Source organism: Amblyomma mixtum, chromosome 3 (assembly GCF_055824585.1).
Source record: "Amblyomma mixtum isolate Tamu chromosome 3, ASM5582458v1, whole genome shotgun sequence".
In the NCBI taxonomy this organism is placed as follows: Eukaryota; Metazoa; Arthropoda; class Arachnida; order Ixodida; family Ixodidae; genus Amblyomma; species Amblyomma mixtum.
This window is the reverse complement of record NC_143014.1, coordinates 299,935,164-300,223,521: the sequence shown is the minus strand read 5'-3', so window position 1 is coordinate 300,223,521 and position 288,358 is coordinate 299,935,164. Positions and strand designations below refer to the sequence as shown.

General features: G+C 46.5%; 4 protein-coding genes and 1 pseudogene across 7 annotated transcripts; 3 read left to right on the top strand and 2 right to left on the bottom strand.

Moving 5' to 3' along the window:
• Positions 1–77,080: 77,080 nt before the first annotated feature.
• On the bottom strand, positions 77,081–77,950 carry LOC149355357 (uncharacterized; annotated as a pseudogene).
• A 1,830-nt stretch (positions 77,951–79,780) lies between these two features.
• Positions 79,781–82,243, top strand: LOC149355356 (beta,beta-carotene 15,15'-dioxygenase-like). Its single transcript, XM_089577630.1, has one exon. It carries the CDS (start codon positions 79,894–79,896, stop codon positions 81,439–81,441), a length of 1,548 nt encoding a protein of 515 aa, XP_089433756.1. The 5' UTR covers positions 79,781–79,893; the 3' UTR covers positions 81,442–82,243.
• A 24,826-nt stretch (positions 82,244–107,069) lies between these two features.
• On the top strand, positions 107,070–273,706 carry LOC149355353 (uncharacterized). Of its 2 annotated transcripts, none has more exons than XM_089583774.1 (31): positions 107,070–107,133; positions 151,956–152,026; positions 161,887–162,045; positions 164,937–165,021; positions 170,570–170,736; positions 172,488–172,820; positions 174,882–175,041; positions 183,984–184,135; positions 187,264–187,353; positions 194,043–194,147; positions 194,385–194,525; positions 196,644–196,725; positions 204,019–204,203; positions 204,916–205,104; positions 213,701–213,940; positions 215,892–216,173; positions 221,446–221,632; positions 223,600–223,784; positions 224,898–225,008; positions 225,413–225,540; positions 229,118–229,264; positions 234,336–234,427; positions 237,010–237,442; positions 248,391–248,546; positions 248,885–249,012; positions 252,746–253,017; positions 259,067–259,136; positions 269,090–269,289; positions 270,253–270,377; positions 270,860–271,012; positions 273,089–273,706. In XM_089583774.1, the coding sequence occupies exons 1-30, from the start codon at positions 107,120–107,122 to the stop codon at positions 271,001–271,003; spliced, it is 4,833 nt and encodes a 1,610-aa protein (XP_089439900.1). In that variant the 5' UTR covers positions 107,070–107,119; the 3' UTR covers positions 271,004–271,012; positions 273,089–273,706. The 2 variants fall into 2 exon arrangements, with proteins under 2 accessions (XP_089439900.1, XP_089439901.1); XM_089583775.1 differs by lacking the exon at positions 107,070–107,133 and adding an exon at positions 143,068–143,248.
• Positions 127,758–129,365, top strand: LOC149355355 (uncharacterized). The gene has a single exon (XM_089577629.1). The coding sequence runs from the start codon at positions 127,803–127,805 to the stop codon at positions 128,583–128,585; it is 783 nt and encodes a 260-aa protein (XP_089433755.1). The 5' UTR covers positions 127,758–127,802; the 3' UTR covers positions 128,586–129,365.
• Positions 129,670–134,188, bottom strand: LOC149355354 (uncharacterized). Of its 3 annotated transcripts, none has more exons than XM_089577627.1 (5): positions 133,953–134,188; positions 131,719–132,402; positions 131,050–131,252; positions 130,920–130,948; positions 129,670–130,347 (listed from the first exon to the last, which is right to left on the bottom strand). In XM_089577627.1, exons 2-5 carry the CDS (start codon positions 132,130–132,132, stop codon positions 130,253–130,255), a joined length of 741 nt encoding a protein of 246 aa, XP_089433753.1. In that variant the 5' UTR covers positions 132,133–132,402; positions 133,953–134,188; the 3' UTR covers positions 129,670–130,252. The 3 variants fall into 3 exon arrangements, with proteins under 3 accessions (XP_089433753.1, XP_089433754.1, XP_089433752.1); XM_089577628.1 differs by having other exon boundaries at positions 130,920–130,945; XM_089577626.1 differs by lacking the exon at positions 130,920–130,948.
• Positions 273,707–288,358: the final 14,652 nt, after the last annotated feature.

Genomic DNA, 288,358 nt, shown 5'->3' with positions numbered 1-288,358 from the left:
TATCTGCTAATCCACGATAGCACAGTACATGCCCGCCCTTTAGTACAGTATACGCCTCATCTGTTCTCCTAACCTCACTAAGGCCTATGACATCCCATTTAATGCCGGCTAATTCCTCCAATAGCACTGCTAAGCTAGCGTCACTTGATAAGGTTCTTGCGTTAAACGTTGTCAGGTTCAGTTTCCAATGGCGGCCTGTCCGGAGCCAGAGATTCTTAGCACCCTCCGCATCGTCACAGATCTGACCGCCGCCTTGGTCAGTTGCTCCGCAGCTGCTGGGGACTGAGGGCCGAGGGTTAATTGGTTTCTTCATAGAAGGTTCCCAAGCTCGGCCAATTTCTTACTTAGTTTTATTTATTTATCTGGTCTGACTAGAAAGGGTAATTAGACAAATTGGTTAAGTAAGCAATTAATTAATCTCAGTCAAACTTACTTGGAGCATCACTATATGATCCATTTAATTGGTTGCATGGTTAGTAGCCAAAGTACATTTGGCCCCGTTTGAGATTCGCGCACTGTGACGACACGACTGTTTCGACCAATTGAAAAGCGTGACATTTCTGTCGACAGCTCCTGCTTACAACGATGAGGCATTAAAGGCTTCCGCCTTAATACGAATCCCACATTGTGCCATTTTTCCTGGTTGGCTTGGCTCATCGTTATGAATACACAGTACAAACTCAGATATTTACGATTCTGATAGTGAATATTTATTGGCAAAGGTATCTGGGGCTAAAGAGCGCCATATCACAAGGTGTTCTCGCCTTCTCAAGGGGAATCAAAAGCTCCTTTGCCAAGAATTCACCCTATACGAGCCAAGCAGGACGCCAAGAACCCCGTCTTTTAGTCACGAATTGGTGCCATTTATAAAGCGCCGGGTATGACTATCACGCTTCCGGCCGCGAGAACTGAGTGTTTGGGGTGAGTAGCACGCAGAACGTTTGTGTTGCTCTTAGTGCCGTTTTGGCTCCAGCGTGGTACCCGCCAGATGCTTGGCGCTGCGTCTGAGATTGCCTGGCGGGTTACGCTCTTATGCTTTCGGCCGCTGCAGATCTGTGTCAGTCTGCAGCTTCCTTCGATTTCCCGTTCTCTGCTGCCCTCGTTACCCGTTGTGGTACCACAGTGGCTAGGATGCGTGGCTCTTGAGCACCTCTGGCGGCACCGTTGCACTAAAGTTGAAGCGCAAAATGCGCTCTGGTTGAGCGATCTCACTGCACGTTATATACCTGCAGGTTCTCGAAATCCTTGCGGACTACTGCGCCTCTTTTTCAATTCCTTCTTTCGCTCCTTCCTTTATCCTGTCCTCGCTAAGCGGTTCGTGTGTCAAAGAGAAGGGAAGCAGCTACTGTGTCGATTCCTTTCCTAAAAAACAATTTTCAATTTTCTTCTGCTATAGCTGGTCAGTATATGGCACTGCTCCCGGGTGAGTCCAATGGGGTCCAACACTGAAGTGTTCCAGCAGCAAACAATGCGGTCTCCTTCGGAGTTTTTGCCTCCTCCGACATTGTTGGCCACACCCCGTTCCTGACAGGTGGCTCCCCGTAGCAGCCAAGCGCATATTACGGAGAGTGCAGCGGCTGCCCACCTCATAATAGTAGAGGTCATGTTCGATCAAGGCGAACACTTCTCAGCCAGTCCAAGCGCACTGCACGCACCCTCCTTCACTCCTCATCGTTATCGTCGATTTCGCCACAGCGATCCTTGCGGCTTTTGTTTAAGTTTGAACTTTTTTTCCATAAGTTTCAAGGGGTCGCGAGATCATAGAGCCATTCTACCCCGCCTTCTGTCTGTGCTGCTTCATCTGCGTGAAACCTATGACGCATATGATTTTTTTTCATTCTCAACCACTCGCCCCGCTTTCTTGCTTCTCGTTCCTGCGTAGCAGCGGCTTGTTCAGTTTTCCTCTGCAACTCTCTCACCCACCGAAGTCTCTGATGCAGTCACGTGAACACGCGCGCATCCGTGAGTTTCCTCAAGCAATGGCTATCTCTGTAAAAGTAAGGAAGAGAGATTACATACGGTTTCCACCTAGCATGGGGATGTTGAAAGGATTGGGAATGACATCGTTTAAGGCATCCGCGCACGTGCCTCCAAGATGATGGATCCGTCCACGCCTTCTCCATTCAAGTCGTCTAGGCACTGATCTGTGAGGAGTAAAGCTCAACTGGTAGACGAACCCAAATAGAGGACACAAGGCAAGCAATCTTAGCGCTTCTTGTGTGCCCTTCCTGTAATATCCTCACCCTTAGCAGTTAAATCACGCGATGAATCAGTTCCATATTTCGCATAATCTTGCGTTACTCTGGTAATATTAGGGAAAGGAAAAACGAAGGAAGAAAATGCGCTTATGGCTTCCTCGAACATGACAATTGCTGGCTCTTTCGATTCGCAATAACTTATGTGTGCCATTTCACTGCAACTGTTCCAGTTAGGCATTGAGAGTTCGATTTCAGTGTTATTCAGTAGTAGAGCTCAGACACTAATTCTTCACAAAAATCATGTCGCCAGCTTGAGAGCATCGCAACGGCGTGCGAGACCTCTTTGTAGATGTAAAGGTGTGAAATGGAAACATCGCCTTGAGGTAATGAGGCTTCATAGAGCTGAGTTTTAATTAACGCTGCACTACACTGCTACTCCTTTTCCTTCTTTTCTGTGCAGCCCACAAGAAGCGAAAGTCCCTCGCTGGACGCCGTGGGCGAAATCCGCCACGCCACTGCTTGAGCAGGATCAAGCCACGTTGCCGACTATTTCTTCCGAAATAATTGTGCTTTAGAATTAGGCAAATACCGTTTTGAGGAAATATAATAGAATAAATTTGGGAGTGAATGCCTGGCTTCTACTTTCCTATGTATTTTCTGAAAACGCTGTTTTAAGTGCGCCCTTCTGTGTGATATCAGTGCACGTTGCAGAACCACCTGTCATGAAATGAACGCTTTCAGGCGTTTTGTTGAGAATTGCAGTCAGCTTTTGTGAGAGCATGCTGCCCCTAACACCGTATTCTTTCCTGCGGACGAATCTTGAAACATTTACGGTGTGTATATTGCTCAGTAAATAATTTCGCAAAAATATCTAAATAGCCGTACGTACATCCACATTCAAACGATGATTTATTTTCTTTTACTTTGTTTTATGGCATTCAGTCAGCTTAAAAAAACGTTACTTGATTACATAATCCTCAAATCACCTATTTACGAGTAGAATTTTTGCGGTTAACTGCCAGCGGTAACCACTCCCCACAATTTGTGTATACGTCCGGAAATGTGCGTAAAGCGCCTTGCTTGAAATGTAGTGCATGCTTTCCGACAATGCATGGCTACGCTGCGCTCAGTAAATCACCTCCATTTGTGGGTTACTGGCATTTTTCTGCGACATTTTTCTCTTGCTTTTGATGCTAATAAAAAATAAACTGCGAGGGTGACAGACACGTATGCAGAAAAGGCATTCTATCCGAGATTGCGAAGCGACCCACATGTGGAGACTGGAGAAAGAGAACTAAACAACGGAACGTTACCATTACGTTTCAGCCCCTTTTAATATTTGAGTGAAGTGGACAAAGTCATGCCCATAGGAAATGCCTTGCCACGGAAAATTTAGGGAATATTTTTTTTTATGGAATAAGTCATCTGTCCTATTCCTTAGCAAACACCTCATTCAAAAAAGGCCTGAGTAGGAACCTATTGAAGTCACACGGCGGTTCCTGGCTGCGAACTTAGATTTCAGTGAACTTCATTTTGTACGTTAGCTCTGAGGCCCAGGTGTCCAAACCCATTTGCCTGGATCTGAAACAATGCGCGGAGCACATGTTGATTCGCGACATAGAACACGTTGAGGCAGAAACACGCATTATGTCCAGGCTGCGTCCTCCTTTCCGATGTGGCGACAGTGTCCTTGGAACACAATGCTACCACACCAGAATGTAGTGAACTGCTGAATAGAATCCTCCCTTCCGTCGACACGGGAAGCCATGGATGCCAGAACCTGTCGCTTACACAGCGTGGTTAAACAGCGTGATTTTTTAACCTTGACAGATTTTTATTTTAAGAACTGCGAAAGACATGTGGGTGCGCTGTATTGAGCTGGACTGCAGAGCAAGGGTGGCATTATGCACAGTCTTGGTCAAAAGTCCTAAGGCCATAGCGTTCGGCTGCAGCGAAATGAATGTATGTTCTTAGGAAGCTTCTGTACCGCAAGAAGAAACCTTGTGCTAGCATTTCACGGTGATTTGGTGACAGTAGTGCCATAATGGCTCTGTTATGAGGTTGAAACTAAAAGTCTTTGGCCTTACGACGTTTGTCCAAGACCCACCTGCTGTGGGCGAACGTTTGGGCGATACATAAATTATTTTGACTAACAATCTTTATTTTAGATTTAAGGGGCACGATATCGTTTGGGAACAACAAACCTCGGCCTGAGCCCGAGCTCGACAAGCTCGTCGTCAACTTTCTTGTCAGCTATATGCAGCCATTTCGGATGTACAGGCTCCAAGATTTGCGAATTTATTGCAGTACTTGGTGCCAAACTGCCAGCTTTTGATGAGGAGGATGTGATGACTAGTCTGGAATCTAGCTACATGGAATGGAGAATCCCCTGTCGTGTGTATGTGCCAAAATCACAGAGGCAACAATAACATTAAGGTTAAGTTTAAGAAAACGTGAGAACCGTTTCTTACGAGGTGGAAAGAGCGACTTGGACGATATTTGGCGACAATATTTCATTTGCGCACTGTATTTAAAGCACCGGAATAAGAAAAAAAGGAGCTCGCGTAAGAGAGTCCTTGCTTTATTCTGCGCTGCAAATAAATCACAAGTTCCGAAGCGGAAACGACTGTGAATTTCAGAAAATGGTGTGAGCTGTTGCGGACGGTCACTTTTGAAACCGGTTGTCACTCGGTGGATCTCGTTCTTCGACTCCCTGGAATGGCTCCCTAACACAGATGCAGCAGGAAAAAGCTTCAATGGCTCTACGATTACCACCATTCGAGCTCCCACAGGACCCGCAGGTCGTGAAGGAGTACTGGGAGGTGAGGACAATTTTAATGGGTAATCCTGATGTCTTTTAATAGAAATGAAATCCTAAAAATATATGTTTCGTTGAACAAGCCTAAATATATCTCTCTCTTGTATTTAAGTAGAAGCCTGCATGAGCCAGGCTTGAGCTTAGTCTAAGGGTAGCACAGCAACGCCCCGTACACCGCTCTGCGTGGCGAGTCAATCAGGTTGTCCGAAGAACAACCGTGGTCCTCGGTGCGGAAAGGATAAGCAGGATAAGGGTAAAGAAGAAGTGCGCTTCTCGAGGGAGCGAGCGCAAGCAGACGGGTAGACGTAGTGCGATTTTTGCGCCGAATAATGGAGGCGCCCGAACTATGCTGGCCTCCCTGGGAATGGGGGTGGTGTAAAACCTTTATTTGTTTGATTTACAAAGAAGGTATTGCTTGGATCGAACCTAAAGCCCCCCCCCCCCCTCCCCCCAATCACTAGAAGGGATCCCTAGTCCGGGACCCCTGTTCCTTCCGCGGCGGCTTTGGCTTTTGTTACAATGGCTCGTTGGTGCTTTAGTGTTGAGTAGCCGAGCAGGGCAGCCTCCCAGTCCTCTCGGGAGGGGGGGGGGGGGAGCAGGATTGGCAGGGCATGCGATAGGTCTCCGCTAACACTTCCCCTCAAGTACCCGGGCCGTGGTCGCAGCCCCAAAAGCCAGCCGGACCGTGCCGGGAGCCAGCCAGGTCAGAGCGAACTCGTCGCTGTCTGACAGGACCGCCGAAAAGCTGCTGGGTCGCCGGGCACCATAGGATCAGCGCCACGTCCGTAAGCCATGCTGCTTAATCACCTTCAAACTGTGAGGCATTTTCTGTAGGTTTTAGGCCTCTCGAGCGACACTGTACTGAGTGCGTGACTCTTGCCCTGCGTGCTTTCCTCTTTTCCGTTGCCGTCTCTCCATTGTCACGTCCTTAAAATCATTTCATGCCCCCACAGCTGAGTCCGAGTCCAATCTTTTTTGTGTGCATGCCAAGAGGCTCTATTTTCTCCACAACCTGTATTGATATTTCCCTATGGTTCCGCTAACCACCGATCATAGTCCGTTGGCAACTGACTATTTTAGAAGTAAATAGTCGGCTCGTCCAGTGTTCCCTTTCGCATTTATTGCGCTTATAAACCACCATAACTAGAATAAAGTGTAGGAAGCGAACGAATATTTCTTTCGCTATGTACGCAGGTAATGAAGACCTTAGCTTCGGCGACCGACGTCGTCCAGAAAGATGAGAATGTTTAAGGATTACTTGCTATCCACAGTCAGTGTACTGCAGCTCTGCATCGAACATCTGCGCATGAAGGGTGTCCACTTCCGCACACCCCTTACCGACGCGCTTCTGAGCGGCATCCAGCAACGGTAAGACACTGTGCAGAACACAACGTGTGCAAGTGCATGGTGTTGTGTTTTCTTCAATAGTAAGAGGTTCGACCTTCAGTCGTTTGTATTGCTGGCAGAAATAAAAAAAACCTCAAAGACCACGTACTTGATGCCACGTACGGAATATTTTCATTAGTTGAAGGCTAAAAACAGACCTTTTTTTTCTTTATATCTACTCTACAGGTTTGGCCATCTCTTTGACGAACACGAACTTCTGCTGGTATCTGTTGCAATTACTCGATTTGCAATGGGTGACTACTGAACGACGACGTCAGGAGCTCTATCAGCTTTAGGCCACGACCACGCTGACGCCATGCTCCCAAACGTCAAAGATGAAGACAACATCGACCTTGCCGCCTACCACAGAGCACAGAAGCAGCCCAGCAACTTGCCCGATTACGGACAAAAGATCAACACCGCACCGACGCCCGATGGCACAACCTGTGCCGACGTCACGCGGAATACAAGCCGTGTTACCGTGTAAAGGTCTGCACGCCTATTCGCCGCCGTGGACTTAGTGAAAAGCTTATGCGCCGGTACTTCGCCCTTAGGAGAGCATTCGTCTACCTGGTCAGCTTGACTACGATCTGTTCCCCGACGGATCGTCAGCGTCACAGCGGCGCCATAGAGAAAGGAAAAATAAGAGAGGACACTCGGCAGAAACTGGCCTCAGGAAGTACGTCACGAGTACGCAATCGCCTAGTATTCTCACCGAACGCCAGAGGTCGCAAACGCGAAAATAAATGCTCTTCATCATCATCATCATCATCATTTATTTACCCTTAAGGGCCCTTGGCTTAGGGCATTACATAAGGGGGCGGGGGGGGGGGGGGGAGCGGTCGTTTCATAATACAGTGGTCGATAACATCAACAAGAAATACAAAGTACAGGGTTCATGGTCAAAATTAACATTATCAACATTATCAAAAGTATTAACATAAGAAAGACACAGCAGCTCAAGAACAACTTGGAGAGAGAGATAAAAAAAACACATGCACACACTCAAAACCACGATAAAATAACTCAGCCCTTGAAATGTGATGCTAATAACTGCCTGAATTTATCGGGATCTGTTTCAATAACTATGAAATAACCACACAAACTTCTTGTTGCTAAATAAATATGTTATGCTTCAACGCCACTGTTTTAACATATATATGAAGAGGCAATTTATTGAAAAACGTTCCGAAGTTTTTTGTTATTTTTTTCGAGCGTCGTCTGCACTGTCATTTGTACGTGATTGTGGGCGTCGGCTGCGTCGGTGTTGGTGTGCTGCAGAAGCGACTCTTCTCGTATTGGACAGCATTTGAGACACATTTTTTGCAGAAATTATGCTTGAAAACACTGACATAAAAAGTCAGCACAAGCAACTGTTGCGTTTTTACATCGCAGTGAGCTGTTAACATACTGCGTAACACGCGCGGTGGCCGTGTGGGTGGTTTGTTTACAAAAGTAAGGGAGTGGTATGAGGGAGGCATGGGGGCCCAGAGCCCGAATGAATACAGCATAGACTCATTGCGCGGTGCAGTTTCAGGCCAAACTGCTGCGCAGTCTTGAAGCCTTGGGCCTTATTACAGGGCCAAATGCGGATATATTGTTTTGTTCGTGGTGATACGCATTGCATGCCGTATTCCCGTATGCTTGCGCAGGAACGGCGTGGCGCGTATTTCAAATCCTGAAAGGGCTCGTATTTGTACGTTTCGGGTATATGTTAACTGCGCCTGCGTTCAACTCCTATTTAGACTCAAAATGTACTGGGTGTATTTGTGTGGCAGCGATATTGTATTGTGGCGCGATTTACTATTGCATTGAAAAATAATTTTTAGCGTTATTAGGACTTGCTATATTGTTTTGATTATTCAGAATAACACATGCATGCAATAGAATCCTTCACAACACGCTGTCATGTCGTCCGGCGGCCCTTCTTACGGCAGCTACTGCTGTGTGTCGTAGTGCCAGAACAACGGCAGAACGCACAAGAAGCCAGGGACTAGTTTCTTCCGGGACAGCAGGTGCGTTGAGTTTTCTTATGTTTTGTATTTTTTTACGCTTACTATTTGTGCAGTAAGAGTGAAAACAAAAATCATTTATTCACATTTATAGCGCTAGCTTCATAATAGGAAAGTTTGGACAAAACGGCTTCTTCATTTGAGTTTAAAGTATTGTAAATTATTACCACTACAGGTTAATAAATACTGTAGCGATTATTTTGGAATGCTTGCAGTGGCGGAGCGACTAAAGATTTTTTTAATTTTAGACAAGCCGTAAAAAAAGCCGCAAAAAAGGAATGTAACCAGGGCTTTCAACTTTTGGCTTTGTGTGATACGTATTATTTCAATCGGCGTAGGTGTTAATTCAAGACCCCTCAAGAAAGCATGCTTTTTGTTCAGTGCCTGTCATAAGCTTGCTGCGGACCCCTCAATTTTTATTCCTTAAAGTGTGGCTATATGAACTGCCTCTGGTACAAACATATTGTGGTACCAAGTGTAAGAATATTTTTCAGGCAATTACGCTTACGCTAGGTACGTCATCGCCATTGCAGGATGACAGCATGGGTGCAGTACACTGGAAGAGACGACCTTCTGAGAAAGCCGGCCAACCTACTGTATGCCACATACAGGGTTTGCAGTGACCATTTCACTGCAAAAGATTTCATGGACCCTGGCCACACGAAGCTCACAAAGCTGGCCGTGCCTTGTGTCTACCGTGACTACCTGTCTTTTATTTTATCTGTTAATTCTTTCAGATTTGCCTGTATTAAGAAACAGTGTTATATTTCTATATAACTTTTCTGTACCATGCTGGCCTCGGTTTGTGGGCAGCCTTTATGTGCTCATTCTTTTTATTGCCCTGGAATAAACAGTTTCCTCGACACTCCGTCTGTTTATTAAATACTGCATGTTGAACTACCAGTTGCTCCGAACAGGAAACAAGCTCACCAGACAGAAAGAGCCCTTGTTGATTTATGAATCCAAAGCTGCTTTTTTTTAAAGTTCTGTTGTTTGTACAACTTACGCTCAAATAATTTCGGTACGACGCAATTGGCACAAGGTAAATAAGCTCGGCATTCTGTCCGCCTCTGGCCACAGCCAAACGTGGGTAACGCACAAGCAATTCGAAATTGCTTGGTGCGCAAGGATCGAGTGGGTAGCGCGTAAGCAATTCGAAATTCGCGCCAGTGAAGCCGAAACAGGAAGTCTGGGCCTGTTGCTCTCACCAACCGCTAGGTGCTCTACAATCGATTGTGCCGCTCGGGTCTATGGGAGTGTCCTCTCTTATTGGTTCTTTCTCTATGGCGGCGCTGTTCATGCCCGGAACTTGTGCATGTCGTTCGCCCGAAGCCTGACTATCAACGCCAATCGACGCTCTGCAACTACAGTCGGCTTTAACGCGACAGCGTTAGCGAGCTGGTGTCGCAGAAAAGCCGTTGTGGGCGTTGTAACACGATGCCCTCCAGATGGAAAAAGGAATTTTGGGGAGATAGGAGGAATTGAACCCTGATCTTTCAGATTGCGAGCCGAGCACGCGCAGAACACGCTACGAATGCTTTTTTCCCTTGCACTTCGTGTAAACTGAACATTTCTTCACTTTAATAAATACCATGATTAAAAACAAAAAGCGTTGCCAGAGCTCTTTGGTTCAAACTCAATACAAGTGGATCTAGTGACTGCGTTGTAGTCTTTGATTTCGTGAAGTCTCTTTAGGTGCGGATGCGTACATGAGTAATACGCTGGAAACGTAGCAACAGGCTGTCGCGTTCCACTCTTGAAGGCGAAGCTTAAGCGTCCTCCAGTTTCTCTGACGACATGAAGCTACGCAGGTGACAGGACACAAAAGATGCAGACAGGACGAGCGTAGACTAACAACTGATTTATTGAACGAAACGACCTTCAATCAAGAGCAAAGCATGCGCAACCAAACTTAATGCCAAAATCAAAAGTACCCTATCTTATCAACCAAAAAGTCAAGTTCTTTCTGATACAGGTGAATTGAGGCCTCGCGAACACATTTTTCCGCACCGTATCTAGCTATTTGCCAGGCTTCAAAAATCTCGCGTGCCTTCTCCTCTTTGTTTATTTCTTTTTTTTTCTCTATTCCTTTCTTATGTTGTAAAGCATCGAGCCAATGCTTATTTGTGAGAATTCCGCGCATCTTTCTTTCATTTGTTCAAGCACAAAACCGCCGGTAGGCGGCTTTATTATATCGTTTGCGACGCGAGATGCGACCACGCTCATCTCGATTGATCGTTCCGACGCGCACTGAACTGCTTCCAGATCGTTGTAGCTGCTTTTGGTTCCTTATCTTGAAGGTTCCTTGCCAGGTTTAAATGTGCGCAGCCAAGAACTGCAGGCATTCTGTTCGACGACCGCCGAGCACGCTTGTTGCTTCCGCCGCCGCCGCGTCATTCAGTGCTTTTGGGCGCAGGGCTGCCCCATATGTTTGGAAGCTTTTTCGCTGCGTTCCTGCTCGCCAGAATGCCGTCACCACTGCGGGACAGTAGACTTTTAAAGCTCCGTCTGCTGAGAGAACAGGCTGATTGAACCCAAGCGCTGTATCTGTACGGGCAGCGGAGACGATATTCAGAGCTGACAGTACCGGCTGTAGACAAACTCTAAAGAGCGAAGTTGCGCAACGTAAACGCCACTTAGTAAAACATCGACCCGCGTAGCGCAAACGAAAATCCGAACCAGAGATAAGCTCTACCCGCGGCAGCGGTAAATTGCCAGCAAGCGTGCAAATGGTGCCGTGAAAAAAAAGAAAGAGAAAATCGTCCAAAGCGGGTGTCTCGCTCCACTGCTCGCTCCAGTGTAGTGGGCGACGGCCACAGGAGGCAATCATCGCTTAGAAAAGCTTTGACTACTGAGGCGGGCGAGGAGGAAGTAGATGAGCTGAGGAGGAAGAAAAGTAGATGAGCTGAGCTGGACGCCAAAAAAAAAATTAAAGGGTCACTTAAGCTCCGCTTTAGCAGTATGACGCAATAGCATCACCATCTTGGTGTCCCCATTGCGTATGACTTCCCAGACACGGACACTGTTCTTTCTTTCCTTGAAGGGGCTCTGAAACAGGCTGTAATGAAGTTACGGTATGCCTGGTACGCCGCTTGACGAATATTTCCAGCAAGAATTTTTTTAATGCCCTTTGTAGAAGCGGAGTTCTTTTAGTCAAAAATTGAGTTTCATCATCTTCGCGCATTTGCCTCTCCTGTCTTCACTTCGTGCCCGCTTGAAGTCCGACGCACCTCCGCCGGCCCAACCTCCTGGGGCGGAGCTTCCTGACTCCCTGGAGCTACGCGACTTACTGGCGCGGCCATTGTAGATGTCTGACGTCTAAAGGAATCTAACCAATAGGCATCTCGGAACTGGTACATGCAGGTGCGAGCGACGGAGGGGAGTGTGAGCGTGGAAAAGTCGCCTGAAAGGGCTCGCTAACTTTCGCGATTGGTTGTGGGTTCTCTGCTGCGTCCACTTGTGCATTATTTGGATCAAGCGTTCATGACAACACAACGCAGAGCTTGAGATAGTTGATGTGCTCTCTTCAGAAGGCGTTTCAGACGCCCTGTAAGAGTAATATTCGATAGCAAAGAGATTCCAGACGCGCAAGTAACTCTTGTTTGTCGCCTAGATTCTGCCTAGAAGCCCAGATTTGCGTAATTGGTAATTCTCTACGTTACAATTATAGATCTTGAGGAGACTTCATACCACTCCTGGCGCAGTGAAGTGGTCAAGCGGTGTTCTTCCTGAGCGACCTCTTTTTACCAACCATGAACCGCTACCCACTGCGGGGGAAAGTTTGCTCAAAATCCAGTGGGCAAGTGGCATCTGCAACCATTGGCAGGTTGTTATGACGTCACAATGCCATGTGACCTTGCCAGGCAGGCCACCTGCTTTTTCTCGACACGCCAACGCCGCCGCCGCCGGGGTCGCCGCTGTCGGAGCCCTTAACGCTATCAGGCCTCTTGGAGCGTTAGGAATGGGCGCGTGGTGCAGGGTAAAAAAGTAAGATCTACTTGCCTACATCGGTATGTGAACAACGCGCATGCGCAGCGAAGGCTCCTTCTTTAAGATCCCGAAAAAAAGCCTTACCCGGGCGGGTCGAGTAAAATGGAATGGCGTAGCCGACACGGCCTCAAAAAATGTAACGCGACGTCCTTTCCATTGTCTTCCTTCTTGGCTGAAAGCCTACGCTCTGATGACGTAACTCGAACATCTCTACTGACGATTTAACTTCCTGGCCATCACCGAGGGGACTCTAAGGTTCCCTATGGACCACCAATTTTTGGATGCGGGGGCTTCTATAGTAGTTTTGCTGCAACTTTACGTTTCCCTTGGCCTTGGTGGTAAGTCTGGCTGGCAGCACAGAATTTCATTTGCTATTTGCAGGATGACTTTCTTTGGCGGATGCCTTGGGCGTAAGCCTACGTCACTAATTCATTTTTGTTTCCTTGAAATATCCCAGGAGTCCACATATTGATAACAAGAACAGGTTTCAAGAATTCTGAATACAAAACAAGGCACTGATGAGAGCGCCAATGATCCCGCCACTTAGCCATAGTTGCATCAACTGCCATTGTTACTATAGTCGGATACAACCTAAGTCTGCAGTGAAGCTCCGCCCATATTCAGCCTTCGCGCACAGAATTCCTCCACGACGAAAAAGTAGTCCGCTGCTTAAACGCTTCTTGTTACGTTAACAAGAAGCTTATGAGAAGAAAAAAAATTATGACCTCTAGAATTTTTATTCACGAATTGTTTGATATAGTCAAACATTAAAAAGCTAATTTCGTTTACAGTTGCGATTGGCCAGCGGAGTAATACAAGACGCCGCGTACCTCGGCCCAGTGTTTGCAACTGCTGTTTTTTTAAGTTGTATCCTACTATAGGCAGGCTTTTTCCTTCCTCTTAAAGCGAACGAACCGCCTTTTTAATATTTTGATGTCTGCGGCAAGTAGAGAGGGTGTTTCATGTAAGACTTTTACACAATTATTTTAAAAATGATCAGTAGCTTAGCTCAGCTAGGCCGGGATGTACATATTGAAAGCAGTTTCGTCTGCTTGCATTTCGGTAGCGACACGCCGTCGTTGTCGTTGAGCAGCTTGGCGGCGTCTCTTTCGCGAGACGCTCCTCTCGTTCGTCGAGCTCTCGGCCGCCCGCCTAGCCTTTCTCGCCTCGTTTTCACGGGGCGCGAAAGCTGTGCGCGATCCGCCACCTGCGCCATCTGCTGGGCCAGCGCCATACATTGCAAGAGGGATGTTCAGTGAGTGCCGCAAGATGGCGCTTCTCCTAAACGCCAAGCACGGGTAAAATATTCCGGAAAGGGAGGAAATTTGCTATTCGGTTGAATCCGACATCTGTAATTAACATGCTTATAATTACTCATGTAGGCCTTAATACAAATCTCGAGGATATGTTTTTAAGACCTGTGCATTCACTAGACACTCCTTTATTAAGCTTCAAAGGTCGAAGGTATTTATCATTGTAATTTATCATTGTAAAAAAAACTGTCGTGGCAGACTTTGCTGCAGGCAACGGACATTTACTAAGGATTGGACTTTTTTCCGGATCGGTTTCCTCTCCTGATGCGCACTATATCCTCTCTGGCCTTTCAGTTCTGTTATGTTTTCTATCGAGTTTGTGCCATGTAGCCCCTACCTAGGTGTTCTGTAAATAGTGTTTAAATAGTGTTTAAAGTATATATATATATATTGTAGCGAACCACGACGGCCGCGCCTGATCCGCCTAGGCCGATCGCTGCCAGAGCGCCGACGACGACGAAGCGTCAATAAAAGACGAAGCGCCGCCGCGCTGCACGAGGTCGCTTGGGTTGGACCGGCCGTCTCCCGCGCTGCCAGCCGTTCTGCTCGCCGCTTTGTGTCGCCTGCCGTGAACACCACGCCCTGTACCATTTGTGCAGAAACCCCCTTTCAATATATATATATATATATATATATATATAGCGAAGTATACGCTTCGTTAAAGGAAACATATTTATTCAACTCGACGTTTCGATCGGAAGACCGATCTTCTTCAGGAGTGATTTTACATTGTTAATGCATCCCCTTTTATAGGGGCGGGCACAGAACAGGTAAGTGGGAAACACAAAGCACATAGCAGAAAAATACGCATAAAAAATAGGCATAAAAATTTATTACAGGCAGTGCGACCCACACACACACACACACCAATAAAAAAAAAGAGAGAGTGCGAGGAACAGGTACTCAGTCAGAAAATACAACCTGTTCCTCGCACTCTCTCTTTCTTTTTGGTGTGTGTGTGTGTGGGTCGCACTGCCTGTAATAATTTTTTATGCGTATTTTTATGCGTATTTTTCTGCTATGTGCTTTGTGTTTCCCACTTACCTGTTCTGTGCCCGCCCCTATAAAAGGGGATGCATTAACAATGTAAAATCACTCCTGAAGAAGATCGGTCTTCCGATCGAAACGTCGAGTTGAATAAATATGTTTCCTTTAACGAAGCGTATACTTCGCTATATATTCTTATAAGCAGTCTAGTACTTCACGCTTTCGCAACCTATATATATATATATATATATATATATATATATATATATATATATATATATATATATAAGCAAACAAAGGAAGGGGAATGAGCGGCTTTTTTTTCTTCTGCTTTTCTAACAATTTGCTTTAAGCGATAACATATTCAGTAATTATCTAGATGAAACAACAGCACAAAATAAATCAATAAATAAAAAAAAAATCCCCTGTCTCCCTTGGTTTCTGTGGCTGTTGGCTTTTCCCACACATATACAGGGTGTCCCAGCTAAATGTAACCAAACTTTTAAAAAAGGCGAAGTGTCCTAGTCCAGTGAAACTAACTCAGGGTTGTTTATAGTCGCGTGGCCTAGTCTTGAGTATTTTTTCCGCTCTTCAAAGTTAAATAATTAGTTAAGTTTAATTAGCTAACTTTTTAATTATTGACTTCAGGAAGAAAGTGTCAATGCAAAAGTTTTAGGTCACCACGAAAAACCGCTAGTAGTGCTATACCCGTCAAGTTACGATTTACGTAGCTTCATTTATTGGCCGTACAAGAAAGTTGTCACGTGACCAGCTGCTCTCTCACTTCTCTGCCCCAATGTGCACCCAAAGTCTCATCGAGGAGAGGACTTCAGAAAAAACTGATTTTATTCTTTAAGGTGCGTCTTGGGGCGTTGAAGTGGCACAGTTGTCATGCGGAAGCTTTTTCTTACTGTGCGGGTTATGGTTAAAGGCCGGTAAAAAAACTACTTTACATAAATATTACTTTGCTGAAAATGTCTCAACAAGCTGTTTCTCAAAGCGATCTACAACTTTTCCATTGACACTTTGTTCCGGAAGTCAATAATTAAAAAGTTAGTTAATTAAGCTTGACTAATTAGGCAACCTTGAAGAACGAAGAAGATACTGCAGACTAGGTCACGCGGCTCTAAACAACCCTCATTTGGTTTCAGACGGCTCGGACACCCCGTGTTTTTTAAAAGCTTGGTTAGATTTAGCTGGGACACCCTGTATATATACAGGAGCGGAGTACCGTACCCCCCGTGCCACCACAGCAGCATTTGCGATAACTATCAGCAGTACTCAATTCATGCATTCATGAAATATCTTTGAGGACGAATGAAATATTTATTTCCGCACCCGCAGTGTGTTCATGGATACATTCATACTTATAACTGAATAGTTGCTGCGTATCTACCTTGCGTTCTGGACATGGAAATGTATTGCGATGCTTATCAAGCATTTCGTCGGTGGAGAGATTGCACGCGTGGCAGTGGTTCATCGCTCAAACTTCGGAAGTGTTTCCAGCTATTACTAGATGTGAAGGACATCTTGATACACGAGCTGGATAAAGGCTAAATAGAAGTACAATATCACAGATTACGGGAAGCAGTTCTACATAAATGTATCTGTTTATGTATCACATTGTAACGATGGCATTTGAGAGCATGATGGCCTGAACAAGAAGAACAAACGTTAATTCCTTAGCGAAAAAAAGCATGTGCTCTAAATGCATTCCGAACATATTGTATTAATGTAATTTATTTCGCATTTTTTTGTCCCTATGCTTTAACTGCAATACGAATGATTTATTTGTATACTAGGAATAATATAATATTTTAAATATACGTGAAAAGTACATTTTGCTCCTTTAGTATATTTATGCCGCCGCGGTGGCTCAGCGGTTATGGTGCTCGGCTGCTGACCCGAAAGACGCGGGTTCGGTCCCGGCCGCGGCGGCTGGAATTTCTTTGGAGGAGAAATTCTAGAGGCCCGTGTACTGTGCGATGTCAGTACACGTTAAAGATCCCCAGGTGGTCGAAATTTCCGGAGCCCTTCACTACGGCGTCTCTCATAGCCTCAGTCGCTTTGGGACGTTAAACCCCATAAACCATAAACCAAACCTAGTATATTTATACGCATTAAAAATATACTAATTATATACTTTAAGTACATTATAATACATTAAAAATAGACTGAAAATATACACCTAATAAATTAAAAATATATTCGCTTTGGGCCCGCCGCGGTGGCTCAGTGTTTACGGCGCGCTCGGCTGCTGACCCGAAAGACGCGGGTTCGATCCCGGCCGCGGCGGCTGAATTTCTAGGGAGGCGAAATTCTAGAGGCCCGTGTACTGTGCAATGTCAGTGCACGCTAAAGAACCCCAGGTGGTCGAAATTTCCGAAGCCCTTCACTATGGCGTCCCTCATAGCCTTAGTAGCTTCGGGACGTTAAACCCCAATAAACCAAACCAAACCATTTGCTTTGGCTCAAAAAATTTGTACTAGTCGGCCTCACAGAATTAGAGGGGATTCTGTCAAATGCACAACAAATTATTGATCAGGCTATAAGCAATGAGCAAAATGAACCCATCACTGAGAAGACAAATATTCACTTTTTTTTCCTTATTGTCTAGCTTTGACACATAACATTCAACAAAACAAAAATCAACAAAACACACTAAACGCTGTGTACCGTCTGTTGCAAAACTTTACAATCCACCGCGTCGTTTATTTAAATGCCGCGGTGGGCTGTCAACTTTTGCAACGGACGGTACATACACACAGCACTGTGGTGGTCAGCCAGCATGCATCTGGCTGTGTCAGATTAAAATTCACGCAAATTGCACAGCGGATCTAGCCTCGAGAGCCACTCCGGAGGCTCCGCAGCGGCTTTCTGGATGGCCAGAAACCAGTCCATGCTTTCCCGAAAGTAAGTTCGGGCAGGTTTTGCGTCTTTGTTACAATGGTAGCCTGCCATTCTGGAGCGCCATATACAGTGGAGGCCTATCACCAATATTAAGTCAAATGGTACCCCATCCTCATTTTCGGAACGGGAACGATGTCTTCACACAGCACATGCCAACGAAAGTGCCCAGGAAGCTGGAAATGCTCCGACAGGTCTCTTACTTGGTTTGCCTTATACTGTAATACCCACCGAGAGACGACGCAATATCTTGCCCGGTGAGGCGTTTGTGGACCTCCAAATTATCGCAAACATGCCGTACTGGTCTGGTTTTAATCTGGGGAGATCTAGAAAAGAATTGCTAGTCGTAACTTGCGACTATCAACCTTTTCGCTGGCATATTCGGGCCTAGATGTACCCAAGGCGCCTTTGACGGTATAATGCTATCATTTTCTCTGCACGTGATGTAAATAAGTGGTGATTGCCTTCGTGCTGGAAGTTACCATAAACGAAAGGACGAGAGGAAAGGTAGAGTTTTCACTGTTCCCCGGAAGGTCATTTCGAGCCTGAGATTGTTCCACGGTAGCTTCAAGTGTAATGCAAATATGTTTACGCGGACTGCCCATTTGTTGCAATTCAAGTATGTTTTGGACGGATTAATTGCGTATTTACGAAAGTACACTTCAAATACATTGCCAACACGCAAATGCCATTTCCCTAAACGCGATTTCGAGCACTAGGCTAAGGCAGCTAGAAGTGTGCTGCAAATACGTTTAAAAGGACTGCCCGTTGGCTATAATTGAAGTATACTTCGGATGAATTAGTTTCATATTTACTAAAGTATACTTCAGTACATTGGCAAGATACTAAAACTGCATACATATTTTTTCATGTGTTTGAAACTTGCTCGAAGTATGCTTTAAGTGAGGTATTTTTGGCGAATTTTGAGAATATATTTCGAATACCAAGCATAAAATTTCAAGAACCTATTTCCTGCATATTTTTAGTGCATTCATGAATACAAAATATGTTTAAAATACAATCTAAATATCCCATTGTAATTTCAAACGTATTAGTTTTCGCTAACGGTTGCTGTGCATCTCATTACTTGTAGGCTCGTGATAGCTTGGCATATATGCACTGCGCATGTCAGGTGCCTTTTCCTCTATACGCTGACCTGTATACAAACATAAAACTGAGCACGGAACAGGACAAAGGAGAGAACCAAAGAGGACAAGCTCGTCGTCCTGTTTGCTTCTCTCCTGTGTCCTGTACCCTGCTCAGTTTGTTCTGTAATCATGCATATCAAGTAGCCCACTCATCGTTCACTCCTGTACAGAAGTTAACCAGTTTAAAAATAGCTGGCCGAGTTGTGAGCGCATACTACACTTAAAGTAAAATGACTATCACTTTCAATTCTAGCGCAAAAGCGGGGCAGTTCAGTTTAAAAAGTACCTGGGACAGTGAGGAAAAATAGCTAGAACTGCATGTGACGAAACAACAAACAGCACTACTTGTGCTGGCTAACGCGACACCATCGTGCACAGCAGACGTCGTCATGCTGACGTAACCGGGGCAGAAATTCTTTTCGTACACAAGCTTCGCAACTGGGATATTCGCGCCACTAACACTATATCCAGTATCTATAGTACTTTCGATACTTACATCGATAGTGCTATCGATACCACTTGCTCTATACAGTACTATCGATTCTATAAAATCAACCACGCGTAACCACTGCATCCAGAACTTGGCTTCCCGGGTGTGTTGTACGAAGATGCGGATATTAGTAACTGACAAGACTCTCCTGTTTTCGCAGCTTACGCGTCACCGAGCTCTGCCGACGTTCCCTACGTAAAGTTACTGGATAAAGTGTTAGTGTCACGATATCCCAGTTGCGAAGCTTGTGTGCGAAAACAATTTCTGCAGTGGTTACGTCAGCAAGACGACGTCTGTTGTGCACGATGGTGTCGCGTTAGCCAGCACAAAAAGTGCTTTGTTGTTTCATCAGATGCGGTTCCAGCTATTTTTCCGCACTGTCCCAGCTACCTTTTAAACTGAACTGTCCCGCTTTTGCGTTAGAATTGAAAGTGATAGTAATTTTATTTTAAGTCTAGTATGCGCCGATAGTACTATAGATAGTTTTGCTTCACTACAGGATACAGTCCACTCTAGTACGCTCGCGCGGCTCGCTGCACCCTGGAAATCATCTTCCCATTTTCTACCAGTGGCAACCTTTGTATGGCCAAGATCCTGCCTTCAGCTGAAAAATCTCGTCGGATTGTCCGCCTGCGATCTATTGCTTCTCAAGAGCGCTTCAAGGACCGCTACAATAGCCGCCGCCGGCATGTTGTCTACGCTCCTGGCGATACTGTCTGGCTTTGGCACCCAGGCAGGCACCGCGGCTTGCAACGAAAGCTACTAGCCCACTAGGATGACCCTTACGTGGTTGTGGCCAGAGTTAGTGACCTCACATATCAGATTGCGCGCCTCACGGCAACCAGTCGCCGTTCCGCGAAAACTGTACTCCCACATGTCGCTCGTCTAAAGCCATGTCACTCTCGGGACACAACATGAGTCGCCCGGCGGGCTTCATCTGCCCAAAAAGCAAACGCCACGGACGAACGAAGACGAAGGAGAAGTGAAAATATGGTGCAAAGTTGGCTCGGTTGGACGCTATCGGGAACTGACTTGGTACACCTGGTACGCCTGGTGTGAACCGACCTTGAGCAAAGGTTTTTCGCTTGTAACAACTTATTCGCTTTGCACAAATCTGAAGACGTACGCAAACTGCGGCGGCGAAAGATTACCGCTCGCAGTGTACCAATAGTATTTCTTGAATTGGCGATATAACAATTATGCAGTCCAGTAACATTTTCTTCTGGAGGTGAACTTCTCGCCATAATGGCAAAACGAATTGGTCAAGTGAGATTTCATGGCAGTGTAGAAGCACGTACGGCTAAGCTGGTATTTCTGTGAAATTATTTGCTGAGCAGTATTCATAGCCTGAAATACACGGCACCTATAATATGAATGTTTATAAATTCGTTCGCAACAAAGAAATCGTCATTAAGAGCCAGCACACTCACACGAAGCTGTACGACTGCACTGTAGACAATAAGGTGCACTGACATCTCACTGAAGGGCGCCTTGCTTTTCGCCTCCACCATTCATTACATGAGTACTGATAGAAAATGTTTAAAAATCGTTGGGATTCATTTATTTTTAAATTTAATCCGTTAATATTTTCTCAAAACTTCTTTTGAGTATTTGTAAAACATAAGCGTTTGGAAGAAAAAAATTACAACGCCGCTTCATTTCCATCGGGGGCAATAGCGACCGCCCATCCTGCCCAGAGCGTCCAATAAGTGAACCCTCGCTTCTTGTGACCTGCACACAAAAGAAAGAAAAGCAGCCCAGGATTATTTCAACACCAGCTCTAAGATGCTTCTATACCTAAAGGGATACAATCGACATGGGCTGCTAAGAATACATTCACATGCACAACGACAGCTGGCGGGCCTTTGCGATGCAGTCCAGGTGGAGGCTTGCTTTTCTCTACAATTCTGTTACTGAGTTCAAATAGCGAACGGTCCTGAAAAGGAATCCCCACTTCCCTGCTGCAACTGCTGTCCAAAGTGAAATAGCAGACTCCGGTTATCATGTGCCGTCACACAAATTGCCGTTAATGTTAAAGCCAGAGGCCATATTTTGTTAGCTGTCTTCTTCCTTTCCTTTATTTGTGCCCTAACTTCTAGATAGTTACGCAGGAATATGCGGATAGCTAGCTGTTTCATCCCGTGCTTTGACTGTTTAAAACTCAGTGTATTGCAAGAATGGGCACACAAGCGCTAGAAGTGCTTGTCCTGAGTCCTGTCTTTAGGTTCGTCTGCCAGTTCCGCTTTACTACTCTTAAATCAATGACCGTCTATCCCACCTGATTGTTTAGTTGATTTTTTTATTGCTACGCTCAGAAGGTTCCTCTAAGCCGGACAAGAACGGGTGCAGGTGAAGAAGAGTCTTATCTTAGAGGCATGCGTATGGATGCCTCACATGTCATTTCTCCTCATTTGATTTCAGTGGAGAGTGAAAATTTCTTCATTTGAGCGCTGAAGGCTACCGATGACATTCTTAAAAAAGTGCCGTCACGTCCCGATGGCAGATGGAAACCTTCGGTAATCTCCCTGCATTCTTTTACAGCGACAGTCGTTCGAAAGGGGAGAGCGGTGAAGAGGGCAAATGGAAGAAGATGCAGCCACGACATCACCAGAAGCAAGAAGGCGGAGGTAGGAGCTGACGAGGAGAAATATGGTTGATTTGCGTAGTTAGGCCAAATAAAAAACAAAAAAATTCAGGGGGCGCTTCGACTGTCTTAAGTGCGTAGAGGTGAAAGCGTTTTCCACACCACATTGGCTGCCTGTGTGGCACTGATGACGTCACCACTGGATGACGTCACACACAATTAATGACTAATTACTAAGCAGTGCCAAATTAATAATTAATGTCCGATTACTAATGAATGACTAAATAAAATTAACTAATTAAATAAATAAATGTTTCTTCATATTCATTTATTTTGTACTTGCTGTGTCATGCCTTGTTGTATTGCCTTTTTTTTTCTTTCTATCTTTTCTGGCCTATTCTTCTGTTATGTATCCTCATCCCCCTTGCATTAATGCCTGCGGGCGCTGCAGGTATTTTCAATAAATAAACTAATTAATGACGCTTAAGCTTCGCCTTTAGGAGTGGAACGCGACAGCTTGTTGTAGCGTTGCCAGGAAGTCCACGGAACGCCGCCATCCATTCAGCGCGATGCCTTGCCCTTTGAAAGCAACGCTTTTTGAGGAAAGAAAATGGCGCAGTAATTCTCTGTCATCTTGGTGGACACCTGAACCGCACCGTACAGGAGGGGAGAAAGTGGGGGTGAAAGAAGAAAGAGAAAGGGGGGCCGTAATGAAGAAAATGAAAATTGTATTTCAGGAAAGGAAATTACGCAGTAACTGTCTCAGATATCTCGGTGGGCACTCGTCATTTGTTTGTAGAGGAAGGTAGGAAGTGGGAGTGAAAGAAGAAATAGGAGCCGTAATGAAGAAAATGAAAATTGTATTTCAGGAAAGGAAATTACGCAGTAACTAGTCTCACATATCTCGTGGACACCCGTCAAAAGCGTGACACCTCTACTGACAAGCTTCTGTCGACAACCTTCTGTTGACAGAGATGAGGCATTAAAGGCTTTCGCCTTAATAGGTGCGCTAGAAGCGCGGTTTCCACTTCTGTTCCTGTCATCAGATCGAGTTTTTACGGATGGCAGTTATTCGGATAGCGATATTGGGTTAATGTCCGTATATGCGTAATTGGTCATTTTCTCCTTTCATAGACTCCTGGAAGTCGCCTCTTCTATAATTGGCGCAGTGTTGCAGCGGTTAAGGGATATGCCTAGTGATGCTATTAAATTTGATAGGTCTGGCCTTCCACTAATATGTATTTTGACTCCAGCCCCGCCCTCATTCGTAATTAGCGAGCGTTCATGACAAATGCGACCGTTCCAAGTGGGCTCGATTTTATTCAAAATGCATAAAATGCATACTTTTCGAATCGGATTGAAAGAAAAGTAGCAACCGCAATTTGTACATAAAAGTTTATTGTTTCCACATAAATGTTCTTCATTTTTGCAAGCGCCCGCTGGTCTCGATCATAAGAGAGGCTCGAATATCACAAGCGAAACAATACTCTACCAAGCTTATGGGAGGCTGAAGGCGCTGTTTGCTCGGAAGCCTAACCTCAGAAGAAAGATGCAGCAGCAGCCAGCAGTGCAGGTCCAGGTAGCCCCACAGACATCGTAGCGGCGATGGGGCCAGATGTGTGAGCTGTTGCGGCTTCCCTGCGTAAAGCTGCCTCGGCGGTGGCGGCGAATTCTGCAGAGCTGTCTGCACGACTCGCCTGGGAAAAGAGCGAATAAGGAGCCAGGGCCCTCAGCTGCACAAAGCGAAGAAAACGATATGGCGACTGAACTGCAGAAATAAAAAATAATTAAAAAAGAGCACTAAACAAGACCTCCTCAACATCGCTGAGGCTTTGATACTGGATAATATATGCGTCTATGGCTCCATAGTGACTAAATGTTCTGAGACGCCTAACGTGGAGGCGAACGAAAATTATTCAGTTTTAGTTAAGGAAAAGGCAGCGATCTATGGAAAGAAAAATGATAGGTTAACATTAAGAGACTGCAAGCGGGCAGAGTGAGTGAGATAACAAACGCTGGTTAATGGCATGTTAGTTGAAATTAAGTGGAAGAAATGAGCTTGGGCAGGGCATGTAATGCGGAGGCAAGATAAAGGCTGCTGCTTAACGGCCAAGTAGTGGATTCCAAGAGGAAGCAAGGTTAGCTGGGGTGGGCAGAAAGCCAGGTGGGCGGATGAGATTCGGACTTTGCGGTGATACGGTGGCCGCAACAGGCAAACGACGGGGTTCGCAGCGAGAAGCACTATGATTAGTTCGCAGCGAGCGCTCGGAAGTAAGGCGCAGAAGCTTGTCTCTTTCGCCTGCAACGCCGCCCATATCGAGGGTGCGTTCGCTTGCAGGCCGACGAAATCAGCTGCAGCATTTCGACCACAGAGCACGACAAGATACTGCTTTTCCTGCGGTCGGGACTTCTCAAGCAAGAGGCAAAATATGATTTTCTATTCCAAGATAGGGCATTACCACAGCGTTTGTAGCCAACGTACGGCGTCCAATCGAAAAGCGTAGGAGGAAGTGTCAATAAACGATGAAGTGGACGAACTTTCAGAATATCAATTTTTCATTTTTAGTAAGCACAAGACAAAACTGAGAATATATATTAATATACAAGTGCAGCAAGGAGCACTGGGATTTCTTTTGGATTCTGGTTCCGAGGTATCAGTCACCGAACACAAGGTGTTCCTCAAATTTTTGCCAGACATAAACATGCCATAAGCAGCTCCAGTAACAGCGCTGGATTATTCCAAGCGCCTGATCAGTGTCGCTGGCTGTTTCACAGCCAAAGCAACATTCGGCGGAAGCACCGCGCAAGTTATGTCAGATGTCGCTAAAGAGGGCACTACTCTGATTGGCTCGGATGCCATCAGGACTTCAAATCTCTCCATCATCGGAGCTATATAAAAATGTCTGCACGCAGTAGTTAAGCCCTACTCCTTCACAGCCCGACTCCGATCGATTGAAAGGAGCTTCCAACGGCCAGTGTCTTGTCCCATTGTTTCGTGTAATGAGAATGCCTGCCCTCCCTATGGCTCAGCGCAGTGCTCACCACCGTGTGGTGCAATGAGGACATGTTATTTGCCATAAGGAATGATTACATGACAATGTTGAGACGTTATCACACCGCAGTCATGTGATCTTGTTGTCACGCAATACTGTATTTTCTGGCTCTGTGATGCAAGGTTACATGAAGACAACTGTTCTGGGGGCGCAACAGCACCCTGAGGGGGCGCCCCGGTGTGCGGGAAAGTCTGTGGGTGTATATTAAATTGGAGTGAATGTGTATGTGATTGAATTTCAATCAGTGCACGTCTAGTTTCCGTGGAATACGTGTGTTTTGTTTTCTACATTGTGCATGCAGCTTCAATGAGAGTGCGTTTTATTTTTACAGTGTATATATCGTATTGAATTTAAGTGTGTACATGTGGAGTGCATTTTAAGTGAGTGTACCGTTATTTTATTTTCTATTTTGGCGGAAATATATTTTGCTTACGTGACTTTAGTTCTTGTTTTGGTTGAGTGGATTGTCTTCTGACTGGTCTTTGTAACTGTGTACTTGTTATTTGGCTATAAGTGTTGCGCGATTTAAATGTATATATAGTGGCGTCATCCTCTAATAAAGTGTTTTTGTTCCTTCGTCTGTAACTGCACCCGGATTCTAGCCTCCGTTTATGCACCCCCCGCCCCCCCCCCCCCTAACGTTCCTTGCGTCGATAGCGCGCCTCATGTGCTGCGTGGCGGCAATGCGCGATTTGCAGGGTGCATGCCCCGTCACTTCTTGAAGCTCGCTGCCTATGCTCACAGGAGGGGCAGAGCGGCAAAAAAAGAAGTAAAAGTACACGGTCAGGGGTCCATTCATTCTCACTTCTCCTTTAATCCGGCTGCTGTTCGCTATTATCCGCAATGTCATTTCCTGGCTGGATGCTAGCATTCACCTTCTTGGATAGCACAAATTTCCGTTTTCTTGTTAAATAAAAAATAAAATCTAAGATTACATCTAAGATACATCTAAAAAAGGAGGTATCAGTGCGCCGGATGAGGGCAAGGCGGCTCTGACCCGGTCCGTCCTCATCAGTGGCGTGAAAGATACCCGCCAGCAACTGACAGCTTCCCTAACTGTAGCCCTTCACCGGACATTTGTGATGTGCGGCATTTATTGTAGATGTGCCCAGCTGAAAACTGCTCCTCAGGGAAGTGGGCCTCCGGTGGAACTGCGAATGTGACACCGTTAAGTGGACTATGAACTCACTTCACCAGCAATCTCAGCGACTACCGCAGCGAAAACTGGTCTTCAGTTCCTCTTTTAACTTTCTATCTCCTGTACTTTCTCCTTCCTTTCTCAGCATGTGTTTCATGACACACTTCTCGAATAAAAAGAAAAGATCTTGGACAAACTATCGCAATAAAAATTATTTGTATTTTCGTCCTTTACAGAGGCGCGAGCTGTGTTTTGGTGTCAACTGACGTCACCAGCGCCGAAAGGGCGAGACCCTCCGCTTGATTTGACAAATGGAAAGACGCATAACTGGACCACTCTGCCGGTGGACACCTCATAAGCGCCGTGACAGAAGGACACGAACGCCGACTGGCAGCTTATTTCGAGATAGCGGTCTTGTTTTTCTCTTAAGGCTTGGTTGGGCCATCCGCCATCAGAGTGATTCAGTTATGCACCTTTCCTTTCCTCAAATGTGACGGAGGGTCTAGACCACTTCAAACACAGTGCCCTAAACGGCGAATAAGGCCCGACTAGGCACAAGACTAATTTGCTCCGTCCCAGCGGGCCATGATGCCTGTCGGGCAGAAAGTATTGAAAGAGGCTTTCCATTAGGGAGAACAAATCTCTGAATCAGACTAGCATTCATCGTCGTACACAGTCGCGTTATGCACTCCACCTGCACGCAACAGCAGATAAGTCCCGGCAGCGGCACCCAGGTTTAAAAGCGAAATGTGATGAAACTGACTTGCTCCAGTTCATGTTGCCGGCTGTGCTTTCGCTGTAGCTGAAGCATAGCTTGCACTTGCCGTCCTTCTTGGTTATGTATACTTTCGAAATTCGTTGTTTTTAATGTTTCAACTCTGCCTTCTTTCGCCCCCTTGATTCAACGTGAAAGATTTTTCATCTTGTATGACGGTTTTCAAATTTGTCCACTTTGTCTCCAGCTATTTTCAACCCACTTGCCCTTCACTAAAACGCGCATACCAAAAAGAGGAGGCAAAAGAAAGAACCCTCGCGCGTGGTTCGCACTCCGCGTTCGTTTGCCTTGAAGCTGCCCACTGCATTCTAGGCACCACAAAGACGGAGTGCAGCTATCGAAAAGCCGCAGAAGTGCCGTGCTTATATCTCCAAAGTGGCCCCCACTGCCGCCAGCTGAGAAGGACACTATGGAGTACACCTTGTCGGGTCTCCAGGCGATCAAACACGCTTTCACATCCGCCGCGGGAGCGGTGGGTGTTCCGGCCCCTGTCGGACGCAGAAGCGGTCTTGGCGGGAGTCTGCAATCCAGCGGCCCATCACCCCGGTCATACCCTACAGCAGCGCACACGGAGCACTCGTCGCTGGTGGCGTACGGGGACATCCAGACCCAGGCGTGCTGGAGAAGCGAGGGCCACCAGCGCACTTGTGGGAGCTAACCTATCCTGGCACAGCCGTCGACTGTGCTTGCTGCGACCAGCATGGTGAGTTCATCCCAAAGGCTTGTAGGTCGAGGTGTAGATGTGTACACGTAGAATAATTCATTACGCCCCTCCGCACCACTATTTGGTAAAAATGCCTTCCATTGAGATGGCCTCGAGACATCACTGAGGTGCAGGTGGTTGAAATACAGGTTTGATGTCACCGTCCCTCAGGCGACACACAGACAGAACCAGTGGTGTTCACGCAATGTTATTCAGAGTGTCCGCTTTATTCCACGCCAATAGCATTACTCAAACATATGAGCATATTTAAACCAGGGCAGGTCTCACCGCGAGTAAATAAGTCAGACATTTGCCCCCTGAAGCTGCCCCTTAGTAGCGGGATCCGGATGACTGATTGCACCCTGCGCTTTTTTAACGCGCATGGAATTCCTGGACAGGGATGTTTCTACATTTGGTTCCAGTCGCAGGCTTGTCATCGCAGCAGGATTCACATCCCCCCGCCCCCCCCCCCCCCCCCCGTGATCAGTAGCTTAGCCGGAGAACCATCGAGTCACATGGAGATTCCGATTGAGCCTGATTGTCTTGTAACAGCTAGTAATCATTGCGCTCTTCAACTATGATACTCTTTCGTAAGGACGAACAGGATTGAGAAGGGCAAAAGCTTCCAATCGGTCGACGAGTGCTTTAAGGAACCATAACTTTGATTTCTCTCTCCTAGAGGCTAATATTTGTTGCGTTTCCCAGTATCGCTTTCAACAGACCTCAATGCCCGCTTTCTTCACTCTGCTGTGCGCGAATAGAAGAGGGAAGCAGGAATGACCCTACTGGCAGCAGACTTTTGTGCTTTTCCTTATGGGGATAGGCAGGACTTGCAAACTGAACAAGCTGCAGAATCTTCGTTTATGTCAGCTTTGATATCTCTGAACATTTTGTCGCTATGGAGACAAAGTAGTATTCTTAAATATTATCCAGGTGGAACATTTTGTCGCTATGGAGACAAAGAAGAATTCTTAAATATTATCCAGGTTAAAAGGCCCCGGGGTTGTTCATGGTGTCTCGGTTTGCATGTTTTTTTATTTGACTTCATGCAGTTTAATCACCATTCTATTTTCTTTTCTTTCTTCAGCTGAGGGCCCAGGCTCCTAATGCCCTATTCTCCGAGGCGAGCCGTTCAGGCAGCGGTGGACAAGTCGCCGCCACTGCCGAAGGAACTGTCTGCACGCAAGCAGCAGCAGCTCACACAGCCGGCCTCATGGTCGCCACGATGTCGCTGGGGCTGGTTGGGTGTGCACGGCCGCGCGCTTTCGCACCATCCGCCTAAAGTGAGGCTTCCGACCAGACACCGCTTTGAGTGTCCCGTAAGCATATTGCATAGCGATGTTTCGTTTTTTCATTCCGAGGCTTGCTATTTTCGTGACCAGCGGGCATTTGCAAATAATGAAAATTTAGAGGCTAATGTTGAGTCTGTGCGAATAATCGAAATTTCGTATACGAGTTTTGAAGGTTGCTTTTATTTGTACCAGGTTCCAAAATTCGCAATTCATGCATTTTCAATACATCCTAGCCGACCTCAAACGGCCTCAGTTATCATGAACGCTTGATTACTAATAAAGATTGCGGAGCTACCATCAAAATACTTATCGGGGTAAGGGCATCGTGCTCGGATCACTCGGTTGTAGCGAACGAGGCAGGAGCGTGACTCGTATTCTCGCTAAAAATCTCCCTCTTCTACCACAAGCGGCGCGACAAGAAATCTTCCCCCAGCCTTCGGCACACCGTCCCAGAAAGAACTGGCGACATGATCATCGTCATCCACCCGGATGCGCCCACTGCAGAACGAAGGCCGCTTCCCATATCTATGTAATTACCCTGTCCTAGTGAATTCATGTAGGATGTTGACGCCAAGTACTATGCAAAGGTGACAAAATCATGTTCCGGTGAGGGACTGCGTTGTCGGTTCTATTCGCTGAGACCTTGGCGTCACCTCAGGCCTGATTATGCAATTCCATGGACATCAGGATTTTTTAGTGCGAAATCTGTAATCGGTTGCTTCTGACCCGACAAAAATGGTCTAACGTTTTTCTGTCTGCACGAGACCAACCCAGAAAGTCCAGCCGTGGCATCTCCTACCATCGCAGAGAAATGGCTCGGGAAGAGCTACCTGTTTTTGAAGAACGTTTTTGAAGCTACCTGTTTTTGAAGACTGAAATGGCAATAGTGCTACATCGAGATGTACACAAGATAGACTGACGCAGGAGATGTGCTATTAGCGCATGTCCTGCGTCAGTATTTCTTGTGCACATCTCTCTGTTGCGCTATTGCCATTTAATTCTAAGAGCTATCTGTAGAGCACAAATTCCACCGGTGGCATCACTTCCCATCTCCGGCCAGGGGCGCACCTCTTAACCTTCGCATCACTGGACCAGGAGTAGTATGACGACTCCCAGGGATGTACGATAGTTACGCAGAGACAGAACAATTTTGCATACATGTATACGCCGTGCTTTCGCGCTATACGAACGTTGTAAACCTTCTCTCGTCTTTTTTTATCTGGTGGATAGTTGTTCGCCAGAGCGATTCGAATCCCGGTATTCTTGCACGCGAGGCGCATACTTCGTCTACGCCGCCGGTGCATTCTAGAAAGGAATAAGACGGCAGCATTTAAGCTGCAAAAAAATTCAGCGGGGCACTTGGTTGACCTAAAGTACGGTGAGGCGAAAGCCTTTAGCGCGGTGTTGCTGCTTGTGTCACTGATATGTGGTTAAGATGTTAATTAAATACACAATTGTTTGTGAATCTTAAATGCTGGAGACACTGGAGGGCGTTTGGAAGGCATCCGTATGATTCGACGCCTTTCTGCAAACACTCTCCAGCGTCCTAGAGAAGGAAAACTCCATATGCGTTGGCAGGAAGTCGCGTAGCCATTAGCACGCTTGGCTGTGGAATGGAAGGATGCTGGTTCGAATCCCGTCTTGCACAAATGTTTTTTTTCTGGTCTGGCAAGAAAAGCTTGACACCTCTGCTTACAACCTTCTGCTTAGAAGCTTTTGTCGACAGCGATAAGGGATTAAACGCTTTTGCCTTACTAACCGGCGGCCAAAAGTGGACGCCGAGGAGCTGCACGGCCTGCAGTATCCATTAGCGCGCGCGTGTGTCTGTGCGTCGGTTGGGCAAAACGTCTAAAATGTCAGTAGAAGCACGGTGGGCGGCATACTGGGACAGCGTTGAAAGCGCCGCTACATTGTCGGTGATCGACCAATTGCACCAATTTGAGAAGTTTTAATACCGCCCACATGGTATGCCTTGCTGGCTTAGCTGGTCACGTGGCACATCTCCTGCGCAATCAGCTGTCCACGTTCTGCACTGCTATTCCGCGCAGGTTGCACTATCTTCGTCGCTCCCAGGGACCAAGAATGACAGATGACGTTGTCCAAGGCCACTATAATCAGGCGCTGGTGGATTTTTGGGAACGCGATGGATAGCTATCTGGACGTCATATCGCCTTTGTTGGTGCGGATGTTGACATCGACGTCGCAGAGCCATCCACTGTAGCCTTTGTGCACAATATACGATCTCTACTCTACTGTCGGGAATCGGATCAGGCCTTGACAATCAAGGTGGCCTACCAAGAGTTCTCGTAAACGCTTCATGAGCGATTTTAATGGGTAAGCATTCCATGGCTTTGTTTGCGGAGCTTGTCCACACGATTACGTCCGAGCGAATTGACTTATACGAAAAATAATGGCACCATCGGATAGAGCATCAAAACATCCCGTGAGGGAAATTGAGGACTTGAGGTGGGTTAACTGACTAATTACTAGAGCCAAAAATGTCCAAAAAGTGGGCGGGGCTGTACCGAAAGAGGCGCGAAATCTGAAAACACCGGAAGTGTTGCACCACGTGACCTGAAATGTGGCCAGAACAAACGCGTGGCGCGAAACTTGAAAAAGCATGGCGCGAAGTTTTAAAACTCCTGCTTAGGCATTTCTCCAATGCAGGTGCAGCAGTGATCTCTAACGTTTTGATATCGCACCCCTAAAGCAGCTTGTTGGCAACAATCTTGGCGGTGCGGAGCACATGACTGCGTTGGTTAACTCGCAAAGCCCAGTGATGTCGTTCGCTTGAAAGTGCTGAGGCTGATATCACACTTTGATGCAAAAAAAAAATGAATGCGGCGGTTTCGCCTGACTATTTTTTGCCTTAATATGAGAAGGCCATTTACTGCGAACTTCAGATACAACGAACGTAATCCGCGCGACAGCGCGACGTGGTGGCAGAAGTTAACCGGTCTAGTTAACTAGAACGGTGACCCGAACTGCTTGAAAAGGGAACCGAAGTGTGTCGCAGTGGACATAGTGATTTGTTTCCGCAATATGCAGATTTAAAATTGTCTGCTGTTCGCGGTTGATTTCGCCTCATCGTTATGCATACAGACTACAAAACTGTTTTAGTCACGGATTGGTGCCATCGCAGGTGTTCACAGTAAAACTTTCGACCACGAGAAGTACGGTGTCTTGAGCCTGTAACACGCAAATACTTTGTGCTGCTCTTCGTGCTGTTTCTGGCTCACCAGGCATTGCTGCGACGGGGTACGAACCAGCTGCCTGGCTTTGCGCCTCTCTTTGACTGGCGCGTCCCACTCTCATCCTCCTCTCTGCCGCTGTAGCTTTTTGTCGGTGTGCCGCGCGCTTTGTTTTTCAGCTGAGGATTCATTTTCCAGCTGAGGGCAGAGAGGATTGATTATTAATGTGATTCAGTAGTAGACCTCAGTGACAGAGATTTTAGACAAAAATCAAGCCCCCACCTCTAGTCGATTGCAGTGCCGCGGCTGCTGTCGATGTCCATGTGAATGTATGCATTGGAGCTCTTGTGGATGAGGCAAAGAGGCATCATGCCGTTCTTTTCTTTCTTTTCTGTGCATGCAGGTCGACTCGCTGGACGGCCTGGGCGAAATCGGCCATCGCTACCCACCCCAAAGGGAAACGAAGTGCCGTTGTAAACTTTTTTTTAAAATGGTCATGGTCTCCAATTAGGCAAATGCGCTTCGAGAAAAATGTTTATAGTAGTAATTAAAAAAATCTACGATTCTCATGTTTATATATATATATATATATATATATATATATATTCTTCCAACACTCACGTAATAAACAGTGGAGGCGTATTGCAAAAGACGCCCTTCCATGTGACGCCAGTACACGTTGCAGAACCACAGGTGGTCGAAATGAACCCGTTTAGGAGTTTTGTTCGGAACTGTGTATGTATCACTGTCACAGCTTTATGCGAGAGTTAGCTACCCCTAGCACTGATCGCTTCGTTACTTACTAATCTAGAAACATTCTTAGTTAACTGCGGCGTAATTCAGTCGATGTAACCAGCTGAGTAATTTCACAAAAATGTCAGCTTATCCGCACGTGCTTCTATATTGCGAAGACTTATTTGGTCACTTTATTTTAAGTTAATGACCACAAGGGCAGCTTGAAAAAATATGTTGCTCTGTAGTGTATTCCTCACATCGCCTATTCGAGAAATATCAGCGGTTAACGGCGAGCGGTAATCTTTTACCACCAAAATTTGGGTACGTACGAAGATTTATGCAAAACACCTTGGTTGAAATCAAGTGCATGCTTCCTACGAGTGCCTTCCCGCGGTGCACACAGAAAAGAATGTGTGCATATTCGGGACATTAGTATTTTTGTACACAATATTTTTTGTGTATAAAAAAATGTGTGCACTTTTGTACACAAAGAAAAGACTGCATGGGCTAGACAATCGTATGCAGAAGAAATGTTCTATGCTAGATCAGGGACCATTCAGCACATATGGCTTATCATAGAATTTCCTGAGGACATGACTTCGTCTGCTCTTCACTCACACATTGGAAGGTGGCTGAAGAATAAAAGTCACGTTCTGTTAACTCGTTCTCCTGTCACTGTCCTGATCTGAAGCTGAGACCGCATATAAAGAGAGGACCTAGCTTAAACCAATTGAAGTCAGATGACTGTTCCTGGCTGCGCACATTGCTTTCCCTGCACGCTTCACATCCATGTTACCTCCGATGGCATGGTATACAAACCGACCGGACTTGCCTACAAGAGAAACGGCTTTGTCCTGTTCGCCTTGCGTTATATATAGTTTTTCCTCGTTTTTGTCGCAGTCAGGGGGCTGTTCCATAACCCAGTGCGAAAGTCAAGAACACATACCTTCAAAACTTGCATAGCCTGCCTGGAATTAGAGGGTGGACAAGATGAAGGCCCTCCCCACGTCTGTATTGCCCTCGTATATTGAGCTTCATAAAGAGGCTCCATGAGTAACACGTATTAACACGTATTGTGAAGCCCCACGCATCGAAGTGTTCAGCCGGCAGGAGACGCAGTAATATGGCTGGCGCTTGTTTTCGAAACAGGCGTTGAAAATTTAAGATTTTATAAAATCAAACATAATCTATACTGTAGCCATATTTAACATATAGCGTTCTTTACAGGCGAGAAGAAATTCCATCTCATATACAGTCAAATTCGCGGTTATCTCTAGGGCAAGCAGTAAGCAGAATTTGTTCATGAGCGCACCGTATGTGTGTTCTGAAGTAAGACCAGCCGAGCACAATGCATTGTTTCCGTTGTATGTCTGATTTATTTCTTCTTCTGGTTCAAAGAGCTGTCTTGTTACTTCTCTTTCTAAATGTGTACCTGTTAATTGGCTATGAGTGTCACGTGATTGAAGTGTATATCTACCGACGTCCTCATTTAACAAAGGATCTTTGGTTTTTCATTTGCGACTTGACCCGGAGCCTCGTCTCTGTTCTCCTTCAGGGGCCCTGCGCCCGCCCCCCTTCCCCCCTCAAGTTGGTGACGACGGATAGTGCGGCCGCGTCCGTCGCGCCCGCACCGACTTAGGTCCCTGGTATGAACAATGCGTCTGAGTTTTGCAACTTCAAGCGGAGTACGAAACTTCTGCTGGAAATCCCAGTCAGCACATCTGAGAGTTCTTCGATGTAAACGACCATCGGAACGAGCAAGTACGGAATATGACGCGTCGGTTTCAAGTAGCGGCCCCGGCTGCATATCTGAGTTCGATGTGACTGCATATGAGTCTTTCTCAAATTTTCCAAGTGCTTTTGCTGGCATCGTTCACATTTGGCAAGAATCGGGGTGTGGAAGCACCAATTGCATGTCCACGAACATCGTACAATACAGCCAGCCAACAACATAAAGATGATAAAAGACTGAGAGCTAGGATATAAGTAGCCGAATATACAGCCTCAATTATTTCAAAGGGGAACCCTAAAAATCAGGTTAAGCGATTCAGTTCAAAAGTCTGTACAATCCGCCACAGTTTTCTGTCGTACCAAAATGGCGTCGCATCTTGCAAAGGCTTCCCAGGCGAGGATAAAGCATACGGATGCTTGACCGACAATTTTAGGTTTTGAGGCCTAACTGAACCAGACACGCCAAAGACGGCATTATATGCTGAAAAGGTCATCCACGTAGAAGGCAGTATTCCAGTTTTGTGGAAGGAAATAGTTAGAAGACGTAAACAACATGTTCAGCGTTCGTGCGCCTTCACCGTTTCTGCCGAGGCCGGGCTGATCCAAGGTGCCCTGGTCACAGGTACGAAAATTTCCAAACATATTTGACCCTGCAAGGAGGGTCAAGGTTGTCAGTGGATATGAAAAGTGCGCTTCTTATTTATCATCTTGGGGACGAAGGAAGCCGCATTTATATTGCGCAAAAAGCGGGCCAACCGGCTCGAGCGGTCACCAATGCCTCAGTAGAAGAAGCACCGAACGCTTGTGAAGCTACAATAGCGGTTCTTAAACTTGTAACTACAGTTTGATACACCATCGCATACTGTCATCGAGCGGCGAAGTTTTCTGTGCCTAAGCACGGGCCAGGAGTGTCTGTTTTAGAGTGTGTCAAAACGCTACGAGAACGCTTGCGGCTACTGAGCGTCTGAGGAGATGCCTTATGAACTGTTAACAACTGAAATCGCTTCGCAAGTAGTTCTGGAAACCCGGTGCGAAAAGGGTCATTAGTGACGTTCGAGACAGCTGTTCGCATCGTAAAGCAGTATAAACAGATCGCAGCGGACGCTGGAGAGTTAGGCGCGGCATTACGTCTTATTCAGAGGATGCCTGTAACGCGCACAGCAAAGCTTCCTTCGCCTGCAACGCCACCCCTATCAGGGGTGCGTTCGCCTGCAGGGCGATGGACATCATCTGCGGCGTTTCGACACCAGCGCACGGGAAGATAATGCTTTCGATCAGTGTTCAAGACGACGCGTGAAGTCAGAAATTACTTGCCAAGCAAGAGACAAAATATGTTTTCATAATTCCAAGAAAAGGCCTTCCCACAGCGTTTGTAACCAACGCACGGCACCCATTCGCAAAGCGTACGAGCAGGTGTCACAAAACAATGAAGTCGAAGAACTTTCAAGAAATCAAGTTTCAGTTTGACCAAGCAGGTGAGAAAGTCGAGAATATTCCAGGTGTTTCAGTGAATACTTTCAAATATTTTCAAAAATAGGCTTTTTGGGGTAAAAATATCGCTTTTGCGGCAAAATATTGGCAGTCTGACGGACATCAGAAAACCGGTGAATTGTCTGAAGTAGTCAGCTTGTTAACTAATTTTTAATAATTATTTTTCAACTTGTAGAGTTAGGCGCCTAGTTGAAGTTAGAGATTTGTAGCCTGTCGTTAGTAATAGTCAGATCAGTTTTTTTAATTTCGAAACTACGATGAACCTCACCGCTGTGGCTCGACAAAATTTCGCTGCATCGTGCGAAAATGCATGCACTTTCGAAAGCCTGCAGGCAAAGCGACCCCTCCAGTGCACGTAACGAGTCGGAAAAGCCAAATATTGTCGAACCACAGCGCCAAGGATAATCGCATTTTCGAAATTCAAAAAACTGATATGACTATTACTAACGACTGGCTACAAATCTCTGATCACAACTAGGCGCCTAACTCTATTAGTTAAAAAAATAATTACTAAAAATTAGTTAACCAGCTTACTACATAAGACGATTCCTACGTTTTCTGGTGTCCGCCAGCATTGGTAATATTATGCCGCAAAAGCCATATTTTTAACCTAAAAAGCTTATTTCACAAAACTTTTTTGAAAGTGTTCGCTCAAACACATGATATCCAGCTGCAAGTAGAGCGAGCAACTTTCTTGTGGATTCTGCTTCCGATGTATCAATAATCAAACACAAGGTGTTCCTGAAATTGTTGCAGGACATAGAGATGCTACAAGCCGCTCCGGTAATGCTGCTGGACTATTCGAAGTGTCCGATCATCGTCGTTAGCTGTTTCACAGCCAGAGCCGCATTCAGGAGAAATAACCGCGTAAGTTATGTTAATGTCGTTAAGGAAGGCACTACTCTGAATCAGGACTTTTAATCTCTCCATGATCGGAACTCCACGACAGTGTCTGCAAGCAGTTCTTCAGCAAACTCCACCGCAGGCCCACCCCGATGGAGCCCAAGGAACTTCCAACGGCGAGTGTCATCACCCAGTGTTTCGTCCAATGGCAGTGACTTACCGATGGCTCAGTGCAGTGTTTTCCACAATACGGTGCTATGCGGGTATATTGTCGGCCTACGGACCGATTTTCTTCCATCACTTCATTGTGTATTGCAAGTGAAGTGAGGTGCTCCATGCAAGGGCAAAACAATACATTGTTCTCATGTGCGTCCAGCAAGGCGATCCAAGTTATTGTTCTGAGGGCATCGCCGCACTGTCTTCCGTCTTCAAAAGTCCATCCAGGAAGAACAAAAAAAACTACATAGAATGTTTACTACATTCGAATAAGGGCGAAAGCACGGATTTGTGCGACTCAGAAGGCGACAGAGCAGGCAGTGCCGCGGTACGGAGCAGATGGAAGTAGATGAAGGCAACGCTCTCCAAATCACAACGCGAGATTGTAGTGCCCTTTCACACGAGGTGTTGGCTGCGACGACAGTCTAGTGCTCTCGCTGAGCGTCCCTTCAAGGAGACCTGCTCGAGCGGCCACCGGTTCGACTCCCAGTCATCGATATTGATTAACTTTCTTTTTCACTTTTTCATGGTTTTACCTCAAACTCAGCTGAAGGTCAAAACTAGGCACCCGGCAATCGAAGCACGAGTTCCTGTAGTGAAGCTTCCGCTTCAAAAGCAAGTTTCATGGGTCAAAGGTGAAGTGCGTTGACCCGAACAGATGACATACCGTAAGTTATGATTACATAGAACAATTGAGACGTGTCATGCCGTTCGTGTGATCTTGTCACCCGGAAGTTTTTTTTTTTTTTGCGCTGTGAAGGAAGGTTACCTGGAAATTATTCCGGTGTTGCCACAGCGGCGAGGTTCATCGTAGTTTCGTCCCTGCCCCGGGGACGCCCTGGGGCAGGGGAAATTGTGTGGGTGTTTATGAAATTTGAGTGGACGTGTGCGACTGAATATCAGTAAGAGTGTATTCAGCTTCAGTGAGAGGGTGTTTGTTTTTTTCAGTTTAAATGCAGTATTCAATTTTAGTGGGTGTGCGTGTGTGCGTGCGTGTGCGTGCGTGCGTGTGTCTGGAATGTATATTTAGTGAAAGAAGGGGTGCATAGGTCACTATAGTTCTTGTTTCCGTTTGTTCCAATGTCTTGTGACTTACCTTTGTAAATGAGCACAAGCTGTAAACATGCACAAGTGTACAAGTTTATTGAAGTCTGTATATAGCGGCATCCTCCTGTAATATAGGGTCTGTGGTAAGAATTCTATGACTGGAGCCGTAGCCTCGTCTCCGTTCTCGTGCCCCCACCACAGTTACTTGCGTTGATGGCGAGCCTCAAGTGCTACACGAGCAGCAGTGCGCGAGCTGCAGTGTGCATGCCCTGGTCGCTTCTTGTGCCTCGTTTCCGATGCTCACCGAAGGAGGAGAGTGGCAAAAAAAAGAAATATAAGTGCTAGGTAAGGGGTCCATTTATTCTCGCTGTTCCTTTGCTGCGGCTGCTCTTCGCCATCATCCGCATTGTCATTCCTTGGCACGATCCCAACGTTCACCTTCTTCAATAGCACAGTTTTCTGTTTTCGTCTTCATTAAAAATCTAATCTAAGATTTCATCGAATTAACGCTAGCAATATTCAGGTCAGCACCCCAACAAACTCATCACGCTGGGTTTATGTGCAAAAAGACTAGGGAACCTTCCATGCAGATTATCTCTTATCACTCAGACGCTAAAGCTAAAGGCCTTTCAGCCTTGGTGGTGTCAAATTCATATTTGCCAAAATCGTGGTACAACAAAGCTTCTACATCTATGATAATATTTACGATGCGGGTAAGAGCTTGAAAAAGGGTTTCACAAAACATTTATAAATGAGCGCAGAAAATAAAAAAAAATGTTTTCGTAGATACGTACAAAGGTGGAAATTTGCTTCGCCTCGGCTTCTTCGCCCTGCGCCTGTAAGCTACTGCTCCTTCGTCCTTAGACTCCCGCAGCTCAGCGGAAGTGCGAGAGCATCGATAGCAATAACAGGATCTAGGAATAACTATTGTAGTAAAAATTATTAGTATTGTCTTGCATTACTGAGGCGCTAGCTGTCTTGGGGTGCCAACTGAGGTCACCAGCGCCGAAAGGGATAGACGCTCCGCTTGATTTGGCAACACGAAACACGACAACTGCATCAGTCTCCCGATGGATGACTCATATGTGCCATGAGAGAAGAAAAACAAGAACGCCGACTGACAGCTTATTTCGGGAGAGCGTTCATGTTTTTCTCTCAAGGCGCGGTTGAGGTACCCACTGTCAGAGTGATCCAATTATGCGCCTTTCCTTTTCTCAAATCCGACAGAGGGTCTACAGCATTTCTAACACTACGGTCCAAAGTGCGAATAAGGCCCGACTGGGCGCAAGACTAATTTGTTCCGTGGAAGTGGGCCTTGGTTTGTTTCGGGAAGGACGGATTGAGCGGGGCAGGCCGTTATGCAGAACAATGCTCTGAACAAGGCGTGCACTCCACCTGCAAGCAACACTAGGTCAGTCCTGCCAGTGGCAGCCGCGTTTTAAAATAGAACAAGATCAAAGTAACCTGCTCCACTTGGTGTTGCCGGCCATGCCTTCGCTATAGGTTTAGCATACCCTAACCTTCCTGTCTTTCTGAGCTTACTATAATTTCGAAATCCGTTCCTTACGTTTCAAGTATGCGTTCGCTCACCCTCTTAATCGAACTTGACAGATTTTTCGTCTGGAAGAACCGTTTTCAAACTAGTACAAAACCTGTCTTTACCCAATTTCTACCTAGCGGCGCTTCACTGACACGTGCATACCAAAAAGAAGAAGCCCAAGTGGGAGCCTTTTTTCGTGGTTCGCGCTCCGCTTTCCTTTGACCTATAAGCGGGCCGCTGCATTCTAGGCCAACGAGGGCGGCAGAGCCGCCATCCAAGAGCGGCAGAAGTGTCGCGCTTGTTTCTCAAAAGACCCAGCTCAGACACTTGGCTGCACACATGAACCCTGGCAAGGAGACTATGGATTGCACCTTCTTCGGTCTACCGGCGACGAAAACGCTTTCACAGCTTCAGCGGGAGCGGTTGGTGTACCGCCCCCTGAGCGAGGCAGACGCCGTGCGGGTGGGAGTCCGGAGTCCAGTGGCCCGTCATCTCGGTCCTGTATACTTTGCAGCAGCGCACACGGAGCACTCGTCACTGGTGGCGCCCGAGTACACCAAGTCAAAGGTAGAGGGATGCTAGAAACGCGAGGAGCAGAGCACTTGGGGCAGCGCACCTATCCTGGCCGGTAAACATGCCGACCGGAATCGCAAGGACTGCTGAATTGGCTGAAGCGGGCGGCTCTAGCTTGGACGCCGCCATGTTTTCACGCTAAGGGCGCAAAAGCCGCAACTGCCGATTGCGTTCGTACGCTAACGCTATTTCCCCATTAGCGTTCTGCGCATGCGCACTCTGGACCCACTATTCCGCTATGCACGCAATTACGCAAAGCCCGCAATACTAAAACTCTCTAATGTTCAGTTGTAGGTTTGTAAAAGTCGTCACATTGCTTTAAATCCTCTTTGGCTCGTGCTGACACTGTTTCGTTGCACTCCATTAAATCTGTCCGTATGGCAATTAAAACGCCTTGAAGGGTCATGTTGATGCGAGCGCAAGCGCTGCCAAGGTCATCTCGTCGCCGCGGGCAACGTCTGCTTCGTCGTCTGTTTACGACGGTGCAAAGTTCTCATGGCGAGTGGCAGTCCGGCTCAGCAGACGGTAGCCACGGTGCTGTGCTCTTCGACAGCCGGTAATGCCGCCGACAAGATTCGTCGGCCAAGGCAAACTGGTGGCGATGACCGCGGACGCGCCATTCTTCTTCGCAACTCAAAAATCAGGCTAGGAGAGTGGGATCCAATGCGTCTAGTAGGAATTTCGTAGCCCGTCGCCCGCGCGAATCGCTTCAGCGCATTCCGTTGTTCGACTAAGCGTAGTAAATTGGGGCGACGTCACGATGACGTAGCAGGAAGGCGGATCCGTGTCGTCACGCCGCCGCCACCGCGGCTCGAGCCAATCAGCGAAGAGCGAATGCGACATGTCGCAAAGGGCGACACCGGGAGAATACCACCCCCGTAGCACAACCGGATAACCACTGAGTCATATGAGGGCTCCGATTGAGTGTAATGATATTGTAGCGGCTCACAGTAATTGAGGTGTTGAGTAATGATACTCTTTTCGATAGACGAACACCTTGGGTCGACGAGTGCTTTCAGAGGCCAGAAATTTAATTTTTCTCAACTGGAGGCTTTGATACTTCGTTAAATTTTCGTGTACCGCTTTCAACAAGTGTCAATGGGTGCTGTCTCCACTGCTTTGTGCGAGAAAAGAAGGTGGAAGCAGGAATGCACAACAGGCAACACACGTTCGCGCTCTTCTTTCTGACGTTAGGCCGGGCATGTACACTGAACCAACTTCCAGCAGCAACGAAATCTCTGCGTAAGTCATGTTTGCAATGTACAGGTGTATGACAGTTTAGTCGCAGTGCAGGAATAGATGTGTTCTTAAATATTATCTACTTTGAAAGCCCGCAGCTTTGTTCACGGTGTCTCGGTTTCCGTTGTTTATATTATTTTGCTTTCTGTAGTTTAATCACAGTTTTATTTTATTTTCTCTTTGCAGCTGATGGCCCAGGCTCCTAATTCCCTAATCTCCAAGGAGAGCCGTCGAGACAGCGGTGCAGAAGTCGTCGACATTGCCGAAAGAACTCTCCACACGCAAGCAGAAACAACTCGCACAGCCGGCCTCATAGTCGCCGTATGATGTCACCTGGGCTGGCTAGGGCGTGCACATTGAGCATCTTCCCTCTGAGGCGTGCCTTCCGACCCTACAGCATTTAGCAGAGAAAAGTTTCGTTTGTGCATTCCGAACCTTGCTATTTTCGCGACCAGCGGGCGTTTGCAAATGATGAAAATTGAAAGGCTAATGTTAGGTGTGGGCAAATAACGGAAATTTGAAAAGCATATTTCGATCGTTACTGTTTTTTATATAACACTCGAAAAGTCTCTTATACATTGCGAATACAGTCGAGCAGATTTACTGCGGCCATACCTATAACGACTGTTCGCTTGCTACTACAGAGGGCGAAGTGTAGCAGTCAAAATAGTCATTTAGGGAGGGCACTGCGTCTCATACAAAACGCAAAACGTCGGCCGCATCATTCTGATATAACGAACAAGGGAGCAGCAGGAATCCCCTTCGCAGCAATACTGCGGTTTCCCACAAGCGCGGGGACCGGAATGCAACTCCTTGGCACATCGTCCCATAAATAACGTGGCGGCCTCATTTTTATCGTCAAGCGCCCAACTAATCCACCGGCAGCACAAAGGCCTCTCCAATATCTCTCTTCATTATAACCCTGTCCTGTTATATTTATGCAGGAGATTGTGGCCAAGTACACACCAGGGTAGCAAAATCATGTTCGGGTTAAAGAGTGCATTGTCGGCTCTAGTCACTAAGCTCTGGCCGAACCTCAGGCATGATTATGCATTCCATCGAACCCCGGATTTTTTTTTCCTCTGGCGGAGAACTGCGTGGCGCCGGGATTAGAACCGCGGCCATGTTGCACGCGAGGCGGGTGCAGTGCCTCTACGCCACCGCTGTATCCTAGGAAGCAATAAAAACCACGGGACTGGAACTGGAGATAACCGGCCGCCAAGTGCAAGTCGAGAAGATGCATGGCCTATGAGATCAATCTGCGCGTGTGTGTGTGTGCCGGTTGTGCAATGCGCCTTAAGAGAAAGCACATTCTGGTGCGCGCCATAGAGGGGCAGCGTTCAACGCAAAGCTACCTAGCTTACCGGCTCAGCCGGTCATGTGGCCCGTCGCCTGCCCAACCAGCTGTCCGTGTTCTGCACTCCTATTCCGCGCAGCTTTCGCTATCTTCGTCGCTCCCTGGGCCCAGGAATGACAGATGACGTTGTCGAAAGCCAGTATGATCAGGCGCAGGACGATTTCTGGGAACGCATTCTGAAAGACATTGCTGGCTGGACCTCATGTCACCTTTGTAGGTGCGGACGTTGACACCAACGTCGCAGAGCCATGCCACGGCCGTGGCCATGCACTGAAGCCTTTGTACACAATGTATGGTGTCGCCCCTACTGCCAGGAATCTGATGTGGACGGTGAAGAAGAAGGCAGCGTACCATTACTTCCCGGAAACGCTTCATACGCGATTATTTATATAGCGCGCCTAAAGCTACTTGTTGACAGCAATGATCTAGGTAGGGCACACCTCACTGCGTTGGAGAACTAGGAATGTGCTGTGATGTTGTTCTTTTGAAGGCGCTGACGCTCATATCGAACTTATACATTAAACATGGACCCCACGCTTTTACCCGCATTCGCCTTTTTTACTTTTATAGGAGACGTCCAGTTCCTGCGAGCATCAGATACGGCGAGCGCAATCCTCGTGACCACGTGACGTGGTGGTAAATGAAGTTAACTGTTACACTGGGCCCGAATTACTTGCAACGATAATCAAAGTGAGTCGCACTGGACAGTGGCAATTTCTTAGACCATAATCATATCTAAAATTATGCCATCGTTCGCGGTTGGTTTCGTTTCAGCGCTATACATGCACAATAGAAAGGCTTTTAGTCACGCATTGGGGCCATGGCAGATGTTGACCATAAAACTTTCTGCCTTGAGATGCGGAGCGTTTTGGGCGAGTAACACGCAGAACCTTTCTGCTGCTCATCGTGCTGTTTCTGGCGCGCATGGCGGGGCGGGTCGGGCTGGGCTTTTTATTTTTATTTATTTTTTCTGCCCACACTAATATTTGCTTCTGACGCGCCACGCATTGCTGCAGCGCTGTAGCAACCAGCTGCTTCGCGTTGAGCCTCACTTTGGCTGGCGCTTCGCAGAATCATGCTCTCTATTGCTATCGTTGTTTGTCTTCTTGCTGCATGCTTTCAATGACGAATTTCCCAGCTGAGGGAAATGAGCATTCATTCTAACTGTCATTCAGTAGTAGAGCTTAGTAACAGAATTGAAAACAAAATCAAACCTTCATCTCGATCGGATCGCAATCCCGCGCCAGCTGTAGTTTTGCATTTGAGTGTATACGTTAGAGCCCGTGTGAATTAGGTAAGCAGGCACCATGCCGGTCCTTTTACTTCGTTTCTGTGCAGCACACGAGGCGGGAAGGTCGACTCGCTGGACGCCCTGGACGTAATCGTCCATCGCTACTGCGCCAAGGGAAAATGAAGCCACGTTGTCAACTTTTTTCATTCAAACGGTTTGCATTCCAACTAGGAAAATACGCCTTCAAAAGATGTGAACAGAATAAATAAAAGAAATAAGACCGATTTTCTTTTCTACGTACTTTCTAACAGCGCTCATGTAATAAATTGCGGACGCGAAGTGTAAAAGACGGCCGTCTATCTGATGTCACTGCACGTTGCAGAACCACAGATGGTGGAAATGAGCCCCTTCAGGCGTTTTGTTCACAACTTTGTGCATAGCAGCGTCAGAGCTCTTTGTGAGAGTGTGCTATCTTTAACACCGATTTCTTTGTTGCTCACTAATCTAGAAACATTCTTATTTTAACTTGGGTGCAATTCACACTATGTTCCTAGGTCAGTAAATAATTTCACAAGAATATCGACTCAGCTGCAGGTGCTTCCACACTGTCATGAAGATTTATTTGGCCATTTTATTTTGCCTTTATGACGTTATGTATGGCTTCAAAAAATTGTGACTGAATTTCATAATCCTCCCTTCGCATATTCGGGAAATATCAATGTTTAATAGCAAGCGCTAACTCTTTCGCCAGCAATTTTGGGTACGTCCGCCGATCTGTGCAAAGCGCCGTGGTTGAAATGAAGGGTATGCTTCCCACCAGTGCCTATCAGCACTGCACTCAGCAAGGAATGTGAGCATTTATGGGTTACTAGCATTTTGAATAAAATACTGCCTCCCACAATTTATTCGTAAAAAAAACTGCATGGCCTAGAGCCTCATACGCAGAAAAAACATTTTGTCCTAGATCGGGAACCATTCCGCACGTTGACTGGAGGAAAATAGAACGAATTAACTAAACGCGGCTATTGTGCTGCCGTAACCTTCTAATACGTAAGTGAAGAAGCGGACGAAGTCATGTCCTCAGGAAATTCTATGATAACTCATCTTTCCTATTCTGAAACTGATAATGCATTCAAAAAGGACCCCGGATTTAAAGCAATTCAAGTCAGATGACTGTTCCTCCACCTCCGACACTGTCCACGAGACATCATCCAGTTATTATCCCGATACCATTGGCACATCGCGAGTTTTCATCATACTTTGTCCGACTTGATGTCCATCTTGGTCAGTCAACCATAAGAACAGGGACAACGTTTTGTCATTCGTCACGTACGCCGCCAGCCTATAATTTCGCTGTTCTGCGCACCACTGGCTGCACCCTTTTTTCCTAGTTTACGGCGTCAACCGAACTCAGTATTGGACACCGCCTTCTTCTCTGTTCCCACCTCTCCATCTATATCTCATGGCGAACTGTTTGCTACTCGCACGGCCCATTGTCGCCAACTTGCTCGCCTCAACACTGAAGTCGACCAGCAACAACGCAAATAGCGTTATTACCAGCACCACCACAGCATCTCCTTTTCCCCCGGTGTTGAAATTCTCCTCTGTACACCAGTTCGCACTCCTGGTTTGAGCGAGAAGTTTCTTCACAGCTTCACTGGGCCTTACACGGTCCTGCAACGAACATCTCCCGTGAGCTACCCCCTTCTCCCTTCGCACATGGTGCGCCCAGAACAGCGTGTGCCGACCAGGCAGTGATTACGTGAACCGCACTATGTATTGCTTCTCATATGATTCTAAGTCAAGTGAGGGGGGAGGGAGGGGGGTTGAACGGGGAATGGCATAGTCCCTTCATGCTGTGACTACGTGAGCAGGGAATGAAGCGTGAGAGAAGTATTTCAAGGCGGAAAGAGAAGAAATCCGTGCGGCGAGTACTCTGTAAGGCTGTGTGGAACGACGTGAATAGTACAAGAAGCGAATATGATGTAGGCAGTGTGATCTCAGTGAAAGAAAGCATAGAATGGTAAAAAACTGAGGCAAGACCTCATAACCGCTGGGGTTACAGCGTACGACAGGGTCGGGGGAGCATAAACGCATGCGCTTGCGCCATTCGGCAGACGGGTGCCGCCGGACGAGTATGGATACGCGCGTGAGGGTGAAGGCACAATTTCCCTCCGTAAGATCGTTAACACTGCTGCGGATATACTAAGGGAGATAAATCAAGCGGTGAGTACCGCGAGAAATTTCAAGCTGATGACAGGCGAAGTACAGACATGGTAATTCCTTATATGCGTCAGTGTTCGCATAAATTTAAGCATGTACTGGAGCATTATTGAATAGTGTATCGTTTTTTTTTCTCAAGAACGGAAAAAAGACAAGGCAGAATCAACATTTCTTTCTTTTTTCTTTAACAAGCGTAGATTTGTCCGCTTTTCTGGAGTTTTGATCAATACTCAGAGTCTTTTGATAATTTAAGTGTTTCGAATTGTGCTCGGAACTCCTCATTAAATTTCCTTGTTTACGCAGCCTAGAATGCAAGCCACATTAGAAAAGTGGGGCTTGTTTTAATGGGCACGTTTTAGAAGTCAACAGTTGAACTGTTTTTTGTGGGTTCAGTAAGTCATGATCTCAAGCAAACTGTAGTGAGGGACAGCTAAAAATTGCTTTTACGCGGCGTGCGCACTTGAAAGTCAGAAACCGCTCTCTACGCTACCATATGCTCTCGCCCTTAGCGTAAGATCCACATTTTTGCTCATTTTCCATTCCATGACGCTTTTTTTTCCTTCGCATTATATTTTCATCATTGAAAAGGAATTAGATGCGATTCCTAAGCGAGAAGATAGCATTTCTTTATGCGTATGTTTAAATGAACAGAAAGGAATTAAAAGTATCCAGCAGTTAAACACGCAATTATGAGAAACGAACAACACAATACTTTACTTCGTCTTTTCTCTGGCATTATTTTTTTTTGTTGATTTATAGATACTGCAATCCCCGCTGGGAATTTTAAAAGGGCCGAATACAATACACGTAAGCGGGCAGCGCTACAACGCCAGCAAGAAACAGAAAACAAATCAGATGAAAGCAGCTTGAACATTTCGCAGTGAGCATACACTGAAAATTTTTAAAGAATACTGGAAACAAACGTTCGCAGGGATGATTTTAAACTTGGTCATTAGTTAGCAGATTCTATTCAAATATCATTCATGGAAACTAAGGATACTTAAAACAATTATTACGCACGTTACATGTCGTTATTGCGCGACTTTGCTTAGTAGCATTACCAGAGGACAAAGAAATTATTCCGGCGAGATTCGTCTAATATTGGCCGTAATAAGTTGAAAGAGGAAGTTTAGTTATGATACGCGGTTTTTTGCGGTAATGATGACAAGTTCGCTTTTGCTATATTCTGTCACTGAAGTATGTCCAGAGCTGGTATAAACGAAGCGAGCGATTTTTTTTGCGCTATTCTTAACTTGATAATGCAAGTTTTGTGAAAGGATCCGAGAGAGCACCGCCATATCTAGTATCGGCAGATTCAGTTTTGTATTCGAGTAGGTGGACAGAAATAGAGTCTCAAAGCCCTCCATAGAAAGAACAACTTGCGATTAACGTTAGATGCTACATGATCAATGTCCTTTGTCCAGTTGCGGTCATCAGTGATCCAGAGTTCTATACATATACTGTGAGCCACCGCTTCAACGAAGTGTCTTTATTCCAGGGCACCTGGGCACTCTACGCGCGATCCTCCAAACAAAGGCGAGCGCTGACGATGATGGGTATATACAGGTGAAATAGGTGAACGTTCGCGAACTGCGCTCTAACAAATCCCCCGGCAAGAAAGCGGCCACCCAGGCCATTGTTTAGATGTAGGAGGGATGGCGGGTATAGGCCTTCATGCGGGAGACGTGAATGACCTCTTCTGAGCGTCGACGCCGATGAGCAACGGTGTGCGAGGGGACGAGGGGGTAGCTCACGGGAGATGTTCGTTGCAGGACCGTGAGAGGTCCAATGAAGCTGTAAAGAAACTTCTCGCACAAACCAGGAGCGCAGACTGGTGTACAGAGAACTTCGTCACCGGGGGAAAAGGAGATGGTGTGGTGGTGCTGGTCATAACGGTATTTGCGTTGTTGCTGGTCGACTTCAGTGTTGAGGCGAGCAAGATGGGGACAATGGGGCATGGGAGTAGCAAACTGTTCGCCCAGAGATGCAGATGGAGAGGTGGGAACAGAGAAGAAGGCGGCATCGAATACTGAGTACGGTTGACGCCGTAAACTAGGAAGAAAGGGTGACGTCAGTGATGCGCTGAACTGCGTAATTATAGGCATGCGGTGGAGGTGACGAAAAGCAAAACGTTATCCCTGTTCTTGTGGTCAAGACTGACCAACATGGATATCAAATCGGACAAAGTATCCTGAAAACACGCGATGCTGCCATTGGTATGAGGATGATAACTGGAGGATGTCTCGGGGACGGTGTCGGAGGCGCGGAGTACTTCCTCAAGGAGTGGGGAAAGAAATGTATTGCCATCGCCCGTGATCACTATACGTGGAGCATCGTGGTGTAACACTGCCACAAGGAGAAAAAAAGGGCCGACCTCAGCGGCGGCATCGGACAGAAGAGAGGCTGTTTCAGCGTACTGAGTCAGATGGTCAAACGCACAGATGGGCAAGGTTGAGGTTGCATGGGGCCAGCAGGAAGAGATGCTGAGGGCTTACGATGTTGGCAAGACGGACTGGATGATATGTATTTAGCGACGCTGGTAGAAAGCTCGTGTCATAAGTTGCTGCTCTATATATGGTCGTAACGTTTTAGGCGGCCTAAATGACTAGCAGTGGCGTCGTCGTGGTAAGCCTCTAAAACTCAATGACGAAGGGAGCGAGTACAAAGGGAGCCTACCGATGACCAGTATGGTGGCATGTGTAGCGGTAGAGCGTTCCGCGGTGCAATCGGAAGAGGCGGAGCTGAAGTCGCAAGCGATTGTTGAGTGCCGCTCATTGACCGCGGAGACGAGCGAGAATTGCGCGGCAGAAGGATCGACCTGCTGCGACGACGGGAAATGTATGTTAAGTAAGGGAAGTGCACCTATTTCACCTGTATATACGTATCATCGTCATATCTCGCCTCTGTTCTGAGGATTGCGCGCAGAGTTCCAGGGTGACCTGGAAAAAAGACACTTTGTTCAAGCGGTGGCTGACTATACTTATAGCATGTTACGTGAAAGAAAAATATGTTATTAGTACCGTACTGAATATTCAGTTTATGCTTCTTGTGCTTAAGGAACATTAGGACAGCTTTTGGGAATTAATCGACATTTGTCAAGCTCAATCTTTGCAGTAGGCAACAACTCCTTTAAATGCATCGGTTAGCAGCTCCTTATCTCTGGTGGTCTCTGTGCTGTACAAAAGATGCACTCGTCATAAGGTGTATAATGTAATAGAAATATTTGCAGGGATGATTTAAACATTTGGCTAGAACCTCTACCTCTAACATTACGGTCATTTCTGTAGGAACTGATCCGAGTGGGAGAGAATCGGTGCCATATACGGTGTCGTTGATCCAAGTGTCAATCAAAACTACTATAGCTAAGTAGTGCAAAAGCAGAACAGCTTTCAACTCAGTAGTCTTATTTAGAACGCTCCTACAGTTAGCTTGTAGTATTTTCATGACGTGTGGCTATTAGTCAGATTCAGTTTAAGTTCTTTTTAAGCCTGAAGGGACAGCCTTTCGTTTCGTCCTAACCAGAAAGGACGCCGTAAAAGGTGAGCTTCATATATTTTTTATACGTGTTTCCTCGTTTCTGAAGTTGTTTAGAAAAGTATTCAGTTACCGATATGCTGATGTTTTTGTCTTTGTATAATCATAATGACATTTTTTTCATGGTAGTCGCGGATTTTAAGATGACAGGTGGCGATTTCCTTTTTTCCCTTTAACACTGATTATGGCATCGTAACACTCCACTCACCGTGAAACCAGAGATATCAAGAAAAAAAATTCAGGGGGCACTTTGGCTCTCTAAAGTGCTGCAAGGCGAAAGCGTTTCCCGGCGCACTGTTTGTTTTCATTTATTTTTTTTATTTTACATATTTTGTTTTTTTTTATTTTTATCTCTGTTCTTTTCTTATTTTTATTGTTTATTATTCTTATTTTCATGTCTTACTTTTATTTTGTTTTATTTTTGTTTATTTTCTTATTTTTATTTTTGATTTTTCCTTTCCCTCACTTTATACCTTTTATTTTATTTATGAAACCCATGCAGTCACTAGATGCGCCTTTATTCTTCCTCGAACCTTGAGCCTTCGTGGCGGAGTGGTAGCGTCTCCGCTTCAAATGCCAATGGCTCTGGTTCTTTTCCCACCCTTGGCGCAGTTTCTTTTTAAGCAGTGACGCCGAAAGGCGGACAAATCTGCCGACGCGTCTATCGACACGGCTGCCAACGCGTCTGTCGAACACGACTGCCGACAGCGTCTGCTAACGACAGTATGAGGCATTAAAGGCTTTCGCCTTAAAATGCCGTTAATTACTTTATTTCCCAGTTCTAGCTATACTCTACGAGAGCCTTTCCTATGCAGTAAATCATGTGATTATTTGTCCTGCCTCTACTTTCTTCATTATCTGTCTGGTTCCTTACTTAAATGCGCTGTAGTTAAAGTTCCAATATTGCTGATTCCATGTGTTTTACCTTCGTGCTAAGACCTTGTGGCTGGATAACTGTGTCGCAATGCTATCAATACACTGGGTTAAACAGGACAGCTTGTTTTCAGTCCTGTTCTGCGATACGCGCAGGCCCTCTATTGTTGAATTAAAGGGGCGCTGAGGACAACTCTAACAATTTTTTTTTTTGTTCGTAAAATAAGGTAGTTTGGCATTCCGGGGCTTTGTTTCCGTTTGTACGGCAGCGAAAGAGCCATTTATGGTAAAGAGATTTCAATTCAAATTGGAAAAAGTGCTTATCCCCGCTCAAAGGAGATTTCAATGCACCACGCACTGCATGTTGATACAAGCGGACTTCAAAAAAGGACTCTAATCGCTATCTTGATGCAGACATGACGCTATCGAAGATCCGCTAAGTGATCACTCCGCTACGCACTCAATCGGTGTCAGGCTCTGACGGCGTCTCCTATAAGGTTCTAAGGAATCTAGACACACCATTTCTTCAACCCCTAACATCCTTTATTAACACGCCCGCGCAACCTTCATTCTGCCGTGCAGTGTTGTGTCTAGTGGCTCAAAAGCATCTAGGGCTACCATGCGTCATGCTCAAGGTATAGACAAATTGTTTTCGGTTGAATTTCATGAAAAAAGCGTAAAACAAGGGTGCTTTAAAGGGCTAGAAAGATGATTTTGCACTCTCTAAAGACGATAAAGGACAAAAATTTTGAAATCGCTAATATTACAAGCTTTAAACAAGGTCGCGTAACCTCAGAGACCATCCTTGGCTGGGCAAGCATCTCGAGCCTCCGAAAAAATCAATGACCTTAGCCTTCTTCTCACGAACACGGAACTGGCTGCGGTGTAGTAAAAAATTCCATGTAATAAATTGACTATGATCTATCAAATCGGTAGTTTTTTTTAAACATCTCCTCGCTTTAAAAACTTAAAAGCCCGTGACAAGTCAACAAGTGCATCTTTATCTAATGCAGCATTGGCTGTAAAGGAATGCGTTCGTTGTAAATTGGAGCAAAATTTTTTTTGGGTGTTTCAAGGTTTGTCCGCGAGAATAAGATATTGCCATGTATCATTGTAGCATCCGTTCGTTCGCGCTCAAGGCCGCAGGAAAAGGGTGTTATCATTTTTGTTCGTGACGCGAGAAGCGAACGGACTAATCTCGATTGATCACAGCCATGAAGGGCTGCATCTACGTTCTTCCAGATTACTGTCGATGATCTTGACCTGCTATTGCGAAGTTCCTTTGCCGCCTTTAAATTGGGCGATGCCGCGAGCTGCAGGCATTCGTAGTTAGACGACTGACGAGCACGTTTGTTGCTTACGCCGCCGCCGAGTTATTCAGTTCTTTTGCGGGCGCAAGTCTGCCCAAATAAAGAGCTTCGTTTCCAAGTCTTGTTGCCGTCTTCCTGACCGTTGAACTGCCGTCACTACAACGTGACATCTGGTGAAGGTGCTGGGTAGCCTTCCATGTTCCGGACACCCCCTACAATTCGTGGCGCCAGCCCTCTGAGTCATTCACCGCAGGACCTGAGTCCAGTCCACCGCGCAAGCCGACGTCTGCTAGGGGACGCACCTCAGTTCGGGACTCTGCCGGAGCCTACCCGGAAGCGAAAGCAAACAGCAACGTCCACCATGACCTTGCCCCAAACGTCGACTCCAGTCATTCTGTAGCAGCCCCGGTTGCCAAGAACCTTCGACGCTTCGGCTGAGGCCGACCCCGAAGAATGGCTGGAACAGTTCGATCGGGTGGCTATCATCAACCAATAGGACGATGCCACGAAATTAAGGTACGTCTTCTTCGCCTCGGAGGGACCAGCAAGAATCTGGTTTGAGAATGAGGAAGCTAGCCTTACGAACTGAGAAACATTCAAGTAGCAGCTTCGTACGATCTTTACAAACGTCGTGCGAAAGGAGAGAGCCCAGCAGCTTCTACAGTCTCACACACAACATCCAAACGAGACCGTTGCAGTGTACACTAAGGAGATGAGGCGTCTCTTCCGGCTAATCGAAGCAAACATGAAGGAAGAAGGAAAGGTAAAGCTGCTGATGCGAGGAGTAACAGAGCAACTCTTTGCCGGCCTCGTCCGCAACCCACCGAAAACCGTCGCGGAAATCGTAGAAGAGGCATCCACCATGGAAAAAACTCTTGATGCCAGAGCCCGCCAGTATGACCGCCAGCAGCGCGTTTTCTCAGCAAGCTGCCTGGATACCGCTAACAACAATAACCTGCGGGAGGGTATACGTCAAGTTGTGCGAGAAGAGCTCTGACGATTGCTGCCAACGGAAACGCAGCCGCAGCTTACGTCCCTCACTGACGTCATCCGGGACGAGGTTCAACAGGCCTTTGGTGTGACGCCAACAACCACGCTGCCTCTGCAGCCTACAGCCATGATTTGCGCCGCAGCAGTGCGCCGTCCTGCACCTCGACGACGGGACCCAAACCCCTATCGCCCTCAGCCAGCTGCGCTGGACCGCAGCCCTCTCGCCCCAACCCGCCCGTCCTACGAGCGTCGCACACGGCCGAGAAAATTCGACGAGTGAACTCCCGACCAGCGCCGCCCACTATGCTTCCACTGTGGCGAAGCCGGTCACGTCTTCCTGCACTGCCCATACAGAAGAATGGGCATCCAAGGGTTCTCTTACAACGCCGCACGACCCCGACCCGGACAGCGACCTGCTGAAATCGAAGAGTTTTTGCATCGGGCAGAATGCTCACCGCCGAGCCGCCTATCGCATTGCTCGTCGCCATCGTCAGCGCGCTTTCTGTCTCCTAGCCGAGGTTACGCCATGCGTGGACGCTCCCCCAGTCCCCGAAGGTTAAACTAAATTAAGCAGCCTCTGGAGGTGAGGTTGCTTCTAAGCGTGAGAACAAATATCTTCCACAGACGAAAACGCAAGACCATGTCTCAACTACGACGACAACACCGACGACGACGCGGCCAGGCTAGAAGCTTTTAATGGTGCCCAGAAAACTAACGTCGGAGTACGTCGAACGCAGCCTCACTCTTGACGAAGCCGAGATCTGACGCCGAAAACAACGTGCAATACGAGAACGCGAACAAGTGACCTTGAAATTACGGTCGACGGTCACGCGGTTACTACCTTGGTCGACATGGGAGCTGACAACTCCGTCATGAGCGGGCCACTGGCTGTCCGACTCAGGAAAGTACAACAACTTGGGATGGCCCGCTGATGCGCACCGCAGGTGGTACCCTTATTACGCCGTGAGGACGCTGCACAGCGAGAGTTAAAGTGAATGGGCGAACCTATGCTACAACCTTCTTGGTCCTACAGCAATGCTCGCGGGATGTGATTTTGAGAATGGACTTCCTGAATGAACACCGGGTGATGATCGACCTTCGATCTAAGTCGATCAAGCTTTCCATGGACAAAACCATACCTGCTGCGACGAGCGCGACTCATCACGTTGCCTTAAACGACCTCGACGAAGCATTGAGCGTTCCGCCCCGATCGAGTGTCGTCGCCTGCAAAGTTACTGGAGTCATCCAAAATGCCGATGGCGTCGTCGCAGTTACTCGTCGTCGCAACCCAGTTACTCCTGGATCGATGGCTAGGCGTCGCAAGGGGAGCCGCCGAAATCCGAAATGGCTAAGTCCAGGTGTTGCTAACCAACTTCATCGAAGAATACCAGCATCTAAACAAAGGTACGACGATTGCTTTTCTCGAGGAGCTGGCAGACATCAGAGACATATTTGCCCTCCCCGACCAAACCGTAGAACCATCTGTTCGAGGCCAACAACCCACGTTTGATATCAATCCAGCATTACCACGGAGCAGACCAGACCAAATATGCAGTTTTATTGAAAGGTCGAACGATTGCTTCTCATAAGCATTGGTAGCCAACCGGAATCCTTTCTGGTTAACATCCCTGCCTTTCCCTCTCTCTCTCTCTCTCTCTCTCTCTCTCTCTCTCTCTCTCTCTCTCTCATGAGCATCCAATGTGCGACGAACCCGGCTTGCCAAGCACCGCACTGTCACAGACGAACACGCCCGACCACTGCGGCAGAGCCCCTACCACGTATCGCCGCTAGAACGCCAAGCTATCCGCAAGCAAGTTGAGGAAATGCTTCGTGACGACGTCATCCAGCCATCAATGAGCGCCTGGGCAGCAGTAGTCATCCTAGTGAAAAAGAAAGACGACACCCTTCGCTTTTGCGTCGATTACCGCCGCCTGAAGAGCATTACGAAAAAAGGATGCCTACCCCCTCCCCCGCATCGACAACAAATTGGAAAACTGATGTTCCTTTCCGAGTTATTGTATCGGAGAACGGTACTTGGAAAAAATCGGTTGCCACGTTCCTACAAGAAAAACTAAAGCTGCTTTCCATTCAGGATCCCTTTCTAGTCCGTAATTCTGAGCAGGTTCTAGATTGTTTCAAGTCACATGAGGGACAAGGCCTATGCGCGTTCTCTGTGGACATAAAAGATCTGTTTTATTCCATTCCGCATGATGCTTTGTTATCCTGTATTGAAGAATGTATAGACCAGCAAGGGCCGATTGCTTTTCAAAATGCTTCTGGCATCTCGGTGAATGGATTTATAGAACTTTTGAAATTATATCTCAAGTCAACGTTCATAGTATGGGATGAAAAACCTTATCTTCAGAAAGATGGCATTTGGATAGGTTCATGCATTGCACCCATCCTCAGCGATTTGTTTTTAGCCCGTTTGGATAGGTCTTTTGCTTATATTATAAAAGATACCAATGTAGTCAAGATTTTTAGGTACGTTGACGACTTTCTGATTGCACTTAACAGTAATGACAGTTCCTTTATGGATGACGTTCTTAATGTTCTCACTCTTTTTCGTAACCATTTTAGTCCTCTTGAACTAACGTATGAACTACCTGAAAACAGGGTTATCTAATTCCTTGACATCAGCATCACAATGCATCATGACCGGACGTGCTGGATGTTCAAACCTCGTGGCGAAAAACCATTGTTACCTTTTCATTCAGCCCATTCTAAGCTCAGCCCATTCTAAGCTCGTAAAAAGATCTATTGCTAGCCTTTCATTTTTTAATTGTTTGAAGGAGTCTTGCCCGCACCTCATGCATGAAAGTTTTTCTCAGCAGTGTAAGAGGCTTGAGAATGCTGGATATCCTTCCCATGTCCTAGTGTCTGTGGCGGAAGGTGTTTTGAAGAAAGTCTGCAATAAAAAAGGCCAGGATAACCAAGAAGCCATGAGTAAGAAAGGAAAAGTTGCCGTCATTCTTTATTTTCATAAGCTTTCTCATAATCTCAAAAAAATAGCGCAACGTTCGGGCGCCAGAGTGGTTTTTCGGCGCCTAAGAAGTTAAGCCATCTGTGTGCGAAACATTTCAAAAATTCTAAAAAGGGTGTTGGTTGTACGAAAAAACATAGGAAAAAGTTTGTCAGTTGTATTGAAAATGTCATTTATCAGATTCCTCTTTCTTGTGGCAAGCAGTATGTAGGGCAAACCGGCAGATGCCTGAATGATAGGCTTCGAGAGCATGGGCGTGACGTAGATGATGTGCTTGGAAAAGGGTTGTCAGCCCACTGCCGTGGGTGTCACTGCATACCGCTTCTTGAACAATGCATGATTTTAAAAGTGCACAATAACCGGTTGACACGAGAAATCATAGAAGTGGAATGGATATCACTTTAGAAAGATGATTGTGTTAGTACCCCCTCTGTTTCATTGCTGGCGAGAGAGCTCGCATATCTGGCTGATACGCTTTGCTAGCGCATGGTTTGACGGCGTGTTGGTTCTGATATCGATATAAAACCACCTTTCCTTTCTGAAATAAACCATTGTTGGAAGTTAGCGCAGTGTGTCATCCGTCTTTCTGTGTCCTTGTTTCTTTGCGCTACGGTTTTACCTTTCAAATATGAACCAACAAGCCCAAGCATATACCCTTCAGACATTGGACCACCTGTGCAACTCTAAGTACTTCTCATCGATGGACCTGAAGAGGTGCTAATGGCAAATTGACGTCGATGAAAGAAATCGCGAGAAGACTGCGTTCATCACACCAGACGGACTCTTCGAGTTCAAGGTGATGCCAGTCGGCCTCTGCTCTGCCCCAGCGATGTTCCAGCGAGTAATGGATACGGTACTCGCAGGCTTGAAGTGGTAAATTTGTCTAGTCTACTTAGATAATGTTTTCTTCTCCTCAAGCTTTGAAGACCACATCAGATAGTGCTGGAAACAGTCAAGTCTTCAGGCCTAACACTGAAATCAGAGAAGTGCCACTTCACCTACGAGGCGCTGCTGTTCCTTGGTCACGTCGTAAACAAGGTTGGAGTTCGCCCTGACCCTCAGAAACGGCTGCGATAGCCTAATGACAAGAAAACTATCCGCAGATTTCTTGGATTGCGCGCTTATTACCGGCGATTCGTCAAGAACTTCTCGCGCATCGCTGAACCTTTGACCCAACTTGCCAAGGCTGACGTGCCTTTTAAATGGGAAACCGCGCAAGTAGAAGCTTTCAAAGAGCTGAAGTGCCGCCTGCAGTCCCCTCCTCTGCTCGGGCACTTTCATGAAAATCCCGATATCGAAATTCATACCGATGCAAGCAGTGTGGGCCTAGGAGCGGTCCTCCTTCAGAAAAATGGTATAGAGGAGAAAGTTATCGGGCACGCTAGCCGCTCACTGTCGAAAGCCGAAGCCAGCTATTCGACGACAGAGAAAGAATGTGTCGCCATTATGTGAGCCACGTCGAGATTTCGCCCCTACCTGTACGGACGATCATTCAAGCTTGTGAGCGATCACCAAGCTCTGTGCTGGCTAGCCAATTTGAAAGATCCCTCCGGCCGCCTTGCTCGTTGGAGCTTTCGTCTCCAAGAATTCGACATAACTGTAGTGTACAAATCTGGCCGCAAGCATTCCGGCGCAGACTGCTTCTCGCGAGCCCCCATCGAGGCAGCAAGCGAAGAGCAAGACAACAACGCTTTCTTAGGACCAGTAAGCGCCGGCAGTTTCGCGCAGCAGCAGCGCTCAGATCCTGAGTTGCAAAGCCTAGCATGACCGCATCGGCTCACCGAGGGTTCAAGCGCCAACTGTTGTCCTTCGTTGTTCACAATAATGTCCTCCTGAAGAAGAACTTCGCGCCCAACAGGACAGTGGATCTTCTTGTCGTGCCCAAAAATCTCAGGCAAGAAATTATGCAGGCATGTCACGATGAGCCGACTGCAGGGCATCTCGGGATTGATCGCACGCTGCACCGCATCCAAGAGAGGTATATTGGCCGCAGCTAGCTACCGACGTTTTCAATTACGTGAAAACGTGCCGTGAGTGTCAGCGACGCAAAACGCCTCTGATTAGACCACCTGGACTCCTGAACCACATAACACCTCCAACTAAGCCCTTTCAGCAAAAAAATTCCAAGTAACTTTAGCGGCTAAAGTGGCGAAAGACGAAAGCCTGAGTGCTGCATACTGCTACGCGATTGTTCACTTCACATTCTGCTGGTGCATTAATTAACTGCCAATTAATGACGCTTAATCTTTGCCTTTAGGAGTGGAACACGACAGCGTGTTGTAGCGCTCCCAGGGAGTGCACGGAATGCCACCACCCGTTCGGCGCGATGCGTTGCCCTTTGAACGCAACGCTTTTTGAGGAAAGGAAATGGTGCTGTAATTCTCTCATCTCGGTGGACACCTGAACCGTACCAAATAGGAAGGGAGGAAGTGGAGTGAAAGAAGAAAGAGAAAGAGGGGCCGTAATGAAGAAAATAAAAATTGTATTTGAGGAAAGGAATTTGCGCAGACACCCTTCAAAATTCGTGCGCAGTGGCGTCACGACCATTTCGGCCAATCTGAATCGCGGTCAAATTCGCTAACACGTCTTGGTCACGACAGTATGAGCCATTAAAGGCTTTCGCCTTAATAGGGATGGGCCTCCTCGGCCCCTTTCCGACTTCATCATGAAGTAACAAGAGGATCAACGTGGCCACCGACTACATGACCCGCTACGCCGAAGCAAAAGTGTTGCCTATTGGTACCGCAACAGAAGTCGCAAAATTTTTTGTCGAAAGAATTCTCCTGCGACACGGCGCCCCCGAAGTGCTCATCACAGACAGATTAAAAGCGTTTACAGCGGAACTGACGCAAGCCATTTTAAACCACAGTCAGACAAGCCATCGGAGGACAACTGCCTATCAGCCGCAAACCAATGGACTCACAGAGCGTGTGAACAAAACCATCGCAGACATGCTCTCCATGTACATCGACGCGGAACACAAGACGTGGGACACCATTCTGCCTTACGTGATCTGCGCCAATAAACCTGCCGTCCAGGAGACGACCAGGTATACCCCATTCCAGCTTGTATACGGCAGGAAGCCCACGACAACACTCGACGCAATGCTACCGCACGTTTCAGACGTTAGAGAACCTGGACGTCGCCACCTACCTTCGTCGCGCCGAGGAAGCCCGCAGACTTGCGCGGCTTCGCATTCAAGACCAGCAGCACACCGACGCCGGACGCTACAATCTGCGCCGACGAGACACGAATTAGAAGCCAGGTGATCGGGTTTGGATATGGACGCCAGTTAGCCGCCGTGGATTGAGCGAGAAATAGCTGCGACGCTACTTTTTCCCGTACAAGGTTCTCAGATCGGATCGGGGACCTCGACTATGAAATTAACCCCGACGGCACGACAGCATCTAAGCGATGACACACACGCCCGGAAGTCGTACATGTCGTGAGCCTTAAACCATATTATGAATGCTAAAGGACTCGATGTTTCCACTCTCCGTGTTTATTTTCTTTCTTGAAGCATCGAGGCGACGCTTCTCTGGGAGCCTCGCCGCGGTGGCTGAGTGGTTACGGTACTCGACTGCTGGCCAGAAAGACGCGGGTTCGATCCCGGCCGCGGCGGCTGAATTTCTTGAAGGCGAAATTCTAGAGGCCCGTGTGCTGTGCGATGTCAGTGCACGTTAAAGAACCCCAGGTGGTCGAAATTTCCGGAGCCCTTCACTCCGGCGTCTCTCACAGCCTCAGTCGCTTTGGGACGTTAAACCCCAATAAACCAATAAACCAAGCTTCTTTGGGAGGGGGATAACACCACGCATCATTCTAGTGTCCGTTCGTTCGCGCTCAAGGCCGCAGGAAAGGGGTGTTATCATTTTTGTTCGTGACGCAGGAAGCGACCAGACTAATCTCGATTCGTCACAGCCATGAAGACCTGCATCTATGTTCTTACAGATTACTGTAGATGGTCTTGACCTGCTATCTCGGAGTTTCCTTGCCGGCTTTAAATTGAGTGATGCCGCGAGCGGCGGGCATTCGTAGTTCGACGACTGGCTAGCACGTTTATTGCTTACGACGACGCCGAGTGATTCAGTTCTTTTGCGGGCGCAAGTAAGCTCAAATAAGGAGCTTCGTTTGCAAGTCTTGTTGCTGTCTTCCTGACCGCTGGACTGCGTCACTACAACGTGACAATATGGTTTACTGCGAGTTCATTTTTACAGAAAATTTTTGTGTCAGGTGTGTGTGTGTGTTTAATGCGAAGACGACATCAGATTACGTCTACGAAACGTTTGTGATGCCTGCATGATTTCTATTCTCCCAAGATAAACTTGATGAAGGGCAGTTTGTTCTTTCCTTCGTTTTTCCAAGTTGTTTCCCATTTATCCTTCAATTTAATCATCATCATTAGCCTGACTACGCCTACTGCTGGGAAGAGACCCCTCCCATTTTCTCTCCAATTAAACGTGACTTCTGCTAGCTGTGGCCAGCCTATACCCACAGACTTCTTAATCTCATCTGCCCACCTAACTTCCTGCCACCCCTGCTGCTCCTGCCTTCTCTTGGAATCCACTCCGTTACCCTTAAAGGGCCGCGGACCCCCCTCTGGTCGAAAATACTCTCTACCTCTCTTGGAGCGAGCCTCCTCCCGTTCCTTCCTCGAGATTTTTCTCTCTCGTGCTTCGTCGAGTAGGCTGCGCAAGGCAAAATCACCCTTCCTCCTCCATTGTTAGCCGGAGGCGTCGTATCTGGTGGAGTGCGTCACATGGCTACGTCATGGCCCCGCCTTGAATAGAATTCTTTTCTTCGCTCTACCCGGTCAGTTTGAGGGGGGGGGGGGGGGGGGGGGGGAGAGCGGCGGGCCTCCCAAAGTCCTCTCTATTTTGCTCTTTGGGTGTCCTCGCGGCGTTTCGTCGGATTTTTTTCTTCTCTGTCCTTCCTCTCCCCAGTTGCTTGGGTCGTGGACGTAGTCGTCCGGAGCGAAGTGTCCTCCGGTAACCACCACAATCTTTACCGTTGTGTCAGAAAGGCCGATGCGTAGGAGCCAGACACGACTCATCTCATCATCTCCTGGAAATCTGCGCCGGATCGTGGTTCGACTCCAGTTGCTGCGTGCGCATCCAACCTCTAAACAGCGTCGTTGCATTTTCTCCGCACACTGAACGATCGAGAGGAGCGATCATCTCGACCACCTAAACTTGTTAGCGAGCGCATCCTTTCATGAATCTCTTGTCAAGCCCTGTTAGCCAGCCTCCCTTTCATTTTTTTAGGCCTCCTCATCGCTTCACGACCGGAGGGGCGGAAAATACGCGGCGAAGCGCGCACCCGGCAACCACCCGTTTGCTTTTCTCCGTTTGTGTTTGTGTTCTGTGTGTTTGTAGCCTCGTATACATGGAGCCCGACGTTGCGGGTTGGGTCGGGGTGCGCCAGATGTCGGGCTGACCAGCCCGACCCTACCGCGTTTACATGAACCAGTTTTCTGTCGAGCAGAGATCGTCGTTACCCCTAGCGTCGAGCAATCAAACCACACGCATGCTAGAGGAAGAGGAACGCCCAGACTAAAAGTTCCCTTTCCCGACTGCTGCTCTTTGCGGTCGGTTGGTTCGCCCGTTCACGTGCGCGCTCTCTTCAGGGCAGGCAGCAGCTCGCTTTGATTTCCAGTGGGTGTCTCCGCTGCCGGAAAAAATATCTCCGAGCCGATCCTTCCTGCGGGTGCGCCAGAGCCAGTTTTGAGCAGTCGGTGTGCACGGGCCCATTTTTTCGCGTGTTGGTTTTGTCGCTGTGTTTAGCTCCTGAACGAAAGTGAAGCTGCGCATATGGTGTACTGTTGCGTCGCTGTACTTAAACGCGTGTACGAAAGGTTTGCCACGTGATGTCATCTTTGCGCCTGCCTCATGCTTCGCGCGCCTTGCTTGCGTGCCTGTGAAGACGAACAACTCTAGCAGTCCTCTGTACAAACTTCCGCGTACTCAAGAGAATGGTGAACACCACTATCCAAAGCCGGGATTTCTAGTGATTTCGGCGTTTTTTTTTTTTTCAAAAGGCTGTCAAGTATCTCCCACAATCGAAAATTTTCGAAGCCTTGTAACTAATCGTTGAACCACATCTAGAAGATTCAGCCTTCCTATGCTGCCCGGAAGGGGTTCACAGAAGCCACACCAAATGCTTAGCACATCTCATTTCTGAGAAGTTTCTCCGCATTCTTCTGGCGGGGCTGGCGGTTTTCCCGCCTACCTCGGGACGTTCGGACGTTGTTTGAAGGTTGGCCGCCTCAGAACTGCCGTTTTCGATGGTAGTTTCTTGCTGGCACTGGCGTCACGCTGCTCTTCATGGGCATCTTTTTGCTCGCGCGAACGCTTTCCTGCCACAAGTCAAGCACCAACGCTAGCTTCTCCCCGAGAAACGTCCATTGGGTCGGACTCGGTGGACCCGGAGTTCAAGTCGTTCGTCATGCGCTCCGTCGTAACTTCTTTAAACGCAGCACTCTCTTTTTGCCCAGGAGTTTTCTGCAAACTTGGGGCTCTTGCTCTGACGCTGATGCAGGGCTCTGCGCTACCTGAACATCAAGCGTGGGTTTCGTGGTTATCGTAGCGGGTTTTCCTGCTTACGGGCATCCTATGATTCAGCCTCATCCATGTATAGCTCGGACGACTTGTCACCATTCGCAGGGCCTGTTACACTGGCATAAGCGCGAGGACACAGGCGTTCCTCGTGTCCGACCCATCGGCCGGTTCCGCAGCGAGGAATGCGACACTCACGCCGAATATGACCTGTGCCGTGGCCGCGCAGGCAAAGCGGAGCCCTGCCAGGCACAACCACAAGAGCCAACTCGCCGCTGACGTTCACCTGGTGCGAAAGGTCATCCAGCTGGACACCGGCATTCAACTTGAGGTCCACAAGCCTCGTTGTTGAGCCCTTGTCGGACACATCCTGTGCTCGCCACCTCTTCCTTAATGTCGGTCACCTTCCTGAATGCTGCTAAGGTGTGCCGGACATCGTCGTCCGGTACACTGTGAAGAAGCCAGTGAAGCTGCATCCGGAAATCTGGATTGACAGGATGAATGACAAGACACCCGGTGCTTTTCACTTGCAGGTCATCCACGCTGACGATTTTCTTCACAGCTTCGGCATCCTTAGAGGTCACGGCCCACACATCGCACTGGGGGCGTACCGCATGAACGATAACTTCAGGCATGAGAAAAAGCGGATCGACCGCGTCGCGGAAGTCTTCCACCCTGAACGGGCGGCCCCTGATATCACTGTGCAAGAAAACAGTGTTCCCTACAAAACGCCCTGTAGGCAAATTCGGCAATACGACCTGATTATCAGTGTGTGGTGCAAAAATCCTGTTTCTGCGGCGGCCGCTGTATAGCCGCGCCAACGGAGCCCGTAATCGCACGTCCGTCACGCTGGGTGGCCGGAAGTCGAATCTCGCTCGGCCATCCTGGCACTGCCATCATATTTATTTTAGAGATATCTGGTACGATATTACATCCCGAATACAAAAGAAAGTGTCAGAAGTGGGATTCGTACCGAAGCCCACTTGCGTGGAACAGGAATACCGTTTCGCCCATACCGCGTATTTAGTATTTGTCTGTCCCTGCTACGAAAAATTCTCCTTCGCAATCTACTGAACCATATGGGCTCAAACGCCGACTACAAGGTAGCTTATGGCGGTCTTCGTCTTTCGATAAGTAATGTAACATCTAAACTTGCCCACATATTCAGGAATCGGCGAAAAAGTGCATTCGGCTGCGGCATAACTTTTCGTCCAGGCGAGCAAAGAAGCCAGTTTGTCAGGCTGCGACATCTGGCGAGCGGTGAGGCAACCGATGTCACGGCTTTGGGCGGGAATGGCTTCGAAGGTGCGTGTCGCCAGCTCATTGAAATTATTACGATCTTGCGCAGCAGCGGGCTTCCCTGAATGTTTCACGCATTAGCATACGGTGCTCAGACCTCAAAGTGTCCCCTGGAAACCGCAATGCATTTCTGCAGCCTTTTGCATCCCTCATGCGGTTCGAAATCGCAAGGCAGGCATCTTCAATGCGCTGCCTTAATTGACTGCAGCTGGGCACACGGCCCCGGCTGTACACTTGCGCCTTCAAAAATCCCCAGAGGAAGTAGTCACACGGTGTAAGGTCCGGCGAACGTGGCGGCCACGGCATGTTGGGAGAACCTCGTCCCATCCATTTGTTGGGGAAAGTTTGCTCCGGCCAACTTCGGACGCTCGCTGCATAGTGAGCAGGAGCCCCGTCCTGTTGGAATATCACATTTTCTTTCGGCATGTGAAGCCCTTCAAGTTCGGGCAAAATCTTGTTTTCCAACATGTTCAAGTAGGAATCGGCCGTCACTGTGTCGTCGAAAAAAAAAGGCCCCACGATACCTTCCCGCCAAATCCCGCACCTAACGACGACGCGTGTGGACTGTACGTTTCTTGTGGTAAAATATTTAGGGTTGTTCTGCGCCCAGTATACACTCTTAGTCTGGTTCCACCTAAGGATCCACTTAGTAGCTGGAACATTTTTGCAAAAAAGTTCCACCTATATAGCTGGAACTATGCTCCAGATACTCCAAAATATGTGGAACAAATTTCCGAGGTTTTAGCCGGAACAGTGCTGCGCCTATATATCTGAAACAGCGTTCCAGGAATTTAGCAGGAACGCTGCACCATATAGATAGCTGGAACCCCGTTCCAGGTATCTTGTGAACCACATATTTCACTCTAGAGTTCCTTGCACGCAGTGCAATGTTTGTACAAACCATAGTAAAATAATTTTGTCTATATATGAACAAAATTATTTCACAATAGTATTGCATATGCAGTGCACTGCACACAAGGGACTATAGGGTGAAATATAAAGTTCACAAAACACCTGATATGAATGAAATCATTCTGTAGTAATTCTTAGCAGATATGCTATATGCATATTCCTGTACCGTTAAACCACACTTCTTGCATCAAATTCACAGTATACAATCATGATTTCTGTTGGTTGGACACCTAGTCCATCAGCCAAACTATACAAATAGAGTCTGATGCACCCCTAAGTTTAAAGCTTGAGGTTGTGGGATGAGATATTAAAACTCTTCTTTCATCACCATGCAACCTAAAATCGCCTCCTGCACAGACAAATGGGCAATAATACACAGATATTATGCTTGCACTTCAGCAGTGTTGTTCATGGTTGATGAACACAAGCATCCATTACATCAAAGCTTTATTTCACTGCCACAAAAATACAATACTTAATTACTCGGAGGAAATTGAGACTTTTATTTTCAAATATGACAGCTGTCTCTTAAGAAATGGCTGTGTCTAAATAAGTCGGAGGCCTTTAAGCAGACTCTTCAGTTTGAAGGATATCAGCCCTTTATCAAATTTTTCGTTTTGCAGCAGCAATGTCTGAACTAGTCCCAAAGCTTAGCCAAAAGCATGCGGATAAGAAAGGTCCAAAATGAAGTAGATAGCTAGGCACAAAATAAGGGCACTCTCCATAGATGAGCCGGGAGCCATGGAAATGGTGTTCTTCCTGGTGACGATCATCATCAGTCCGTCGTCAATAATGATACATGGGCCTGGTACAGGCCTGTCAGTGTTGCATCTCCCCTTTAATGCAAAAACAGTCCAGGCTCTACACAACAATTCATTGACTGCCTTGATACGATGATTTGCATGATACATTATTTCAAATGTAAAACAATAAATGCTCATTTAAATTACTCAACGAGGATGCGAAAGACACTACTACGTATGACTCACCATGTAATATTAGCCTAGGCCACTAAGTAATTTATAATTGAACTTTTTCTGTCATGCTAATTCGGCTTCAACAGCTGAACGATAGCTGTAACATCAAAAAGTGCTTTTGTGTCACGTGAGGCATGGAAAAACGTCCATGTAGTCGCTGCTTCTTTGTTTTGATTTACTGCACTGCTGAAGCCAGCCTTCTTCAAGAACCACAAGGACAACAAATGAGGAAGCAGTGATCATACTGCAGTTTTTCACGTCTCACATGACCTGCAAACACACACTGACGTCAGAGTCCTAATTCGGCTGTTGAAACCGAAACAGCACGAGAAAGAAATGCGATTATAAATTATTTATTAGTCGTAGGAGAACACCGGGTGGTAATTCATGCATAATAACGCCTCACACATCACCACAAGCAAGAAAACACGAATCAAAATGTTAAGTGTCTATAGTTTTTTAAGCTCAGTTTTAACTAAGCATGAAAAACATTAATCACTGCCTATAATGATTTCCATTCTGCATTCTTTTGAATGTATACCAGTGAACACTCATTTGAATGGCTATTTTTTATAGCAGTGGAAGAACTGAATGCTAGCCTCCATACATTCTTTGTCAAGAAAAATTCATCATTTATATTAAACAATAAAATAAACATGCACCACAGGTTCCTGCACATTTTCAGCCAAGTATTACAGAAATACCTATTATGACGCCCAGGGACCCCAAATATTTTATACATTTTCATTGTTGCTTAAGTCTATCAGCAGTAATTACAAAAGGATGCTGTCTTACCTGTGTGATCACACAGAATTCAGAATTTTTTGGTCGAAGATACCCATCCAGCTCCACAAAATCTCCCCTGTGAAGTGCCTGCTGGACATCTCTTATCTTTCCATATCTTGCACTGTTGCTTTAAAAATAATTTCTGCTTCAAGGGTAAGCTGCAAAAAAAAACACACCAACTTAAGCACATATTTTACAGAAACTATTATTCGACCTTCGTAAGGAAACTGCCCATAATTTGCAAAGATATAAAAAATATTGACAATTTCATGAGTCTATAGGGACCTCACGCAGCAAGACACCAAATGCAGAGATGCTAGGGCAAATTGTGAAATGCAGAATCTATGCTCTACCTTTCCTATTTTTACATAAGTAAAGGTAAGGCCACTAAAATGATCCAGATACTGCCGATCATTACCTGTACAGCTGACACTTCTGTAATGCACTGCATATATGCTGATTCATTTATGTGCTCCAGGGTAAGTTACATTGAAACCACATCCTTGTTTTCCAATGCAACTTGCAATAGCTCTTTACAGATGAAGGAATATGCAACTAGTGACATGCACTGAGAAAAGTGATCACTGCCAGCAACAGAACAGTTTATCTTTACTCATAGGGAATGTGCTGAAGTGCTTTGCAGGTTGCATTGTGCTATGAAGCTTGTTCAAAATTCTTGACAAGAACCAAAAGCAAAATAGCATGCTCTTACCAAGTCTGCATTCAATAAGTAGGCAGGCAGCTGTTGTGGAGTCTCAACCTTATGAGCCGCAAATGTTACATGAAGAAGGGCCTTCATTCTTGTCAGGTTCTAGTGTCCAGCATCAAATGCAGCATCTTGTAGTGCCTAAGTGTGAACAAAAGCTTTTACAAAATTCATTTCAATGAGTATTGTTAGCAAAATCACACGGCAGCCGAAAACTGTGTGCACTGCAATCCCACGATTATTTCAAGGACATTGCATATCATTGCAATGCCTTTTACGTCACTGCAAGGTCTTGTAATACCAGAGTAACATTTGAAGCTGTGCATTTTCATCATCAGGTATAGTACTGAGGTAGAAACCATTCATTATAAGCAAAGAAAGGCTACTGTTACCTTCAATTCAAGCAGGGCATCATTTAGAGAAACAGCTGGCTGAGAAACATCAGCATTGTGAAAAATAGATGCAGCAGCTACTTTCTTTGCATGCAGTTCTCTTGTTTTCTTTGCCGAGCTTACAGAGCTAATGAATTTGCACTGTGGGAAAACCATAATATGAAAAAGCTAAGTGCATCAATTTAGTGCTTACATTTCGTACAATCCTTTAAACATAAGTTCGGCAAGGAAACAAAACACATTTAAAAAGATATCTTCATTTCACAAAATAGATCTAATCTAAAGCTTACATTATATATACAGGAGCTTTCAAAATTTTACTTTTTCAAAAATATAATATAATATAATATAATATAATATAATATAATATAATATAATATAATGTAATATAATATAATATAGCGATATTGCATGCAGTTACCCTTGCAATATCAAAAGCTTTTCAAATAACAAGCATTCCTGACAAGCATTCAAACAACAAGCACATATTTTATCACATTTTCCTCATCGCCCTGACAACTGGTTCAATATGCCATTGCACGCAAAGAAATCACATTTACGCTGCGTCTACAAAACAGATCTACGATTCGCACCGTATTTGCTACAACAGGAATGAACACTAAACCAGATAGCATACAACCAAACTTGCGCACGCTTACTTTACCTGGACGTACAGGCACAGGATCATTTCGCTCACCTTTTTGGAGCCGCTAACTTTTTAACGAGGGAAATATAAAGGGCGCTATTAGCTATAGTATACATACTTCAGAATAAGAACGATGCCTCCGGGCTTGTCAATCGGCACTTTCTACGCTTGATATAGGCACAGATCGAGCTTTACGTAATTCGAAATCCAGAACTGCAATCCGCCCGGCACCGGCCACTTGCAATCCACAACCACAGGAAACTATAGCGTATGGTCCATTTCGTTGCGGAACCCGAATTCGCAAGGTCCATGACGAGCGCGCGTAAACCTGACCACACACGTAAAAAAGCGCCCGGAACGCAACGGCCGTGAACGGCGCCGGCCGTGGAATTAGCAGCTCCTGCTACTTTAAACATAACCGCCGTACAACTGAACAGCATTCCTAATTGTACGGCGGTCATAGCTGACAAAGAATTTCTGGCAATATCTTTAGTAACCGAGAGGAGGATTCTGGCAGAACAGCGAGCGCTATCCGCAAAACTGACAACGCCATTGCCCGCGTGCGTAGCGAACACGTGCACATTTGAATCGTCCAACCGTTGGTTCCTGCTCTAACCCACAGGCGCGGCATAATGACTAACCTAGCAGGAGCACAAAACACACAAGCGCCACTAATTAAACGTACAGTAAATAAGAAAAAACCACCTACCTTTAGCAATTTTCAGCGATCCAAAGGAGACGGCGTCCTCTCTTGGCGGAAGGTACTCAAATATCGCGGCGTAGTGCGGAATACAAAATGAACGCAAAAATTAACGGAGCTCGCCGCCAGTGGCGCGCGAGAGAGATATTGTATCAGCGCTGCGGGCGCCTCAGTTGACGAAGCGGTGGCGCTGTGGTCATGTTAGTTGCTCCGAGAAAAAAATCTGTGCTCTCATGAGGGAGGAACTTTTCTTTACTATGGTGTTACGTTTTTCGGGCTCCTCCATGTCCGGGGCCGTCGGCGCGGGTCATGGCGGGTTTCGTTGCATGCACATGAACGTTAGTTGCGTCATACTACCGAGCTCCGTACGGGCTGTGTGTGCGGGCGGTGTTGACGACTTTGTGATGGATCGGAAGTAATTTCTGCCGTCTGGGCTCAGTAACATGCACTAACACTGCGTAGCACAGGGCTGTTTTAGCATTTTGCGGGCACCTAAATGCGCACGCCGCTACCATGGTTCAGTGCCGCGATCTTGGAAAGAGCGTCAGTGGCTCTTTAATATTTCTGCCGTTTCGAGCGTAATGGTCATGCATTGCATTCTTCCGGTCCCTGCTGCGCTTTAGGTGTGGGTATCGTGGTATACGTTTGAAATAAAAAGAAAACTACGGTCGCATTGACGGATGTGTGAAGCAACGGATTTGTACAATATCCAAGCTTTCTGCTGAAATGATATGGAACTCTTTAACTTTAAAATATGAAATGGATGTTTTAACATCCTATACTAAAATGTTACGAGAAGTTGCAAGACGCCCTGCTTATTGCGTATAGGGGGCCTTTTATGTGCTGTGGCCGTGGGTGCATAAAAGGCGTTTATAAGCTAGAGCACAATGTGACGCTCAAAGACGGTAAAAGGTCATCATCTATCCCGCTCCTTGTTGAATGATTTCGCGTGGCAAACGTCCTCAAAACACTCAGCGAAAGCACGGGGCAAAAGCAATAATAAAAAATAGGCAAAAAAATGCGACGCTTCAAGAATAACTAGCTGTGGTTTAAACTTTGGCTAACCATGGTGAGAAGCTAAAGCTTCCTTTGCATGGCTACGTTCACAAACACCACGCACACTGCCGAACGAATTGTCGGTAAAGCGTCGATGAAATGCACGCGTAGCCGAGTCGTCACACTCGCTGAGTCTGATCACAAAGTCAGTGTTCCGGCGCTCCATCTCAGTTGAAACCATCTCCGCGTCCAGTGCCGAAGTTGGAGAAGCCTTCGACTCTGCGTCGCTGGTTAGTTAAAAGGTTAGGTGGCCTCTCAGCCAATAATCAGTTTAGCCCGCCGCGGTGGCTTAGTGGTTATGGTGCTCGGCTGCTCGGCTGCTGGCGTAGTAAAGCTTTCGCTTCAGAAATTCAGTCCTGAACAGGAAGCGAACCCGGGACCACCATTATCTGCGGGACAGTCGCTCTTCCAACGAAGCTGACCGTGGCTATTGTTGATGGTATGGCGAGGCCGAATCGATCCACAAATCTAAGCGAAAACGATTCTGGTGGCGTATATATAAATATAGCAGCGCATTGACCCATAACAACAGTATCCTCGTGGTGCATTACACTGCGGGGTGTAGACAAAGGTTGCAATGCAGAAAATTCTCAAGCGTGCGGTCTGAGATCTTATGTGGAACGTGTGAGAAAAGCGGATCAAAATAAGTTCAACAACAAGCAAGTTCCACTTAAACCTGCATGGTTCGCTGCGGGACGGCCTGTTCCACATAAAGAAAAACAAATATAAATGAAAAATTCTTATGGTTCCACATAATTAAGTGTGATCCAGATAAAATCCCCCTTGTTCCAGTGAAACTGGTGAGCTAACTCAATTTATGTGGAACATAAGTGGAACCAGATTAAGAGTGTACCTTGCATTTTGGCTGCTGACCTGACCGTCCAGGCGGAAAACTGCCTCATCCGTGAAGAGCAAAAACTGCAGGGGGCACGATCCTTCGTAATTCTTCGCTTTTCTTCTCGACAGAATACGAGCCGGCGCTCCATGTCCTGCTCCGAAACCTTTTGTCTGGTTTGCATTTTGTGCGAGTAGTATCCCTTACTTTTAAGTGCCCGGCTGATCGTTGACGAAGACACCCCGTACAAAAGCGCAGCGCGCCTGCAGGACAAGTGCGGGTCCGATGCAAATACTGCTTCAATAGCATTTGCTATGCTGCTCTGCGCCTTGCCTTTGTCGCTCCGCTTCTTCCTTTGCACCGTTCCCTTTTTCTAGAACCTTTTCCGCCACCTTTGCACTGCTTTCTCAGAGGGCGGGCGATGACAGACCTTCTTCTTGAATTCATGACGGATGAAGTGAATTGACCTACATTAGGGAAGCCACATTACAGCATCAGCCTCCTCGTCCGCGGAGTATGACGGCATATCCCTATTTTCTGCACAACACGAACACAAACCAAAGAGCTAAAACGAAGCTCACGTAACGTCCGGACCGAACCATCGTAAACAGACGGCTTTGAAAACAAGATGGAAAACAGAAGTGATCAGCTCCCGTTTATTAGTGTCTTGCATTTTATTTTAAACATTGTTCTGGGTTATTTTTAGAAAGAAGAATGATATCTCTTTCCGATCGTTTTAATTTCAAGGAGCGGACGACACGCGCATTCGAAGAAACCGCACCCCCAAGCCGTGACTTCGGTTGCCTCACCGCTCGCCAGATGGCGCAGCCTGTCAAACTGGCTGCTTTGCTCGCCTCGACGAAAAGTTCTGCCGCAGCCGAATGCAGTTTTTCGCCGATCCCTGAAAATGCAGGCAAGTTTAGATGTTAAATTACTTATCGAAAAACAAAGACTATCATAAGCTACCTTGTAGTCGGCGTTTGAGCCCATATGTTCTAGTAGTTTGCGCAGGATTTTTTCTAACACGGACAGATAAATACGGAACAGGCGGTATATTACAGGTAAGGCTATGATGACTCGGCACTCACCTGCTTCGCACCATGAACCAAGCTTTTACTCCTTGAGTCTGGCGCCTTAGACCCCTCGGCCATCCTGACACAGCCATCATATTTAATTGAGAGATATCTGGTAGAATATTACATCCCGAAGACAAAAACACTTTCCAGAAGAGGGATTCGAACCCACGCTATCTTGCGTGGACGAGAAATCCCGTTTCGCCCATATATCACAAGAAAGGCTATTCCACCTTTAGTGTGTCCCTTTGGACCGTTCCGCCATCCTGACACTACCATCATATTTAATTTAGAGACATCTGGTATGATTTTGGATCCCGAAGAGAAAAAAAGAACGTCTGTCAGAAGTGGGATTCGAACCCGCGCCCACTTGCGTGGACCAGAAACCTCGTTTCGCCCATATAATACAGGCAAGGCTATTCGACCTTGAGTCTGGCACCTTAGACCACTCGGCCATCCTTTTTTTTTTCTTCATTGCCGGCTTTCGAAAAACAGGGTCACTGTACATAAAATGTTAAAATACGTCCTGCGACACTGGGTGGAGCGTTCGTTAAAAGTGTTTCAAGTGTGCACGTTCATCTATTATACCAATACATTCTGGGGGATTATTTCGGGACTTGCGTGCATCTCTGACATATGAAATGCTCTCAATAAATACTACCTCGCAGAGCGAGTATCAATGTCTGCATTTCGGACTGCCATACCCACTTCTACAGGCTGTGCATGCCCAGCAGCATGGCCATATCTAGGGGTACGCTACCAAGATTTCGGACAGGTACAAACCGGATGCAACGAGGTGTCAATGGGAGGTCTTCTTTTAAGGTTCTTTGAAAGATGTCCCACAGGAATATGGCACCCCAACAATCGAGGAAGATATGTTCTGTGGTCTCTGGCTTTGTGCACAATAGACAGTTTGTAGACCACGGAATAAAGATTTCCTTTGTTTCAAGCCAGGGTTTTACCGGCAGTGTATCGCTCTGGAGCCGGAAGAACAATGTTTTGGCTGAAGAAGGAATTGGCATCTTTTTAACTCTTTTTAGGACGTCTCCTCTTGGACCTGCACTGTATATGGAACGATACAAAGGCACGGGCATCATTAAATCACATATATCCTTGTACAATTGCTTCTTAGAGATAGTACAGAGGGCAAAACGCATGTCTAGAACACGCTCTGAGCGTCTTTCGGGCGTAACACGCGATAACTAGCCTTTAGATTTGATTAAAAATGGTCTGGATGTAAACATGGGCTGTTAAACTCATAGAATTTCATCGTCATTTTTTTCCGTCTTGGTTGCAGCGGCTTTGGGACCTCCGGAACGCAGAGTTTGGTTGTTCTAGGCATGTGCTTTGCCCTCTGTACACGAAAATTCTAAAGAAAAACGACCTTTCACCATCTGGAAAGCAGCAACAACCTCAAACAGGAAACCGCGGACACGCGTGCTTCGTACGTCACTCGGCGACACAACGAAATTGGGAAGGAGTTCACGTAGCCTAACTTGTATGACGCTTCTTAAGAAAGGATCACTTTGGTCCCGCAGCAACATAAATCTGGAGACGACCTGTCCCAAAAACAAATCGGCTAGCCCCACACCTCCTTCTCTCACCGACCGGAACAAATTGGTCCGAGTCGTTCGCTCCCATGTAGAGCCCCACACAAAAACGGCGAGAATTCTGTGCAATTTCTGAACATTTACACGCTTCATGCACATAGCTTGAAGCACATACCAAATTTTCGCCACTATAAACAAGTTGCATACTGTTGCCCGAGCAAACACTGACAGCTCGCGTCCTCCCAATTTGAGTGTTCTCTCTCGCTTTGTCACTTTCGCGATTCCAAAATTCAGTAGCGTCCTTGTAATGCTCAAGGGGTACCCCTAAATAGCTTACTAGTGATTCAGTCCAATGCATGTTTCGGAATGATAAAGGTTTGGTATCGCAGCTCCCGTGCCAAAAACCCAAGCATTTAGCCCCATTCAACCCGCCGCGGTGGCTCAGTGGTAAGGCGCTCGTCTACCGAGCCGGAGTACCCGGGTTCGAACCCGATCGCGGCGGCCGCGTTTTGATGGAGGCGAAACGCAAGAGGCGCCCGTGTGCTGTGCGATGTCACTGCATGTGAAAGATCCCCAGGTGGTCGAAATTATTCCGGAGACCTCCACTACGGTACCTCTTTCTCTCTCTCTTCTTTCACTCCAACCTTCCTCCCTTACCTTACGGCGCGGTTCAGGTGTCTGCCGATATATGTGAGACAGATACTGCGCCATTTCCTTTCCTCAAAAAACCAATTCAATTTACCAATTTACCCCAATTCACAGTGCTACTTGACATTCTACAAAATTTGTTTACAATGCTGCCTGTTTCGTTGATGCTGTTCCTATCTGTACAAAAAACTGCTATATCATCAGCGTAAGCTAAGAGTTTAACTTCACTCGCCATTAGACGGAAACCCATCACTTGTTCATTTTGAATAACCTTCAAACAAAACGGTTCCAGGTATATCGCAAACAACAGAGGAGATAGTGGGCATCCTTGCCTCACGGATGTTGGCACTTGAAAGGGCGTTGTGACGCACTTGTTGACAATAAGGCTCGTGAAACTCTCGGCACATGACATCTTAACGCCTTCAAATATCACCGAACCTACATTAACGTGTTCTAATATGCTTAAGAGAATTTCATGGACGACGCGATCAAAGGCCTTTTGCAAATCGATCTGCATCATGGCGACACGTTCCCCCCATGCATCATAACACTCCATGATGCTTCTGGCCAAATGTATGTTTGTAAAAATTGATCTTCCTTTAATCGCGCTTGTCTGGTGGGGTCCAACTATTTGTTTCACCACGCTCTGGAGTCCTCTCGCCAAAGGCTTCGTGAAAATTTTATAATCCACGTTTGTCAGGCTGATGGGGCGATACGATGTTACTTAAAGCTGTTTCACGGGGTCGTCTGTTTTAGGAATAAGCACAACGTGCGTTCTCCGAAAAGACAGGGGCAGTCGCTTTTCGTCATAAGCCTGTTTCAGTACGCGATGTAGTGCAGCTGATAGTTCATCCTTGAAATACTTATAAAACACCGCGTCTATGCCGTCTGGTCGAGGCGTTTTGCCAAAGCAGAGTTCACCAATTGCTGTCCTTATCTCTTCCACCGTGATTGGCTCTTCTAGCGCAGACATCACATCCTGATCTAACTTTGGCATGAGGCTTAGAAATTCTTGTTCAAATCCGTCGTCTACACTTCTCTTCCGACCGAGTAAATCACACTAGTAATCTACAAAAGCTTGCCGGATTAAATCGGGGTCGCTGGCCACAGAATCCCCGTGCTTTATCTGTTTGATTTCATTCTTTGCTGCGTATCTCTTTTGGTCTGATAGCGATCGCTTCGTGGGTGCCTCTCCTAAAAGCAGTCTGTCGGCACATGCCCGCACAACGGCTCCCGTGTGCTTTACTTGGGCGCCTCCCCCCTTTCACCTCACGTGGGCCCGATGGACCGCTCCACCAACCTCTCTGCAGCCCACCCTCTGGCCGCTCCTCGCCGCCCACATCCGACGCATCCAAGGGACACGTGGCCCTACTCTGCCACCGCCGATAAATAGCGCCCACCAAACGGGCAACTAAGAAGGCTCGGACTTGAGCTGAAAAATAAAAGTTTTCTCTCTCTCTCTCTTTACTTGGGCGATAACTTCTAATTTATTTTTGAGTTCTTTGATTTCCTCCGTATACCAGCCTGGATGCGCCCATTCCAAACTCAGGGCAAACTTAAGGTCCAACTGCAAATCTTTTTATTTTTTCTTTTTATTGTGCCTTAGGAGGCTACTTCTTTCAATGGCTTTTATCTTTTTTATTTGTTTTTTAAACAGTTCCCACATATCGACTAATCTTCCTAGTTGAGCGTCTAGTAGAATCTGAATACTTTCCTTTACTTGGTTTAGAAAAACTTCGTCTTGTAGCAGTTTAACATTCAATTTCCATAACTCCCGGTTGAACAGCGACTTCGTTTGCTTTAATCCTATTGTGGCAATTACTATACTGTGATCACTGAAAGATACATGTTTCACTTCATAGCGTGTGCACACTGGCAAAAGATCAGTGGAAACATACAGCCTATCGAGTCTAGCATGGCTTGTTCGCTGAAAGTGCGTGAACTGTGGTATATCCCCACTCGATAAAGCGTATCCGATGTACTCCAAGCCATTTTCAAGCATCAGTTTGCTCAATAAATGTGCGCTCTTGTTTCGAACGGCTTGCCGACCAACTGTCTTCGGCTCTGCATACGCATTTGAAGTCTCCAAGTAAAATAACGTATCTGTCACATTTCAGATAAGGCCCTACGTTTGCAAAAAAACAATTTACGTTCTTTCTCCCTATTGGGCGCATAAACGCAGATACTTCGCCACTCAACGTTTCACAAAGAAAAATCGCAGACAATAAATGTACCGTTTTCACACACACTCCATGCTTCAAATTGGACAGCCAAGGATTTGCGAACAAACAAAGCACAACCTCCCGACGCCCCGACAGCATGGCACACACATACTTCGTATCTTTCTCTTAAAGGCTCGACCATGCGGTTCGTCGGCTCTTCACTTTCAACCTTCGTCTCCTCCTGCATTGCAATTAAATCTAAGTTATTTTCTAAAAAAGCACGTCTCACTTGATACTGCTTACGCCGCGCAGACCGCCCTCGCACGTTCAAAGTGGCTACACGCAGTGCTGTGATGGAATTTGCTGCCATGTTCTCAACGAGTGAAACGAGGCGCATGGTCTCACCTTGAGCTCGTCGGCGAATAGAGACGTCCTATGTGCCGCAACATCGTTCCGAAGGTCTAGTGCTTGGCGCCTCGGCAAATGCTTAGGTGTCTCGGCCCCGTCACCGACGCCACAGACACCTCTTAGTTCCACGCTGGTAACGAAAACACTTTTCCCCCGTCATGACGGGGGCGTAGTTCCCGCAGGTCTCCGTTCCGGTGGGATGGTAGGCTTTGGCTTGAAGCTTGCGCGCCGAGTTAGGACCGTCTTTACGGGCGGTTCCTCATTCACGGTGTTCTCTGAAGTGTCTGTCAAGATGTTGTCGCCCTCACGAGTACGCTTCGCCGCACGGCCGCTGCACACATCCTCACTAGCGTCCATGGGAGCTGTGCCTTCTCCGACAACGGCCGCCAAACCGTCACCCAAGGAATTCTCTCGTGCGCTAGTTCCCCTTGCCGGAGCATGTTCATGCTGCACGGTGCGTGGTGCCTGAACAGTGTTCTCATGGTCTTCAGGCACCTGCTCAGAAGAAAGACGAGCTAGCCGCCGCATCCGCTTCTTTGAGTCCCCGTTAGGCCCCTGACGCCTCTTCGGCCTCCACTTTATCTATTAAGTGCTCCGCAATACCGTCACCTTTTCCAAACTCCGCCGCACTTGCGTACGTTTTCACACTGCCCGTCCTTATGTCCGAAGCGGCGGCACAGGCAACAGCGCGGAATCTTGCAATCCCGTCGAATATGCCCGGTCGACTTGCACCGCAAGCAGAGTGGTGGCCTTCCCTGCACAACAATAAGTGCGAGCTCACCTGAAACTCTCAGCTGGTGTGGAATGTCGTCAGTCTTGACTCCGACTTTCAGTTTCAAGGTGACGGTACGTGTTGTGGTGCCTTTGTCCACCACGCCTTCAGCCCGCCACCTTTCCTTCGTCAAGTTCGTCACCTTTCCGTTCGGGGACAGGGCCTCGTGCACATCCTCGTCGGCGACGCCGTACAGCACCCAGTGAATCTTAAGCCGAAGGTCTTGGTTGTTCGGATCCACGAGGATACACGGGCTGTTTTTCACTTTAACATCGCTGGCAGTCAAAAGCTTCTTCGTCGCTTCGGCGCTCTTCATTTTGACAGCCCACATATGGTTCATCTGGTACGCACCCCAAAGCCAGCACTTCGGAGAGCAAGCCTAGACGAACCAGCGCATCCCGGAAATTTTCGACGCGGTGAGGCCTGTTCTTCGGATCAGCGTGCATAAAGATGATATTCAAAACAATTTTTCCTCTTGGCAGCGTTGGCAAGATGACCTGGTATTCTTCATCCGAAGCAGCAAAAAAAGTTTCCGCGACCAGCAGCGGCCGCTGACACCGCTCCGTGGGAGCACATGATAACTCGTCCGTTCGCTTCTGCGTCCGGACGTAGAATCCCTCGGCCATCCTGACACTGCTATCATATTTAATTTAGAGATATCTGGCATAATATTACATCACGAAGACAAAAAAAGAACTTCTGCCAGAAGTGGGATTCGAACCCACGCCCACTTGCGTGGGCCAGGAATATCGTTTCGCCCATATATTAAAAACAAGGCTATTCCACCTTGAGTCTGGCTCCTTAGACCCCTCGGCCATCATGTCAGTGCCATTATATTTAATTTAGAGAAATCCGGTACGATATTACATCCTGAAAAGAAAAAAAGAACGTGTGTCAGAAGTGGGATTCAAACCCATGACCACTTGCGTGGACCAGAAACCTCGTTTCGCCCATATAATACAGGCAAGGCTATTTTTGAGTCTGGCGCCTTAGACAGCTCGGCCATCCTGACACTGCCACCACACTTAATTTAGAGATGTCTGGTATGATATTACAGCCCGAAGACAAGAAAAGAACGTGTGTCAAAAGTGTGATTCGAACCCACGGCAACTTTCGTGGAGGAGAAATAACGTTTCGCCCATATATTACAGCCAAGGGTATTCCACCTTGAGTCTGGCGCCTTAGACCGCTCGGCCATCCTGACACTGCCATCGTATTCAGTTTAGAGATATCTGGTATGATATTACAGCCCGAAGGCAAAAAGAAAGAACGTGTGTCATTATACCCTTGCTTACTCCTATGAGAGAATTCACTGGTCAAAATCTCTCAACCTACACTCCTCTATTTTCCACACGGGCAGGTAAAAAATGAGACAAAAAGGAACGGCATCGCAGATGAAGAACACTTAAGAGTGGTATTTAAAGATATTCTCTTGGTATGATGGGCAAAGTGCGTCCATTCGCCTCTATGCTTCATCGGTCCCTATCCACGACAGTCGTGCGTACGCACTCTGTGCCGTGATGATTCATTGGTTTAGCATTAACTTTTGTGTTCTCGTGAATTTGGTAAAACTATGTCCGTAAAAAATGTAATGCATTCAAATTCATATTGCTGGATCCGAATCACCTTAGAAATAGAGCCTCTACCTTTTGTAGGAATGTGCGTTTTACATGTATTAAACAGCCAAATCGCGGAGGGAAAAATAAAAATAGGTTACACTTACGAAGCGACACGCGAACTGTGAGCGACGCCGTAGTAGAAATCTCCAGTTAAATTTAGATCACATGACCGCAGCGATGGCCTAGTCATTTGATTATCTGCCTCACATGCGGCAGGTGCGGGGTTCGATTCCCAGGGCCGTACCCATAAAATGGGTACAAGCTTTCTCCCGGTCTGGTGCTCGGCTTCCTTTGGGTGAAATGATTTTAAAATGGGCCTATCACCCCCGCTTCAGTAGCGAAAAATACTTTGCGCCAGGGCGCTCTTTGGCTAAAGTCCCCTTTTGACATAGCGAAAATATTGACCACATCAATGTCTTTATCGTGTGCTGACATCGCACAGCACAGAGCTACATCGCACGCCTGCATAGAATTGCGGCCCGTATGGCGACCGGGTCCTCCGGCTCATTAGCTGTTCTCTCTAACTACTGAGCCACCACGGCGGTTAGCGGTAGGAAACGGGGCCTGAAGGTTCCTGGAAATAACGGCGTATCGAAGACAGGCAAACTGGCGGCAAGGTGGGTTGTTTTTCTCTCATCGTCTTGCGAGAGGGCGAGCGTGAGCGCTCCCCTGGCTTGTGCTTCGGGTGCAGCCGTTTCTTGTTTGTCCGATAGGTGACCGATAAGCATTCTCCGAGCCTCTCTGCGTATCTGCAACTGGAGGACGGCCTGCGCTTCCTATAATCGCACAGCCGCTCTATCTGCAGTTCACACCCTCTCTTTAAAGATACGACGCCCTTGGAGCAACGCAAGTTCGCGCACCGCCGGACGTTCTTCCAGGACTCGCAGAGCAGGGTAGGTGATGGAATCCAGCCACGAAGTCTCATCGCCTCCAGGCCTTGATTTGAGAAAGTTGTTTGGACGCTCGTGCGATCCCGAGATATCGGAACCAGTGACCGGTGCGGTGCAAGGAGAGCTGCCGGCTTGGCTGCAAGGTAGGCTTCTGCGAAATGGCCCAGGATTGTCCTCAGTTGGTCCCGACCACTACAACCACGTGTTCGACGGTCTTGCTCTTGTTCGGCAATTCAGCATCGAAAATGGTAAAGTTTCCTTCCAGACTCGCTTTCTTCAGAGCCAGACATACATCCGCAATCGGAGAGCTAACAGGATCGTCGTCTCCGAATTCGGAACCGTGGCGCACCCAGACCCTTGTGCCACTGTATTCGAGCGTCTGGCATCGTTTTTCACACTGGATCAAACGGACAACACCCTAGTGAACGTAATGCCCATTGGAGACGAGCTGTACGCAATGACAGAGACCCCGTATATGTACCGAGTGGATCCCGCTACGCTCGAGACTCTCGAGAGGAAAAATTTGAGGGACCTGGTGGCCGTGCACCTCGCCACCGCACACCCACATCTGGACCCGGATGATGGCGCCACGTACAACATTGGCACACAGATAGGAGTGCGCTCTTCGTTCGTGCTGATACACTGTCCCCCTGGCAACGGCCACGGGGACAGCTCGGTGGACCGCTTGAGAGCCGTGGGAAAAATACCGCTGGAGACACGCATGTCAGTACCCTACATCCACAGCTTTGCGCTAACAGAGAAATGGGTAGTGGTGTTGGAGCAGCCCCTGGCCCTCAGCTTACCGGCCATGCTTCGATCCAGGCTTCTAGGTAACACTGCATTTATGCATGCGCTGAACTTCGATTCTAAGAGGAACGTCCGATTTCACGTGATGAACAAAAACACCGGCGAACTTCACCCCATCGTGTTCGAGGCCTCTGCATTTTTCACGTTCCACCACATCAACGCATTCGAACGGGGCGACGACCTTGTGGTAGACTTAATCTGCTTCGTTGATGACAGCCTCATCAAGAGCCTGGGTTTTACGGAAAAAAATCCAGTACCATGGAAATTTGGCTTCATGCGGCGCTTCGTGCTGCCTCTGAATCGAGGTCCGGGTGAGCGGGTCTGCTTAGAACCGATAGAATTGGCCAATGGCAAGCTGCGCAGTGAGTTCCCACGTGTCAATCAAAGTCGCAATGGGAGAGAGTACCGGTTCTGCTACAGCATCAGCCATTTAGATGGAGAGGAGCACAGGCCTTTTCTTTCCAAGCTCGACGTCTGCACTGGCGACTGGCTCCGCTGGGAGAAGGAAGGGTGGTATCCCTCAGAACCCGTCTTCGTCGCTCGTCCAGGGGCCCTTGATGAAGACGACGGCGTCCTCCTCAGCTCTCTGGTTTGTGTGAAGGACGAAAAAAAGTTGATTCTAGCGGTCATAGACGGGAAAAGTTTCGAACAATTAGCCCTGGCCGAGTTTGACTGTCCGTCCTCTATCTCAAGCGACTTTCATGGCTGGTTTCTTCAGCAGCAGGCAGCCGAAGTGTGGAAGGATGTTTAAATATGGGAGATCTTCGCATATTAGCGTGTTTTTGTGATCTGTAACGCTTAGAATGATAAGCATTAAAACCTTTTTGTTCTTCCAGAATCTTCTATATGTGCCACGCGATGCTGTGAAACAGCTTTAGTAAATCGGAAAATGTGTTACTACGTTTGCCAACGTGGTCACTAAACTGCCGGGATTTCATCTTTTGTCGGCTTGTTTCACTCACAAAGTTTTGAACAGTCACGTATCTCCGGTCTGCCACACTCTTAGGAAAAGGGGATTAACAGGGGTCGAAAGGTTAGTATTTTTGGGGACTGACTGACCAGTCAATGCCGTCATCCTTTTCGAGACTAACGGCAAAGGGTCTAACTGTTGGTTTCCTTGGAAAGAGGTGCAAAGTTTAATCTCCGAGAGCAGACGTTTAATGAAAAAATGCAAACGAACTGTGATTTCGAGCGTAATTCAGAGCGGGATAGTTTCCGACAGCACTTCACACATATAACAACAATACAGAAAACAGAAACACACATTGAAGCACTAGGATTCGAACGGACAACCTTTGGGTCGGGAACCGAGCGCGGGTATGACTAGACCCCCTCAGGAGACGCTCTGAGGGGGAATATAAAAGCCTTATTTGCGAGGCACCTACACTGCCTGCTTTACCGCTAGGATTGTTATCAAACGCATTGATGTTTAGAGCACAGTAAGGCAATTTCGCTCTCATATGCTTTCGCAATAAGCTGTGGTAAGCTTTAATGCGCACTCACAGCGGTCTAAATCGCAGGTTTGCCCAAAAATGAAGTGTTTAACTGCGTATAAATTACGACCGGTAGTTCGCAACCACAGCAGTTGTTTTCTTTTTGCTTTTTTTGCAGATAAGGTAGACTTATGTCTGGCACCTGGCAGCTGCATATCACAGCCTGTTGAAAACAAATACAGAAGGCCGTGGTTCACTTCGTTTTTTGTTGTTGGGGGACAGCGGTGACAGGGAACTGACTGCTTGCCACTCACCGTTTCGATAAGTGTTGCCGATACTTATACAGCATCACATAAGCTCGTAAACAAACGGCAACGACATCACCGCGACAAGTTTTTAATGATTCTTTTAGTTCTTTTTTGGATGTTTTAAATGATCCTCGAAAAAGTGACCACTTACCGACAGTTTCAAAATTATCATCCTCAATCCCAAATAATTCAAGCACGACCTCAGCGCTGGAACTAGCTGAGTGGTAACTGTTTTCCGCAAATGCGACTTTACGTAAAAAGATTCAGTGATGGGCTAATCATAGATTGAATAAATGAAAAAGTTACCACCTACATAATTTTTGCCCAAAGATAGTAATTCCGCAAACATCAGGACAAATGAGAAAAAAAATCACAAGGATTGGTGGACACGAGTTCACCCTAGGAAAAAAAAGAACGAAGCATAGCATGCGGAATATTTGGAGGGTATCCGACCGCGGAAAACTTGTTATTCTTTAAAAAAGCGAGGGCGAAAGCACGACGTATTCAGAGGAATTGAGAAAAAATATCCTGGAAGGAATGTGTCTCTCCAATAAACAGTTCACTACCGCCCAAGAAATTGTGGACTGAGGTCCGGAAATTTAGTGGCGACTTTCCTCCTCCCACTTTTCCATTTCTGCCCGCTGCTGGCACACAAACAACATTAGAAGAACAGGTAAACATAATAGGTGAGCACTTCGCAGCTGTTTCCAGTTCTTCCAACTGCACAGAGACATTTCAAAGATACAAAACCGTAGCAGAATTTGGGTCATTATTGCGAAGAAGTCCATATAGCAACAAATTTTGAGATGGTTTCTGAAAAGAGTCCTTTATGTTCTGAAGCCTAAGAATAAATTCCTCGTGAGGCACCTTGTAGATGTATAAGAATACCTCAGTTAGCTGTTACTGAGCCCATTCAGTGCCCTGTCACTTGACATAAAGTATGTACTTTTCATCGGCGCATGCAGCGATGATATATATGCCGAGCGAAAGCATAAAATATTTCGAAGAAGTGCACTTCCAGATGGCTTCAGGCAGCTCATTTTGTTGGAACATTTGCTCTAACGTAAACCTAAGACCAAGGCCTTGCTGCTTAAGTTTGAAAATATGTAGAGGTCCCAAACTATCACAACCTTTGTAAAAGGCCAGCAACTCTTCGACCTTTTTGGCAATCATTCTGTCCACTCTGCTTAAGCAAATATCACTTAGCACAACGACAACCGTCGAACCAATACATATACCAGTTTTTTGAAGATATATTGCACTACCACACTCCACAAACATGCTCTTCAAATAAAAAGAGGTAAGTTCAAAAAAGTGTGTTGGGATTCCACAACTCTTCCTGAAAGCAAACCCATCGTTTTGCTCCGACGTGCACATTTTGGAGGTTTTCATGAGGTCTCATGCGGGATAGAATAAAATAGTTCTTCTACATCGCCCCTAACACCTACACAATGCCCTGAATTGTCATTTTTAACGTACTCAACCACGCACTACGAATTCGGTACAAGAAAAGGATCTTCAAGACGAGAACTAGACAGATGCTTTTTCATATAACAAGAAACCGCATTATGCCATGAGCCCTCTTCCGAACAAATCGTTATTAAAGGCTCCCCTGGCTGGTGTGTTTTCGCCGGAAAAAAATTACGTCGAGAAACCGTGATAGTATCCTTTACAACCGTCGCTAGCTTGCCTTAATAACTTGAGAATATTTACGGGTCCCATACTATCACAACCTTTCTAAAAGACAAGAAACGTAGTGAAAATTTTTTCCCCAGCCCAAGGAAGTTCTTGGCAATCATTCAGTGGGCCTTGAATAAGAAAATTTTGCTTAGCACTGGGCCAGCCTTAGAATCAATACATATACAAGATTTTTGAACATATACCCCACTGGCATACTCCACAAACATGCTTTTCAAATAAAAGAAGGTAACTTCCAAAAAAAGACTGCTGAGATTACGCAACTGTTCCTGAACACAAGCCCATCACAGTGCTCTGATATACACATTCGCAAGGTTTTCATGACGTCCTGATGCGCGGTAGAATAAAATAGTTCTGCATCGACACTAACCGCCAGACAACACCCTGGATATTCATTCTTAAGATACTCAACGACACTGTGCAAGCCACCGCGGTGACTCAGTGGGTACGGCGCTCGGCTGTTGGCCTTAAAGACATGGGTTCGATCTCAGCGGCAGCGGTAGAATTTCGATGGAAGTGAGATTCCAGAGGCCTGCGTGCTGTGCGATGTCAGTGCACGTTAGAGAACCCTAGGTAGTCGAAATTTCCGGAGCCCTTCACTACGGCGTCTCTCATAGCCTGACTCGCTTTGGAACGCTAAGCCCCCATAAAATCAATAAATCACACTCTGCGAATTCGGTACAAGAAAAGGATCTTCAAGACTCAGAGTAGACAGATGCTTTTGGAAATATCCCGAGACAAAATTCCCCCCCCCCCCCAGCCCTTTTCTGGAATTGATTTGAATGGCATGTTTTTGAAGTGAATTCATTTAAAGAGCATGTTAGTGGAGTATGAAGTGCGGTATATGTTCAAAAATCTGGTATATGTATTGGTTCGAAGGTTGCCCCTGCGCTAAGTGATATTTTCTTAAGCAGAGTGAACAGACTGATTCCCAAGGGTTTGCATGGGAGGGGGAAAAGTCTTTAGCTACATCGATTATCTTTCGAAAGGAGATGAGGTGCCCCCCCCCCCCCCCCCAGAGGCATGCTAAGGCTGAGGCTAGCAGTATGGTTTTTGAGCAGGAAGCGCACAACACTGACGTTGCGCTAGGCACTGGACAAGCTGTTCGGGAAGCAGTTGTAGTTTTATCGACAGCAGTGAATATGTTGTGCCGGAAACAAAACATGCGTACTCAATACTCTGCCAGAGAAAGAGCACGACTTTACCATGTGTTCCCAAGCAGTGTGTTTGTATGTAAATGCATTGTGTGTACGGCTCATGAGTGTGCAGTGAATGCCCTCGTTTGTGGTGGTGGTGTTAATGTGCAGGTGGTAGCAGCCTGTGTTAGTGTGCGTGCTCATCAGTCTACTGGAGAAAGAGAAGATTCGTTGGCAAGCTGGGAACAGCCTTGTGTGTTGGGGAGAGGGGGGAGGAGAAGATGTGATTATCTGTGTATGCTTCCGTGTGCCAAGGACAGACAAGACTCATCGACATGTTTTAAGCAAACTTGATGTGTGTGGAGGGGAAAAGTGAGTATGTGTCTGCTCATCAGACTAACGAGGCGAGACTCGATTAATTGGCATACTGTCGGCCCCCATGTGTGTACATTCTAGCCTGGAGCATTCTCCATCCTTGATTGCTGCCTATATTTGCTGCAGCTTCTGAGTCAATGATTAAACTTATCAGATGCCCTGATGAGTTCAGGCACCATTATGATCACCATAAGCCTAACTGAGACCGCTGCGGAGCAAAGGCCTCTCCAATATCTCTCTAACTCTCTCCTGTGCCAGCCACGGCCACCTTATTCCCGCAAACTTTGTTAATCTCATCCGCCAGACCTAACTTTTTTCCACCACCTACTATGCTTTCCTTCTCTTAGAATATAGTCCGTTACCCTTAACAACCGTTGGTCAGCTGGCCTTCACGTTACATGCACTGCCAATACCCATTATTTATTGAATCCGATGAGGATATAATTAGGTTTGGTTTGGTTTATGGGGTTTAACGTCCCAAAGCGACTAAGGCTATGAGAGACGCCGTAGTGGAGGGCTCCGGAAATTTCGACCACCTGGGGTTCTTTAACGTGCACTGACATCGCACAGTACACGGGCCTCGAATTTGTCCTCCAAAGAAATTCAGCCGCCGCGACCGGGATCGAACCCGCGTCTTTCGGGCCAGCAGCCGAGCACCATAGCCACTGAGCCACCGCGGCGGCGAGGATATAATTAACCCAGCACATTAATATTGTCATGAATACGAGAAAGGTTGAATGTATGTCTGTTTCCTAGCTAGGATTAATCTTGTTCCGTGTGGAAAGCCTGCTTGCAATGCTTTCGTTCTGCATGAAGGATTGAAATGCTCAAACAACAGCAGTGGGAACAGCTAATGATCTTGCTTCACCGACACTGTCTTGCAAAATCTTCTTTGGCGCTGCACTGGTAGCATGTAAGGGATCTCTGTCCCGGGGTCGCATTGTGGCCCCGCAGAACGGTTGCACTTTCTTGCACTGGTGAGTTTCGAGTACGAAAACTGTTTGCACTGTTCCCTATTTCTGATGCTTGCTTGCGGCTCATCTCGTATGCATTCAATATAGTGAGCAGCTTTTATACCATGAGCTTTCTTCTTGCATTATTCGCTGCGAAATTGTACTTTTCTATAACTTTGTCTTAGCTTCCACCTCGCTGCTAACCACTAATTAATGAAGAAAAGTTTGACCATAAAGTGTTTATTTCCGTGGAGAATGTTTTTCCTCACGAGTCGTTATTACGGATAACTCGCTTTATGGATAGGCTTGCTGTGGAACAAATATCTCCAGATTAATGACGCACCACTGTGCTAAAAAATCTGTTGTGTCCCTTCTGCCATTCTAGTTCTTGGTCAGCATGCCTGTCCCCGGCACCATTTAATTCTTAATGCAGTGCGAGCCATGCAGTGGTTATTGTTATTTGAATAAATCATTCCTTGCAAACATCGCACGGCCAATGTTTTTATTTCATTTTTTTAATTCTTTGCTTCCCCTGTCGAAATATTTTTCATTTGGAGCTGGCGCTCCCGCAGGTCGAACTGTTTTTGACTCGTTGCGCGGAGGTCCTCTCTGAAACTCTTTTGATCCTCTAGCAGCGCTGCAAAATCAACAGCGGCTGGCCTCCTGCGGCCTCGTGCAGGCTGCCGTTGTCCACACTGCTTCATTTATTGCACACCTACAGCTGAGTGGGCAACAGCAGAGTCTGCAGAAGGCAGCTGTGAATAGCTGTCTGCACCCTCCAAGTTGCTGATGTCGTGGGCTGCAGCAAAGCTCTGTGGTTCATCCCCTGTGATTGTGCACTCACCTTTTTTCATGCTCAGAATGATCTGTAAAATAGAATAAAATGTATGCACAGTCAAAAACCCGATCTGAAGTCTTAGGACACCTTTCACCGCATATAAAGCTTCCCTTGAGGAGCAACTCTGGCACAACATTAAAGCTTGCATGTAACTGTAAACGTCATTTGTGTTCCGCTGAAAAGAAAGTTAAGGAACAGGAAGGATACAACTACGTGCTTATATGACTCATACCTGTTCTAAGGAAGCAGTGTTTCAAGCACAAGTGAGGCGTCATTAGCGAGAAGCCGCCCCAGAAATGTTGCCAGGCGGTGAAAGTGCGGATGACGCCTGAGCCTGTTGTCTGCTTCTTTTGCCAGAAACTGAGACAAAAGGCAAGAGTGTCCCTTGAAAATTGAACGCCAAGCCTTCTCGTGCGACAGAAAAATACCTGACCACCATAGTGGTGCAAAAGTTAGGATTAGGCGGCTGAAAAGGAAAGGATGCATGCCACAAAGCCCTAAACATATGTTGCGCTGCACATTATGTGTCCTGCACCTAACCATGACTATATTCTTGCAACAATATCCAACTGGCATTGCAGATTATAGGCACCCTGACCCTATTTGGTTAATACCATTTTATTAAATTGCATCAAGCTTCATTCTCCCCAATCAACATAAATGGGTGCAACTGTATGCAACTGCCTAACCCAACTATACTAAGACATTTGTTAGGTTGGGGCAACCAAAAGGAAATAAAAATAATATGCCCCCGCCTGCACTGTACTAAGACAGTAGAATCTACTTTGTTTGGATTAGTACAGTTCGCTGTGAAATGCCTTTTTTATGAGAAGCATATTGCTAGAGCTACCACTCACGCCGTCGGCGTGGGACCCCTAGACGTCAAACCACGTGACACCGTGACGTCACACCACGTGACACCGTGCCGTCACACCACGTGACATCGGATGAGAGAGGCGGCCTCCACCTCGCGCCGTCGCCGTGGGACCCCTAGCCGTCACGCCACGTGACACCATGACGTAGTCGTGACGATGCCATCGCACAGACGCCGGAATGGGCTCGAGCGGCATTCCCGCGCATTTCGAATGCGCGTTCACACTCGGTGTAGGTGAAACGCTCGCTCCAACGGGCAGGCAGACGCGGCTTCCGTGGCAATCCAGGCGCTCACCCAACGCGCGTCTCGGGGTTAGTCGGCGTTCCGCTGTAGCCATGCCGTTGTCTTCCCCCACGATGAAGGCTTCTAGTGGTTGTATTAAAATGACCAAGTATGCAACCAAGGAAAGCCATGTATTACCAAGCCTAGCCACCAATATGCTTCGCATCTGACTAGGCTTAACCTTAGCTAAGCCTCAGCCATAATTTTTTCACTTGCACCTGTATACCTATACTTGTAATCCGCAATATGTGAAATTAAGTGATCTTATAACCGCGGTAGTACAAAGTCGGGAAGAAAACGCGTCGAGACCCTCTGCACTCTCTCTCCTACAAATACAAAGAAACAAAAGCACCTCTACAGACGTCGCGGTGTCACGCTGCGTAAGGCGTTGTGCTTCTAATGCAAAATCGAACCACAGAAGCGGCAGCTGCATTTCCATGGAGCCGAAATGATAAAACACCAGCTTGAGGTGCCTTTCACACCGTAGAGAACTGTAGCGTCCTCTCATGGCTCAAGTGCGACAACGAGACGTTATACCCCACATATATTTCACTTCCGCTTTACATCGACTTTCTAAGTAGCGATGTTACGAATGCACACAAGCGATCGCCTTCACAGCAAAAGTTTGCAAAAATTTATCTACGCTCGCCTTGCTTTGCATGTCTGCCTCTGATTTGTGCGATTCGTAAACGGAGCCGCAAGTACTGCTAGCAATGCAGCAAGTCTGCCGCTAAAGAAGGGATTAGCTACACCGTGCCGATCACTATTTGGCCTCCTGTGCGGCAGCGGCGCGCTAAGTCTAGTAAAGTTCTTAGCGGAGTTTGTTGGACAAATTCTCAATCTCTGTGCGGACTTGCTGCTTTGTCCTCTGGATCCCGGCAGCGCGAAGCGCAGCAGCCATTTCGTCATATATATTGCTGTTGCGTTTTTGGCGACGGAGGTCGGCCAGCCTCTCCTCCCAACAGTCTAGAGGAAACTCATTCCTCTTTCTGTCCAAATCTGCCGCAGTTGGGCAGGCTGTGTTCGTTTATTTTTTGCTCATGTCTTGTTTTCCGGTTCATAGTTGTACTCACTCATTTTCATTTGATTAAGGGACACGTCAGAAATGAAAAAAAGGGCAATGAACTTCACTGTAAAATCAAAAATAGGGCTCACTAGACGCGCGCGCACACACACACACACACACAGAGACGCACACACGAACACAAGTACAAAATATACAACACAAAACAAATGCAACACCACAAAGTGAAAAAACTGGCACTTTACCAATATGGCTGCCTTTCATTTCTACAATGGCTTCCATAGTGCGCGGTCAATTTGCTTGCAAACAAAACTTGTAGTAAAGATCCGCGCGTTATAAGTAAAAAATATTAAAAATTCCATCGTTTAACGAACTTATTTGCTCTTCAATACTTGTGCTCCAACCTATGACATGAAGACAATGCGCTCTAGAGTACATGCGGGTTGCGCCTTTAAGGCCTTCCAAAACCCCGAATGTGTTCGCAGAGTTCTGTCCACTCGAATGTCATTTCAGCGGAATGCCGTTCGAAAACCTCGTGTAGCAGCGCAGGTTTGGCAGTCGAGTCGAATGGCATTCGGTTGGAAGGCGTTCGAAACACCCTTGTAGCACGGATATTAGATTGTGAGAGCGGGCGCGCTGAGGTGCGAGTGAAGCGACAAAGGAGCGCGAAAGGCACGCACGCAAAAGGTACATATTTGGAACAATACCAAACGGCAATAATCTAGGCTATGATGGCTGAAGCATGCTGAGGCTCGAGGTGGCACAGTACGGTGCGCGGAGCGCAGCACGGACAAAATCCGACGACGCAGGAGGTTGCGCTGGGAAGCACTGCGGACGCGTGGGGAGGGATCGAGCGCTTCGAGATACGCACCCGTCATGGCCGCCGTGGAGTTGAGCAGCCTCACGAGAGCCCCCAGCAGAGAGTCTAGCGACTCGAGCCACTACAGGAACGGCGATGAAGCGCTCTCCGGGGAGAGTTGCCCTGAAAGATAGCTCAGGGTAATTCAGGCTGCTCGTGGGACCAAGACTTGTCTGGAACGACGAAAGCGGGGCAATGACTGGTGTACGCAGGCGTGGACCGCCTCAGCCAGGAGACAACACATCCCCAGCCGCTGCCAGCAGCTCGCCTGGCAAGCTTGCCTCGTTGAACGAATGAAACAGTCGGGAACAGGGAAAGAAGCATGGTACAGTCAACCTTGGAATGCAGGAGTCGTTCTCCAAGAGGGAAGACATCATATTGAGGTTAAGCAAAAAAAAGGGAAAAAAATTCACGCCGATGTGGGAGGCGGTGTCAAGAGGACGCCCTCTCCTGAACGGTTTCTGCGGGTACTACTGGTACATGGGCATGCTCGCTGCTTCCCAGTCGTTCTTCGCCTGCCCTTTTCCCTGGAACCTGGCGCAGTTGCGCAGATACCACTTAGTTCGGTGAACAGCTACGTGCACGCCAAATTCTCCACCTGGTCGGAAAGACTACTCTTCACAATAGACCCATACCCCCTTCTCCACAGCCTCGACCCCTGCGAGCAAAGCTTTACCCCAAGAAGAAGCAGAAAGGAATAACTGGACGCGCCCCCTACGACGCAGTAGAATGCAACTGCGAGACGCTCCTAAGAACATTTCTTGTTTTCTAATGCGATTAATTAATTAATTGTTGAAGTTTACTCATATTTTTAATTAGCTCAAAACAAAGAAAACGCCTTCGCGTTAAGAATCCAATTTTACAATAAAGAACAGCGACACTTTCCGTAAGGTCACTGGAAGCCGCTGCACGCTGCTCGGTTCTGTAGTAAGCGCATTCTGTAGCAAGCATTCTGTAGTAAGCGCTAAATGAACGCTAGATTCTTGTCGCCAAGTGGCAACGCTTTTGACACGCGGGCCCTGACAAGTTTATTACGCTGGGGCACCGAGCGGTGCGCGCTTCATCTATCTCCGCAGATAAAGGTGAAATAAGGCTCCGGCACGACAAATCACATAGTGCAGAGCAGTGAAATTGCACACACCTCTCACACAGCGATCTTCTGTACGTCAGAACGTACTTGGAGCCTCCGCGTTGACGAAGATGGGAAAATGCAATTGAAAAGAAAAGCACAGTGGAGCCGCCGCCACAGCAGCCCACGTAGTGGCGTAAGGACATAATGCGACCCCAGGCAGCTAGCCTGTCTAACACATCTAAAATTACGTGGGAGGTGGGGGAGCGGGTATGTGTATGAGCCAGCACAGCTTTCTTTGCTGAGCACATACCTCTGGTCGCCCTCCTTTTGTTCCCAGAGATCGCAATCGTAGCAAGTATACAAGCTTTTTTTTTCTGCACCAAATTTCCAAAGAAATAGGTGCTGCACTTCCCCTTTTCACATCAACTCCGCTAGGCACCCGCTGAAATAGTAGCATTGTGCAAAGAATAGCTGACAATTAACAAAAATATTTAATGTTTTAATTATGCATTTAAGAGGCAATATTACATTAGCAGAATTGAAGCCCTCAAATCATATTGTCACGCAGTGGTGACGGCAGTACAGCGAGGAGGAAGACAGCGAAAAGGGCCTTCAAACGAAACTCTTTATATGTAGTAACCCAACAAACGCTTTAGAAAAATCGTCGTAGGTGCTACGGCTTAGAATATTTTAGCTCTTGGGGAGCCATGAAGCGAAGCGAATATTAAAAAGCGCGCTAGTGACAGTGGTCTGAAAATTGGTTTTTGAGGAGAGGAAATGGCGCAGTAATTGTCTCGCATCTCGGTGGACACCCGAACTGCGCTGTAAATGAAGGGAGAAAGGTGGAAGTGAAAGAAGAGAGAAAAAGGTGCGGTAGGGGAGGGCTCCGGCTAATTTCGACCACCTGGGGATCTTAATCGTGCACTAACATCGCACAGCACACGGGTGCCTTTGCATTTCGCCTCCATCGAAACGCGCCCGCCGCTGCCGGGTTCGAACCCAAGAACTCCGGCTCAGCAGCCAAACCCATTAACCACTGAGCTACCGCAGTGGGTAGAGTCTGGTCTCTCTGCTCATTTGAAACGTTTGAAAAATGCTATAAAAATTATTTAACAGCAGTGTCATTTACTTTTGAAAAAAAAACAAAAAAAAATAACATTGCTTTAAGGTTATCGTGCTAGCTGGGGCGGCTCAGATGTCCACAGAAACACTGATAGATTACGCGTCCTTCCTTTCCGATAATAAGTTATTATTGATCATGCATGCAAGGCCGACTCACGGGCCGATTCGCCTGCGGACCATGCGCTCCTCGGGTCTTCATCTTTGCACATGGGGTTAAACTCATTCGCAATGCTTACGGTCAATCGTCGTAATAGTTCAAGGACATTGTCGGGCAGGGGCAAACAAGACGGCCTGGAAATAGGACGTAACGTGATGCCTGGTCCGGGGGCAACGGTTCGTCGTGTAAAAACATAACATATGTGCATCTTTTTTATGTTTTCTTCTATTTTTAATAAAGTTATTTGTGCGTCCGGTGGCACACGACGCCGATGGAGTCAACCATCGTGTCCTATTGAGTTTTCCTCCTAATAGAATGTGACGTCACTTGACGCTTAGTCAGCGGACCAAGGGTTCGTCGAGTAAAGGTCACATCACGACCATCTTAGTTCTGTTTTTGCTTCCTTTAAGCAGGTTATTAGTGCGTTTGGTGGTCCACAACGCCGATGGGTTCAATCATCGTGTAAGGTTTTGCTGCCTAATAGAACGTTTGGGTTTTTTTTTTTCTTTGGAACCATTACGGCAGAATACGGACGTTTTTGTCGTCACTGGACTGAAGGACGGTGTTTCCCTCCGTTTATCTAAAACAAAAATAGCTCTGTTTTTATAACGTATTAAGTTTTCATTATAGTTACGGAAATTATATATGCTAGTCGTCTTGGCTAGCTTTTTTGTAAGAGCGACTTCCCCGGTTAGGCGATTGTCCCGCCTTCGGTCCTCGGAGTAGAACGAACTTTTATTTCACTACAACGCTTCTGTGAAATATGCATAGCCTTCCTCTGTAGCCGCATGGCTTCGCTTCTGTTAATGCTAATTAGTAATTACTGCGATATTAGAAAATGCTACTTGTCGATGTGACACGTCTAATACTTTATTCAAACCTGCAACTTGTGTATCACAAGAATTCATTCTCTCCGGTAAAATACAAAAAGAGCAGGCTGAAAAAGTGAAAGGAAAATTATTAAAACAAATTGCGAATTTTTGTGCGACAGCATAGTGAACGAAAAAACTGGAGGGGACATGTAAGCTCCGCTTTAAGGGTAAGATGTGATAGCGTTAATTGATTTAATGCCCACGTATGAAGAATATATGCGGACTCGATAATAATAGATCCCTGGGAGTCCTCACACCCCTGCTGGCGCAGTAGCGCAGCCTATAAATGAGGCGCCACTGCTCTGCGATGGTAGGTAATGCCATCGCTTGGGGCTTGGGAAACGAAGGTTGCTCTTCGTGAGCAACCTCTCGTGGCCAGGCATTAATTTTATTGAAGGCTTAATTTCATTAAGTCTTTAATTCCATTCACTGGTGAGTTACCGTGTATACTTGATGTCAACATGCGCATACTGCTTTTTAGTCTTCTCGAAAGCATATGATAGTGTGTCAATAATTGTTGCTTCATAAATAAAGTCATCTTAACCTGGATCCTAACATCTCAAGATGGATTGAATTTTTCCTTAAGAGCACTGTCCTAGCTCAAGGACGACGCGCGTCTCTGTAATGGCCACACTCGCCTTTTTTTCGCGCATGTCACATGTTTTACTGTCACCTCACCCCCCTCCTCCCTGGGGCACGCAAGTCATCAGGGGGCGATAGTACGTACAGTCGCGAGCAAAAAATATTAGCACAGATCACTGGCTATTATAATTGGGATATCTCACCACGCGGCGCTGCGGTTCGCATACCTGCCTCTCGGGCCGTTTCCATGTTTGCAGCCTAGGGGCGGACGGCAGGAAGTAAGCTTTACCAAGCGTGCACCGCCCGAGCGTTGAAGTGCCGACCCTACGTGACTGCGCATGCGGCATTTATTTTGGCTCGGTTATCATGAGCAAATATGGCTTCTTTTCATTACTGTTTTTTCATGTCCACGATGGTTTGTCAAAAGGAACTCACGGGAAAAATAGATGATAGCGCTGCTTTTAGCCGGTAATATTGCTGGTCCGTGACAGTCCGCTGAACCTCCCTAATACTGTACAATGGGAACGGCCCGGCACTCTCGTTATCAGCCTCTTCGTCACCCGCAGCGCCACGCGTTGTCATTCCGGCGCTCCGGTGTTCCGTCATGTGTGCTAATCTTTTTTACTCGCGACTGTACGTCTCTGAAGCCTGTTTTGTGGCAGGTGGCCCACCTGCCACCGAGTTGTGGGCAAACTGCTAGGTGTGTACACCTGGCACTAGGTTGAAGTGCACACCTGGGTGAAAGCCTGCAAGGTAAAATGCCTGCAGGGAAAAGGTCTTTATAGTAATAGCTTCAAGGTCACATACCTTTATCGGTAATGCCTTTAATGTAAACCCCTTTAGGTCAGTGGATGCTCTCGCATTCACAGCGTGTAAGGACTTTAGTGCCAACCGTTAACTAGTGCCACCGCACTATATTCCGCGCTTAACCATGCTAGACCTTTGCTAATTTTTCCGTCATGGGGGTAGTGACGCTGTTGCGTTAAAATGTTTCCGCAAATCACTTCATTTTTCTGATATGCCAAAAGAGGCTCACCATTATGCGGTCAGTAACTGTACATTAAGGATACGGCAGAGTTTTTCGACGACTGGACCTGCCACCAGACATCCATTCCAGGCCTCGCTAGTGAATGATGGAGGGTCGAATACTAGGTCTTCTCAGGCCTATTCTTGCGACATGCGATATCCTTGCGACATCTAGCGGTTTCTCTCCTGCGAATGTGTCATGTAATCACGTTCGCTGTTTACAAACTCCCGCAAACCATTGCGACCTCCACACCTGCGAATACAGGACATTTCGTGCCCTACATTAGGCGAAAGCAATCTGCAGTACCTTTGAAAAGGAAAGACCTTGATTGCAATGTTCCGGTATACGTTTTTTTTTTCTTTTGTTTGGAAAGCACTGCCCGCAGGAGGAAAATCTATGCGCTCTGAAGCCGGCTCAAAGTAAGCGGGCTCGACACCACTTTTGTTTGCTCGAATGTCATGTGCCTCGAAGATCCCCGCCCCGCAGAGGCATTCAGTGCGACTGAGTTCCGACGAAGATCTAATGGTCATGAAGTTTTCTGGCGCGGTAGGTGTTGCGAGTTTTTTTCCTGGGATCCGTCTTCCCCTGCAGTGATTGCTTGCATTTAGGCGGCAAGATTGTTGAAGGATTAAGTGACCTGCAACGAAAAAGCAAGAACAATTCTAGGCATCTATTTCAGGGAAGAAAGTAGGATGAAAAAAGGCACCATCGCTTCGTAAAAAATGGATAGAACGCATCAGAGTGAGAACGCATGCGCGTGCCGGCGGCACAGGTCACGCGGCGCCATCTATCACCACGGCCAGCAACCAGCTCTAATTGTTCATCGACGTAGTGGTCGACGGAGCGGGAACGGCAGCGTCGTCCGCCCTAGGCGAAAGTCCCAGTGTTCTATGTAGCAAACACTGGCTCCACCCCGTCTTCGGCACTTTGCCCGTTTTTGTGCATGTCAACCGGCGCGACTAGCGTTCGCAAAGAAAGGCGAGCGCGCGGTCGCTCAAGAAATAGAAGCAGCTAATGAGGGACACTTTCCATACTTAGTGCGGCTTTCAGTATATGTGAGCTGTCCTAAGTTACTCTGTCTTTCGTGTAATGCATTTTATGCTCACATCTATTTTCGATGGCGAGATAGTCTGAACTCACTATGCATAGCCAGACATTTTAACTACCTTGTAAGCGGGTACCTGAGGCTCTTCCTTAGTCTATAGCTAACCTGAGTATATTGCAGTCTGGTGTTGACGCGACTGGGTCAACCACGCTTTTGTGAAATATGGAAGTATGATAAAGTTGTCTTCCCTGGCTATAAGTGCATAATTGAAGAAGCGCTACCTGGCCACGGAAAAATTTCTCTGGTTACCTGCATAAAACTGCGTTTTGTGCTTAAGGAGTTAGTTCAAGAATGTTGCAATGTCGCCTAGAATGTTCGGGGCTTTCGCCTAGGTCGTAAGTCGCAAGGGCCGTTGTGCGAGTGCTTTTCTGCGCCTTCCGCACGGCCATCTTCCGCACAGTGTAGACAATAGGCGTCTGGCCAGTATGGCGACCGGAGAGAAAGTTGGTAAACTTCAACTTTTGTGCGGTGTGCAGATCCGTCCGGTGACCGGATTGCAGCTCTTGGCTGCTTTTTACGGTACGTCTCAGTCCCCTCTGCCTTTGCTTCTGCTGGGGCAAGATGGCCGTCCGTCGATTTCACCGGGGAGCGAGGCATAGGTGGTGGCAGCTATGCCGCTAAGCATATGATATTGGCCACATGTTTATACTGCGTGTGCCCAGACCGACTGCAAACTTCTCGGCGTGCAGGATCGGCGAGAGACTGTTCCCCGAGTGGAATTCTGCAATCATCGACTATGATAGAGTTTCCAGAGCGCTTCTTCAAACCGACGCAAGACCTACGCGTTGGCGGTGTCACGAAGTGTTTATATGGAGCTGTTTGTGGTTCATGCAAGCGTTCCTAGTTCCTACGAAGGTCCTCAAGTACAGCGGCGAGTAACAGCGGCTCACGGTGAATTTCTTGTGCGTGCATGAGCTGCACAGCACAGTGAGAAGTGTCTACATTGTGAAAGTGATTGCGATTGGAGCGAGTGCATTTACGTCAAAGCAGCGAAATGTGCACCTGCAAAAGCTCACTACAAACGCCGTACTGTGCTTGAGAATTGCCGTGTGTGCGACGTGACATGATCTTGGCTGTACGGCCGTCGGACTGTTTTCTGGGGCGACAACAGCAACGTCGCCATCCTTCTGCGCCTTGGTGCTCTCCATTCAATACGCTTTATGATGATGGGTGCCCGGGTTACGACTTGCCGGCGGCAGTGTGTAACTTAGGCGAAAGCATCGGTGTGCAGTGCGAATGTACCTTCTGGAGCGTCATTTCTTCTTATTTTGTGCCGGCTATGCGGACATTAGTCTGCAGTGAATATTTACGGGACGAATGGGTGACTGAACACTTCCTCGAGCCATTGCTGTTTAGGTTGTCAGTACATGGTATTATGCTAATACAAACAAAAATCAGTGCCACATTTAAATCACGGCTGGTTGACAGTGTACAAATCTCTAATATATGCCAGCTCATGAGTCTGTTTTTCTTTAGCATTTCACTTAATGGTGAGCAAAAAAGTGTGCCCGCAGCTTACGCGGCTAAAACTGTCCACAGAGGAAGTTATGCGTAACGAGTCTTGATAAAAAGCAGCAAAATATATAAGAAAACCTTTGCCATAGCTTTTTTCACTTTTTCCTCAGCAATGGTCAAATTATTGTCAATATGAAGTTGAAGCGGCATCTTGGCTTCCACTGTAATCAGAAGAATACAGTGATCTTGAACGCTTCATAGGCAATGACAGTGTTGTTGATTTTGCCCACGGTTCCTTTCGATCGGGAGATGAGCGGTACTAAACTGGATGATTAGCTTACAATGCTACTGTTTGGTTTGGTTTTATGGGGTTTAACGTCCCAAAGCGACTAAGGCTATGAGAGACGCCGTAGTGGAGGGCTCCGGAAATTTCGACCACCTGGGGTTCTTTAACGTGCACTGACATCGCACAGTACACGGGCCTCGAATTTCTCCTCCAAAGAAATTCAACCGCCGCGGCCGGGATCGAACCCGCGTCTTTCGGGCCAGCAGCCGAGCACCATAGCCACTGAGCCACCGCGGCGGCGCCAATGCTACTGTTGCAGAGCAGCTCGGGAACTCGGCTTCATTGTTGATAAGCAGTTGTTCAGCAGCGCCCCCTGGGTCAGCCACAGCAGTTTGTTTAACAAGACATTCTCGAATCCTTCAGTACGATATGTCATCGTTGAACATGCACGCTTTAACAATCTAAATGTCAAAGGCGTAAAGTCAGATGTTCAACCCAGCACAGTAATCAGGATATTCGGAAATGCCTTCGACAAACATGTTTCTGTCACCGACACTGACATGTTTCATGGAACGGTCACCAGTAAGAAAGATGAAACAAACATTCTAGTCGCCTTTTCCCGCCGATATAAGCGCTATGCATTTCTTTCTAATGACACAAAACACAAGCAGTCAAATAGGGACATTGGTTTCTCAAACAGCGCGCATATCTATGTCAACGGCAAAAAAACAACTAGTGGGAGTAACTATTGCTCGTAAAAAGGAATTAAACTGAAAATTCGTATCAATGAACAAGGACGAAATTTTTGCAAGCAGGGATCAATCATAAGATACAATAAAAATATCGGCATGCTCTGATCTGAGTAAAATGCACTAATAGGCATTCACATCTTTGTCAGTTCTTGTACGGCCAGTCACTGACATGAATTTCTTCCTTCACTTTATTCATTGGGATACTCCCTGCTTCATGATGTAAAAATAGCGCACAGGGAACACAAGGGACGGAAAGTAAACGACGCAGACAAGCGCTTGTCTGCGTCGTTTACTTTCCGTCCCTTGTGTTCCCTGTGCGCTATTTTTACATCATGAACGCTATCCAACTTGCCCAACTTTCCGCTTTCCCTTCTTCATTTACAAGTTTGTAACTTCCACAGGAAGGTATTCTTCAGTACGTAATAATGTCAATAGTATGAGAAACAAACGCCACTGTACCGCCGCCGCGGTGGCTCAGCGTTTAAGGTGCTCGGCTGCTGACCCAAAAGACGCGGGTTCGATCCCGGCCGCGGCGGCTAGAATTTCTTTGGAGGAGAAATTCCAGAGGCCCGTGTACTGTGCGATGTCAGTGCACGTTAAAGCACCCCAGGTAGTCGAAATTTCCGGAGCCCTCCACTACGGCGTCTCTCATAGCCTTAGTCGCTTTGGGACGTTAAACCCCATAAACCAAACTAAACCAAACCAAACGCCACTGTATTGGATGCCTTTTTTGGGTCATTAAACCTGCAGTTTGATGTGCCTTTGTTTATTGAAACGGGGTTTATTTCACATGATATCGTCTTCCTTTCAAAAATTTCTGTTATCATGGCCACCTATGATCAAATATGAGGAGCGGTGGTTGCCATGAATACGAAGAGCTGCTTTTCGCAGCTATTAGACGAAATCTTGGTGGCAAATTCGTATGTTGAATGTTCAGCCTTGTCGTTGTCCAGTATCGTGTCTATTGTATACAAAACCTGAAGCAGGCAAAAATATACATTTTCTTTTAAGCCTCTTGAAAGTTTACTCTTGAATCTCACCAAATCTCGGTTGCCCTTTATAATGACAGGTGATATGTTAACATTAACATAATGTGCGATAATTATAACACATTGGAATTTATAGCATTGTAGCATATTATGGTTATTTAGATGACATATCTATAACTACAGGAGACGACGTTGATACAGTTTCCCTGTTGGATATTTTTATCACAAATATGATGTCTCCTGAAACGGAGGTTGGCCTGTTATCTTTTGAAACAAGTAACTATATCCCGCGCCGCCGCGGTGGCTCAGTAGTTAACGCTCGGCTGCTGACCCGAAAGACGCTAGGCGAAATTATGCAGGCCCGTGTACTGTGCGATGTCAGTGCCCGTAAAAGAATCTCAGGTGCTCGAAATTTCCGGAGCCCTTCAATACGTCGTACCTCAAAGCCTGAGTCGGTTTGGGATGCTAAACCACCATAAACCGATTTTTGTTTTCCTTTTCCCTCGAAACGCCTTATTCAGCTTCTAAAAGTGCCGCCAGGGTAACTAGGGACATTTTCGAAGCAAATCTTGTCGAATTTATGGTTGCTGTGTATATGAGCTGGGATGACGTACATACCACATCTGGGGTGATCGCGGCATGTATATTTCTTTCGAATTTTACAGAATATTATAATGCTCCATTTCCTGTAATTGGAGTAAAACGGAGCTTCCAAAAAACCCAGAAATCCTTGGGTTGGTAAACTGTTATATAAAATTGGCCTCCCATTTACCTGTTCAAGGAATCTGTCGAAGGACTGGTTTCATGGATGACTTATCGTTTTCTGCGCTGCACGTTCCTCCGCCAACTTCATTCTTCGCCTCTTCTTTCTGGCAGCTGCATGTGCACGCAACCGTGCTGTTTGCTCTTCATCTTCACACCCTCTATTTACTCGGTTGCGAATGGCACGGCGCCGTCCTCCCATTGGCTACAGATGGCGCGGCGTACCTCTGAGCTTACCGAGTTATTCCAAGGCTTAACATGACGAGTCACGACTTTTTCGAAAGTGACCCATCCAGTGCTACGGCACTAAAAAGGATACAAGTTAAAAATAAAATGAACCATCAATTCCTTCGTGCTCGTGATGCAACCGTTTTTGCAGGCTTCCAGAAATTTGCGACTAAATGTAAATGATCACCTGAAGGCGGCAAAAACAGCGTACTATTCACAACGCTTATCCAGAATTTATATGACCACAAGAAACTGGGGCATGAGATGAACTAATTATTACACAAACACAGGTGCAGAAATATTGAGGATATTACTTTATCTCATTCCAACCCCAGTGGAACTGAAATAGCAATACCATAAACTATTTCTTCATTGAATTCGGTGAACCCTCATTGGATCAAGCTGCCTCTAAAGCTGCCTCTTTTTATTTTACAAAGGCAAAATAAAAAACAATGTCTTTGCAGGCCACTACATGAAAGCTATACCGCTCAAGTATGTCTCTGCATCATTATGCGACGTACTAGCGTGTATTTTAAATCTCGCGTTCAGAAGTGCACGGTGTGTTTCCGAATGAATTAAAAATGGTTATAATGGTTATACGAAAACGATATAGAAATGTAATCCCGAATTATCGGTCTATTTCTGCATTGTTTGTGTCATCGAAAGTATTCGAGGGAGGCATTAATAGCAGACGGGAAAGTTTATTTCATTCATAAGAGGATTAACATCTCTCAGTATGGCTTTAAAAAAAAAAATCTTCCGAGCAAGCCTTAATCGCTGTTAAAGAAAAAAGTTATTGAAAACATCTAATCCAGGGCTTGTGCTCTTGGTATGTTCTTAGAAATCCGAAAACTTTTCGTCGTGTGCAGAATGAAATCCTTTTGGGAAAACTGAACAGTCATGGAATTCGTGTAATTGCTCTAAACCTGTGTAGTTGCTTCAGTAACAGGTTACGTTGTTGTAAATCGATTAACTGTATTTCGAACAACTTGTGTGTTACCCAAGGAGGGCAGATATAAACAATATTTGCAACATACCTGATTCACTAGGTTTCATTATATACGCTGATGATTCGAATGTTTTCCTCACAGCCTGAACTCTGCCTGTTCTAGAATCTATCGTAACTCCTTACTTGGTAAAGTTATCTGATTGAACACAGGAGAAATAATTTAACGTAAATTTGTTAGAAGCCAGCTTTATTATTTCATTATTTCCAGATTAATTGATTCTCCACCTCATCACAGAATTATGTCAAGCGTGTGAAGAACTAGTTGTCTTTACTACATGAGCGACCCCTCACTCGCTTTGCTTATGTGTCTATGTACTACCAACTCTTTTGTTCTAATTATCTAACTTCTTGTGCCCTGGTCTTAAAGCACCACAACTTTCATGTGCAATGACCCCCCCCCCCCCACAAATTTTGGAGTAGCCCCCCCTCCCCTAAGAAAATAGATTACGTGGATTAAAGAGAAGTAGTGGGCGGATGTGTAATCGTTGGTCGGATTAGTATAATCTTAAATGGTAATCCACTGGCGCGTACTCGAACATTCTAGGTGATGACTCATGCATGCCTTATAAGGGCAACGGTACAGGTTCCAACCAGAGTATTGGCTGGAGAATCGCGACAACATTAAACACACATTGTAGACACAATAGCAGGCAACCTAAATGCTGTCGAATTTGGTCCTCTTCAGAAGTTGCTTCAGAAGGCCCCCAAGTTTTTTAGTGTTTTCTTTTCAGTGGTCCGAAAAACTTAAATTCGAGCTTTTCTTTCTGCACAGGCGGCGTCATCTACTATTATACCCGTCGCTACAGAGCAAAAAAATTTGCACCCTTAAAGGTGTAGCGCTCATGGCTACACCCTTTCCACACCCTCATTTTTTCTTATTTTTTTTGAAAAAAAAGAAGGTGCTAACATTCGCTGAGCACGTTAGCACCTTTATGCACCCATGGAGCCTTCAAAGCTGCACGGGTGCAAGGGTGTTTAGCCCCTTCGGGTGCAAGAGTGCGTAAGGGTGTACGGTATTCTTTGACTTTTCGAACAACATTCCAGTAGTTCAATCAAGCGTGCTTTTAATATGATGTGAGCTATTCGAGTTTTCTGCTAAAAGACAGCTGCAACCTTGGAGCGAGCTGTTATGACTGGGATCTGCGCCCCCAGAATGTGATAATTAACTGAAATACTTCAGCTGAAGTGCTAAGCGTCACTGACTCCAAACAGGAGGTCGCTGAAATGGCACATATAAACTTCGGGGAAGTTTTCTTCGGCTTCGGCGAGCGCGGCTTCGGCCGCTTCTTTTTGAGCAGCGTCCGCTCCGGCGGACGCAGTTGTTGCTGCGACGCGCGTCTTTTCTTTCCTTTTTCTCTTTCCTCTGATCTTTTAACTCTCCTCTATCTGCACGTGGCAGCGGTGGTGGCTTGGCTCGAGCCAGTAGCAGGCCCGTGCAATTTCCTCTTCATCCTTCTCTCAGTCACAACAACAACAACAACAAGTTTTCTGTGGAAGGGTATCTGTTGTTTCAGCCGGCGGCTTCGCTTCGGCGGACGCGGTTGATGCGACGCGTGTCTGTTCTTTTTTCTCACCCCCTTTTTTTTTCCTAACTCTCCTCTATCAGCACGTGGCAGCGGTGGTGGCTCGGCTCGAGCCAGTCGGCAGGCCCATGCACTTTCCTTTTCAGCTTCCTCTCAGTCGCAACAACAACAACAAATGTGACTCCACAGGAAGGATGTTCAGAAACACCGTGAGACACGCATCTGGGTGTTATAATTATAGTCTAAATGCCGTAAGGTTAGTGCAAAGTTAGACAGGTCGTCGGCAGCTTTTCATAGAAAATGTTTAGCTTCCATTCAAGAGTGCACCCCAAAAAAGAAATTGATCAGCGCCTTTTAAAGCAATAGAAACCTATGAAACTTTAAAGCAGTCGGAAAAAGTGTGCGACAAGCATACTTTGCACCCTTTTGGGAGGGCGCAAGGATGTGAGTTATAGACACAGGAATTCAACCTTAAGGGTGCAAATTTTTTTGCAGTGTACGGAGGGTAACGCTGGGTGACATACGATTCCTACCTTGCAGTAAGTGCGCATCGCCGGCTGATGAAACGCTTGAGCTTTTGTGTCGACTCCCCGAATGTCCGCACCCCAACAATTACTTTTGACGTGTTATCATTCACATCGTGAAAAGTGTCCTCAAGCTGCAGCGCATGAGTGGGAGAAAGTCGCTAGCCCCTCAGTGAATACACTGTGGGCGGTCTCTTTTCCGGTCAAATGCGATGGCCTCCCGTTGCGTTTATTGAAGTCGAGACGCCATTCAAAGGCTGTTACGAGACAACAATATGCGAAGTAAGAAGTAAGTCGGAAATCATCACTTCACCACTAAGAAGCGCAAAATTGTGTTCTCCTTTATAGCACACCTGCTGCTGCTAAGTGAGGCTAATAGCGAGGTAGTAACTGACGTCATGTGCGACGTGCAAGCAGCTGGCTCATCGCATATGCTAAGCATGGGGACTCGGTTAAAGCGGACATTTAATTCTAGGTATGTTTAAGGACACTCATTCCTCCAGAGGCGTCTATCTTCCCCACATGATCCTTCGGTAGCGATGTGCTTTTGCGCTACTCACTCAAATCCCCATCGGATGCAGCTTGGCTGCCTCGACTCTGCCGCTTTGCTGGAGAGCTGCAACGCACGGCGCGATCGCATATCATCCAGGTATCAGCACGTACAAGGAGAAAGGAAGCGCCCAATTCTGCACCTCAACGCTCTCTGTGCGAAATTTTTCAGATGTTACTTACTCAGTGCCTCAATCACGAAAGCGTCATATGAAAGCCTGGCAAGGTTTGAATCGTGAACGCTCGTTAAAGGCAGCATGTTCCCTCCGCAAACAGCCGAGATCCTTGTCTTACCACTGCCGCGTCGCCCAGTACACGGCCGTCCACTGCAATGGCGACGATTAAATAAAAGGTGCACGTGCCAACGAACCAAAGCAATGATTTAAAACATTGACGGTTCCGAGCCCATACGGGTTCTTTGTCCGCGATCAAAACGGATGGTATGGGGCCGCTTCTTTTAAAGGGCAATTGCTCCAATTATTGAGAATTACTCATAAAGAATGATTCAAATATGTATAGGCTGTCGATGAAGCGTGGCATTTTTTTGCGCTTGCGTTTCAATGGTGACATAGCAGTCAATTGAAGTTCAGGCTTCTACTCACTGCCCAAGAGCAGTGCTCAGAAGCTCCGTGTGACGTGACGGCAAGATTGCAAACTTCCGCTGCTATCAGCCACACACCCTGGCGTGAGTCGTTGCATGCTGCCAAACAACGCAGGGCGGACATTGCCTTCAGTGAGTTGGATTTCTTTCTTTAAGGCAAGCGTGTATGTGCTTTACATTTACCAGTACCGCAGATGAAGTCGTCATGCGATTACCATCTGGCGCTGTGCAGTGTGTAGAATTTCAAGGCTACCGCGTTTAAATCGGTTATGGCGTCCACATTTAAATTGCTAGGCCGAAAAGATTTTGCATGTTTTACCTGCGAGTTTCACAAATTTGACCCCTTTAAGCTCGTCGAATTCAAAAACTTCTGCAGTTGCCCTTTAGTGTGAGCGCAGGCGCAATGATTGGACGTGAATATCAGGGAGATTCCTCTTCGTCCTATTGTGAAGGACCAGTAACCAAACCCCCTGAATATCTTGTCCACACACTGTGCCTACATACCATACTATATCATACCACACCATACCATACCATACCATACCATACCATACCATACCATACCATACCATACCATACCATACCATACCATACCATACCATACCATACCATACCATACCTGTGTTCAAGAAAGCTGGAGGGGTCTTCAGTTCGTCGCCTTCGGCGCATGCGGTTGAGTAGAAAATCTGAAGGTAGATATCAGTTATCACAGGCACGGTACAGGAATACTACAAATAGAATAGTGCATAAATACGACTGCCTCTGAGTTTAATATGCACATTTATACTAACTGCAGCGATAAATTTTTTTTTTAGTTAGGCTCAGTTAATTGGAAGACTAAGGACGACTATTACCCTTTTAATTTGCATCCACGTACGCGCGAAAACAGAATTCGTGCGCTAATCATCGTTTGTATTTAAAAACTGCGAAAGCGTAACTTCGAAAACCCAGTAATTTGTTAGCTTCATCGTCTTTGCATGAACAGATTACGCGCTGTTTCAAGAAGAAAGCGGAGCGCACAAGTGTTTTTGCTTGTTACACAGGCATGTCCCAAATTCTTGATGCCCAAGTGGCAACAATGAACTCTCTTCTTCTTAACAGTAAAAATAATAATATTGCATTTAGTAGCACTTGTAATAACGGTTAGGTGGTCTATACGCAAGTATTATTCCGGTGTTCATAAAAATACTGACATAGCCTCCTAATGTGTCGTGCACGTAACAAACTGTTTTTCAAGCCCAGCAGTAAAGAACACCGACGCATTTTTATTGGGCATCACAATAAATTGTTGAATGGCTTATAGATTGGTTTAGTTGCGTCACCTTCATTTAATTCAGCACATTGACATCCCCAGCTCTGCTTTTCGTCGCCATGTGTACGCGCGCCAAACACCTCCTTTGGCTGCTACTTTGGTGCGTTTCGGCGTGCCACTGTCGGAGGACCTTGCGCGGCCGGATGCTTGGATACATCTGCAGGCAATTCAGGCGTTCGTTTGCCTCTGTCCGGGGCCCTGGTAATGTGTTTGCACGCATTCCAACTCCTATTTACATCGTCACCGCCTCCATCATGGCATAGGCAGAGTAGAAGACCAGAGAATCAACCAAGGTCTGTCCCTTCCCTTGCTTTGTAACTTTCTCTACCGCTCTTGACGCGCCATCACTGCCACGAAGACTGAGTCCAGACTCTCTCATCACGATCATTAAGAACTGTTAAAGATATTTTCAGCTTTCTTAGATTGTGCCGAAGGTCCAGGCTAGAGCATCACGCAGTCGTACAGTGGTGTAATAAAGAAAAAGGGCCGCAACACGCCTAACTCTCTAGGCCGATGTTTCGACCGAGCCGAAATTCCAGGAAGGGCGTGTGTTTATCGAGACCCATAACATTGCTGGGGGGAGCTTCCCTCGGGGATTCTATTTTAAGCCCCGCTTCAACGTGAAAACAACGGGCGCCGAAGGGTTAAGCGGGGTGCAGAGCGTTCGACGGCACCAGAGCTGCCAGCTCTGAGACACACGTCGTTGGCTACGAGGCTTCGCGATGCACTGTGAGCGGTGAGTGTTTTTTTATGTGACTACGCGCGAAACGCACGAAACTTTTTATTTTCTGAACGAGCATCGATTTAACCTTTTATTCGCTGAGAATGGTGTCATATGATTTTTGTTCACAAAGCGCTTGCGCTGCTCAGCTGGCGGAATGTTTTTCGATGACGCAGGCCACAGACCACTGTTTGCATTAAGCGTTTCAGCACATCTAGAAATCCTCAGCGTTTTAGTTTAGCTTCTCTTGTTTTAGGTGTTCGCCGTTAGGCCGTACATTTTTGCAGGGGACTATGATGATGTCGGTATTATTTAATTCTGCCGACTCATAGCACTGGCTTCCGTTTCTGGTTCATATATCCTCCAGTACCACGGTAATAATAATGATTCAGCCAAATGTAAACAGTGTCACCTTAATTTGAATTTCGCATTTTACAAGTTATGCTTTCTTTTGGAGAGGGCTTAAAATGCAGCGAAAATTTTCACATACATGGTAAGCAACGTAAATGTGCAAGAAATCCGTACTGTGTAGAGAAAAGGAAGTGAAGCGAAATAAATATTTCCCTTTCTTTTTCTGCTGGTTTATCTCGTGACAAAGAAGCATAGATACTGCCATTTCAGCACTAAAGTATCCTAACAAGTCGAGTAGAAAGATTAAAAAAGGATGACGTTATTGAGTAATTACTTGCTTATTTTGTCAGAAGGACTTGTATAAAGGAATGTTCCCACAGAAGGGTTGAAATGCGGGCCAGTTGGTACATTGTAAACTGAGAAAAAACCAGTCACACAAGACGACGGACAATGTTCCCACACCTTTAATTCTCTTGTAATTAATACCAAAGATGACAATCTTTCAGAGCTTAAAAAGACCTTAGTTAAGCAAAACTTCATATACCTCATGATCATACTGACTCCTGAGCGGCTAACGTGAACTCCTAAAATAACTAGAAATCTTTTTGACATGCCTTCTTGTCAAATTAAACAGCAGATATGTTTAGCCTAAGGCTCGCGACGAGCAGGAAGCGGACTTTTCTTCTACTTGGAACCAAAGAAAACTTGGTGATGCTATATTTAAAAAAAATTACCAGCTTTACCCTTAGCCACATGAAGCCACCATGCATCAAGAGAAATAGAAGGCCGCCTTATTCCAGTTGAAGAGGAACTATCAGAGTACCCATGGGAATATATATTAAATAAAGCTAAGTGCAAATAAATTATCTCTCAGAAATAAAGCAAGAACGTCGGTGGAGAACAAAAAACAGGTTTAAGGCCACTCATTTACTTACTGCCATTCAGGTAATTACAGGAAACATATCGTCGAAAATATTTTGCACGAATATTAACAGCTAAGAGGTTTTAAAACGGCTTGAACATTGCGGAATTACGCAGTTACAATGCAGCAAAATATATTTCCCTTCTAGGTTAGTGCCAGATGCAGATATGGAGAGGCTGTACCTCGTTTAATAAAAGTACTCATGCAATGGGGTTGGTATGTTAGCAGTGTTGCGGAACATTGATTGCAGCGCTCTAAACAGTGGTCTTTAGTGCTGCCGTAATATCCGCTCCAATATACGGCTGAGAAGCAAAACTCGATGCTTGATTAGTTTTGGCAAAGACGGTACGCTTAAAGTAATTCGTGCACTTGCATTGGCTATTTGCACATCTTAGGCAACGTTTAAGGGAAACATTTCAAGGTTCCTCAATAAAACGCTTAAAAATTCGCTGTTGGTTCATTGTGCGTGGAGGATCCAGAGTAGCTACGATTGAAGACAGTGTTGACACAGCGCCCACAGCCGCTCGGGTACGAGCTCTCGCTTGTACAGAAAGTTCTGAGGGATAGTGATTATTTTCCTTTTTTGCAAGAACTTGGAATTGGTTCGAAGCTCGCAGCCTGCGCAATTGCTTAGCGAAGCTGCAATGTTTAGCGGCAATATACAAAGGCAGGCAAACCTGCTGAAGCTGAGAGCTTAGTAACTCTTTCTGCCACCGTGCTCTCTGAAGAGCTGACTCGAAGGGAATATGTGGCTTTACGGAAAGGAGCGTTCGAATGTTACTCAAATATCCGCGACATGTGCGTAAGTTCAAAATTCAGACGTCTTCCTCAAATGGAGTTTTCTTTCATCGTGTGCTATACGCAGCACTGAGTTCTTTGTTCCAGACCAATTCAGCATCGTTAATATCTCAAGCAGCATTGTTTGTTTTGCCAAGTAGCGAACGCAGTTACTGAAATTATTCAGAAAAGTGAGCTTGTTAGCACGTTCTTCGCTCTTTTCTGCTAATTTTTTTATGAATTTATAGCGTGATGTGAATCTTTCGAAGAGAAAATGATTCCACGATTCGTCGGGTGTTTATGTCACGAATCCTGGTGTTTCAACATTACATTTCCCATCCGTTTTGGCACTATGTACGAAATGTTGCGTGTGAAAAATGAACCGTTATGTGTGTGGGCTTCGGTTGTAAAACTGACGAATTGGCGTTATTGAGGCATGGATATACTATTGAGGCGCATATAATGTTTAGCGTGGAACCTGGGATTTGCGCCCAAAATATTGTATCTACGCGCGCATTTTACTTGCGAAATTGGCCAGTGATGGCACCACACGTGTTTCGTTTGCTGGTCCTTTCTGAGCTGCGTTTTCGGTGGGAGTAATCTTATTGTGATTAGAAGGCGGTACCTTACGCCGAAGTCTATTTCTCCTCAGTGTTCCCTTAACCGACTGGCTAAAGCAAAGGGCACGTTCCTGGCATCGAGGCTGAGGGTACTAAGCTTTGAAATGGTCTAAAACTTGGCAAAGCGGACACTACATTTCTCAGCGCAGATGAACCGCAAAAATTTTGGAAGGCCTAGATGGAAATCCCCAATATGATTTCCTTACATCCTGACATTCTTTTCTGACTGTCGTTTTTTTTCCAACCTTATTGCTCGTTTCTCACGACAGTATCATTCGTCAACACCTATTGTTTCATTTCTTGCTCCCTAAATTGAAAACTTGTCTGCATCTTCGTTACTGTGGTTGTTTGTTTGTTTTTCTTTCACGTGCCTAAGTCCTCAAATATGCGACTTCCTCCTGTTTTGTCATTTTCTTTTAGCTTTTGTATAATGCATATCGCCTTGTTGGACTACGATCGTCTTTGTATTTACACATACTTGAACTGCGTTATTTTAGTGTATATGATGTCCCTCTCCTGCGATGGCCTCAAATGTGAGGCTAGCAGTATGTTCAAATCAATAGATATGATTCCTAGGTTCACTTGGCTCTCTGAATTGAATATTCAGGGCTAAACATAGACTGTTATTGTACTGTGTGAAAGATTCAATAAGCATTTTTTGTCCAGTGGGGTAGACGAAATGCGCGATAACTCAGTTTTTGATCCAATCAGTTAGATTAAAATGCGTACACAGGGTACGATTTTCCTAAATGCAACTGACTAGTATAAGTTAAACACATTATTGATTCTTTAAAGGCCAATGGTGCTCCAGGTCCTGAAGATATTAAGCCACAGACAATTAAGTTAAGGTGGGTTGCTGGGCGAGTTGGTTGAGGTAAGTACATCTTGAGAAAAACAGCGCTTGCAGACAAAGGACCAGAACAAGAAGGATACGCAACTGCGCTTACTAACAACTTTATTTCGGAAGGCAGCCGATCCGCATCTTTTATACAGAACCGAAGGGAGTGATGCGCACGCGCAAAGATCAGCGAAGTGAAAGTACGGAAATAGCCATCAGATAGGACAACTATTCTTATCGTCACTGATAACCAATAACGCAGCCCAAACAAGCGAGAAAAAAAGGGGGGGGGGGGGGGGGAGGGTGAATGGAAAAAAGGTTTTGGTTTGGTTTATGGGGTTTAGTGTCCCAAAGCGAGTCAGGCTATGAGAGACGCCGTAATGAAGGGCTCCGGAAATTTCGGCATATTGAAAATCCTTCTCAGTTACCTCATCTTAGGTTTTATCGCCCTCACGTTTTTATGATTCATTGCTCCTTTTTTAGGGATCTATTGTCTGTTCAATTTCATTTTCGTGACCACCTTCTCTTCGTGTTTTCATTCTCACTGGCTTCTCAGGTTTTTTGCCTTTATCAGTTTTAACGCTTTTAATTCCACCATCTTTTAGCCGTGCAGATTTTTTACATCATCCGCAGGCGTTTCCTGCCCCCTTTATGCTTCAGTCTGTTCACCTTTTAGCGCCTTTACCTTTGTCACCTTACATCAGCATTCGTTTAGCCTTGTTGGTTGTTGGCTTCTTCGAGATCTTTTTAGAATTGTTTGTTTACGCTCTCTGCCTTTGCTTTTTCCCCGCTTTCTTCATTCCACCCCCCCCCCTTTCTTTTTTTCTCGCTTGTTTGGGCTGCGTAACTGGTTATCAGTGACGATAAGAATAGTTGGCCTATCTGTTGGCTCTTTCCGTGCATTCATTTTGGTTATCTTTGCGCGTGCGCATCACTCCCTCCGGTTCTATATAAAAGGTGCGGATCGGCTGCCTTCCGAATTAAAGTTGTTATTCAGCGCAGTTGTGTGTCCTTCTCGTTCTGGTCCTTTGTCTGCAAGCGCTGTTTTTCTCAAGATAAGTCGGTAGTCTTCGTTCTTGTCGCCCCGCTTGCACACTTGTACAAATGTATCCTACGCAGTGGAGTCTTTCCAGATGACGTTAAAATTCCACGGGTAACAGTAATACCTTAAGGAGGGCCAAAAGATTATCTTAATAACTACCTTTCCACATCACTGTTAAGTGTCTCTGAAAAAAGTACTATAAATCCTTATGCACAAATTACTTCTGAATATATTAATTATTTTCAGTTAATCTCCCGAAAAGAGTCCGGCTTTTGCAAGAACAAATCCACTGAAAAAACATTAATTCAAATTAAAAAAAGATCACTGAAAATATTGAACGGAAGATATACACAATTGGCATCTTCCTTGATATCAGAAAGGCGTTTGATTCTGTTAATCATAGTATACTCATACTGCTGAGAAAGCTTATAAAATTTGAGTACATGCCTATATTCTAATACAAATTTTTTTAGGTGACCGAAAGCAGCTCGTTGAACTGGGTGATTATGTGTTCCACCTGAAACCCAAAACAAGGAAGTTCCACAAGGGTCAAATTTGGATCCTCTTTATTATATTACTGATTTTAAAAATATCTCATTCACCCAAGACGTTCGGTTGTATGCTGACGACACCAATGCTTTTTGCTCTGAATCAAAATTTAAAGAACTCGAAGCCGCAGCAGATGCTTGGCTCAATGAATTATCAAATTGGATTATAAGTAATGATTTTCAGCTAAACATACCGAAAAGAAAATATATTGTTTTCCGAGCAAGACACACAACCATTGAAGGGGAGATTAATCTCAGTTTGCGCAATGCAAGTATTTAGCAAACAAAAACTATGAAATTCCTTGACATGCACTTTGAAGAGTATTTTAGCCTGAATGAACACGTGAATCATTTAAAACTAAAATTTCCAAATCTAGTTGGCGCTGTGTGGAAGTTAAGAAATATAACTCCCAATCGGTATCGATGAAATACGTATAATGCATTGATATAATCGCATTTAAATTACACTTTTTGATATGAGAAGAAATAACGCGTTGGAACTTTAAAAAATTTACCATCGTGCAAAAAAAAAAGTCATTAGAGCTACAGGAGGCCCAAATTCCAAGAACAGCACGACGTATTTCTTTGAAAAACATGGACTGTTCTATATTGATCACCTCTTTATATACACACTCGCACTTTACATACCAGGTGTTTCAGGGAAGAATAAGTAATCCTTAAAATATTTTTTTTCAGGTAAAAATATCGCTTTTTTCAGCATACTATTGCCAGTTTTGGCGGACACCAGAAAACCCCTGAATCTTTTAAGTAGAAAGCTGGTTAACTAAATTTTAATAATTACCTTTTAACAATCAGAGTTAGGCACCTAGTTACAATTAGAGATTTCTAGCCGGCCGTTAGTAATTACTATATCAATTTTTAGAATATCGAAAACGTGATTACCGTTGACGCTGTGGCTCGACAAAATTTGGGTTCTTTGACTAGTTACGTGCACTGGAAAGGATGCTTTGTTTGCATGCTTTTCGAAATCGTATGTATTTTGTCACGATATAGCCATATTTTGTCGAGCCACAGCGGCGAGGATAATTGTGTTTCCGAAATCCTAAGAATTGACATGACTATTACTCACTGCCGACTACAAATCTAAAATTGCAATTAGTTGCCTAGCCGTGATAGTTGAAAAGTTAATTATCAGAAACTAGTTGAGCACCTTACTACTTGAGGCAAATCACCGGCTTTCCCGAGTCCACCAACAGTGGCAATACTATGGCATAACAGCATATTTTTTATCTCAAAAGACGCATTTTGGGAAATTTCTTAAATACTTCCCAGAAACGTCTCCGATACACACAAGGCAAACAAAATGTTCTGGGTGTTGACAATGCATATGACGTGATGAACGAGAGATTTACCTTGAGGAAAATCAATTCCACATTACCACGTATTCGAACAAACTACGGACTACAGATCTTAATCTTACCACTCTAAATGAGAACGTAGATTTAGGTGAAATCATAAATTCCCCTTGTATTCAAAACACTGAAATCGGTGCTACGTGAACATCTGTTTATGTGGATGTATTTTGGTCTCTATATTTGATGCTGTGTTTTTGTTGTGATTGTCCTGGTGCGTACTCTTTTCTCTATATAGTTGCTCTTTACCACTTGAATGACCTTTATTTCACTCGTTATCTGCTTCTTACTTTTTGTTTTGTTTCTAAACAATGAAGTGTTTTAACAAGTGTTGTAGCCTTTTCTTCTTGTAATAACTGTTTTTTAACAAATTTTATTTGTTATTTATTGTTGCGAGTGTTGTGTAACGCGTCCGAACAATTACTTTGAATCGTTGTCTTCTTTTTAATTGCTTTTTTTTGTTCCGCACTGATTCTGTTTGCTTTAAATCACTTGTTCATGCACCGCTCTCAACATTGCTGGGGGGTCAGGAGACCGCGTTAAGTATTTGTTAGTACCTTGTGCGCCCGCTAGTGTTTTTTTTGTAAATACAAAGCTACAGTGTTCAAATAAACTGAATAGAAACTAAAACTCAAATACGCGCCGCTAGTGAATTCTTTGAAGGGAATACGTGAGGTCCTACTGCACTCTCAGCTTCGCGCTTTAGATGAGCTGCCTGGTGAGTTATCGCCTGATCTGTCTATGGACATCGGGCATATGGGTTACCCTGAAGTTGTTTTCGTTGCCGTCGCGACTACCCGTTTGCAGGATGCGATCGCCAGTCTGAGTACAGACCCAATGTTGGTCCGCGCCACCCACATTACGGAACCCTCTGCTGCCTGGCGCCCTCGAAGTGGTTGACGTGATGCACTAAGCCACGTACGAGACGCGGTCGAGCACGAACGTAGAGGTTCCGCGAAGCACTCCGCTTTCCTGTGACCTACTTCACGTCCAGAGCGCATCTACGGATGCTGCGCGTCTAGTGTGTGCTGCGTGGGCCCGTCAGCAGTCTCTGCTTCCTGCTGATGTTGTGGGCTCACCAGGCCCGTCCAACGCCAGTGCCACAGGCGTGACCGTAACGCTATTTGTACCTGACCTCTTCAAGCTCCTGTATGATTCGTAGGCCATTAAGCGCTCTCTTACACTATAAATGAAAATATTGCCCCAATTTGCTGGGAATATCAAATGATTCATGACATAGATCTTTTTTTACATGAATCAGATAGAAAAAGAAAGTAAGGGGGCACTTTGGCTGTCTAAAGTGCGTAGAGGCGAAAGCGTTTTCCGCACCACTTTGACTGCTTCAGTGGAACTGGTGGCGTCACATATAATTGAGTACTAATTACTGTGATGACAAATCACTAATCAAATTTTAATTACTGATTAATGCCTGAATACTAATTAAGTGCTAATTAATGACGCTTAAGCTTCGCCTTTAGGTCTGGAACGCGACAGCGTGTTGTAGCGCTGGCAGGGAGTCCACGGAACGCCCCCACCTGATCGGCGCGATGCCTTGCCCTTTGAACGCAACGCTTTTTGAGGAAAGGAAATGGCGCAGAAATTGTGTCATCTCGGTGGACACCTGAACCGTAATGAAGGAAATGAAAATTGTATTTGAGGAAAGAACTGTCTCACATATCTCGGTGGACACCCGTCAAAATTCAGGGGGGCACTTTTTTTACCTTAAGTGTGGTCACTGATGTGTGGTTAAGATGTTAAGCTTCGCCTCTTAGAGTGGAACGCGACAGCGTCTTGCAACGCTGCCAGGGAATCCATAGAACGCCATCGCGCATTCGGTTCTACGCCTCGCTCGTCGGTAAATTGGTTTTTGAGGAAAGGAAATGTATCTCTCTCATATCTCGGTGGACACCTAAACCTCGCCGGAAGGGAAGGGAGGAGGATGAGAGCAAGCGAAGACACCGTATTCACTAGATGCGCCTTAGTTCATCCCAAACCATCGAGCTGGCATGGCGGAGTGGATAGCATGCTCGTCTCGCACGCCGAAGACCGGGGTTCGATTCCCGAGCTCGACTAATTTCCTACTCGTTTTTATTTGTTTATATGGTCTGACTAGAAAGGTTAATTAGGCTAATTTGTTAAGTAAGCAATTAACTAAGCTCAGTCCCACTTACTTGGAGCATCACTATACGATCCCTTCAATGGGTTGCATGGTTACTAGGCAAAGTACAATTGGCCCCGTTTGAAATTCGCGCACTGTGACATCACGGCCGTTTCGACCAATTGAAAAGCGTGACATTTTCTGTCGACAACTGCTGCTTACAACGATGAGGCATTAAAGGCTTTCGCCTTAAAATGGCTATGGTTTAGCTATGGCTAATCCTGGAGGGACGCGATAGCTACACCTGTACAAGTGGAACTCGCTGAGTCGAATTGCAAAGTCTGTCTTTCGCTGCTGCGTTTCGCTGGGCATTCCTTTTATCTTCGTCCGTGGACGTGGATTCTCAGTTACTGCGTAATTTCATTTCCTCAAATTCATTTTCTTCATTATGGCGCCTCTTTCTGTTTCTTCTTTCACTCCCACTTCCTCCCTTCCTCTAAAACGGATGACGGGTGCCCACCGAGATATGTGAGACAGTTACTGCGTAATTTCCTTTCCTCAAATACAATATTTACTTTCTTCATTACGGCCCCTCTTTCCTCTTTCACTCCCACTTCATCCCCTTCACGGCATTTCTCCAGGCGTTCGATGCGCTCTTCTGCTGTCTCCTCGGCACGCCTTCTACGCTTGGATTCATTACATCGCGCAAGTTCCAACGGCCTCCCATTCCAACGGCCTCTATATATACGTACCCCCACCGGGCGACTAGATCACGTCATACCAGATAGCGCACCGAACGCTCTTGGCGATGGCGAGCGCAACGGTTAGGTGACGTCATGCCAGATGGCGCGGCGAAGCATAACGAAGCGCAGGTGCGGCGGTTGCTAGGCAACAGCTCTTGCGGCGGCTCCGGCGCACAGCTGCAGCCACGGGCATACGGCCGAGGTGCGACCACGCTCGACGAGGCGAAGTGGTTGGCATAGTAAAAGCTATCGCTTCAAAATCATTGGATGTTACGCCCGCTAAGTGAAGACGACGTCGTCAATACACGATTCCGCAGCAGTAGAGATGGTATCGGGGAAATTGTTAACAGAGTAAATAAGGTAACAATGAAATAATAACCAACTAATACATAACCGGAATTAATGCGGCTGGAGCAGCAGAACTCGTTCAGTGTCTTAAAAACACACTCTTGCTCTTTTCGGGACGACAAAATCCAGTTACAAAGAAATTATCCTCTCTTTTCTGCAATTTCATGACAGCGCATACAACCGCGGGCTTGTCGGATAGCCTTTTACCGTGCCGTGTTTCCTGCAATGTAATTGCCTTGCCACCACCGCGTAAATTATCTTCATATATTCTGACAGAAGCCAACAGCCACAGAAGCCAAGGGGCACAGGGGATTTTTTTTAATAATTAATTTATTTATTTTGTGGTGTTGATCAATTTAGAATATTACTGAATATCTCATCGCTTAAAGTTAATTGATTAGAAAAGCAGAAGAAAAAACAACCACATGCCGCCGGTGGGATCCGAACCCACGACCTCCAAATTACGCGTCCGGTGCTCTACCTCTGAGCTACGGCGACGGCTGTCAAACCTTCTGCTTTCGGGGGTATTTATGTTTACAAGTAACCTAATCTTGAGAGTGTTCATCAGCGCCACCCACGTTCATAAGCGGCGGACGTAGAACGTCCTGAGTTACCGCAGGTGTGACGTAGAACGTCATCGAACGGAGAGGGTGGAAGCTGTGTGAGAACCATATATTCTGTTACCTAGCACACTTGCATCGTTGTTGATAATACTGAAGGGCTACAATGCTTCACTTATAACTATCATGCGCGGTTGACATGTTGTTGGTATGGTAATGTCTCATATTTATTTACAATGTGGGAAGCATCTATTAGGAAAGCTTTTTAATGAAACCTTCGAGTCATTGCTGACAGTTTTTTTTTCTAACATAATTGTTCACAGAAACTCTTCTATTGGCAGCATATCTTACAAAATATCTCTCTTTACTAATGCCATTTGGTTCAATTTTAATGTAGATCAACTGAATGCCCGCTCCTATCCATGTAATTTTACTAGAGAAACAAACAGAGGAAGAGCACTTCCGAAACTTGTTTCTCTTTTGTCTAGTGGATATAGAAAATTCTCAGCAATCGAGACACCATCACTTTCTAATTTCTAAACAGTTCTTCGATGTGCTAAAATTTTTGCGGTGGACGAACAGCTTTTTGATCACGTCCCGCTAATCTTAAGTGCCCTTTCGGTTGACTATACTCCCACAGCAAAAATACGCGTTCGACTACACTTTCGATGAAATGGTCGTGTTTTTCGTCGGATTTCATAAGTATACATAAGAAAAGCGTCATTTTCGTATGGCCTTCTACGGCCCTTGCGATAAATTTATATGTTCTCTGAATTTCCCGCTATTTTCTTGAGTATTAATTTTCTTGACAACTGACGCTGATGCTTCAAACAACTTCAGCTTCAGCCAGTCGGCCAGAAAACTTTATCGATTCCCTTCAGTCATATTTGGACGTTTTTGGAGCATCGAATATTTCACGAAGCAATTCTTAGAGTTGGGTTCGATATCCCCGCAAAGCACCAGCAAGATACTGATGAAATACACCGCCAGTTATAGCTTTCAAAGGATATGCGGCAATCTTAACTAGTAGAAAGGGCAAAATGTGACGTGGTGAAAAACGCGAGATTTTGTTACTCAGCGGCCTCTAACCTTTATATGAGCAAACATATTGACTTGTTGAGCTGCTATGACCCGCAGCATCTCCGCTACAATTCATTTTAAATTTCACCAAATTGGCGCCATTTAAGCACACAAGTAAATGGCGAAGTGAGCTTTGGAAAATAAGAAAGCGGTCGAAAAGGAGCGAAATTCTGCGCTCCAAATTGTCGTTACTCTGCAGCTTAATTAACCTGGTGCCCTAGATGAAAGGAAATGTTCAGTTTTTACTATTGGCTATGTTCTTGTCTTATGCAAAGTTTAAAAATCCTTGAGGCCATGGTAATTAGGAGAGAATTATTTTAGCAGAAAGCCGCATGCGGGGCAAAACGCAACGCTGTGAGCTTCTGGTGGGACTAAAGTAAAGATAATGATTTTATTGCCTTTTTTAAACTTTACCCATGTTTTGACGCCGTATAGAATAGCCTCAATGCTCCACAAAAACCAATGATGTCAAGCGGCGCGCAGACGACATGAAGAAAGGTTTGAAAATGCTTGAGCAGTGCCGGCGCAATCAAGTGTTTTGGTGTTCCCAGAAGCATCCACGGCAGAACAGTAAAGAGAATGAGAGAATATCAAAGGCAGAATCTGTACACAAAGTCTTGCGAACGTCAACGCCACACTCTGTCCGGTCGGCACAAAGAGCTGTTGGACAACACAGACTGGCGATGAAGCAATCCCTGTTCTGTCTGGCCTACAGTAATATTCAAAACCTCTTTTTCACGCGCTACAAATAGAGCTAAATTGCATCTCCATTCAGTACGGCCATGCGAAAGCGCAACGATTGTCACCCTAAAAGAGAAAAAAATTGGCAGTGCTTAGCTGTGGTTAAGCTTGGATATACGAGCGAAAATGTTCCGTTGTGCTTGGTTTTACGTCATGGCTGTCGCAGTGGGCGCACAATGCACTGGGTGGAGGCGTTCGGCCGTCCACACACTGCCTGTATGGAGGCGGAGGAGGAGACGCGCGTATAGGGAATACGGTGCTTTCTTAGAAGGTTGCTTTAGAGACATGTACTGTGGTGTCTATTCCTTTCGGGTGTACACCAAGATATGAGAGACAGGCATTTCCTTTCCATAAAAACCAATTTTTATTTCATTTTCCTTAAGGCCCTTCGGCGCGGATCGGGTATCCACCGAGATATGAGAGAGACAGGCGTTGTTTCCTTTTCTTTAAACCAATTTTCTTTTCATTTTCCTTCCCTTACGGCGCCGTTCGAGTGTCCACCGAGATATGAGAGTTTCCTGGCGCACTGTTTGTGTTTTATTTATTTTTTCTTTCCGATATTTTATTTCTTTCATTTCTTTTTTTATTCTCGTTTCCCTGCTTATTTTTATTCTATTTTTTACGCAGTAGGCGGCCACCTGCGCTGCGCATGACGTCGCTCGGTTTCGCGCATGCGCAGAAGTGGCAAATCTGGCCTCCGGCTCACGCGAAGCGCGGTGTTGACGAGCCTAGTGAAGCTTTTGGCTTCAAAAGTGGCGATAAAGGTAGGAAATTCGAAATTTTCGCCTAGCCAGGCTGCGCGTAGAGGCCTCCGGTGAAACTGCGCAGGCTGCAGTGGGCCATGGAACAAAACAGTGCCCGGTTCCGTCTGAGTACAGTGTCTGTCACTAGGAATAGGCTAGCAAAGATTGTCTAGATGTCTACGGAGCCAACTTCGAGTGCATTCACCGCAAGGTTGAGCAATATGCTGATTTTGGAAGAGCGTCCCTTTTTGCCGCACGCACTGCCTCATTTTACCTAAGATAGGGCAAAATGGGACATTTTTAAGATTTGAATGCGTAAATTTTACTGTGTTTCCATTCAGCTCACCTTTTCAAATTTGGTGAGCATGATGCGAGGACTATAGGAAATCATTCGACAGTGTTTGTTTTTTTGATATCTCTGAATAAAAATAATGACGACGATTTGAAAATTTGTCTCAACCTTTCGCCCTCTCCCATGAATAGAGCTCACGTCGGTGGATTCAACGGTGGCAGCTTTTTACTCACTTGCATAAAGACAAAAACACCAGGGGGGTGCACATAATGCTGGGAGTCCAGCTATTGTGTTCATTCTAGGAACTGGCTTCCTCCGTAGCGGTTCCCTTACAAATATGGGCGTTGAGTTTCTGGTGTCATGTTCATGCATTCCTTGTGACACATTAGAAAGTCACCACGAAGTCAGGTATTCATGTCTTTCGACAATAAAAACTCAGCAGAGACTCTTTTTCGTTAACACAGAAGATTTCCTTATGTCATTGGCCATCAGACACTCAAGTGACTTTTCTCGCCGTTAACCCCGATGCAGAAATATACCACAACAGACACACCCGTTATTTCACACGAATTTCTCTCATGTCATTTGCCTTTGTGGTACGCACAAAGGCATGCATGAAACAAATGCAGCAAGCACCGGAGGAACTAAGAGGGAAGGAGCGGGGGGGAAGGGGGGGCTATAATTTACGCTTTTATGACAGTGTCGGCAGTCTGGAAAGAAAGAGGTTGCTTACTGGCCAGTGAAGGGTTTTCTTTAAACAAAAAAACATTATGCTTGTCGACAGCTATTGAAACATTACATGCAAAATTCGATTTTTATTTTTGCTCTTTAGTGTCCAGATTAGTGGTCGTTACCTCTGATCAATATTCAATGTTATGAACATATCGCGCGGTGGCGTTAATACGAGTGACAAAAAAACGTGCTACAAGCAAGAGTGAAAGGAAGAACTTTTTTTTGTTTGCAAAGTGCAAAATATAGGCTCGAAGGCACTGATACAGCAAGGAACAATGTAATATCAAGGGCTCGATCAGTCGCAGGCTGTATATTGCCACGTATCATTGTAGTGTTTGTTCGTTCAGGCTCAAGGCTGCAGGAAAGGGCTGTTATCATTTTTGTTCGTGACGCGAGAAGCGACCAGTCTAATTTCGATTGATCGCAGCCATGAAAGGCTGCATCTAGGTTTTTCCAGATTACTGTAGATGATCTTGTCCTGCTATCTGGAAGTTCCTTTGCGGGCTTTAAATTGAGCGATGCCGCGAGCGGCGGGCATTCGTAGTTCGACGATTGACGAGCACGCTTGTTGCTTACGCCGCCACCGAGTGAGTCAGTTCTTTTGCGGGCGCAAGTCAGCCCAAATAAAGAGCTTCGTTTGCAAGTATTTCTGGTGTCTTCCTGACCGCTGGACTGCCGTCACTACAACGTGACATCTGGTGGAGGTGCTGGGTAGCCTTCCATGTACCGGACACCCCCTACAAGCCGTGACGCCAGCCCTCTGAGTCATCAACCGCAGGACCTGACTCCAGTCCACCGCGCAAGCCGACGTCTGCTAGGGGTCGCACCTGAGTTCGGGACTCTGCCGGACCCTACCCGGAAGCGAAAGCCAGCAGCAACGTCCACCATGAGCTTGCCCCAGACGACGACTCCAATCACTGTGCACCAGCCCCGGGTGCCACCAACCTTCGACGCTTCGCCTGGCGCCGACCCCGAAGAATGGCTGGAGCAGTTCGACCGTGTGGCTGTCTTTAACAACTGGAACGATGCCATGAAATTGAGGTACGTCTTCTTTGCCCTGGAGGGACCAGCAAGAGTCTGGTTTGAGAATGAGGAAGCCAGCCTCGAGAATTGGGAAACCTTCAAAGAGCAGCTTCTCAAGACTTTCACAAACGTCGTGAGAAAGGAGAGAGCCCAGCAGCTGCTACAGTCTCGCATACAACACCTCCACCAGATGTCACGTTGTAGTGACGGCAGTCCAGCGGTCAGGAAGACACCAGAAATACTTGCAAAGGAAGCTCTTTATTTGGGCTGACTTGCGCCCGCAAAAGAACTGACTCACTCGGTGGCGCCGTAAGCAACAAGCGTGCTCGTCAATCGTCGAACTACGAATGCCCGCCGCTCGCGGCATCGCTCAATTTAAAGCCGGCAAAGGAACTTCCAGATAGCAGCACAAGATCATCTACAGTAATCTGGAGAAACCTAGATGCAGCCTTTCATGGCTGCGATCAATCGAAATTAGACTGGTCGCTTCCCGCGTCACGAACAAAAATGATAACAGCCCTTTCCTGCAGCCTTGAGCGTGAACGAACAAGCACTACAATGATACGTGGCAATATAGTGCGTCACGTTGAAAGCGTAAGCGCGCGCTGTTTTCAATATAACTCCGAACAGTGCAGAAAGGAACGCAACAAGAAAAAAAAAAACAAGTGACAAGCATGCGATGTACCAGTGTACAAGATAAAAAAAGAAGACAGTGCAGTCTCTCGATCTTCAGTCACCTCATCATGTGTGTTTACATCATTCAAACGTTCTGCTGGATTAGAAAGATGTATGTCGCTAACAAGCTCGCAGGTTTTGAAGCTACCTAGCGCATTATTCCAGTAATTTGTGCCCCGGAGTGCAGTTTTGCACAACGCTGTGGTCTGTACCAAGGATTAGGAGCGCTAAGACAGTAAAACGGACAGCTGTCGTTCTGAGACTTGTAGTTTCCTAAGCGGTTTGATACAGCCAATGCGCTGTATGTCAAGGCTCAGAATACGTTTGAACTCCCAACATGCCTGAAAGGTCCTTCTGAACGACGTGGTTGTCCTGCGCGAGCATGTAGATGCTGCTGCTACATTTACACGCAATGGAGCCGCCGCGGTGGCTCACCGGTTATGGTGCTCGGCTGCTGACCCGAAAGACGCGGGTTCGATCCCGGCCGCGGCGGCTGGAATTTCTTTGGAGGAGAAATTCTAGAGGCCCGTGTACTGTGCGATGTCAGTGCACGTTAAAGAACCCCAGGTGGTCGAAATTTCCGGAGCCCTTCACTACGGCGTCTCTCATAGCCTCAGTCGCTTTGGGACGTTAAACCCCATAAACCAAACCAAACACGCAATGGAAAGAACAAGGAACAACTGTGGCTGCACATATCATGCTTCATAAGTTGGCTAGTTAACGTCTGGTGGCGTGGCGTATTGGGTGAAATAAACAAGTTTGTTCGCCTGGTTTTCACCCAGGTCGACGCCCAAAGAAAAACTGCAAACACTCGATGGATTTTTTTAATATTGCTGCGCGACGCACAGAGCACATTCATCACGTACCATATCTTAGAAATCAAGAAAACATTGCACACAAAGGCACGTGAAAAGATTGACAGCTGCCTTCCTTGCCACGCGTCCGCTTTCTCTCTTGCCTTTAACGTCTCCTCGTTCCAGTGTGTGCTGGGATCGCGATAACTTTTTAGGGGCACCCCAAGGTACCGCGTCGGTAAGTCAGTCCATTGCAGTCGAGAAAAAAAATTTGGTGAAATATCCCATTCCCCATGCCAATATCCTGAGCTTTTTCCCCAGTTTATCTGACATCCAGTTTGGTCGCAGAACTGTTCGACCACATTCGTAGCTTCACGAATGCTGTCTCTGTTTGTGCAAAATACCGCTATGTCGTCCGCGTATGCAAGGATTTTCACTTCGGCTGCCTGAAGCTTGAATCCAGAAATGCAGTCACTGTTAAGATTATTTCAGTCAAAAGCGGTGGCGTTGGACTGGTTCATTTGTTTTTGCGTTTTTCACTAGAATACCTGTATAACGTTCCCAAAAAGAAGCTGTATAAGGATCTGGTTGATATTATGCTGCCGCCACCTTTGTATCGTGCGCCTTACCGTGGAGGCCCAGGGCAGGATATTTTAAAACGGGTGAAAATGATGCCGGTCCGGCCGACAGTGAAAACATTCTTTTTCAAATTGCACTCTAATACACTACCCGTTAAAACTTGGCTCCATGAAAAAGGAATCTCTGTCCCATGGACAACAAATTGCCTCTTATGTAAGCAGCCGGAGACAATTGAACATGTTTTACTAGACTGCTGGGACGCCATACTTTTCTGGGATGCCCTGCAGAGAACCATCAAGAAAGAACTACCACTGCACCCTTATGGTATCAGATTTGTACCAGTTGATCGCAAAGAGGTACCCTATGACTTATTAATGCTTCTTGGCCTCCACAGCTTGTGGAAAACGTGAATGCAAGTAAGGCATGTGGATATAAACACTCGTAGTACACGTGAGAACTTTGTTGAAAGTGCTGTTTATCGGCGGGAATGTTACCAGGCGCAGCGTGACCCACCCCAGTGGGTAACACTACTAGATGATCTAGTGAAACTTGAGAAATTTTAACTTCACCCGTATCAGCTCAAGTGTAGCTGAAGTGTTTTTATTGTTTTCATGTCAATCTCGAAAATAAAGAAAAAAAAGGTGGCGTGGCGTATTGGTTAGCGTGGTAAGATAGGGAGTGTAAGGTCAGCGGGTCGAATCCTCGTGGAGGCCGGCAGTTTTTTTTCTTTTTTTGCTTTTTCTCCACTTTTTTTATCTTGGCTCTTATTTTGCATTACTGATCCCCATATTTGGGTCAGGTTTTGCAACGGCAGGTAGGACACAAGAGAGTCAAGACAAAATCACACATTAAGCACACATTAAGAACACACTAGAACCACGGTGGCCAATTCGTTTTTGAAAGCCATTAGGAATTCATTAGGAAAATCACCAGAAAGTCATGAGAAAGGCATAAGATCCCAATGTCAAAAGTCACTAGACTCTCTAAAGAAAGTCATTAGATTTTTTCTTAAGGGAATTCCAGCAAACTCATTTTGTGCTTCGTTCGGAGGGAAGGTAATGAAGGACGTCGATTAACTGAAGCAGGAAGCGTAAGCGCCTGACAGAGAGCAGCTTCAGCGGTAATGGCGAGGCTTCGAGTAAAGCTTTCGGGTTGCATGCACGCGAAGGGTTACATCAAGAGAGCGATGCGCCAGTGCAGCTTGGCGGATAGTGTTGGAAGGAATGTCAGTTACTTACACACTTGCTCTTGTAGCAAAGATTCCTGCTCTATCTTAAATGCAATGCAACGCCCTAGCGGCCTTATTCTGACGAACGTCATATCCAACATTCACAGCCAAAAATTTAGAAAATTGGAAAATTGTACGATACTGGTGTAGAAATATTTTTAAAGTGTGTTTATCGATTTCATCGAATGGTTAACACCGCCTTAGAAAACCAATAGGAAACGCTTTTGACGATAGCAAAAACCTTAATAGATACATAAATTCAACACCGACAACGGGTTATCTGCGCGTATATTGATTCTTAAAGTGGTTGTGAAAAGAAAATGAAGCTGCCCGGTTTTAATTTTTGCTGCTTTCATAAACATTACACAAGATAATTCCGAAATGTTTCCGCTCAATATTGAGTCTGCATTTAATAAAGCTCGTTCGAAATCGCTGCCTTTTTGCGTTCATGAAACGACCATGGCCGCCATCAGGCGGCACACGCATTACTCGACTAGTCTTTAGGAACGTAGAGATGCCTTTAGCTTTCGTTTGCCCTAAAATAATAGCTTTTTGAAAAATTAGGAAAGTGAAACAAAGTTTTCAAATTATTTGCACACGTAATTGTACTTCGTTAAGCTGCAGCGCGTGGTCATATATCAATCACTGACCTAGGACCAGTTTCGGTTTCGGTTCTGCTCTATCCTCCGTGGCTTCAGTATCAGCGGCTCGTATAGACCTTATGCAAAAACTGGCGCCCCCTTGCGTTGACCGCGCGCGTTTCCGCCATGTTGGGGGCTTCCGGATACCGCAGTGTATGGCAGTACGGTACAGCGACGCGCACGTTGGCATTTGTGGTCGTCCATGATGCCCAAATATTGCTCCGTACCCTGCTGTACACAAAGAGGACTCAAGGATAGCCAAGGGAACAAGGTAAGAGTGCTAGCTTCGTGCACTTTTTCTTATTTCTCGCCTGGAGCGCGATGCGAGGCAGCGGGAAGCCTCTTGCGGGTGTCGAGTGCTTTTCGAGAGTTAATAACTAGATCGTAGACGATGTCACAGCACAAATAACATTTGCAGAACTAAAAAGGCTAATAAAGGGGCTGTTTGCTTATCTTGTATTTGCCGAGGAGTGCTCTTGTCTGCTAGCAGTTACGGCGCACAGCGTCGGTCAGCTAGTAGTGTCTCACGCGGGATTAGTTTTGCGTCTGCCGCTCGGCTCCATGTGCCTGTTTTTTTTGTTTATCCCCTGAACCTTCGGTTTGCTTTCATGCAAGTCTAATGCAATCTTAAATCTGCCAAGTGTCACAGGCGAACGGATCCGCGACGATAGTATTTTCCAAGGTGTGACCCACAGTGCAGCGTCGGCAGTCATGGTCGACCCATCACTCTATCGTGGGGCGCAGAAATGCGAGCAACACAGATGTTCAGGTCATTTTTTTTTTAACGCGCCGAAGCTACACCTGGGCTATGAGGTGCGCAGAAGTGGAGGGCATTGGATTAATGTTAACTACCTAGGGATCTGTAACGTGCGCCGAAACCTCGGTACACTGGCGTTTTCGTTTTTCGCCTCCATCACAAAAACGGCCGCTGCAGTCGGGATCGAACCCACGTCCTTCGGCTCAGCAGCACAACGCCTTAGCCACTGAGCCACCATAAAGGGTTGATCAGGTGGCTAGGCTATCACCAGGCATTTTAGGCTTTATGTAAATTTTAAAACAGCTCATAACATCCCTAATGCTCAACTAATTGCTGTTCTGACTTATTTCAGATAACTAACCACACTGTATCATGGTACAAAAAGTTATCTTGCATTAAGCAGCAGTTTTCAGAAGACCATAACTACAAAATCTCTTCTTAGTTGCAATATAAACAAGCTGTTGAGCTAAGCATGCATTGAGCCAAATGCAGAAAAAATTATTTCCAGGTATGCAGCATATTTCACTGTGCGTTTTTCTTTTGCAGGTGTCTTTCCACTGCATCCCAAATGAGCCGAACATGCGCAAGGCATGGCTAATCGCCATAAAGAGGGATCCCCCCTTCAACGTTGAGACTGCCCGCATCTGCTCGAAGCACTTCACGGAAAATGATTTCCTGAACAACATAGCGAGTGGGCGCAGAATGCTAACCGACACGGCTATACCTTAAGTGTTCGCGTTCAGCAAACCAAAGAAAACACGTAAGCCACCAAAAGCTCGCCCTTGTCCAGTTGTCCCGACCGCTGCCTCTCAGGAGCCAACGCAAGCATCAAATGTCATAGAAAGTGACAACAGCACTACTCAGGTGTCTTTAGATGACAGTTCTGCTCTGGAAGAATGCCAGGAGCATTCTACACAGTTTCAAAAAGACCAAGAAATTCTTGAACTCCGCCGTGAGCTGCAGAAAGAACGAGACAAGAATGCAAGGCTTGAAACGCGAGTTTCTCTACTTCTGAGAAGGTGTGCGTACTTGGAAAATGCAACAGCAGAATTTTTCATAGAGAAATTCAAGGACAGTGACGAGGATGTGCAATTTTACACTGGGCTGCCTTGTTACGGAGACTTCAGAAAACTGCTAAATTATTTGAAGCCTGGCAGCACGTGTACAGCAGACAACACCATGGCCTCGAGAAAAAAACAAGGCCGGCCTCCTGTTCTTAGCTCAGAGAACCAGCTGTTTTTAGTTTTGGTGACTCTTCGGCTTGGGCTTTTCCAGAAAGATCTTGGCCATCGATTTAGCATCCACCAGAGTACTGTGAGCAGAATTTTCAAAGAATGGATTAACTTGTTGTTTCACCGGCTCGGTGATGTGTCCTTGTGGGCTTCACGTGATGTGGTTAACAAGTTCATGCCAGAAGAATTCAAGGAGAAATACTCCAGTACTAGGGTGATCATTGATGCTACGGAGATCAAATGCGAGGTGCCCAGTTCCTTTGTGCTGCAGTCCGAAACCTACTCTAATTACAAGTCCGCAAATACATTCAAAGGCCTTGTTGGGGTGTCACCAGATGGAACGCTGACATTTGTGTCTGCGCTTTTCACAGGCTGCATCTCGGACAAAGAGCTCGTAAAAGTCAGCGGACTTCTTTTGCGCCCTTTTGACAAGGGGGATGTTGTTATGGCCGATAAAGGGTTCACAATCAAGGATCTGCTGGAACCCATTGGCGTGCACCTTAATATGCCACCTTTTCTACGGAATGGCCAGTTCTCAAAGGAGCAAGTTGAAGAGACAGAATCAATTGCAAGCCTCCGCATTCATGTGGAGCGCCGAATTCAACGCATCAAGAGCTTCCACATATTTGATCGAAGAATCCCCATCACAATGGCCCCCCTAGCTAATCAGATATGGACAGTATGTGCTATTCTGACTAACTTTCAGACGCCACTCATGAAGGCCTCCTAATGCTCATGTAACAGTGTAATTCTATCAACCTGCCCCAGCAGGCCGCATGATCATTTTATGAAGTTTCACTTTTCATGCTTCTTGGCGTTTGAACGAAATTAAAATCAGACGTAGCTTGGTAGGGCATTTATTTCTTTGTAAGGTCATTGTAAACTGTGGAGCTCAGTCGTTCCAGCCTTTTCCTTTGGGTCTGCTTGGTTTACTAAGTTTTAAAGTCACAGCAAAGGCATAGGTGGTCAAAGGGAATTCATTATTTCCCACTATGCCACACCCATAGTGAAGTGTAGCTTTGGCATGCAAAACTGAATTTTTTTAAGCTATGCCCTAGTATTAATTTCAAGTGCAAAAACCTACAATCCCATGCAATGTACACATGAAAGACATCAATATGCTGGTTACTCAAAGTGCCAGATAGCAAATATTTTTTTATTCACTACAATAACAGGTGAAATATTTTGTAACAATGTTTAGATTAAAGAATGCATGTGGCCTGTTTTGCATACAGAGGCAAGGGAATAAAATATTTACTGCACTTTTGCTTGCCTGACCAATGAGACTAATGACTAAAAAGTTAATGAAATGTTGAAAATGACAGCATAATGAAATATTGTCTCCCTTCCCTTTATGGTGTATGAGTTCAAAATACCTTTTTCCAAGTGCTAAAACAACACGGACCAAGAAAGAATGATTAGATTTAGGTGCTGATGATGTTAGCTCATGTGTCTTGTCACACGTGCCTTGTTTTACGTGTATGCTTTGCGCACTCATCGGCAACAAATAAAATGCCACAAGCTATAAAATTGATCAAAAACAAGGTTTAGTTTGGTTTGGTGTATGGGGTTTAACGTCCCAAAGTGATTCAGGCTATGAGGGACGCCGTAGTGAAGGGCTCCGGAAATTTCGACCACCTGGGGTTCTTCAAAGTGCACTGACATCGCACAGTACATGGGCCTGTGCAATGTCAGTGCACGTTAAGGAACCCCAGGTGGTCGAATTTTCCGCAGCCCTTCACTACGGCGTCCTTCATAGCCTGAGTCACTTTGGGACATTAAACCCCATAAACTAAACCAAACCTTGTTTTTAATCGGTTTTATACCTTGTGCTCTCTTCACTGTATTTTATCTTCTTGTTGCTGATGATTGTGCAAAGCATACACGTATTCGTCGACGTAGGTTTCAATAAAGCCAGTTGTAAGTTGGCGCTCTGTGGTGTGTTTTCTACATCTCGTTCTTGTTTGTCGCACCGAAGCATTTCTTAAAATTATGGTACGTCTTGTGAGCTCTTCTGTAATGAAGCCATGTATGGAACAGCATGGTTAAAATAGAATATATCCAGCTTGGACTTCATAGCAATCCAGGCAGCCTCAGAAAACACAACCTTGCAAACAATCCATTGCCCTGCATAAACAACAAAATGTGTCCACTTGAAGCCAGAACAAAACATCTGTCCCATGACCTGAGCATAATACTGACTAGACACTTTCAGCTCAGGAATGTTATCAGAAAGTTGTATACAAAAGTTCTCTGAGGCAAGCGCTGTGTCTAGCGAATCAGACCTCTTGCTCCAAGGGCACTTGACCTCTATAAGACCAAAAGGGGGATCTTCGTGCGGGTCATAGACAACACGGTCTGGCGATGCGCCCAGCCACGGGCAACCAGGACGCACCATCAGACCACAGGTGGAGACCACCACAGGGCGGCCAAGATGCTCCATAAGATGGACGTAACGTTGAATGGCTCGCGGTTCATTTGTCGTGCCATGCCTGCACATAATTAAGAGACAAAGATTTGGAGTAATTACAGTGAATATCAACGCGTAAACCCGGTAAACGCATTAAATGTGCAGATCCTTGTGCTTCACTGCAAATCGTGAAGTAGCAATGCAGTAGCAATCGCAGTGCACTGTCAATGACGACTCGAAATAAATTATAAGCACTTCTGCCTTTATACATGCTAAGTAACAAAGTAACAGAATGGCTACCGAGAAACATAGTGAGAAGTAGGGGAAGACAGAAAACTTGGCGGAGGGATGAAAATCTAAGAAAATCTGAGGAGAAAGAATGGATTGGGATGATGCTGAATACACGCTGGAAGCCTATTTGAGAGGCCTTCATCTTCCAGCAAAGATAAAACAGGTTTATGATGACGATGACATTCCTCCTACTTAATCTCTCACTGATGCTCCATTTATAAATGATTAAAGATTGTAGTGCAGAAAAGAACAGAGTGAACTTCACATAGAATACAAATGCAGTAAAAGCAAATGTTAAAAAGGAAAGTATTGCTTGAATGAACTGGAAGAGAAGATCCAGCAGAGGACCTAAATTTGCCTCACCTTGGGATGGGCACCAGAATGGTCTGCTGCTGTAAGGGAGGGAGAGATAGAAGTAGAAAGTAAGAGGTGGAGAAGTTAATTACAGAAAAAATAACAAACTCTCCATTTGCGCGTTCCTAGTTTTTCTCACCTTACAATGGCATTTGAAAATGCTGTTGGCCGCATAATGTTTGCGATACCTCGCTCTGTCCATGGTTGTTTGCGGCACAGAACTGCATTGAAATTTGATGCCGTGAGCCTGTTGGCCCCTGCAGCTTTCCACGTCGGGCTCCTTGCCTGCTGCCGCGTGTTGAGCTCCAGTATGCTAGCATCCTCCATTGACAGCACCAGACTCTGGGTGGACAAGACAAAAAGATTGCACAGGCATGCCAGGTGACAGATCAGGTAGACATACTACACATTCTGTTCAGTCCAAGGGGGCAGCCAAATTTTTTACTTGGACAGAGCTACCCATAATTCAGTGCTGAGCTGGTTAAAACTGCTGTCGATGAATAAATAAAAATTCAGCAATATTTGTAAGGAAACATGTTCATTTGTTAAAACAGTGAACTAAAGCTAGATTTTCTGGAAAGCAATTTCACTGCGGCACGACCAACCTATGCTTTAAGATTCTGCAGACTGCGAGCTCTCAGTTTTATTTCAAATAAATTAAGCATAACTTCCTGTCTGTTGCTGTCGCTATTAGGGCATGGCTGTGTTTTCTGTAGTTCTTAGTCAATGTAAAAAATCTGCTGACAACATTTGAAACATGGCTTAAGTAAGGAAAAATTATCGTTGTTGCAACAACGCAGCATTGTACCTGCAAAAGGTGACTGTTTTCCATTTCCTGGAGAGGACACCAGCTCTGCTCGTCAGGCAAATGTCTGTATGCTGGCACAGAACCTAGCTCTTCCTTTCTGTGTGTTTCGTGCCAAGGAACAAGGCACTCGAAGCCAGATGGAAGCAGGGGCATCTGTACAGCCTTTGCTGAGCCTTCATAAGAGAGTCCAGACTGTGTCTCAACAAGGCTTGCGGTTGCGGCTTCAGCTAGAATGGCTGCCCAGCAGCCATTAGCCTCATTCGTGCTCTCCGAGAGCGTCACCATTGCTTCCCTTTGTTGCTGCTCTGAAAGGGCCGGTGGCATAAACTCTTGTGCGGTGCACTGCAGCTGGGTGATTGGGCGTCCCTCCTCTACGCGGCGCCAGTTAATGTCCATGATGTTTTGTGGAGCCATTCTCTTTCTTGGTCGCCGCCACTGCTGGGGCAGCTCAGTAGGGGAGAGCTCTTCAGGCGCTTCTTTGTAGCGAGGTTCTGCAGGTCAATTAAAGTCGCCAGCACTGCCATCAGGTGACTGCAGTAGCCAGATGCTCCTGCCGGACAGCTGCAGCGCGCCTGGTTAACGTCGCAGTTTGTCCTAAAGGCAAGGTGCACGGTGTATGGGTCAGCATTTTTTTTCCGGCTTCTGTAGCACGAGCAACGGACGGCGACTACAGGACCAGTGCCACTGTAAGAAAGCAAAAGCAAGCAGTGCAAGCAGTTAGGGCAAAATCAGCTAACATGTAGTGCCAACCCGTACAATGACAGGACTGTTGTAATGTGATTTCATTTTAAGATTTTACGCGCTGAATCTGCACCTGGGCTATGAGGCGTGCCATAGTGGAGGGCTACGGATTAATTTATACCACCTGGCAGGGTTGCCTATGGTAAGTTAATTACTAAAAGCAGTCAGAACACAAGCTGGAAGGAACCAAAAGGAGCCATGAATCATACTGGTGTCATATTTGTAGCAAATATGAGACATATGTAGGCGGTATTCTAAACCAAATCGATCACAAGTGATAAAATTCTGAAACGACGCATAACAAAATAAAGAGCTCGAAATTTTGGCCCTCCTGCCCGATTATGAAGCCAGCGGTACTTTGCAAATAAAAAAAAAATAAAGTTCTGTCAGAGTGCACATGAAATTATCTGGGATACTGTTATGGCATGAATAATTTTCACACATTTTATTCAGCTCGCTAGGCACCTTAAAGGCTGAGGTTTTTATGAACCTGCGTCCTCACGCTCACCAGCACGTCTTATTGTTGTAAGTTTTCAGTCAAGCTTAAATGTCACTGATATGTCGGCGGCTGGTGTGACTAAATGTGGCAACATGTCAGCGTATAGCAAAAAAAATGAAACTTACTGAAGCAAAAATGCAGGCTTTTGTGCAAGCGCTGTTTCAGTAAAACATAGACGTCACTGGTGCTACCTCTATGTTAAACAAAATAGAAACAGTGAAAAGATGAAAGACTAGAAAGGGAGGTGGGAAAGCACCGCGCGGTCTGTGTACCTTCTTTTCTAGTCCTTGTGCTAGCTGTCTCTCGTATCTAGCGAAAGTCTACACTTCCTTGCCCGACTCCGCTTAGTGAGACAATGTTCCACTTCTTAGCAAGAAAAGAAATCATAACATCCAGGCGTGCAAGCGAAAGTGTAAACTATTTCTACACATCGCATTTGCGATAAAGCTACATGTAAACGGCGCCTGCATGCCCGTCTACGCTCATGCTGGCAAGGGGTACGTTTCTAAAACAAAATTTGTACTGGAAACTGCATCACCAGAAGTGGCGCGTATGGATCAGTAGACAGATAGGAGAGTATGATCTGGTGTATGGGTCAGTTTGCGCAAAGCAAAACATACAGACAGAAACAGAGTCGTGCGGAAGGGCAAATTTTCGATGTAGCCTGCTGGTTTTCGCGGGCCTGCGCGTTAGCTTTAGCCGGCGTTCTGAAGAGCGGTTCCCCCGGGCTTCCTAGCTTCCTTAACACTGGAGCCCACTATATAAAGTATGCGCTGTGTGGTAAATTAAACGGCATAAAATAACCTAAAGGTCACAGAAAATAAGCTGTCACAGCACCATCGTCGTCCATGCATAGGCGTCGCCTATGCAATGCGGGCACGGACGCCTACCTCAACCTCGACGATATGATCGTCGACGCAAAAAGAAAACAAACGAACAGCGCACAACAACTGAAGAACGGTCTGACATTTCAAAACAAGAAAGGTATACTTGCCCAATGCACTTCCTGGTCTTCAACGTCGGCAGGCTGACGTACGACTCCGTCGTGAATCTGTAGCTTCGCTGCCGGTGCCTTTCCGACTGGGTCTTATGCCCGTTTCACATGATGCGATTCTTGCCACAGCGACTGCGATTTCAGCCGCACTGCGACAGAAGGGCACGCCGCTCCCGTCGCAGAGCGGCTGCGGCAGGCTTCCAACCAGTTGGTCGCACGCCGCACAGTCGCAGCGATCGTTGCGAACGAAGCAGCCGTCAGCCAATAGAGTTCAGAGGTGTGACATCACAGGAAACGACGTACCGGATGCCTGATCGTAGTTTCGTGCAAAAGCAAAAACTTAGAAATACCTTCTTTGCATAAAGTACTTGGTATTTTAATAAAAATACATTAATTCAATTAAAAAAGTAAAACTTAAGCGTGTTCTACGTTTATTATCGGTAAATTATGCCGGTGCCGCTCATGCCACACCAACAGAAATCGCAGGCGCCGCAAGCATGTGAAAGGGCTGTCGCGACTGGCGCCGCTGCGACACTGCGACTGGACCGAAGTTTTTCGTGCGCGCCGCATCATGTGAAACGGCCATTAGACGCATAATAGGTGTCAGCGAAGTCGCTCGGAAATGTGGGCAACCCAGAAAGGTCCACGGACCACTCGTCGCTCATTTTTTTTTTTCTATAACGCTTAAAATAAAGAGATCGCACACGGTCCGCACGTCCGCACCAAGTAACTACGTCGACTCCGTGCACCCCGCTTTGCACCCCGTGACAAGACCCCAACATGGCGCCGCTTGCTCGCTTCGGTTTTCTTCCGGTAGATGGCAGCACTTTTGCATAAGGTCTATAGCCTTGCTTACGTGAACCTATCTAGGTGATGTTTCTTGACAGCGGTGTTTTGAGTCAGAGAATTGAGCTGAGCAAGGTCATCCCATCTCGACGACTTTCTGTTTACATGAACTCGACACGAACGTACGAGTCAGCTATCGCGGCGCGCATCGGCTCCGCGCTTCTGTTCTTCGCTGCAGAAAAATGCCTTCCAGAAGCGTGAAGAGGGTTAGGCATAATTTGCGGATAGGGCTGCGAGTCAACCCACCTCTTGCGTTGGAGATGAGGACTCGAGTTCACGACCGGGTTCGGGAGGTTCACGGTCGGGGCTCCCGCAGGCAGAGGTGTCGCGGGCTCTCGGCATGACTGCTACTTGCCGGGTGCGCGACGCGCTGCTGCGAACGTTGTAGCAACGACTGACAGCAGCTCGCCGCCTGCGCCCAACCGATGTCAGTGAAAGGCCGAATGCGGAGCGTCGCACTGACAAGCGGCAGAATGCGAGCGCGCAGAGCGCCAGCGTCATAATGCCTTTGGGGCGCGTTTCTCGGGCCGGCCTGTAAGCCGCAGGCGTCAGAAAAACACGCTAGTATTGTTTGTTTAGGTTCATAACAAGCCCCGGGGTAGATTAATATCAAAAATGAATGATTTTTGAAGATCGTTGGCCAATGCCGAGTTGCTGGCAGTATTGAATACTGCGATAACAGAAAATTTCATCCCATGGCCGCTTTATTTGCTGCCTCGTCGCCGCTCGCATAGCTGGCATTTGCTAGCTGCGCTGTTGAAGGCGTCGTGGAAATCGAGCATATCTTTATTTTATTATGGGACAGATTCAGAGTTAAAGGGGTGAAGAGAGTAGTACCTTTCACAGCGCTGACCAGTTCTGAAGCTCCCTCAGCTGCGGTATCGATAGTATCGATGCGAAACCAGGTAGGCTTAGCAACGACCAGGACCGCCGCGGAGCCTCGTAGTTGATCGCCGGGCGCGCCCGCAGGCGACGTCGTTGCCGAACGCTCGGTATGCTGTCATCCCAGTCAAAAAACACAACAGGATTACAACACAAAATTTATGTTGTGTTGTCTGTCATGTATTTGGCATGTCGTATCTGTTTATTTATTTATTTATTTATTCAAAATACCCCCAAAGGCCCTCATTTGAGGGTATTACATGGGGGGGGGAGTAAGTACAAAGCATTGTTATAAGGTTAAAAATATTGCACTAAAATAAAATAGAAATCACACAATATTAATCATAAATAGGCATTCACAGAAAGGGTCGCAACAATGCACATAAAAGCAAAATTTGAGCATAAATAACAGCACCGCTAGAAAAAGAAAAAGACGACACTGGAAAAGGTGCGCTGAAGTACAAAACAAAAATTATAAAATAAAAAGAAGACAAGGCAGAAGAAAAGAACGCTAAAAAAATACCTTTTTAGTTGTTGAAACATGAGTGCATAAGATGTTGGAATTTATTTAGATCAGATTCTGTGGCAATTTCTGATGGCAAAGCGTTCCATTCGGTTATTGTGCGTGGTAAAAAAGAATAGGCATAATGGAATGACTGGCAGTTAATGCGTTTAACTTTGTAAGGATGATCGCGACGTGGAAAGATAACTGGCGGTGGCTGAAAGAATTCATCATGAAGGGAAGGATGGTGATAAAGCTTGTGGAAGAGTGATAGACGGGAAATTTTTCGGCGCAGTGCTAAGTTATCTAACTCGGCTTTAGTCTTCAATGAGGTGACGCTGGTGTAACATGAATAATCAGAAAAGATGAATCGCGCAGCACGGTTTTGCAGGGCTTCGATGTTACTGATGATATAATTCTGATGAGGATCCCAAATGGCAGACGCGTATTCGAGCTTCGGACGGATTAATGTGGTGTACGCTAGTTTTTTTACATGCGTCGTGGCCTCTTTTAAATTATGTTTGAGAAGTCCGAAAGTACGGTTAGCGGAGGCAAGAGTGAGATTAATATGATGATTCCATGATAAGTCGGATTGAAGGTTAATGCCAAGATACTTGTAACTTGTGGTGAATTCTACGCTATTGTTATCAAGAAAGTAGGCGGTAGGAATACGTGGCTTGTTGGTGAAAGACATGAGCTTAGTTTTGGAAAGATTTAAAGGCATTAACCAATTAGAACACCATGTGCTTATCGCTTCAAGATCAGACTGCAGTGGCTGGCTGTCAGTGTTACAGGTTATACGTCGATAAAGCACACAATCGTCAGCAAATAGTCTGATTCTGGACGTCACGCAATTGGGTAAGTCATTAATATAGATGAGGAAAAGTAAAGGTCCCAGTACACTGCCTTGTGGAACTCCAGACGTAACATTAGCGTAACATGAGTTAGAGTTGTTAACTGATGTGAACTGAATTCTAGATGAGAGAAAATCTGCTATCCATGCAATAATATTAGGGTGAATGTTCAGTTGGGAAAGTTTAAGCAACAACATTTGGTGTGGAACGCGATCAAATGCTTTAGAAAAATCTAAAAATATTGCGTCAACTTGTAAACCAGCGTCAATCAGTGCATGAATATCGTTAATAAAACCGGCAAGTTGGGTGTCGCATGAGTAGCCCTTGCGAAAACCGTGCTGATGATCGAAGATAATGTTATTATCTTCAAGGTAGTTGATGACCTGAGTATGTATAATATGCTCGAGTAATTTACAAACTGTACTTGTTAAGGAGATGGGACGATAGTTAAGCGGAGAAGCACGATCACCTGATTTGAAAATTGGTATTATCTTAGATATGCGCCAGTCGTTAGGAATGGTGCCAGTTGATAGCGACTGGGTAAATAATGCGGTTAACATGGAACAAATGCTATGTGATGTATTCCTTAAAATTTTATTATTGAAGCCCATATGATCAGCGCTAGAAGATGTTTTGAGATTGTTTAGTAGAGATAAAACACCAGGCTCACTGATGACTATCTCGTCCATAGTTAGTTCCACTAGGGCGCTTAATGTAGGCAAGGAAGTAATGTCTTCATCTGTGAACACAGTTACAAACGCATCGTTAAGAAGTTGAGCGCACTCTGAATCAGGGATGGGAACACCAGCAGAATCTGTAAGAGTGATGTCAGGTCGAATTGCTGGGTTTACCACACGCCAAAAACGGCGAATATTATTTTTCAGCATGGACGACAAGTCATGAGAAAAAAAGTTGCGCCGAGTAGATTTTAATAGTGCCTTATAATCCTTTTCACATGCTCTGTATTTGTCATGTGAACTCACAAGACCATTCAGTTTTGCCTGTCTGTATAGTTTTTACTTTTTGTTGTTCAGCCGCCGAAGACGGTTGGTAAACCAAGGAGAACTGCTATCACAGGTAATGGTTAACATGGGAATGAACTGGTCGATGAGATCATTGAGGGCAGTTTTAAAAAGGATCCAGTTCTGCTCTATAGAGCGAGAGCAGAAATCATGCAAATATTTATCAGAAAACATTAATAATTCTGCATTAATTGCATCAAAATTTGCTTTGCCGTAACATCTTATTTTCTTTTTAGTAGTTATCTTTTTACTAGCGCGAAATTTAATGTACCCAGTGATAACATCGTGGTCAGAGATGCGTTCCTCATGAGTTATGCCTGAAAATATATCAGGTTTGTTTGTGAGAACTAAGTCAAGTACATTGGAAGAGGCTTTAGTTGATCGTGTTGGTTGGTTAATGAGTTGTGTTAATGAAAAATCAAGGCAAGTGCTGAGAAAAGAATGTGCTTCTGCATCTGTGTCCACTACGGAAAGTGTTGACCAATTAATTCTTGGGAAATTAAAATCTCCAAATATAATAACAGCGGAATTAGGAAAACGCGCATACATTTCACTGAGCACCCGATGATATTCATCTGAAAACGCACCAGACATGTCGGGAGGACGGTAGAAAACGCCGATGATGACACGAAATGCACCATCATTCAAAGAAACTCAAACACATTCAAGGAAAGAATCGATAACGATAGGTGTGGCAATGAAATCTTCCTTTATCGCGATGAGAACACCGCCCCCCCTTCGCAATTGTCTATCGCAGCGAAAAAATTTGAAATTGCAAGCGCTGCTAAAGATGTTGACATCATGAATAGTGTCGTTCAGCCACGTCTCAGTTAGTACCACTAAAGAAGCTTGACATGAATCGATGAAAGATGATAGTGCAATACCGTTAGCTACAACACTTCTAATGTTGGTGTACAAAAACAGCCATTCGTTATCATTACCACAATGTAATTTGGCAGGTGAGGTGGTCGATGAACTCAGGTTAACGGAAACGGAGGGAGGACGTCATTCGCCATCCTCGCGCCCTGATACAAGAATGGCTCGACTTTCGTTGGTGTTCCACATATAAAGATCATCGTTAACGAAGAGCTTGTTGAAAACGAGTCGCACTTTATCCCCATCTTTCTTAATAGATTTTGAAAACTGGAGAAGCTTCCGTCGCTTTTCGCGAACGGCTTCGGAGTAATCGCGCGAGATGCTTAAATTAGTGTTTTTTAACTTATAGCCGCGGCTCATGACAGTGTCAACTTCCCTTTCATTAAAAAATTTGGCTATGATAGGCCGCTTTTTCTCGGAAGAAAAGCGGCCCACGCGATGTGCTCTAGAAACAGATTCAACAGTAAGCCCAAGTTTTTCTTTACAAAAGTCATTTACGAGACGTTCAGACTCCTCCCAAGTTTCCGACTTCTCAGGATCATCTATACCGTAAAATAGAACATTGGATCGCCTAGAGCGATTTTCAAGGTTGTCAATTTTTTCCTGTACAATTGCGAGACCCTTGTCACTGTTCAGCACGAGCTCAGCAGATGGTGCGGTTGCAAATTTCTGCTCTAGATCGTGAACTCGCTTTGTTAGTTTTTCTAAGTCAATTTTTAAGTCTGCATGAATCTGAAGCACTTTGTTGACAGAGTCTTGAAGGACTGCATTGCTAGCTTCAAGGCGTAAGATGGAACCAGCCACAAGGTCCAGCTTTTCCTCTTGAGCCTTAGTCATGAGTCCCGGGTTTAGCTCGACATCGCCTCCCAAAACTAGCAGACACCATAAATAGGATACACCAGCGCGGAAACTTTTCAAAACATGAGGTGGCCACGACACCGCTAAAAGACAGACGTCATCGTCACGGTAAGAATAAGCGTCATAGTAACCAACCTGTAGATACATCAGTGGTGAGCGTGGGATCGCACTGTTGTCTGTCTTGTTGTGCTGTAGTCTGTCTTGTTAAGCTGTAGTCTGTCCTGTTGTGCTGTAGTCCGTCCTGTTGTGCTGTAGTCTGTCCTGTTGTGCTGTAGTCTGTCCTGTAGTGCTGTAGTCTGTCCTGTCGTGCTACCAGTGTCTACCAGTGCTTCAAAGATTACCTGCATCAAGCAATAAGACTCTCGCTGCCGCACGGAACAAATGCCTGCGAATGTGCGTTGGCCTCCCAAAGGGTTCCTTTGCATCAGGAACCGTAGCCGGAGGCAGGATGTCTCCCACTAGAGGTTATTGCCGCCAAGGAAACTATGCGTACCCACCTCCACCATGTCCTGCAAGGGAAGAAGCACATCCTACACCGTGTCCACCTAACTCACAGCAACTCTACCTTTGGCCAGGTAGTGCGGCTCCTGCCCCTCCCTACTATTATTCAACCACAGACACTACTACCTCTGGCCTTTCCTCCATGGACACTCCCTCCCCTAAAGATGAAGAAGTTTGTTCCAGGTTTGAATGCAAAGAGCCGCATGCCACAAGCAGCGCTTCTGCAAGCTACTCTTGCCTACTTAAATGAGGAATATACGCAGCACACCCATATCTTCACCGATGGTTCAACTACTAAAGAAACCTCTTCTTGTGGCCTTTATGTGCCCTCAACAGGTCATGCTCTTTCTTACCGGCTGCAGCGGAGGACATCCTCTACGACAGCTGAGCTTCACAGCATTAAGGAAGCTGTTTCTTACATCTTGCGCCGAACCGCCGGCCGTTGGGTTATCTTCACCGATTCAAAAGCATCTCTGCAGATCCTGGCCAACCTGCTGAAGAAAACGAATCACAAGCCAGTTTCCCTGGACATCGGGTACCTACATCATTTAGCTATTGCCGCAGGCCACTGCATAACATTTCAGTGGGTACCTGCTCACTGTGGCACTCTGGATAATGAAAAAGCAGATGAAGCGGCCCGTAAGGGCCATCAACATCGGAGATACATTCGAGCTTTTTTCACGAAATCTGATGCGGCCCAAATGGCTAAAAGTTTTGCTTCCGAAGAAAGGTATCAGCTTTGGAGTTTGCCGACACATCAGTACCAATTTCTTCACTCAATATACCCACATCTGAGATCAAGACTCTCACTCAGAATTCCTCGGCGTCTGGAAACACTTTATCACCGACTTCGTCTGAATGCTGGATACACAAACGGCTTGCGATACCGTTTTGGACAAATGAACAGTCCGCACTGTGACAACTGTGCCGCGATAGAAAATGTGGAACATGTCCTGCTTGAGTGCCCTGCGTATGCTAACTAGCGTGCGTATTATGAACATTGCATGCAGAAGTTCTGCCCAGTGCCCCTAACAATGGACAAAGTTTTAGGTCCCTTAGCCTGCCCTAGGCAACGGAGACTTGTAATGAACTTTCTATTTACATATTTAAAAGACATTGGACATCTCGATAAGTTTTAAATTCACTTGCACGTTACCTTCATGCATTCCTCAAGCAGTGCACTTCGTCAGCACATTTGTCGGACTATGCACTCCATCATTCCATAGGTTACATCAATACTCGCCGTTGCATCCTTAGTACCCATTTCATGGCCGCATTTATCTTCGTTTTTTTTACCTCTTCCACACTGCTCTCCATCTGTCTTTGTCTCCCAAATTCCCCTCCCTACGCAGAGTAGCATGCCAGCGATTTTTACAGCCCTTTTTTACAGGGCTGTAATTTTTACAATTACAGCCCTGGCGTCAGTAAGCGATGAAGGTTGGAGCGCCAGAGGGATGAATGTCGCTGATTTTAATAACATGTTGTTTCTGACGCCTCATACAACCACATGCATGAAATATTTCTCCCATTCCATGTATTTCTCAAGGCAGCAGGATGTTCTGCATACCCTTAATGTGGAGTGTAATCCATACAAAATTATTTCTGTAGCTTTAGAATTTCACCATTTGTTCATAGCTTTCCACTACGAAATGGACATTTATTAGGAACACAACCAAGTGGCCTTTCAGGTAGGGTGCTACTTAGTGCGTCTGAGTTAATTAGTCGTCGTTCTGTTATGTGTGTCCTGAATATAAATTTTTCAAGTTAACCACCTACCTATGGCTTTCAAAGTACTCAAGTAGTGCGTGCACTCTTATATTAGGCGATTCCCATTTTATCTGTAATAATAAGAATAACACGATGACGCCTTCATGTATATCGGGGTTTAGCCTCGGGCCTGCCAGTTCATAAATCTTTAATTGGACACATTTAATCAAAATTTGGTAGTGTGTGGTCTGACGCTTGGCAAATACGCCGTTTCGTTCACTGCCAGACTGCAAGCATGCTTCGGGCGCAGAAAGCAGGCGTGGGAAGCGCAGGACGTCGTCGTGGGAAGCTCTTAACTGTGGAACATTTCCGTTATTCCGAAACAAAAAAAACAGAAACATGTTTTCAGCTTTAACTGCACCCACTCTCTTCCGTCGGCGCCTTCACTACCACGTCATCAAGGTAGATGTCCTTTGCTTCTACCTATGGCCTTCTAGGAGTAGATGCTTGGAGGCCACCGTAGCACGAAGGGCCAAGCATATCATGCCCCGGCGTCTGGAGGAATTTGCCGCCTGATACCCGGGAAGTTTTCGTGAGAACAAATCCTGAATTAATGTAACGCTATATGAACATCTATCTGAATGCCTGCAAGATTTCATCAGCCCAGAGGCAAATAAATATCCGGTTACCGTGAGCGCCTAGCGGAAGAAAAGTTGCTACAAAGGAACGGGCGTACAATTTTAAGCCAGTTGCTCAGCATTCGGCTTTGAATGGTGACTGCTGGACATCTGCACATTCCTGGCGTTAACATCGAGTTTAGCCTGAGCTGCGACACGACATACGCCTGCTAACGGGAGTCACGTTCGCGCGCGGCCTTCGCTGCGAAAGCGGAGGGATGGCCGGCTTCCGCGTAAAGCGAGAGACCTCCGTCTCGGTGACGCGCCCGCCGAGCGCCGGCGGATGTCAAGACTCGAACGCGCGTCAACAGAGAAAGGTAGCGCTCCGGGTGGCCGCTTGCTTCCGCTTACATGCGCGCGCTGAGCCCGCCGTCTCCGTCCTCCTTTAGCCGGCCGGAACCGTTGCACATCCTTTCCAGCGCCCTGAGACAAAGAACGGGCCCCCGCGAAGAAATCCAACGCGAGACGCTTCACGCGGAGGCCTGCACGCCTCGCGCTCTGTCAAAGCCCATCAGCTGCCTTTCGTCTGCTCTCGTCACGGGTGGTTGGAGACCTCTACTGGGAAAAGACGGTGAGCCTTCGAGCGGGTATTGCGAACTCCGTCAAGTCGAGTTCTTGAGTGGCGCCGGCGGGGAACGGCGCTGCCTGGGAGCGGGTAGTGTTGTGGAGTGCCTGCGGAGCGCCCCCGAGGAAGTCGGCCCGTTGCCCACTTGCTCTTGGACGTTGACACGACCCCGGTTAAGGGCGTGTTTACGGGGCAATTGGTTCAACTCAGCGGACACGAGTACGGGTTGTGCGAGCGAGCGCAGCGCGGGAACCAGGCGTTTTGTCAGTTTGCGAGGTTGGACGACTATCCATTATAAAAAAAATCGGAACTTCTGGTCCTGTAGAACGTTTTGCAACAGCCTGAACACGGCATATTGGTAACGATACAATGTAGTTCACGCGGAAGCAGCTAAAGCACTTTGGATGCAAACTGCTGTCGCTCTGATGTGAAAATATCTGAAACTAGTAGCACCAGGTTTCCCACAGCAGTATACAGGGCGTTTCAGCCAAGACTTTCCGCAATTTAAAAAAAAAAATAGGCTTTTTGAGTTTTAATAGCGCTTTTTTGGCACAGCATTGCAAGCGGTGTAGTACAACAGAACGCACCTAAGACGTGTTAATAGAGCTAAGAAGTGCTGATAGTTACCTTTTTACCTATTAATGTTAACTCCCTAATTAATGAGAGACGTGTAGGCGACCGTAAGCAATATTCACATCAGCTTTACGAACTTCGAAAACGCGGTTACCCTCGATGCTATGGCCCAACAAATTTTGGCTACTTCCACAAGTTATGGGCACTGGAGAGGTTGCTTCTCCTGCAAGCTTGTCGAAAACACATGTATTTTAGCGCCATGTAGCCAAAATTTGTTAGGCGGCATCGTCAAGGGTAACGCGTTTTCGAGATTCTATAAAGTGATATGGATATTACTTACGGTGGTCTACACGCCTCTAATTAATAATGGAGCCTAACTGTAATAGTTAAAAGTTAACTACTGAATATTCTTTAACCAGCCTGACAGTTCGCCCGTCTTAACCGCATTCTGTTTTACTACACCGCTTACAATGCTATGCGAAAAAAAACACTCTTGTAACTCAAAAAGCCTATTTTCAAAAATTGTGTGAAGTCTGAAAGCGCATCTCCATGGGCCCATACGAGATGCACGAGCACAGCGCCTATGCGTAGCAGCCTACACTGGAGCCTGTCTGCGCATGCGCGAGGCGCAGACGCTCCCTGGCGCTTGGAAAATATCTGTCCATATCAGATATTTGCGAACGCAGTTCTCTCGGCATCCGGTACGGCCCTTCGCGCCGTTTTCTTCGCTGAGCTCAGCTGAGCGCAAGTACCAGCGACAGGAGGCGACAGGTCATCGAGTTGCGCATGTTTTCCGACGCTTGTCGCGGGGCGGCGTTGGGCGCGTAGGCGCTGCACTCGTGCGCCCCGGATACGTCCATGGAGATGAGCCTTTAGTGGAAACCCCCGAGTACTAGGAGCGCGGAGAGACTTTGTTCCGTAGTCATCATATAATTAACAGTGAAAGGTTCAAGGCCGCTCCTACCTAAATTTACTACCGGTCAGTCATTAAAACGCGTTTCACTAAATCTGTTCTTACCTCGTCTATTATTTAGGCACGTATCAATAAAAACATCTTTCCTGGCTAACAATGCTTAAAGTAAAATTGAGTTCCCTAACGCAATTTCATTGTTTTCAAAATTTGTCCGCCTTTCGCAGGTAAGATGTTCCGTACGACGATTCCACCAATCCCGTATGTTTTCCGCATAGGACTGTTATAAAAAAAACACCTGAAATATGCAGAGACCATACGGAGTGGGAAGACAGCGCATGCGAAGCAGTCGAAATGCGTGCGGGCTGCGTCTGATATCAACACATCTCGTTGAATGATACGACAAAACAGCGCTGACGGACGGGACGGAAGAAGAAGAGACAAACAGACACATGCGCTGACTAACAACCAAACCAAACTACTATCATCGCCAAGTATAGGGATCACACCTCGCTCCTGATGTCGAAGGCTTTTCAAATTCACGCATTAGGCAACTCATGTGTGAGTCAACCATCACTGGCTCTATTCCCACAGGAGATCGCCTTTCTTAATTAGTGATGATTTCCCGTATGTATGTCATGTCATGTTCGTATCGCATTTTCTTCCCTTCTATGCTTTATATAGCCCCCCTCTTTCGCAATAAATCACTTGGTTGTTAGTCAGCGCATGTGTCGGTCTCTTCTTCTTCCGTCCCGTCCGTCAGCGCTGTTTTGTCGTACCATTCAACATGAACCAACCAGCCCGACTCAGCCCTCTCCTTGGATACATCTCATTGACGTTGCATAAAAACCATACGGAACGCGTAGAGAAATCACACGACAAACAAATTGAAAGCGCGTGGATTCCCGAATATTTTATTATCATCGGAACGTTTCTGCAGGGTTGCGTATTGTTTCGTTACAAGAAAGTCAGCGACGAAGGGCTCTTCTGCAGCCGGGAGAGTTCTGACCATAGAAGAAAGAGTTTTTACTCCGTCAAGGGTGAGAGAAAACATAAATAAGCTTTCGACGTTTCGCAAGCACGCCTGAAAGTTCTGGCAGCATTTCTTTCAGTGCTTCTTCTATCCATTCACCATTAAATTCACCACTCCACGTCCCAAAATTATCAAAATACTCCATGCCTTGTACATGTGTGCGTTTGTATCTGCTATGCACCCTGGCCAATCCTTCGCCGTGCGTATGTGCCATTAATCCTGAGGAGATCATCATCATCATCATAATTGTCACTATGGATCGAAAGAGTGCTCAGCAAGTGGCACCTCTATTGTGGGATACCACGTTTTTGCGTGAAGTATGAAAAGGAAACGGCGTGATTTCTAAACCAGAAAAAAAAAAACAGTGTCGCATGCGGTCCGAGCCAGCTTGGCACCCACGCTGACGGGTCGCCAGTAGTCTGTTTGGACAACACCTACTCTGTTTCAGTGGCTTCATCGCTTCTGAACGGAGCCACTTTGGGCGTCTATGTTCTTTAGTCGTCGCGATGTCGCGCCACTAACGGGAGCAATGGCTTAAGTCATGATTTCAGCTGCTCGAATGGTGGCGGAATGCTCCGCCATAAAGGGCCTCCTGTTAAAGAAAAAGACAACAAAAAATTGTAAGGACGATTGCGAAACTCCCTAATGCGAAATTTGAGCGCACCTCAGTAAATATCTCAAGCTCTGTATGCTCATTGTTGTGCTTCGCTGGTTCGTCGGCACGTATGGCGACGATACTAGTTCGATAGTAGTATTAGTTGAAGAAGACGACGATGTGCAATTCACAGCGCGAGAGTCTGTTGCTGTTTAACACGAGGCGTGATCGGCTGCGGCGACAGCCTAGTGCTTTCGTGCAGTGGCAAGCGAATCTGATCTGTTCGCGGCGCTGAGGTTTCCAGTCCCAGTTGCGGCAAATTTATTCTCATTTATTTATTCATGGTTTGTCTTGGTTACACTGACGGCGGCGACGCGGCTCAGACCCGAACGGGCGCTTAAGAGCTGCGCTTTAAAATTTCGTCACCAATTTCATGTGGCATGTCGCTATAGCTGCTAATGCCCCTCAAAGGAGCCCCTCCAGCCCATGGCGTCGGCAGATTCTCTCCCTTTCGACCTGCTAGCATGAAAGCACACATGGCGGCAGACGAAAGGCTAATAACTGTGGCTTAATTGGATGGACCGCGGCGGCATGGAAATCGGTCGATGCCGTTGGCCGGAGGGCCTCCTCTGAGGGGCATCTGCCGCTTCGCTCCTGAGTTATATACCGGACTATAGTGACGAGGTGCTCTCTCCCTATCAGTTCTCGTAGTGATCTGGTAACGAAGTATAGGAGGCGTGGCTTGCTGACGTCTTTATGGCGCATTTATAGTGGGCGAACAAGAGCAGTAAATAGAGCAGTCCCAAAAGTTCCCTCGTGAGACCAGATGCCTTCCACGGGCAACGGGGATGGGAAAAATTTGACCCAGTGATAGAGCAGAAGTGGTTCTACTGCGCCCAGCGTAGTCCAAGGTGGTCCAGGTTGCTTCCTCCTGAAAAAAAAAAAATAGAGCGCAGCGCAGAGGAAGTTCCGTGACATTCGAACGCTATATGATTCCTGTTTTAATTTTTTTTGTTCCACCGCTCTGCGCAATCGTGCCTTTACTGCTGAACCACGCATCCGCAGTACGAGTTGGTGACAGGTGACAGTTGTAGTTATCTCCCACCTGCCCCTTTGCACACGCAATCGGCGTCTGGTGGAAGCGGATGTGATCGCACCTGTAGCGTTCATGAGGATCATTTTTATTCCACTGCGCGCTCCCCCCTTGTGAAAAAGCTTGGTAGCTTTAATTTCGCTTCAAGCCCGGACTCAAGGTCGGCCTCTATACCAGCAAAGGTGTAGGGCCGAAGAAACATTGAATGTTTAGTTGGGCTAATTGGTCCTTTGTAGATAAGAGAAAAATTGTGACTGGCGCGAAAAAAGAGAGCAGCGAGAAGGAACAGATGGCACACAGCGCTAGTGTCCAGCCTATTTCTTCTCGGTTACCCTCCAGCATTTCCGTTGTTCTCCTAACTCCTGTCGCAAAGTTTATGCCTATTTTAAGGAGAAATAAGGGTTTATTATAAAAAATAAACTATCACTTAACAGCTCTACGGGTGAGAGTACGTATTTCGTACGCCAATAAGTTGCGGCGAATGTCATTAATGTTATTGTCATTAAAGTTTTGCGTGTGTCACCAAATGAATCAGGTAATGTCACTGAAAATTAAGGTTTTATCTACTGACTGCCATTAAACCTTCCAGCCGCTATGTATACAACTATGTACATTGTGAATTCACAGCTTTTTCAGGCAGCGCGCGGCAGGTCCCGTGCTGTCTTCGTTTGAAACGAACGTATCGCTCTTAATTTTTAAACGGCGTACTTTTTCTGCTTGCAAGAGAACACAGTAGTTAAAATTCCTCGAAACACTGAGCTTGGTACCACGTAACACTCGTACACATATTTTGTCATGCTCAACTATCGTTCTTTTTCTTTTTGTGCCTTTTTAAACGTAATCTGCAACTCCGAAGAGAACAATGTGATCCCTTCACTAATCATTTCATAAATCCTAGTGGTTCAGTGTCCCACTTGCAAACCAATCTGGCACACTGTGCAAAATTTTATGCAAAAAATTGCTGGTGCTTCGCGTTTTAAGCCTGCTGGCCATCTTGAAACCTGGATAGGCTAGCTAGAATTTTTTTGTGTGTGAAAACATTGGGCTTTTTTTTGCGAATACTAATAGCTGCGCGCTTGTTTTTATTCGGAAAGGGACGAAAACTTACACTATTTGCGATGTCTACCGCAAACACACATCTAGATTCTCGAGCTCCATTCTTTTTGTTCTTGTTAGTGGCTATTGTTAAGAAAAATAGGAAATAAAATAAACATAGAAGGATCAGATGTTGCTGGCCGCGGCATCTGCCATCGAAACCTGAAGCACCTGAGCTGCGGCTAGCAGGAATAAAAAGACAGGGATAGGGAAAGAAAGGGGTAAGCAATAGTAAGAAAGGATAGGGGTAGAGCGGCAATATACACTATGTTTAAATACAGGACATCTATTCTTGGACATCATTCGTTCTCGTGGTGACTTTACCATTTGTAAAGAAACCGCGGCCCAGGAACTAGCCCGAAAAACCGGCGTAGAGGTGGTAATACCAGACATTATGGGCATCCAGAACTTCCCGGTTTGAAAAGAATGGCTGTTAGAGTAAGAGATTCAAGAAAGAGAACGCATACTCTTCTGCGTGAACTGCCTTGATGCTCTGTGAATGTTTCTGAACTCATTATGGACCAGCGTGACCATATGGCCACGTTAGTCTAGACAAAACATTTTATTTAATAGAAGTTCAAAAACCGGCGCCAAATTTGGCTGCAAGGTTAGGTTCGAAAGCTTATTGTTCGCTTTATGGACACCAGGTGTCAGTAGCTGTCAATTACTTTGTGGGACCCCGTTGCAAAGGCGGGAAATAGTCTCAGTCTGAGAAGTGCGGCGCCGTGTCACGCTCCAAGGGGTAAGTGTTTTTTTTTATTAACTTCTTCTTTAAGCAATCACACTACGCACTTTCCTCGCCAGTTCTCTTTGACTTTCCGACCTTAGATGAACTTTTATGAGAGATAGACGTTTGATCAATTCATGATTAGATACATTGTTTCCCGCGTTGCCATATGGTCACGCTGAGCCTTAGGGCTCTCTATTTTTTTTTTCATTTTTCGTATCTGCAATATGATGTCTGGCACTGCTGCTACAGTTTTCCTGCTGTACTCATTTAGCGTTTTATTATCTAAATAGGTTTACTTTGGAAACAATAGCGAAGATTGTCGAAGAGGATAACCATGACGTGTCAGCGATTTATATCGAACCGCCGGAGGCTAGCGTCTATTCGGATGAGGACTTCGCTGATGAAGACTTGATGGGCTCATTGAAGAACTAAGCGGAAGGCAGTTGCGGGCTGGTGCCGAAACGGTTTCTCGGATGGATGCCGCATTGGTGGTTGAGGCTCAGACTATGACGACGATCCCGACGTGCAAGGAAACGGAACATCACAGGTCTCATCTGCTGTAGGCGACGCTAGCAGAGCTTCAACTTCATCTACGACTTCTAAGTGGATGAAAAGCGATGTTTATAAAAGCCATGGCATACTTCCCGACCAAAACTTTGTCGCTTACCGTCCTGGAGCTGATAGTCGAGCAAACAAGAAATTACGCATTATTTTTGAACATGCCTGATCCGGTGGTTACCAGACAAGAAATAAGGTGTTTTATTGGGGCCCTCATTTTGTCAGGCTACAACCGCTTGCCAGGAAAAAAAAAGTGCTACTGAGACAGCGGTGAGGATATGCGCAGCATGATGGCCTACTGTGCTATGCGAAGGAACTGCTTCGTGCATGTAATGAGATTCCAGAACTTCGCAGATAATACAAGCCTCACACTTCGCGACAAGTTGGCAAAGTTGCGTCCATAGATGACGCTGTTGAAAGCTAGGTTTCTCGAGCACTTTAAGCCTGAGCGTCACCTGAGCTACGATGAAAGTATGGTTGAGTACTATGGTCGTCATGGCTGTAAGCAATTTATAAGCGCAAAGCCGATTCGCTTTCAGTATAAGGTTTGGTGCCTAATAGCTAAGAATGGCTACCTTGTGAACTTCGAAATCTATCAGGGCAAGCAGAGGGATCCAAGAACAAATGCAAAGTATTAAAAGAACTTCGAGAAAGCAGCGGCGCCACTTCTTCAAATGGCAGATGAAATACCAACAGAAGCTCACCACCTTCCGTTTTTTTTTCTATTTTGACAATTTATTCACGACCATACAACTTCTCCAACATCTCCGAGCACAAGGTTACGAAAGTACCGGCACACTTGGCAGAACTGTGTTCTGAAAGAGTGACCTATCACTCTACCAGAAATCGTCAAACGCCAACCTCGCGGGCAGGAAGAGCAAATGCTAAGCGACGATGGGATAATTATAGTCCGCTGGATGGACAATTCTTTTATGACAATCGCAACCACCATCCATGGTGCAGAGCTAATGTCGTCAGCAGAGAGGTACTCTCTCGCTCAGAAAAAAAAAAGAATCAAGGTGGCCCGTCCAAATGCTGTTGCTCAGTACAACAGTTTTATAGGAGGTACTGAGCAGATGGACGCAAATGCAGGCGCCTAGAGGATAGAAATCCGTGGGAAGAAATAGTCGTGGCCGATATTCGCATGGCTTTGTGATGCAGCCATCAGCAATGCATGGGCGCTAATGCGGGGCACAGGTCCAACATCAATCAGCTTGAATTCGGTAGGCGAATTGCCTAAAGCTCCTTGATGCGATGGGACAATAAACCGAGGCGACCTGGTCGACGACGAATCCCAAAGACTAGAGACATCCTGACTGGTGCACGGTATGACCAAGTGGCCCACTTCGTTGAAGCAGTACCAAATGGCAAGAGGCTGAGGTGTGCTGGTGATAGTTGCAACAGCGCTGTGCGCACATAATGCAAAAAAATTCGACATTGGCATGTGTATTCCATTCTTTAAACCGTACCACACAAAATGAGCGCCTCGGTATTCACTATGCAAGTTTTCCTCCTGTTTTGTGGCTTGAAATAAGCATTTTTTACTTCGTGAACGTTTGCTGTAGCCTAAGGGCCTAGCGTGACCATATGGTCAGGGGATATATTGCATAAACTAATTAGTCTAGAGCAATTATTTTTTGCATGTGAAGAATTGGCACAGACAAAAGTTAAAATATAGCATTTATTTTAATGAAACAGGAAAAAAGAAGCAGCCGGTCCTTAATGTGTTCAGTGAAAGCTTTACTAGCCTCGTCGAGCCAAGGCAATAGGCCAGGTATATTTGACCTTTTATAGCCGCCGAAGTGGCTCAGTGGTTATGGTGCTCGGCTGCTGACCTGAAAGACGCGGGTTCGATTCCGGCCGCGGCGGCTGAATTTCGATGAAGGCGAAATTCTAGAGCCCCGTTTACTGTGCGATGTCAGCGCACGTTAAAGAACCCCATGTGGTCGAAATTTCCGGAGCCCTCCACTACGGCGTCTCTCATAGCCTGAGTCGCTTTGGGACGTTAAACCCCATAAACCGACCAACATTTGACCATCAAGTGGAGCAGTGCTGGTGTGTCAACCACGTGACGTACCAGGTGTCTATAGGGGCGTTTCTGACGCGATGTCTTCTTTCTGTCGCAGGACCATGCGCCGTCTGGGAGCATGCCTTTGCCTCCTCGCCGCCACACTGTGCTGTTCTGGCCAAGGATCCGGTATATTTTACTTGACAAACGGAGTCGTGGCGCCGAGAGGTGACACGTCACATTTAATACACCAGAGAAACGAATTTGTTGTGGCCCCTCAAGCTGTAACAATTTTTGGCCGCGACGATAACAATCCTGTATCGGTCATATTATTGTGCGTCTTTTGTGACTAGCTCAACCCCAATAGACTGCTATTAAACACCGCGTTTAGCTGGTCAAGCTTTGCGCATAAAAAGAACCTAATGCAAAGAAAGCAAATGCTAAATTGAACTGGTCTTGCGGTATTGCAATGAAAAAATAGTTATAAGCATTCCGCTAAGCTGGACATGTAGAGGCCTTGGAACTCGCAATGATTGAACAAAGCGAGGGATTAACCATACCCACACACATGAACACTGATGATGTAACAAATATATATTGGAAGATTGAGTACGCCACTGTAAAAGTGACGAAAAGACCAAAACAAACTTTCCGCTTCTTGCCTACTTCATTCCCTTCTTTTGTTTGTTCCTTCCTCCTTTTCATTTTTTTGGCCTTTTCTGCACTTTTAACCTACCGTGGCACTTTACCAACCATCAGTTCTCGTGGTTGGTGCCTGTGCTCGTACCGTGTTAACTCTTCGTCTGGTTTCACCGCTGCTCGGCTAGTCAAGTTACCTGTATCAATCAAGCCCAAGTAACCCCGTCTATCGCAATATAGAGATAAACGTGGCTATTACATACCACTTAAGCGCAGGGAAAACTTTATTTCAAACACTAGTTTAGAAGTTTCGGAATCCATACAAAGTGCAACCGTTAATTCGTGAATTAAGTATTTATTACTTTAACACTGTCAAGAAGGGCCGAAATGGTATGAATTTTACGGAGCGAAATGGCCGTTATTAAGAGCAAAAATTTCAGATATCTCTATATTGAAGGTTGGAGAATCACCAGGGTTTAGTAGGCTGATGGCAGGGCTGTGGTGAAAGAAATATATTAGATAAGCGAAAATTTTCTTTTATCATTTTCTCGCTTCATTTATTTAATTATTTATACTCAATACACTTAGCGAAATCAGTGGCTTAGCTCTGGTTGAACCTGAATATACAAGCGAAAGCTGCAGCTATGCTTGGTTTGACGTCATGGCTGTCGCAGTTGGCGCATAATGCACTGGGAGCACCACGATAACGGTGGAGGCGTTCGGCCTTCCACGCACTGTCTGTACGGAGGCGGAGGAGGAGACGCGCGTGTAGTGAATACGGTGCTGTCTTAGAAGGTTGCTTTAGAGACATGTACTGTGGTGTCCATTCCTTTCGGATGTACACCAAGATATATGAGGCAGGCATTTCCTTTCCTTAAAACCAATTTTCATTTCATTTCCTTTTCCTTATGGCCATTACGGAGCGGTTCGGGTATCCACCGAGATATGAGAGAGACAGGCGTCGTTTCCTTTCTTTAAAACCAATTTTCTTTTAATTTTCTTTTCCTTACGGCGCAGTTCGGGTTTCCACGAGATATGAGAGTTTCCTGGCGCACTATTTCTCTTTTATTTACTTTTTATTTGTGCCGCGTGTGACGTCACTCGGTTTCGCGCATGCGCAGCTGTAGCAAATCTTGGCTCCGACGGCTCACGCGAAGCGCGGCTGTGGTGCGGGTAGTGAAGCTTTTCGCTTCAAAAATGTTTTAGCATCATTGACGGTTGCCTTCAATGGTGGCACTAAAGTATTTGGCGTTGGTGTTGATGGCCACTTTAGACCGAAGGCTCGTCAAGTTTCGGACTGTTCTGGGGAAGAAAGAGGTTTGAAATGACGGGATAATGCCTCGTGTCAGACAACGTGAGCATGGTTGCCACAAAAAATGTTATTTGGGTGTGTGATAAGATTAGTAGTGCTGAAATTTGATTCAAGGAACTACCAAATATTGTATGATGACAAGCCAGAGTAGCTGGAAAACGTGACATGATAGTGTTTGAATGCTTGAAAGTTGAGAAAACTCGAAGCAGATGAATCTACCAGGACGATTGGGTACTAATGCAAGCACGCTAATGACATTAATACGGTGAGGGTCATGAGCATCTAAAGGAAACTGAAGATTAGAAATTAGGAACGCTGCCTTCGCTTCAACGGGAGAAGCGGCACAAACAGTGGCAGCTCTCATAGCACAATGGGCTGAATCAGTGGTTGTGTACGCAAGCAGGCATAAATAGGCGTACAAGCGTGCATATTGCCACGAATCTTTGTAGTGTTTGTTCATTCTTCAAAGCTGCCAGCATGCCACTTTATCGCTTTCTTTGTGATGCAAGACAGGCCTAGATTTATCTGGATTGATCGCATCCAGGCGGAGCCGATTCTACGTTGTTCCAGAATGTTCTAGTAACTTTTCAAACTTTATCTCGAATGTTCATTATCAGCTTTAAAAAGAGCACGGCCGAGAGCGCCAGGCATTCTGTTCGACGACCACCGAGTACGATTGTTGCTACGCTTCCGCCGAGTTATTCAGTTCTTCGCGGGCGCAAGTCAGCCCAAACAAGTAGTTTCGTTTAGAAGCCATTCTCGTTTTTTTCCTGTTCGCCGGACTGCAGTTATTACTACGTGACATCTGGTGGAGGTGCTAACGGATGTCCCTGTCGCCCTCACCCCCTGGGAGCCGTCAAAGCAGTCCGAGCCGTCTCGAAGAAGAGCACGAGAAAGCCGCAGAAGTCGTCCCAACCAAAGACGAAGTGCGAAGCAGCCGTCGCCTCCAGAGGCGTTCACCTGAATACGGACTACTACCGGACCGCACGCGAGTAAAGAAGGGCTCTTCAAGGGCGACGTCAGCCATGGCTACGACACCAGCCGCCCTTATTTTGCACCAGCCCCGACTGCCGCCCACGTTCAACGCTTCACCGGGCGAGGATCCTGAAGATTGTCTGGAACAGTTTGAGCGTGTCGCCGCGTTCAACAGTTGGGACGACCAGACTGAAGTTCTTCGCTTTCTACGAAGCTTCTCTAGCGACGTGGAAATCATTAAAGCGGGAGTTCCTGAAGCAATTCACGAGCATCACCAGGAAAGAAAGAGCTCAGCTCTATCAACAGTCACGCATCCAGCATTCGAACGAGGCAGTGACCGCATACGTAGAAGACATGAAGCGCCTTTTCCGACGAGTCGATCCTGAAATGACAGAAGGTGGAGATTCTGATGCGTGGTGCTAAAGAGGCACTTTTCGTTGGTTTGACAAGCAACCCACCCAAGACCGTCACTGAATTCACCAGCGAAGCAGCCAGCACTGAGAAAAATTTGGAAGCACGAGCCCGCCACATCCCTCGCCAGCTCCAAGTTACCTCAACGACCTTCTCGGATAGCACAGCATTCGAAGGCAACCTACGGGATGTCATCTGCGAAATTGTATGTCAAAAGCTGAGTCGCCTATTACCATCTCCCAACCAGCCTCAAGTTGCGAACCTTGAAGAAATCGTTCGCAAAGAAGTGCAGCATGCACTTGGCACCCTGTCATCTTCTCCTTAAGCTGAAGCTGCAGCCTTAAACCACGTCACCACAGTGTGCAGTCCTCAGCCCCAACGAAAGAGCCGATGTCCGCCTCTTCGACGTGAACCAGCTGTTCCCGAATGCCGCGCCCCTGCCCCCACCCGCCCAGCCTACGAACGGCACCCAAGCTCCGGGAAGTACGACACCTGGAGGACTTCGGACAGCCGCCCGCTGTGCTTCCATTGCGGCGAAGCAGGTCATATTTTTCGTCACTGCCCATAGCACCGTATCGGTCTTCGTGGCTTTGCCTTTGACACGCCACGACCACGCTTCGGCCAACGTCCGCAAGGAATAGACGAATACGTGCGTCGAGAGGAGTATGCGCCGAACCGACTTTCGCGCTCACCATCGCCGTCAGTCTTCCGTTTCGGGTCGCCACTCCCCAGCTACGCAGCCGCGGTACGAGGAAGGTCGCTCAGCCCTCGTACGGGAAACTAAAGACAGCGACTTCTGTAGGTGAGGTCGCTCACTAGCGAAACGCTGAAGATCCTCCAACGAACGTACCGCATGAAGAAGCGGCCGCCGACGCGCCGACGCCGCATACAATGACAACCTAGACCACGACTCGAATCGTCTTCAAAACTACTCCGCCACCCAGAAGAGCTTCGACAACACACCCCATCCACGATTCACATACACGACGAAGCCGTGACCCGATGCCGAGGACGACGTGCAACGCAAGAACCAGGTCATCCGATTTAGAAGTGGTTATTGACGACCGGAAAGTTACCGCTCTAGTCGACACAGCAGCCGTTTACTCGGTGATGAATGGCACAATCGCTGCTCAGCTGACGGGCGCTTTAGACGGTCCACAAGTTCGCACCGCAGGGGGGCATCTCGTTATGCCATCAGGACAACGCACAGCTCGAGTGACTCTCAAGGGACATACCTATCCCGTGACCTTCGTAGTGCTACGGCAATGTTCCCGCGAAGTGATGTTGGGCATGGATTCCCTTAATGAGCACCTGGTCTTCATCGACCAGCGATCCAAGCTCGTCACAATTTCCACGGACGAGGCCATTCCTTCCATGTGAACTGAGGAACATCACGTTGCCCTGAGTGTCCTGGGGGAACAAGTGAGCGTCCCACCCCACTCAAGCGTCGTCATCACCGTAGGTGCCACGGAAGCCAATAACCATGAAGCAATCATCGAGGGGAACATGCAGTTGCTTCTAGACCGAGGAATCGGCGTCGCAACAGGCATGGCACATTTCCGCAATGGCCAAGATGAAGTACTGCTTAACAAAATCAGCGAAGAGTACCGGTACGTTAACAGGGGAACGACTATTGCTTTCTTCGACGAGATATCCGACGTACGAGACTTCTTTTCCCTCCCCGACATCCCTAAAATATTCGCCTGAACAAGAAAACTCGCCCAGGTTCGACATCAGCCCAGCCCTCCCCCGGAGCCGACAGGGCCAGGTCCGCAATCCGCTTCGAAGTTACAGCAAGTGCTTCTCGTAATCGCCGAAGGCCCGACAAGCGCCGATTGCCAAGCATCGTATTATAACCTACCAGTACGCCCGACCTCTTCTTCAAAGCCCCTATCGAGTGTCGCCGCGAGAACGAAAAGCCATCCGGGACCAAGTGGAAGGAATGCTTCGCGATGACGTCATCCAAGCTGCAAAGAGCCCCTGGGCGACACCCGTTGCTCTAGTGAGAAAGAAAGACGGTGCGCTTCGATTTTGCGTTGATTACCGCACCTTGAACAACATCACAAAAAAAGACGTCTACCCCCTCACCCGCGTCGACGACACACTGGATCGGCTCTGCAGCGGTATTTCGCATCGATGGACCTCAAGAGCGGCTACTGGCAAATTGACGTCGACGAAAGTGATCGCGAGAAAACCGCATTCATCACTTAAGATGGCCTCTTTGTGTTCGAGGTGATGCTATTTGGTCTCTGTTCCGCACCAGCAACGTTTCAGCGAGTAATAAACACAGTGCTGGCAGGCCTTAAGTGGCAAATTTGTCTGGTATATTTAGACGACATCGTTGTCTACGCCTCGAACTTTAAAGAGCACCTTAAAAGGCTTCGAACAGAACTATACGCAATCAAATCGTTTGGCCTAATCTTGAAAGCAGAGAAGTGCTACTTTGTCTATGAAGAGCTGCTGTTTCTAGGCCACATCGTTAGCGAGGGAGTACGGCCAGAATTGCAGAAAACAGCTGCTATCGCAATGTTTCCACCATCGGCGGATAAGAAAGCTGTAAGCAGATTCCTCGGACTGAGCGCGTATTGCCGACGATTTGTCAAGAACTTTTCGCGCATCGCTGAGCCACTCACCCCACTGACAAAAGCAGGCGTGTCATTTAAATGGGATCGGCGCAAGTGGAAGCCTTCCAAGAGCTTCAGCGTCGTTTAAGTCCCCACCGATTCTCGTGCACTTTGATGTTAAAGGACGAGATTAAAATTCATAGCGACGCAAGTAGCATGGGCCTAGGCGGTGTCCTCGTTGCTGGAAAAGGTAATCGCATACGCAAGCCTGTCTCCGTCCAAGGCCGAGGCTAATTATTCGACATCGGAGGAAGAGTGCCCTGCCATCATCTGGGCTACGTCGAAATTCTGCCCCTACCTGTACTGATGACCGTTGAAGGAGGTTAGCGATCACCACGCACTGTGCTGGCTTGCCAGTTTGAAGGACCCCTCCGGCCGCCTCGCTCGATGGAGCCTGCACCTCCAAAAGTTTCACGTCATAGTCGTTTACAAGTCTGGACTCAAGCACTCTGACGCCGACTGCCTGTCACAGGCCCCTGTAGATGCAGCGCCGCCGGACGACGATGAGGATGCCTTCCAGGGAGCCATCAGCTCTAGCTCCTTTGCACAGCAGCAACACTCAGAGCCCCATCTAAAACGCCTCGGTGAATACTTAGAAGGCAAGATTTCTCACCCCCCGCCTCGTTCAAGCGAGGATTGTCTTCGCACTGTGTACAGAATGATGTCCTCGTGAAGAAGAACTCTGCAGCGAACAAAAGAACCTACCTCCTTGTTGTACCTGCTATTCTGCGTGAAGAAATTCTTCAGGTTTCACACGATGAGCCGACAACTTGACATATCGGGTTTTCGCGCACCCTCCGCCGTATTCAAGACAAGTATTACTGTCTCGGACTGTCTGCCGATGTCGCACATTATGTGAAAACCTGCCGAGATTGTCAGCGACGAGAGACCCCTCAACCCTACCAGCAGGATTTCTGAACCCCACTGAACCCCCCTCAAAGCCCTTTCAGCAGATCGGCGTGTACTTGCTTGGCGCTTTCCCGAAGTCAACGTCTGGAAATAAGTGGATCGTTGTAGCGACCGACTACCTGACCCGCTACGCCTGGGCGAAAGCTCCACCGAGCGGAACAGCAGCGGAAGTCGCCAAATTTTTCGTGGAGTGTATTCTTCTGCGACCCGGTGCCCTCAACGTGCTCCTCAAGGACAGAGGCACAGAGTTCACGCCGGAACTGACGCAGGCCATCCTGCGTTACAGCCCAACCAGCCACTGTAGGACAACTGCTTACCATCCGCAGACCAACGGACTGACCGAGCGCCTGAACAAAGCCATCGCCGATATGCTCGCCATGTATGTCGATGCCGAACACAAGACCTGGGACGTCTTACAACGCCTTCGCCTACAACACCGCAGTGCGGGAGACCACCCAGGTAACGCCTTTTAGCCTCGTCCATGGCAGGGATGCCGCGACCACGCTAGACGCCATGCTTCCCAACGTTACCGAAGAAGATAACGCCGACGTCGCCGCCTACCTTCAACGCGCAGAAGCCCGAATAACTTGCCCGGTTACAGATCAAAGACCAGCAGCGGGCCGACGCCAGACGCTACAACCTACGAAGACGCCAAGTTGAATACAAGCCAGGAAACAGGGTCTAGGTTTAGAGACCCATTCGCCGCCGCGGATTTAATGAAAAGGTTTTTACGCCGCTATTGCGGCCCGTACAAGGTTTTTCGTCGGCTAGGTGAACTGGGCTATGAAGTCGTCCCAGACCAAATGACTACATCCCAGCGACGTCGCGTACGACCAGAAGTTGTCCATGTTGTTCCTCTAAAGCCATATTATGCGCGCTAAAGGCCGCCGTGTTTCCACACTCGTATATTTTTCCAATTTACGTTTTGAATTGTTTGTACTCGCCTTATGTTCTAAAGCATCGGATCGGCTCTTCTTTGAGAAGGGAGTAATGCAGCGAATCTTTGTAGTGTTTGTTCATTCTTCAAAGCTGCTGGCACGCCGCCTTAACGCTTTGTTTGTGATGCAAGACGCGCCTAGATTTACCTCGAGTTTTCGCATCCAGGCGGAGCCGATTCTACGTTGTTCCAGAATGTACTAGTAACTTTCCACGCTATATCTCGAAAGTTCGCTATCATTTTTAAATTGAGCACGGGCGAGAGCGGCGGGCATTCGGTTCGACAACCGCTCAGCACGCTTGTTGCTACGCCGCTGCCGAGTGATTCAGTTTGCGGGCACAAGTCAGCCCCAATAGAGTTTCGTTCAGACGCCATTCTCGCTCTTTTCTTGCTCGCCGGTCTGCAGTCACCAATATGTGACAATATTTTAGGACAGAAGTAATACAGCAGCACTGAAGACTTGCGCCAAGGCTACCGTCGCATTTCTCAACGTAAAAACGCTTTCGGGTGGCTTGTGGGTATAGGTCGAAGGTTTCACGATCGGAAAACTGTCTAGTCGTTGCCGCGCTGACATAACATTGTTTCTCCCATGGAGGTACGTAAAAACAAGTGGGTGCGCTCTTCGAAAAAGTCCTCTAAACATTATTCTACGGCGTTTCCAACGCAATCGTTCTGTTTGAACACTTTGGACTCCAAGCTCTCCTTAGCACCCCTTCTCCCACTTCTCTCGCCCCCCCCCCCAAAAAAAAAAAATTAATTCGCAATGTACTGCCTCCTCAATTTTCTCTTTTTTTACTGCCTGTTTCTAAGCAGCTTGCATCAAATATTAGCAGATACTGCGAAATGCCTTGGCGTAGGCCTTTTCCAATATAAACCGCGTTTTAAGAGACGTGGTGTCTGTCGCAAAAGTTTCGATTTAACCTTAATCATTAGGCAGAGCGGAGCATCACGCGTCGCGTTAAGTACATCGTTGCTCTTTTTATGTGAGTGTGTTGATTGCATCAAATCACTCTTCAAAAGCCGTAATTTAATCTAGCGTAAGTAGTCACTGTGCCGCTGTAAGGCCCAGATCAATCACACTTTAGCCAAGGGGTCTTTGGCTCGGGATGTGAGACATGGAGTCTCGTTCCATTTATATGCAGTCGAGCCCCGATGTCGAATCATTGCTTATATCGAAGAGTCAGAACATCGCCTTAAATACTGCGCAAACGTATGACACCAATGTTGTCGTTTATCGAACTGGTGTTCAGCGTGTTCAGCGAAACAATCGATGTATCGAAAGGCGAGCCGTGCTTCTGCAAGTGCCGCTTCTCCTATCGGCGCTTTTCTGCCACTTTTCGCGCGCGGAAGCGGCTCTGCTGCGCTGCCTTGGGCTGGCAGCGCTAAAGCTGTGGAACCGCGTAAAGAAGCGGACTTGGGCTCTGCTGGAGGGTGGCCTTCAGGTGTCCTGCACTCATACGCCATGTTACATCACTGTCATGCGGTGGAGCCAACCTAACTAACTAAAGCCTAGCTGCAGCTTTCGCCTGGCATGCTTCGTTCGCCTTGCTGCTGAAGGCGTTGCGGAAACCATGTGTACTATCGGGGGACAGAAGTCACCAGGACGCGCGACTGACTATGGCGCTAAAGTGTTCTGGGGACCTTTTTACACAGTACCGCCGGAATTTTAAACTGACATTATTTTATTTATAATGTACTAGTAACACGATTAGACACCTTATGACAGGCCGTGATTAGTTCCGAAGCGGCGACCGCTGCTTCTTCGATATGAAGCAGGTTAGGGCTAGCAATTAACGCCTAAAGAGCGGTGCGCTGCCGTCACGCTGGCGCGCTGCAAGAAGCGCGTCACTGGCAAAGATGCCGTGTAGTCTTTCTTCTAAGTTGCAGAAGCTTACCTATTGCCATTTTTATATATAGCATTAATGATGTATAGAACTATTCCGTGATTGCCTTCGAGTTCGTTCGAATGTATATGCATTTATCTATGTCTGAGGCTCCCATCATGCTAGGCTTGAGCAGAAGAAAAAGTACCTGAGTCGAGTATTTAGGTATTTGCCAGAAAATTGGTATCTGGGTTCGTATCAAGTGAAAGGAAAAGGGCATGAAAGAAAATGTCCGTTGACCTCGTTGATGTCTTGAAACTGACAGCGCTCATTAGTGAACTGTGCTTTTCTTGACGGAAAACTTCACCACAGTGCACATAATCGCTGCGAAGCAATAATTCTTTCTGCCCTATTCACAGGCGGAAACCACAGTCACGAGCCAGATCGCTTCGCGGTCACCATCGGGACGCCTCGCCCCTTCGACGACGCACGCGCTTTCTGTGGTACCGAAAAGTACCTGCTGAACCTGGCCTCCATCAATAATGCGTCCCATATACGTGCCACACTTCGGAATAATGGTGAGCAATCTCGATTTAAACGGAACGTGAAAAGGCGCTGAAAACAAAATGAGCATGCATCAGCCTGCAGACAGCCAACAAGAGTGCATACGCAGTCATCAACGCGGCCTAATTTTTTGAAACAGCCAACGCGTGGCAGTCCCTGCGTCACCAGACCAGGAGCTCCTGGGACACTATATTGTGATTATCTGTATCTCATTTCCTGGCTTTGTCGCCGAATGCCATTTCCATCCATCTGCACGTGAAGGCTACCTTAGAGCATACGGCGAAAGGTCTTTGGCGCGCACGGCCTTCAGTGTGAGAGCAGCAGTGTGACTTCTTGTGTTTTTTGCCTCACCACTTAACTACAGCACGTTGGCAGTGTCACTGTATGACAGCTGTTTACATGTGTTCGCCAAATTGTTATTGAAAATATCACACTTTCACAAGTAAAACATGTTGCTGCGCTAGTTGGTGCATTTTCTTCGGTAGCAAGTTAGGGCAACATAGAACGGGCACGAGCATGGCAGAAAAGACGCCGCGCTACTTACAACTGAATCTTTTATTGAACAACACACGTAATATATCGGTACTTCAGAGCGCAGTATGACTTGCAACACGCATCAGGTGGTACGAGCTAATGTCACTAAGCAATGAGAGTCAGGCGCCGCTGCAAAATTCTTTATATAGCTGCCCAGCAGTGTGCCCGCGTGCCTGGTACTGTGCAGCACAGCGTATTCATTTTCTATCAAACTCAAACACGGAGAAGGTGGCCGCCAAAGTGTTCTAGGTCATTCTGGTCGCGACTGTACATTGTTACACCACATATCAGCTGCAGCATTCATCAACATGCCGAACAGGTTCATGAAACGATAAAGGGAAACAGGTTTATCATGATGTGGGCTAAAAGCAATACAGGCAACCGATGAGTCATGAAAAGAAAACGCAAAATGTCACGTGCTGCAAAGGGCCAAAGTAGCATGATATAATGGTATCTGAAGGGCGGTAACGGAATGAAACTAGATTAAAAAGGTGAAGCCAGAAAAAAAACACATGAAAGATAGTTTGGTTTGGTTTTGTGGGGTTTAACGTCCCAAAGCGACGAAGGCTATGAGAGACGCCGTAGTGAAGGGCTCCGGAAATTTCGACCACCTGGGGTTCTTTAACGTGCACTGACATCGCACAGTACACGGGCCTCTAGAATTTCTCCTCCAAAGAAATTCTAGCCGTCACGGCCGGGATCGAACCCGCGTTTTTTGGGTCAGCAGACGAGCACCATAGCCACTGAGCCACCGCGGCGGCTACACATGAAAGAACATAAGCCCTTCGGATATGGCTTCGTGCACTGAACGCTTCAAATAACCGCATAAAAAGACATCCGTAAACTCTTTCTTTACTGAGCAAAATCTTTAGAAAGGTTTTTCTAAGTAAAGAACCAGTTTACGAATGTCTTTTTATGCGGTAGTCTGAAGTGTTCAGCGCACGAAGCCGTTTCCGAAAGGGTTATGTTGTTGCATGTGTTTTTTTTGTGGTTTTATTTTTAAATGTCATTTAATTCCTTTGTCGCACTTCAGATCTCATTATATCATGTTACTTTTGCAGCACGTGTCATTTTGCCATTTTTTGACCAACCATCAGTTGCCTTCATACTCTTAACCCACTCCATGTTAAACTTGTTTCCCTTTATTGTTTTATGAGCCTGTACAGCCTGTCGACGTATGCTCCAGCTGACTTGGGGCGTGTTGGTGCCGCTATATATTACGTGTGTCCTTCAATAAAAGAAGCAGTTGTACGAGGGGGTACCCAAAAGAAACCGGACTTATTTTTCTTTGAACTTATTTGTTCACATTTTAAGCACAAACCTTCAATATCCTTCAAAGTATTCCCTACTTGCAATGATACGCTTCTCGAATATTTGATTCCATTTTTCAAAACATTGTTTAAATTCATCTTTTGTGATGCTTGACTGTGCCTCCGTCGTTTTTTTCTTCACCTCAGCAACATCAGCGAAACGCTTGCCATTCACCTATTTTTTCATTCTAGGAAACAAAGAAAGTAGCACGGGGCATGGTCGGGAGAGTATGAGGGTTGAGGAATAGGGGTCATGCCATTTTTGGTCCAAAATTGTCGTAGAGGCAGGGCTGTGTTAGCAGGGGCATTGCCATGATGGAAAAACCAGTCACCCGACAGCCACAAATCTGGCCGCTTCCACCGCACACTGTTGCCCAATCTTTTCAAAACATCCAAGTAGAAAGCCTGGCTAACTGTCTGACCCTGCGGAACAAATTCTCAATGGACGACTCCTCTCACGTCGAAAAAACAAATCAGCATTGTTTTGAGGTTTGGTTTCACCTGACGAGCTTTCTTGAGGCGAGGTGAATTTGAAGTTTTCCATTGGCATGATTGTTGCTTTGATTCAGGATTTGATTCAGGAACACTTGAGTTGTCCCCACAGCATCGTCCTTGTACGTCTTTCTTAATATTTCAAGAGGTTCCATTCAACTTTTTCCGAGCAAAAATCAGAATTTCACCGGCGCACGCTGTTCACGAAAATCAGCCATTGCAAAAACGACATTCACAAAAAACAGTCGTCACTCTAAAACTCTGCCTAAACTAGTCTGACCTCCTTCAACGACGGCACTCGGCTTACTGACTCTGGAATGTTCGTTCTATGCGCTCCTAGTGGCAAAACGCGGTACCACAGAAGCTTTGCCGACCAAAAAATTTAGTCCGGTTTCTTTTGAGTACCCCCTCGTAAGTAGCGTGTCGTCCTGTCTGCTTCTCTCGTGTTCGTCTTATGTTGCGTGAACTTGTTACCGAAGTCTTCCACAAGTATGAAAACGCGGCATATCTTTGTGATGACAAAATGAAATCGTTTAAATTACTGTTTCGCTCTATTTTAACCCATTCAGGTCTAGCCTCTTCGTACGTTTGGCTGAACTTACGGATCATCGAAGGATTTTTTCACTGGGTGGACCCTATTCCTCGACTTTTTCGGTACGTATACATCTGTTGCATTTACTTTCAATCCTATTCAAGTATATTATATTAGCAACGAATACGTACTAAAACCTCGCTACATAACGGAACGGCGTGCAACAAGGTACGGAGTATAAGAAACTGCGCCGAAAGAGAAAGTTTTCCTCTCTCTTTTTGTGACAACGTTTACCCGGTTAATGATAGCCGTCGTTGGCATTTAGCGCGGCTATGGTATGCGGCCATTTCGCAACAGTAATTATTGGTTATGTTCATAGGGCTTAACGTCCCAAAGCGACTCAGGCTATGAGGGACGCCGTAGTTGAAGGCTTACACGCACTATATAGGTATACACGGGAAACTAGCATTTCGCCTCCATCGAAACGCGACCGCCACGGCCGAAATCAAACCCGCGTACTTAGGGTCAGTGGTCGAGCACTTTAAGCACTGAGCCACCGCGGCAGCTTTACAGCACTGATGTTCAATGATGTTTTCTTTTTAACCACATGGAATGCAACCAAATGTGATTAAGACTTAATGTGATACAAGCTGTCCTCTGTATATTTGTTTTTAGCGCTGGCTGCGCGTGCTTTCGGTGAGCAATATTTTGTGGTCTACGCCAACTGTTCGTAAATAAGAAAAAGTCATAAGGCGAAAATTTCCAGGCGCTTTCACTGTTTTTATGGCAAGGTTTAAACGGCCAGTCTACCGACTTTTATCAACCGTATTTTTTCCTGCAATCGCAAGCTTATTGCGGAAATAAATGAATACCTGCGGGTGCTCACAAACACAGCGAAAGAATTGCAAATGCAATCTTTCAATATGAGAATACTTCTTTCTCTTGGCAGTCGCCGTGTGCACACCCTGACGTCCCGGACTAGAGGACTTCCGGGCGGCCTCCAGTGGCAGTAATGGCTATGCATCAACCGAGATGCATAGCTTTTATTAAAAAGATAGTTGAGAGCATTATGATGGTTTTAAAACTACTTTCAACGAAGTCAAACTGGCAATGTCTATCGCACGAGAAACCGTCTTTTCCCAGTATTTTACTTATTTTCAACATGTTACCTACCGCACATACGTTGTTGAAGGTGTGGATGAAGATGGTTGGTTGGTTTATGGGGTTTAACGTCCCAAAGCAACTAAGGCTATGAGAGACGCCGTAGTGGAGGGCTCCGGAAATTTCGACCACCTGGGGTTCTTTAACGTGCACTGACATCGCACAGTACACGGGCCTCTAGAATTTCTCCTCCAAAGAAATTCCAGCCGCCGCGGCCGGGATCGAACCCGCGTCTTTTGGGTCAGCAGCTGAGCACCATAACCACTGAGCCACCGCGGCGGCTGTGGATGAAGAGAAATTGGCACATATTTGCAGTTCAGTTTCTGGATAGTGTTTAAAACCAAAACAAAACGGCAGCAGCGCAGCTGATGCAGCACCACTGTCAACATAGTGGCTGTCGGCGTTTCCAAAACATTGAAAAAGGACACTAAGGGAAGGACGTTTTTTTTTTTTTTGTGCGCGGAATGTTGGCTGCGTTACCTATAAAATCGCGCACGAAAGTCTTGAAACACTTTCACATTTCAACCATCCGTCAAAAATTAACACATTTACATCATTTTCCTGATGTGTGTGCGGTGGAGCTCTCCGACCAATGCCACTTTTAAAAACCATAAATGAGACCGGAAACAGTAACTACCACACAGCCATGCCAGGCTGCCTTGCTCTATACAGGTTGTACTTCTCAGATATTTTTCAGCATCTCTGAAAGCATATCAGCCTTTCCGCTGTCCCCTTTCCATCCCATCTCGCCTCATCGTTTCCCAGGGGAAATCAGGGCGGCGGTAATTTGCCGCCGTATATTATCCTATTTTTCGCATATTTTCGCCTGAGGCTGCATGGGATTCCGCTTTGGCCCCCTTGGGACTTTTAGTGAACGCTGGTGAACACTGTGAAGGTTAGTTTACGCGCCATACAAAGACCCGCGATTACAGAAGATTGGACAGCTGCCGACGTAGCTCAGTTGGTAGAGGACCGGACGCAATATTCGGAGGATGCTTTTATTTATTACTTATTTCAGTGGTACTGCTAGCATTCTCAGAAGGCCTTTGGCAGAAGTGAGCATACATTATGAAGAAAGTACAAAAAAGCCCGACAAGACGTGATAATGGCAACAGTGGTGTCATACGCCTGCTTGAGCAGATTAACACCGAGAAAAAAGAAAAAGAAAAAAGACAGAAAAAAAGAAGAAAGAAAAATGCTTTGTGCAAGCTCGCACTGTTCGAGCATATAGAAAGAAGCAAGACTGACACATAACACAAGAACACTGGCATCAACAGCACGCTTTGGCGGATAAACACTAACGGAAGACACACGCTGTACCGCCAGCAAAACCAAGATACCAATCACAAAGATTGATGAAAAAAGTAAGTAAGTAAGTGCTTTATTTTTCCGTTTGCAAAATACATTTGAGAACGGACAGGTTCGAGGGAAAAAAGCTGCGGAAGCAGCTTGACAGGTCCTAAAACTCGTTTGTTGGCAGCAGCAGCAGTGCGGGATGGCAATGCTTTCAAAACAATAAAGCACAAAGCATGAAGAAAGAAACAAAGAAACAAAATAACAAACAAAGAAGGTGAATCTGCAAAACTACATAGGTTAGGATTAAAAAATACAGCAGCATGAATATAATCACTCACTCAGTCACGAAAGAATATCAATAGCGCGAACCCAAACGCTTAGCTGAGTTAACTTATTTACTTCAATTCTGATACGAAAGATTCGGCAGTCGGGCATTCCACAGCGTCAGAAGGCAAAGCGTTTCACTGACGGGTGGTTCTTTGAAAAAAAAAGAAATTTTTAGAGGTATCTGTTCGGCACATATATTCTTTTTAATCGTGTACATCGCCGTATAACAGGTCCGATATAAATGCTACTCTCTATACCTAACTTACTACTGTAGAGTAGATGCATGCATTTCATTCGTTCATAATACCGCCGCAATTGTAATGTTTCTGAATTAGCTTTTTCCACAAGTGCAGTTGCTGAGGTAGCCAACTATACGAGCTATAGATGAATCGAGCTGGCTTTTTTTGGATGCTTTCGAGTTTGGCAATGTTTGATTGAGTGTACGGATCCTAGACTGCAGAAGCATATTCAAGAACGGGTCTGAAAAAAGTTTTGAAGGCAAGGAGTTTTATCTCTTGTGTAGATTTTTGCACGGTTCTTCTCATGTAACCTAGTTTCTGCCTAGCCTTTTTTGTAATGTATGAAACATGTTCATCCCATCTGAGATCTGACGTGAGGATTACACCTAAGTGTTTACAGCTTTCAACGGAAGATAAAGGGTGTCCATTGACAGAATAGGGAAATAGGAGCGGTTCTCTTTTGCGTGTTACTGTCATTGTTATCGTTTTTTTCCTGTTTATTTTCATTTGCGACGTTCACCTACAGTTTTCTATTTTATCAAACGAAGAATTTAGGGGAGATTGCTCATTAGAATTTTTAATTTATTGATAAATAACACAATCATCGGCAAAAAGTTTTATTTTCCCGGGTACTGCAATAACAATATCATTAATAAAATCTATAATAAAGCGGTCCAAGAACAGATCCCTGTGGAACACCCGACTGGACAAACATATAGCTGAGCACACTCCATCAATTCCCACACATTGGCCTCTACAGGAGAGATAAGCTGCTATCCATGCGAGCAATGTGTCGTTCCTGAGTATGGTTTGCAATTTTAATAGCAGCTTTGGGTGGGACACGCAGTCGAAAGCTTTTTCGAACTCTAAAAAAATAATATCTATCTGGTTTTGTTTATCGATTGCTGCTGCAAAATCATGCACTGCCTCTATAAGTTGCGTAATCGTAGATACGCCCTTGCGGAAGCCGTGCTGTCGGGAATCGATTAAGTTCTGCTCCTCCAGGAAAAAAAGATATGTGTTTGAAAATATGTTCCATTATTTTGGCGCTTGTGCTGAATAGAGAAATTGGTCTGTATGATGCTAGAAGTGATTTGTTTTCCGCTTTCGGTATGGGCGTAATTTTCGCATACTTCCAGTCAACTGGAAGCGCTGCTTGAGATAAGGATATTCTAAAAATAACAGATAAATATTTGGAGCACCACTCTGCGTACCTGTACAGGAAGGCGGTTGGAATCCCGTCAGTTCTGTGTGCCTTTTTTGTATCGATGCTCCGTAAAAAGCGATAAGACGCCTTGTTCTGATGTAGATACACCACTGATAGCGGAGTTGTTACCATGGGATATAAAATGTGGTCTTTTGCGGTCATCAAATGTAAATATGGAACAGAAAAATTTGTTGAATGCATTCGCAATTTGGGACTTGTCAGTCACAGTCGCACCGTCGATACACATACTAAAAGCATTGGTCTTTTCTGGGTTTAAAATGCCGCCAGTACTTAACAGGCGATGAGACAACGAAAGTTTTCATAGTTGCATGATGATAATTATGCTTTGCTTTATTTATGAATCCCTTCAGCTGAAGGCGCATGTGTGAAAGCTTGAGCATATTAGAAGCAGAGGGAAACTTCTGGATCTGTTTTCTAAGTCTTTTTGCTTTCCGCTTTAAGCGCACAATTTCTTTGGACATCCAGGAATAAGTGTTATGCACAATTTTTTAAGCACATGGCACGAAATCGTTTCTACGCTTTAACACCAAATTCTTGAAGATTAACCTTAAGTGATCGACCCGACATGTCTCGGAAAGAGAGAGGAAGCTGGAGAAGGAGCTGTGTAACGCATCCAAAATGCCAACGTCATCGACACGTGAAGAATTTGGAAATACATGTTTATGCCTCCTGCATTTAGGAACATGGCTGAGTTTCAAGGCTAAGCATATCATCTTATGGTCTAATATGCCTTCCACGATCTGCAGTTTGCCACCACGACGAAGCAGTTTATCAGATAAAAGATATAAATCTAAAATGGATGCTGAGCCATTCTGAATGCGTAGGGGCTGCTTTACAAGCTGGTCTAAATCAAGAAATAGAATTATGTCAACTTCTGCTTTCTATGAATTATCTTTGATCAATAAATTAATTACGCTATCAATTTCCCATTGATCAACGCACAAACTAAAATAAAAATAAAATAAGAAAAACTTTCAAATATTGCGCTGTGCTCCCTGGTTTCAGGGACTGTAGGCTGTCTTTGTATGTACATTCTCATTACACTTAGGTTCAGCTTCTTATAAGTCATTGGCACAAGCTGAGGAAATCTTCGTTTCTGCGTCGATGTATGTAATATTTGTATGCTGTTCTTGCTTAGAAGGTATAGCGACGAGAAATACCTGGCACAGCGAGGCTGCGTAGTGGTTCGGTTCACAGCAGTAGAGACAGGTATAGAAAAGGTGGATTCCATAGGTCTGCTTATCGCCAAAGCCGCTCATTGCTACGTTGCTCTGGATGCGCACTCTGCGAAGCAAACCGATCGACTTCGGTCCTTCTACCATTTCAAGAGCGCTTGCCGTCCTCGGCTTTCGCTGGAGATCCTGAGCTGAAGGTGGACTGTATACGGGAGTATTTACTCACGCTGCACATTACGCGCAGGCAAGGAGACTACTCGCCCTACGGGGACACCATAGCGTACGCCAACCCATACCACGAGTGTGCCGTCCTGAACACCTCGTCAGGCGCCGTCGAGACGAGACCCTGCGACGAACAGTACACGGTTGTTTGCATTGAGGACAAACAGCTCAAGCCCCTCGACGTGTCAGGTACGTGAGCCCTGCGCCTTGCCGTCGGTAACCTCACAACGCCAGGCGTCGCGACGCTGGAAGCTGGAATCGTTTAATGTCACCCATTATACGCTCGACTCAATCGCGTGTATTTGATCTACATAATGCCTATTTAGCGGGAAAGTGGTGAAGAAGGTGCTGTCACATGGACTAGATGTCCTAGTTAACTCGACATCTCGCAGAAAGCGCGCGGGGATGTGACGAAATGGCCTCCGCCTTCCATCTGAGTAGCCTTGCCAAACCGTTGTTTCCCCCCTGTACTATAGCAAAGTGTCCGCGGGATGTCGTTTGCGCTTCTTCGAGTTCCAGCAGACGCCAGTGGTTCGCTCTGCGCGCTACTGGCACTGAGCCAGGACGCGAGGGGCGCAACGCCTCACAGCGCGGGCTCACGTTAAACGCTTGGCAGCCCGTGATGAAGGAAGAAACTGTGAGGCGACAGGAAACATACATGAGGCAGCTTATATGAAGCACCGGCCATGAAAGGAACTTTTATCCGCGCAACCCGAAATGCTTGGCGTCTCACGTACTTGAACCGAAGTCTAAACGGACTGGTTTGTTGTGCGCGAATTACACTGCATTTTAGAGCACAAAGCGGTACCTTTCATTTCACGAAATAAGTAATGTTTTAGATCAAATTTAGTAATTATGCTTCGAGCCCCTTTGAAGGCGTAGTTGAATTATCGATCGGAAGATATTGTATGTCGCAAAAGAGACTTGAGAAGACAATTTCCGCGTGGCTTCATTACGCCTTCCTTACTCTCTGCATTAAGCCCGAAAAACGCCTGAATCTCACAACATTACCCTCGCTTGGCACGCAAAGGTAGAGACCGTCGATGCAATAACGTTGGTGCAGTATCGATGGGATTAGCGTCTGCAGGTGCAGCATTTCCGAAGGGCGCACTCACGACGCCAACGGTCCGATTATGATGCGGTTTGTTCGGCGTGTGCAAGAAAGGAAGATTAACGTTATGAGGATTGTATCCCACTGGCGCTCCTGTCTTTAAAAGCACACTTTCTTTATTCAGTGAAGCAATATATACGACGTGAACCTGGCTTTCCCAAGGAACTTTCTGCATACAGTAAGCCTCTGCTAGTTCGCGAAGCAGTTAGCGGTGGCTTTTGGGGACAGTCACAGCGCCAGCATGGTCAGATGAGGAGCCGCAGTACCTGCATTAGGTTTCACGATGTCACTGGAAAGCCGGGTTCAGGTTAAATTTTTTTATCTGCCTCTGCGCCTGTCATGTTCTTGTAGCTGGGTGCTGAGTTCAGCGAAACCGGAAAAACTTGACCGGCGCCACGAAGATAGACATCTTCTGTTTTCGTACTCATTGATTCTTGTTTTCAGCGTTTTTCTTTACTTCAGCTTTTTTTTTACTCAACTTTGGAGCATAATAGGAAACGTACTGTTCACACTTACATTCGACGCCATAGTACGGCAAAAAGCGTGGTCATACAAAACTACAGTTAGGCATGTCCATTATCATTTGAAAGCCGCATGCTGTAGACACCGAAAGGAGTCAGGATAAAAAAAAATGCCACTGTTTTTCTCCCAAATTCCAAAATTAGTTCCCTTGGACTCGAGCTTCAGGTGCCCAAAGAAATAAGTCTATTGACTTCTGTCATATAAGAAACTCCCCTGACAGAAAGTCATAAACACTATCCTCAAGTGCCCGCTTATTAGCCTCTTTGTACTGAAGTCCAGGGTGACGCTGTACATTCCTGTTTGCCAGATGAGACCGTGACTGTGGAAATAATTTCGAACCGGTCTCCCGTACTCCTGAGCTGGAACCTCCCCGGCCTGGTCCTCAAGTGTCGAGCCACGCTTGGTGACGGCACCGAGCTCAGGACCGCGCCGCCGGGCAGCTACGCGTACGCGCACGTCTGGACCAAGAACGGTGTGTTCCTCGACCACACGCACTGGTCCCTGCAGCCGGAGAAGGTGAGCGAGCCCAATGCATTCACGCACACCTACCAGTCCAGCCAGGGCGGCTACCGGTGCGGCCTCAAGGCCCTGCCTTCGGGACATACCGTCTGGTCGCAAGTCGTCACCGTTGCACTCGAAGGTGAGCTTTCCATGCACGGCGCCTTTTTTTTCAGGATGCCGTCTCAGCACCGCCAAGGAAAATCCACAGCGAGTCCTCTCAGTCGGGTGCATACAAGACAGTGTGACCAATAATCATTCGTCTGCCGCCACTTCGGAAGTCATTCGTTCTAAGCTCCAAACCGCAACGCCAAACGCCATCTACCGAGTGATGCAGTTGAATTATTCAGTTAGTCACCATAACCGGCCAACCGCGGCGTTTGTTGATTTAACATCGTTTAGCATCTACGACTGGGCTAATGCCAAGATGGCAAAGCTGCATTAACCAATCATTTGTCTTCACGTAATAAATTATGAGCATACAACACATGTTGCTTGTATGACTGGCAGTGTGATGGCGTGAATTATTGCACCTGTAGGTGCGTGTCTCCTGCCGATAAAGAATATTCCACACAGAAAGGTAAATGTGACGTTGATGCTACCGATAACACCCTCCGCGCAGGCTCTAAGCGGGGGTTTTCCTCTGACAACCACTCAGTGATTAATGCAAAAGAGCAACAAGAGATCGTTTGTACCCAAGTGTAACCTGCATTTTTTTTCCGTTATAGTAATATTTCTAATTACATACCGAGCGCGAAGAACAAGTGAGACAAGCTTAACTCCATTGCGCGTTTGAATTTTTCCAGCGCAAGGAAAAAGGAAGGAGGGAGACAGAGAGAGAGAGTGTGCGTGTGTGCGTGTGCGTGGGGGGGGGGGGAGCCTGGAAACAAGAATCATAGTGTTACAAGCCACCAACTAGCCCAGCTATCTGCTCTAAGTTCGAGTTAAGCATGTTCGAATTAACAAGGTGTCAGTGTACTTTCCCGAGCTGAAGAAAGGAGTCCTTTTTAATATATCCTTATATGTAAAGCCCACGCGTTTGAGCAGCCAAAATAAGTTTCCCCCTATTTTTAAAGACCAAAACTAACCAGCTTAAGTTGAAGTGCTCAAAGAGCCTCGAAATATGTCTAAGCAATTACTCAGTGTATACAGAATGAAAGAACAGGGTTATTTATATTGGTGAAAGTGTATTCACGTAATGAAATGCAGGTAGTTGGCGACATTAACGAGGCAGCGAATATGTGACAGCTCGTTTCTGTTAGAACTGCCAATTTGACAAATGTTCGAGAATAAAAATATATCGTTGTATTAAAAATCAACAGGAAGAATTTATTCGAAGAAATTTAGAAAATACAATAAGCTACAGAGATTAGTTTTAGGGCCAGCTTTCTGAGCATGCGTGTTTTGTTCATGGCAACGTTTAATATTTTATAGCCTGGTACATTTTTGGTTTTTATTGATGTTACTGTTAGAACAAACTTAGTTGGCGATTCACCAGCGGAATTATTTATATACGGAGAGCGAGAAATAATATATTATTGACGACAATAGCGACGGTTATGGCACCCGCTCCTCGCCCTGCATGTCTTTTGCCGGGTATGGTGAGGAGTGGCCAGGGAATGAGTTCACTGCTGACGCAGAATAAGACCCATTCCTGCCAGCTTATTGGTCACAGCATATAGTCAAGCGTAGTACATGCTGCAATCTAAGGGTGACCCCCACGGAAATCCGACAGTTCGTGTTCGCTGTCAAGTTGTTTTCTGTAATAAGTGCATATCGGTCCGTTTGAGACTCCGCTAAATAACTGCTCAAAGCGTTTTGCGCGAATATTTTATGTCTGTTCTCTGTGCATGATGGTCGATGTACTCACAATGAAACTATGAAAACAGGTTCGGCTCATGAGAACTAGATATGCAAGTGATTACTTAGAAGCTTTCTTGCTGTTAGTGTTATGGTTGTCTTCAGAGGCGTAACCATTATTATTTAGGTTTTTCGCTTTGAGGGGTTTTAAGATGTAGGTTCTGTTCTGGAAAGGTGTAATACAGTTTTTATGTTTTTTTTTCACAAGATGAACATTTTATCCACCTAGAAATTTTGGGCGAAAATGCAATAGCGTGCCAAGTGATAGCACTGAGCCGAGTCTGGGTTGCTACGAAACAATTTTCAGTCTACTGTCAATGTTTTATTACTGTCTTTGTTTCAGACTTCGACACTTACCGCTTCACGGGGCGGCCCATAAACGGCACCGCTCCTGGACCCATTCAGTTTATTGGCAGCAGTTTTGCTTCGTACGCGGTAAGGATCGAAAATGCTGCTCTTCAAGACAAGAACATGGTCGGCTGGAGCTACTCTGGGATGACGGCGCAAGTTATTTTGCTTACCTTCCTGCTGCTTTAAAAAAAAAACGAGGGCCCTCTGCTGTAAGGCAGCTGCATTATGCATATTTATGTGTGTATCTCTTAAATGTTTGCAGGTTAATTTGCGCTATGTCTGAGATGCCCTACTGCACTGAATGCCGTAGGGCATTCCTGTTAACAGTGGGACACCTTTCTGTTGCGCAGCCCTCAAGGAAGCTCTCGTGGAGGCACATATATTTTCAGGCTATTATCTTAGCCTACTAAATTCTCATCTTCGTCTCCTTCCTCCTGGCTTGCTCATATAACATGGATAAACTGACAATGCCGCTACTGACATGGCCGTGTATTCAGGGCACGCTTATAAATATATGGGTGCTTCTCTGCTTTCCATTGTGAGCTGGGACGTAAATTCTTATCCAGGTGAGGTTGTCCCCAACAGAGGTCCATGCATTGTATCCGAAGTCTCTCTTTCGTCGATTTCTTTTCCCTCATTTTCATCTCCCAGCGCACGTAGATGACATCGATAACCTACCCTCCTGCTTACTCGGGCGTGTATGCGTGGTTCTGTATAGATCGCGTGCTTATAGTGTAGTGTGGGCCATTTATTTTTATTCAGGTCCGTCAGTGGCCGGGCGGACAAAGACGTACAGGTACCAGGGAAGTGGTCATGAGGAAGCGGAGACGGAGAGAGTGGACATGAATTAGTGTAAATATAGCCGTACGGTGCATTAAACCCATTAAAGCAAAAGCGAGAATAGCCTCCCACTTACGTTTCCATGTATGCAGTAAGCAGAGTAACGCGATTTGAAGTTTATCGCGGTCGTTTCGGCCGAATGGAAGCGAAAATATTTTTACTCGTATGATGGGCACTTACTCTGAAATAAAAATGACAGTGGAGCACAGAATAATCATTCACACAACTAAGCTGAGGTATTTCCTTCAGCCTTCTTGCGGAAATAAAGTGCATACGAGCAATTTAAGTGGAGTGGGTTAAGCCTAAATTGGTCGGCTCTAAATTGCGCCAGACTGTACACTATACGTGGACGTGTATTCAGTGTGCGCTCATAAACAGACGGGCGGTCTAGTGTTGCCAGCCGCCGTGGCTCATTAGTCAGGTTGTTCGGGTGCTGGCCCCGAAGTCGTGGCACCGAGTGCCGGCTGCGGCGGCCTCATTACGAAGGATGTCGTGTGCAAAAAAGTCAGTGGGCATGACAGTGCTCGTTGAACAACGCAGTACGTCGGAGTTAATTGGGAGTTCACAACGGACTTTGCCCTCCCTTAATGTCCCACTATGAACCTTCTTCTAGTGGCTTTCGGTGAGGACGCGTAATGCCACGATCAGTGCGCATTTATTTCTTAATATTTATTTTTTACAGTGAGAAACCGGAAATGGGCCTCGCACAGGAAGCTACGAGGGTAGCTTAAGAGTTGCCCGAGGCCCAGTTCGGCAAGTTAAAAACTATACGTGTAGAAATAAAAACGCAGATCAACAGAGCATGTGCACATTCATAGGCAAGCATTTACAAGAAACACGTTGTGACATAATACAGAACAGCGAAATTTCCGTTCATCGAACAAAGAAATCGAAATGAAAAGAAAAGCAGTAAAACACCAAAGACCGCCGAACCGTATGCAACACTTCGTACGTTGTTTTCACGTTTACCATTAAACGCAAATTAATATCGCAGTCAACGAACCCATTTCGACGAAGGTATCCTGCGTTGATTTCATTCATTCTGAGCAGCGACATTAATTTCATTTAATTCGTTTTATTTTATTTGTAAGGGCTATGGCGATTTTAATGTATTGTCCCCGCGGCCCGCTGTCCCGTGCCTCAGTGCGGTTCTATGTCCATGTCCGTTTCCGTTCCGGGTCGGAGTTGGGAATGCCGACTGTGGGCGATAACCGGATTATCTGTTCCAGTTGAAGTCTATAGAGCGCACAGCTGCCAGTGAAACCTGGCTAATGACTTCGAGCTATGTCGTACATGGCATCCATAATTTCCTTGGATCTCGCTGTTATTTTTTTTTGTTGTACTGCGATAAAACAGGCCTATATGCATCCATAAAGAGGACGGCTTCCCCGGCCTGACCTACCAGGGGAAATCGCCTTCACCATTCTGTTACATCCTCTATTCCCTTCTCACTGTCCTTCCCTAAACGCTGCTCAAAAGCTTCAGTTTTCGCATATTTCGCTGGACACTTATGACGCAGAAAATAAAATATTTTTCATCAGATTACACGCCCGCACGCATGCATGTGTGTGCCACCTAAGAAGCGGCGGAAATCGTAAGCACTCAAATGCCATGCAAGAAGCTAGAATAGCTGGAAAAGGTTCTGAGAAGTGGAAAGCCGTGGCAGCAATTTGTAGTGTATCATGCCCACAAATATGTAGATCGACAAAGGTTATGCGTACAAGCCTCCTTATCGAGTTGTAACTTCCGCAACCGTGAAGCACTACATTCTCTCCGCCACTCTCTTTAACCCAAAAAGAGGAGAAATTAATATTTCTTTCTGCACCTTGAGTGCAAATGTAGCGGCAGCTAGAGCCGCATAGACCTATAGGTGGCGACAACGTCCCTCCGGTACTGTGGATATAGGCAGACGGCGGCGCTCGTGGAAACGTATATGGTGGTCGTTCGTTTCCAAGCTTCCGTGGGGTTTTCTCCAGACGAAAAAAAAGTTGGAGGGTACATTAAGCTCCGCATTTTAGGGTATGGCGGAATGGCTTAGAGTTAATTCCCATACATACACAATGTCGCTCCCTACTTTGCATTCATAGATCCCTGGGAGTCCTCATACCACTCCTGACGCAGTGGTGCAGTGGTTGAACGATACACCCTTGACCTGCGATGGCAGGTGCTCCCCACGGGGGGCCTTGTCGACCCACGTTGCACTTCCAGAGTGACCGATCATTAAGTTGACTGCCCCCTGCCACGGTGGGCAGGTTGTGATGACGCCGCAAGGCCACGTGACCTCGGTGGCCCAACCTACCTCCTAGGTTGCTCTCTGAGGACCACCTCCCGGGGCCATGCCCGTGATTTTTCACTCGCAACGCTGCTTCTGACGTCGACAACACCAACACCGGGTTTTCTGGACAAAGGGGCCTTCAACGCTGTCGTGTTAAAACGTGCCCATGTGAAGGATGCGTAATATGCGGCTTAAAACGCCCCAATTCTGTCGCAACCGCCGCGTATGAGAAGCGCTGATTATCAAGAAACATAGGACTGGCATGCAACCAGACAACCCCAGTTTTATTACTTGCTCACGTCGTTGTGCATGCGTTTGACAACTGCTGCACTCACGGTACTGATATTTTTATTTTGTCACTCTTGTCTAATGAGAGCGTCGTTTTTTGTTGGCCTTTTCAGCCATGTACGAAGCACGGCCTGCCTCCGCAAAAGTGCGACAGTTAAGGGTCGTCAGACAGACAAATTTAGTGACACTTTTGGAGCGAGTGCAGTTCAGGTCGTGTGTCACTTTGGCACGATGCTACAGGGGGAAAAGATGTACCATTCGAAATGCACTTTTTCCCAGTAACGTGCTGTAGATGAACCTGTTTAAAATGGCGAGTTGAGCGAGTTGGTACATTCGTCAGGAAAACAGCGCAGAAGAGGGACGAGAGAAAAGAAGACAGCGCCTGTCCCGTCGTCTTCTTTTCTCTTTTGCCTGTTCCAGCGCTGTTTTCCTGAAGAATGCACCTGTTTGAAAGAATAATTTGCGTCCTAAATAAAGTTGCTTACTGGACCACTATACTAGGGTCTTAACGTCCCAAAGCGACTCAGGCTATGAGGGACACCGTAGTGAAGGGCTGCAGAAATTTTGGACCACTTGGGGTTCTTTAACATGGACGGAAGTCGCACAGTAGATGCGCCTTTAGAATTTCGCCTCCATCGAAATGCGACCGCTCCGACCTCAATCAAAACCGCCTCTTTCGGGTCAGCAGCCCAGCAGCAACCATTGGGCCTCCACGGCGGCCGGATATACTAGGGATGGAACAGATTAAGTGCAGTGCTAAAAACGTAGTGCCCGCCAGGTGTATGCACAGACTAAGAGCGAACACTTGTTATGGCTAGAGGGCGCCAGCAGTGCTCCGAACTACTACTCGAAAATAATACCACGCCGGGACTGTTCAGGAATTTCAGCCTCGCAGGAAAGCTGATGCTCCAGTGTGCAGTGTAGAGAGTGTTTCCGCCGAGTCGAGTGAATTCGCCGAACTTGCTACGAAGCGAGTGCTTCCTGCGGCTAATGTTACTGAAGCTAATCGCGCGGCGCTTCGCGAGTCATACGAAACGCGAGTGCCTGAGTGAAAGGGGTGTTGCACAGTCACCAAAATATCGCAGCTTGTACAAATCATTTTTTATTGCGTTGAAGTGCAGGCTGCGTATTATTCCCTACGAAGATATCGCGAAAGACAGCGCGTAAATGCGGTTAGGTAAAGCAAGTTCGCGAAAAAAAAAAAACCTTCCACATCAATGCACTGTCCGCAAAGAATTTTATTGGTTTCCCATTCAGGCCACTATCACATATATAAGTCCTCGTTAAGTTAACACCACCGCGCATTAAGCGAAGCGAGGTGATTAGGTGTATTTGATATGCGGAGCAACTGTATTCTGCTTCACAGATTGCTTTTTCACATTTGTTGCTCATATTTGTTCCTTAGTTTTTACTTGTCAGAAACAATGGATTTGCACAGGAGAGAGCACCTAGCGGAATGACAACATTGATAGGCTTAGAATGGAATACATTTAACAAATCTGGCCGCGTAATATTTTCAGTGACCCCTAAATGAAGGGCCTGATGGACACCCAAATATTTCCCCATTTCGCTGAGACAAAATTTCCTCACTGCTGAGAAGTGAGCGATGCGCAGTAGGATTTAAGTTTAACAAGAAAAAAGTCTATATATGTATAAACGCCTTACATGTGCCGTTCAAAGCTAAAATAGGGAGAATGTAACAGTTAAACAACTTGAACGTGCGTATATAGACTGAAGAAGGATGGATAACTGGGCGAGATTGTACTGATACATCGTGGAAGGGAACAGCGCGAAACAAAACGACAGAGAAAGCAAGAGGACACAAAGACGAGCGCTGACTCGAAACTGAATTTTTTATTGAAAAACGAAAACATATAAACATCACAATCATGTGAACAAGCAGAGCAACGAGCATTGGTCTAGCGGAATTAAGACCATCAAACGCACAATATGCCACGTGGTGAACTCCGAACAAAGGCACCCCTGAGAACCGAAATGAAGCAAGTCACGAATTATCTAAAAACGATACTTCTTTGTCAACTAATGCCAAAGAAGGCTGGTTGATACACTGTGATTCTTTCTTCCGTATGGAATAAGCTTCCATAATCTCCCTTGTCAATTTATCCCGGTGTCTAAACAAAATTTTCGTTTTTGTGACCAAAGGGCGGCACTTTTTCTGTTTTTTATCATTTTGCTTCTCACACTCGCGGCAATGATCTTAATTCACTATCATACACTAGATACTCTCATCTGAAAGATCATTGCCGCGAGTGTGGGAAGGAAAATGATAAAAAACAGAAAAAGTGCCGCCCTTTGGTCACAAAAACTAAAATTTTGTTTAGACACCGGGATAAATGGACAAGGGAGATTATGGAAGCTTATTTCATACGGAAGAAAGAATCACAGTGTATCAGCCAGCCTTCTTTGGCATTAGTTGACAAAGAAGTATCGTTTTTAGATAATTCGTGACTTGCTTCATTTCGGTTCTCAGGGGTGCTTTTGTTCAGAGTTCACCACGTGGCATATTATGCGTTTGATGGTCTTGATTCCGCTAGACCAATGCTCGTTGCTCTGTTTGTTCACATGATTGTGATGTATATATGTTTTCGTTTTTCAATAAAACATTGAGTTTCGAGTCAGCGCTCGTCTTTGTGTCCTCTTGCTTCGTCTGTCGTTTTGTTTCGCGCTGTTCCCTCCCACGATGTATATAGACTACAAAATGGTCGGTTTTTAGCATATTCTCGTTGGCAACAGGGATCTTCAAGCCGACGCGCATGTGAGTACCTGCCTAACGACAAATATATCTGACGTAAATATACAACTGCTGGACATTTAGTTGTTTGCAGGGCAGCATCCTGATCGTTTGCTTTGACGCTGCACCTAACGCCGTAGCCACTGTGTTCGAAACGTCGCGCGACAAAGAACCTGAAGTGTTGCAGACCGACTGAGGATATCGTGGTTCAGTATGACGCACTCGATATTAACAATTATAGCTTTTCTTGCAGCATAGGATGAGAGCATCTTCGCATTCTTTCGTAAGAGGCAGACAAGCAAACAGGAGCCCACTGAAACTCACGAAAGAAACAACAGTAACCATGAAAGTGAGCCGTATTCTAGCTAGCAGGGAACGCGAGGATGCATCGACGCTAAGCAGGGTTCTCCGCTGCGCCGCAAAGTGACGACTCTGCTGGAAATATGTATAAAATGAAAGAGGTTAGCCGCTTACAGCTCAGCAACCAGTGAGCATGAACCTCGGGTGTAGGTGCCACATAAGATGGTGCGCAGTGGGACGAGGGTAGCTTTCATGCCGTGTGCCTGATTATGGTTGAGCGTTGAGCTGGAGAAGCCTCCAGGGGGTCCTGGATGCCGCATTATTATTCTCTGCATCGCAGTTCGCTCGCATTTAAGTGGACGCTACAGATGGTGCGTGCAAGTCGGCGACCCATTTTTCAAGCATCGTGCATATAAGAACGGTTCGTGATTACATCGTATCCATGACTTCGGCAAACTTTACAGATCATTCTAACGCGCAAACAGCTCTCAGAGTTCGGCCCCTGGTTTGCAGAAGCTAATTGTTGCTTCCAACGTTCTGAGACATAGCCTGTTGACGTCCAGCGTTCGTGGTGTCCATCTCGCAGTCTTTCGCCCCTATCTTTTGAGATTTGGCAGTGATTCTCAGCACGTTAGCAGCAACCAACGAGCTGGGCTATTTGCTTTAAAGGAAGACTAAGAACAACTTTTCATCCAGTTATTGTTCTCAGTAAAAACTGATGCTAGGGCTTTAGCTAGGTAATTTAACTTTCCTCCAGCAGCAAAAACTCTTTACGCTATATAAAATGTAGTCTAAAAATTTTCTGCTACTTGACCACGTTTTTGACGTTTACACCGAGGGCTGGTTGCCGCCCTACTGAAGTGAATGGCAGAGAGCATAGCACATATAAACAGCGCTAAACGACAGGACTAGAAGAGGAGTAGACAAACACGGCGCCGTGTTTGTCTACTCCTCTTCTAGTCCTGTCGTTTAGCGCTGTTTATATGTACTTTCGCCATGGAACACCAACTCGCCCAATCTACCGTTCTTCTAGAGAGCATAGCCTCTGGGGTCCTCGCTCACAATCGACTTCAACGCACGCAGGTTACTTAAGAAATCGGCCGGTGACGGAGACAGCTGTATTTTGTTGTTTTCATAATTTATAGCTTACAAAAGCTCCGTTTTTGTTGAGAGTGGTTTCTCTGTTTTTCGAATGGCTTAGTCTATCAGCACAGGCTAATTTCAACTTGTCCTGAGTGTCCCTTAAGTGCAGTGCCCATTTTGGTGCAATGATACGTAACATGCGTCATGGCAAAGGCATGGCGGATATCTATAACTCGGCAGTATGCCCCTAGATCGACCCCAATCCCGAATAACCGCAAGCTATAGCCGTCCAAACTCATACCCCTCCTGAATTCCGGGGAGCTCCCTGCGACGACCACTGCTCGCGGAGAGTCTACAGCACCTTTTTTGCTGAAACGGGATTCAAGATTCCTGCGATAATACTCATACTGGTGAACAGCGCAAAAAAGGCGGGACAACAACAAGACAAGCGCTGACTATCAACTGGGTTTATTGAAGGACGGAAGGGTATATATACAAAAACATAACACAAAGAAGTAAGAAGATAGTGTGAAAAGGGCCGTGAAAATCAAAACTTATGTCACATTTGAAGTGATGTAAGCCAATTCCTTGTTGCTAAGTGCCACGGAAGGACTGCTGATGCATTCGTCACCTTGCCTGTGGATGTGATGCGCTTCCATTATTTCGCGCGCGAGCTTATCTTTATGGCGGAACAGAACTTCGGTTTTCTTGTACTCCGGTGCGCACTTGCACTTTTTGCAGCGGAACTTCGGGATAATGTTTCAAGAAAAAGAGGAACGTCACTTTCTTCGGTTTATGAAAGTTCGGAGATCCGTAATCTCTTAGCTGCTTGCTCTTTCTCGGCTGAAGTCAGTGCTGTATTTAATTTTGGGTTGCTTTTCTTGATGTATAATTGTTCTTCACTTGTTGCAGGATCTGTACGCGCACATCGATGGTACTTGAACAATACTTTTCCCCACCTGTAAACAGATATATAATGTCTGGGGCACGAGTGCAGAGCACTATAAACGAATTATGGGGTATTAAAAATACTTAGAAGCTGACAGGGTCATGAATATTCCAATACTGCATGATAACTGAAAGACAAACGCTGATGAGAACTACCACCGAAAGTAAGCGCGGCTGAGATTAATGTTTCAAAACCTCTTTCCATCAACAGTAATATTCATGAACACCCGGGCCTTTAACAGCATGTTTATTTAATTTTCTTTTTTTTTTACTGCTTCCTGATGTAGGCCTGTAGTTGAGCACCAACCCTGGCTGGCCAACAGTGATAATGAATACATGGATTTCATATTATGCCCAGGCTTTGGACTAACGACACGGACTGCAGATATATTATGAAATATATTTTATACGCTTTGCAAGAATGATAGAAGTGTGCACATTTATGTAAAAAGACAAGCGCGCAACCAAATATTTGCTCACATTTACTATTATGACACTGCACCTGAATTTGTTACACCAACTACTGCTCTCCATCGGTGGCATACAGCATACTACGCTGAACTGTCTTTTCTTGATGTTTACTTACAAATATTACTTTTTTTTTTCAGAAAGGGCAACGACTTAGAAATTTCGTTATTTCTTTACTATAAAAGGCTGGAGTTTGCCGATGCCGTCGTAGGCACTGGAAGGCCGTTTGACTCCGACAACGCAAGCATTGCTCTGCAGAACCTATTGCTGGATGCCAAGATTACTGATGTCTGTAAGTAGTCAATTTATTCGATAGCAGATCGCTGATCTACTTTGAATGCCAGGCATCTGCTGAGCCCTCTATGCTTACTTCCAATGCATAGCGCCGAAATGGCGTCAAATACAGACATCTACCTTATAAATGTGTCAACATCAATGTCGATTATGTAAGCGGGGCCTAGAACGTCCTTCAGTTCAGCTGGCAGGTTCATGTCCAGCGACCGATGGCGGCATTTTGTGACGTACCGAATGAATGCGTAGAAGAGCTTATGCTTTCATCAAAAGAAGGAAAAGAAACCGATCTGGATGTCTCTGTCAACTTTGCTCGAGATCCTCAGCTCCGATCGTGTTGCGGCGTTGCTCAAAAATCGCTGCTTAATTAATGTGATTTGTCAGTGGCTCTACATTGCCACGTATTTTACACCATTTTACTTCTTTTCCTTTGTGCTCATGTGAGATTTTAACTGGCAGTCATAGAAACATAGAAAATAAGTAAGCAATGATGCGACAGCGTCACGGTTCTGCGATTGAACATTCCTACTAAGGTTCAGGATTAATAATCTTTTCGTGGAAAAGGAAAGATGAAGATGATGCTCGATATGACTCCGAAGCTCAGTAGTTAGAGCATGTAACGAATAAATTGCCAAATAATGTGAGGTTGTGTCTTAGCTGCTCGTTAAAATGACGTAAATTCTGCACCTCTTGGGACTAACATAAAAACCACAAAATCGAGGCAATGGGTGATGTGCAAGTGTCGCCAATTTCTCGTGGCGTTAAGTTTGCAGCGGCACGCGCTGACCAATGCTACCAAAAGCATAAAACGTACCTCATTTCGTGACACGCGTTTCAAGAAGCTGTCTTGGTTGAAAGACCTGCAGTTTCCCAACAGTCGTTCATTGTTCCCTCATTCCCCCCTTCCCCCCCCCCCCCCCCCCCCCGCTCTACCTTGCCGCTTTTTCTTGTCCGTGGGCTTGATCAAACAGCCTCAGACATATTAGCTGATGACATGTAAAATTTTCACATGATATCTGAAACTGCCCGTGTACTGAACGGAGCGAGGGAAGTTCGCTTGCCTGAAAGGCTGAACTTTGGCCAGAACACAGCTAACCATGTTCCGCCTTCTGTTACTATGACAATCATCATCGACCCACTTTAATCCACTGCACGATATGAACGCTTCCAGAGACCTCCAATATACCCAGTTCTGAACAAGCGTATTTTAAACGGGAAGTTGTTTATAAAATGAGTTTTTTCATATATCGCAAAATTATACTGCGACAATGAACATATCCGCAGCGCTTCCCTCGGCAGGGTTGTATTTTCTTCCTATGAACGGTTTCGTTGTCGTCAAAAACATTCCTCATTGTTTTTCTAAGCAAATATTAACGGCTAGATCGGAGAGATGGACAGACTTTAAAAGAGAAATTTTGGCCACGCATCGGAAGAATGAACCATTACCGTCAATATTTCTACAATACCTTATATTATTCCACAGTTGCCTTATAATTAAAATTAATTTCTAAGAATCATATATTTGATTATTGCTGTCTTGCGCCAGTTGCAACGAATATTTTCTTTTGTTTGTAGTTGTTTTTTTTTTTTGGGGGGGGGGGGTATAACGTCCCAAAGCTACTCAGGCTGTGAGAGACTCCGTTGTGAAAAGCTCCAAAAATTTCGACCACCTGGGATTCTTTGACGTGCACTGACGTCTCACAGCACACGGGCCTCTAGAATTTCGCCTTCATCAAAATCGACTGCCGTGGTCGGGATCGAACCCGCGTCGTCTTTCGGGTCAGCAGCGGAGCACCATGATCACTGAGCCACCGCGGTGGCGGGACGAATATTTATCATCCTTATATATCAAATATACTTTCGGCCGCCCCCAGCTATATTTTCCTTCTCTCGATTTCTGTACTGCACTCACCCGATATCACGCATTCAGTGCAATGGTGCTACCTTCTGCACAGCGGTTTAGGCAATTCCGTACATAGGGCACCGGTCATGCGCAGCTCAGTGTGGGCCGCATACGCAACGGGCTTTACTCCGTTGAGGGAGCAACGACAGCCGCTGTCGCTCTGTGTAGCAGGTAATTAGGTGCACCAATAAAACCCTTATTGCAAAAGAAAGGGCGTGCAGACCGATATTGATTACCTGCCTGAACCATTTAATTGTAACATGCAAAGATAAATTGTATTGGCTGTTTTGATCGAAGCCGCTACCTCTGCTGTGCTCTCTAGCGAAGTATGGCGGTATGTAGTTTTACGCGAGTTATTATGTACAATGATCAGTGTCCTGATAAATGATGCCCTACATGTATCTCAACAGTGTTAATTAGAGAGATACGGGAGAGGTCTTTGCCCTCTAGTGGATGTGCGTAGTAAGGCTGGTGATGTCTCTCACCTACCTTCAAAGAAAATGAACATTGAAGAGACCAACATTCGGGAAGGTTTTGCTATGACAAAAAAAAGGAAAAAAATTTTCCACGCGACCATCAAATATGCTGTAAATTTCAGCGCTAACTAATCGCTTAACTGTACACTCAAGACAAATCAAAGTGTCCTGTATCTATAGGCTATCGCCTTCTGTAAGAAAGAGACTATTTTTTTACTGTAAAACAAGGGATAATAGGCTATAAAAAGGTAAAAAAAATTTTGATGGAGTTTCCCTTTACTCCTCTGATGCCACACATCACTGAGGCGTGGAAAGCGAATGCAGCTGCCAGTGAAAGTCGCTCCAACATTGAGAGTCCATTGGAAACCAAGCACGCAAAATCTAACGGGTTGGAGTTGATTTGGAGCTCAAACAGCCAAGTCACACGCACGCGTCGTCCGTCTCTTGCGTCTGGAGGCTTCGGATGCTTGGGCGCAAACTTCTTTATCCTGGATTCATCGCTTCTTCCTGCGGCCGACCTGTGCTCATCGGTCACGTGATGCTCACGGCATGTGTCCGGGACGTTGCGAACCGACCCATCGTCGCACTAACAGCTAGCGCTGTAGAACCTTTCGCATGGGTGGATGTATCCCGATCAATATACGTTTTCATGTTTACCGGTGTTAGATCTTTGACCAGGTCAAGTGTATTTACGATAGCTTTTGCAGCGGTTCAGTTTAATGTATAGCTTTTCCTTTTTTCACACGACAGTGCACTGCTATGACACCATCCAAGGAAGCTTCGGTTTCTTCTCTACAGGCCGAGTCGGTCTCATAGAGTCGTCGCCACTGTGCCTCACTGGTGAGCTGTGCAATGAGAACTCCGCTATTTTGCTTGTGCGGCTGTATCGCCGGACTTACTCACATGACCCGAAAATTCATTGTGCCTTTCGTGAAAATTTTTCATTCTGGGATATAATCAGCAGCTGTCTGCACAAAGTGGTGCAACTCAATTGAAATAAGGTAATATAGCAAAGAGCACGATCAAGATGCTGCGATTGCTTACGCTAGCGTTGGTAATCACAAGTTAATAAAGTTTCATAAGCAGCTATCGCTGGCATTCGCACAATCTTTAGGATGGTCATTATTAATTTTTTTCATGGTGAGCTCGCGGTTAACTGTTAAAGGACGGCAATGCATATTATCGCTTGAGTAAAGTTGCCGGTGATGTTGGTCTGGTGGATTCCAGAAACTGGATGCACCGCTTGAAGGGCTCCTTGATCAAATGACTTGCAGGCGAAGCGATTTAATGGGAAACGAAGAACTTTTATGCAGGCTATATACAGATGGGTACAAGAGTCAGTACGGCCGCAACTGTCCACGGCCGGCCTTGCCGACCGCCTGCACAGAGGTGAGGGACGCCGCGTCCCTACAGTTGAACTGCCGCACCTTGCACTAGCTCTCAACAGTCGCTACCTCCTAGCTCGCCCAGATCTAGCGCCTGCCAGCTAGGAGTAGCTGGAGAAAAAGCCCGCGGGCGCGGATCCCTTCGCGAGTCCATTCCGAGGTGCCCGCGTCCCTTTCCACTCGCAAAATTAAACTGTGCTAACTACAGCTTCCCTCCTGACATCAGTTTGAAAGAATTGGAAAGCTCAGAAGTGATGTCGGGGTTTTTCGCTCCCCCTAAAATTCCTCCCTAAGTGGCTCCAGAATCCTCCGCCAAGTAGACTGGACGCACGCTAGATGTCGGGGGCTACAGTTTCAATTTCTTAATGTTCTGGCCTAGTACATAGCACGTTGTGTAACGCGACGATACTCAGACCTCTCTCGCTTGTTTACGGCCGGCGGCGGCTCCCTCCGGGAGACAGGAGTCAAGGAATCTAGGGGCCAAGGTCTCATGCCGGCAGAGAGATCCGCCGTTTGGAGTGGCAAGGAAGGCGCAGGAACGGGCGGGGAGACAATCCGAAGAGCATGGATGTTCGAACTGCTCCTCCCCTTCTAACGGCGTGCACTAAAATCTAAAACAAAACAAAACGGGACGTGCAGCCTAGACCCCTGCCCTCTCGCGGAATGTTCGCAACACATGTACTAAAAGATGCGGCGGCGTGCCGAACAGTACAGCGTGTCTACATTGCGCTGGAGGGTAACGGAGTGGATTGCGAGAGAAGGCAAGCGTAGCATGGGGTAGCAGAAAGTTAGGTAGGCGGATGAGATTAAGAAGTTTGCGGGATACGTTGGCTGCAGCTGGCAAAGGACAAGGTTAATTGGAGACATATGGGAGAGGTCCTTGCCCTGCAGTGGGCGTAGTGAGGCTGATGATGATGACACTGGCCTATTGACTCTGTGCCATGTCTGCTTCTTGCGTCCTCATTGTGCCTAATTTGTCATCTGTGAGATGCATGCTTATGTACCTGATTTCTTTTGCACTGAACTACATACTAAAAACCACAGTATAGATGCACGCGTTTAGGGATGGTGCCGACTGCGTTAGATTGCTTTCGAAACTATAGTCACCGCGCGCTCATTGTCGCGACTCCGGCGCGCGATGAGTTTTCGAGTGCACGTAAGGTGAGCTTGGACTACGGAGAGACGGGTGCGGTATAGACTTTTCCTCATAAACGCGCGCATTGATTGGGGTGCAGCATTCACATTGGAGCAACGGCTCCTGCGCTGTGCCGCTTTCGCAGAGCCGCGTCGTGACATGCTCGCTGCGAACAGGGCGCTGAGAATCATCCCCGGTAGTGTCCAGGCGCTCCTGTGGCCGCGCGGTAGAGTGCGAACCCGCGACAGAACAATGGCGAGCCTCTGTGCATTCATCGAGTAGGCGGGCCTGACATCCTGCTTCCTCATCGCCAGGTAGTGTGCGCGTGACGTGAACGCTCCGTGTGTGCTGCTTCGGACGATTTGCGGACAGGTGCCCCATCCCGATCGCTTGCGCAGTGTGCCGTGTGCGCGATTTCTTAGGGGCACGATGCTACATGTGCGCGGCTTTATGTACACAGTGTATTTTCATGCTATTTTACTACGAACACTGATCGCTCGCACATAGCAAGACTTCGGACAGTGTCTGGACACTCACGCGCGAGTGCGCAAACTTGTTTAGCTTTTGTGTTTCTTAAATGGTGTACATAGCTCTCCCCTCTCTTTTCTCGATGTTACTCTCCTCCGTACTTGTGCACGCTATCTTCCTTCCGTCCCTTTTGCTTCTGCCGGCCGCAGCTTCGGTGCTTAACGTATTAGACAGCAGTTCTCGCTGCAGGCAACACCGTTTTCTTCCTTTTGGTATTTTCCTTTTAATAAGCCACTGCTATCGCTTAAGCGACGTCGAGGACGAATTGCTTGCCTTCAGAGCATCTACATTGAAGCCGCCAGCGTTGAGACTGGCTCAGTGCGATCGAAACCGGCCAGGAAGAAATTAGTGTTTCAGAATGTTTCCCTTAACGGCGTTGCGCGGCCGGTGGTTGTAAACTCTTCCTTCCTGCTTGCAGAATCCGGCGTAATGCCTAGAGGTCATGCTGACTGCATGTTTCTCGTTTGATTTAATTATGTTGCGGCCAAGCAAGGGTTCGATGTATTTGTTCGCTCTTGAGCCGGATCATCTATCGGCACATATCCAGGAATAGTTCGCTGTGGTTCATCACCAAGCGTCCTATGCATTTTCGAAGGTGGCGATTATTTCGAGATGCGTACAAAAAAAATAGTTCATGGATACTTATCAAAGCTTTTCATTTTTTAACAAAGTGGCTGGAAAACCAGTTGAAAATATATTTACTGGTACTGGGCCTAGGTATCAACGCACGGAAGCCATAATAATGCAAAAGCTAAATACCGTGTTGGGAATTGTTCATTGCATTAGTCGTCGCATCGCAGAAGGTGATAAAGACGCATGAACATACATCGTATATCCAGCACATTCTGTTATATAAAGTGACCAGCTTTTCTGGCAGAGGGTAGTGTTGGGTAGCTTACGGAACGTATTATTGCCACTTATTGCTGTTATTACGAGGCCACTGCGTAAGCGAAACAAACAGCATAGGTCTTCACATTCGGCGTCTTTGTAAAAAGGAAACAAATGTTGCGAGTTCCCTCAACAATAACGTCCTAACGTTCACGTCCACTCTTGCACGGCGCTGAAGTAATTTAAACAGGGAAAAATAAGTGTCAAAGCAAAGCCACTGCTCTCAGTGCCGCATCTTCATCGCCGGTGTAAGAAAGCCGCACATATGAAATCCAGCTCCGCCTGCAGGTAGCTTGAGTTGACGGTTGGTCGTCGACGAGTGCAGCATCTCCTTCCTTGTTCTTCCACCGGCCCTCGAGCATCTCTGAAGCTACCCATGTAGCTTTTCGCCCGACGCCCATTTCCTGTGTGTCTGGAAGTAGAACTTTCTTCAAATAACAAATAAATCTTCGAGGCGTGCGTCGCGAGTCTTCCTTCGAGCGGGAATTGAGCTCATCCCACCGCTGCGCGGAGGTTTTCGTCGCTGAAGCCACAGTAGAGGACTTCGGAATAATATCGATCACACGGGGCAAGTTCAGTTTCCCCTTCACGTGGCGACGAGATGAAACACTTGATGATGAAATCGGGTTTCTTGATAGATTGATGGTTTGGATTCGCAAACATTCACATTACTCGACGGCAGGAAAAGAGGGTTAACTATTTATTTACACAAATAAACCTGAAGAAACTGGCAAGAAGAAAAATTACGAGGAACTTTAGCGGCTAAAGTGCTGAAAGGCGAAAGCCTTAGTGCTGCATTCTGCTACGCGATTGTTCACTTCACATTTTGTTGGTGCATTATTTACCTGCCAATTAATGACGCTTAAGCTTCACCTTTAGGAGTGGAACGCGACAGCGTGTTGTAGCGCTGCCACGGAGTCCATTGAACGCCACCACCCGTTCGGCGCGATGCCTTGCCCTTTGGACGCAACGCTTTTTAAGGAAAGTAAATGGCGCAGTAATTCTCTGTCGTCTCGGTGGACACCTGAGCCGCACTGTACAGGAAGGGAGGAAGTGGAGTGAGAGAAGAAAGAGGGGCCGTAATGAAGAAAATGAAAATTGTATTTGAGGGAAGGAAATTACGCATTAACTGTCTCGCATATCTCAGTAGCACTAGTCGAAAATTCTATTTGACGAAAGAAAGTTGCGCAGTAACTGTCTGACATATTTCGGTGGGCACCCGTCAAAATTCGTGCGTGGTGACATCACGACAATCTGGACCAATCTGAAACGCGGACAAATACGCCTAGCTCGTCAGTAAATTGTTTTTTGAGGAAAGGAAATGTATCTGTCTCGCATATCTCGGTGCACATCTGAACCTCGCCGTAACAGGAAGGGAGGAAGATGGGAGTGAACGAAGACACCGCATTCACTAGACGCACCTTTGTTCATTCCAAACCATCGAGCTGGCATAGCGGAGTGGTTCAATAAATAAAAAAAAAAGCTGGCATAGCGGAGTGGTAGCGTGCTCGACTCGCACTCCGGAGACCGGTGTTCGATTCCCAAGCTCGGCCAATTTTTTACTCGGTTTTATTTATTTATGTGGTCTGACTAGAAAGGTTAATTGGACTGATTGGTTAAGTAAGCAATTAACTAAACTCAAACTTACTTGGAGCATCACTATACGATCCCTTTAATTGGTTGCATGGTTAGTAGCCAAAGTACAATTGGCCCCGTTTGAAATTCGCGCACTGTGACGTTTCGACCAACTGAAAAACGTGACATTTCTTGTCGACAGCTCCTGCTTACAACGATGAGGCATTAAAGGCTTCCGCCTTAAAAAAAACTAGTTACAGCCTGACTGAACCGTTGGTTAGACGAAATCAGCCCCCGCTTAATCCATAGCGCTTAGATTTAAGCCCTCGGTCTCCACCCTTGGCGGGGACAGCAACCAATAATAAATCAGGCGACACTTCTCACCAGTCGATGGTCAGGGAAATGAAAATAAAGTTTCCGTCAGCTAAAAAAAAAGTGGGGAAAGGATATAGGCTAACCAAATACTTGGGAAAGGAGGGGTTCGGAGCACGCACACAAAGAGCACTGAATTCACTGCATTCCGAACCTCTGCCTTTCTCTGTTTCCTTTTCCGCACACATGCATATGGGGCAAACGTATGCCTCGGGAACAATAACTTAAGGTCCGTTATAAGAAAAGAGAAAGCTGTCGTCGGTATCAAGCGCTCAGTAGCAACTCTAACTAAATCAGGCGCCTCTTCTGAGTACCCAAAGCTCAAACAACTCGTTCGCGCCGCATCGTTTACCGATCAGCTACCGTACACCTGCGTCCTCACCTGCGTCCTCCTATGTATATGAGCAGAGCGAATGACTGACATGTAGGGAAACGAGAAGGTTAAAAAAAACGTCCACTGGCCATAAAATGACGACTGCAGGTATTCAAACACTGAACACTGTACAAAGCAGCGTGCAGGAAAGATATGTGTGGTGGGAAGGCAAGACAGAGGCAGAACGAGCGCTCTGGCGGCGGTGCCGCCGGCAACAATAGAGCAGCCATCGAGCCTCCGTAATGCGTCCGCGGTTCCACAAATTTCGTAACCCTTCAGCCGGGGACAGGTGCACATGTCAAAATAGCTACCTCACGCCGTACACTCTGTGGTGGAGACTGAATGGCGCATCAGAAAGTGTAGCGAACTTCACAGGGTCTTCGAAAAAGTTACAGAAAACTAGCATTCTGCACTAACAATATCAACGTCTAAAATACGCAGTCCTCTTTACTTTTTGTGTCAGTGTACCTACACGTATTTTTTTACACCAGCTTAACAGCATTTGCTTTTACGCACTTTTATTTTGTTTATTTATAAAGCAATTTTGCAAGCCTTCGATCTTAGGTAACTTTAGAAACTGCGAAATAATATCGCACGTTAATTAAAATTTGACTCTCCAGCTATCAATCAGTACTCACGTAACGAGGTTTCGAGAGCGGTAGTCGAACGTTTACAGTCGTCCTATTCCGTTGAGAACCAGACTAGAACCGATGTGTAGGTATTCTCGCACTCATGAAACAAGAAAACCCTCTTTATGATTTGTGTTACAAAGCGGTCAGAGTAAAGTTTCTTTTTAGTTTTTGTGCAAGGAAACTCGAGAAACGGCGGAAAAATCATTTGTCAGTATTTTACAGCAAGCATTTTTTCCACCCCTGCTTACTCTCAGGAGAACGTGAAATAATAGACATCGCGGGCTGTTACTTTCACAGAAGAAGAAAATATCATGAGCAAACTGCAGGCCTTGAAAGTAGTCCGCAAGCACAGTAGTAACATTTCCACCCTGCGTTTCGCCCACTGTATCCATAGTTGTTTAAGCGCATTGACCTCCTCCCTAAAGGCGCGCACGCGCGCACGCACGCACGCACGCACGCACGCACGCATGCACGCACGCACGTACGTACGCACGCACGCACGCACGCACATGCACGCACGCACACGCACACGCGCGCGCGCACACACACTAAAATTCAATGCTTCAATTCGATGCACACCACGCTTGTGATTGCGACCTTTTGAGCTTACTTTTTAAACTCCATTATTCATTTACTTGCAGAGTCTCATCACCTTGTCCCTCGTGTGTGCAACATTAGTTTCAAGTCGGAGCCAACGTGGGAAGCATACGACGAATCGGCATGCGCAATGAGAGCAGAGACAACAGGTGAACTTGCTGTGCATTGAAGTCAGAACTGCTCTGTAGTCTAAATAACGGCGTTAACATTCGGTAGAGCGATGAGTCAGATATATTTTTTGATGCCGACATTCGTAGTCAGGGAAGGAACTACCGCAGGAATTCTGGATGGATTTTGATGTTTTGCTCTTGTTTGCACACTGTGGCCCATGGCCGGTCTTCTGTTCGTTGATGAGAGGTATTGAATAAATTACTTCGCTTGTGCAGGCTTTGACTTCAGCACAGAGAGCCACCATCTCATCTGCAGCCCACGCGACTGCAACGAGAGACGCGTGAATGGCACCTGGTCGGAGACCTGGCGTACCTGCAACGAGATGCGCAGCTACCTTGCTAGTGACGGTCCGGGCAGTGAGTGACCCTCTGCTCTTCCACAGCTCCCTAGCTGGCAAACATTGCTGCTGTTCAGTGCACAGTGCTGCGCAGAGAACGCTGGATCCGCTGAAGTAATGATACAAAAGCGCAGGTCGCGTAAAAAAGACATTGCACATAACTCCTCACCAAAACACCGAACACATATAGGCACACCCACAGGCATGAAGAGGGCTGAGTACTAAACAAGAAAAAAGCGTGGTCCGGTCAGTTGCTATGCATCAAATTTAAACTAGGTAGAGCGAAAAAGCGGACAGTCGACGCCCTGCTGTTTATATTTCTTTAAAGAGTGCAATCCTGTAGCGCGTTTTCGGCCCTATATTGCCCCTGCGATATATTATCGTGTTTTTACTTGTGAGGAAAAATATATTATAATTGCACTCTTCAAGTACTCCTCAATGCGCGAAACTTGGAGGCTATCGAAAAACTTTGAGACTAGATAAAGGAAAGTGCAGCAAACTGCCGAAAGGAAATGGTTCGGTTTATGAGAATTTAACATTCCAAAGCGCCTCGGGCCATGAGGGAGGTCGTAGTGAAAGGCTTCGGAAATTTCGGCCACCTGGGGTTCTTTAATGAGTACTGACATCGCACAGTACACGGGATTCTATAATTTCACCTCCATCGAAAAGCGGCCGCTGTGGCCTGTGTCCAACCCGCATCTTTCAGGGTCAACAGCCGAGAGCCATAACCACTGAGCCACCTCAGCGGCTGGGAAAGGAAATGATAGCGTTGACTGTAAGCCGAACAGCTAGAGTAGCATGGATTACAGGATAAACGCGCATCTGATATAAACAGAAGCAAATGGAATTGGTGTGTGGCGTGTAATGTGGAAAAGAGATAACCTGTAGAGATATTGGGTTATTATAAGCACGGTTTACATGAACCCGTTAGTGTCGGGTTGAGTTGGGAGTCGGGTTGCGGAAGGTCACCCCGACTCGACGGCTGTGTGTTTACATGAACTCGATTTTAGCGAGTCGAGACCGGTTCAACTGCAGCGATACCAAGCGTAGAGCAGCGCAATGCAAGCGAACCATGGCAGCCTCCAAGACTCGGAGCCGCGACGGCGCGAGTGAAAAACGAATGCACGCGAACGATCCCAAAGTGGTACAAATTACTCCGGGGACCTCCACTACGGCACCTCTTTCTTCCTTTCTTCTTGCGTTCCCACCTTCCTCTCTTGCCTTACGGCGCGGTTCGGGTGTCCACGAGATATGTGAGACAGTTGCTGCGTAAATTCCTTTCCTGAAAACCAATTTTCAGTCTTCAAATTTATCCTCTCCCCTCCCATTAAACAGACTATTTGGCTCGATAGCGTTTACAAGCATATCGAGTCAGGGCCGAATTGAATCAACATACCGCTTGCGGTGCATTTGAATGGACCCGACCCCTCGACTCTCGACCCGACTTGGCTCGTATTTTCATGAACACAGTAACCGGTTTGCGCCCCGATAACTCAACCCGGCCCTGTCGGGTCCATGTAGGCGCCGCTGTGGTGGGTTGGTCACAAGGAAAGGCGAGCGTAGCCGGGGGCCGCAGAGAGTCAGGTGGCCGGATGAGATTATGAAGTTTTTGCGGATAGGGCAGCCGTAGCTCGCCTAGGACAAGGTTATTTTTTTAGGTATGGGAGAGACCCTGCAATGGACGTAACAGGAGCTGATGATGGTGAACCCCTGCGGGGACCAGGTGGCCACATTTGATTGCGCCCCGCCGCGGTGGCTCAGTGGTTGCGGCGCTCGGCTGTTGACCCAAAAGACGCGGGTTCGGTCCCGGCCGCGGCGGCCGAATTTCGATGGAGACGAAATGCTAGAGACCTGTGTATTGTGCGATGTCGGTGCACGTTAAAGAACCCCAGATGGTCGAAATTTACGCAGCCCTTCACTACGGCGTCTCTCATAGCGTGAGAGACCATATATCATTGGCACTGCATGCTCGCTGCTTGTTAGAGTAGTTTGGTTCCGTTCAGGAGACCGTCATTGTTTTTCGGAAATCTTTGGGTGTCTTACACCTATCTGGCGACGTCTTCTCTGGTATTCACTCGTTGGTGCACTACCGCGTTGAGGCCCGCCACATAGTCTACAGCACTCTGTATTTCCCCAGGCTGGACCGACATTGTAAAGAAGCACGGATACTTCCAGTCAGACAGCGCTGGACACCCGGAAGTTCTGGAAGCTTTGAAGCGGTAAGCAGTGGTAATGTGGGCAGAGGGGTGGATGTCCGAGTGTCGGCCACCGGAACACCCAGTGCGAAAAGTGCACCAGATTTTGTTGTCGCGTCATTCAGCTAAACTTCGCTTGTGGCCCGTTTTTACAACTCAAACAGGCGGTAACCGAAACGCCGCTACTCAAAAACTCGGCCAAAGCTTTCTCATTTAATGCCGGAGAGATTTGTTGCAGCTAAAATAGGCGTTACCGGATAGAAATCGGTAAGTTTCATTCAACTACCAGAACCTATATTCTGCAACTAGGTAAATACTATCTCTTCAGGTACTGGCATAAAATCACGTCCTCAAAATAATCGGTTATTGCCGTTTTATTGCGCCAGCATTAATAGTGGTCATTCTCCGCATTCTGGTGCTGTGTGCTCGTCTGTTTGTCTGAAGCCAGTTTTGTGGCAGGCTGCTCACCTGCCCATCGGGATGTGGGCTACGCATCGTGTAAGGCGGCATTCCTTTTTATCGTGAGAGGCTGCTCGGGAAAAGCAACCAGGGTTGCAACCCATCCCAGGAAACTCAAGTCCTACCAAGGGCAACACCTGCCTTAGCACCTGTCCTGTACCACTGCGCCCTTGCTCACCTGCCCACCGGCTACACCTTGACAAGTAAGATACCCGGTGGGCAGGTGGCACAGTTGTGCAGGTGCTATGGCATGTGTTGCTACGTCCTCCTTTCACTGTCATATCTAGCAATTGGGGACAAAAGCGTTTTTGAAAGGGAAACTTTTTATGACCACATTTTGATATAGTTCAAGATTTCACTATAACAATCGATATATCCGCAGATCACGCGACGGCAGACTTGCATTTTTTTCTATTAACGTTTTTGTTATCGTCACAAGCCCTTTCCGTTGGTTTTCTAACGGAGACTTAACTGTTCGACGCGATCGATGGAAACACTCTAAAAGAAAGATTTTTATGCATATCAGATGAATTGAACATTACCTTTAATATTTTCATGGCAGTATATTGCAATTTTCCAATGTTATGAATTTTTTTCCGCCAATGTTAGACACGTATATGAAAGAACACACACACCAACAACCACTTTAACCTAGCAGGGTAGCGCAGCACATACCCGTATTTGGCCAAATTGCCCACATTGACTGACATTTTTGATATGGCTAGAACGTATATTAATACAAGCGTGAGGGTGACAATCCGGAAAACCGGAACCCGCCAAATTTTGTTCCTGGCAACGAAACAACATATTTCACCACACCGCTCGTCAGCATTGAAGGCTTGCCACGCACTGTTCGTGTTCGTGAGGGCATCATTCTTACGCAAAAGGCTGTGACTCCACAGCATGTGACTCGAGCATGCTCTAAAGAATTGAGGTAGCCTAAAAGCAGTAAAAGGAAAATGGGGCACAGGTAAAAACCAGACGTATGCTCTAAGAGACAAAGACGGCAATGTAATTACTACTATGAATAAGATAGTTTAAGTAGCCGAACAGTTTTACACAAATCTGTATAGTAGTGAATGTAATCAAGTTACTGAGAGGGGCAGTCGAGCGCAGCAATGAGAAATCCCGCCAGTAACAAAGGAGGAAGTAAAGAAAGCCTTGGGAGCAATGAAACGGGGGAAAGCAGCTGGTGAGGATCAGGTAACAGCAGATTTGTTGAAGGACGGAGGAGAGATTGTGCTAGAAAAACTAGCTACCCTGTATACGCAATGCCTTATGGCCTCGAGCGTACCAGGAGCTTGGAAGAACACTAACATTATCTCAATTAATAAGAAAGTGGACGTCAAGGACTTGAAAGATTACAGGCAGGTCAGCTTACTGTTCATTGCCTACAAGATATTTACTAAGGAAATCGCTAATAGAGCCAGGACAACCTTGGACTTGGATCAACCAAATGATCAGACAGGCTTTCCTAAAGGACACTCGACAATAGACCATATTCACGCTATCAGTCAGGTGGTAGAGAAATGCACAGAATATAACCAACCCCTACATGTAGCCTTCATTGCTTGCGAGAAAGCATTTGACTCACTGGAAACCTCAGCTTTCATGCAGGCATTGCGGAATCAGGCTGTGGAATAGTGTTATGTGAAAATATTGTAAGATGTTTATAACGATTGCACAGCTACTATAGTCCTCCTTAAAGTCAGGAATAAAATTCCAATACGGAAAGGTGTCAGACAGGGAGACACGATCTCGCCAATGCTATTCACCGCGTGCTTACAGCAGGTATTCCGCGGCCTTGAATGCGAAGAGTTGGGGATAAGAGTTAATAGAGAATACCTGAGTAATTTGCGATTCGCTGATGACATTGCTTTGCTAAGCCACTCAGGACATGAACTGCAAAGCATGATCCATGAGTTAGGCAGAGCAGAACGGTGTGGCTAAAAATTCCCAACGATTACGCTACTTCCTAATGAGATATTTGAGCGCAGCTCATCAGCTGTTTCAGCTTTTCGATAGATTGAGGCAAAGAATTCGAGCAAGACGTGTATGTTCAATTAAATACAACTTGTCATTTTTGGCACATATTCCTTCTTCAAGAAACACTCCATTAGTAGTTTCTGACTGTCATGGAGGAAGCTTTGTGATGCAAAAATAGGTGGATATATGGTCGACTTGCTGCACCAATGCCTGGTTCTCAAAGTAGAGGTCTGCGCAAGTATTTCGCGAGGTTGTCACAGCTGTGGGAGCCATTACTTGCGAGAGGAACGGGTTCTCCCACATCAGTGGTAAGAATTTCCGGCTTGTCTTTATATCTACATTAAAGTCCCCATCCACCCTGGCAGGTGGTAGCGCTTCTGACACAACGTTGTCAATGCCAAAGCATGCAGCACACATTTGTCACTACCGCCACGTAGCTTAACCCATTAGCGCCCAGCGTACTTTTAAAAGTACAGTTAATTTTTTTTATAATTTCACCACCAAAGACTGAATTTTCTTTTTAATAGGGCATGCTTTTGTCAACAGGGGATTGGCCAACCACCCTTACCTAATTTGGCGCACTTCCTCTGCTCAGTATGTCAGCTTTCCGTGGTGAAACTTCAGGATGTTTGTTTCCCACGAACTGCACCGGTAGTCGCTTGCTTATAATTTTCTCACGGCCGCATTTATGTACATATTACGCTAGTTTCAAGTATAGAGCAGCACGAAAGGCGAAAGTAAACAACGGATGCTTTGAATGTCCCGCACCTTTGGCGTTTTTTGCTCTGTGATGATTTATATACTGCTGTACTTCCTATAGTACAATGGGTCTTCCTGTGTGCAGAACGGTGTCTGTTTATTCCAGTTCATAGATCTTATGGTTCCTTCCAATTTTTCGGAAAAAAATCACTTGATCTGCTCAGCAAGGCCTCGGAGGCAGCTGTACTTGCCGCTAGCGGTCTTGAGTATTATGATGGTATGATTTTAATTGGTTGTAATAAAGTTTGATTATAAGAACTGAAAGTTCTGCAGAGCAGACAGTTACTGTTATGCCATTGACACCGTCTGCGGAAAGTACTTGAGTTCAGAAATGAAACTTTTGGAAGCGCGTGTTGTCCTGTCGTCACCTGAGGTGATTTCAACGCTTAGTGACTATTTCACCTTTTTTGTATTTTTTTTTACCTCCCAAGACATTCTTGTAACGCTCCACTGGGAGGAATTTAGGGCTAGAGGAACCGTTCGCCAAAACGGGTTTAGGAAGTGTCCACTCGGGTCAAAGAAAGCGATGAAATAGAAGCAGCCATGAAACATCGATTCTTGCTTCAGTAGTATAGGTTACATGCTCTTATTGAAGTCTACGATCAACAGTATAGTAACTATGGCTTGCAACTATAACAGCAGTGAGCCTACGTGTTTTGTAGAGTGGTGGTTGCCTATAACACAAGAAAAACAGATTTTTTTAAAGCCAAAACTTCTTTCCTTTTACAACAGTGGTATGGCAGGTGTTGACCTTTCGCATCGAGCCATCTACTGCCAGTATATCAGCATCAGGGACAAAAAGTGATAGTGGTTGTTGACCCCAAAGCTCAACTTTGCAATTGTGAAAGCCTGAACAATCTGCCAAATTGCTAGAGATGAGCCTGCTGACTATTTTTGCTTTGGTAAGAACGTTACTCATTATTATCTACACCTTGACATGCAGTAACCAGCGGTTCGCAGACACTCTGGCTCAATCGTATCTGATGCTTCTTTGAAAAGGAGAAAGCTTTCCGTGCAAAGTAGGATAACTGCTGTGCCAGTATAGCCAGAAAATATTCATGAGGGCCTGCAAGAAGTGTTATATCACCTTGCGTAAAAATCGCAGACATAATAACAAAATTCACGCCACCAATAGGAATGCAGTGAAGTAGCCACATGTGATATGGGGAAGACCCAGTGTACTATAAAAAGTACACCTGTGTAACCTCTGGAAGGAATAAAGCAATCGTGACGAAATTTCAGCAATCTCTTTTTCTTCATATGAGAGTATTATGTGCTAAAAATGAAGAAAATCCCTCTGTTAGATTTTTCTTGGTCCCTAATGGGTTAAAGCACAATTGAGGTGTCCACTGTTCCAAGAGGACAGTTATGCGCCTTCCATAGGGTTCAGGTGTCCACCAATGTGTGTGAGAAAGGTACTGAGAATTTCCTTTGCTCAAAAGCCAATTTAAAAATTTTACCCTCTGCTTTTCAAGCCCCTGCTCGATTGGTTTCGCAGCTGTGGGAGACAGATACTGCGAATTTCCTTTCCTCAAAAAAATACCGAAGAAACTTTGAAAATTCTAAAGTGTGCTTGGCGAAAGCCTTGTGGTCTATCCACTGCCGCTTCCCCGAACCACTTGGTGCGGAATCACTGGGCCGCTTCGGAGCCATGCGTCTCACTCACTCGACTGCAACGGAACGTCTGGCGAAGGAGCGGCGGTGTAGCTACCACCGCCGACGCGCGCGCGCTCGTTCTACCGCTACTCTGTGACGTCACGTTTGCTATGCACAGCTGAGCCCCCACTGGCGCGCCGGTTGCACGCACTCACGCGCACGCACGCACGCACGCACACACACACACGCACGCACACACACACACACACACGCACGCATGCACGCACGCACGCACGCACACACACACACACACGCACGCACGCACGCACACGCACGCACACGCGCGCACACACACACACACACACACACGCACGCACACGCACACACCTGTCTAAAGAGTGGACGCATAAAAATCTGTAAGTTTCGCCGTAAGCTTGTTTTCCAACCAAATGGTCACTTTAACAAGCGACACTCTCGTGTTCTTTGTGGAAGCAGTTCCCTCTTCTGAGTAAACTCAGGAATGTCGCCAGTTTACTTCCAGATGGCCCCAAGAGAGCCGTCGAAAGAGTTCAATGGTACAGCTCAGAAAAGGGGATGCAGTCAACCGGCTGTAGCACCGAAGTACAGGAAAATGAAGGAAATGGGCCTTTGATGCTGTGCCGGCAATAGTAAGCTACCTCAAACCAAATTTTCTAAAAATTTCCTGTTCAACAACACTGTCGTTCCAACTTTCTCCCGTCATAGTCACACCCCCCTCCCGTTCTTCCCTAGCCAGAATAAGGAACAACGCACTCCCCACAGCACTGTGACAAAGGACGGCCTCCCTCCTTTTCCTGCCTAGACTCTGTTGCAAGCAGAGTGCGACCATCCGGAGTTTCCATTCGCTTGAAGAATATGAGCGTCTCGTCAGGGTCTGAGATCTTTTGGTTGGAAAACAAGCCTTGCAGAGAAGACGTGTTATAGGTTACAGTTACAGCGAAGACGCACTGATTAAAATTTAAGGTCATGGAGTAACGGCGAAGTAACGTGCGATACTTTTTTTCGGGAACGGTAACGGTAGCACGTTACCTTTTTTTGTAGGTAACGTAGGGCGGTAACGCGGTTTTTTTTTAGCGTAACGAGTAAAGTATTTAGTTCTTTTTTTTCAGTAACGCCTACAACACTGGTCTCACATAAATGGAACCAGGTTTTTAAAAAAGATTAAATGTCCTAGCTCAGTGAAACCGATTGAGAGTTGTTCAGAATCACGCGGCCTAATCTGCAGTATTTCTTGTTCTTGAAACTTAAACTAATTTTTTTAGCCTTGAGGAACAAAGTTTCCTAGGAAAGTTGTACATCGTCCCGAAAACCCCCTAAAAGTGGTATTTACATCGAGGAACGTTTCACGTAGCTTTATGTGTTGGCATTAGAATAAAGCAGCTTCTAACTCACATCTCTGTCCCATTGTACACGCAAGGGCTCGTCGGCAAAAGCACCTCAGGGAAAACCGGATTTTGGTCTCTAAGAACCGTCTTGGGGCGTTGAAGTGGCACCGTTGTCAGGTTGAAGCTTTTAATTAATGTGTGAGTTATGGTTTAAGGCTGGTCAAAAAACCTAGCGGTCGTGGTGTTCGTCTCTCGTCTCTTGTGTCCTCGACTTGTGTTGCGCTACAGTATATTGGAAATATGTACCAACAAGCCCAAAAAGCCACGCTACAAAAAACGTACTATATGTAAACGTTTCAGTCAGCTGTTGTTCAAAGGGACGTACAACTTTTCATTTGACACTTTGTTCCTCAAGTCAATATTTGAAAAACTAGCTGAGTAGGCTCAAAATAATTCATTAAGTTTGAACTACGAAAAAATACTGCAGAATTGGTCACGCGACTCTAAACAACGCTCAATCGGTTTCACGCGTATGGGACAATGCGTGTTTTTTAAAGGCTTGGCTAAATTTAGCTGGGACGCCTGGTATATATCGCCACGTAAGGTACGCTTTTTGCGGTCGCTCGCACGTCCTGGCAATTTGTCCCCAATAGCGTAACGTTGTGTAGTAGAAAACTATGCCTATTTCTGTTAATGGTTGCGAAAGACAATTTACAGGTGTCTCAAAACTAAAGCGGAGCATCGCAGCGTGGAAAAATTTCGCTGCTTGCTTCACCCGGGGAGCCGAAAAAGTGAATATCGAAAGCATAGCACTGCTCAGCCGAGTGTGCCATGCGCTCCCTCTCTGCGTTATTTCCGCCATTCGCTTCCTGCGTTTCACGTCATGGGCGCCTGTAGATTCAACGCTAATTTGTTGCTGCCACAAACAGGAAGGCCATTCGACCGGCCATTCCGTTTCGCTCCAGGAAGACCAAAATCTATGCGCCTCACTATCGTAATCATCATCATCACAGAAACTTTAGGACAAGTGAAACACTCCAATTATGTCTCCCTTGCGCTAGCCGCAGTCACGATCCCACTTATGTCACATATAATTACATAACTTTACAGTAGCAGTTCGCGTCAAAGGTATGTTGCGTTCATCAACTCGCAGGTCAGAGCTGCTGGTGCCGATAGCCCTCCCAGAAGGAGCCAAAATGGACGCCTGTTTTATGTTAATGGCTGGACGGAACCAGTCCCAAACGGTGCTGACACGAATCAGCTCTGACATCAATCAAACTCCATGCTCCGAACACCTGGAGGCAAGATGTGTGCCGAGGTATCGCTCTTTTGTCCGCAGTAAGTGGGCCTTATTTTTATCATTTTTGGAACCCAATAAATGCAAAAATGGAGTAGTAAATGCTGAAAAGCGGCAGCCAATGGGGCGAAAAAAAAAACTGGAAATACCAAAGCTCTAAAACTTGGGGGCACAGTGTGGCTGGTCGCAAGTTACAGTTATTTACGGTTCCTTCTCGACTGCACAGACCCGTTGTATCTCCATCGAAAGGAAGTATTGCCCCCAGTTTATATTTTTTGCTTCCTTTAGTCGCATACCCTTAGTCAGTCTTAGAATCGACCATCCAAGCCCAGCATTGCCTTGCTTAGACGCGTCCGGCTATGTCAGACGCAAGAACGAAGTCTTACCGTGACAATGGCTAGTACATATAGGCAACTAGACTTAAAACGCTGATTGGAATCATGTGGGCGCTACAGACGACTCCGAACACGCGCCTTGTGGTATATACGATGTTCTGTTTCCTTAGAATTTCGCCTTTGTTTTGATAACATGCCAAGAATAGACGGCATAACCTTTTTTTTTTTCAGTCGACGCAGTAGTGGACAACTCCGGCCCTCCTATTCGCTTATGAAGACTAGATCCTCCTGTAAAAAGGCTCACACTTCGGACTCGTGTCGGAAGCCTCAATGTTATGCTGTATTTAGCCGCGAGCGGGAGAAAACGTGCCGCATCTTCAAATATTTCTAAAAAACCCCATTGCTCTTTCTCGACAAGGCCTCACTCCGTGTCCGCGAGGTGGATGGCTGGACCTGTCGCACAAGAACACCTGCCTGTGGCTGAACACCACTCCTGCTACTTACCGTAAAGCGGCTGAAAGCTGCAGCGAGAGCGGCGGACATTTGGCTATCCTCGATGATACCTCGCTGGCGTACACGCTTGCGCTGCTTCTGCTTCCGCCCGAAGGTAAGCGGGCACTTCACTTTCTGTCTTCTTTAGTTGGTGTTCGTGCGTGGGTGTGTCTATGTGTGTGTGCGTGCGCATGCGTGCGCACGCATTTATATGATTATTTTGACTCAGAATGTTCTCATGTCTTACTGTTCGCGCTAGAGAAAATGCCTAGGGGCTTCTGTCTTGCCATTTATATCAGCAGCCACGCTTGAGGTGTTGCTCTAGATTCGAAACACTAAAAGAAAGTATTTTTTTTGCGGTAAGTAGGAAGAATAATCGCTAAGATTAACCGCACAGCGTTACTCCCCACTGCGATACTTTTAAGTGCACACTAACCATTTCCCGGGATCGCATTTGTGCCGATCTTTGCCTCGACATTAGAGGTTAGATTGTGGGAACTAGCTTCAGCTATCTGACGCCGTTCTTCACGTTTCTGGTTACATGGAGAGCTTACGTGGCAGACACCGCACCATTACTTGCCGCTTCAATCAAGGAACCAAAGAAAGGAGCTCTCGGCAAGTGCCGATGCCCACAATCGTTTTCGTAACAAAAAAGCCACGAAAGAGATCAATTTTGCGGCTCTCCGGAGGCCCGCCCGACATTAGAAGGTACTCACGGCGCATGTCGTGCTGGGAAGTGCAGAGCACACTTTTCAGTTCGTGGCCGCATACTTAAGCAGCGCCAAGCAGCTTGTATTCATGTATCGGACGCTTCTGAGCGCACCTGTACAGGGCCGGTATAATATAACGGTTTGTTGCCGAAACGATTTAATTTCTGAACTTTTCGCACTTTGCCATTGGCTAGAGAGACGCCACATCCTAGGCTTCAGGCAATAACCAATATCGAACGAGGGGTGTGTCGTCTTTTTAGTCTATAAGAAAAATGTTATAGAGTCAATTTGGAAATCGTTATGTTACTCCATCCCAGGCACCTACGATAGCTCCAATAGTCAGTTTGCACTCAAGAATGAATTTGATCGTAATTCCCGCACTGAAGATGAAAATGTCTCATAAGCGCTATCTGTTAAGAGGCAAACTCCGTATCTATAAAAAAAGAAAACGTGTGCAAGGAGTGAATACCCATAAATAGGGAATAATGATTGGTTCAAAGTGGATACTTTGTTTCCTTTCATATTGGAGCCACCTGTACGGCTCCTAGCCACGTGCGCGGGCTTTTCAGCTGGCCAGTTCGATTTTTCTTCTGCGAAGACAGATATTCTTGTGTCTCACCATCGTGGAACATCGCATTTTCGAAAGTTAAAAAATTTACCTGCCTATTACTAAAAGAAATCATGAATATCTAACGGCAGTGTGATGCTTAGTTGATTACGTTACGTACGTGATTTCAGTTAACGAAATCTTTGATTCCGGAGCATACTGCTGCACACGACGGGAACATTTAGTCTTAGACTATCATCTACACCAACCGATCTCCAAAAGTGGAAGACACATCGCTCCACCTGCCAATCACCTCCGACTGGCAAGCCAAACTTCGTTTTTGGAAAATCGCTGTCAATTCCCTCCCTCCCTGGGGCCAAAATTAAGACCCCTAAAATATGGGGAGCAAGCTTCTTGGAACCATTCACAGTGCTGGCTGTGGGCAATCAACAAGCTTCCTTTCCAATAAGGGCCCCCTAGGAGTAGCCACATTTCTCGCTTGGCTGTCAATTGTGTGCACGCCGCGCTAGCCCGGTTGAAGCAGCAGCGCAACCGGCTTGCAACAGCCCAGAGAGGGGGAGTATCGACATCTTCTTCGCCAGATGGAAATGTCAATACTGCAGCGGAAACATGATGAAGCGACAGCGTTCAACAAGGCTAGAGACGCCGATCTGATTCGTGGGGGTCTTTAAGCATGAGCCCAGTCATGCGGAACGCGTGGTGCTTGAAGCTTCGGCAGAACGCTGCAGCTTTTGCCAGGACTTTCTCTATGCTAGAATAGTACGTGGCAGTCGGTTACACTTTTCATCAAGGGAACTCGTTTGTTAATGTGGACTGTACAGCCAACACTGAGAGAACAGGTTTCTCGCCCCCCATAGCCAACGTGCGACTTCGTTTGGTGAGTGCACGTGTCCAGGTGCCGCGGCAGTTTTAGGAACGGGGCAGCCACGAAGGAGGTTAATGCAGTCTAAACACCCAGATGTGGAAACAGAGTAGATGTGAAAAACTTTGGTCAATGCCGAGTTATTTTGACCTTAGTACTCGATAGGTTTAATGAAGGGACAGTCGAAGAAAACTGGAAGTTGTTCCATAGAAAACTAATTGAATGCAAAGCCGTGTGTGGTACTGCGCTAAATATAACGCCTTGTCATTGTGTCCCGTGCTTTACGACCAAAACAAAACGCAGTATCCGTAAGAAGAAAATATACAGACGTGCCATCCGCGCAGACACGAAGGACGATTGGACTTATCATTGTACTCTGTACGTTTGAAAAAGAAATAAATGGGGGACAAAAAGACTTTTCATAACGATGAAATTTCATATATGATTTGATCAGATCCGAAGAAGTCAACATATCACCATATTCTTCCGTGTCTGCGCTAGGATGAAACACTACTAGCTGCATCTATGCTCGATTAAATACATTTTGCAGCTCAGTTTTCGCTGGTGGAGGCCCTGCATCAGGAACTGGTTCAACGCAGTGTACGTTTGAACATTCATGGCTTACATAATAAATTCACGTCATTGGGTTTGGCTTTCTCCTTACTCAAGGCTCCGACCCGATGGGATATCAACAAAGTTACTGAAACGCACAAAAAATTATCTGCTTCTCTTCTGGGCAAGCTGTTCCAACAGTCTCTTTCGACCGGCGACTTGAGAGAAGATTGGGAAAAGGTCCACATTATTCCTATTAAGGTGGAAGCCTTTAAAGCCTCATCGTTGTAAGCAGGAGTTTTCGACACAAATGTCACGCTTTTAAATTGGTCGAAATGGTCGTGACATCACAGTGCGCGTATTTCAAACAGGACCAATTGTACTTTGGCTAGTAACGACACAACCAATTAAGGCGAAAGACTAATGCCCCATCGTTGTCCACTGGAGGTTGTCAGCAGAAGGTTGTCAGCAGAGGTGTCACGCTTTTCTAGTCAGACCACAAAACTAAAACGAGTAGGAAATTGGTCGAATTGGGGAATCGAACCAGGGCCTCCGGAGTGCGACACGAGCATGCTGACCACTCCGCCATTCCAGCTCTTTTTTGTGTATTTATTGTCTGTTTTGAGAGATTCCAGCAGAGCACAAGCATATGTTCTGCGCTGCACTCTCAAACATCAAGAGCGGACATGTGTTTCACTCATGTGGGAAAATAAAAACTGTTTCAAGAAACACAACTCTCCCATCAACTCGATAACTTCTTCTCCAAAACATAGCTTCTTGTACACTTCACGTAGCTTAAATATGTTTTCCTTGAAGTAATCTCGGACAGACCGCGCATCTTCTTTTCAATGCCGTACAGCCATCCTGTTTCGCCAAACACTGTGCAGGCCAAGAAGGAAAATTGCATGATATTTATAAAGATCCGGCTCAACGTCCAGGAATCGTATCCCATACGGAGTCAAGGGCAAGTCTTTCTTTATTGTACGCTGGAGCACGTCCCAAAAGAGCAGCGCATCCTAGCAATCAATGATGACGTGCTCTATTGACTCTGGTTTGTGACAAAACAAGCAGTCAGCACCCCATGGTTAAAACAATCCCTTCTCCTCCATCCATGTTTTAACCGGCAATGTACCAGTGTGCAACTTGAAGCAAAACGTCTTCACACCCGCTGGCACCACCATTTTCCGTACTCTTTTTAAAACGTTTCCTCCTTGGCCTCCACTATACAGAGATCGATATATTGGCTCGGGGAAGATACAGTCAAGCAAAGTTTTCAGCAATTTCTTACGCGTGACATTTGAAAGGTATTCCAAACTGAATCGAGCATTAAGAAACCGGAAAGCAACGATCACTTCTTTCAAAAATCTACTTGCACTGTATCTCATCCCGTCTACAGTGGAAATAAAATAGCATGGCAAAGCCGAAGAAAGCCTCACTTGAATAAAAGTCCGCAGAAAAGGGCCGCGTTGATCTCAAAGAAACATAAATCTTGACACCACCTGCCTCAGGTACAAGTGTGGCAAAGAAAGACCCCCTTTTCTCAAACTCAGAAATAAATGAGCACGTTTAGTCCTCCCCCATGAGGGCTACCAAACAAAAACTGCGGAGAGACGACGAAATTTTGAATGCTAAGTAGAGAGCATAAAAGGATCGTCAACAAATAGCACACTTTTGAAACCAGGTATACATTACATATGTTTTCGCCCGCGAAAACAGTTCCTTTCCCGACCATTTTTGTGTAAGCGTGGAGAGTTCTTGAATTTTCTCTTTCCAAAAGTCATCGTTATCTCAATACTTGTCAAGAGGAACACCCACGTTTTTGGAAGGAACATGTGACCATTTTACACTTGCATGAAACAAAGGCGCTGATGCCCAGTTCCCATGCCAAAGGCCCGTACATTTGTCCAGATTAACAACGCTATTGGTTACAACACAAAACCTCGCATGTCCGTCATGCCAGCTCGATGGTTTCGAATGAACAAAGGCGCGTCTAGTGAATACGGTGTCTTCGTTCACTCCCATCTTCCTCACTTCCCGTTACGGCGAGGTTTAGGTGCGCACCGTGATATGCGAGATAGATACATTTCCTTTCCTCAAAAACCAATTTACCGGCGAGCAAGGCGTAGAGCCGAACGGGCGATGACATTCCGTGGACTCCCTGGCACCGTTGCAAGACGCTGTCGCGTTCCATTCTTAGAGGCGAAGCTTAGCGTCTTAACCACGCATCAGTGACACAAGTAGCAACACCGCGCTTAGGGCAACAAAGTGCTCCCTGAATTTTTTCAACTTAGGTGATAAAAACTCATGTCATAAATACAGGCAATTTCCACCAGTTGTGTTATGTGTAAGGTACTGGAAAATAACATTTCATCCAAAACCATGCCATATATTTCCACATTTCACCTAATTTGTCCTAATTAGCACGGTTTTTATCGTCGACGTTCATGTGAGATACAGCTATTCGAATTGCTAACAGACCTGCATCAGTCTGTTCGCTCACATTTGCGGATCCACGTCATCTACATTTATTTTCCCAAATAATTGGATGCATTTCTCACAAATCAGTTGTGTTACGTGCAAAGTACTGGAGTATATCATTTCATGCAAAAGCATCTCATATATTTCCACATTTCACCTCATTTTGCCTAATCAGTACCTTTTTATCGTCGGTGTTCGTGTGAGATAAAGCTATCTAAATTACTAACAGACCTACATCAGTAGGTTCACTCAAATTTAAGGATTCACGTCATCTACATTGATTTTCCCAAATAATTTGATCGCGTTTCTCACAATAGAATATTTTGCAGACCGTCCTGCATTAATTTGCCAACCACAGTCATTAACTGAATCAAATAGTTTTTTTATCTAACCGCATTCAATTTCTCATAATAGATTTGGTGCACATACACTCCCCTACCAATCAAGTCTGGAGTTCCGCAGGGCTCCGTACTTGGAACGGTCCTTTCCCGTCTGCATAATAATGATCGAAACCGGTGATTTAAAATCATGCGTCATATTATTCGCAGATGAATGTGTTTTTTACAGTTGTTTTAGAGACCCTCTCGACCACGGCGTGTTACAGGAATACTTAAGTGCTGTCTCATGTAAAAACAAAAGCAGGCAAAAGAAGTGATATCCATTACATAACGCCGGGTCGACATGCACAACTACATCATCAATGATAATGTCAATGAAAACATATGTTATTTCAAGTACCTCGAAGCGCACATAACGTCGGCGCTAACATGAAACATACACATTCAGTATTCGTATTAATAATGAAGCATCTAGAGCCCCTGGTTTCCTTAAAGAAACCCTCTGCCAAGTCAGCGCCGAAATTAAACTCCTTCCTTACACCACGCATGTAAGATCTCAATTGGAGCAGAGACCAGATTCTTAACCCTGGCAAGCAGGCTGAGCGGCACTCTCCTACTCTCGACAACAGTCGCCATCTCTCGGCGCGCGCGACCCATCGGAATGCGGGTCGCTCCGGCGCCGCCCGTAGAACGCGTGTTTACCTGTTCTTCGCTTCCATCGTTGGTGCGCTTCATCACCTAACGTATGTTGGTGTGTGCTGTGCATCACTATTCACATTTTCCTGTCTAGCAGTCCTTGCTGCGCTTATCTCGCGCGCATTGTTACTCGATAAGGTGACATATCCGAGGGTAGCCTTCCTGGTAGGGTGCGGAATAGAAACTGGTACTTACAAGCAGATTTCTTCTCTGGCGTGTCATTTGTTGCTTTCTTTCACGCGCTCTACCATCTATGTTAATTTTATGCATCATATTTTAGCTTTATTGATTTGACTCTATGGTGCAGTGATGTGCAAGCAGTAACTGGATCGGCAGCTGTGGACTGAAGGTTTTCCCGATGAAGCGCGAGTTTTCGATCACCAGTACCTCTTCGGCATCCATGTGCTCAGCGTGCTATTTTTCCCATTGAACACATTTCGTGTTCAGGAATGTAAGCACGACCGCTACCAATTTAAGTTGCCATTTACGCACGTATGTCAGAAAGATCGGCGGGGCCTGTCTGACCGTAGTATTTTTCTGCTGTTGGTATCTGCCTGAATCACAGCAAAAGGCACACGATTTTATTACATTCCATGACATTTGGCCAAATGGCTACTAGAACGCTGTCGCTGGCGCCCAGAGCTTCGGAATACAATAAACGCGACTTCGGGCCGAAGAATTCGGGAAAGCTGGCTTCTGTGCTTATATTTATTCAAGCTTTGACAAATTAAGCTAAAACACGTTTCTATGTGTCAGATAGCATAAACCATGATAAAATTTGTTTTCTGTTATCCCTGCGACTTAGTTGAGCTCACAAAGTTAATTTGTTAATGTGACTGGCACACCACCACGCAGGCTACAATGAAGCCCTATTTATGGGTTGTGCTTCACGGCCGGCAGGAAGGATTAAGAGCGCACTGTAATGGGAATTTCATGCTAGCCATACACCTAATGGTTGATATTGGCCATAATAGTTTCCTCTGCGATTGGAGCACCAAGACAGTAGCGATATAAGCACGAGCGTGTGCTAACGCCTGCGCAAACAACGGGAATGTCAAAGTGTCATGGTAAAAGCATCAGTTTTATCCTTTTGATAACGCGAAGACTTCCTGCAACAAAGCCGCCCTCTGGAAGTATGCTCGGAAATGCTTTTTTTTTAGCATCCGAAGGGCAGTAAATCGCAGCTATATGCAGGAGCGGCCGTGGAGCTGCCCTGCAGTCCCCAAAAAAACGCCCGCAGCGCGGCGCGCCAGTCGGCGAAAAATGGCCCCGCCTAAGAACGGCTCTCGACTCTGGTCTATACATCCATCATTTGGCATCCCAATTAAGCACATGTAACCGCTTCTGTGAATCAGTGCAAAACAAAGCAGCTATACTGATTGCCAACGACTACTAATGCTTGTCCGGCGGCACAAGCAAGAAACGCCGCTTAAATTTATTACCCGTGTATACCAGACGACGGAATGCACGCCTTTCTTGTATCCATAAGCTATATCATGGCACATCTTCCTTGCGGGAAACGTTTCTTCGTCCCGCATGCCATATACCGTGACGTCTGGAGCATCGTTTCGAGATTGACGCCGCTATTATTGCCATATTGCAGGTTGGAACGTCTTGCCCAGACAGGCAGCTGCGATCGGTGACCAATCCTCCTTTGTTAACACCGTTGAAACGTTGCCGTACTAACAATTGTTTGCCGTTGTGATAGAGTAACTGTACTCGGTGATTTTTATATTTAAGGTGCGGCCTGTGGAAAAATGGTTTTCTTGTTATGGCAACATATTTATTCTGAAACGGTTTTTTTTCTTTATATGTGCGTTGACTGCCGACTGCTGTGATTTGGATGTGTGTACAGACCGTGCACGTAACAATTTTTAAGATGTCGTTTCGCTCACTGCCCTCCCCCCCCCCAATATGTAACGCCCGCTTAGGACCTTTAGGGCACGTAAATAGAGTGCAGAAGCACGCCCGCGCACGCACGCACACACACAGAGAGACAGACAGACAGACACACACCCAGGCGCACACGCTCACAGGTGCACACATACACACATACACACATAATCACGCACGCACAAAAATTCCTAGGGTGGGTAAATTCTTCAACACGTAAGTACTGTTTGTACACCGTTCTTTGTTGGCATTCAACAAACCTGATAGCTTTCAGCTGCGAGCCCCAACAATTGCAACATCGGGTTGCCACGCGTTGACTCTGTTGTTTATCTCCTTTTGTTTGCTACGTGTTTAAACCCCAGTGTGGCATTGAGTTTATTGGCCATCTTTTAAAACACGGCTGGCAGCGTTGCCTGCATATGAAAGCTTAAAATACATTTTTGCTCGTGTAAAATAACAAAGAATATGTGAGCAGTTTTAAGTACGCGCTTAGTCTTGTCTGTCGTGTCTGCTTTTGCGTAAACCTTCAGCTGATCCAGTACACGGAGATATACGTTGCTTCGAACGACAATGAATTATTCAGCATGAGGGTAACTCACGTTCTACCCCAAAAGTTCCCCGACAGTTCGACAGCTACTGGATCGGGCTGGAGAAGACTCCGAGTGGCTCCTACGAGTGGAAAAACAACAAGCCCCTGCGACACTTCGCCTGGCACCCTCGGACAGCCTACACTCATAGTGCGGGCACACTGCACGTCGACCGCTATTCGCTCCACGCGGGCCTGAACGTGAGATTTTCTCTCCAGGAACCAAACCGGAAGCTGCCATCCATTTGCCAGGCTCCACTGCTGACAGGTGCGTTGTGCTTGAATTTGTTGCTTGCTGGCTGCAATAGTGTTCCTTTGAGACTCCTTGTTATTGTGGAATTTCGGTGGCGCCAATATTTCAGTGACAGCTTAGCTTTTGTGAGGAAAACGCTGGACCTGACGGAAAAGTAGTAAGCCCTGCGGTAACGGGTAGATTCCAATAAGGCATTCAAACAGTTAATCACCACTGCTGCAGGTACCCTAAGCTTGCTCAGCCTAAAATCCTTGCGCGCCATCATAAAACGCTATCGAGAGGTTTATTATACCCGACACTTTCAAGGTTTGCTTCTGCCTCTCGGGCCAGGAGGATTATGGCGTCTTTTATGGGAGGCTTCTGCTTGGCAAGCCTATGCTTGAGGATCTTGCCATCTTTTACACGCACTTTGGAGCTCTAGCGCCTGCACCTTGGGGGTTCGCACGCTCCTTGCGTTTGGCCTCAGCGAAAGGTTTCTGGAAACAGAGGAGGCCTCTGCATTTCCCTTGTGGCGTCACTGCACCTTGCTCGACTGACGATGCCGTGCCATGAATTTCGGCCCTAACACTCAAGAAGCTACGACCGCGAGGAGTTAATACGGCACTAGTGTGTCGGGAACTAGTTCGACCGACTGCGGCGTCGGCGCACAATCGTCTTTCTCTACTGCGTCGCATACGGACGCAGCATGCAAAATTTTTCTTTCCATGTTGCGATAACCTATCTCTAGCACTTTGGCATCAACAGGCTATTCCACCATCGTAAGCGGCATCCCTAAGCGATGGCGTTCAGGAGAGTTTGTTTAAACAAGTCCGAGAGACGCTCACCGCATGCAAACGCGACGCATAACTCCTTTAACTTGCACTTGAGCTCCATCCGGCGTATGTGGAAAACCTTCGTGTTGAAAACCGGGAACCTTCTTCATCAGAAAACTCTATAAAGCGTGTCCCATATTCTTAAATCCACATGTGTAGATAAGGCAGCATCAGACGCATTTGAGCCAACTTGGCTTCGACCAATATGTCCGATTTCATGGTCCTTGCATGCACAGAGAAATCAGGCGTGTAGGCATCAGGAAGGTTACGACAAATTTGCGCTGCATGGGAACAAAACCGCTTTTCGCTTTTCGCTCACCTGAACTCTGCCGACTGACGTGCAGGAAAAATTAATCAAAAATAAGCTTTTCAAGTGAGTCCGGTGAAAACGCTAACATTATTGAAGGACGCTGCGAGAGTAATTTTTTTTATGCTGCAGGCTTTTCCAGTCCTTTGGCAATACTTAAAAAAAAGACAATGACAGCTGCGAAACGTTGGCTAGCATTCGTATATATGCGCGCTGTCTTCTAGGTCAAACAGCGTTCTCACGTTGGTGGTGTATATTCTGGTTAAAAAGCGCTCCCCTTGTGGGAATACAGGTTCGCTAAACTTTGCGCTTAACCGCTGAATTAGTACGCGGCGTACATCGATGCGACCGGGAATTCGCGACGCTGGGTGAAAGGGTCAGTAGTGAGCCCCGCTTTTCAGCGATTCGAACCCGTATGGGCGGCAAATGCTCTTACCATAGTAATACAACGGCTTCTAGTTTTTCTCATAACGGCGTGCAGGACCTTCGGAATGAGAGAAGTGCAAGCCTGCTTGCTTGATGACTTCGGTAATTCTTGTTCTCCGGGCCGAGTAGGTACTGGTTTTTTGGAAAGTAGCAATTACGTCACTCTGCTCTCGACATAAGCAGAGTCAACTTGGAGGGTCTGCTAACTTACTGAAACTTTAATATCACCATAAAATATATTTTGCGCATATTCGCACGTTCCAACGCGTTAGGTGGTCGATGCTTCCATTTGGTGTTTTTTTGTCACACACTCTGAACACAGCAGGGCATGAGCGGAATGAAGTTATGTCTCCCTCATTTTCTCTTTGCTAGAACAAATGCCACGGACGTACGCCTATGCCTTTTCTTTCTTTCCTTTCAGGAACGCCGTGGATCAGGGTCGAGCGCAGGGACAGCGACCGCCGAGTCGTGCTCACTTGCCGCGTCTCGGCCGAAATCATGCCGGGCAGCATTCTATGGTACAAGGACGGCATCGCCGTGCAAGGTGACCGGGCTCGGATGCCAGCGGACCAAGACACCACGCTGACCATTGAGGGAGCCACAGCAGAGAGCCCTTATCTCCAGGGGTACTACTGGTGCGAAGGAATGAACATCAGCGATTTTCGTCCCGTGGAATCTAAGAAAATACTGGTTCGCTTCGAAGGTGAGTTGCTGTGAAGCATTTGGTGCGGTACCTCATTTCTGCTGCCTTTCTCAGCTTGTGCGCTTTATCTCTTGGTTATGCTGATAAGTGCCCTGGGAGTAAATCCAACAAAATTGCGTTATGCTTCCCACTCAGTGATTTAGTGTGCGTTCTCTTTCCCAGCCTTCACTTGAACGTCCTTATTTACTTTTTAATTCCAATAATTAGAATAATTAATATCGTAATTAAGAATATAATTTTATTCGTGACAACTGGAACACAACGAAGAAACTGGTGAAGGCGCAATCAATTTTCAATACTGCACGTCAGAAGTGCTTCAGACCGAAGACGGTCAACCTTACCAGAGAGCGTGCCACACCGCATTACCATAAGAGAAATAAACTATACTTTAACACGCCAACATTGAGAATAAAAGCAAGACCGCGCGCTTCATGATTCCTTGTTATCAAAGGTTTCATGAAGTTTACTTGCTTAAAAAAAGACAATGCAATGAGCCCAACAGTGTGCGCCAAAAGTTTGCGCATTCCATTGGACCACCTAACTAAACTTTGGTTAGACCAAATAGGATGAGCCGAAATGACAGTGAAAAGTTTATTAAATTGGCCAAAAATTATGCAGACAGGTTCTTCTCGGAAGGACCGTGTGCAATTTCCAAATGTTCCAAATAGTACCGCCATCTCCAAAGAATAGATGTATTTCTTATAGCGCAGAAGTCTGCTGTCAAAAGCAGCTGCACTAAATGCTCGCTATAACTGTCCCAGTCCGATCAGTGCTTTGGTATATGATAGTTAAAAATATTCGGACCTTGTAATATCACTTGCGAGAAGGACACGTAGGTAGTTGCGTTGTGTCATTATTCAAAAGCGATGAACTTCTACTTAGACGTGCTCCTAAAACATTACAGCATGGTGGTGAGGCTAGTGTAGTTTTTATTTGGTATGTGCTGTGCCATGCGTGCAATCTAGCAAATAAATTGCCGAGAAAATTACCATCCCGAAAGGGCATATGTCTTGAGTATATACCAGTATTGCCGATGAGTATAGAATCATCTGCTATTGTTGAATATTCTGAAGAAATGTTTCGCGGCAACTTATTACCTCAACGAAAATGGCACCGCTCAAGGACAAAACAGCGCACGAGTTCTTAGCAGTCCATGACGTATATAGCTAAAAAAAAATTGGCTGTGGCTTAGCTAAGGTTAAGCCCGGATATCTCGAAGCGAAAAGCTCTCGCAGCTTTCCAGCTAACTCCCAAGCTACTTCTGGATCGGTGTTTCTGCGCCGTCCGACTGTTGCTTCTTCTTCTCCTTCCGTGGCGAGTGTCTGCGCCTGTTTTATGGGCAAGCGCTCTTTATATACCCCTCCTTTCAAATGCACACTGCACACGGCTGCGGCGAAAGGTCAAACGGTGGCGAGGAGGAGAAGTGGCGGCGCACACGCGCAGTGGCGCCCGGCGGCGGCGGAAGGTCAGGCGACGGAATCAGCGCGCGGCGGCGACGACGGCTGGGGCAGCAGCGGCCACCTGCGCTCCGCGTGACGTCACTCGGTTTCGCGATGTGCAGCTGTGGCAAAGCTGTACTGTGGCTCACGCGAAGCGCGGTGTAGACGGACCCAGTGCAGGTTTTCACTTCAAAAAAGGAATACTGACTTGAAACCATGCGCCTCGGCAATTTCTGCTGTCAGTTCCGCGTTAGAATTTTATAAAAAGTTCGTACCGCACGCCGCAAACTTATCACGTCTGTGGCTGAGACCTAGACTTTTTTCACGGCATCTGTGGCGGGTGGCGCATCTATAAAACTTTCCTGAATTAAATACGCAGTACTGCTGGCTGGCACTGGAGGGCTCGCGAATCAGGGAATCCCCTTAGAAGGGCTCTTGGTGTCACAAAATTTGGCGCATATTGCGATAGTCGGCATGGTGTGGAAGCAGTCTCGCCAGCGCGAGATATATAGAATTGTGGAACTTTGCGGAGAAGAAAACCGGAGAGCGCGTAACATTGTGCGTGTTGCTTCCCTGTTCACTTCGAACAGATGCGAACAAGAAACGAACAAATGCGGCGTGCGCGGACGTGAGTCCTTTCGCGCCGGCTAGTAAAGTGGAGAGGACAGCAACACGCAGAAGAGGCGCGTTCTCCGGGGTTCTTTTGAAGCGAAAAGCTTCACTGGGCTCGTCAGCACCAAACTCAAGCGCGTAGGCGAACAGGTCGGACGCATGATCCATCGCGTTTCTAACAAGCGCGGCGGGTTGCGAGGCAGGGACGCGCTTCGGCTCGCCCATGCCTTCGTGACCAGCAGGATCCTCTACTCCGCTCCCTACCTTCGCACTACGAAACAACACGAAATAAGGATCGACACCATCGTTAGAAAGGCTACAAAGCGAGCACTGGGCCTCCCAGTGGCCACCTCCAATGCTAAGTTGTCGGCGTTGGGGGTGATCAACTCCTACCAGGAGTTACGAGAGGCCCACCTCGTGAACCAATATACGCGACTCTCGCAGACGGCATCCGGGCGCCGCCTGCTAGACCGCTTGCACATCCAACACGAGTGCACTCCAGAGGAGACGTGTCGGATTCCGGAGCTATGGCGTCACAAGCTCTGGGTCCCTCCCCTCCCGCGCAACATGGACACACATACACACGAAGGCAGACGAGAGGCGCGCGCTCGGGCCCTCGAACACCAACACGGATCCAAACAGGGTGTATACTACGTTGACGTGGCAGGGCCGTCGCCCAATGGATTCTACACGGCCGCAGTAGTTCACCAGGATCAATGCGTTAACGGGCTCTCCTTTCGAGCTCGAAATTCAGCACAGGCTGAGGAAGTAGCCATTGCGCTTGCCGCCTCGGACTTGAATTCGAAGGTAATCGTGACAGATTCGCGTCGAGCCTGTCAACACTACCTGGCTGGCGAGATTTCACCTTTAGCCTGGAGTATATTAAAGCGCGCAGTGAGGGAATCGGACCCTTCGCCCAAACGCATAGTTTGGACTCCAGGCCATCAGGGCGTTAGAGGTAATGAGGCTGCGGACGCGGCTGCCCGAGCGCTTACCTACCGGGCACCTCACCCAGGCTCTTCCGGCTCGGAGATTGTGCAACCGCTTCTGCGGTTCAGAGAAATTCTGGACGACTATTGCGAACGCCATCGTCTTTTCCCGGTCCCTGCTAAGGGCCTGAGTAAAGCTGATGAGCGAACTCTGAGGCACTTGCAGACCAACACTCTGTTGTGTCCTGCAATAGTGAAACATTTCGACCCCAAAATTGATGGGCGCTGCCCTCACTGTGGGGAAGTTTCCGATACCTTCCACATGGTTTGGGCCTGTCAAAAGAATCCTTCCCTTCCCCCCAATCCTTCCCCTTCCCGAGAGGCATGGGAGGCAGCCCTGCTCAACTGCTCGGGGCTGGAGTCTCAAAGGGCTCTAGTCCAACGGGCGCGAGTAGCGGCCTCGTCCAGCGGGGTCCCGGACTAAGGACTCCACCTATGTAAACGGCCATTTTTGGTCTGCAAACTCTCCTGTTGTTTATTAAAAAGTTTTCACCACCATCAGCCCCGCTCGTCGCGTGAGCCACACTACAGATTTGCCACAGCTGTGCATGCGTGAAACAGAGTGACGTCACTAGGAGCGCAGGTGGCCGCTCCTGCCGCAGCCGTCGTCGCCGCCTCGCGCTGATTCCGTCGCCTGACCTTTCTCCGCCGCCGCGCGCTACTGCGCATGTGCGCCGCCACTTCTCCTCGCCACCATTTGACCTTTCGCCGCAGCCTTGCGCAGTGCCCATTTCAAAGGAAGGGTATATAAGGCGCGCTTGCCCATAGAACAGGCGCAGACGCTCGCCATGGAAGGAGAAGAAGAAGCAACAGTCGGACGGCGCAGAAACACCGATCCACAAGTGGTAGCTTGGGAGTTGGTTGAAAAGCAGCGAGAGCTTTTCGCTTCGAGATATCCAGGCTTAACCTTAGCTAAGCCACAGCCAACTTTTTTCCAACGTCCCAGAATGTTCTACGCCGCGTGCTGGGGAGATTGCTTTCGCGCCGCTTTTCCTAATGTGCGTCGTATTTTTTGACATGCGGTTATGATCGCCGGTGACTCAAGCACTCGCCAATCGCATAATTTTCGACCACAACTCCAGAACAACGTGTGCGTGTGCTGCGATGTGCTGCGCCCGCAAATTGTAACCATGTGGCAGTTTCTTTCGCACAATGAACGAGGCTTCATTTAGTGCCTCCACATGATTTTTGCTTCCAAGTTTCATCCTTCGTTCATACCTGGAGAGTATCGTCTTTTTCACGCGGCGATATTGCCTTGGTACGGCCACATACCCATCTCCTAGCATAGCATGCACGTCCACGCGTTACGACCTGTTCTCATTCTGTTGAGCTGTAGAGTCTGCGGGATCTTCAGCCGAAGTTAACACGTGCTCATGGGCATCGCACATCTCCTTTTCACCAAATGACGCCCCAGCAAGAGTGGCTATGTGAAGACGAAAACAACCTAAACATTCAGACAACACTGTCCTTTAAAAGTTATTTTTGAATCCTGCATATAAGGCGGGAAATTGACATTCGTAAGAATATAAAATACGTTAATAAATAGTGAAGGCATATGATTTATATGTGTTGAGACGTGCCTAAATTGACTGTGGAAACCTCAGCCGAGTATGTAAGTAGCATTCTATTAAAGCCTTCCTCTAACGACCGATGGAAGCTTAAAGGCGTTGTGCCGTCAGGATGCATAGCCCGAAAGCGCACCGTTAGCCGGCGAGGTGCTGCTCCACCGAGTCTAAGGAATCTGTCCAAGGCGCTCCTCCTACGTCCTGTTACGATTGGTCGCAAGTCGAACTGGATGGCGCGAAGCGGTGCGGAAATCCCCACTGTTCGCTTGTTTGTTGAAGACGATAAAGGGCATGGAGAAATGAGAACGTGCACGTGAGCGCAAAGTTGAAAAGATTCAAACCTTGAGAGAAGGACAGCTACTCTCTGGGCAGTCCACCTCTACATTTACGGAATTAGATCACTTTAAGGCTGTAGCAGGTGCAGCATGAGCAGAGTTGGTACTTGGTCGTCGAAAAGTTGGAAAAATCTACAAGGAGTGCGGTGGCATACTTATGCGCACACCGGAGAAATAATTCTTGCCTAGACTTGGAAAAAATGAAGCGCAAAGCGAACTTTTTGGGTTATGTCACAACTGAACTCCAAGAGGTTGAAGGGCATGTTTTTTGCAGATAATAGCTAATAGACGTCCCTATCTGATAAGAATGGTTTGCCTGCGATTTCTTTCAGGCATCAAGTCTTACGCATGTACCATGGACCTGGTTGGGAAAAATCCAAAGCTTTACGACGTCAGTTCGTCAATGGCTCTCCATTTTGCTTCAGAGTTTAGGAGAGACTTTTTCTACGCCACGAATAGCACAATAATCAATGGCTATCACATGTACGAACTGAGAGTAGTGGGCGTCACTGAAGGGAAGTAAGTACCGCTTTATTTTCTCACCCTCACCACTAGTATGAGCGTTCACGAGCGGTGGTTGTGAGTTTGCCCTCACACAGAGAGTAGTGCGCTTTCTGAGAAGAACAGAGGGAAGGGTTCTCTCCCCAAGGGTGTGAAACACTTTTTTAAACTGCTAGCTAAATTTCTGTCGTCATCACTCTGGCGTTATGTTGGCAAAAGGGCCGTACTGGTTGCTCTCAGCGACATGCACGTCGCCGCTGTGTGCCTTCGTCTGAATTTTGCCTCAAACAATGAACCTCTTTATTGGTTTTTGAGATTCAAAGATAGATAAATCGCTTTTTTTTCAAAATATCAGAGGCGTTTTTTCTTGCCGAAATGCGGGCACCAATTTATATGTATTATTTCACTTGCCAGTGAAGACCCAGTTAGATTTTTCGGCTACCAACAAGCGGTGGTGGCGTTTTCACCAGTGCAGTCGAAACCCATCCGGCGTATTAGGGCCTCAGTCTTTCAACAGTTTCAGAGGCGTAGTGTGTAGAATTTGCACGCTTAAGGGTAAGTGTTCGACAAATGAAGAGAAGTCACCAACCTAAACGAGCTCCCTCAAGCGCACTGCAGCAGCTGCTAAGCAACCTTATGCTCTATGGGCGGAGTTATAAATCTAATATGGACTAGTGGTGTTTAAAGCCCTCGCCTACTTGCGAGAAGAATCTGGCCGGTATTAGACGACGTCGGTCGACAGGAAAAGCATGTTTACGAGCGGAAAGAAATTGCCTGCGCATCAAAAAGAACAAAAAAATTACGGGCGATCAGCTAGATTTATGCGGAGTAAATGCTATAGCATGCTTATTTCACTCCCCGATCCGTTCCAGCTATGATGCTATCCCAATTTCGACCCTGCAACTACGAAAACTGTGTAGCATTGTTAGATAGAGGCATGTCCTGATACCACTACATGCGCAGTTCCGCAGCGATTAAGCAATGCGCCATTGCCCCGGCAACAGGTGGCTGTTTCAAGCACAGCCACCGGTGAGGCTTGCGAGACCCAGTCGCTCTTCCCGAGCAATGCGAAAAGAAATAGCTCCCGCAGGCTACATTTTTGCACAGATAGTTCTTCAGAAAGCTGTATATTTTCCACGCAGGCCTGTTATTGTCTCAGTCAGTCATTATTGTCTCAGACATTCAAGTCCTCGACACCGGGTCGCATCCGTCCAGAATCATTGGAATATTTCATTGCACGGTGCCAGGAGATGACGCGACGACCAGACCGCAAGATGGCGAACTGCAGAGCGAACTTCTCTTCATTGCTACGACTGTAGCTAGGCTATGGTTTGCAATAGAAAAATTTTGCTGGTCAATTTTTGGGGAGAGCTTTTGAAACCCGGGTAATAAAATTTCTGATTAAAGTTTGACTACAGGACGTGCACAGTGCTATAAAATGGTTGAGCCATAGCGGCAGTGTGCAGTCCGTAGTGAGGCATTAAGTTTTCCAGCGTCGAACACGTGCACTAAATGAGACAATTCCGATCATGTACTGGGGTACTTTCTCAGGATGAAATACAGTACGAGCGGACGCACTACACAAACTAAGTGGCGAGGTTGAAGCCTGCTCTCAAGGATTCAAAACACGCTGTGATGGGCCTGTGGGACTGAGACAATGCGATGGAAGGAAATCAAAGGGCCGTTTCTTTTTTACTATGCGAAGTTTACGCGACGATTTTCTCAAAGGGTCGCCATAGTAATAGTATCTATGAATAATCTGTCCTCGGAAGACCGCCTCGGCGTATGCACAAACTGCACCGAAGACAGTAGCTTTTTAAACGTGTGAGGATATTCTGGGTGGCTTCATGGTTTGTTGGCGACGATATTATAATTAATCGGGCCAACCTGTAAAAGCAAAGACAGAGCAGGCGCGAACTTTATAGCAAAACCACATATTGTCCTGCATTATAGGAATAATCCCTCCCCTCCGTTTTTCGCACCAGAGGAGGCAGAGACGTGGTGAGATTCCTGGTGTTCTTTAACCGGCTGCGAAGGCTGCCAAGGATGACCGGCCAAGAGGAAGAAGTGAACATTATTAAGTGGCTTAACGCGACAGTATCGAACAGCAGCGAGCGGCTGGAGACGACTCCTTCTGTTCTTCCATTCACTTTAGCCATCAGAAGCACAAGTAAGAATACGGATCGCTGCATTTCGTTGAACGTTGAATTAGTGCCGTGTTTAAGTCCCACATTTCCTTTATAGCTAAAAAAATACTGTTTTAAGAAGAATTGCTCCAGCAGAACCAGGCGTCCTGATAACAAAGAATATTCAAAATTCCGCAAGTGCGCTTTTCTAAATAGCTATGTTGCCAAAGACAAGATCGCTGACTTCTCTATATAAAAAAAAACGGCTAGGGCTAGAGGGCAGCCTGTAAGGGTGTCGATAGAATGTAAAAAACGCATTTTAGAAAAATCAATGAAAAGACTAGTCTCTCTTGCTTTGTTTCAGCTAGAAACGCATTGTTATGCATCTGATGTCCGAGAGATGTCTTGGACAACATTGTTATGCAGGCCAGCCAAATTACAGAATACTGAATATCTTCGATTGTTGCTAATAGACGGCGCCCCTCTTGGCGCCATGCAGTACTTCACAAAAAAAAGAGAGAAAAACAGCTGAATGTTAAATGTTAACTATTTTGTCGGTTGCCCACAGAACGCGGCCAAAGCACTTTTCAGCTTGTAGACATTTCGAAAGTTCTTATAATCGGTTCTCTAGTGCAAAACGATTTGCCCTCAGCGATCCTTGATTTCTGGAAATTCCGTGCACCAGGTTTAGTTGAAGGATACTTATTAGAATGATTATTTTTCTAAAAATATTTCGCTTATTACCACTCCGCTGCAAAATACTTTTAATGTCCTTAGTAAACGTAAATATTTTCGAAAATAGGCTCAGTGAACTTATGATTACTAAAAAGTTCCATCTTTTCTATTTAGGACGAGATATTAATGAATGCCTAAACTCGTTCTTGTGAGCTATGAGTTGGAATATTGTTGCCCGTTTAGGCTTGATAATACCTTGAAGCACTAGGAAGAAATAGCGCAGTGAAAGTCCCTATATTCTAGCAAAGCATGCGCTCTCTCTTGCTTGTAATGTTTCCTTGTAGGAGGCTATTGTGTATAAAGATGTGTCTATTAATGCAGATGTTGCATTTGAAAGGAGGAATGTGACCTGATATTACATTTTCTTCATCTTCGATCTAATTTCTCCTCATTGCCTTTTTTTAATAATTTCCGTTTCACAGCAATGTGCTTCGAGGATATTACGATACATAGGACAGGCCTCCAAAGCACGCTAACATGGCCAGCAACTCCCATAGGAGGCGTAGCCATTCCGGAAGAAACTTGCATTCAGGGTGAGTGTATTTTATTACTGGCATCAATAATTTTTATACAGCTAACTCTGTACTCACATCTTGGCGTTGGCATTGTGTTCTGAACGTTCCCAATCGAAAACTCTTTTTTAACAGAACTAATGAAGAGTTCAGCTTAACTGTATTGAAACGACCTTGTCAAATAAAATCTCATTGACAGTGTCTCGCTCACATTGCCATGAACTAGCGTCTGCTGATTTTACTCGTGGAGCGCCTTCAGCCTCTGCGAAGTCGAGATTCAGCAAAGTAACTGTCGCGCAAAATTTACGCATATTCTCTAACCCTGCTCAGTACGCATTAACCCTGAGTGCTAACAGTGTAAAGCCGATGTGTGATAAAGTTACGCTGATATTATTCTCATTTTCGAATGTCTTATTTGCTGCCAGCGGACGGCCAGCCAGCAGTACGACGGTGCAAGGGCAACTTCACGGCGGGGGCCTATTGGGGCGATGTTCAAGGAACGTGCGAGCGCCACGCAAGGAGCACGACCGTTGATCTAAGAAATCTCTCCCTGGCAAGTTACTCTGGTATTAATTCAGCTGTCTAAATATTGATTAATTACTGTCGCACTTGGTCATATATTACTCCATTTTTGCTGCATACAACTGTGGAGAAAAACGTACTTTTGGCATGAACTCTTATTATTACCACTGTTTAGGTCGCATTCTGTCACCCTCTTTCTGTACTTGCTGTTCCCAAGTGCTTCTGCGATTTCGACTTCCGTGAACGAAACATCATTACGAGAGTGCAACATAGGGCAGTAAGTTTTCTAATACTTACGACAAGAACGCATTAAAGAAAATGCCTGATACGTAATGCGTTCACCTAACTTGTGACAATCTTTCAAAAAGAACAATCACAATGATCTAAAGTGGCAGAAGTCTAATTGAAACTCGAAATTAAGTTTTCGATGGAGCGTTGTGTTAGTGCCTTATCTGTCGTTCACAGTGTCTGATAGTATTCTTCGTTTTAATTGTGTATGTACTCAACAGAATTGTTTAATGTGGACTTGCTCAGTCGTTCTTTTATTACATCTGCTGAGAGAGTGTATGTACAGCCTTTATTAAAGGTATGAAGTCCAGGGTGTTTCCTTCTATGTTATGCTGTCTGGCTCCTTATGAATCACTAGTTTTCCAAGTATATTGATGGTGACAAGAACCCTCATGTCCACATCTTCGAAAGTTGGGACATCTACGGGTACAACGAGGGCCCCACTGTCGATGTAATATAATATAAATGGGGTCGCATCGGCCTACGCTATTGGTAAAGGAGGTTTCCTGTTTGTTGTATGTGGGCCGAGGTCACTGTACGCTGAGTGAACCTTATTCGCACATTACTTGAACCTGTTACGCTATTAATAATCAGTGCCGTGATTAGAGAGCAGTCACTATCGCCTGTGAATCTGTCTCTCTTTCCTTTGTTGGTAAATTGGTTTTTGAGGAAAGGAAACGGCGCAGTATCTGTCTCACATATCTCGGCGGACACCTGAACCACGCCGTAAGGGAAGGGACGAAGGTAGGAATGAACGAAGAAAGCGAGAAAGAGTTGCCGTAGTGGAGGGCTCCGGAATAATTTCGACCACCCAGGGATCTTTAACGTGCACTGACATCGCAGAGCACACGGGCGCCTCTTGGGTTTCGGCGGCATTGAAACGCGGCCGCCAAAAATGTCGGCTTGGTAGACGGGCGCCTTACCACTGAGCCACCGCGGCGGGTCTTCCTTTGTTCACTTGATCGTTATTTCGTCCATTCGTCGGCGGCCGTTGCGTTCATCAGTGAGCACGATGTCTAGTGCCTGCATTCCAAACGCCATGAGACAAGCCTCGCACGAGAGCTTCCGGTTTTTATGGCAACAAAAGATCTCATATTTGTTGTTGTTTCCGATGGAGAAGTTTCACCGCTCGGCCGACGAGAGAATGCACTGACAGGCCCGGTGTGGAGGTGGCTGAGTGGGGCTTTATATGACCCTTAGGCCCTTATGCTATCCATAGATGAGGAACTCACCCATTGCTCACCATACTCTTCCATGTCCTTTTCTTCTGCATTCAGTGTTTCTTCTGACCTCTACGTACACAACTTTTCATTTTAGAGAAAAAATGCACACCATACTTCGTAAATTCAAATTCATTGCCTGCAGATTGTTTCATACAATCTCCGTAGAGGCTCCGGCAGGTCTGGCGCGATATGTATAATCAATTTATTATTTTTTATTATTATCATTAATATTATGTCGCTTGAATGCATGGACAGAGAAGGGTAAATGTTAAATGGCGTAGGAACACATGCCTACTTTAGAAACTAGAGGGAAATGAAAAGAAGCGAGAAGCCTAACGCTTTAAAGGTGAGGGTGAAACGAATGTGAAGACAGACTACAGGGCGCGGGATCACCGCTGTACGTGCAGCAATCTGAAAGAGCGAGAAGCTGCACTATAAAACTTTTTCTCGGAAATCATATAAAGTACGTGCGATCTTATTCTTGAGAGTTACTGGGATGTCGCTTTCTTGATTCTGAACGCAGCTTAGTTAGGCAGAACGACTCTGTATGATTAGGGAAAACCATTCGGATTCGGCATCATCGCATTAGCGCTTCCAGAGGCACATGAATTGCTACTCCGATCTCTCTTCGTCATGCCGACTTCCACGTGAGCTTGCAGTAAGTAAACGTGCAGTGAATGCGTGGCCAATAGGAGTGCATTTAAAATTGCGCCATGGCGCTCGTCCCCGCCACTTTACATGGAAGCTCCCCAAGACACTTCACTTGCTTTCTTTTCCTTGTCATTATCTTCCACATTAGCCGGCGGAAGAATAGTTTTTGCAAGCATCTGAAGTACCCTCGACAGGAAGCCTTTGAAGGCACTTTGAATACAAATAAACTGGAAAGCGAGGTAAACTTGAATGAATTTTTCACAGTTTGATATTTCTTCGTCCGTTTTCTTCGAGATGCCTAAATAGACTTTTATAGCGGCTGCTTGAGCTCTTTTGTTTATGTCTCACGTGGGCGAGCGGCCAACGGACATTTGCCGAAATTCCGGTCACTGTGAGCTAGAGTGAAATAAATAGTAAGGTTATGAAGTTTCAAGATGCATCAAATGAAATAAGACCGCTCGTATTAGACGCTTTCACTTCGTACTTCCCGAAAGCCAATCTGGTAGCGCGCGATGACAATGCTGCGCCAGTGTATGTGTGTTTTGAAAGCCCGTGAGACGCTGTGGAAGAGGCATGGTGTCCAGGGCGACCCTTGTTGGCTACGTGCACTTGAGCATCCAAATTTTTTTGCTCCCTCGCCATCGCTAACGCTCACGTATTTGCTTTACACACTCGTATCTGTCCTGTGAGGTTTTAGTATGACATGTAGCGGTTTCGCGAGGTCACCTGTCTTTCCAGCATATATAAAGCTAAAAGAGTCTGTGTTGTGCCAGAAGCCATTCGCTAGGCACCTCAGCGTTATGGCTCACACAGGCTAACCTATTCGCAAACGCTTGGTCACACAGCGTCTGACTGCAGAGCAGCCATTGGCAGCGACATGACCATGCAGTCTAGGTAGAGACGTTTCCCATAGTGCACAAGCTCCCTTCATTTCTAACGAGAGATCAAACGATCACTCACAACGAATATCATTTGGGCCACATATGCCTCGCCGATGTGGAAGTGCCCCATGTGAAGCCTCTCGAATAAGCGCCAAAACTTGCGGTCATTGCCGAAGCGAATCACTGTAGACTAGAAGATATTGTGGACAAAGGAGACTTCAAGATGACAGCATTTCTCAGGCATTGATGAATCTCTGCTAACGTTTGCTTTGAGTAGATCGTCTCAGGAAAAATTGGTGGTTGATATTCCCACGAACTTCAAGACTAAAGGAAGAGCTGTCTTTTTTTGCCGCATTCTTTGGCGAGGCATGAAGTTGCGACTGCTGCAGTGCTCAGGAGTGCCAGAATGGTTTTGATAAATTCCTCTATATCTAATCAGTCTTTAGAACAGCAACAAGAAAATAAGTAACTGCATGTCTTCTGAAGCAAAAGCACAAAAGTATTGAAGAGCATTGACTTCTGGGCTTTATAACGAAGGAATATTTTTATCCTCTTCAAAAATCAGGAAGTGATCACCAATGAGACAGTGGTTCCTGCCGCGGGTCGCCTTCAAGAGCTCACGGCAGACAGTGGAAGTCTGGCTGCCCTGGATGTTTTGTATGTGGCAAAGACTCTGGAGAACATCGTGTCTGCTGGATCTATCGAGGTTCAAGTGAGTGGCTTTGTTGATGATCAACTGATATTTATTTTTACTGTTTTACTGCCGCTGTAGCCCGTTCCTTCCGTTTACCATCAACTTACTTTAACCATTCGGTCTTTAGTGTTTATAAAGAAAAGGCGGGGCTGAACATAATGTGTTCTGCTTATTCTTGACGAGCAGCAAACACAGACAGGACTGTCATATGCTTGCGTCGAATGATTCAAATTGGCCCTTTACAGGGCTCTCATTTCAAAGCACCGGCAAAAGAATTGGGCCTGAAGACCAGGAACGTAATCACGGCATAAAGTCATAGTTGTTTCTCAGCCCTTCTCATAAAGGATGGCGGTGAACTTTCCGCCATTCACCAGGAAATGTACCATACACATCTGGAAAAAAAAAACTAGCGCATCAACTACAGTTTCTTCGTTAAATATATCATGGTGCAGTTATTTCAAGAACTATGCGCCAACAAGGCCAACATGCCACGAAGCATAATACAAGAATGAAAAAACAGTTTGTCTCATTAATTTTCACGGCGTTTTATTTGAACAAACCCGAGTGGCCGTCTGAAGACATGCACACTGAGAGTTTTTCAAGTGGAGAGCGCAGCCAGCGCTAAATGCTAGTGCATACGCGTGCAGAGAGATTAAAAAAGCCGGATTCAAGCCTCCTTGACTTCATTAACGTGTCACAGAATGTATTTATGTACTGATTATTAAATACTAGGCACCTTCAGGTACCTGATGCGTTAGTTTTACCAATCTGATTCTCTTTCTTAGAAGCCAGAAAACAAGCTTGGTACAAGATTTATTCTAACTGTAGGCTTTATGCAAACATGGCGACTGGCAAACCTGTAACTTGGCAAATAGTCCGAAGTATTTCCATCGCCACAACCCCGCATGGCGAGGCGGGGTTCCGCATGCTCACCTAAGGCCTATCTTTACGAGAAACTATTAACAAAACCGTTCAAAGCAACGTGCTTAAAACTCGGGAACCTAAGGTAAAAGATAAGTGCAGTGAAAATTAAGACGAAAATGACGTTGACACTGAAATGGTCTCAAACCAAATACCACTATCGATTGGAGCCTGGGTCATGATATCAGGGAACGAACTTGCGATATCTTAACCTCCTACGGGCACCCGGTATGGAATTGGTATGTCATTAGCGTGTCTGGGTTGTGGTTGATGTTTTCGCCACTGCGTTATCTTAGACCTCTGCGTAATTATTTTGCCATTTCTTTTTGAGGGGTTTCATTTAAAATAAAACCTGCAATTTGGAAGTGGCTGGGCATCCGCGAAACGGTGCATAAAGAAATGTTCAACTTTCTCTCTGCTGTGACGTGTAGCTCTTTCCGCATTGAAAGAAAATCCGGCGTTTTGCGACATTAGCATGTGTGGCCGTCACCGCACACGCCCAGGTGCCAGTGCTCTTAACTAGCAGCTTAGGAAAGAGTTCCACTTCCACCCGGCTAACGGAGTGACTGGCTGTGCAAAGTCAACGACGCTGGTGCTGTCGGCGAAACTCACTTTACCGAGATGTTCGCGTGCGTTCTAAAAACCCCGGCAGCAATGTACAGAGGGCAAGCGATAAGGGCTGCGTGTGCTTAGCGCTATCATGAACCGCCGCGAGGGAAGAATACCGCTGGCGTAAATCGCACAGCCAGTGTCTGCGTCGCTGCCCTGTCCCCTCTTAAGCGGCAGCACATACGGCTAAATTATCTGTTCGTTTGATAGGTGGAACGTTTGACAACACTGCAATCGCGGCTTGGAAGCGGTAATGTCACGTGGTATTTTTTCTTGTATTTCGTGGCCACCTGGAGCGAAGGGAAAAAATAAATACATAATAAATTTAAAGTTGGAAACTGTTCAGTCGGACGTTTTACTGACTCGTCTAAAACTTTCTCATTGGAATTTTCCGCATAAATTCTGTGCTTGCGAAGTTGATCTCAGCTAATCATTTCAGCAGAATACAAAACATAGTGTGACTTGCTCCACGCAATTGCCAGCGAAATGCATATTTTAAAACACTATATGTAAAGTAAATATGACAGAAGCCAACAGCCACAGAAACCAAGGGGCACAGGGATTTTCTTAAATTAATTACTTTATTTATTTTGTGCTCTTGATCAATTTACAATATTACTGAATATGTTATCGCTTAAAGCTAATAGATTAGAAAAGCAGAAGAAAAAACAACCCCATGCCGCCGGTGGGATCCGAACCCACGACCTCCGAATTACGCGTCCGGTGCTCTACCTCTGAGCTACGGCGACAGCTGTCAAATCTGCTGCTTTCGGGGGTATTTATGTTTACAAGTAACCTAACCTTGAGAGTGTCCATCAGCGCCACCAACGTTCATAAGCGGCGGACGTAGAACGTCCTGAGTTACCGCAGGTGTGACGTAGAACGTCATCGAACGGAGAGGGTGGAAGCTGCGTGAGAACCCTCTTATGCTACCTATGGCGTCAAGGCTGCCAGAACCTAGGCCCTCGCTAAGCAATTAAGCAAACAAGAGAAAGGGAATGAGGGGCTCGTTATAAATATGACAGAAGCCAACAGCCACAGAAACCAAGGGGGCACAGGGGATTTTTTTAAATAATTTATTTATTTATTTTGTGCTGCTTATAAATTTAGAAAATTACTGAATATGTTATCGCTTAAAGCTAATTGATTAACTTAGACCCCTTCCCTTGTTTGCTTAATTGCTTAGCGAGGGCCTCGGTTCTGGCAGCCTTGACGCGATAGGTAGCATAAGAGGGTTCTCACGCAGCTTCCACCCTCTCCGTTTCTCCGTTCGATGAAGTTCTACGTCACACCTGCGGTAACTCAGGACGTTCTACGTCCGCCGTTTATGAACGTTGGTGGCGCTGATGAACACTCTCAAGGTTAGGTTACTTGTAAACATAAATACCCCCGAAAGCAGCAGATTTGACAGCCGTCGCCGTAGCTCAGAGGTAGAGCACCGGACGCGTAATTCGGAGGTCGTGGGTTCGGATCCCACCGGCGGCATGTGGTTGTTTTTTCTTCTGCTTTTCTAATCAGTTAGCTTTAAGCGATAACATATTCAGTGATATTCTAAATCCAACAACAGCACAACATAAATAAATTAATTAGTTAAAAAAAATGCACTGTGCCCCTTGGTTTCTGTGGCTGTTGGCTTCTGTCATATTTATAATGAGCCCCTCATTCCCCTTCCCTTGTTTGCTTTATGTAAAGTAAGTGGGACAACCTGTAGTTACCAATTTATCACTGCCCACTGGGTTATGGGCAAACTGCCCACCGTGTCAGGTGCAAATTCAACTGATTATTGATCGCGAGAGGCTGCTCAGGAAGTGCAACCTGGGCTTCACAAGCCCCAGCGATGGCTGCACCTGCCATCGCAGGGCAGTCGTGCATAGCTTAACCGCTGCACCACTGCGCCAGGACAGGAGTGGTGTGAGGACTCCCGGGGATCTATGAATGTCAAGTAGAGAATGACCAATTCGGCATTTATCAGCATTAACCAATTATCGCTACCACAAACTCAACTTCCATCCGTGAAAAATAGATCTGAACACTGGAACTGAAGGGAACACCGAAGTGCTAGCCCACCTTATACGGATTTGGCTTGACCACGCAAATCGACTGTCTTTTTTGTTTTTCGCATTTCCCAAGCTTTCTTCGCAATACAAGAAGGCAAATCTATATTAGACAGCGAGTTGAAGATTTCTCATGTAGGTGTATTTTGGGACGTTCTATAACTCTCTAATTGGAAGTATTGCCTTGTCGTAGCAAACACTTCAGTAATTAACCAGAAAACGCCTTAAAAAATTTGCAAACTCTTGTGCAGAACTTTTCGGACTCTGTCAAGTGGCGACAACGTCCCTTGAGTTGCCTTCCATCACGCTTCATCGGTGCACTTTCTAACGTGAGGCAGCGCGTATGGCTACACCGAGGGACGTACCTGATTCTGCAACTAATTCTTCAACAGCTACAAGAGTACTATGGCCGTCCCGGACAACTAACGATCACAAATCTTATCCTATCTCGAGTGTGAACCCTCATTCCATGATCTGCACTGCTCGGCACACGTCAGGAAATTAAGATTATGCTCTTCATACTGTGGCGTACGAGATCATGCATCAACTGACGACGACGAGGTGCCTCTTTGGCACGCTAAATGCACCGTAAGCTTAGCACTTGAGTTCGATAAGAATAGCCGCGGTGTGCAGCCACGTCTCCTCGTCGACCGAACGGCAGTCTTTTATTTCGTTAGCCCTGTAGTTATCTTCCACTGAAAGAGCCGTCGTGAAGCCTTCAGTGCCCAGCGCCCCTAGCTGAGCGGGTCACTTTCCCGGCACCCTAAGGTGGGTTCACCTCCGAGCGCGCACTCGTAAAGCAGGATTTCGCAAATCGCTACCCGAGCTGCACGCCAAAAGTGTGCCGGAAATCAAGCGCTTTCGCAGTGACTACTGGGAGTCTTTGGCCGACGGCGCAGCCAATGGCAACGCTGGGTGCAGCGGCGTCGTCTGCTGCAATGCCTGCTGCGCATGCTCAAGCGCGCTGAGACGGCGGCCAAGTAGGAGGGGGGGGGGGGGGGGGAGCAAGTGGAAGCCGGCTTCAAAAAATGTGACGTAACCACCTCTCCTGAGTTCTTTCATTCCTTCATGGCCTCGCACATACCAGCGTCCACCTATTACCCACCCAACCGCCTCCTCTCTACACCCGCACTCATCCACCAGAAGCCTACGCAGCAGCAGAACGAAAAAGCGAAGGCGAAGTCAAATTCAAAGGCACCATGGGAAGGCGACCAATGTAAAAATGAAATATACAGAAAAAACCACTAATGCAGATTTTTCTCAACAGAACTTATGACCGCCTGTGCATTTTTTTTTGTAAAATAATGCACGTTGTAAGTAATGCCTAAATACCCGACAAATGTCTCCATCTTTCTTGAATCCTGGAGTCCAAGTTTTGTAACTGGCTCAGAATTCGTCGCTACTCGTCGTAAGCTTTTGCGCTGAATTAAAAAATGAAGTTTCATTTTCTTGGCTGACTAGCATTTCTGAATTTCTGAACAGGCGCTCTTCTTTTTCTTGCCTAGGCAGCGGAAGATATGGTATCTACAATTGACAACGTAGTGAGAGCCGACAGCCAGGTTCTTCAACAGTCCCGCTCTGCCAACTCCACTAACAGGTATGTAACGTCGAAGAAAACCTGTGATAAGAATTCGTTCCAGCGTTCGAAATGCAATCAGTTACGGGTATTCCACCCTTCGGGGACATAGAGCGACACATACACGTAATTTGGTTTGGCGCCTCTGGAGCGAGCTCTCTGCATTCACCTTCAATTCACCTTGAAAGTGCAGTTGTTAGTAGGCTTCACAGTCATTTAACTTATTACTGTGAATGGTTTATTCTTCATACTGCACTCATTCTTCCTGCCACGGCTCCCGAATTTCTATGGAGGCGGAATTCTAGAGGCCCGTGTACTCTGCGATGTCAGTGGAGGTTAAAGAACCCCAGGTGGTCGAAATTTCTGGAGCCCTTCACTACGACATCCCTCATAGCCTGAGTCGCTGTGGGACGTTAAACCCCCGTAAATCATACTCCACTCATTCAAAGTGTATATACAAGGAAGATATCGAACCATACAACACTGCTCCGTATTGAGCAACAAAATGTCCTGGTCAGTTTCTAACTCTCCGATCCGAAACGGAAAGTTCGTGGACATTCATGAAGTTTTTTCTTCGCATTCGGTTCTCGCTTTGATGGACGCAGTCATGTTTCCCAAAGATGAGATGGTGTGAGGCGTACGCAGCATGTGAATTTATGTTCTTTACACGAGCACATGCATATAGCCGCGTGGGACTAATTCAAAGACTACCTTTCGTTAGAGCACGTGCTCTGAAAGTGCCTTTTATCACGCCGCCTTTTCCCTCTTCAGCGTCTGTTTGCATGAGCGCATTTAACCGGGGAAGAGCGCGCGTGCGGTATAAAATCATCCCTGTGGTCCATTAGGTTTACATTGCAACGCATGCTCAATATCTCCAGGAAGGTGACTGATTTATACAAGGGTGCAGTTATTGGATGAAGAGTCCGTCACGTCGTCATCAATCACTAAAACATACCGCGTTTTCACATTTCAAAGCCTTGCAAGAGGTCTCGTATTCCTATTATTGTTTCTTTTCAGAAGAAGAAAAGCGCTTATGATCGAAAAGCAATCAACATGCTTTCTAGGCTACGAGACAAAACAAAAAAGCTTCGTTGCTGAAACGAATGTATTAGTTTTTGCTGACAACAGACTCACTACCCACTTTTACTGGCTGCATATCTAAAACGAGAGGGAACTTAGTAGTTAGACTCCCTTTACCTCTCACAACAGCTGGTGTAGATACGAATATTCGTAATTTAAACCTAAGTTTTTCAACAAACGGGCAAATGTCAAAACCAAACGAGATTAATTTTCATCAGTTCCAGTCAACACTGTGCTTTTTTGCAACGTAGTTTCAATTTAGTTTGTTCCAGAATGAATCAAGACGAACCACGCTTGTCATCATCATCGTCAGCCTAACTACGTTCACTGCAAGTGTAAACGATTTCACGATGATGTTACACTTTTTTCTAAGGTTCCGATACGCTAGGCAACGAAACCGCCATCAGTACAGTGTGGTGCGATTTATTGCGTGAGCGGCGGTACAATTTGTCAAGGTCACGGGACGTCAGACGTTAATACATATAGCAGCCTTGCGTGAAGCTAGGATGACAACGCGATCAGCGCTCCTAGCGCAAGGGAGAGCAAGTAGCGGCCTTATCACAACAGAAAACTACCCGATCCCTCGCGCGCGCTCAGTTCTACTGCGTTTCAAAGCATGTGGACTTGAAGCGATGCTTTCTGCTCCGGCCCATGCAAATATGGAAGACATGGCGGCAGCCCGGCGCTCTCGGCAACCGGAGAAACAGTGTCGTCGACATGGGCGAAGTGCAAAGGCGTGCGCTGCGTACACAGACTTGTCGTATCACATTGTGTGTTCGCTTCAGCCTAAGTGCCAACGTTTTTACTTTACTCACAGTTGATTCCACGTCTTAATCGAATCTTTCGGCGACTCTCAAGTTATCATGACTGGATGTAGTAGCGCAGGCCTGTACAACCTTAAGTTAGTACCTCTTATTGAGCTTAATTAAGATAAATGCCACGCTCTCGTTATTTTCTCAGTGTTCCTCCATGTTGCCAGCTACATAACCACTGATCATTAATTTCTCTGCTAGCCTGTGGCCTGTCTTGTAAACAGCGATAGCATGGTACATGTCTGCCCTTTAAACCACTATATGCTGTAATTTGCCCTGCTAAAAACTTTGATTGCCCTAGGTAAAAAGTTTACCTAGAGTGAACGCGGCCGCTGCTATGATACGCCACGTTTGCTGGATGCAAAACGGGCGAGCAGTAGCCCACCGCATTTGGCAGCAAACCCATTTCGACCTCGCAAGAGGCATGGCTAACTTTAGATGCTAGACTAAACCGAAGAATACAGCCACGAAGAAGTTATAAGCAGCGGTCAACCTTCATAACAAAAAAAGAAAAACGTGAACCGTAAGACATCCACTTTAATACCCGCTAGTTCTTTGAACAGCACTGCTAGGAATGAGGCTCTTATGTTGAATCAAAAAGCCGCACTAAGCGAGGTAAGCACTTCCCAACCTGCACATTGCTTGGGACTCAAAAGCACGAGAGAACGCTGTAAATTGTCTGCTCCGGACCTCACGAATCACTTCTCGCAGGATCCTCGCTGCCATGGAGGACATCTCTGCGGGGCTTTCTCCGAACACTGTACTCGTGCGAGGTTCAGTGGCTCTGGCAAAGGTGCCTCAAGCTGATCCTACGCTGGGCATCGCCATTCACCTGCGCGACGAAGTGACATACAACTTCAATGACCCTAGGAGCCTCACCGAGGGCACTGACGCGGCCTTCATGCTCTCCGAGAGCGCATCCCCCGCGCCACGGCTTACCGTCGGTGTCATGAACAGCAACGCCCTATTCCAAGATATGCCCAAAGGCGAGGGTGACGACGAGAATGAGGCCAGCGACAAAAACCCGGACATCGTGTACGATGTCTGCACATCCGTCCTCCAGGTCAAATACGACGTGGAGAGTGATGCGGCCAAAAGGGCCAGCAAAGATTCCAGCTTCAGCTTCTACTTCAAGCAAACATGTGTAAGTGCAATGTTACTGCATCTTATATCATCCGGAATGCGTAGTATATGGAAGAGGAGCAAATGAGATGCAGAAGGGAATGCGACATTGTCTTGTGGAAACGCGCTGTGCTCTAGAGCTTTTAGATTATTGGGGAAAACCGACAAGAATAAATTAGGACGACGACCAAAGGTTCCGAAATGTTAGTTTAAACATAGCCCAATCAACACCCCCTAGACACAGCCATTTTAACTAATCATTTAAAATAGTTCGGTTATTTCTACAGTATTTATCTTTTTGCCGTAATGCGCAATGAGATGTTTGATGACTTCGTAGCATTCTTTTAGCAGCTTAGCAGCGTTAATGCTTTCGTTCTGCAGAAATCCATCGTCGTCGTCGGTGTCGGCGTTGTGAGCGACGCAGCAGGTAGTCCACGTGCCAGTTAGGCAACGCGTCCTTTTAACGTCATCACAACCTCCCACTGCGGAAGGTGGCTGTTAAGTTAATGATTAGTTTGAAGACGTTGTTTGGGAAGAGCCACCTGGGTCTCACAAGCCCCACCGGTGGCTGTATTTGAAACAGCCGCCTGCCGGGGCGGTGGCGCATTGCTAAACCGCGGCACCATTGCGCCAGCAGGAGAATGAGGACATCCCGCGACTTATGACTTTAATCAAGAGAGTTACCAGTTCCGCATATGTGGGCTTGTAGGCAGAACCTAGAGGAAGTGACACGCAAAGAGGACCCCAAGCCGATGAAGGGAACGATCAATGCTATGGCGCATAACCTTAAACGGGCACAGCGATGTTTTCTTCGGTGCCGAATAATATCATTAAACGGATTCATCACGTGTTCCCGAGTAATGCAAAAAGAATTATTGAAATCGTAGCAAGCAAAGGAAAGTTATTTCATCTTGAAAATTGAAAAAAAAATAATGAGAAGAAAACACGTTTCACTTGCCCATTTCACTCGCCCACTACTGAGATTGGGCACTATGAATTAGAACCGCACCTAATACACAAGCAGCGGAAATTTGCATGCAATTGTTGCTTTGCCGGGGCAGTCCACAGCAGCGCATTTTGAAGGCGTCACGAAATGCTTTTACGTAAGGCAAACATGTTGGTTTTGTTTATCTGATATAAAACCCGAAAACGTGACAAAATCGTATCTTCATTTATTAACACAGCTTGCAGTATATTTACTGTTTCTCCATTTATCAAGCTCCCACCCGATGTTGTCATATCGGCCGCTAAAAACCACCACTGTGTTGACGCCGTCAGCACCATGAATTTGTTTTTGTGCGCTAAATAAAATATTAAAAACTGGAACATACGCGATACGACCTATGCTATTAGCATCACTATAACTCATTCTACACAACCAACAGACGATGCTAATTGCATCACTATAACTGATTCTACACAACAAGCAGTCAAAACAGTGGACTGAAAATGTATTTCGGGGCAGCTTTAAAGACGACTTTGTCAGTAATATTGTTGCCCATGCTAAAAATAAGATGCGCCTTTTTTATAACAATACTACCAAATTATGAAACGGTAACTACATCGTCTTCAATGCTTCCATTTGGAGTAAATTTCATTGCTCTGTCACTTGAATAGCAAGCTTTGAGCGCGATGGCTGCATATGTGGGTCACCTAGCGTAGCGTTTGAACAATTGGTCATTCAAGGATTTTTCATGTTTCAGGTGATTCGATATCAGTGCACATTAAAGAACCCCAGGCGGTTGACATTTCGAAAGCCTTTCACTACGGCGTACCTCGTAGCCTGAATCGCTTTGGGACGTCAAATCGCATAAACCAAACCGAACTTTCCGAAGCTAAACAAAGTAATACGAAATAGCCAGGAGGATAAAAGTTTTGTCAGGTTTCCAGGTCCTTTCGCTCAACTTTCTAAGAAAACTTTTGCTTTAAATTGTTGACTGGGGTTGGTGTTTATTAGCTACAGAGTAAACAATTGAAAAATTATCTTATTTCTTCTAAGGACACATCCTTAGGCGAAGAGCAAGGTGTAAGTGGCGTGGGGAACGACATCATTCCTGCTCTCGTTGGCTTGACCGACCGGTTGTTCGGTGGGATTTGCGTACACGACGCTGGGATTGGAAACAATATCTAAGTACACTTTTTAATATCCTAAAAGTATTATTATATCAGTGCATATTCACGCCTAAGTTGACTTTATTGTTGCAGGTGTGCGGTCGTGTCCGAGCTATTCAAATTTTCAGTATATGAAAGAAGACAGCCCACTGCAATCCTTGTTGCATCGCGGGTTCACTGCTGTGTTACGAATTTCTATATTTTAGATGAGTTGATAAGGCATGCTTTTTTATTAAGGTACTTCTGCATATCGCCTATTGAAAAGAATATGCCTGGCTTCAGCTAAACCCTTTCCAAACCAGATACTCCAAACGCGCTGTCTTTGCAAAACTGCTCGGAAGTTTGTGCGTTAATACTTATACAAGATAAATATTTCCAACGTGACACTTTGTTTCGACACCTCCTGTGTGTTTCCACTGCAAATTCAGTCGGTAAATGAAGATCGGGGAAATTAAATCTACGCTTACCTTAATCTGCAGGTATACCCGATTCGCTGGCTCACATGAAGTTCTGCAAATGAAGATGTGTTCGCGGGGTTGATCCTGGCTGTGACGACTCATATTTAGTGAGATGAAGGGTAAAAACGGTCGTTGATGGAGATTTGAGGCTAAAACAAAGACAGCAGATCGTCGAAACTAATCGCAGTTCTCCAATACTGTGCACGCTGTGCCTCACAGCCCCTGCCTCGAATGCAGCAGAAAAAGACATTAGGTACGAATGAACTTTGAAAAACAGCTGCGGTCTATTCGCAAAAGGGTAATCATTTGGTACTGAAGTGTTTTAGCGTATGCCTAAGTGAATATAACCATTGTATACAGCAAAACTTCAACCCAGGTTAAAACCTAAGTAAGCACGTATTGTCATCGCACGTTGTAAAGAAACATTGCTGTCTAGTGTCAGCAAGAATAAAGATATCGGTCGTTAGCCTGCATTCCGTATTGTTGATTTATATGCGGCCAACGTGCTTTGTATGCATGGCTGAAAAGTGCGGTCATTTCTACACAATACCGCACAATTTCTGCGCCGTCAACAGCGCCAGTAGCTTAAATTTTTAGCCTAAAACTTTCCCTCTACCTTTGCCTTTTACATACTCTGTGTACGCGTTCCGTACCTGAAGTATCAAATGTCGCCTCAATGGAAGCAGCGCCAGTTAAAGCCCCAGTCTCCCCGATAACTACTCCAGGTGAGTGTTCTTAGCCTGGTAACCACTCAAGGAAGAGAGATTTAAATAAAACGTGATTTTTGAGCAGCGGAGAAGAAAAAATTGTTGGAAAGTTTGCGTATTTAGGCCCAAATGCGAATGAGATGCGCTAGGTGTTCGGTTTTCCCTTCGGTTCCGGCGTTCAGATCCAGTTTTTAGGGATAGCAGCTCTGCGGAAAACGATAAAATGTTCATATGTGCAGAATTCTTCATTATCTTCATTCATAGTTCCCTGGGAGTCTTCCTACTACTCCTGGCTCAGGGATGCAGCGGTAAAGCGATCCGCCCCTGCCTCTCTATTGCAGGTGCTGCCATCGATGGGACTTGGGTTGCTTGGGTTGGGTTACCATCCAGGTTGCTCTTCCCGAGCAGCCTCTCACGATTAACTGAGCTGCCGCCTGACACGGTGGGCAAGCGCTCACCTGCCCACCGAGTGGTTAGCAACCTGCCACAAAACTGGCTTCAGACAAACAGACAAGCAAACAAAGGCTAAATGCGGTGAATGGCCACGATAAGTGCTAGCACACTGAAGAACATTTCTCTTGCACAACCAAGCTCTGGAAATCTGGACAAACGCTTCCAGTTTGCCCGGTAGCCACCACATGCCGAGTGGCGCTGAACATTCAACATCACCGCTGGAATTTTGAGTGCTCGGTATATGTCATTGATGTGAGGAGAAATGTTACAGGCTCGTGTTCTGTGCCATGTAGTGCACGTCATAGAACGCCAGGTGGTCGAAATTATCCGGAGCCCTCCACTGCGGCGCCCTCATAGCTAGAGTCACTTTGGGACGTCAAAATCCAAAAATCAAACCACACCTTCCTACTGACATGCTTTCGCACGTCTACTTGGGTTAACAATGTTATACCCCTACACTTTCTTGTATTTTGGTTTTCATCGCGCTTGTACCTGGATGGTAAAAACTACGCTGGACTCGTCCGTGTATGTATCATAGGCCACTCTCTCGACTTTTGGTCACCATTCACGAGCAAGCGCGATGAAAAGAAATTCGAAAAGCTTAGCAGGTAAGCGCCGCTCTGTTAGTATTTTTTTATCGCCCCTGTGTATTATAATTTATATGCACATTTCTATTTTGCGGAGTACTTAAAAACGCATCACTTTCGCAGCCTAAGTGCCATTGGAGGTCAGAGAATATCACTGCGCTCCGACGCAGCTTTTCAAGAACTGCCTAGCACTACGGACTCTCTGAGCAGCCTTACAAGTGTGGTGATTTGCCTGAACCAGGTTTCTGCTGCAACTGGCCAAACAGCTTCCAAGTCTCTCGTGCGTTTCGTGGCATTTCTTGCAATCTAGACTTAAATGCTCATTCTGTCTCGCCGGTATTGTAAATTATAATTTGCATTATAACACTTTGTCGCATATTTTCGAAAATCGCGAGGAAGTAATATCCGCATGCTAAATTTCTGCAAAGAAAACGTTATAATTGTTCAACAGCAATGTGGCTTTCAGGAAGAAAAGTCTACTGAAAAAGCATTACTAAATATAGTACATAACATAATCGGAAACGTGGAACAGAAATCTTACACAATAGGAATTTTTCTATACTACAAAGAGGCATTTGATTCTACTAAACTCAATATTTTAGTGCAAAAATTTACGAATATGGAATCATAGGGGTCCCACTTAATCGAAAGTCACTTGAACAATCGACTTCAAAACGTGCAGGTTAACCGTGTCAGATCAGATTTTGGAAAAATGAAATATGAGGCCACATAGGGGTCAATTCTAGGGTCATTATTATTTTTATTATATATTAATAATACAGTAGACGTTCCATTTACACCTGATATAATACTGTACGCGGATGAAGCAACATATTCTTCTTAGGAACGGAGATAGAAATTCTTGAGACGCAAACAAGCTGGCTATTCAAGTTATCACTATGGATTATAATAAACCAGCCAGAATTGAATACAAAGAAAAAATACATTATTATTTGCCCATGACTTAAAGGGCAACTGACCAGGGTCCGGACATTTTTGAAAAACAAGCCCACTGCATAGAAGAGGCATCGAAGATAACCTCTGCAAAATACTAGAGCAATGCGCGCCCGGTAAAGCTGCAAAAATTCAAATCAAAGCCCGCTCGTTCTTTCCTTCAACAAAAATGTCCCCGCCCCACTACTATGAACCCCTTTGACGTCATAGGGGCTACTTTCGCTAGAGGCATTCCATTGGGGCATCGTTCTGACTGAGGGAAGAAGGTTGGGCGTAGCCTTGGCGTCGCGTCGTCTGCACAACGCTTTCCGCAGCGCCTTCTGTTTTGGCACATGCCTACAAACCCGCATGAAGGGAGAACAACAAAAAAAAAACTGCGGAGGGAGCGTACGGCGACAGCCTTGAACCCTAGCCATAAAAAAGTAAAAAAAAGTAAAACTGAGTGAGTCGGTTCGCCCCCGCCGTGATCACGTCACGAGACGCCCTGCGTGCGCGCTCCCTTCTCAGTTTTTTTTCTTTCATGCAAGCCCCACAAAACAATGTTTTAATTACTTGTGCAGTAGAGCCTTTCCCTCGCTCGCCCACTTGACCGCTCCGCACACACACCGCTTATCCTTCGTGCATCTTGCCTACGCCTTGACTAAAATGAACGACATCAGCTTAGGAGCGGAGGAAAGACACAAACACACAGAACCCAAACACACATGGAGAAAAGCAAACGGCCGGTTGCCGGGTCCGCGCTTCGCCGCGTGTTTCGAACAAAACCGACTTCCCCCCTCCGGTCGTGAAACGATGGGGAGGCCTAAAAAAATAAAAAGGTGGCTCGCTAACTGTGGTTGACAAACAGATGTATGAAAGGATGCGCTCGCTAACAAGTTCAGGTGGTCGAGCCGAGCGCGCCTCTCAATCGTTCAGTGTGGGGAGAAAATGCAACGACGCTGTTTTGTCGTTAGATGCGCACGCAGCGACTGGAGTCGAACCACAATCCGGCACAGATTTCCAGGAGATTATAAGCTGAGTCGTGTCTGGCTCAAACGCATCGGCCTTTCATTCACAACGGTAAAGAATGTGGTGGTTTCCGGAAGACACTTCGCTCCGGACGACTACGTCCACGACCCAAGCAACGGGGGAGAGGAAGGACAGAGAAAAAAAAACGCGATGAAACACCGCGAGGAGGCCCAAAGAGAAAGATAGAGAGGGCTTTGGGAGACCAGCCGCTCTCCCCACCCCTCAAATTGACCGGGTAGCAAGCAAAAACCAAGAAAAGAATTCTATACAAGGTGGGGCCATGACGTATACTTGTGACGCACTCCACGAGATACCACGCCTCCGGCTAACATCGGAGGAGGAAGGGAGATTTTGCCTTGCGGAGCCTACTCGACGAGGCGCGGGAGAGAAAAATCTCGAGGAGGGAGCGGAAGGAGAGGAGGCTCGCTCTAAGAGAGGTAGAGAGTGTTTTCGACCAGAGGGTGGTCACTTTCTCTTTAAAGGGAAACTGTATAGGTTTTAGAAACCAACGAGCTTAAGGGGGTCGATTTCGTGAAACTTGGAGGTAAAGCATGCGAAGTCTTGTTGGGCTAGCACTTGAAATAGTGAAGTAATCGCCGATTAAAATCCGGATGCCCTTCAAGCTTCTCCGCAGCGCACAACGCCCAGTGGGGAGCGCATGATGACGTTATCGAAGGTATAGGTACGTTTACAACGCACAAACGCCTACTTTGAAGGAAAAAAACCAACGCCACCGAAGGCGAACCCTGCCGAGAGTTGTTTGGCAGCGTCTAACGAGTCAGGGCAGGCTGTGGCTGACGACAGCGGTAATTTGAAATCATACCTTCCGTGACGTCACGCTGAGTTTCCCTGCACTCTTCCGGTGTATTGAGGAGAAGCGCGAAATTCAATCGTTGATTACGTCACTATTTGAAACACTAGTGCAAAAACACTTGACATGCTTTACCTACAGCCTATATACATTTGAATCCTTTAATATCGCGAAATTCTAAAAAATGTGCTGCAGTTGCCCTTTAAGTCGTGTAGCCAGTATACAATTTTGGTGTGAACAACTAAACCAAGTCGCCTCACACAAATTTCTTGTAATTCAAAGAAATATCAGTTGGTCTTCACATATTGAAAAAATACGAACAGGTATTTCACGGTCAAACGGAAGTATTTTCAAACTAAAGCAATTATTAACTCTATGAATAAAAAATGACCCAACGCTGAGGCAGCGATCGAATATCGAGTGTAAACACACCGAACATAGGTCGCCGGTTCGAATCCCCACCGTGACCTAGACTCCAACTAGTACGTTTATGGTGCACGAAATGCGAAATCGTATGCCACCACCGCGAATACTGCGACAAATAGTTGAACCTAAATTCTAGGAATCAGGGGTACGAGTGTCGCCGGTTCGAATCCCTGCCGTGAGCTAGGTTCTGACTTAACCAGTAAGTTTATGTTTTACAAAACGCTCAATCATTTGACACCATCTGGAACATTCTGCGACAAACGATTGGCGTACCAATTTTATACGAATATAGGGAATAGTTGGCCCGACATTGACGCCTGCTAGGCAGGGATATTTATATACCGGATCGACGTAGTCTAGTTTCGAGTTGTGTTGCTCAGGCCACATGCTTCCGCCTATTATTACTTTATTCCATCACCTAACCACCTCGGTTACCTATGCAACGTCTTGGTTACGGTTTGCGATGTAACGCATAACGTTGAGACCCGAAACGCGAGAAGTAGAGCTTAACGCTGTAAAAAGCAACTGTATTATACTCTAGCGTTTTCTCGGCTCCAGTATTCTTGTGTGGGGCACCACAACAAAAACAAATATTGAAAACTTCCTTTTGCTACAGAAAAGATTCATATGGCTAATAGAAAACTCGCCATACAGAGCACATTCTGCTCCACTCTTTGAGAAACATTATATATTACCGATCGTGAATATGATGAATAAACTACTAGTGATAAGCGTATGCGATCAAGTGAATTCTGATCAGGCTGCGTTCTTTCAAACATTCTTCTTCAGAGATAACGTCCATAAAATTCGACACATGACAGGTAAAAAACAACACTTACGCAAAAACTATGGCACGCAATTGCTGTATATTCAAATAGCTGATCATTTGAATAAATGCCTGATATTATAGAAATAGCTGAGGAAAGTGCTTCTGTGCGGTATTTCAGCAAAAGGATCACCGGCTTTCCTTGGCCTAAACAAGGCTGTTTCCGACAAATAAAATATATCCCGTATTTCCCATTTCCCCCCTTTTTCGTGATAAAAATGAGCTTTTGTTTCTCTCTTCCGATAATCATGATGATTGCCTTTTTTTCTTACAATGTTGAGTATTTTTTCGCACAAATATTGGGTATTTATGCGCAATGCCTTTTCGCCACATCGCTTCTTCATGATTTCTTCAAAGTTGTGTTTTGTTGCACTCATCTGTGTTAAATTAACATGTGCTTATGAATGTATTTTCTTCCTGTGCCAAAATCTTTTGGATGACTAAGTTTATGAATTCTCTGTAAAAATTCTCCACTATTGTGAGTGCAAGAGGGGAAAGGGGGTGACACTTCATCAGACAACTTTTTTTACCTTTCTGTCGCTTCAAACAACCAAAGTGGTGCTTGAAATAAACTTTGAAACGTGAAACTTTATGCAGGCCTAGAGGGCCATATCAGAGAGTATGCAGAAAACTGATAAGGGAAGAACTGCTGCACCTATGACTGCAAACTATTGTGCGTACATGCACGGGACCTCAATGTCTTGAAATACGCTAGCAGGCCGAACTTTTGCTCGGGTATGACGAAGATATGGCGGCGCTCATGTGAAAATGTTCTTTAGAGTAACCAACAATATGCTTTAAGGGGCATCCATGCACAGTGCACCGATTTATTTATAAAAAAAAGTGATACGCATTGAACGCTGGCTGTTATTAGAGATATAGTTGGCGGTACAACTTTGTTGATAAAGAGAACAAAATGTCATGCAATGCAGCTTGATATCAGGTTGTGCCCCCAGGACGCAGGGTACCGTTGAATAAGCTGTTTTAGTACATTTATGTGCAGTAATCAAAAGTTAAAGCTATGCTTCATTGTCAATAGCACGTACTTTACCTGCGGTATTATTACGGTGTTGAGACTACGGCGAGGTCTCTTTACTTTGTTCTTATTCTGGAAGGTTCCGATGAAAAAAAATGGCCCTTTTTCATGGTTCCGCCTTTTACGGTCTTTTGGTTTGTCTATGGTGATGTGTCACAATAATTTGCATATTCTCCTCATTTTCAGTTAATCACACGGTATTTACAAACGGACGCAACCATCATGCTTGCTTACTACAGGCGTTTTAAAGAATGCCTTTTTTTGTTCATTAAAACCTTTTGTAATAAACTGACCCCGTGCTGAGGTCTACTACGCTACTATGCAAATTGGCCACCGCGTCTATGTTTAAACATAATATAAAGTGGCAATTGAGAATCAATTGAACTCACCCGATAGGTTGTGTCAAGTGGAATTTGAACGCCAACGCTGTCAGAAGGCTACAAGTTACTGGTTCAAGTAAAAAGCAATAAAATACTCCGTCCTCTATATATTCTAACCTTCCTGAAACATCAAGCATAATGAATCCAACTACGTATGCGCACCTTTCGCTGGCACAGACATATAGAACCGAAACCACCAAATTTTCTAGGAAATACCCTCTTTCCAGCATTCTTGAAGAAGTAACACGTTCGTCAACACAATATTACAGCACGGCATTAACTTGCTACAATCATACATTCCCCTGCTTCAAGCCTACGTGGTACTGCTTAAATACTCACAATGAAGGCTCTGCCAAAACGTATTAGTGGTGAGTAGTTCATAATCGCAGCTTTCTACAAAGAGTTTCAGCTCCATTTTATTAGGTCCGTAGCACAGGCCTAGAGGTTTAACTGCAAAGTTATGTTAGTTGAAGTGAGTCCTTATTGCGCTAAAAGCACGAAAAGTACAATTCACTTATTCAAATCGATTCTTGACACTTGGCTGGGACGTTTTCTTCATCTTTGCACAATTTTAAATGCTTTCAGTGAATATTTCATATTTTTGCTGAAACCTTCTGCTTTTAACACTACTTATCAGATTTTTGTTCGGCATTCCAAGGAAAAAAGAGTAAGTTGTAGGGAAATTATTGCCGAACGCAATTACCTGGAATTCAAGTCAACTGTAGGGAATCGGTTTCTGTTTACTGTCATTCAAATGAGTATCAGTTCAGCTATCACCATTTGTTTCTGTGTTGGCTCATATCAGCAGAGAACGTTTTGAAGTCTTAACGCACGAGCTCAATAAAGTTTGAGTTTTTATTTAAATGTTGTAAAGTTTACCAATAATATGTAACCAAATGAAAACCAACGCGCACTTTTGTAACGAAGAGCACACAAGGCAATGCTTTTGCTGGGCTTCTACATGCTGTCTTGGACGCCAACCTGGAGTCAGAAAAAGACCACAGAATGGTTATAGTAATGCGCTTCGGTCCAGAGGTAGTATCACGGGCGGTGAGTGGTGACTCACTGGGACAGCGCCAGAAATTTTTTTCCTGGTTTCCAAACTGAATGTGGGCACTTCACTATTTAAACGTAGCAATATAGGAAACACTTCGTCGGGAACCTTCGATGCGCGAACGCAGGGAAATACTGACGTTGGGACCTCTTTTCCAGGATATTGTCCCAGAAGATATTGAATGCGTATTCTGGGACGTCAAGGAAAACGGAAACCTTGGTTCATGGTCCGGGGACGGATGTCAGTACCGTGGGAACGTGAACGGGTACCACCTCTGCAACTGCACGCATTTAACAAGCTTCGCTGTGATTTTTGTAAGTTCTGCAAAACAATACGTTCTCATTCCTTACATGAGTCAATTCCTCACAGTCAACAAAGTATTTGCGCTCCAGCTGTGAGAAAGACGTATTTAGCTACTACCGGAAGCCTCAATTTGTAGGCTAGAATGTAGCCACTAAAATAAGTTCATAATGCAAGGCGGAAAGACTTAAGGGCCAGATCCATCATAGAACGGTTTAGAACCATAATCTAGCTCGCCTTAGTTCAAGAAGTGTGTAAGAAAACAGTCAAACTTTGGCACTGAACAATCACAAGCTGGACCCCTCTTTACGAAGCGGTTGCTCATTAACTCCGTAAATTACTTTTCTTTCAGAAATACAACCGCAGGAACAGTCACGCCGGAAATTTCCATGATGCTATCCTCAGCTATCTGACGTTGATAGGAGTCGCTATCTCTGCCAGTGGCCTTCTCATGGTAGTTCTCACCTACGTTTTTTTCAAGTAGGTATATTATTTCCTCATCTTTATGACACTTGCATATTGCTGCATCTTGTACGTATAGCTCAGCCTATATAAAAGATCCACCGCAGAATAGATCGACCTAACGCATGAAAACAAGTGGCAAGAGCATAATTTGTTGAAGGAATACTTTGAGATGGTCTGTAAATAGATATAGAGGTCAGTTCGACGAAGGGGTCTCTGGGAACTGAACCCTAGAAATGCATCTGAAACGAATGCTTCTCGCTGATTTGCGTACGCAGCTGCATACTAAACACCCTGTTCTTTTTTTTGCTCTATTAAAATGGCAGTCATGGTGGCCTCTGGACTATTTTTGCAATGACTTGTATTTTTCTAGAAATTTCTTGGAGTCTTCAAAAAGGAACAATTTTACTTTTGCGAAGAAGCGGTGAACAGAAGCGGTGAATAGAAGCGGTGAACAGCTCTTAAGTGACTTCAAAAATTTTCTCCTTCGATTATTTAGGGAAGAAAAAGTAAGCGTTTGTCACACACACCCACAAAAATATGTGTACGTCACACTAACATATATCTTCCCAGACGCAAATTCAATGTTTTGGTATTTATAATTACCAATGTAAAAGCGTAGTCTTGGCTCCCGAAATATGCAACTCGTTACGAAAAAAAAATTTGGCATCTGTAAACGATTTTAGAAAGCTTCCTTAAACTTGATACTTTTCTCATTCAATCAGTATCCAATTCCACTGCTTCAGTTCATCAAACATAGCTATAAAGTGAGAGAAGCCGTTTTATTTCAGTTCAAATTAAGCGCCAACCAAGCCTTCGCTGACGTCCCTTCCTAGAAAAACTGAAACATCCCACAAATTTTAAAACTTGAAATGTTAGAAAGTAGAAATGGCGAAAAATTCTCATCGTCAACTTTGGCCAAAATTTTTTAGAGTTATCCCCAAGCTACACTGAAACTCGAACTACCAAACCACGTTGCATTATAATTGTGTGAAAAAAATAAGAACTTTCTTCGCCCTTATGTTTTACCAGAAATAGCGATGATCAAGAGAAACATTTTCAGCGCATTATTTTGTTGCGATCAAATTGGGAATTAGTTCCGATAAGCATTAAAGCGATTTTGTGCGCGTTTATATAGTCTGATAGCTATTTTTTAAAATTTGTGTACTCTAGTATAGTGGGCCTAGTTCATTTGTGTATTAAGTATTCCATTCGCATTGAGGCTGAACTTAGACAATCGTTATCAAGAATGGCTACAACGACCAAATCGAAATGGCAGTACGAGCAAAAAATTGTGTAAAAAATAGGAAGCAATCTGACGTGGCTTTGAAGATTATGGGTCAAAATTATAAACAACACATTTTGAAGAACCCGGAAACCTCAAAAAAGGTTGCTCAAGACTGATTGAGGCAGCGAGCACTCCCTTCCTACGTTTTTATCCGTAGCTACTACTACCACGATGAATAAGACACTCGCGCAGGGCTCCGAGATACTAATATATTATTTTGCTTTCACTGCTTTTTGGCGGATGTACGCATTGTTTACAGAATGCTTTGCAAAAATTGCGGTGCACAGTACGCGGGTTATACTTGTTTGATAATTAGAATGTTGGGATGTTGGACCTATGTTTAGCTGCGCACTGCAAGGCATTTTCTTTTTAAATAACGCCCACAAGTCAAACATTCTTGGGCAAAAATTTTGAATATTTTAATATTTTAAGATATTTTTATGAAAATATTGGGGGTAATGGTCTATTCTTTCGATGCCTACCAAAATAATTCTTCTAGAGTTTCTACCACTCGAGTCGTGTATCTAAGGGTGCCATGGAAAACCAATGGGGAACGCTTTAAGCAAAAAAAAGGTAATAGCAAAAAAATTGAACCCTGCCGATAGGAGGCCTGCATATATATTGTTTGTTAATTTAAAATCTTATAATATATGAAAAAATTTCCTTCATAAACTGGTTTTCGTTCAAAAACGATTCTGTCCAGGATTGTTTGTTATATATGCATATAGAAATTGCGAATACAGATTTTATATTTTAGTGTATTTTATCTGATGCAATATCCCTGTTAGCGGCCCCTGAGGTCCACAGTGAATAAATAAAACTTCCAACGGTAACTTTTGTGAAGCTGGTGCGGACAGCCTGATGAATTTCTTATTTTTCAGCAAGACTAAGCTCTGCCGACTACAGAGCGAGTGCCGTCTGTGTTCTCTAAATTACGGTTTTGCTGCGCGGTGAATTTTTCCATCGAATTTTAATTAACATAACCAGTAGGTCAAGCTAGAGCGACGGCAAGCGGATGGTTCCTTAACAGACAGAAAGTGAACAAAGGAGGGGAAAGCCTCAGGGTGTTTGCCAACGTAGGTGTGACAACCACATTTCCATGTGTGGAGAATGCAAAGTGGGCTCGTGCACTCAAATATATGTCCACTTTGAAGAATTCTGTGAGGTGGTTGCAATTTATACGAGGTCCTTAAGGGACACGGAGGACAACTAAATCTAATTAATGTTCTTAAGTAACATCAATTATAGTAAGTGGCCTCTTGGTCATTGGATCGCCGCAGTCTATCGACGCAGGCCAACTGCAATTTGTCCTCTGTGTTACTTCAAATACTGCGCACCTCAGAGCCTATAGTACATCTTTGACACGTAAAAAATCCATCAAGTATACGGGCCAAGAAGCAAAACTCCCCAGAAGACTTATTCTCCCTAAAGAAAACAACAAACCTAAGCGCTCCTGAAGCAGTAGCATATTGTCGGCAAACAGCTACGACCACCATTATGAATTTTTATGGCACTAGGGCATCTGTGGCCAAAGAGCGCCGGGGCAGAAGGTTTCTTCTTACACTCAAGGTGGGGTCAGAGACCCATATTTCAAGCATTTCACCCTAAAGAAATCGAGCGCCAGGCAGGGGAAAGCTTGTGCCCATTGTATGCCCGGGAGGTACCCGGCGAGACTGGGGATTGAACCCCGCACCTCCGGCATGCGAGGCGGACACTCAAACGACTAGGCCACCGCTGCGGTGCAGACAAAGAACTATAGACTTCTAAGATGGGGAGAAAAGAAGCACTTGCTGCTGCGTTGCATGAACCCATGGGCTGTAACAACCAGTTCCTGCGGCTGCGAGAGACCATAGGAGTACGTACACTCTTCTGTGGCCCACAACATCGGCGAATATTAGTTTCGGCTACTTTCAGCGTATCAGAGATGAGCTCGCCAAGTGCAAGCATAAACAGATGTCGAAATGGCCGCTTAATTGGCATTTTTAGGTACTTACGCTCTTCTACAGTATACTTGCCTGAACCGCCTATCTCCACCAGCTTACCTTACAGACGTAGCGGTACCTTTTGAGGTACAGCCACTCCGTATTAATAGAGCGGTTTCATTACCCATAGGCTCCGCCACGGTGGCTCAGTCGTTACTGCGCTCGGCTGTTGGCCCGAAAGACGCGGGTTCGATTCCGGCCGCGTCGGCCGAATTTCGATGAAGGCAATATTCTAAAGGCCCGTGTGCTCTGCGATGTCAGTGCACGTTAAAGAGCCCCAGGTTGTCGAAATTTCGGGAGCCCTTCACTACGGCGTCTCTCATAGCCTGAGTCGCTTTTGGGACGTTAAACCCCCTTAAACCAAACCAATCATTACGCACAGTTCGCCTAAAAACAAAGGCATTGCTAGGCGCAAGATGCACAAGGTAGTTTTTAAACTTTCTTTTCCGTCCCAACACCACAATGCTACCTTCGATCCCAGGAAGTGGCGCAAAGGCACGGGCCACCAGATCCTGTTCAACCTGTGCCTCTCACTGCTCGGGGCCCTCGCGTCGTTCGTGGCGCTGGCGGCGGTGCCCAAGCGCCGCGCCAGCCTCGCGTCGTGCACGTGCGTGGGAGCCGCGCTGCACTACTTCCTGCTGGTCTCCTTCGCGTGGACCTTCGTGGAGGCCCTCCTGCAGTACCTGCGCTTCGTGCGTGTCCTCGGAACCTACGTGCCCAACCTGGTGCTCAAGGCCGCCTTCGGAGCCTGGGGTGAGTGTGCGACTGGTCTCCGACGCTCGAGCATAAAAAGCGAATCTCTCCAAACTATGACGTCGCGATCACTCAGCTTGCTTCCTAAACTTTCGCGCTACTCCTGAAGTAACCGCCTCAGCACGAGCGCCTACTACGCATACTCGACTACTCGAGATGATTCCAAGATGGCGCGCCATTGTTGGCATTTTTATTTTGTTAGCGCGCTTCAGGAGTCGTCATCAAGCATACCTGCAGGCTTTCGAGGGTCTGCATTCAAAGCTTGGAATAGTTTTTGCATTGCAGATATTTTCTCCTAGAAACTACCAAGAGCTACTTTTTTTATACTCACCAAATTTTGATTTTGAGCATTTAGCTGATCTGGCATTCAATTAGTGGGTGTCTAGTAATCAGTAACACAATTATGAAATATGTCAATCATCTTATTTCCTTCAGACAAGCGGCAAGAACGACAATATGGTTTTACTGTAGCAGCAGATAGGAGTTAAAGCATTTGTTATTCAAATTATAACTACTATTCCTTGGGCATCGTGGACATCACTCGTCTGCTTCATTCCTCTGTGTTTTCCCTGTGCACGTTCAAGAGGTATATTAGGCAGTCGTAGATTTAACCCCTTTGGATTACGTTCCATGTAACTGTTTACTGTTTTCTCCGTCTCTCTTTGCAACTCTTGTTTTCATGCTTCTCCTTTTCGTTGCATGTGAAAAATCTGGTGCCCGTTTTAAGGCGTGAATATTTTTTTTCCTGTGTCTGCGTCTCGGTTCATGGAGAAAAAACACTTCTCGCAGCCACATTAACAATTTTGTGCGTTACTTTACTACATGTTCAATCAAAGCTTCATTATATTGCCACGCGCCTAACGCGCCGCGCGGCCTCCGCGCTGAGTCGAAGACGACGACGAAGCGGCGGTGAGCTCTCGTGGCGCGCTGTTCTGTTCTGTGTCGTGGAAGCTGGCTCGATAATTAAAAGAAGGCTCCCGGTCTTGGGTTCTTTCTGACGTCTACCTTCACGGCTCCTCTGGTCGTGACACTGGTGGAGGTGCGGGGTATGCTCCCTACTCCTGAGGACGACTCGACGCGTCCGCCTCTTGTGACCACCCCTGTCCATCGTGCCAGCCGGAGGATCCGCGGCCTGTCCCCCGAGGCCCTTCCTATTGTCAGCGCGCCTTCAACTACCACTCCACTCATGGCGACGCCACTGCCCACCGCCGCTTCGTCGTCGTCTTCGACTCAGCGCGGAGGCCGCGCGGCGCGTTAGGCGCGTGGCACCGCCTAACGCGCCGCACCGCCGCCGCACCGACCCAGTCGCCCCGACGCCGCATCGCCGAAGAGTTTCCCCCAACGCGCCGCTTGAATCGCTCCGACAGCGCAACCCCAGTCGCCGACCAGGTTCCGCCGCCGCACCGACTGAATCCTCCACAACAGCCATCGACGGGCCGTGCTGAAGGCAGGGTCTTCTTGGATATCCCTGTTCTCGTCGACACAAAGGAGGTCAGCGCGTTGGTTGACACGGGCGCAGATTACTCTATCCTTAGCGGACGGCTTGCGACGGCTCTGAAAAAAGTGACGACACCCTGGGACGGTCCCGACATACGCACGGCAGGCGGACATCTTGTCGCACCACTCGGCATGTGTGCGGCCCGGGTTACGGTTCGAGGCTGCACATTCGTTGCCACTTTTCTCGTTCTCCGCGAATGTTCTCGCGATGTCATCCTTAGCATCGACTTTCTTCGCGAGCACGGTGCGATCATACACCTCCCGAACCGCTTGGTGACGTTTTCTACAGCAATGGCCACAGAAGAACCTGCGCACCAGGGTTCTCGGTCCGCCCTGCGAGTCGCCGACGATAACGTTACGGTGCCACCACGTGCCAGCATTCTCACGAGAGTTACCTGCGACGAGCCACATAGGGGACTCCGGGTTATCGAGCCTAATGTCTCCCTCGTACTCACTAAGGGGGTTGCGGTGGCACGGGGCCTTGGATCCTTTCATGACGGTTGTACGAGGTCCTTGTCACCAACTTCTGCAATGAACATCAACATCGGTTCCGTGGCACAGCCATTGCTTACGTTAACCATGTTCAGGAAGTGGCCGAATGCTTTGCTTGTGAGGAGGACACACCTGGAGCTGACGCCGAAGCGGTCACCAGCGTAGACATAAATCCTGGCCTTCCACCCACTGAAAAGAGGCAACTCCAGGACCTCTTGCGGGAGTTTGGTGCGTGTTTCACGTCGGCGTCCAAAGTGCGCCAAACGTCGATAGTTAAACACCGCATTATCACGCATGAAGGAGCCCGACCCATCCATCAGCAGCCCTATCGTGTGTCCCCTCGTGAGCGAGATGCTATTCAAACACAGGTCGAAGAGATGCTCACAGACGGCGTCATCCAACCGTCAAGCAGTCCGTGGTCGTCTCCTGTCGTCCTCGTGAAAAAGAAAGACGGGACACTACGGTTCTGCGTCGACTACAGGAAGCTGAACAGTGTGACCAAGAAAGACGTGTACCCGCTCCCGCGTATCGACGACTCCCTCGACCGACTTCGTCAAGCCAAGTACTTCTCTTCGGTCGACCTCAGAAGTGGTTATTGGCAGATAGAAGTTGATGAGAGGGACCGTGAGAAAACCGCCTTCATTACACCGGACGGACTGTATGAATTTCGCGTCCTCCCATTCGGGCTCTGCTGTGCTCCTGCCACGTTCCAAAGAATGATGGACACCGTTCTCACCGGTTTGAAGTGGCAGACCTGTCTTGTTTATCTTGATGATGTCATCATTTTTTCCGCAACGTTCACGGAACATCTGCACCGCCTCAGGACTGTCCTCAAAGCCGTTCGATCCGCCAACCTCTCCCTCAAACCAGAAAAATGCCACTTTGGGTTCACCGAATTGAAGTTCCTCGGGCACGTCATTAGGGCTGACGGAATCCGCGCTGACCCAGAGAAGCTTGCTGCCGTTCCTGCCTTTCCGGTCCCCTCCCACAAAAAAGCAGTCCGACGTTTTCTAGGCCTGTGCTCCTATTATCGCCGCTTCATTAGAAACTTCGCCCAGCTCGCCAGCCCTCTGACGCTCCTAACCCGTGATGACACATCATTTTCCTGGGGCAACGAACAACAGACTGCCTTCGACGAATTACGACGCCTACTCTAATCACCGCCCATCCTGGCACATTTCGACGAAGATGCCGATACGGAGGTGCACACGGATGCGAGCAACGTTGGTCTTGGCGCCGTTCTAGTTCAGCGGCAAAACGGTGTCGACAAAGTAATTGCCTACGCCAGCCGCGCACTGTCGCGTGCTGAGTTGAACTACTCTACCACGGAAAAAGAAGTTTAGCGGTAGTCTGGGCCGCCGCCAAGTTCCGCCCATACCTCTATGGCAGACCGTTTCGTATCGTCACCGACCACCACTCGCTGTGCTGGCTGAAAAATTTAAAGGACCCTTGCGGCCGCTTAGCACGTTGGGCATTACGCCTGCAGGAATTCGATTTCACCGTCACCTACAAGTCAGGCCGGAAACACACCGACGCTGATACCTTGTCACGCGCTCCCGTCGAACCTCCTCCGCAAGACACCACCGACAATGATAGCTTCCTTGGAGCGGTCAGCTCATCTGAGCTCGTTTCCAGACAGCGTGCCGACGCCGAGCTCCGTCTGCTCATCGAACATCTCGAAGGTGGGTGCTCTGAAATACCACGAAACCTAGCTCGTGGACTATCGTCATTCTGCCTGCGGAGAGGGGTGCTTTATAAAAAGAACTCTACTTCAAGTCCGACAACTTACCTGCTCGTCATACCGTCTGATCTGCGGGATGAAGTCCTCCTTGCCTGCCATGATGAACCGACTTCCGGCCACCTTGGAGTTACCCGCACCTTATCCCGAATCCGGCAGAACTATTACTGGCCCAACCTAACTTCAAGTGTCAAGCATTATGTCCGGACATGCCGGCAATGCCAGCGGCGAAAAAAACCCGCGCTCAAGCCTCCTGGACTGCTTCAGTGCATCGAGCCGCCACAAATACCATTCGACAAAGTCGGCATGGACCTCCTGGGTCATTTCCTCTCTCGTCTTCCGGCCACAAGTGGATCGTAGTCGCCACAGACTACTTGACCCGCTACGCTGAAACGAAGGCCCTTGCGCGAGGTACTGCCGCCGAAGTTGCCCACTTCTTTATGCACGACATCGTGCTTAGACACGGCGCCCCATCGGCCATCATTACTGACCGCGGCAAGGCGTTTACAGCCCGACTCCTACGTGACATCTTAGCGCTTAGCCATACTGCTCATCGACCAACAACAGCGTATCATCCCCAAACCAATGGTCTAACAGAACGGCTCAACAAAACATTGGCGGACATGATCTCGATGTACGTCGACGTTGAACACAAAACCTGGGATGAGGTCTTGCCGTACGTCACCTTCGCATATAATACCGCGACGCAGGAAACCACCCAGTTCACCCCGTTCCGTCTCGTGTATGGCAGAGAGGTCCGCATGATGCTAGACGCCATGCTGCCGTACGGCGACGCAGAGCTTCCCCCTGAAGCTGGCCACTTCGTGGAGCAAGCAGAGCAGGCCTGTCAGCTGGCCCGCTTGCACATCAAGGACCAGCAATCCGCCGATGCCCGATACTATAACCTTCGGCACAGGGACGTGCACTACGAGCTGGGCGACCACGTGTGGGTGTGGACACCAGTGCGCCGCAAGGGATTGTGCGAAAAGCTTTTAAATAGGTATTTTGGCCCGTACAGAGTCCTGCGCCGCCTGAACAGCGTCAACTACGAAGTTGTCCCCCATGGAACTGTGGTCGCCGGCCCTCAGCGTCAACGGCCTGAAATCGTGCATGTAGTCCGCTTAAAGCCGTACTTTTCGCGTGACTGAGCGCTGTGTTCACGCTGTTTCGTACCTTTTCCCCTTACCCCACGTGTGTACTTGACTCTCGCTGCATGTCATCTAGCGCGCACTGTATAGTTCACCTCACCCCCAGCCTTTTCTTTGTTCATCCTCCCCTCACTGTACATACCCCATTCCACATCGAGACGATGTTTGCTTTCGCGGGGGGGAATAATGCCACGCGCCTAACGCGCCGCGCGGCCTCCGCGCTGAGTCGAAGACGACGACGAAGCGGCGGTGGGCTCTCGTGGCGCGCTGTTCTGTTCTGTGTCGTGAAAGCTGGCTCGATAATTAAAAGAAGGCTCCCGGTCTTGGGTTCTTTCTGACGTCTACCTTCACGGCTCCTCTGGTCGTGACAATATTATCCTTCTCAGGACGTGCGGTCCGTTATGCCTTCCGAAAGAGCATTTTTTCTGGTTCAATTTCAACACTCGTTCGTTCACTGGCCCACTTCATTTTTTTGTGTTGATTGCGTCTTCCTCATGGCAATCATGTAGATCTAGGTGCCGCGTGCAAACAAGTTGGAAACTGTTGATGTTCACATGGTTGTTCTAAATCAAGGAAGCTTCGAACACAATTGTCGCGATGGAGCTCTTAAAAGCGCCCTGGCTTAAGCATTCCCCTTCTTCAAGGTTGACCACATATGTTCCTTTTTTTTCTAAGCGTCTTTGATGGCAAAATGAATGCTGGAATAGTAACATCACTGTATGGAAAATTTCAACAGGCCAATAAATGCTCAATGTGTTATCAGAACACCCCAGTGCACCTGACAATGAATAATTATTTTTAATATAGTTGTCCAGTGTTAACATAGCGTCATATTTACACTCGATGCAAAGATTTTGGCGCTTTTTCAATGAGGTAGTCGCGTTGCACTGCAAAGCATATATCCTATATTGTACGCTAGAACGTTCAATTCATGAATTAAACAAATTGAGTTGTGTATCAGCGACCCAATGTGTCTGGGACAAAATATTAGACTTGAGGAAAGTCAAGCTAAGGCGTTTTCATGCCAACGAATTACCAATTAGCGCTATTTTCAATTATTTTCCCATTTTTTTTATTAAGACCGAAACCACCTTGAAGTGCGACGTCGAGCGTATTCTAAAAATATAAAATTGCTTGACGGTTAATGAATCGTTCGTTTTTCTTTCTCTTCCAGGTGCGCCAATGCTGGTCATACTGTGTGTCCTCATAGTGAACCCAATGCAGTACCACAAGCGGAAAGACTTGTAAGTGTCGGAGGAACCAAGGAGTCAGGGAGCACCATTAGGCCTTAATGCATTTTTTAAATGCTGTCGCAAGGTTAACGGCGTTCCAAAGCCGTCCATGGTATTTTAACAACGGCGTAGCGAAGCTGGTTCTGAGGTCTATATGCTTGCGGTCATGCGACGTGCTGCGCAGTACTTCACCGACACCGGCCGTCCGAATTTTGGTTCGAGATGGCTTATGCTTGAGTCTGCACGAAGTGCAGTCTCACGAAGTGAAGTGCAGTCTCACGAAGTCTCACGAAGTGCACGAAGGGAAGTCTTAAAGTTTTGGGATCCATTTGTCGCCACCTGCTGTTTTCGAAGGCAGGCGCTATTTCCATAGCGACAGGCAGCACAGTCAATGAGCAGTGCCTCGCCGTATCACAATGCACGTAGCAGCTGGCGTGAGGCGCCGCTGTGTAGCTTTGGAGCCGTGATCATTTTGGCAACTGTTCTTTTCCATTAAAAGCTTAGTATTTCATATCCACCTGCGTCACATCCGTGTCCTACTCATGATATGAATGACCGGTTGATAGAAAAAAAATTACCGACGATTACGTTACTTCCTAATGCGAAATTTGAGCGCAGCAAATAAGCTGTTTCACCTTTTCGATAGTGAGTCAACCCCAGCTGCGGAGTTGGTTTCAGGGACAACGCCGCCGATGCCGACACAAACAATATGATACCCTCGCTTCCGCAGCGCTAAGAACCAGGTCTAGCCGTGGGAAGGTGGTCACGTATTCGTCGACGTGCCGGGGCCTACGTGAAATAACCGGCGCGTCGGCAACTGAAGAGCACCCTATCCGCCACACAAGAACAGGGGGGGGGGGGGGGACCCTTTCCTCCTCTTTCTGCATGGCGGCGACGGTGTTCTATGCAGTCACGTTATCTTGACTCTCTAGCGGCGTCAGCGGCATCCAGCGGTATCAGTCGGTCGCTGCTAGAGCTGGGGGGATGAAAGGGGGGCGGAGCTGGTTACGAGGCCGACGACAACGTCGACGACGACGCGAAACCCAGGAACGGACGCCAAAGAGCTGCGCTCTAAAACATACCTTCAAACACAGTTTGCTTCAGAGGCAATGATTCCGTGTAATGCGCCTTGGGGAAGCGTTTTCTGCTCTTTGTCATTTGTTGTTGCCAAGCTGACACACATGGTTCCTGCAAAAAAAGGTGCATGATGACTCACATACTATTGGCATCTTAATATGTGCGGGAATCACAGAAGTTGACAGTATTATTATTAATATTTATTAATACTGTAAGCCTTGACAGGCTCATACAGGAGCGTGAACAAAAAACACACATCTCTAGCAATACTATAAAATCAAGCAATACATCTAAAGGTAACTAAAATACAAAAATAAAAACAGTACAGACTAATAGAAAAAGGTACACGTTATTCATGTCTAATTAAGAAAACAGACTACGAGCGGCATTCACAGCAAAAGGTACACTGCTTTTTGGCCACAATAAATGTTTTTTTTTTACAGAGACGCATCCTGTTCCTAAAACAAGCTTTCAATCTTAGCGACAAATCTATCAGCAGATACCGAGGTCACAAAGTCGCGCGGCAGTTTATTCCATAATTCTATGACTGATGGAAAGAAGGAATACTTGAATGTGTTACAGTGGGAAATGAATAGCCTGATACTCTTGTCGTGGTTTGTTCTGACTGAGCGCTGGTATGGCGGTTTTAGGTACTCGTGTTTGTTGATATTAATGCAGTCATGATAAAGGAGGAAAAGAAACTTTAAGGAAGCAACGCATCGCCGGATCGCCAAAGTTTTAATCTTAGCTCTGTTGCGTACGTGGTTATGCTGACGTTACCTGAATACTGGGAATATACAAACCGAAGTGCTTTATTCTGAATTCTTTTCAACTGATCGACAAGTACGTTTGGTGCGGATTCCAGATAATACTGCCTATTCACGGATTGGTCGTACAAGTGCATTATAACTTGCAAGCTTAGCCTTGGCAGGTGCCTGTGCAAGTTTCCAACGAAGGAATCCCAACTGCCTATAGTCCTTTGTACAGGTCTCTTTTATATGAACGTCCCATTTTATTGTTTTTGTGATGGTTACCCCCAAGTATTTAACTGCGTCGGTTTCTGTTACATGTAATCCCAATAGATTATACGAAAATTTTAAAGGCATTCTTTTTCGTATTATGCACATAGATGGGGTTTTTGCCACGTTAATTTGCGTACCCCATTCTTGACATCATCTGGCAATATTTGATAAGGAAAAATTGAGTCGTATCTGGTCATTACTTGTGCGCACTGTGGTGTAGATGACGCAGTCATCCGCAAAAAGCCTTACCGTTACGTCAGGTTCAAATTTAGAATGAATGTCATTAATGAAATAGGACAAAAAGAATTGGGTCCAGCACAGACCCTTGTGGAACACCCGAGTAGACATCTAATACTTCCGATTCAGTATCATTTATTTTAACATACTGACTGCGGTTTGAGATGTAAGCGGTTATCCAGTTTACTATGATAATGTGAATCTCGATATTTTTCAGCCTGTCAATTAATTTGGGATAGGGCACTCTGTCAAATGTTTTAGCAGTGTCTATGAATATTGCGTCAACTTGTCTCGAGTTAACTAGTGCGGCAAAGTAATGCGTTTTTTCCAGAAGTTGAGTTACGGTAGAAAGCCCTCTACGAAATCAATGTTGTTTGGGGTAAAGTATGTTGTTATCTTCTAAGTAGGTTGTAATTGACTTGGTGATGATATTCTCGATTATTTTACAACAGCAACTCAAGAGTTAAATCGGCCTGTGAGTTTTTACCAATAACTCGCTGCCTCCTTTGTGGTTCAGAAGCACCTTTGCACAGAGCCAGTCTGTCGGCAGCGTGGCTGTTTGAATTGAAGAAGTAAATATTGCATGCAGGAAAGGAGTTATCTGCTCTGCGTAGCGCCGAAGGAAGATATTTGAAATATCGTCAGGACTGAAGGACTTTTTAACGTCAATTTGTAGCAATAAGTCGAGTATACCTTCCCGAATTATGACTGTATCGGACATCGATAATGCAGAATCCATAGCAGTTTCACTTTCTGTAATCGCCGATGTGCACGTAAAAACGGACTGAAAGTATCTGTTAAATGTGTCAGCGGCAGTGCGAGCTTGCTCAATTATAGTTACATTTACTTGTACCTGAGTCAGGCGGTACGCCGGCCTGGAAAGGTAGCGCCAGAACTTTTGCGGGTGCTGTGTCATAAAATTTATTAGTGCTTTTGAAAGGAAAGCACTTCTTGCGTTCCGAATAGCGGTTTTCAGCTCGCCACTAAGTTAACTGATATCTTTGGGATTACGTTTTTTTTCGCATCCTTTGTAGTTTTTTTTTTAAGTGGATCACACTGCGCGTAATCCACGGGCTTCGGCGTTTTGTACGTTTCAGTCGCGTGGGAACGAACTTTTTCTCACAATATGCTATTATGTCTTTTAGTTTCATCCATAGGCCATTAAATGTGCCATAATTTTCAAAAGAAAAGGTTTCTAAAGCTACGTCAAGGTAGTCAATAATGCTGATATCGTCAGCTCTATTGAAGTCTTGAACAGTTACACGTGATTCAGTTAATGGACCACCAGCATCGACGTTCCCCATATTAACTGTTAGCAGCAGTAGTTTGTGGTCTGATATGGCTTCTTCTATTGTGATGTCTGCTTCTAGGTGCCTAGAAACAAACACGAGGTCTAGTATTGAATAAGCTTGCCCCTGAATGCTCGTTGGCTCTGTGACAAGCTGAGATAAGGAAAAACTAAACGCTATATTCATAAGCAGTTCGCAACTACTAATCGCTCTACTACCGGCTGTCAACATACTCCAATCAATAGTAGCCAGGTTAAAATCACCAATAAGAATTAGCTTAGTACGATCTTTCAACCTGCCACAAAGGAAATCATGAATTTTCACCATGTAGTCGTCAGACGGGTTAGGGTTCCCATATATACCGCCTATTAGTAAAGGTGACTCATGGGGATATACTGTGCACCACACGCTTTCAGGGTCTGGCATGCCTGGTTCTCTTTGAAAAGATTAGTCCTGCCGTATTGAGCAACACCGCCAGCGTGGCTATCGCGGTCGCAGCGAAGAAGAGAATAAGAGAGAGGGGTTATTTCTGAGTCATGAATATCAGTGTGTAGCCACGTTCTGTGATGATGACAATGTCAGGAGAGTGCATTAACAACATTTATAATTTTTAACCTTTGTTCACAATACTCCTGGCATTTAAACATATTAAAGAAACCGAATTTACAATTCCTGCCCGACATGCGTTGTTTGAACTGGACGTCCCGGTGTCGTCGTGACGTACGTCCTTCAATGGTAGCCTGCATTTCTGCACGTCATCCCAATGTACAGTTAATCGTTCATTTTAAGCTTGTCAAAAAAAAGTGCTACTTTATCACCTGCTTCTCGTTCTGCATTAGAGGACTGCCAAAGTTTACTGCGTATGTCACATACTGGGGCCGAGAAGTCTTCTGACTTAGATAATGAGCTATTTTTGAGCTTCTTGGCGTTACGAAAAGCAGTCATTTTTTTCGCAAAGTCGTAAAACCTTATATCTACAGGCATTTTACTGTTATCCTTTTTCTTTCCGATACGATGCACACGCTCGACTGATCAGGTTTCTACACTTAGTGGGTCCTTGAACACACCTTCAACTACCGCTTGCTCTAGATCTCTACCACTTTCATCGCTTTTTTGTTCCAGCCCGTGAACAATAGTGTTATTCCTGCGGCTTCTGTTTTCCATGTCAGCTAGTTTTTTGCTCAACCTTTGGATATCTTTGCTCATTGCGGCTACTTGCTGTTCACACTGTTCTAGTTTTTCGTGCTGTTGTTTAAGCAATGCAAGGGTAACTTCTATTTATCTCAGTCTGGATTGAACGCCCTGCAATCCTTCTGCTAGAGTGTACTGCAAGGCCTTAAATTCGTTAACCCCTTTTAAAGGTGCAGTGGAGAGGAATCTTTACTCGTCTTTTTGCCGCGGGAACTCGATCTACACGTTCCGGAGCATTCTTAGAAGCTTCGACTTATTGCCCTATGGGGCCGATTTCCCTAATTAAATCAGATTAGCGTCCTGGCTCCTCGAGCAACGCGTGGAGTGCCTTTCAGCCAGCTCCGTGGAGGCTTTGTTTTCGCTTAATTTTGTTTTTTAAGTTTCCGTGAATAAATAGTTTCATTCGCAGATGATATAGCTGCAAAATAAGCTCGCAGAAATAAAAATACACGCGGACTATTTGCTACTACGGATTACTACGTATTACTCCGCTGCTGGCAGAGCGGGAAGCTTCCACGGAGCTGGCTGAAAGGCACTCCACATGTTGGTCGACTAAGCCAACCGTACGGGGAGAATTAAAAAAAAAAGGCGGCAGCCGGACGTTAATCCGATTTAATTAAGGAAATCGGGACTGGAAGCCGAAGAGACCCAAGTGGGACCCGAATCCCGTGCACACCGTTGGCTACGTGGACTTACCGGACGACATTCGGAATGTTCTCAGCCAGGGCCCAAAATTCGCCGTGGAACCGAAAAAATCGCCTGTGGAACTTCTAAGCCTTGTGAGGCAAGTGGGACAACAAGCTCCAGATTCCGACAAGGACAGGTGCGTTTCCGAGGGCGTGGACGTTCTGGTCAAGCATATACCGTCCTCCAGGAGACTACCTGTACGCCGCACCGCCACCTTTCTTCGAACCCATGGACTTTTCTTGGTGCCGTCTGACAAAGAAGGGGGCTTCACAGTGCTCACCACAGGCGAGTACAACTCGAGAGCCATCTCTGCCTTGGAGTCAACTTTTCACAGGAAGGACACCGTAAACCTTTCCAAGGTAAAAAGCCAAGCCTTGCGCCTATGCAAGACCGCAAAACTTGACGCGCTAGCCCGGAACCTGAAGTCAACCAACCGTTTAACAGGAAATGTCTTTTTTTCTGCCAAGACACACAAACCAGGTTATCCGTTTAGGGTCATTGTTTCCGAGCAAGAATCCTGGCAGAAGCAACTCGCCACCTTCATTAAAAACAATCTAAAACTTTTAGTGATTGACGACCCTTTTGTGGTTGATAGCTCAGACCAGATCATCACTTTTTTATCCTCGTCTCATCACCAAGATCTTAAAGGATTCTCCGTCGATATCAAAGACTTGTACTATTCGTTGCCGCACCAGGAACTAATGAGTTGTATAGAAGAAGCTATCGATAGCCATGGCACTGTTCGCTTCCAAAATCAAATAGGGCTTTCCGCGAGCGATTTTCTGCGAATCCTAGACTTTTATTTGAAATCTTCCTTTGTCACGTGGAACGAACAAACCTACATCCAGAAGAAAGGTGTATGCATAGGCTCATGCGCAGCCCCTGTTCTTAGTGAACTCTTTCTGGCCCACTATGACAGACTGCTGCTGAAAAGAATCGGTAGTACCTGCGTTGTCAAAATCTTTCGATATGTAGACGACTATCTCGTCCTTTTAAAATGCAACAGTGAAGAATTCAAAATTGCAGCTCCCGAAGTTCAGTCCTTGTTTGACCAATGTTTGCATCCTCTCGTATTAACGTCTGAATTCCCAGAAGATAACAACATGCGGTTCCTTGACCTACGTCTTCATTTTTCTCCCGCGCATGCCTGCTGGTCATACGAACCCAGAGGTAAAAAGCCGCTCCTCTCATACGCGTCAGCACATTCGAAGTTGATAAAGCGAGGCATCATCAGCCTGTGCTTCCGCAACGCCCTTCAAAAAACCTGCGAACATCGACTTCATGACTGTCTTCACGGGCAGGTGGGTCGGCTCCTCGCGGCGGGCTACCCTTTACCTCTCCTGATATCAGTTGCAGGCAGCATAAAGAAAAAAACGTTTGCCCACCCGGAAGGAGGATTACCGCAGAAATGTTGTAGTTGTGCCCTATCTGCACAATATTAGCCACGGTCTTAAGAAAGTTGGGAAACGCGCAGGCGTCGACGTGGTTTTTTCTGCGCGCAACAAGCTCGCCTCTCTCTGCAGGAGAGTTAACAACCAGCAAGTTCACCGTGGTTGTGGGCAAACGCACAGCAATCCCCACGTTCCTTGTGCCTCCGGTGTTGTGTACTCTGTCCCCTTATCCTGCGGGAAGGAATACATTGGTCAAACGGGAAGATGCATCAATGTCAGACTTCAAGAACATAATAATAATGTAGGTAATATAGCCATCACTGGAAATCTGGCCAAGCACTGCAAAAAATGTGAAAGCAAAACCTGCGCCCCAATTTTTAACCAATGTACAATCATTGGGAAAGGACGAGATCGTACGTCGAGAGAAATAATTGAGGCTTGCAACATCCGTCGTGCAAAAGACCACTGTGTCAGTACATCTTCCATTAGTTTATCTCAGAAAGAATTGGATTTTCTGAGAACAGCAGGGCATGGGTTCTGAATCTTGGCGTTTGATTTTTATCCCTTCCTGTTTTTTAGTGTTGTTGTTCCCCGGGTTTTTAATTGTGATATAGGGTTAGTTTTTATTCGTCGCAGGCCTTTACTCCTCCTTTTAGTTGTTTCGTGCTTTTAGCCCTTTTTTGGCCTCCTTAAAAATTCATCTTCCGTGAGGCCTTAATGTGTTTGTTGATTGCCGGCCCTTCATACCTCCCAGCCTACCAGGTATTAATGTTTCTAAAGTGTTTCTTTAAATGTTCTTAACGATTTTTATGTTTTTAATGCCATCATTTCTGTTATTGATTGTCTATAGCCTTTAGGGCGACCTCATCTTTCATTACCGATCATCCGTTATTTCGCGCCTTGGCCCTATACACCCTCCGCTTCTCTTTATCGTCTTTCACCGCCACCACTTTCACCAACATACTGTATCTACTGACGTGACTGTCTTCTGGATTCCGGTGACCGAGCAACCTTTTATCTATGTTCCACCCCCTCATGATCGCTATATATTCTCTGTATTTCGCAATAAAAATTCAGTTGATAGTCAGCGCCTGTGTACGTCTTTCCTTGTTTCTTGTGTCCCGTCATTTGCGCTGCTCCACCACGATAAGGAAATCGGCCACACAGGGCAATAAATAGAAGTTTCTAATAATGCTCGGAATATATAGATTGAGTTCCCGCGGCAAAAAGACGAGTTCAGATTCCTCTTCACTGCACCTTTAAGATCTCGTCGAGCGTGACTGGACCTGGATTTTCCTCAATGTCGCCGCTTAGTAACAACATCACCGAGCGGCCATTTCGAAAAGCCTCGCAAGCACAGCACAAAACACACTCAGGGCTTGGTAGCACCACCACACAAATAGCATCACTTTTGAAACACTTACTAAATGAACAGTTCTTTCTGACCTTTGCAAAAAGAAGAAAGTGGTTTTCCATGGTGTTCTCGACAGTGCCACCAAGCCCGCTGATAGAGGCCCGCGTCTGTTGTTGCCTTTTAAAAGCTTCTTCTGATGTCGCTGCAGTCGTCAGCTGGCCGAAGGGCACGTCCGGTGTTGTGATACTTGATGCGTCATCCCCGGGAGGAAAGAGAGTGGTTAACTGTGTTGTTAGCATCGCAGGGTGCTGCGCATGATACTGTTGAATAGCCAGCGTTTCCGATCCATGACGTAGAACACTTGAAGTCCAGTCACAGTTGCCAATGGTTCCTGCTAGTCCGAGCAGCATTTGTGCATAAAGAGGAAATTGGTTTTCCTTGGTGTTCTCGACGGTGCCACCAAGCCCACTAAGCCATGCACAGAAGGCCTTTCTTCCGGCAAATCTATCATACGACTATCAGCTTAGAAATGCGAGTGCACAAATCGGTTTTCAGAACTGCGGCAAAAGCGCTACTTGCCTATAAAGATCGGATAACGTGGAATTTTCCTGGGGAAGGCACCACACATAATTCAGCGGCTTTATTTCTGCGGCGTAATAAGCACATGCTAGAAAAATTCTGTAACTTAAAGACGTATACCGCGTCTAAAAGTGGACAAAACATTAACTCGTGCAGGTAGGAGAAATGCGCTCTTCTTCGTGATGAGTCACACTTATTGCGTGCGCCTTGCAGCGAGCCCCGAGCCTTATAACTACATACGAAAGGTCCTTGGCGGCACCACATGAAGGAACACCTGAAAATGCCCCGACAAAAAGGCCTTAAGTAGACCTTGGTGTGCAACCAATCACGGTTAACTCGATGGTCCTGTGTGAGTGCCTGTCAGTGCTCTACGTCGCGCTGCCCGTCAGCGTCTGGGCGCCAATATCCGCCTCTTAGGTATCACCAAAGCCGATTCACCTTTTAACACCGCCCGAGACAGAAACGCGCTCCCTCGGCTTTTGGACGCATTTAATAGCCAGTGCGAGTATTCTGAGCCTGGTACTCAAAAAGGAAACAAGAACCACACGAACTGTGGTCTTACGGTGTATGAAGGTGCTGTTAAAACGTAGCGTAAATTAGCGCTGCCTGCTGCGTACTTGTGTTGGCGAATTATTGAGCTGATGACTATCGGCCCATTGTGTTCACAGCACACTTTTCAGTTTTCGCCTGCATCTAAAAACCACGTGCAGCTACTGCAGCGATATGTGGGAGACTGTCTGCATATCTCTCTGGAGCCTTCGCCTGATTATTATGTACCCGCCTGGAGTGAACAGCATTTCCTTTCATCATATCAATGTCTGCTGCTGGTTACCTCTAAGATTCAAAGGAAGCATTTCCGCCGCCGCAGTGGCAAAAGATTATGGATAGAGGTCCGCAAACATCGGCATGGACTCCTGAGTCTGAACAATAGGCGAAAACCTGGCTTTGAATATTTAGCACAAAAGTGTGCACCATAATTTTCGACATTTTCAGCTAAAGTTATATCCCTCTTCCTTGAAATTATACGAGTCTATTAAATAAGAAACACCTACGCTGGTTTACGCCGTCATTATCTGTTATTTTTTAGTTACGAACGTCCTTTGATTAGCTCCGATGCTTCCTGCTTCGCCGTGCGCAGCTGCTGGTTGGAAGAAGAGGCCCTGCTCTACAGCTTCCTCCTTCCTGTGGGAATCGTTCTGGCTGCCAACATAATCGTCTTCTGCGTGGTCGTGTTCAGCATCTACTGCCGCCGTCAAAAAGGGTTGCGCAGCACCCAGAGCCAGGTGGAATTGGCTAAGGCGCAACTACGGGCGACTGTCTGTATTGTCTTCCTCTTGGGTAAGCAAAATCCCCCTGACACTTTTTTTTTCTTTGCTTCTTCTTACAGAAAAGGTATGCACTCATAGATGTTTCAATATTGTCGCCGTAGAACTGTCGCTAGCGGTAGCATGTGACATACACAATCGGTTATAGAGCTAGAGATTACGCGACCTGAATATAAACTGTAGAATCTGATACTTGGAGCTATTAAAGGTGACAAAAGGCGCCGTCCGAAAGTCACTAATGAATCATCAGCAGTCAATATGGGAAACCTTTTATGACCTAATTACTAGATATTAAGTGCAGTCTTTCCTCGGTTTATCTGTCGCCAAAAGAAAATGCTCTTAAAACATGCCTCAGGAAAGCGTCCTCGTCCACTTGCAAATGAATTCATCAAAAAAAGAAAAGTGCCAATTACTGAATGGTTTGCTGTCCTCTAGATTTGCTCGCAGGCGAAGATGTTCCTCCTAGCCGTATAATCTGCGAACTTCCGGCAAAAAGTCGGCCTTAGCCCGAACTTGCATAGGCAAGGTGAAATTCAGCACCTTCATAGCTTTTTCATCTTATTAAAGGTAGTAGGTACAAGCAACTGAAGTGAAAACAGTTCGGCGTCGATTTGCTTAAAGGCAGACATTATAAGATGGCCCTTAAAATCCTTTGCTGGAAACAGCTTCTGCCGGTAGCCACCTATAATTTGATCCGAATACGGATATTCGCAACCGAAGCCTATATCATGAAATGGCGCGGACTACTTTGTGCAGGGCTCGTTTGTTTACGCAGGACACAGCGTATGCACGGCTGGAACATATAAATCAACGTTAAGACCATTAAATGTGCAGCGCACTTCCCAGATATCTTGACTATCACGCATAATACCAACTTTCTAGTCTCCTATTTCGGAACTCTGCACCGGCAGCACGAAGTTTCCACTGTTAATTTTGTAAGGACCTGCCAGTACCAGATCGCTTTTGTGTCTTCCAGGACTAACGTGGGTATTTGCATACTTGAGCCTGATAGAAGCCGTCTCGAAGGAATGGGGTCGACTGTTCGAGTATCTCTTCGTGATAACCAGCTCTCTACAGGGTTTGGTCATATTCATCTTTCACGTGAGTTGTTGCCGATTTTATTATTTTTGCACGCATCCATCAAACAGGGCCCACTTTTCTAGAGGCAGTAAACAACGCTGCAACTGTTAGTGGTAAGCGTTCGAATCCTCATGTTCATTCAATATTTACAACTACCAAATGCTTCGGTGAATAATCTTGCTACATTTGCGGCCTTCTTGATTTATTGTGGCAGCAGCGATGCTTTGATCCCTCACAATTTAAAAGAAAAAAAAAATAAATTCAGATCAAGGTGACATTTTAATGGAAGCACTGATCCTGGTGAAATTAACGTGGAATAAGTGTTGGAATTGTACTTTTAACTTCGAATTAGTTTTGCTGTCCTGCCCATTTAAATGTCATAACATTGCAACAAAAGAATGTTTGCAAGTCTACATTTTATTATTCATAAGGGAAGTTGAGCATCACTGTGTAGATGTTGAGGTAAGGTGCGATGTCTTTTAAACGTGCTCTCTCGCTCACAGATTGCCTACGAAAAAACTGCCAGAGAATTCTGGCTCGGCCAAATTCTATACCGCGTGCGGCCGTATACAAGAAAAAGAAGTTTCGACCAGAGTTCGACCAAGATCACGCTGTCATCATCCGCGCAAAAAACAACGTCAACCTGAAACTATGAGGTTGGTGGCTGCTTGTTATTAATGTTAATGCAACAGCATTTCTAGGCTGTATGCGGTGTCGTGTTTGCAAAACTTGTCCGCAGCAGTTGTGGCGTCCTCAGGAAAGGTAGCATCAAACGAGTGGTTGTAACCGAAAGAGGATGATTTGAGGCTGATGAGCAAGAACAAATATGTCGATAGGATGATTAGTTAATTAATTAGAGCGAAAAATGTCGAAAAAACGTCGAATTAGAGCAGACGTCGATCTAGTGAGTGGACGGAAAAACAGCCGTGTACGTCAAAATAGTGAGAAAATAGGTGAATGTATTTGATGAGCGATAATAAATCCAACAAAAAGTTTCATTGGCATAGTTTAATTAGTTAATTAATTATCAGAAAAAGGCATTGGACGGTTGGATAGACTGGATGGAGATATAGTAATTGGATGGGAAAGCAACCACGGCGCCAAATTTGAGAAACAAAAATAGTTGATCGTGCAAGAAGAAGGTATAATCAGAGTAAATAAATCCATCTTTAATTGAAGCATAAGATATTTACGCTAATTCAGTAGTTACTTTTAAAAAACAAAGAGAAAATGATGAAGACAGGCAACGAGAGGTGACGGGTGCCGAGGATGCGTGAACGGTTTTGCATTCTCCCAATGCGGGTCGCCGCAGTGATCTCAAATTTTTTAGAGAACAGCTCTTTGGCGCCCGTCTCAGCGTTTCGCTGCGTCGCCGTCGCCGTTGTTCGTTTTAACCAGCAGTGGACACCTTAGTGGCGCTTTCAGCCGCGAAACCAATGGAGCGGGAACCTGAAAAGAAATGAAAGGCTCAGAACTGCCCTCTTGGAACAGTGGACACCTCAATCGGCCGCCGCGGTGGCTCAGTGGCTATGGTGCTCGGCTGCTGACCCAAAAGACGCGGGTTCGATCCCGGTCGCGGCGGCTAGAATTTCTTTGGAGGAGAAATTCTAGAGGCCCGTGTACTGTGCGATGTCAGTGCACGTTAAAGAACCCCAGGTGGTCGAAATTTCCGGAGCCCTTCACTACGGCGTCTCTCATAGCCTTAGTCGCTTTGGGACGTTAAACCCCACAAAACCAAAACCAAACACCTCAATCGTGCTTTAAGCTACGTGGCGGTAGTGCGAGATGTGTACTGCATGCGTTGGCATTGACAACGTTGTGCCATTTTGAGGAAAGGAAGTGCACATACCTGGGTTCCCTAGGTCAGTGGATGCCTGAATCGCGCTTATAGATACGTGGAGTGATGAGAGACAGATGTGGGCCGCAGGCATTGACGACGCTGTGCCAGAAACGTGGCGCTGGAGCCATACGCCGTCGGCGTTCATTGTGTTCATTGGTGCTGGCGTTGAGAACGTTTTACACTCCGATCATTTTAAGGAAAGGAAGTGCGCATAACTGGCTCCCTGGGTCGCACCTATAGGTACATGGCAGGATGAGAGGGATGTGGGCTGCATGCGTTAGCGCTGACAACGGTGAGCGAACTCTCGCGATCAACCATTAACTTCCACCTGCCTGGGTGGCAGGGTGAGTGGGAACTTTAATGTACATATAAATACAAACAGGAATTTGTTACCACTTATGCGGGAGAACATCCCGTTTCTCTCGTTCCTGACGCCTCCCACGGCTGTGACAATCTCGCAAAATACATGCATAGACCTCGTCTTTGAGAGCCAGGCATTGGTGCAGCAAGTCGCGCATATATCCATCTATTTCTCCGACCACAAAACTTCATTCATGACAATCAAGAACTATTAGTGGAGTTGTTCTTAATGGTGGAAAATGTGTGAAAAATAAGAAGTTGCCTGTAATTGTACATACGTGTCTTGCTCAAATTCTTTGCCTCAATTTATCGAAAAGCTGAAACTGCCGATGAGCTGCGCTCAAATTTCTCATTAGGAAGTAACGTAGTCATCAGCAATTTTTTGCTTCCGTTCTAATAAACTTCTTATAACAAAGCAGTTCAACTGAATGCGTGCGTGTGTCTGGAATATCATCAATTATTACCTCCACAATTTCTTGGAGTCCTTTTCGCCGTCGTCATTGATGTTCACTGCACTTCCTTTGAATTACAGCCGGCGAGCAAGATGCTGTCTCGTGTTGGCGAGTCCAGTCTCTCAGTATCGGGTCTGCAGTTACTTGGATGCCCCGGTTTTCGTCGACGTCACTCCGGTTTCACAACCACGTGCCCTCGCAAGTCATGGCTGGCGAGGCAACTTCAATTACATGCCCTACCTCCTTTCACCATGGCCCAACGAGATTCTCTTCGCTTCGCCATTTAAAGTCGATATATTTTGTTCAACATACATATTCCCGTCCTCCATTTCAAATAAAGATATCAAAAATAGTCTTCCACCGTGCACTGAAAAGCAACACCTCCAGTTCATACAAAAAGGCTGCCGGTAAAAGCAGAAATATGACCATTAAGTAAACCATGCCGAACAATATTACCTATCTTATAATTGTCGATGTATTAAGCTTTGCTGCATCAGAATGAAGCTGTTGTATCGAAGTGCCTTCTACTGTGCGTCTGACAAAATCAACTTAGTTTGTTGCAAGACGGCATGAACGCTTGTGGTGGAAATATCCTGTGCATAGATGGAGGAAATATTTTGTCATGTCCAAGTTTAATGCGAATGTACAAAAGCAGGGAGCACTAAATATTAATAAAAAGTTTTATTTCCTGCACTGAATATTTCGTTACTTTTGCATGCTTTTATGCTACCAGTGTGTGTTCACAGCGCTGCTGAAGGCTTCATGGCAAAACAGCTAGCCCTTACTGCCCCTTAATGTGATTATGTGATGCATTACTACAGAACCCTTCATAGCCTGAGTCGCTTTGGGATCTCAAATCCCATAAACAAAACCATTACTACAGAGTCAATGCCTCGACTTCTCTCCATACAAGAAAAAGGTGCCATAAAATGTAACACGTTGCAAAAGGTAACCCTGAAAGATTGATGAATTTTAGAACTAGTGCATGCAAGGGTTAGTCTCAGCACAAGATTCAAATTGTGTTTGCATTTACATGCAAAAGGGTAAAAATGGGTGCGCACTGGATTGCTCTCACTCGTGACAGATCCCTCTCGGCAGTCAAGTTTTAGAGACCCTTCACTGTCCAGTTCTCCCGTTTCATAACTGCACCAAAGTTTGATGCGGTCAGTCGTTGACGGCAGGCTGCCTTCCATGAAGCACTCTTAGTTTGCCTACGGGGACTTTTCTCCAATTGAAGAGCCTCGGTGATGGTGAAGGTTAGTGATTGCAAAAAACAGTAAAATATGCTTGCACAAGTAAAACAAGATAGACTGCAGTAGCAGCTCTGCTTCAACTAGCACATTTCTATTTGAGAGCAACAGCAATATGCTGTTCATGATGGTTGAAATATACCTATATCCACATACGTTTACGCAGAATAAGCAGCGACATTCAGCACTTGAACATCTGAATACACCATGCTGCGTTATACGCACGTATGTTATATGCACTTAAGAAAATAACACACTCAGAGCTGCAGCTGTGGGCAGTTTTGGACATACTAGCCACATTTCTATTACCAAAGATTATTCAAATACAACATGTGTATTTACCTCAATTATGGCTTCCTGTGGTGGTGGCAGGCGTTGAGTTAAAGCCACATACAGTGACGTTGAATGGATGATAAAGGAAAAAGAATACGGTCACTGACCAAGTCAAGAAATTTTTAGACGTTTCGGAACCTCGTACGGGTTCCTTGATCACTGATCGGAACAGGAAGCGCCGCCACTTATATACGCAACACATGACGTAACGAGCGTGCGTAGATTGGTGGCATATTTCCTTGCATCCGGTTCATGGTAGCTGGTGTCGACTAGATGATTAGAGATTCCAGTAGGCGCCGAGATGACACGTTCCTTTCCTTCGCGACGATAGTGGCGTGGTCCCAGTCATCCGCGTGACCATGTTCTTGCACATGCTGTGCAATGGCGTTAGTCGCGTGATTATTATTTCTTACGTCACGTTTGTGTTCACTGAGCCGTCTTGTAAACTTTCCCTTCTCACCAATGTACACCTGGGGGCAGTCAGCACATGGTATCTGGTATATCACGCCTGTATACTCTTCAATCTGCAGTCTATCTTTCACGTTCGTGAACGGGAAAGATAGACTGCAGATTGAAGAGTATCCAGGCGTGATATACCAGATACCATGTGCTGACTGCCCCCAGGTGTACATTGGTGAGACGGGAAAGTTTACAAGACGGCTCAGTGAACAACAAACGTGACGTAAGAAATAATAATCACGCGACTAACGCCATTGCACAGCATGTGCAAGAACATGGTCACGCGGTTGACTGGGACCACGCCACTATCGTCGCGAAGGAAGGGAACGTGTCATCTCGGCGCCTACTGGAATCTCTAATCATCCAGTCGACACCAGCTACCATGAACCGGATGCAAGGAAATATGCCACCAATCTACGCACGCTCGTTACGTCATGTGTTGCGTATATAAGTGGCGGCGCTTCCTGTCCCGCTCAGTGATCAAGGAACCCGTACGAGGTTCCGAAACGTCTAAAAATTTCTTGACTTGGTCAGTGACCGTATTCTTTTTCCTTTAACTCAATGCCTGACCAGACGTATTTTCGTCGAACTATTGATTATGAATGGATGATAGCTGGTTCTGCTGGAACAGAGTCGGCCCCTCTCACTGTGGAACCCAACTTGATGTCTGGACTAGCATGGATTGAGAAATGGTAAGGTGCTAATGGCTTCTGGTAACATAACGTACTGCCTTTGCAAGTTTCTCCATAGACAGAATGTGTGGTTCTCACTGTCATTGTTTGCACGTGCTTTGAAAATTAGGTTAGTGTCAGTGCTGAGAGATCTTGTCCAAATTTCAAAGCATCATTTTTGACATCCCCTGCAAGCCTGGGTTTTTTGCGCGCTTCGTAAAGTCGAGAAGCCGTGGCACACTCTGGACCACCAGGCCGCACGGATATCGAATCTACTTCGTCTACTGCGCTCGACGATATTTTGTCCCCACGCGGTCGCCTCCATTTCTGCGGCAGCTCCGTGTTAAACAGCGCAAGCGGCGGTTATTCATGTATCCTTGATCCTTTAGCAGCACAAGTGACTTCAGTAATGCCAGAGCATGGTGGCACGCACCATACCCCCCGCGCAGCGCACTCGCATGTGCACCTTCAATGAAGCCATCTTGCGTTCTCACAGCACTGACCTGATATGGAGATGCAGTCTTCTTCTAAAGCATCGCGCGCGCGCACACGCATGAACGTAGAATCACTGCAAATGAAAAAAAAGACAGTCAAAGTAACTAATACTCCTTACAGCACGAATGAAGTGAAAAACAATAGCAGGCACTCGGTTTAGCTAGCCATGCCTGCTCTCAGAGCAGCCCCATAAAGAATGAGCTTTCGGCGAAAAAACTTGTGGCTGCGGTCATCATTCCGCTTGCGGAGGCTCCGTGAAGCGCTGTAAGCTTGTATTCGTAGATAGTGAGGCTCTTCGGAATAAGAAAGAGGCTTCGGGACCACGACATTGCTAGCGAAGGGGAGTTATACTATCCAGATGGGCTCAGTAAAGCAAGGGAGAACGCAGAGGACGTCAAACCAGCGGGAGCCGTCGCCAAGCTAATGGCGGACGGCACCGGTTCACAGGCACAGTTAGGTCCTGGAAGCGTGAGACCAACAGGAGAATCGTAAGACGCGGTCGCAATTACCCGAATCAGTGTCTTTGTTCTGAAGATCTGGATAATTGGATGCCTCAGAAAACGGCCTCAGAAAAAGAAATAACTGAAATCAGAGAGAAATAATCCAGAATGGTGGCTTCGAGAGACACTAAAAAGGAACACTAAGTCAGTCTAGACTGATAAGGCAGCGCCAGGCAATAGCCATTATGAAATTTTTATAGAAAACAACGCTTTTATGTGCCAAACAACCTCATAAAATCCAAGTACACGTGGTGCCGCCACTTCAACTTTTGTACAGTAGCGACGACTGACGTATATATGAACGAACACTATTTCGCCGTCTCGATGGGCAATTACAGTGGTAATACGAGGAAAGCCGAGCGGCGAATAACAATGCGAAGGGTCCCGTAATTATAAGAGCGTACAACAGACGGCGGAAAGAAAGGTTAGTCGCGAAAGCGCTGAAGCTTTCGCTTCGAATTCTGTGCACTCAGGTTGTGTGTAGCCGTTGTACGCACCAAGTTCTGAACCGCAAGCTCTCAACGACATTCGAGCTGTGTGTGCTTACTACGCGGCCGGCGAAGCGGTTTCGTTCTGACTTCAGCGGCTAGTTTGTGCAGGCTGAGGGTGTTATGAAACTGCGAAGTCTTTGCTTAATTTTAGTGCGAGCTCATTTAGACACGTGCATGAATGCATGTCGTCAACTTATAAAGCGCTGTGCCAGCGCGTGGTTTTCCATGTTTTCTGTGCAGTGGAAAAGAACAGCTTTCTTTCCCGATGCCTTGAAACCCCTCCGTCATAGCCTTGACGTCTAGAGCTGGTAGTTCTAATTGATAGTCTCTCGCGCTAGGTTTTCTTAATCATACTCTGCCTTATCAGTTGGTTCTGTGTTTCTGAATGCACGGCGCCAGCAGTTGTGCCGTTTTCCGACATGACCAATTTACAAGCATCCCATGGCGCATACTTTTCGCGAACATCCGTCGTGGTCTCCTCTTTTTTTAACTTTGTCAACGCTACACTGAACTCCGCAGCTGCTTTTTGCGACGTTTGCAAGCCTCATGCAGCCGTTATCACGCGATACGCTCCACCGCCATAACTAGCGATCCTCCTCTTCACCTTTTTAAACCACAGCATTAGCCTCTCCATTTCTCCTGCCTTCACGACGAGCGAGTAGTGATGCAAAACTATCGATAGTACTATCGAGAGCCGTGCCTATACTACTTTCAATATATAATACTATAGATTCTATAAAATTAACCACGCCTACCACTGCATTCTAAACTTGGCTTCCAGAGTTTGCGATATGGAGGTGATGGGAAGAATAACTGACAGGACTCGCCCGTTTTCGAAGCTCTGCAGACGTTCCCTACGTAAAGTTACTAGATAAAGTCTTAGTGTCTGGTATCACAAATGTTTTGGCTATATCGCTGGCCAACAAATGCATATCAATGGTGTTACTATTGATAGTCTTCCTATCGACAGTCTCACTATCTCGATAATCTTGCTATCGATAGCGGTACTATCGGCAGTAATACTATAGATAGTACTATAGATAATACTACCGATAGAAGTATTATCGATAGTTTTTTTACAGCATCGATAGTTTAAAAAAACTATCGATACTATCGATACTCAATTTCTCGATAGTTTTGCATCACTACGAGCTAACCGCCAGAGCCTCAGAAATCCACAGCACCTCTGTCTCTCTTCCTTCTTTCACTACAACTTTCCTTCCTACCCCCCGGCGCGGTTCGCCGTGTTTCCTCGCTACGCCTTCTGTGGCAAACCAGCTTTTCCTCTCCTCCACAACGGCGCTCTCCACTCTGCTATGATCCGCTCTGCTGTAGTGCCCTAGCAACCGGCGGCGCTCGTTTCCGGCTTTCACTCTCTGTGAACGCATTATTCGTAACAAGTAAACACCTCTCACACTCAACCGCGCTGCGTTAATGGCGGCATGGCCTCACAGCTGCCCGGGATGACGTCCACAGTACACGCGTTTTTCGGTTGCGTTAGTCACGTGAGACCAGCGGAGCATTCCTGCTTCATTGGTATCCGCGAGGATAGACGAGATTCGGCGCCCCTCCCCCTGTGTCGTCGCCTCGCTGTTGTCCCATCACCGTTGCCGGCCGCAGGTCAGTGACCTGACACCACGGTCGCCTCTTATTTGCTGTCGTCTTCAGTGAAGCGGGAAAAATAGCTTCTGTTTCGATCACTCCGCGGAACGGCAAAGCAGCTGGTCTGCGGGAGAAAAGTCGGTTCTTACTGCTCTAGGAAACCTTTCTGCGTTTACCCGCCAGTGTGTGTGAGTCTTTGCGCCTGTTATGATCAGATGTCGGCCTTTGGCCTCTGTTCATTAGCTTCCGGACTCTTCCAGGGGCTGACGATCAACCAGGAAAGGGATCGTCGCGCGGTCGACTCCCAGTGAAGCTACAGCGGCGGAGGCGACAGCAGAAGCGTGCTTTCTCCTAAAGGTGTATCCAGATGTCGGGGCACGGACTGGTCCACGGACCGGTCACGTGAGGTCGACCAGGCGTGGCCCGGCCGGGCCTGTCTGGCGACAGCACTCCCAAGACGGACCAAAGGAGCTGGTGACAAGGCAGGCCAAGGGAAAAGCTCCGTGATCCGCTTGCAGCAGCGCTCTTCTTTCTCATGGCGCGTTCACGCTACGAGATTCGGTGCAAGGGCGAGCGCAATTCCCGCCGCGGCAGAGATTCCACCTAAATACCCAGCGGGAAGCTCGATCGGCCCGAGACCGATTTCTGCCGCGGAGAGGAGGAAGTTGCATTCCCAGGGTGGCGAACATGGCGGCGCGCTTCGGAGCAGGACCGCTAGCTTGGGATTCAACTCGTCGTTGTTACTGCCTTTTTCATTGCGTTTATTAACCATATAGGGGACACCGATCTTTTGTTTAGTCCCATCTCGCCTATAAGAAAACTCAAGAAAGAAAAACTTGCTTTATTTTCTATTTATAGGGACTATTCAGCTGCTTCTAGGCTTAAGAGGGTCGTAGGTTTGTTGACATAAATGGTTCCCTTCCTAACAACCAGATGGCGCCAGTAGGCTGAGCTTATCATTGGTCTGTGTTTGCACGCGCTGAACCAAACTGTGAGAATCGTGAGAAATGTGAGAATTGGTGTAATGCCCCGCAAATCCCTGCGTTTAGCGGTAAGCAGACAGCATGAATTGATGTTCTTTTCTAACCATATGTGTGTACGCCGCAAGCGGCGACGTGGCGCCCAGGAAGTGCGTGCGAGGCAGCATTTCAGTGGCTGCGGATTTCACTCGGTTTCATGCCCAACTGCAAAATAGCCATAGAGCTGTACTAGAGCTAAAAAGTAAAACGTAGCGTCGTCTGACCACGCGGAGGTAGCGCGCGCAAGACTACTTTCACTGGTGTCGCCTTGGCACACAGAATGATAGCAGTGGGGGCCCGACGGCCTGAAAAGACCAGTGTGCCGTGGTTGCCAGACTTCAAGTGAGGGAGTAGGCTGAAAAGTCTGTGATCCACCACCAGAAGGAATGTCTTTGCATTTCTCGTGCGATTCGGTCCGCGGACCGCGCGCGGACCTCGTAGCTCGGAACCTAGACCCCATATGACCGTTAGCCCTCGGGCCAAAACAGGTCCGTGGTCCATCGTCAGGATACACCTTAAGGAGCTGCGGGAAAAAAGCGGACCAGCCGCCCAGCCCCATCTCGCCGCAGGTGAATTTCTGGGGCGCACGCAAAATGGCTCTAGGCTGCGCTAGCCGGACTGCGCCGTGGAAGACAAGTGCACTGTCTTTCTTGGACGTAGAACAGCGACGGCGGGTGAACCAACCGTCTTTTTCCACGCTACCTGCGGATATAAGAGGATGACTTCCTCGGAGGGACGACCTTAAAAGAAAGTGGTGAGCAAAGTCACCCTGGTCAAAGGCCGTCTTTAGTGGAGCCTGCTCAAGCTGAAAGAAAATGACCGTCGCTGCAAGAAGCTATGCTCCAAGGTGGCGTCATCAACATCGCCATCGGAGTGCAGGCCCTCGCCACCGGATCCACTGCGAGGGGGAACCGGTGCCGCTCCCTGCGGAGGGAAGGAGCTCAAGTCGGTTTCAGGGACCGTTGATTGCACATCCATCCAGTGCTGAGGTTTGCCACTCGCGGAGATACGTACATGCGAGAGTATGAAACCCGCCTAATGGCTATGCCATGGTATACCTTCCGATATCTTCATAACTTTACTTCTGCTTTTACCTCACGCAATAATGTAAATATGTAAAACATGCAAATTAAATTTGCAAAATCTCCTCTTAAGCCCTTTTCGGCTCTTTAGAGCCCGTCACCGGCCGCCTCGTTCCTGGTCCGACACGCAACCTGGGCCACAATACGCCTAACGCGTTACGGCTCCCATTTTAACCCCTAAATGGCTTGTGTAAAGCTATTATTGCTTTCGCTGTAAAAAAAGTCGCTCTCCTAGAAGGCCACACATGCGCAGAGGAGGTGCCTACTGGAAGACCCGGAAAAGAAGCCTCTCTCGAGCGTGTCAAGCAAACTGACATGGCGGAGCACCCACTTCCGGCTTCAAAAACTGTGACGTAATTGCCTCTCATAAATGTTTTTCTTACACCATGGGGAACAGCCTACGTTGTGGTGACGTCACTAGAACGTCTGTACTGGTGATTCAACTTGCATCCCACCACTCAAGGGACACTAGTTTCCCATGGGTCATCAATTTTCGGATATAGGGGCTTGTATGGTAGTTCCACTGGCATTTTACGAATCCCTTGCCCACGTCAGCTATTCAGGCTCACATTAGACCCTTCGTTGCAAGTTACGAACTACCTTTTTTGGCAGATGCCTTGCGGAGCAAACATGTTCTCGCGCGCTGTATCAATTGCAATGCGCCACCGCTTCAGCAGCGCCCTGGCGGCCGAGCTCACAACAAGGCAGAAGGCGATGGATTTGCCATTCCAGAGATGCGCATCGCTCCTGAGCACTCCCCTATGCTCCTACTCTCTCACGAAGTAGATCGTTTATGGATGCGATAACTGGGCATGCCGATGAGCGCTCATGCAATGTCCTAGCTCAGGGGCGACGCGCATCTCTGGAAGGGCCAAACTCCTGCCTTTTTTTTTGCGCATGTCAAATGCTACGTTAAGAGCTCGCCCCACAGCGCTCTGCGGCATGCTCTGGAGCGTTGCAAGGCATACTGCGCGGGATAGTACATCTATTGACATAGTTTTTATTTCCTTCAAACGTCCCAGCTATCTGGAACTTGATGCTGAGAACATGATACAAGAGTAGTGAAGGCAAAACCAGCGACTGATGAGAGCGCCTATGGCTCACACGAGCTGTCCAAGGTTGTGTCGTCTGTAATTACTGCAGGGTTTTTATTAGAGGGAGATAAATACGTTCTCCCCGCTTAACCGCTGTTAACGCAGTTCAAAACCGCCGCACCCCACCCCGGGATCGAGTATGGTACCGAGCGCACGTGGACCACGGCGGGCCTTGCCCTGAGGGAAACAAGGGATCGACATTCTGGCTGACAGAAACAGCCATTCATTGCTACACAGTAACTCCAGCTAGCAGCAAAATACGCTAAGGAATCGAGGAAGTCCGCCTCATCACCACGGTTATGAGCGAATGTTCACCCAAGCGAGTGCAGGGGATACTCCGCGCCAGGAGGGGACCAGATGCGGGAGAACGTTCCTCCCCACGAGGCTTCGCCCGCAGGCGAAAAGTGGAGCCTAGCGCCGAATGTGTCCGTGCGCGCCAAACTGCCGAGCCGAAGAGAACCATATACCCGCCGCCCTCCCCCCTGCGCGCACGCGCAGCAATCACGCCGTCCACGGCTCTTGAGTCGCTGCGACACTGGCGCCTTCCATTTTCAGTTAAGGTAACGATGTTATGGAGGTTGCATCGCGGGGAAGCCATCTACAGGGAGTGGAAAGGGGGAGGTCCCCACATTACAAGGCAGGATATTTCCTCCCTCCGAAACCGATCGAACTGCCTTTGGAAGACTTAAAACCTACGGCAAATACTACGTAGCCAAGGTTTTGAAGCAAGTACAAGTGCCAGGTTTTGGCATCTATGGCTTCTCTTGTAGACGGAATTGATAATGGCAATGTCTTGTTTTCAGCCGCACCTTACTTTCTAGTGTGGCAGCATTGTCTTGCAACGAGACTGTCGCCACATCGGGAAGGAAGACGCAAACTGCAGATAATGCGCCTTTCTCTCTCAGGATGGTCAGTGTCGCAAAATGAACATGAGCGTTGCTCTCTGTTTCCGACACAGTGCAATTGGTTTGGACACCTGGCCTTCGGAGCTAACACGGAAATTGAAGTATACTGGGAAAGCAAAGAAAGGAGCCAGGAACAGTCATGTGACTTGAATGGGTTTAAATCCGGGTTCTTTTTGAATGCGGTCTCAGTTTCAGAACAGGACAGATGACTTATCATGGAATTTCCTCAGGACATGACTTGGTCCGCAAGGATAAAATGTTTTTTCTGCGTATGAGTCTGTAGCCCATGCAGTTTTTTTCTCTAAATAAAGTGTGGGAGGCAGTATTTTATTCAAAAATGCTAATAACTCTAAAATGCACACTTTCCTTGCTGAGCGCAGTGCGGACAGGCACTGGCGGGAAGCATCCCCTTCATTTCAACCACGGCGCTTTGCAGAAATCGGCGGACGTACACAAATTTGGTGGTGAAAGAGTTACCGCTCGCTGTTAAACACTGATATTTCCCGAATATGCGATGGGAGGATTATGCAATTCAGCAACATTTTTTTCGAGCTGCACATGACGTCATAAATGAAAAAAAAAGACGTAATAAGTCTTCATAGCACTGCGGAAGCACGTGCATACAAACTGATATTCTTGTGAAATTATTTACTGAGCTAGCCACAGAGTGTAAATTACACCCAAATTAGAATAATAATCTCTCTAGATTAGTGAGAAACAAAGAAATGGGTGTTAAAGGTAGCACACTCTCACAAATAGCTGTGACGCTGCTATGCACAAAGTTGTGAACAAAACGCCTGAAGGGGTTCATTTCCACCATCTGTGGTTCTGCAACGTGCAGTGACACGAGACAGAGGGGCGTCTTTTACATTTCGCCTCCACTATTTATTACATGAGTGTTAGAAAATACGTAGAAAAGAGGATTGGATTCATTTTTTTATTTATTCTGTTCACATCTTGTCAAGCCTATTTGCTTAGTTGGAATGCAAACCGTTTCATTGAAAAAGGTTGACACCGTGGCTTCATTTCCCCTTGGGGCAGTAGCGATTGCCGATTGCGTCTAGGGCGTCCAGCGAGTCGACTTTCGCGCCTTGCGTGCTGCACAGAAAAGATGGAAAAGGACCCGCATTCACCTAATTCACAAGGGCTCTAATGTATGCATTAACATGCAAAACTACAGCTGCCGCGGAATTGCGATCCCATTGAGATGAACATTTCATTTTATTTTCAATTGTGTTACTGAGCTATACTACTGAATGATGGTAAGAATCATTCCTCACTGCCCTCAGCTAGAAAATTCGTCATTGAGAGCGTGCAGCAAGAAGACAAAGAACGACAGCAATAGAGAGGATGATTCTGCGAAGCGCCAGCCAAAGTGAGGCTCAACGCGAAGCAGCTGGTTGATACAGCGCTACCGCAATGCGTGGCGCGTCACAAACAAAGATTATTGTGGGCATAAAAAATAAATAAAAATAAAAAGCCCGGCCCGCCCCACACGCGCGCCAGAAGCAGCACGAAGAGCAGCACAAAGTTTCTGCGTGTTACTCGCCCAAAACACTCCCCATCTAGAGGGAGAAAGTTTTATGGTCAACATCTGCCATGGCACCAATGCGTGACTAAAAGAGTGTGTATGTATTGTGCATGTGTAACGCTGAAACGAACCAACGGCGAGCAAAGGCACAATTTTGAATATGGTTATGGTGGAGGAAATTCGCACTGTCCGCTGTGACACACTTTGGTTATCAAGCCGCCGCGGTGGCTCAGTGGCTATGGTGCTCGGCTGCTGTCCCGAAAGACGCGGGTTCGATCCCGGCCGCGGCGGTTGAATTTCTTTGGAGGAGAAATTCGAGGCCCGTGTACTGTGAGATGTCAGTGCACGTTAAAGAACCCCAGGTGGTCGAAATTTCCGGAGCCCTCCACTACGGCGTCTCTCATAGCCTTAGTCGCTTTGGGACGTTAAACCCCATAAAACAACTTCGGTTATCGTTGGAAGTAATTCGGGACAGCGGAATTCTTAGCTTAATTCGCTACCACGTCACGTTGTCACGTGGACTGCGTTCGCCGTATCTGATGCTCGCAGGAACTGGACTCGTCGTATAAAAGTAAAAAAGGCGAATTCGGGCAAAAACGTGGGGCCCATTTTTAATGTAAAAGTCCGATACGAGCGTCAGCGCCTTCAAAAGAACAACATCACAGAACCACAACCTCACCACAAAGCAGTGCGGTGTCCCCTACCTAGATCATTGCTGCCAACATGTAGCTTTAGGCGCGCGGCATAAATAATCGCCCATGAAGCGTTTACGGGAACTGTTGGTAGGTCACCTTCATCGTAAAAGCCTGAACAGATTCCTGGCAGTATGGGCGGGATCGTACATTGTGTGCAAAGGCATCAGTGCGTGGGTCTGCGACAATGGTGTCAACGTCCGCACCAACGAAGGCGACATGAGGTCCAACCAGCAATGTATCAAGAACGCGTTCCCAGAAATCATCCTCCGTCTGATCATACTGGCTTTCGACAACATCATCTGTCATTCCTGGGCCTAGGGAGCGAGGAAGATAGCGCGAGATGCCCGGAATAGCAGTGCAGAACATGGACTGCTGATTGGGCAGGCGACGATCCACGTGAGCGGCTGGGCCGGCAAGCTATACCATGTGGGCGGTATTAAAACTGCTGAAATTGGTGCCATCGTTGATTACCGACCAGGTAGCTTTGCGTTGAACGCTGCCTCTCAATGGCGCGCACCAAGCTTGTGCGGCCACTTATGGAGCATTCCTCAAGCGGCACACACACGTACGCGCAGATTGACCTTATAAGCCATGCATCTTCTCGGGGTGCGCTCGGCGGCCGGTTATCTACAGTTCCAGTGCCGTGTTTTTTTATTGCTTTCTAAGACGCAGCGGTGGCGTAGAGGCACGAAACTCGCCTCGCGTGCAACACGACCGCTGCTCTAATTCCGGCGCCACGCAATTCTCTGCCAAAGGAAAAAAAATCCGCGGTTCGATAGAATTGCATAACCATACCTGGGGTGCGGCCAGAACTTAGTAACTAGAACCGACAGTGCACTCCCTAACCAGAACAGAATTTGGCTATACCCTGGTATTGTACTTGGCCACAGCCTCCTGCATTTATTAAGCAGGACAGGATTATAATTAAGAGAGATATTGGAGAGGCCTTTGTGCTGCCGACGGATTAGTCGAACGGTTGAGGATGAAAATGAGGCCGCCACGTTATTTATGGGACGGTGTGCCCAGGAGATGCATTCCAGTCTCCGCGCTTGTGGGAAACCGCAGTTTTACTGCGAAGGGGATACTTGCTGCTCCCTTGTTCGCTATATCAGAATGATGTGGCCAAGGTTTTCCGTTTTGTCTGAGATGCAGTGCCCTTCCCAAATGAGTATTTTGACTGCAGCACTCCGCGCTCTGTAGTAGCGAGCGAACAATCGTTACGGCCGTTGTAAATCGGCTCGACTGTATTCGCAATGTATAAGAGGGCTACTTTTCGAGTGTTACATAAAAAACAGTAACAATCGAAATAGGCATTTCAATTTTCCGTTATTTGCTCACACCTAGCATTAGCCTTTAAACTTTCATCATTTGCAAACGCCCGCTGGTCGCGAAAAAAGCAAGGTTCGGAATGTACCGACGAAACGTCGCTCTGCCAAATGCTGTCGGGTCGGAAGGCACGCCTCAGAAGGAAGATGCTCACTGTGCGCACCCAACCAGCCCCGGCGACAATGTACTGCGACGATGAGGCCGGCTGTGCGAGCTGTTTCTGCCTGCGTGGAGACAGTTCTTTCGAGAGTGGCGGTGACTTCTGCATCGCTGTCTCGGCGGCTCTCCTTGGACATTTGGGGATTAGGAGCCTGGGGCCTTAGCTGCGAAAACAAAATAAACTAAAATTGTGATTAAACTGCAGGAAGCAAAATAATAAAAACAACGCAAACCGAGACACCGTGAACAACGCTGCGGGCTTTCAAGCTAGATGATATTTAAGAACATGTCTATGCCGCCATTGCGACTAAACTGTCATACACCTGTACATAGCAAACATGACTTACACAGAGATTTTTATGATGTTGGAAGTTGGTTTGCTTAGTGTGAAAGTCCGGCCTAACGTCAGAAAGAAAAGCGCGAAGGTGTGTTGCCTGTTGTGCATTCCTGCTTCCACCTTCTTTTCTCGCACAAAGCAGGGAATAAAGCGTCCGTTGACACTTGTTGAAAGCGGTACACGGAAATTTAACGAAGTATCAAAGCCTCCTGTAAAGAGAAATTAAATTTCTGGCCTCTTAAAGCGCTCGTCGCCCCTTCGCAAGTTTTTTCTTACTCGACAGTGTTCGTTTATCGAAAAGTGTATCATTACTGAATATCTCAATTGCTGTGAGCCACTACATTATAATTACGCTCAATCGGAGCTCCCATATGACTCAGTGTTTCTCCGGTTCTGCTACTGATCACGAGGTGCGACTGTGAACCCTGCTGCGGTGACAAGCCTGAGACTGAAACCAACTGCAAAAGCGTCTCTGTCCAAGAATTCCGCGAAGTTAGTAAACGTCCGGTCGTAGAAAGTAATCCGGATCCCCCTACAAAACGGCTCACGGGACCAATGCCCGCGACTTATTTACTCGCTGTGAGAACGGCGATATCGTAAATGGGCACGTAGGTTTCAATGATGCCATTCGCATAGTATAAAGCGGACAGATTCTGAGTAGCACGGTGCAAATGACACTGCTTCTCCCTCTCCTGAATAACGGTCACCTCAAACCTTTATTATCGCCCACTTGTCCCCTCAATGACGTCTCGATGTCCTCTTAATGGAAGACATTTTGGCTAAAGAGTGGTTCGTGGGCGTCTAATGAATCATTCTACGTCTGCGCGTCCATCCAAACTTTCGGGATGACCTCACCATACTAGTTGCAGCAAGGACAGTGGTCGGCTGGGCCAGGATAGGTGCGTGGCCAAACGTGCTCTGCTCCTCGCATTTCTAGCTCCCCTGTACCTTTGGTTGGGTGAACTCGGACGCCACCAGTGACGAGCGCTCCGTGTGCGCTGCTGCAGAGTATACAGGACTGGGATGACGGGCCACTGGACTCCGGACTCCCACCCGCACGGCGTCTGCCCCGCTCAGGGGGCGGTGCACTAACCGCTCCTGCTGAAGCTGTGAAAGCGTTTTCCGTCGCCGGTAGACCAAAGAAGGTGCAATCCACAGTCTCCTTGCCAGGGTTCATGTGTGCAGCCAAGTGTCGGAGCTGGGTCTATTGAGAAACAAGCGCGACACTTCTGCCGCTCTTGGATGGCGGCTGTGCTGTCTTCGAGGGCTTAGAATGCAGCGGGCCGTTTCGAGGGCAAATGAACGCGGAGCGCGAACCACGAGAAAAGGTTCCTACTTGTGCTTCTTCTTTTTGGTTCGCACGTGTCAGTGAAGCGCCACTAGGTAGAAATTTGATAAAGA

Bases quoted from the DNA above. Each gene is read 5' to 3' on its own strand.
- LOC149355356 (XM_089577630.1), top strand. From the start codon at position 79,894: ATGGAATCCAGCCACGAAGTCTCATCGCCTCCAGGCCTTGATTTGAGA.
- LOC149355354 (XM_089577626.1), bottom strand. From the start codon at position 132,132: ATGGCTCCACAAAACATCATGGACATTAACTGGCGCCGCGTAGAGGAG. The intron at 131,253-131,718 runs GTACAATGCTGC...TTGTCCACCCAG, and splicing joins AAAACAGTCACCTTTTGCAG to AGTCTGGTGCTGTCAATGGA. The intron at 130,348-131,049 runs GTGAGAAAAACT...AATTATGTGCAG, and splicing joins TTTTCAAATGCCATTGTAAG to GCATGGCACGACAAATGAAC.
- LOC149355353 (XM_089583774.1), top strand. The intron at 204,204-204,915 runs GTAAGTGGGCCT...TTTCTCGACAAG, and splicing joins GTATCGCTCTTTTGTCCGCA to GCCTCACTCCGTGTCCGCGA. The intron at 213,941-215,891 runs GTGCGTTGTGCT...CTTTCCTTTCAG, and splicing joins CCAGGCTCCACTGCTGACAG to GAACGCCGTGGATCAGGGTC.
- LOC149355355 (XM_089577629.1), top strand. From the start codon at position 127,803: ATGGCCTCGAGAAAAAAACAAGGCCGGCCTCCTGTTCTTAGCTCAGAG.